General features: G+C 39.2%; 1 protein-coding gene across 6 annotated transcripts; it reads left to right on the forward strand.

The window, feature by feature from the left end:
- The first annotated feature begins 26,333 nt into the window (after positions 1 to 26,333).
- On the forward strand, positions 26,334 to 150,106 carry GPBP1 (GC-rich promoter binding protein 1). 6 transcript variants are annotated; one of them, XM_023545468.2, is made up of 14 exons: positions 26,442 to 26,710; positions 27,157 to 27,480; positions 27,939 to 28,892; positions 88,091 to 88,210; positions 109,451 to 109,574; positions 109,708 to 109,931; positions 114,148 to 114,214; positions 115,202 to 115,261; positions 130,145 to 130,329; positions 130,882 to 131,022; positions 133,367 to 133,534; positions 134,016 to 134,203; positions 144,059 to 144,161; positions 149,151 to 150,106. In XM_023545468.2, the coding sequence occupies exons 4-14, from the start codon at positions 88,148 to 88,150 to the stop codon at positions 149,307 to 149,309; spliced, it is 1,482 nt and encodes a 493-aa protein (XP_023401236.1). In that variant the 5' UTR covers positions 26,442 to 26,710; positions 27,157 to 27,480; positions 27,939 to 28,892; positions 88,091 to 88,147; the 3' UTR covers positions 149,310 to 150,106. The 6 variants fall into 6 exon arrangements, with proteins under 6 accessions (XP_023401237.1, XP_023401236.1, XP_023401238.1 ...); XM_023545469.2 differs by lacking the exons at positions 26,442 to 26,710; positions 27,157 to 27,480 and adding an exon at positions 26,334 to 26,420; XM_023545470.2 differs by lacking the exon at positions 27,157 to 27,480 and having other exon boundaries at positions 27,939 to 28,906.
- The last annotated feature ends 138,252 nt before the right edge of the window (positions 150,107 to 288,358 follow it).

Genomic DNA, 288,358 nt, shown 5'->3' on the forward strand with positions numbered 1-288,358 from the left:
ATGAGGTTGCTATGAGTTAGAACCGACTCCATGACACCAAACAACAACAATGTACAATGGAATGTTGCTTAGCCAGCAGGAGAAATGAAGTCTTGAGACATTCTACAACGTGGACTGAGCTTAAAGACACTATGCTGAGTGAAGTAAGTAGTTCCTGAGGTTTTAAAAGCTTGCAAGGAGCCATCTAAGGTACAAAATTGGTCTCTATTTGCCTGGAGCAACAGAGGAAGAAGGAGAGTCAGGAATAGGAGGAAATGGAATGTGTGACTAATTAATGCCTCATGAAAATTACCTCCTTTGTGATGAAACCAGAAGAACTGGATGGCGCCTGGCTACCGTTACTGAACATTTTGATCAAAGATTCTGTAGATGACTTCTGATCAAAAGGGGAGAAATGCAGAACAGAATTTGAAATTCTTATGGACACCAGACTTTCTGGAGCCATGGAGACTGGATGAAGCCCTGAAACTATTGCCCTGAGATAATCTGTAAACTTTAAACCAAAAATATCCCCTGAGGTCTTCTTAAAACCAAACAACAGTTAACTAGTAAAGAATGTTTCCCTTGAGCATTGTGCTCTTTTAGAAGCTGTCTATATGGGATCACATTGGCAACAGCAACTCAAAAGATTAGATGGGAACCGTAGGGGACAGTGAGCTTATATTAATTGGGAAGGAACAATTCAGAAAAGGAGGGTGAGAACAGTTGCACAACTGGAAGAATGTAGTCAATTTCACTGAATTGTACCTGCAGAAACTGTTGAATTGCTGTGTATATTCTCAACAACAAAATAAGTAAATTTAATAAAAAAGATTTGTGCATTTTACTAGATATAAATTATATCTCAATTTAAAGCAGAAAAAAAGAAAAGGAGATTAGAAAATCAAACAGTGAGAGGGCTAAAAAAGAGAGCTGCCAGTTAAGGGATGCCTAACTTAGAATACCCCATCCCTATCCAAGTACCTGTACAAATCCACCCATCTGTCATTTTGCCATTCTGTGGTGATTTGGGTGTTGCAATTATGCTAGAAGTTACCCCACTAGTGTTCCAAATACCAGCTGGGTCATTCGTGTTGGATAGCTGGGTCATTCATGTTGGACTCAGAGAAGCCTCCAGACTAAGATAAAACCAAAAAACCAAACCCATTGCCACTGAGTCAATTCCGACTTATAGCAACCCTATAGGACAGAGTAGAACTGCCCCATAGAGTTCCCAAGGAGTGCCTGGTGAATTCGAATGGCCTACCTTTTTGTTAGCAGCCATAGCGCTTAACCACTACACCACCAGGGTTTCCAAACTAAGATAGGCCAGGAAGAAAGGTCTGGTAATCTACTTCTGAAAATTTGCCATTGAAAACCCTATGGATGATGACAGAATATTGTCTGATACAGTGCTGGAAGATGAGCCTCCTAGGTTGGAAGCCACAGATAGTGGCTGCAAGGAAGGACTGTGGTATTTCAAACACCGATATTTCAAACACCAGTATTTCAAATATCAGCAGTATCACTCATGGTAGATAGGTTTCAGTGGACCCTCCAGATAAGGCAGGCTAGCAAAAAGGCCTGTCAACTGACTTCTGAAAATCAGCCAGTGAAAACCCTATGGATCACAATAGAACATTGTCCTATATAAACCAAAAAAACCAAACCTGTTGCTGTCAAGTCAATTTGACTCACAGTGACCCTATAAGGACAGAGTAAAACTGCCCCATAGAGTTTCCAAGGAGCACCTGGTAGATTCGAACTGCCAGCCTTTCAGTTAGCAGCTGTAGCACTGAATCACTATGCCACTAAGGTTTCCAACTTTTCCTATGCAGTGCTAGAAAATGAGCCCCCTGTGTTGGAAGGTACTGAAAATACACTTTAACTATGGACTCGAGCACAACAACTATTGTGAAGACGTGTGGGCTCTGGTAATGAGTGTTTTGTTTTGTTGTACGTGGGGTTGCCGTTGAGTCAAAGCCAACTTGACAGCAATAACAACAGCGATGATATCCAGTTAGAAATAAAATATGTTTTAAAAGTTTACTTCTAATTCTATATGAGGTCCCCATATATCACAGTAGTTTTCTAGGCTTTTCCTTTTGCTCAGGACCTGGTAAACATCCTGAGAGAACTGAATTTTGGCCTTGGAACTAGGGCTGTTCTCATAGGCATACAACCTGTGCAGCCTAACTTAATGGTTAAAATTGGAGCCATTATTCCCTGTCCTTGAGTATAAAGAATGTGACCGACCTGGAGCTGGAGTCACAAGGACACAACAACTGTGCCCTGAGGTAACAAAAGCAATAGCTAGGACAATCTTGGAAAACATCTTTTAGGAAACCTTTCACATAAACAAATACTTAGAGCACAAAAGACCCACATATTTTCCATTCTTATCTATTCTATTAGCATTTTGCAAATGGTGAGATTTGTTGGCCCACTGAAGATCCTCCTGACTGTCCTTACTAAAACTTGTACCAGTGATTATGAAGAAAGACAAGGCAAAATGAAGAATCACGGTGATTTAGCAGTTTTTAGCCAATCTGTGAAAAGGTGAAGCTTTTAATGATTTTACCCATTTGTGATGTCAATGTATACTGTTGATTCTGTAACATTCCTCAGACTCGGGCAGAGATAGCTCTGGCAGCATGCTTGTCTATTGCCCACTTTTGCCTCTTGGCATAGATGCTGAATAAAATCTTTCTTCTTGCTTTGCTATAACTTTGTGCTGATTTTACCCTAGGGCAAGTCACACAGAATCTTGTACACAGAAGGGCTTCATGCTTGGTTTAACGTTCTCCTGCCACGGTCTTAAAATTCTTAACCATTTTATCTTTGAACTTGTGTTTTATATGCAAAGTTCAGTGATACAACAAAGCGTGTGTGTGAGCAGAGATATGTGCAATATGTGTGTCCACAGCTCATTGTCACCACTTTTGCATATACCGTTTACAATGTCCACGAGCACAGAATTCAAATGGACTCAGGATGGGTTGGAGTTGTGTGAGACTCAAAGCAAATACAAAGTGTGTTAACGCTATGACTGAGTAGAGAAGGAGGTCATGACAGCCTCCCAGAGGCTGCACTTTCTGTTTGAACAAGAACTTAGCTCCAATACTTTAGAAATAGGTAATGGTGTTCTAAGCAACATGAACCACCGAGGAACCCTGTCATATCCTCCTGCACCCATGTTAATCTCCTCTACTAGCCAGGGAAAGTGGTAACTTAGAAAGCATGGGAGACATCGGGCAACTCAGAGCTCCTTTTCCTTTCAGGGCTTCCTGACTCATCAGAAAGCTGAAGGTATAGCCTGTTGGTAGAATGTGCGCTTGTGAAGAAGTGAAAAAAAACAGATGAGTCAATTTCGTACAGTGTTTCCACAGTTCTGATAAAAACAAAACTATTGGGCAAAGAACTAAGTTTGGCCTTTTGTCTCTGGTTTCTGATAATAACCTGAGCGATTAAGGTAACTTTTGTCTTTCTAAAACAGCCAGACCACACTTAAACATGTATAAATGAGCTGGGTGTGCAGCAACTCCTAGGCAGCAGGTCTCAGGAAAGGAGGAGACAGGATGAGACACCTGCTGCCTCACCTCTGAAACTTGATGCTTACCCATATAGCTTGCCACTTAGGCTTCAGAGTATAAACATGGCCAGCTGAGGGACCTCGTGGTCTCCTCAGCTATGGTGCTAGGTGAAGAATGCTTAGCATAAGCTTTCAGCTCACTTAATTAGGTCTACCTGGCCAGGGGGAGACTGGCAGAGAATAGCCTACCCCCATGCAAGTCCCTCATGCACAACACAAAGTGGGGTATGTGTGGAAGAGTCATCATCTCTGCTGGATAGCTTTTGAACGGCCGGGGTTGGGGGCAGGGACTGCTTACCATGGAATTTTTCTGGTTGTATGCTGCCTGCTTCTTTTTGTGACTACCCTGTGTTCAGGCTTTTATGGAATTGATGTGACATCCATGAAAAAAAAAAAAAAAAAACGACCATTGCTGTCAAGTCAATTCTAACTCATAGCAACCATCTAGGGCAGAGTAGAACTGCCTCACAGGGTTTCCAAGGAGTACCTGGTAGATTCAAGCTGCTGACCTTTTGGTTAGCAGCCATATCTCTTAACTACTACTCCACTAGGGTTTCTATGAAGGAACTGTTATTAACAACTGGTGCCCTTTTTCTAATGGCCTCTTGACTATCTAGAGATCAGGGACCACCTGTGAAGACCATGCAGTTTTGCCGAGTTGTCTGGCAATATGCTTGCAAGAGTTATAAAATATGAATTGTATAAATTTGGGGATTCCCCATATGACTTAAATGCACTTAAATTTGCATATAAAATTGACATTTCACAGCATATAATGAATGGTTATTATGGATTGAATTGTGTCCCCTCAAAAAAGTGTGTTGGAATCCTAACACCTCTACCTATGGATGTAATCCTGTTTAGAAACAGGATTTTCTTTGTTAAATTAATGAGGCAATATTCATGTAGGGTGTGTCCTAAAGCCAATCACTTCTGAGTGACAAAAAAAAGCTCTAAGGAGCCGCTGGTGGGTTCAAATTTCCAGTCTTTCGGTTAGCAGCCCAGTTCTTAACAACTGCACAACCAGGGCTCTGATATTTAAACTAGGGAGTCAAAAATGTTCCAAAGATGAGAGAACTTCCAGAGATTCTTTTACCCCAAGGTATGGGTGTTGCCATGGAGACAGGGGTCAGAACACTGTTTATACAATCACAATTTACCCTAAAAACAGAGCTTTTAGTCTTATCTTGGAGTTTCCATTTCTTGAAACTGACTGCATAGAGATAAGTCTTCAAAGAGCCTAATGCCTAAGGCAAATTGGTCTTTACTAAGCCACCTACTAGGCTGTTGTTTGACTTAAAGGTGACTTTAGGAGTTTTCTCAGGGTTCAAGATTCAAAAGATCTCAGGGTAATGGCCTGAGCGGGACACCCCAACTCCAAACCAAAACCAAAAACCAAACCTTCAACTTCCAGTTGATTTTGACTTATAGCAACCCTATAGAGCAGAGTAGAACTGCCTCATCTTGCCTGGTATATTCAAACTGCCGACCTTTAGGTTAGCAGCCCTAGCATGTGACGACTACACCACCAGGGTTTCCAAAGAGCTCCTGGGACCCCAGAAATCCGGATTCCAGGAGAATTACAGCTGTTCCTCAGTTATAAAAGAGAATGGATTAGACTCAAAGGAACCCATACATGGGGGAAAACAGATGACATGTGAGAATCATCAAGGAACCCAGACTACTGATTTGGAAGGAATTGACATGACCCCGATTTGGACTGTTAACCTCCAGAGCTGTGAGAAAATAAATGTCTGTTCTTTAAAGCCACCGACTTGTGGTATTTCTGTTACAACAGTACTAAGTAGCTAACATAAGTTTCAGAGGTTTACTATTCTAACTAGCCAAACCATTCACTTCATAAAATATCCACTCTTATAAAACAGTTTTAATTCTCCTTTGGTGGCTGAAGACGATTTAAAACTACATCTCTTCATCCAATTTATAAGTAATAAAGTTGTTTCTCTCTATAGGAATTTTTGCTAGTTTATTCATCTCCTCTGACCCAAGTGGACTTCTTGAGCGATTAAAATTATACTCCTATTTCTTTTCAGATGGAAGCAATGGCATGGTGGTTTCACTGGGAGGAAGGGGGTCACAAATCATGGTTTAGCCACCAAGCCTGCTGACAGGGGTACAGACCTAAAAGGGCGCCACAATCTAGTGATGGACACATCACACACGTAGCAGAGGTGACTGGACACCACACTCTGAAGCAAGAAAACCGCAAATGCAGCCAACTACCTCAGGCCCTACCCCCAGTTCTTATCCAACCCCTCAGCTCAGGTACTGCCAGCCAATCAGCAACACTGTCCTAATATAGTTTTTTTTTTTTTTTTGTCCTAAAATGAATGATACACCATTTTTCCTCTCCCAAACCTCATCCCCAGAAACCAGACTGGGAGCTGGATTGGGTTCCCTGCTTGGCAGTAAAAACTTCATTCACCTTGCATCTTTTGTCTCTGTTAGTTTTGCCCTTAACAGAGTGCAAGGATGCGTGGAAAGTTCTTGTTGTTACTCTTACTTCTTTAGTAAGCGGAAGACACAAAGAAATGGAAGGATTACATAACTTTTAATTATCACAGTGAGGTAGAAACTGAGTTTTTCAGCTGTGTGAAGGATTGGGTAGGAGGATTGAAGCAAGCACTAAGGGCTGAAAATCAGTGCTAAGGGAAATGGGAGAAGCCAACCCAAGGAAAGCCCCTAGATTCATGAGAACTGAAATTGGAGGCTATAAATTTGTAATAGGGCCAATCACCATGGTTCTGGGATTTTGTACAGGAGAGTCCCCAAGTTTAGACGGATAACCCTCTGAGAACAAAATTACCATGAAAAGACCTATGAATGGTTGAGAATAGTCATTTATAACAACGTGCACTTGAGTGATTAGGGAGCTTTATGGCATCCAAAAATCAGTCGAGATTTGGCTGCTTTAGATAATCAAATCTAGGGATTTCTTCAATTCATTAATACTTCTAAAACAAAAACGCAGAAAGAAGTTCCCTCCAGGCCAGGAATTCCCCTGAAGTACCACAAGGTAGGAGGGAGGAAGGGGTAGGCAGTAACTGAGAAGGCCTGAAGGAAAAGCGAATAGGTGAGGCTCCACAGACAGCCCAGTGCAGCAACACTGCCATGTGGGATTGTCCCCTAAGGGTGATCTGGGAATTTGTGACCTTTTTGATTGTTACACAATTATGGCATTTAGTGAAAGTAGATTTAATGAACTTAACTTATTTAGGAGTCCCTGTGTGGATTAAATGGTTAAGAACTCTGCTGTTAACTGAAAGGTTGGAGGTTCAAGTCCATCCAGAGGCACCTTAGAAGAAAGGCCCGGTGATCTACTTCTGAAAAATCAGCCATGTAAACCCTCTGGAGCACCGTTCTATCTGACACACATGAGGTTGCCATGAGTCAGAATCAACTCAATGTAACTGGTTTGGTTTTTGTTTTGTTTTAACTTCGTTTAATATATAACCATTACATATTTCTTAGCATTAAACACAGTATTATTTTTAACACCATCAACAGATGAATGAATAAACAAAATGTGGTACATACCATCAATGAAATATTATTCAGCCGTGAAAAGATATGAAGTCCTGAAATATGCTAAAATATGGATGACTCTTGGACATTATGTTGAAGGAAATAAGTCGGTTACAAAAGGGTAAATATTATATGATCCCAACTACATGAAATAGGGAAATATAGAGGTGGTACAATGGCTAAGAGATCGGCTGCTGAGCAAAAGTTCTGTAGTTCTAGTCCAACAGCAGCTCCTTGGAAACTCTATGGGGAAGTTCTACTCTGTCCTATAGGGTCACTACGAGTTGAAATTGACTTGACAGCAACGGATTTTGGTTTATAGAGACCACAGCTTACTAGTGATCACCAGGGGTGGGAGAAAGGGGGGAAGGGAGAGTCTTTGTTTAGGGGTGTTAAAAATAATCAAAACTCAGCAAGATTTGGTTTATTTTGGGCAGTTCATTTTGATTTATTTTGGGCAGTTATTCTATCTATATGCATATAGAAAGACCATTTTGATTCCAGAAAAAGCAAATTACTTCAAGAAGCCAAGTACAATGAGGTTTATAAAGAGAAGAGAAGGGAGAAGAATAGAAGGTTGATCATTGGCTAATCTTAACATGATTGGTCACAAGATGGTCTCTGGCCCTCCACCCAGCCATGTCTTTTGAAATCTCAAATTTAGTAAGCCTGGCTTCTGACAGAAAGAGAGTATTTGCAATTTTGGGTGAAAGAAAAACCTCTGGCAGGATTACTTTTGATCAGGAATTTCTTTACAGTGAATATTTGATTTCATGATTAAGAAAACCTAAATGTAAAAGCAAGATATCTGCTGTCAATCTCTTTTTGACGGTTGGCACTGAGTTTCTGTTAGGGCCCTGGGTGGCCCAAAGCGTTTGCACTTCACTATCAACGGAGAGGTTAGCACTTTGAACCCATAGTGGCACTTCGGAAGAAAGGCCTGGCAATCTTCTTCCATAAAGATTACAGCCAAGAAAGCCATATGGAGTTCAGTTTTACTCTGTAACACGCGGAGTAGCCATGAGTCAGAATTGACTTAGTGGCAATCGATTTTTTTTTATTTTAAAAACTGAGTCTCTGTTAATGGCACTGGAATAATTTCCAAACAGTGGTGATGGTTGTACATCATAATGAATGTAACCAATGTCACTGAACTGTACATGGAAAAAATGTTGAATTGGCAAATGTTTTGTTTTATATATTTTTAGCACAATAAAACAATATAAAGGGGGCATTAAAAAAAAAAAAGATTTTTTTTTTTTATGGGGTAGAGGAGTGTCAGAGTTGCAGAGTTGAGACCCACCAGCCTAAGTGTAAGAGCTTTTCAGTTTGGAATCAATAGACCCCTTTCAGAATATGATGAAAACCAGGATCTCACCCTTCCACTCATAAGAACAAACACTTTGTATAAGCACCCTGAGCTTTAGTAAATACAAGTGGGGTCACTTGTAGAAGGGTTTTTGGAAGATGAGACAACGGCTGAGAGTATGTGAACAGCTTAATAAGAAAGCTGGTAGGATACAAGCAGAAAGTGACTTTATTCCTTCCCAGCCTTGTGTGTTTAAACCCCCTCTCTGGAATGGTTCTTATCTGTCCCAAGACAAAATCTTGAGCATGTTCCATAGTATTTTCACTGTTGCTACCAGATAATAAAAAAATCCAGTCCTGTCCAATAATCTATATTGCAAGCTCTCATCCAATTCAAGCTCTTTTCCTCCCTCAAGTTCAAATCTGTTTCAGGTTTTAAGCCTTCCATGGCGGGAGGGAATGTGGACAGTTTCTTCCCTGTTTTCTACCCTCTCCACTCACTTTCAGGCTTGCATTTGGCTCCTCAAGTTTTGTTTTGTTTTGTTTTTAGGAGGGAGGCATGGGGGAGGAAACAGAGATAAGGGGCAGAAACACATTACACAGTTGTAATCTGGTATTGGTGCCTTCTGAATTGGACAGATTCCAAGTGCTGATTCTTTCCCATAGAGTGTTTTTCTAGATGCTTAGTTACCTTCTACTTAGAGAATTTCTTTCTAACTTTAAAACCTTTTTGTAAGCAATGCTTCCTCTAGCTGGTGATGAGCCATCCTCCCTTGGCCCCTGTTTTCCAGAAGTTTCCAGAGGCACACCTCTTTTCTAGTCACCACGCCTTTCCAGGTAGTCTTCTTTGGCCAAGTCAGCTGCTTTCACTGAGTCTACATCTGGCTTGTGGGTAACTCATGCGTGCTTTACCCCACCCAACTTCCAGTGCTGGCCATCCCCACCATAGTCCCCTTGCTTGTCAGAAAAGCAGGTCACCACGGCCTTGAGACTTTTAGGTCTGAATCAAGGATCCTGTAACCTCCAAGCTCCGGGGCAAATGTGAAGCCCTCTGTGTTATTCTCTTGAAGCCTTCTTAATTGGCTTGAAGTGTGTGTGCAGTGGAGAGAATATCACCCAACATTGATCATTTTTCTGGAGAAACCCTCACTATTGGCTTCCTTAGCCCTTCACCTCCCATCCCCTTCAGTGAATTATTCCCTAGGGGCTGGAGCTGAGCCAATGCTGGTACAGCCAGTTAGTTCAGGGTCAACCTCTTTGAAAACCCAGCAGATAGTCTAGCTTCTGCTATTTAGCACCTGTTGTTTCCAACTTGGAAACCCTGGCGGCTTAGTGGTTAAGAGCTCAGCTGCTAACCAAAATTCAGCGCTTCTTGGAAACCCTATGGGGTAGTTCTACTCCGTCCTATTGTGTCACTGTGAGTTGGAATCAACTTGACGGCAACGGGTTTGGTTTCCAACTTTTGGGGCCTCTGCTGAATCCAAGAAAAGCCACATCAGAGGTTTTTGAAATAAAGCTTTGGAGGAGGAGACTGCAAAATAAACACAAAAACAAAACACCAGCACTCTTTAGCATGCATATTATTTACAAAATGAATTTTCAAATTTGTCACGGAAACTCAAGGAAGAGAGAGTTTGACAATTTTCTAGGACATAATGGGTAGTCAAAGAGAAGAATTTTGCAGGTTTGGGTCATTAATGCAAATATCAACTCGTTTGCATCCACGGGCTGGTGGGCCCAAAATCATCAGATTACACCAGCGTTAGTTTAGTCAAGGCTGTCTTTAAGTGACACGAAATTCTTTAGTGTCACTTTCCTCCCATTCTCTGCCTTTTTCTTTCTTCCATAAAGACAGGCTTCTCTTATCCTTTTCAGATTTCAGTTCCACTGCCCTCATATTCCTAGTGAGGCTGCCGAAGAATTGAATGAAATGTTAGATAAGGGCTATCTTGGACAAATTTTGGCCTTTATAAATATAGGGAGTGTCATGTGTATCTTGCTCCCTGTTGCATTCTCAGATGACTATGTGTTTAATGAATGAATGACTATGCCCTTGGTGAGTAACTTTTCCTGCATGTAATTCGTAAGTAACTTTTCTGCATGCAAGTCGAAGCAAAGAACAACACAGAAAATCCTAAAGCAGGTTATTTTGCTGTTGTAGTTTTCTTCCTCTCTTATCATCCAATTTTATTTTCTCATTCCAATCCTTTCTCTCACTCTTTGATTTACCAACTTTTTCCCTCAAAGTGATTACCTTCCTTCACCCATTAATTTTACAATAGATTGGCACAATATGTTCTTCGCGGTAGAAAAGAATACTAACTGCAAGGTGACTTGCCCAGAGTCTTTCTCATATTCCCTTTTCAGTCAGTTGAAGCGAAAAGAATTGCTGCCCTGGATGATAGTGAAAACTGAGTAGGATAAATTGCTTCCTTTTCAATTTATTTTTCACAAAAGGGATCCTTCTTTAAAGGGAAAACATATTTATTGTTAGGTACCGTCCAGTGGATTACGACTCATAGCAAAGCTATGTACAACAGAACAAAACACTGCCTGTTCTATGCCATCCCCACAATCATTGCTGTGTTTTACTGAGCCCATTGTTACAGCCACTGTGTCAATCCATCTTGCCAAGGGTCTTCTTCTCTTTCACTGACCTTCTACTTTACCAAGCACGATATCCTTCTCCAGGGACTGGTCCGTCCTGATAACGTGTCCAAAGTAAGTGAGACCAAGTCTTACCATTCTCGCTTCTAAGGAGCATTCTGGCTGTACTTCTTCCAAGACAGATATGTTCATTCTTCTGGCAGTCCATGGTATATTCAATATTCTCCATCAACACCATAATTCAAAGGCATCAATTCTTCTTCGGTCTTTGTTATTCACTGCCCAGCTTTCACATGTATATGAGACAGTTGAAAATACCATAGCTTGTGTCAGGGGCAATTTATCTTCCAAAGTGACATCTTTGCTTTTGAACACTTTAGAGAGGCCTTTTGCAGCAGACTTGCCCAATGTAGTGTGTCATTTGATTTCTTGATTGCTGCTTTCATGGGCTTTAATTGTGGATCCAAGTAAAATGAAATCCTTGACAACTTTAATCTTTTCTCTGTTTATCATGATGTTGCTTACGGGTCCAGTTGTGAGGATTTTTGTTTTCTTTATGTTGAGTTGTAATCCATACTGAAGGCTGTAGTCTTTGATCTTTATCAGTAAGTCCTTCAAGTCCTCTTCACTTTCAGCTAGCAATGTTGTGTCATTTGCATAATGCAGGTTGTTAATGAATCTTCCTCTAATCCTGATGCTGCGTTCTTGTTCATATAGTCCAGCTTCTCAGATAATTTGCTCAGTGTACAGACTGAATAAGTATGAGGAAAGAATACAACCCCGATGCACACGTTTCCTGATTTTAAACCACACGGAATCTGATTGTTCTGTTTGAGTGACTGCATCTTAGTCTATGTACAGATTTCTCAAGAGCACAATTAAGTGTTCTGGAATTTCCATTCTTTGCAATATTATCCATAATTTGTTATGATCCATGCAGTCAAATGGCTTTGCATAGTCAATAGAATATAGGTTGTTATGGATTGAATTGCTTCCCCCAAAATGTGTGTCAACTTGGCTAGGCTATGATTCCCCGTATTGTGTGGTTGTCCTCCACTTTGTGATCTGATGTAATTATCGTATGTGTTGTAAATCCTAACTTCTATGATGTTAATGAGGCAGGATTAGAGGCAGTTATGTTAATGAAGCAGGACACAATCTACCTCCTGAAATGGTTGAATGTTGACCAAATCTTTTTGGTACAGTTGACTCTGTAATCCTTCCATCTTCTGTTGATGCTTTCTGCATCATTCAATATTTTGCTTGTAGAATCCTTCAAAATTGCAACTTGAGGCTTGAATTTTTTCTTCAGTTCTTTCAATTAGAGAAATGCCAAACTTGTTCTTTCCTTTTGTTTTTCTAATTCCAGGTCTTTGCACATTTCATTATAATACTTTACTTTGTCTTTTCAAGCCATCCTTTGAAATCTTCTGTTCAGCTCTTTTACTTCATGCTTTCTTCCATTAGCTTTAGCTGCTCTATTTTCAAGAACAAGTTCGAATCCTAGTTTAGTTATTCAGATTTATTTCATATTATTTGTCTGTTGAGGATACAGAAACGATTCAGACATAATTCTGTCTTGTGGTTTCTTACAGTGTTAGTGGGTGAAACTGACATGATGCCTGTTTTGTTCATTCCTGTACTCTTCAAGTGCCTAGAAGGCCACCTAGCAAAGAGTAGTCACTCAGTTGTTGAGTGAATAAATTTCAAGACTTTGTGGCAAGGGCTATGCTACAGGCATGCACAGGGTGCTATGAGGTGGCTTTCCAAAAAGAAGCCCTAAAAGCTGAATCCAGCAAGTTGAACAGGATTCCAGTTAGAAGCTGTTGCACAACCAGATGTGCAAAGATGAAAATAAGCTAGAGCAAGTTGATTCCCAACGATTAAAAGAGAAGTGACTGCCCCCACCCAGACTGCTGGAAACCAAGAGAGAAAGACTGAAGAGCAACACAGATACCACATCAAAAGGGCCTCTACACATTGCTAAGGAGATTGAATATTTATCCAGAAGGAGACTCTTTTAAGTAGGAGAGAAACTTGATTGGATTTATGCTTCAGGAAGAACCTTCCAGTGATACCCTGGAAAGAAATTAGGAAAATGAGACACCAGGAAGAGAAAGAAGCTAGAGCTTGTTGCAATAATCCAGGAGAAAGATGATGGTGGCTTGGACCACCCTGGCCACCTTTTGGCTTCTCCTGCACACCAAGATTCTCCCTAATGAAGGGTTATCACACAAGTTGTTTTGTACACCCGGAATACACTTGGTCTCCCCACTTTCTGCCTCCAACTTTAATAAGCATTCAACACTCAGCCTGAACATCACTTCTTTAAGAAGGATTCCCTGAGGCCCTAGTTTCTCTATACTCTCCAGTTTAGCATTTCTTATTGATTGAATTGTGTCTCCCAAAAATGTGTGTCAACTTCGCTAGGCCATGAATCCCAGTATTGTGCAATTGTCCACCATTTTGCCATCTGATAAAATTTTCCTATGTGTTGTAAATCCTACTTCTATGATGTTAAGAGGCAGAATTAGAGGCAATTATATTAACGAGGTGAGACTCAATCTGTAAATCAGCTTGTATCTTGAGTCAATCTCTTTTGAGATACAAAAGACAGAAGCCAGCAAAGAGACAGGGGGGCCTTGTTACCGCCAAGAAAGCAGAGCCGGGAGTGGAGCAATCCTTTGGATCTTGGGTCCCTGTGCTGAAACACTGTTAGACCACAGAAAGATTGATAACAAAGACCTTCCCCCAGAGCTGACAGAGAGAGAAAGTCTTCCCCTGGAGCTGGGCTGGCACCCTGAATTTGGACTTCCAGCCTCCTAAACTGTGAGAGAATAATTTTCTGTTTGTTAAAGCCATCCACTTGTGGTATTTCCACTCTAGCAGCATTAGATAACTAAGACAGTACCGATTATAGATTAAACAGTTATTGATATAGTTTATATCTGCCTCATCCGTTGTCCTACAGACTTCATGAGTAATTAAATAAGTGAATAAAGGAATGAGCAGGGAGGGATGGCAAGATATTAACAGATTCAAGGGTAGAATATAGAATCCAGAAAATGTTATGATTAAATGTTTGTGAAGGTAAGGCCAACAGAAAAGGCAATGATGACGCCTTGGTTTCTAATCTGGACATTTAGATGGATGCTAGTGGCTTTCCCTGAGTTAGGAAACAAAGACAGGGAAGCAAGTTAGGTGGAAGATGGAAATTATGAGTTCAGTTTGGGACACGTAGTGGTTATGAATCTCAGATCACGAACTCAGGTGGGCAAGAAAAAAAACTCAGTAAAGTTTCCACAACAAGCCCTATATTCCAGCATTAACTTAATCTCAGTCCATGTAGGGGTTTTTCCCCCTTTTCTAGGTTGTTATATAGTGCTAAGATATCCCACAAATGCAAGGTTTAAAGTCACCTATCCATGCTGGAATCTGCTGAGACTTCTTTATTCCAATGTGATGTTCAATTATCTGCCCACAAACGTTACACTGCTGAGTAGTCCCTTAGTCATGGCCCATGAAACTTAGATGCCAGAAAAAACAAAACAAAAAACACAATGGAAATGTTGGGGAGGAGAGGGGAGTAATGAGAGTTTGAGTCAAGAGAGAAGGAAAGAAAGAACAGAAGAAAGAAGAGTCACTACCAGTAATAGCATACATCATGGATGGTGATCAGAAAAGATAATAAACAGAGTAGGTAAGGTTTTAATCTTAAAGGGGTTTTTATGTTATTGTAAGTAGTTTTGATTTTTTTCCTTTATAAAGAAGGAGCCTTGGTTAATTTAAATGGAAAAATGACATGGTCAGATTTACAGTTAATAAAACAAATTCTGGACACAAATCAGAGGATGAATTGGATAGAGTTGAGCCTGAAATCTGGAAGATTGCCTGGAGTCTTGTCAGTGATTTTTTTTTTTTTCTTAACAATCTGTTACCAGAATAAGGTTCTTGCCTCTCACTGGTCAAGAATGAGCAGGTAAGGCACGTAGTTCTCCACACGAGCAAAGCTTTATTGAAGAGGTTTGCAAGCGGAGATGAGAAGGGCCTAGAGCTACGCTTACCTTCATCTCACTTACCCTCGTCTCACAAAACAAAAGACTGGCCTGAGTTTTTAAAAGTTCTTGGGCCGGAAAAGATTCATGTTTATTCATAGGCACAGGCAGGGATGTGTTAACTAAGGTGCGGGTGCAGCACCTTTCCAAGATGGCTCCTATCCTGGAGGCTTCTGGGGTTCACAACAGGACTTATTATGGGGTGTTGCACCTGTGCAGTCTCTCACTCCCTGGGTTCAACTACCTGTGCAGTCTCTCACTCCCTGGGTTCCATTCCCGGGCTGGGGCTGTAGCCCCTGACTTCCCCTGGTGGAAGGTCACACAGTGGTCACAGGGCCTGATTTTCTCCAGCTGCTTCTGAAAGGCAACTTGAAAGAAGTTTGCAGGCTATTTTCAGATACCCTGCCCCATTGTTCTGGGGAATGGCTTTGTTTCTGTGCCCTGGCCCATTTTTTGTTACTTTGTTTGCAGATTTGGGGGCCCTTCTGTTCCTTGTCTTACTAAGTCTCTAGGTTCCACACTCAACCCCCTATTACCTCCTTGACAGTATAGTCTATTTCTCTTTTACTTGCTTCTCCTCTAACCACACCAGTCCCTTCGCTATTCCTCAAACAGGCACCATCCGATCTCAGAGCCTTTGCTCCCTGTCTTATATCTAGTTCAATGGTCTCAACTGGGGCAATTCTGCCTGTGAGGAGGCATTTGGCTATCTATGGAGGCATTTCTAGTCGTTACAACTGGCGGATGCTGGTGAATAGAGGCCAGGAATGCTGCTAAATATTCTACTATGTTTAGCACAGCAAAGAATTATCCATCCTAAAGTGTCATAGTGCTGAGGTTGAGAAGGATAATAAAGTTGGGATTACTGTCTAAGAATTTTTTTATAATCTAAGCAATATACTCTTACCACCTTTTCAGGCCAGTGATTGGAGGTCTGCATTATTACTTGTAATGAAAAACCTACTGCTGTAGAGTTGATTCCTACTCATAGTGACCCTATAGGATAGTGTAGAACCTCCCCATAGGGTTTCCAAGGGGTGGTTGGTGAAACTGGTGGCACCCAATGCTTATCCACTGTGTAACCAGGGCACTACTACTTGTAATAGCTACATAGCATTCCATAGTACAGTTATGTCATGCATGGCTTATTTAAGCAATTGATACCATATCAATGTACATTTAGGTTGTTTTCAATTTCTTGCAATTAGAACTAGCACAGTGATGAGCATTCTTATACATAAATCTTCTACATAATTCCTTATTTTCTTGGGATATGTGCCTAGAAATAGAATTTTTGAGACAACGGGATTGAGAATTTTTAGGACCCTTTATATATATATTCACATTGTTCTCCAGAAAGGTTCTACCAATTTTCAGTACACTCTCCCTGTGTCTAAGAATGTCTCTGACACATTAAATATCTTTAAAAAAGAAAAAAAAAAAATTGATGATCAGAAAGTCTTGATAAAATGCAAAATTTTAAAGATCTAATTCTTAAAACATTGAATATTGTCAAAATAGATCCACTGTCTGACATAGATTTGATAAAAGCATAAAGCATGAGATACTTAGAAAGAGAAAACATCTATAATTCAATTGTTTTTGAGAAACACTCGGATAGTACTACCACCTAATTGTGCCACAGATAAATTAACGTATCAATTAAATCCCTATTTATTCAATGCTTTCTGTAATCACCTCTCCCTCTCCACGCATAACCTTGTATTTTTTTCCAACAAGGAGTCACTTGTGAGCAATAAATGTTCTTAGCTTTCCTTTGTTTCACCCCACGCTGCCATACTTTTAGACATTCCAAGTTTTATTTGCACATCTGTCTGAAAACTGACAGGCAAGAGTGCAGGAATTAAAGCTCAAACAGAACATTTTTGGTCCTTATCAACAATGTTGATTAAGAGCTTGGGAAAGGCGCTGAAAAATTGAAGTATTTAGACTACCTGCAGATTTCCCATACCTAGGAAACTGAGCAATGCTGATGAGCGTATGAACCAGTCTACTGGCTGTTAAGGACTGGTTCATACGCTCATCAGTATTGCTCAGTGTCGGTACTGAAGTCTTTGTCCTACTCTCCAAAGTTCACCTCACTGATAACTAAAGTTATTGATTATCTCGGTCAGAATTATGCTTTTCCACTCTTGGGGCTACTCTGCATCTGATTTGTGTGTTTTTCCCCTTGGGTTTTTTTTTTTTTTCCCTCTTTCTTTCTAGTTTTCTCTCTTTCTAAGGCACACAGACATTAAAGCAAAATTTTCTTTAGTTGTTTGACATCTCTATCATGATTACAACAAAAAGGAAATGTGCTTGTTAAATTATAGAAGTTTGATTAGAAGCAAAGAGGTGATTTCTGATAGAAGGGAATTAAATGAATATTTGAATGGATAACAGAGTAGTTTGAGGAATTACCATATTTGGAATCCCCAAAACTAGGAAGGGGCTTAGAATGAGGAGCTTTTTCAAAAATAAAAACGGGGGCGGGGGGGGGCAACCCACACAAACTACAGCCTCTTCTAGCCTGAAACCAGAAGAACTAGATAGTGCCTGGCTACTGCCGCTGATTGTGCTGACCAGGGACACAATAGAAAGTCCCAGTTAGGATGGGAAAAAAAAGTAGAAGAAAACTGAAATTCATAAAAAAGACCAGACTTACCGGACTGATAGAGACTAGAGGAACCTCTGAGGCTATCGCCCCAAGACACTCTTTTAACTTGGAACTGAAAGCACTCCCGGAGGCCACCTTTCAGCCAAATAATAGATTGGCCTATAACATAAACAATAGCACCTATGAGGAATGTGGTTCTTTAAACAATCAACTATACGAGACCAAATGGCCAACATTTACCCAAAAACAAAGAAGAGAAGGCAAGGAGGAGCAGGGAAACTGGATGGATAGAAACGGGGCAGGCAGGGTGGAAATCGTGAGGGTGCTGACACATTGCAGGGATTTTAACCAATTTCACAGAACAATTCATGTATGAATTGTTGAATGGAAACCTAATTTGGTATGTAAACCCTCACCTAAAACAATACTCAAAAAAAAAAAAAAAATGGGGGGACCATCCAGCATTTCTTCCCTTCTTCTTCTGATAATGGAATGCCTATTTCATGAGGGAACCTATTCTATGTAGTATGGATGGGACTGTACCCACTACCCCCCAGCCTCAGATGTGGACATGTTGGAATATTATCTCCATGGCCACAGTGTTGATTTGGGGGCACATGACTCAACTTAGACTGATCAGAACCTTCTCTGGGTCTTTTCGCAGATGCTATCAGGAAGGCTGTCTCTTTCCACTGGAGTTACTAAAACTGAAAGAGTGTAAATCTGGAATATTCAGTGTCCATCCTGCCTATCATGGAATTCTCAGAGACACGCATAATCAGAGCCCTACGACATCATTTTAGTCCTTGGATCTAGTACTTCCTGAAACAATGCCCATCTCTGGACTTCATAGTAATGCAAACAAATAAATTTCCTTTATTGTTTTACTGGAAACTCTGGTGGCGTAGTGGTTAAGTGCTACAGCTGCTAACCTAAAGGTTGGCAATTCGAATCCACCAGGCGCTCCTTGGAAACTCTATGGGACAGTTCTACTCCGTCCTATAGGGTCGCAATGAGTCGGAATTGACTCGACAGCAAGGGGCTTTTTTATTGTTTTACTAATTTACTAGGTTGGGTTTCTGCCATTTTCAGTTTAAAGAGTAACCATGAGCTCAGGGTCTTTATCCTATAAGGTGACTGATACTACAAAATGTTTTATTTTATCCATGATATCCAAAGTCAATTGTGGAAGATCTTCCGCTTCTGATAAAGGAACTGGGCATCTGTAACCACAAATGAGGTAAGTATAAAAATTATGGTGTTTCTCTCTCTTTTTTTGTGTCAACACCATGGCTAGCCCAAGACTCAAATTCACTTGCTCTATCTATAAATTACGCACTGGCCGCTAATGCCAAAGATTAAAATTTTTACCAACTTCTGCAGTCTGAAATTGATCAAGCATGCAATCAAAGTGCATTAATAATTACTGGTGATTGGAATGTGAAAGTTGGAAACAAAGAAGAAGAATCAGTAGTTGGAAAATATGGCCTTGGTGATAGAAATGACAACAGAGATCACATGATAGAATTTTGCAAGACCAGTGAGTTATTCATTGCAAATACTTTTTTTCAACAACTTAAAATAGCAGCTATCCATGTGGACCTCACTGGATGGAAAACACAGAAATCAAATTGACTACATCTGTGGAAAGAGACGATGGAGAAGCTCAATCTCATCAGTCAGAACAAGGCCCGGGGCCAACTGTGGACAGACCATCAATTGCTCATATGCAAGTTCAAGTTGAAGGTGAAGTAAACAAAAAACAAGTCCATGAGTGATCCCACAGAATGTGGAAATTATCGAACAACATCATTAATATCACACAGTGTGTGGATCATAACAAATTACGGGAATATGAACTCCAGAACACTTAATTGTGCTCATGAGGAACCTGTACATAGACCACGAGGCAGCCTCTCAAACAGAACAAAGGGATCCTTTGTAGTTTAAAATCAGGAAAGTTATGGGTCAGGGTTGTATCCTTTCATCATACTTATTCAATCTGTATACTGAGCAAATAATCCAAAAAGCTGGACTGTATGAAGAAGTAAGCAGCATCAGGATTGGAGGAAGATCCATTAACAACCTTCAATTTGCAGATGACACAGCCTTGCTTGCTGAAAGTGAAGGGGACTTGAAGCAATTATTGATGAAGATCAAAGATTACAGCCTTCAGTATGGATTGCATCTCAACATGAAGAAAACAAAAATCCTCACAGCAGAGCCAATAAGCAACATCATGATAAATGAAGGAAACATTGAAGTTGTCAAGAATTTTACTTGAAGCCACAATCAACGTCCGTAGAAGCAGCAGTCAAGAAATCAAATGACGTATTACATTGGACAAATCTGCTGCAAAAGACCTCTTTAAAGTGTTCAAAAGCAAAGATGTCACTTCGAGGACTAAGAAGTGCCTGACCTAAGGCATGGTGCTTTCAGTCGCCTCATATGCATGAGAAAACTGGACAATGAATAAGGAAGACTGAAGAAGAATTGACGCCTCTGAATTACGGTTGATGAAGAATATCGAATATACCATGGACTGCAAAACAAAGAACGAGTCTGTCTTAGAAGAGGTACAGCCAGAATGCTCCTTAGAAGTAAGGATAACAAGACTACGTCTCACATAATTTTGACACTTCGTTAGGAGGGATCAGTCCCTAGAGAAGGACGTCGTGCCTGGTAAAGTAGAGGGTCAATGAAAAGGAGGAAGCCCTCAATGAGATGGATTGACACAGTGGCTACAGCAATGGGCTTAAGCATGACAAGGATTGTGAGGATGGCTCAGGACTGGGCAGTGTTTCATTCTGTTGTACACAGGGTCGCTATGAGTTGGAACCCACTCAATGCTACCTAACAACAACCTAACAATGGCAAATGATCGTGAGGGTTGCCGCTCAATAGCGTTGAGGAGGTACCAGCTCAATGAAGTTTCTAAAGCACATGATGCATTTCCTTTCATAAAATGGGTAGTCAGTCAAAAGTGAAGGATGCTACTCAAAATTGGACTTGGGAGCCAACTAAAACAAAAAAACAAACCAATTGCTCTCTAGTAGGTTTCAATTCATGGCAGCCCCGTGTATGTCAGTGTAGGACTATGCTCCATAGGATTTTCAATGGTTGAGTTTTGGAATTGCCAGGCCTTTCTTTTGAGGTGCTTCTGAGTGTACTTTAACCTACAACTTTTAGGTAAGCAGCCAAGTGCTAACTGTGTGCATCATCCAAGGAACTTCTTGGGAACCTAAGAGGGTAAATACCAGGGGAATTCCACCACTTGCCTTTGCCTCTCCCATTTCTAAGTGATCATTCATTGGCCATACCTCATTCCTTTTACTCCAGATGCTAGTAAGGTAGAAAAAGAAAGTTGGGTCTGCAATGTATTTTGCTCAATAGTGAGAACTAATTCAAAGTACCCCCAAGCAGAGTTCCATATGTTTATTGTGCAGAGTCAGGAAGTACTAAAGTGGCCCCGCTCCGGTTTCTCCTTGTGTCTCCCTATCTTCAACAAAGTGCAGAAGGTAGGGGCAATTACACTTTCAGGGCTCTTTACATTCTTTTCCATTTCCAGAGATGATATAGTATATTATACTGAACATTTTGAAATAGACTATAAACCATTTAAAATGCTACAAAATATATTCTTCACCTTACAACAATTTGCATGTTTATAGTCCTGCTATAGGTTTAAAATCATACATGCTATATTAGAAGAGGCTCTGTTTTGGGAGTCACATACTAGTGAGGACACTCATAATTTTTTGCTGGTAATTTTCATCTTGCTAATGGTATTCTTCTATACTTCCTAGTGCATAGAGCACAGAGGTGGAAGTGCTAATTGGGGAAGCTGGGCCACCTGTAACTGAATTGAGGAGGGATATTTGTCAACCCACGTATCTATCTGGATTAAGAACCAAGTGGTTAATTCTACAGCAATTAGTGCTACATACAATTTTGTTAAGTGCCTTTGAGTAGGTTCTGACTAGTAGTGACCCTATGTACAACAGAACTAAACGCTGCCTGGTCCAGCATCATCCTCACAATCATTGCTATGTTTGACCCCATTGTTACAGCCACTGTGTCAATCCATCTCGTCAAGGGGCTTGCTCTTTTTCGCTGACCCTCTATCTTACCAAGCATGATGTCCTTCTCCAGGGACTGGTTCCTCCTGATAACACGTCCAAAGTAAACGAGATGAAGTCTCGCCATCCAATTTTAAAACTCATCAAAAGGGAGAAAATGCTTGGTAATTTTAAATCCATAATTATGGATTAAATTGACTACACACTGAATAAAATCAGGAACTTTATCTACTGCAAGGCAGGAAAAGTGGCACGAAAACAGTATCCATCTTTATTATGTTAAAATAAAGACATCATAAAGGTTAACATAAAATGTTTTAAATTAAGAAATAAGTTAATTCTTAAAAAGGGACACAGACAAAACACTGATGCTTATAATGATGTTTTAAATATGGGAAATCTTATATGAAATAAAAAATGAGTATAAATTTGTTACAATCAATGAATACTCACACATTATTATTAAAAAAAGGCCAAAGCTTATTCAGATTTCCCTAGATTTTACCTAATGTCCTTTTTCTGTTCTAGGATCCCATCCAGAGTATCATCTTACATTTGGTTGTCATGTCTCCTTACGCTCCTCCCAGCTATGACAGGTTCTCAGGCTTCCCTTGTTTTTGGAGACTTTGATAGTTTTGAAGAGTACTGGTCAAGCATTCTATTTATTTATTGAGGTTAAGATTCACATAGCATATAAGTCACCCTTTTAGCCATTTTACAGTTTACAATTCAGTGGCTTTTAGTACATTCACAATGTTGGTAGCGATGACTACTCATTCCAGAATATTTCCCTTGCCTCGAAGAAGAAATCCCACATCCATTAGCAATCACTCACCATTCCTCCAGATCCCTGATCACATCTGCTTTACGTCTCTGTGGATTTGCATACTCTGGATATTTCACAAAAATGGATAAAATATGCGGCCTTTTGTATTTGGCTTCTTTTGCTCAGCGTAATATTTTCAAGGTCCATCCATGTTGTAGTATCATTACTTCATTCAATTTTATTGCTGAATAAATTCTGTTCTATAAATATACCATATTGTGTTTATCCATTCATCAGTTGGGTTGTTTCCAGTTTTTAGGTATTATGAGTATGCTGCTGTGAACAGTAGTGTACACGCTTTTGTTAGAACTCGTTTTCAGCTCTCTGGGGTATATACCTAGGAGTGGAATTGCTGGATTATATGGTAGTTCCATGTTTAACTTTTTGAGGAACTGCCAAATTGTTTTCCACAGCAGCTGTGCCATTTTATATTCTCACCAGCAATGTACGAGGGCTCCAACTTCTCTACACTTGTATTTTTCAGTTTTTCAATGATTGTCATCCTAGTGCATGTGAAATGTTATCCCACTGATTTGTGTTTTCCTAATGACTAATGATGATAAGCATCTTGTCATGTGCTTATTAACTGTTCATAGATCTTCTTTGGAGAAATATCTATTCAAGCCCATTGCCCACATTTCTTATTTTGCTAAAATACAAATAACATAAGATTTACCATTTTAAAGTATACAATTTAGTGGTATTATGTACATTGATGATGTTGTGTGTGCATCAAACACAATTTAGTTCTAGAACTTTTTATCATCCCAAAAGGAAATCCCATGCCATTAAGCAATCATTTGCCACTTCTCCCTCCCCCAGCTGCTGGCAACCACTAATCTGCTTTCTGTCTTTATGGATTTGCCTGTTCTGGACATTTCAAACAAACGGAATCATACCATATGTGACCATTTGTGTCTTCTCCATTTTGGCAAAAAAGACCATTGGGATTTTGATAGGAATTACGTATAGCATTGCCATCTTAACAATATTAACTCTTCCAATCCATGAACATGGGATGACTTTCCATTTACTTAGGTTTTATTTAATTTCTTTCAGTAATGTTTTATAGTTTTCAGTGTTCAAGGCTTATACCTCTTTGGCTAAATTTATTTCCAAGAATTTTATTCTTTTTGATGCTATTGTAAATCGAATTGTTTTCTTAAATTTCCTGTTCAGATTGTTCATTGTTAGTGTATAGGTATACTACTCATTTTTGTATGGTGATCTTATATCCTGTAACTTTTATAAATTCATTCATTAGCTCTAATAGTTTTTTTATTTTTTGTGGATTCTTTAGGATTTTCTATACATAAGATCATCAGTGAATAAACAGTTTTACTTCTTTCTTTCCAAACTGATTATCTTTCATTTCTTTTTCTTGTCTAATTGTTCTGGCTAGAACTTCTAGTATGACATTTAATGAAAGTGGTGAAAGCAAGGATAGTCTTTTGCCAAATGAAAGTCATAAATTGTGTGCATGTGTGTGTGTATGGTGCATTCAAATCTATCAGTTTTTTTTTCCTTTGTTGTTTCTTGGTTTGGCATCAAGCTTAGAAACAGAACAAGTTCTCTCTGAATAAGTAAGTTACCTGTACTTCTACAGAATGGTCTTCCTTATATATTTTCCAGCTTTCACGCGCCTATAACGTATTGAAAATATCATGGCTTGGATCAGGTGAACCTTAGTCCTTAAGGTGACATCTTTGCTTTTCAACACTTTACAGAGGTTTTTTGCAGCAGATTTGCCCACTGCAATACCTCATGACCAAAGAATAGATGCCTTTGAATTATGGATACCATGGACACTAGGTGAATAAATCTGCCTTGGAAGAAGTGCAGCCAAAATGTTCCTTGGAAGCAAGGATGGTGAGACTGTCTCATTGACTTTGGGCATGTTATTAGGAGGGACCAGTCTCTGGAAGACATCGTGCTTGATAAAGTAGAGGGTCAATGAAAAAGAGAAAGATCCTTAATGGGATAGATTGACACAGTGGCTACAACGATGGGTTTAAACATAGCAAAGATTGTGAGGATGGCACCGGACCGTGCAGCATTTTGTTCTGTTGTACATAGGGTTGCTATGAGTCCGAACCAACTTGATGGCACCTAACCAAAAAAAAAAAAAAAAAATGAAGAAAACAACCCCGACCTCAGAAACTGATACAAGGATTATTGTGCCTGGCACTGGCAAGATATCTAAAGCAAAAAACAGAACAAAAAATTGTTGCCTTCCAGTACATTCCAACTCATAGCCACCCTACAGCACAGGGTAGAGTTGCCCCATGGGGTTCCCAAAGAGTGGCTGGTGGATTCAAACTGCTGACCTCTTAGCAGCTGAGCTCTTAACCACTGCACCACCAGGGCTCCTCCAGGGGTCCTCATCAAAAACCCCTTGCCGTCCAGTCGATTCCGACTCATAGCGACCCTATAGGACAGAATAGAACTGCCCCACAGAGTTTCCAAGGAGCCCCTGGTAGATTTGAACTGCTGACCTTTTGGTTAGCAGCTGTAGTGCTTAAACACTACACCACCAGGGTTTCCCCAGGGCTCCCTAAAAAAAAAAAAAAAAAAAAAAGCAAGCATTAATTCCTTTTCCTTTGCACTGAATGGAATATTGTTAATTGCCAAAAGTGTTCACCTCCCTGGTGAAGACTAAAATAAAAGGTTGGGAGGTGTAATTTTTGGTGAGTTTACATTCAAACACTATTTCAGGGAGGTTTTAGAAGCACTCCGTTAAACTACAAACCCCACAATGCATATAAAAGAACCATTAACTTTCTGTGTAGGAAATCTTTGTGGATTCGGAGTTGGCAAAGCGCCTAATTCTTTTTATCTGGATTTCCCCTGTTAACATACCCTACCCCCCACCTTTCCTCTAAGCACAAGTGGTTACTTCCTCTTGGAATGCTCTCTTCAAGATTTCAAAGTGAATCTTCCGTTATAAGGTATCATAATTAAAAAACAACTGCGAATACTATAAAATTCATTAAAAAAACCGTATGGGGCACGTGGGATTCTGAGACTTCTGTTGAAGTAATCCAACTACCGCAGACTAAGTGGAAAGAAAAATTATAAGTACCATGATTATATCTAGTAACCATTTTTACCCTTTCAAAATCTGAGATTAGTTCACAGCGAATCTCGTTTTATCCTCTCATATTTTTTATATATTATTTATATCCGACAGTCTCGTATCTGCATGCTTCAGGGCGCTCAATCTGTCGTGCACCAACACTGCCCACGCTCCGGCCAGACGACAGAGCAGGATTGTATACAGGCGAGCAAGGATCTCCGATTCCATCCCGGCCGGAGCGCGCTATCTGCAGAGTGGCGCGCGCCACCGCTCCTCCGAGGTTGGAGCCAGAGAACACGCTGCGGCGCGCGCCAGCCAAGCCCGCGCGGCCGCCTCCTGGCGCAGAGCTTCCTTCTCGCCCTACCGGCAGCCCCACATCCCACAGGCTCCGAAGCGGCCCCAGAAGGGGGAGAAGTGTGAGGAGGGGCTCCTCAGGGAGCGGCGGGGAATTCCCCCTTCCACCGAACGTTCCCGATTGTTCACCATCTTCACGTCAGCAGCAGGGGGTAATCCCCCGTCTCCAGCTGCTCTTGACGTCACCGTGCAGAGCCACCGCCCCCCGCGCGCCCCTGCCGCGGGGCCGCTTCGAAGCCCCGCCTCTAGACACAGCCACGCCCTCATCTGCTCCTATGCGCTCGACGTAGGGGGCGGAGCTTCTTTGACCCAGGCGTGAGCGGTTGCTTGGGCCAGAAGGTTCTCCTGTGGAGTCGCTCCTCTTGCTGCCCCGCCCAGTAGGTTCGTTCGCAACGCTCATTCCACACCCTTTCTCCCTCCTTCTGCTCCTCGCCCCGCCTTTCCCCCTTTTACTCTACTCCTCTGGTTCCTTCCCCGCCTCGCCACCTTCCACGATCTCGCGAGACTTGGCCCAGAACATTGCGGATCGGGTCGGCGCCATTTTGGGACTGAGACTGGTTGTGGGGGAGGGAAAAGCGGCAAAAGGGGATTATTCAAAGTACCGAAAACCTCCTCCCGGGATCGAGCGCAGCGGCACCCCCAGGCCAGGGGCACCTCTGATGGGGTAGAAGGTAACATCGTTCTCTGTGCTCCGCGCCAGAGTCGTGGGAGGCGGGGGGTGCCCGTGTCGGCGTTGGGGTTTGAGGAGTCGGGAGCGGCGTTGGCGGCGCGAGGTCTGAGGCTGCCCGTAGATCGGGGGGTGGGGGGAAGGGGTCGGGCAGCAAGGCGAGAGAAGGGAAGGAAGCGCTGGAAGGCCCCTCTTGGTATTGACTTGATTCCAGTAGGGCCGAGGTGCCCGGTTGTGGGGAAAGGTGGGTGGCTTAGTCCTGGTGGCTGAGGGGGGGTGTTGTTTGGCGGAGGCAGGGAATAGCTTTGACACCCCCTGTGCTCGGTCTTCCTTCCGCCGGCCTGTGGCACACGCCCGCCTCCTTTTTGCACCACTGCCCCTTTTGGAGTCGAGGCCGAGTTGTGGCCTTCGGCTGTTTCTTTAGCAGCGCGCCCTCTCTGCCTCTTCCAGGTCCCTGGCACTTGCGTGTACTCGGGCGGATGATACCTTGTTCATCTCAGTTCTGTGGAAAGAGAATCTGTCCCCCTTTTTTGGAATCACTCTTTCTGTGGTTTACAAGACGGGCTCGGAACCTTCCACCCCCTCAGTGTTGGGAGAAACCTGTTTTCTTAATTCAAGGAAATGAGAATCTACACGTTGATCCCACTGCTCCCCATGGAAGCGGGGAAGGCTCACCCTGTGGCGAATTTAAGAAACGTTCTTGCCCCACTTCTCATCCACCTTTCTACCCTCAGTGGGGAAAATATGCCTCTTTTGGATATTCTAATTTAGAGGGTCCGTCTTGCTTTCTATGTCTCCAGGTCTCTAAGCTACCTTTACTAATGCTTCGTGGCAGCACACCTGTTTGTCCGTTTTCCTTGGATAGGAAATAGAGAAGACTTTTTATAAGTTTGTGTGTCAATTTTATAGTTTTAATATTTACTCAAAAAGTATAAGAAAGCTAGCTTATATAACGTCCTCAGGTATTATATCCGCACCCTCTTCCCCAGTTCAAATCAGTACTTGTCCGTGTAACACCATCACCCACCTTTTCTCCTCTCTACTCTGAAGTCTTTTTCATTTAGTAGACTTTTACTGGATGTTTGCTTGGGCAAAGTCCTTTTCCAGGACCCCAGTAGAAATATACAGAAGCAAATTTTTCTCCAGAGATTGACTCATTAGGATAGGGATTGATTTTTAGCTCAAAATCAAAGCTCAGTGTGTAATTTTTTTTTTTTTAATAACTTTTGCAGGTGATTGAATTACTCCTATATGAAGATCATCTAGGTTTTGTGTAAAAGGCCTTGGATATTTGAAGTGGCCTTTTGGAATTACAATGGTTTTGGATATTTTTGCCACAGAAGTTTATTAAAATTGGGAAGAATCATCTCTGAAGTGAATTGATAACAGTGAACAATTCAAGCTACTTACAAAGAGACCAGGCATTTCTTCAGTATTTTGGTTCAAACGGATTATATAACTGGTTAAAGTATTTCAGCTGGTGGAATTATTTGTTTCTTACCCCTTCCCCCTGTTGGTGTTCTTCAGCCAAAACTGTAAGATATGTTTGATTTGTGTACTGAGTAGTTCCACAGTTTCAAATTACTCTTTAAATATTGCTGAAGTTTCGTGGTAGTTTATTTTTACCTTTATTAAAAGTTTTAGGAATTTTCGATCTCAGTCCTTTTCATATCACAATGGGACAGCTTCTCTAAATCAAGACATTGAAAGAATACAGAGTTTTTTTCCTTTTATCTTTTATTTACGTGAAAATTTAAGATGTTGCAGTTTTCCAGCAGCATAGTAGTATTGAGATAGCTGTGTGTCTCCCTGTATATGCTGATGTTTAGGAATGCTCTTCAGATGTGAAATTTTGTTTTTGCTTTTTGGCTCATAAATCGGATATTTCACGTGGAGTGGATAAGTACAACAGTGACAAGTACATGGAATAATAAAGAAGACAGGCCTCAGAAGACTTTATAATCTTAAATTCAAGAAACTTGGCTAATTCTAGAAATACCATATGAAAACTTTACAGAAGTATGGGTAGCTGACTTGAAGAAACTCTATGTCAAATAGTCATAGGTTAAGTATTTTCAAAGAACTTGGAAATTATTTCAGAGGATACAAAATAAAAAAACAAACTGGAAAACATAAAGATTACAGGGGAAAAACCAACACCTTCCTGTGCAGTCCTGTTGAAATTTGTAAGTACTATTTGGTGAGTGAATTAAATGTTTGTTTGTAAACTGTAATGAGAGTCATGTTTATCCTGTACTATTTTTTTTTTTTATTCTTGGAAGCCTTTCAGTTTCTTGCGGTAATATTGCTTGGCTTCTTTTTCCTGGACAGCCTGAAAACAACTGTTAATGACCATTATCTGAGTAAATTAAAATGCAGGTAAGAAAGATGCAGGAATATTTCAGATTCAGACAGTCCTAAGTTATAAATTTTTTGTGCCCTTAAAGGAAAACTGTATGATCAGAATGCACCACAGGGTTTATAGAGAAATAGATCGGTAGGAAGGTAGGAAAAAAATATTTCATGTGTTTTGAGTTTACATTTTCAATGTGAGGAATGATTGTAGTTTGGTGTTCCAGTTTACAGTTATGTAGTTGTTTAAAATACATTGTAGGTCTTAGTTTTTAATCTGATGTTTCATGAAGTAGCTTGTTTTAAGGTATAACCTTTCCTAACATTTTAATCCATTATAGAAATTAAGTTTTTGAAAGTTTGTTGAAGTGGTTTTGTATTTAAAATTGTTCCTTAAGATTTTAGTTCCAAAGAGAAACAAACAACAACAACAAAAATAATAAACATTACCAGGAGCAGAAACCGAGAAGAACTGAGCAAAGTGCATTAAGAACTTTTAAAATAACAAGAAAAGAATGACTATACTTCTTTTCCTCCAAGGAAGGTTATGCTGACTTATAAACAAAATAAAGCTTTTAAAAAAGTTGTAAATATCAATTGTTGTAATAGAAATCCTTTTGACAAACAAGAGACTTGTCTTTTAATGATACTTGTATTTTGCAGAATTAAATAGTGTTTTTAGCTAACATTAGTTATGACGTTTAGTTTTTCAGTGATTCAGGCGTTTAGTGTTTACTGTTTTTTAAAAAAATTCACTACAGTCTGTCTTTTAAGCAAATGAATATTAGTAAGGAGATTAACTAAAATTAATCTGAGTATTTTATTTAACTATTTGAGATAAAAGGAGGTGACTTTTGAATGCTTTAGCAAAGTTTTTAATAATTTGTCAGTTGCTCTCATTTCGAAACAACTTCTTTTGCTAAACTGCTGAATCCTGTTAACTCACTTAGAGCAAAAGAGGTAGTAGAGTCCAAAAGAATGTAGGTATTCATATATTCATGTATTGAATTTATTTTCTGAACTAAAATTGAGATTAGAGAGTTCAGTAATTATTTCTCATAATAGATTAGGTTGTATGTGTTTCTCTGTAAGAGTTGTGTGTAGTACTTCTAATGGAGTTTTCACCTGGATTTATATGAAAATGTGGCAAGAACGCCTTCTTCCCTTTACTTGGGAAGCCTATTTTATGCATTCCTCAATTAGTGGGTTCTCAAGTTCTTTGGTAATATGCACCTTAAATGTGATTAAGAAGTTGAACTGAAAATGAATGACCTTTATTCATAGAGAAGGACCACATTACATTTATCATTTGTGATTGTTTTCCTTTAAATTGCTTGATATCCCAAGCTGTAATGTCAGGATAAAGATTACTCCAGAGACAAAGGGTTTTAACAGTTAACTTTAATCCTTGAATAGTCTAACATTTGTGAACTTTGCTTAGTAATTGTTCAAGGATAGATTCACTTACTTGAATGTTTTGTTAAGTACTTCTAATTGATTTTTTGGAGATCGAAATATATAGTACCACTATTTAGTAATTGGAGCAATGGCCAAGCTGCTTTTCCCCACAGAAGTATCCGTTTTTCCTTCTTTCTACCTCCCCTCCTATTTTTTTTCCTTCTGCTTTTTGTCTCCTATGCCTAAACTACGTCTGCAAATAATAATGGCTAAAGTTTGTAGATGATGATTGTGTTACTTGTTTTGCTGTGTACTTTACATGGTATATCTTAATTCTTATAATAGTCCTACGAGGAAAGTTGTTATAGTTACAGTGGTAAAGATGAGAAATGTAAGATTTAGGGAGGTTGGACTTGGGAGAAAGTTACTTGGTTAGGATGCGATTGGAGGCTTGACCAAGTCTCCAGGCACGGACTCTAGAGCTCATACTCTTAACCACTAGGCCATACTTGGACTGCCTCCTTGTGGATTTTATTTCACCAAACTCATTATGTTTGAGCGGTATCCCTGGCATTTTTTTTTTCTTTCTGTATACTGCTTCTCTTCGGTTAACTTCGATTTCTAACTACTAAGGGAACTTGGAGCTAAGAGGAAACTACTGTTAGTTTTGTCATTTGTTAGTAGCTACTTGAATGCTAACATTTTAACTAAAAATTAAAGTGGTTTGGGATTATATTCGGATCTTATTCGTGCATAGCTTCTTTGAACAGGTATGGTGCTAAATGGATATTTTGTTTTTAGTTTTTCTAGTTTTCCAGCTGAGAATGCTGTATGGATTTTTTATGTGTAAAGTGGCTAACACTTCAAAATTTAGAAAGGGAGAAAAAGTTAGGAAAGAATAGTGAGGAGGATGAAGAAAAAAAATTGGGAGAGTTCTAGGACAAGGGAATATGGATAGGAACCTCTAGTCTGAAAGTAAAATAAGCAAGTGAAGATAGAGCCTAAACCCAGAACAGATTATATAATTGTCTTTGCCTCAACCAACTTCTGTTTCACTTTTGTTAAAAATGTTTAGTTGTCTAGATCCAAGTAAGGCAGTGATGCCGAAAAAGGGTAATGGCCGGGAGTTAGAAAGGAGACTTTTGGTTTAGAATATGGAACATATGGTAGAAAAGGGCCTTTTTTTTTTAACCTTGTATATTGACCTAACTTTTTTTGCCCTTAGTTTTCTTCACTAAACTGATTGAAATATTGTATACGAAGGCTTTGTTAATTGTGAAGTGTAATACAGAAAGTTTTATTCTTATCCTAATATTTTAAGATTCTGCTTAATGCATTTCATATGCCAGACTAATATTTTTCATATTCTGTCAAGCTCTTCCTTTGATCTCATTTCTGTTAATGGTTTAACCTGTATTCCATTCATGCTAACCTGAAATTGTGTCTTTGACATCTCCCTTACGTTTATGACGCATAACTTTGCCTCCCAACATCCAAATTCAGTAAGGCAATAACCTATTAACTCATCTCCTTGCCTACAGTCTCATTCTCTCCTCCCAGCGGTCGGTCCTGTAACCAGAAAACGCACTTAAAATATAGCCCTTGATTTTGTTAGTTTAGCAGCTCTTAGGATAGTGTATTTGGCATAATTGGGGCAGGGGACAGATTGGAAGGAGACATACTCCCTTCCCTATCCACCCCTCCAACATTTTAAAATGTTTTACATGACAGAAGTTATTAACATTAATTCTTTTTGGCTACATGGATGGGTGTGGGAGACAGTTGTTCATGTGAATTCTTTGAAATTGATAATTTTGTGGGCACTTATATATGTTTTTCTGGGGAGTTAGATCTATTACTTTCAGCAAGACACTCACTGGAAACAATATGTTAAGAATTACTGCTAAACCTTTGTGGTTGAGCCTCGTTTTTCAATTTTTCCTGCTTTCCTTTTTCCTTATCGTCATCTGCCAATCAGAATAGCTAAAGGCTTCTGCTCTATATCCCTACAAATAATTGCTAATTTTTGCATGTTCTTGTTCAAGATATCACTACAAATAATTGCTAATTTTTGCATGTTCTTGTTCAAGATATCCCACTCAGTTTCCTGTTCTTAAGTCCTCTTTTTGTCCATAGGTTGGTGCATTGCTTTTGATCTTTTATTTTCTGCCCTTTAATTCAGTTTTCAAATGAGGTTTTTTAAGACCACATTTAATTTTTTTCCATTGTTTTTTCTTTTTTTTTAAAAGCAAGAATTGAGTTTTTAAAACCTTAGTTGATGAGGTTATGTTTCCATTGATACTCAGAATTTGTAAATAACATTTTTAAAAATTCTTAAATGAAAAAGTTTTTAGGAATAGTTATCTTTAGTACACATGCATACTAGTAACAAAGTAAGTTAGCTTGTTTTAATTTTCATTGAGCAGAAATATACATTCTTTTAATTAATGAATTTATTTTTTTTTTAAACAACAAATACTTGTTATTTCTTACAGTTTCTGTGGGTCAGGAATTTGGGAACAGCTTAGCTGAGTGGAATGGAAACCCTGGTAGCGAAGTGGTTAAGTGCTACGGCTGCTAACCAAGAGGTCCACAGTTCAAATCTGCCAGGCGCCCCTTGGAAACTCTATGGGACAGTTCTACTCTGTCCTACAGGGTCGCTGTGAGTCGGAATCGACTTGACTGTAGTGGGTTTGGTTTTGGTTTTTGGTTTAGGTGAGTGGTTCTAGCTCTCTCAGGTCTTTCATAAAGTCTTAATCAAAATGTTGGTCAGGGCTGTAGTCATCTAAAGACTAGAGGATCTGTTTCAAAAATGGTACAGTCATGGGGCACACTGCTAGGATGGTGCGCTCATGATGCTGGCTGTTAGACTAGGGGACTCTATTCCTTACCATCTGGACCTCTCCACAGAGCTGCTTGAGTCCGTGGCATGGCAGCTGCATTCTTCCAGAGCAAGTGATCTGAGAGAGAGCAAGGTAGAGAGAAGCAGTGGTTTTAATGAACTAGCCTGAGAAGTCACTTCTGCCACATTCTGTTAGAAGCAAGTCACTAAGTCTAGCTTACAATCAAGGGGAAGGGAATTAGTTCCACCTTTTGTCAGATAGTTTGTAGACATATTTAAAACCACAGTAGTTGAAGTGATCCTTCACAATTAGTAATTGTCCCCACAATTAGCCAAATGCTTACCCCACAGATAACGAGGTTGGGTTCATATCATATGTAAGACGTTAGTTGCCACCGAGTCAATGCTCTAAACGTATATGGACTTAGGAAATTTAAACCTTTCCACCTTTCTAGCCACTTGAAGAGATGTGGAGGTAAGGTTTTTTTTTTTAAATTAACTTTTATTAAGCTTCAAGTAAACATTTACAAATCCAATCAGGCTGTCACATGTGGAGGTAAGGTTTTTTGTTTGTTTACTTTAGTCTCCCAATCAGTGTAATGAGTGAATTTTAACAACTAGTATTTATCCATGCTTAGCATGTGCCAGACAGTGTTCTAAGTCTTATTAAGTGTATTAACTTGTTAATCCTCATAGACATTGGGGAAAGGGCCTATTGTTAATCCTCATCAGATGAGAAAATGAAGGCGCAGAGATTTTAAGCAGTTTTCCAAGGTCACACAAGCCAGTAAGTGATATTTCTGAACCCATATCGTTTACTGTTACCCATTATGGTCCATAGTTAAACAGTTTTTAAGGTCATAATGTGAGAAAAGTAAAATAATACTGTTTGGGAAATTTGGAAGGTATTTTCTTCTTAGCTGTTTATATTTCTCTTTAAGTTTTATTTTTGTCAACGATAGAATGAATGACTTGATTATAATTAATCTTCGCGTGGTTTATCCTCATTCAGGAATGTTTTCCTCTTGGATCACTTTGAAACTAATATTTGTATAGTATTTTAGTTTACAGACTGCTTTTCCTAATTTCTAGGTGAAATAAGTGCTATTTCTGTTTATTGGTTTAAGAAACTGGCAAGAGCCAGAATTTGAACTGTTGATGTGTATTCTTCTGTTACAGGTAACTTCCTTAGCATTGTGTGTTGTGGCTCTTACTCTAGAGCAGTGCTGTTTAGTAGAACTTTCTGAAATAATGGAAATATCCCATGTCTGTGCTGTTCACCGGAAACCCTGGTGGCCTAGTGGCTAAGAGCTCAGCTGCTAACCAAAAGGTCAGCAGTTCGAGTTCACCGGGCGCTCCTTGGAAACCCTACGGGGCAGTTCTGCTCTGTCCTGTAGGGTCGCTCTGAGTCAGAATCAACTTGATGGCAACAGGTTTGGGTTTTTTTTTTTAATGCTGTTCAACAGGGTAGTCACAAGCGATATTCATTATTGAGCATTTGAAATATGGCTAGTGTGAGTAAGGCACTGAACTTTAAATTTTATTCGTTTAAAGTTAAATGGCAACATGTAGCCATATTGGATAGCAGCTCTAGAGGAGTAGTATGGAATGCAGTCAGATCCATGCAGTCAGGTTCATACACCTTTTATGCCAAGTACATTAAAAAATCCCCTTTAGTATTCTGAAATCAAATACCTTATGCACATAAGTCAACATAATGCATATGGATATCTAGTTGTCCGAGTACCATTTGTTAAAAGACATTGTTTGCTGTTGAATTCCTTGATACCTCTGTTGGAAATCAGTTGACTATATGTGTGTGCAGCTACACACACACACACACACACACGTACGTTCTTACGCCAGTTCCATGGAACACTAGTCCATGAATATAAATGATAACATTTGACTTGTTATTTTTGCTTTATTTTAAAATCTGATAGACCTCTTAATGTTTGCTAAAATCTTTTATAGGAAATTTGGTGTAAAAGGGGAAATTGTTTGGCACGTGCAAAAGGACCAATAATGCTAGAGCAATTCATGGAGCAACCTTGAATTGGTTTGAATGGCTTGAAGTGTTAGGTATTATCCAAATTATACTTACACACAGTTCTACCCTGCAATATGTCAGGTTGCTGTGACTTAGAATCTACAGTACGTTTTTGGTTTTTACCGCTAGACTTGTGCAAACCACCATCTTCTCATCTGAACTACTGCTAACTTTTTTCATGCCCCATTATTGTGCTCCAGTAGTTCATTATCCACAGAGCAGCCAGAGTGATCCTTTTAAAAATGGTAGATCATACCATTTTTCTGCTTAAAACCATCTAGTGGCCTCCCACTGAACTTAAAAATAACATATGCATTGTTTGCCCCCTTCCATTCTCTGCAGCCTTTTTTGCTGTCTTCTGGTCATTTTGCCTTTGGCCTTTCTCTTCCATAAGCACATCCAGGCATTTTCCTTCCTGTCTTAGGGCCTTTATGTTTGTTCTCTCTTTCTGGAATTTTGGAATACTCTTTTTCTGTTCTTTCCATGTTAACTCAATTTTAGCTCAAATGTTATCTTGTCTGAGAGAGACTTTTTCTAACCATTCTGTGCAAAGTGGGCCATCCCCTTCCTGTACCCTTTGATTTCTCTCATTACTCTGTTATCCTATTCATTTCATTCAAAACACAGTGCATAATTTTCTTGTTTACTCTTTTTTACCCCTCTTTATCATGAGGGCAAGGACCTTGTGTCATTTGTTTATTGTTGCATTCTCAGTGCAGTTAATTGCAGAGTAAAAGACTTATTATTAACATCTTAGATAATTTAGCTTTATCCCCTCCTCCCCCCATATCCACTTGTTATGTTTTATTATAGAGCTGCTTGAGGACTAGTTAAAATTTGTTACGGGATTATTCCTAGCTGAATCGATTTGTTAGATCATTTAGGAGGTGTTTTATCTGCCTACACTTAATTTTTGTTACACAAGCTTCTAGTCCCTTTGCCAGTTTCAAAACTAGCTTTGGATTTGCTGTTAGCTTTCTGAAGGGACTGCCTGATAAAGATGTCTTTGCTATGACCCTTGCCTTTAAAAATTTCACCCAATTTGAACTGTTGAGTCAGAGGGATGGAAACCTAGTTAAAATGTCCTCTCAGATTTAAAAACGTCTAAAACACTTTTATCTTCAGGTTTTGAGGAATTCATTGAAATATGTGGGTGAATAGAATTTTTAGGCTCCTATTTTCAGAAATTAAGAAGGACATTCATTATCAATTATGTGAACATTATATGAACTAGTGTCTTTGAGGAAGAAACATAATGGGAAAGTGATGCAGATTTATGCCCACAAAACTTTAATTATTTTTGGTTTTACAAAATTTTTCAGTGTACTGGTAATCTTGTTCTGGTGTTGTGTAAGAAGAGCTTGTTAACTGATCCCGTGCAGTGGGCTTACTTAGTGAAGCTCCAAAAGCTGCTGAACTTGAGACTGTAATAGTATCAGGCTTGAGTGATGAAATTGCTTCTGGAACACTAGGTCGAAAACTACTTGAAAAATGGATTCATCTGATAAATCGCATGTGTTAAAGACTTTTTATACAAGGTAGCTGCCCTTTAACTCAGCTGGTAGTTTCAGACTTTACACATGAATTACTCTTCTCTCTCCCACTAAAGGAAACCCTGGCGGCATAGCGGTTAAGTGGTACGGTTCCTAATCCAAAACGTTGGCAATTCGAATCCACCAGGTGCTCCTTGGAAACTCTGTGGGGCAGTTCTGCTCTGTCCTGTAGGGTCACTATGAGTCAGAATCAGGGCAACTCCACGACAACAGGGGTACTTCCACTAAAAATGAGGTCCTTTTACAGGGTTTGATGGTAAGATTGTATGTCAGCTTGGGTGGGTCATGACTTAGTGATTTGTGGTTATGTAATGATGTAATCATCCCCCATCTTGTGATCTGATGTGAGCAGCCAGTCATTTGAAAAGGGAGTTTCTTTGGGGGTGTGGCCTGTGTCAGTGGTGTCACTAGGGGATTGCAGGGGGTGCAGACTGTACTGGGTGATACCGTCAAAGGGGGTGATTGCTGAGTGCAAGCACTGAGTTAGCTCCTGGGCCACTATCTTAGAAGTGGTGCAAAGTTTTCAGATGGGCAAGGACTCGGACATCACCAAGAGGAGGGGAAGGTGGGGAGCAGGGAAGCCATGGAAGGAGTGCTGGGCACAAACTCAGAGAATGGCATACCAGGAGTCGTGGGGGCTTGGCCTGCTCCCCGGTCCCCCCCACCCCGTAGAGGGGGCAGGTGATGGGTTTCGTTTGCATGTGCTATAAGCACGCACTGCTGTTTTCATTGCTGGGGGAGTTGACACCTGAGTTATCGCATTGAGTGACACCAGGCCTTGTGACACCACTGGCTTGCATCCAGTGTATATGGACATTGTGGCAAAGCTCAATCCTCTGGATCCTGCATCTGTCTTGTTACCCTTTGACCTTTGGTTCTTGGGACGTGAGTCTGCTGCCTGACCTGCAGATTTTGGGATTCCACCTCCCGCGACCCCGTGAGCCGGCAGCCTTCCCCCTGACCTGCCGATTTTGGGTTTGTCAGCCTCTGCACTGGGCGAGTAAGGAGAAGCCCCCAGCTTAACACCTGACACAGGGATTTGGGACTTGCCAGCCTCCACAACTGCATGAGCCGTTTCCGTGAGATGAATCTCTATGATTATATATACACGCTTCACTGGTTTTGCTTCTTGAGAGACTCCAGCCTAAGATACAGGGACAGTGTGACACTGGTAGTCCTGTTAAATTAGGACGTTCCAAAAACTTAATTTGCTGGGAGACCAGTAGCCTGTTTATGAAAGGAGTTGACTCAGCCAGTGGAGGCCAGTTTGTGACCATCTGTCAACCATGGCAGTTCATACTATTCTCTTTTACTTGTCTATGAGATAGAGACCTATGTTTTATGCGGTTTGATAGAACTATGGCTCAGGACAATGCCTTTCAGGTAAGGTTAAAACTTAAACTCAAAACTTAGAAAATTACTTACATATCTCTTAGTAAGGCTAATGTTTTGTGTTAGGTAGGGTCACTACATAATGTATCCTTGGTTATTTAGAGCTTGTATATGTAGCCTTTTAAAAGTTTCAGCTACCACTTATGTGACTATGGGAACTTAACATGTGCTTTACATCTGTATAGAAACATGGTTTTCTGGTTTTAAACTAGAGATAATACAACCTCCTGGAAAGTATAATAAGGAGTAAATGAGTAAATGCTTGTAAAGCTCTTAGCAAATAGTAAATAAGGTTAGTTCATGTTTTTAGCTATAGTTATCTTCATAGCCATTTATGTTCTTAAGTTAAATTACTTGAATTTCCAAATCTTTCATATCAAAGATCCTGTGTCAGTCAGCACTCTTTCTGTACTGACCTTTTTATAGGGTTAGGTTCATTTTTTATATTTCATTTGTTGAAACCTGTTTGCTCCACTTGGGATGTTTGCTATTTAGTCTGTACTTTTTTTAGTTTGAGAAAAGATAGGTTAAGAGTGAGGATTTAGGAAATAGCGTAGTCCTGGAGTGGTGCGATAGGTTAATGTGCTCATCTGCAAACAGGTTGGAGGTTAGAGATTAGAGGTGCCTTGGAAGAAAGGCCTAGCAATCTGCTGAGGAAACCAGCCAGCTATGGAGTACAGATCTACTCTGACATCCATGGGGTTGCCATGAGTTGTAATTAACTTGACGGTAACTTTTTTTTTAAGTTTAGTCAGACTGAAGAGGTTTTTTTTTTTTTAATATTTTGAATACATGCATACAGTGTAAATTTTCTTTTTTTTAGAAAAAGATTACCCCATCATTCCTGTTTCCCAGTAATAGCTCCCATCTGAAGCAACCACTGTTAGTTTCTTATTTTTCCAGAGAAACCTTATGTGTGCCTGTTATTGTGTGCAGTTGAGTTGATTCCTACTCGTGGTGACTCTGTAAGAAAGAGTAGATCTGCTCTAGGCTGCAGTCTTTATGAGAGCAGATCATCACGTCTTTTCTCCCACGGAGCCACTTGTGAGTTCCAGCCACCAGTCTTTCCGTTAGCAGCTGAGTGCCCAATCATTGCACCACCAGGGCTCCTTTATGTATATGTAAGTGTGTGTATGTATTTTTTTCTTCTTTTTCATACAAGTAGTAGCATGATGTCCCCTCTGCTCTACAGCCTTTTTTCTTAAATATTTTGAAGATTATTCCATAGTAATACACATAAAGTGACTTCATTTTTTATATTGGCTGGATACTGTATATAGTCAAGCTCCTATAAATGCATGTTAGATTGTTTCTTGGTTTTATTTCCTATTATGAACTTTGCTAGTGAATGTCCTTGTAAACATGGGGTAAATTCTACAAGTGGAATTTCTGGGTATAATTTTGAATGATAAGTTCAATTGCACTCTGTAGAAGTACACCAGTACGCTTCCAGCACTAATAGGGTATCAGATTTTTTCTTTGGCATTTTGCCTTTTTGTTTTGAATGAGAACGAAAAATTTCCACGTATAGGATCTTTTTCTGTGAGCTATTTATATCCTTTCCCCATTTTTCTTTTGCTCTGTTGGAGCATTTTATGTATTAAGGAAGGTCAGCCCTTTATCTTATCTGTGCTATATGTGATGAGTATTTTTACCCTAGTTTGTTCTACCCTTTGACCTTGGTTATGGTGAGCTTTGTCATATAGAACAATTTTTGTTTTAATGCATATACTTGAATATATATACACATTTGTACTTAATGGGATGTATCATACTTAGAAAGACCTTCCCCTTTTGATAATCATAAAAATTTTCCCACTTATCTAGTTTGTTGCTTTTATTTTTCTCCTTTAAATCTGATCGATTTGATAATTATTTTGGGTAAATTTTGAAGTAGGAAAGTTGTCCCAACTTTTATTACATACTAAATTTCTGTATGTGTTCAGGCTTATGGACTTTTCTGTTCTCTATTTTTAAAAATAATTGTGTTTAAGGTGAAAGTTGACACAGCAAATTAGATTCTCATTTAACAGTTTCTACAAATTATTAAGTGATACTGATTACATTTGTCACAGTGTGTTATCATTTGTGTTCATTCCCTTCTGGTTTTACCATTTCCAATACTTTAGTTTCCCTGCCCCTTCCCTTCTCATCTTGCTTTAATTTTTGACCATTTGGTATCGTATAGATTGGACTTCCTATTCTCTTTCACTGATACTTCTTTACCCATGTTCTAATACTATGGTGCTTTAGTCACTATAGCTTTTAAAACTGAATCATAGAAAAGGGTGTTAAAAACCTTTATATCTGTAAATTAAGAAAATTGTATTCTTCATGTTTTATTTAATTTGCAATTCTGTAATTCAAGAAAGTTGATTTGCCTTTGACATACAAATTTCAAGCCCATTGTTTTGTTGTAAGTAGTGAGGAAGGTTATATTTGTAAAAATTATCCTGTGTAATAATACAGATGAAAAGACTGGAGCAAGATGTAACTTGTATTTGAAATTTATTAGGAACTAGTGGTGACACTTTGAACACAACTGTAAACCGGAAATTTTCTTATTTGTAAAAGGGGATTAAAATACTTTTTTTTGTTAGGAGGATTAATTGAGATGTGCAAAGTGTCAATATGGTCTCTGCATATAGGTGCTCAGTTAGGTATTCTGTGTTTTATATGTTTACTTTTATCAGTAAATTTCCTGTCTCTGTGTTTTTTGGTCTTCAAAGAATACATCAGGATTTCCACTCTTTACTAATAAGTGTACTAATGTGGAGTTTTAGCATTAAGTAAATTCTAGAGTACGTTTGATATCAAATTAATAAAATAATTTAGTTTGGTGGATTTCATATTTTGGTTGTTTGAGGATCAGCATTCCTATCAGTGCACTTTTGTTTTCTACCTGTAGTCACCACTCTTAGTGCTAGGAAGAATAAACTAATTCTCTCTCTCTGGAAGTACCACTATAAGTGTTCTTGTGGAGAATATTGTTTAAAGTGCCGATTTGGAGTAGATGGCTCCATAAATGTTTGCTGGTGAATTATGTTATTCAAAAAACAATTATATCGGAAATGTTTCTTTATGGGAAGTGAAATTGTATTAAATGAATAAGATGTCACATATATATTTATAAATCTTTTTATTGGTGACTTGGTGAAACTGGTTAAGATTTTTAAAAGGGGATAGTAACTTTTATCACCTTAAATTCTGAATACTTGTCATCTGAAGTAGAATTTAAATTCTAAACAAATCTTTATATTTTACCCAATACCCAGGCTCCATGTGGTTGAATCAATTCTTACTCATAGTGACCCTCTAGGTCAGAGTGGAACTGCCCCTTAGGGTTTCCAAGGAGCGGCTGGTGGATTGGAACTGCCAGACTTTTGGTTAGCAGCCGAATGCTTAACCACTGCGCCACCCTGTAGTAATGAATAAGTTCATACTGATACTTCCAATTCAAATTCAGGACTACAGCATTTTTGTTTAACTTCTCCCGTCTTATATTTTTATCTCTGTTATCTGGTGCCTAGAATTGTGCTTTTTTGTAGGACAGCTGTTTTTCTTTTATGGTAATTTGTATAGATTCTCTCTAGTTGCTTTTAATAAATTCTTTTTTTCTAAAAATTGTTTCCATGCTTTCAGGTTTATATAGAGTTAGCCAAAGTATTTATGAATTTTAAAATGCTTCTCCATTTCTAATTTTGTGTATTTGTGCTAGTGGTCTGTCTGTCCCCCCCCCCCCGCCCCCCCGGTGGAATAGGTTTGGGATTTATTTTAAGTTCTTCCGTTTTTCCAGCTTGTTAATATTTGCTTTTGCAAGTTTGTTGCTTTTAGCTTTTATTGTTTTTCTACCTTTTTGATTTAGGTATTCATTTAATTTAATTTTATTGACATATTTATTAAAACTATCATTTTCCCACTAATTATTTTAGCTGTATACTATAGATTCTGATTTGTCATGTTTTCGTTTGTTACATTTAAGAAATTCTGTAATTTTATTTTGTATTTTGTGTATACTTTTAATTGTGCTTTAAGTGAAAGTACAAATCAGGTCAGTCTCTCATACAAAAACTTACATAGACCTTGCTTTGTACTCCTATTTGCTCTCCCCCAGTGAGACAGCACACTCCTCCTCTCCACCAGCTCCTGTCCCCCTCTGCCTTCTCATCTCGCCTCCAGACTGGAGCTGCCCACATAGGCTCATATGACTACTGGAGCCAAGAAACTCGCTTCTCATCAGTATCATTTTCTGTCTTATAATCCACTCTAATCCCTGTCGGAAGAGTTGGCTTTAGGAATGGCTCCAGTCTTGGGCTAACAGAAAGTCTGGGGACCATGACTGCTGTGGTCCCCCAGTCTCATTCAGGCCATTAAGTCTGGTCTTTTTACAAGAATTTGAGGTCTGCATCCCAGTGTTCTCCTGCTCCATCAGGGTTCTCTGTTGTGTTCCCTGTCAGGGCAGTCCTGGGTTATAGCTGGGAACCATCTAGTACTTCTGGCCTCAGGCTGATGGAGTCTCTGGTTTATGTGGCCCTTTCTGTCTCTTGGGGTCATAATTACCTCGTGTCTTTGGTGTTCTTTAATCTCCTTTACTCCAGGTGGGTTGAGACCTATTGATGCATCTTAGAAGGTGACTTGCTAGTGTTCAAGACCCCAGATGCCACTCACCAAAGTGGGATTCAGAGTGTTTTCTTAATACATTTTGTTATGTCAGTTGACATAGATTTCCCCATAAACCATGGTCCCCAAACCCCCATCCCTTCTGCTCTGGCCTTTGAAGCACTCAGTTGTATTCAGGCAACTTCTTTGCTTTTGGTTTAGTTCAGTTGTGCTGACCAATCCTATGTTGTCTTTCCCTTCACCTAAAATAGTTCTTGTCTACTATCTAATTAGTGAATACCCCTCTCCCTCCCTCTCCACCCTCATAACCATCAAAGAATATTTTCTTCTATGTTTAAATTAGTTCTTGAGTTGGTCTCATACAATATTTGTCCTTTTGCTTCTGAGTAATTTCTCTCAGCATAATGCCTTCCAGAGTCCTCTAATGTTATGAAATGTTTCACAGATTCATTGTTCTTTGTTGTTGCATAGTATTCCTTTGTGTGAATATACCATAATTTATTTATGCATTCATCCATTGATGGGCATCTTAGTTGCATCCATTTGTTTGCTGTTTTAACAGTGCTGCAGTGAACATGGATGTGCATATATCTGTTCGTGTGAAGGCTTTTATTTAGGATATATTCCGAGAACTGAGATTGCTGGATTGTATGGTAGTTCTATTTCTAGATTTTTAAGGAAGCACCAAATTGATTTTCAAAGTGGCTGTACCATTTTACATTCCCATCAGCAGTGTATAAGTGTCCCAGTATCTGCACAACCATTCCAATATATATTATTTTGTATTTTTTGGATTAATGCCAGCCTTGTTGGCATGAGATGGTATCTCATTGTAATTTTGATTTGCATTTCTCTAATGGCTCAGTATCGAGACCATTTCCTCATGTCTGTTAGCTGCCTGAATATCTTCGTTGATAAAGTGTCTGTTCATATCTTTTGCCCATTTTTTAAATTGGGTTGTTTGTCTTTTTTGTTGTTGAGTTTTTACAGTATCGTGTATATTTTAGACACCAGAAGCTGATCGGAATTGTCGTAGCTAAAAATTTCTTCCTGTCTGTAGGTAATATTTTTACTCCTTTGGTGAAGTTTTTGGATGAGCATAAGTGTTTGATCTTTAGGAGCTTCCAGTTATCTAGTTTCTCTTCTGGTGTTTGTGCATTGTTAGTCATGTATTGCATTCTGTTTATGCCATGTATTAGCGCTCCCGGTGTTGTCCCTATTTTTTGTTCCATCATTCTTACCGTTTTAGATTTTATATTTAGGTCTTTGATCCATTTTGAATTAGTTTTTATGCATGGTGTGAGGTATGGGTCTTGTTTCATTGTTTTGCAGATGGATATCCAGTTATGCCAGCACCATTTGTTAAAGAGACTGTCTTTTCCCCATTTAACTGACTTTGGGCCCTTTTCAAATGATCAGCTGCTCATATGTGGATGCATTTATGTCTGGAGTCTCAATTCTGTTCCATTGGCCTATGTATCTGTTGTACCGGTACCAGGCTGTTTTGACTACTGTGGGAGTATAATAGGTTCTGAAGTCAGGTAGAGTGAGGGCTTCCACCTCGTTCTTCTTTTTCAGTAATACTTTACTTACCTGGGGCCTCTTTCCCTTCCATATGAAGTTGGTGATTTGTTTCTCCATGTCATCAAAAAGTGTCATTGAAACTTGGATCAGAATTGCATTGTATCTGTGGATCACTTTTGGTAGAAAAGACATTTTTACAATCTTAAGTCTTCCTATCCACCAGCAAGGTATGTTTTTCCACTTGTGTAGGTCTCTTTTGGTTTCTTGCAGTAGTGTCTTACAGTTTCCTTTGTATAGGTCTTCTATGTCTCTGGTAAGATTTGTTCCTAAGTATTTTATCTTCTTGGGGGCTGCTGTAAATGGTATTGATTTGGTGATTTCCTCCTCAATGTTCTTTTTGTTGGTGTAGAGGAATCCAACTGATTTTTGTGTGTTTATTTTGTATCCTGATACTCTGCTGAACTCTTCTATTAGTTTCAGTAGTTTTCTTTTGGATTCTTTAGGGTTTTCTGTGTATAAGATCATGTCCTCTGCAAACAGATACTTTTACTTCTCCCTTACCAATCTGGATGCCCTTTATTTCATTATCTAGCCTGATTGCTAGATTACCTAAGAGTGGTGATAAAGGGCATCCTTGCCTGGTTTTGATCTCAAGCGGAATGCTTTCACACTCTCTCTACTTAGGATGCTGTTGGCTTTGTATAAATGCCCTTTATTATGTTGAGGAATTTTCCTCCTATTCCTATTTTGCTGAGAATTTTTATCATGAATGGGTGTTGAATTTGTGTCTAATGCCTTTTCTGCATCAATTGGTAAGATTTCATATGGCTCTGGTCTTTTGTTTTATTTATATGATGGATTACATTAATTGTTTTTCTAATGTTGAACCATCCCTGCATATCTGGTATGAATCCCACTTGGTCATGGTGAATTATTTTTTTGGTATGTTGTTGAATTCTTACTGGCTAGAATTTTGTTCAGGATTTTTGCATCTAAGCTCATGAGGGATATAGGTCTGTAATTTTCTTTTTTTGTGGAGTCTTTACGTGGTTTTGGTATCAGGGATATGCTCGCTTCAAAGAATGAGTTTGGTAGTATTCCATCCTTTTTTGTGATCTGAAATACCTTTAGTAGTAATGGTGTTAACTCTTCTCTGAATGTTTGATGGAATTCTTCAGTGAAGCTGTCAGGGCCAGGGCTTTATTTTGTTGTTGTTGGGAGCTTTTTAATTACCTTTCCAATCTTTTCTTTTGTTATGAGTTTATTCCGTTGTTCTACTTCTGTTTGTGTTAGTTTAGGTATGTAGTGTGTTTGTGGAAATTCATCCATTTCTTCTAGGTTTTCAAATTTGTTACAGTTTTTCATAGTGATCTGATATGATTCTTTTAATTTCATTTGGGTCTGATGTGGTATCGCCTGTCTCATTTCTTATTTGGGTTATTTTCTTCTTCTCCGGTTTTTCTTTTGTCAGTTTGGCAAATGGTTTTTTGATTTTGTTAATTTTTTCAAAGAACCAGCTTTTGGTCTTTTTAACTCCTTTGGTTGTTTTTCTGTTCTCTGTTCCATTTAATTCTGCTCTAATTTTTATTATTTTCTTCTGGTGCCTGAGGGCTTCTTTTGTTGCTCTCTTTGTATTTGTTCAAGTTGTAGGGATAATTCTTTGATTTTGGCCATTTCTTCTTTTTGGATGCGTGCATTTATTGCTATAAGTTGACTGCCGAGCGCTGCTTTAGCTGTGTTGCAGAGGTTCTGATAAGCATTTTCATTCTTATTGAGTTCTATGAATTTCTTTATTCTGTTCTTAATTTCTTCTGTAACCCAGTAGTTTTTGAGCAAGTTGTTGTTCAGTTTCCAAGTATTTTATTTTTTTCCCTGCTTTTTCTGTTACCGATTTCTACTTCTATGGCTTTTTTGGTGAAAGAAGATGCTTTGTAATATTTCGATGTTTTGGATCCTCTTAAGGCTTCCTTTGTGACCTAATATGTGGTCTGTTCTAGAGAATATTGCATGTGCATTGGAAAGGAAAGTATACTTGCTTGCTGTTGGGTGCAGTGTTCTGTATATGTCTGTGAGGTCAAGTTGGTTCATTGTGGCATTTAGATCTTCTGTGTCTTTATTGAGCTTCTTTCTGGATGTCCTGTCCTTCACCAAAAATGGTGTGTTGAAGTCTGCTACTATTATTGTGGAGTTGTCTGTCTCGCTTTTCTGTCCTCTTAGAGTTAGTTTTATGTATCTTGAAGCCCTTTTGTTGGGTGTGTAAATATTTAATATGGTTATATCCTCCAGATATCTTCTCTCTTTAATCATTATATAATGTCCTTCCTTAACCTTTGTGGTGGGTTTTACTTTAAAGTCTGTTTTGTCAGAGATTAATAATCCCACTCCTGTTCTTTTTTTTAATTGCTGTTTGCTTGATACATGTTTTTTCCATCCTTTTAAGTTTTAGTTTGTGTTTTTAAGTCTAAGGTGTGTCTCTTGTAGGCAGCATATAGACGGATCAGGTTTTTTAATGCATCCTGCCACTCTGTCTCTTTATTGGTGCATTTAGTCCATTAATATTCAGAGTAATTATAGATAGGTATGAGTTTAGTGCTGTCATTCTGATGTCTTTTTTTGTGTGTTGTTGACAGTTTCTTTTTTCCACTTAGTTTTTTGTGCTGGGTAGTTTTTCTTTCTATATTGTCTTTTCCTCTTTTTCGTTGTTGTTGATTTTGTTTTTGCTGAGTCTGTATTTTTTTCTTGTATTTTATTTCGATAAGGAAGATTGTTGAGTCTCCTTTGTGGTTACCTTAATATTTACCCCATTTTTCTAAGTTTAAACCAAACTTTTATTTCTTTATGTCACCTTGACTTCCTTTCTGTATGAAAGACCTATGCCTACATTTTTTAGTCCCTCTTTATTGTTTTAATGTTGTCATCTTTTATATAATGAGCATTTTATTGATTTATTTTTGTGATTTCTCTGTGTGGGTTGATATCTGGTTGCTGTGTCCTGTGTTCTGGTCTTGGGTTCATATCTGATATTACTGGTTTTCTAACCAGAGAAGTCGCTTTAGTATTTCTTGTAGTTTTAGTTCAGTTTATGCAAATTCCCTAAACTTGTATTTATCTGGAAATGTCCTAATTTCGCCTTCAATTTTGAGAGAGAGTTTTGCTGGATATACGATTCTTGGTTGGCAGTTTTCTTTCTTCAGTGCTTTATATATGTCATCGCATTGCTTTCTTGCCTGCATGATTTCTGCTGAGTAGGCTGAGCTCGTTCTTATTTTCTCTCCTTCATAGGTGACTTTTCGTTTATGCCTAGCCGCTCTTAAAATTCTCTGTCTTTATCTGTGGTTTTGGCAAGTTTGATTATAATATGTCTTGGTGACTTTCTTTTGGGATCTATCTTATGTGGGGTCCGATGAGCATCTTGGATAGATATCTTCTCATCTTTCACAACATCAGGGAAGTTTTCTGCCAACAGGTTTTCAGCAGTTCTCTCTGTATATTCTTTTCTTAGTCATCTAGTGCTGCTGTAACAAATACCACAAGTGGATGGCTTTAACAAAGAGGAATTTATTTCTTCAAAGTAAAGTAGGTTAAAAGTCCAAATTTAGGGCGTCAGCTCCAGGGGAAGGCTTTCTGTCTCTGCTCGCCTTCTCATCAATCTTACCCTGCACTGGGAGCTTCTTTGCACAGGAACCCCGGGCCCAAAGGACGTGCTCTGCTCCTGGCACTACTTTCTTGGTGGTACAAGGTCCCCCGTCTCTCTGTTCCCTTCTTTTATATTTCAAGAGATTGCCGCAAGACAGAATTCAATATTGTAGATCGAGTCCTGCCTCACTAACACAACTGCCACCTATCCTCCCTTATTAACATCATACAGGCAGGGTTTACAACATATAGGAAAATCACACAATACCGAGAATCATGGCCCAGCCCAATTGATACATTTTTGGGGGGGACATAATTCAGTCCATGACAATTCTGTTTTCCCTTCCTGTCCGGGTACTCCAGTTATTCGTAGGTTACTTCTCTTGATGGAGTCCAACTTGATTCTTAGGGTTTCTTCATTTTTTAAAATTTTTCTATCTGATTTTTCTTCAGCTATATTGGTGCCAAGTGTTTATGTTCAGTCTCACTAATCCTGACCTCCATTTCCTCAGTTCTGCTCCTCTGACTTTCTATTGAGTTGTCTAATTCTGAAATCTTATTATTAATCTTCTGAATTTCTGATGGCTGTCTCCCTGTGGATTCTTGCAGCCTATTAAATTTTTTATTATGCTCTTGAATAACCTTCTTAATTTCCTCCACTGCTTGATGTGTGCTTTCCTTGACTTGTTCTGCATTTTACCTGATCTTAAGAGTTCTGTAAATTAATCTTTTTTATTCTGCCTCTCGTAATTCCAGGGCAACCTCTTCATCTGGAAGAATCCTTGAGTCTTTGTTTCGAGAGCTTGTTGAAACGATCATGGTCTGCTTCTTCATGTGATTTGATATTGAATGTTGTCTTTGAGCTATCTATGTTATTGGATTACTTTATTTTATGTTTGCTTACTGTATTCTAGCTTCTTGCTTTGTTTTGTTTTGATATGCTCCAATAGGTTGCTTGAGCAAGCTAGCTTGATAATTTTTTGCCTTTGAAGCTCTAACGTCCTGTCACCAGATGGCTAGAACTGTTATCAGGTATATGAGCCTAGGAGTCCGTTTACTTTTTTTGTATGGATTCAGCTGAGGTGTCCAGGTGGTCAGTCAGCAAGTATGTGATGCAGCTCTGTCCTACAGTATTACAGGAGCAGGGGTTATTGGTGTAGGCACAGGTATCTGGTTGCAGCAGGGAGTCATGCTCTGAGCAAGGCAGGGGGCCGACAACCATCCACTGAGTGTCTGTGAGGAAGGGTGGTTGGGTTCTGCAGCCAGACCATGGGCACCCAGTGCTTTTGGTTTTAAGGACTGAGAGGCACTACTTATCCTTTGACCCCATCCCAGGTGGCTAGGTGGTGTGAACGGAGCCACCAGTCCTCAGGCCCCTGACATAGGTGGGCGAGGACCTGTTTAATAGGCAGAGTGGTGTGACATGTCAAAAACTCGCCTCTTCACCGCACAGCTGAAACAGTTAATGTCAGTTTTCAGGCACATACACCATTGCAGTCTGCAAACAAGGGCCTCAGCTTTTGAAATGGGCCCACACTGGTCCATGCGGTGGTGAAAGGCATTCAAAGTTTATGGACTGTTTGTGCCTGGAGAGGAGCTGCTTCTGCCCTGGATTACTAGTTTAGAGGAATGGGCAGATTATCTTTTTCCCCAGTTGTTACATTAGTCCTTCTCCAAGGCCAGGAGAATGGCTTTAAGGCCAGGAGAATGGCTCAGCGTGTGCAGCAGGACCTGTCTCATGCCCAAGGAAATTTACTGCCACTGAGGCTGGCTTCAGGTGTGGGGGCGTGGTAAATTAGATGCAGGTACTTGGCTTTTGCCGAGAGCACTGTTCTCTGATTCTGGAGGCATGAGTAGACTATGCAGCTTGGTCCTTATTTCTACCCAAGGAACTCCGTCCTCAATACTGGCAGCCCGGCCTTGGTCGCGCCAGGGGATCGTGCCTGAGGGGCTCTAGTTCCGGCTGAGTCAGGCCCGACCTGGCAAGTCTTTGCCACTTCCTAACCTCCTCTGCCCTCCCCTACCGCTCAGTCCTGTTTCCTTACTTTGCCTTTGATGTTCACGGCTCCTAACTTGTTTCTTCGGGTCTTTGTTGTAAGAGGGATGACCCAAAGTGTCTTGACTACTCCGCCATCTTAGCCCTGCCTCTCGTAATATATTTTTAATTTACTGATGGGAGGGCCTTTTTGTTTCTTGATTTTATCACTCATTTTTAGTTTTATTGAATTATGGTCAAATGTGTATATTTCAAAATTTATTGGGGTGTTCTTTGTGGTCTAAGATATTCTCTACATTCAGGAGTTTAGTTCGATACATAAAATCTATGCACATGTAATTAAGTATGTGGTTTATGCTTTTTTATTCTTAGTAATTTTTTATCTACTAGATTTGCCTTGGATTGAGAGAGATTTCTTCAATGCTCCTATTAGTCTTTTCTATATTTTCTTGAATCACTTGTGTTTTCAGCTGTATGAAAGTTGTATCACTGTTACTGCATGCATAAACATTAGGAACTAATGAATTGTAAATTGTTCACTTCTTTTTTGAAGTTTGTGTTTATTTCCTTTAATGCCTTTTAGTTTGAATGCTACAGTGTCAGTTCACTCACTAATCTTTTTCTTCTGCATTGTGTAATCTGCAGTTGATCCTATCTGGTGTGTTGGGTACTGTTCACATGTGACAGAATAGAACTGCCCCATAGGGTTTTCTAGGTTGCGGTCTTTACAGAAGCAAATTGCCAGGTCTTTCTTCTATGGAGCAGCTGGGCAGGTTTGAACTGCCAACCTGTCAGCAGCTGAGTGCTTAATGACTGCACCAGCAAGCAGCATTTTTCATTTCAGATATTTTTTATTTCTAGAAGCTCTGTTTTGGGTCTTTTATATTTTCCATTTTTCTCCTTATGTCATGTTTTCTGTTACTTGAAAATGTGGAACATATTTTCAATAGCTGTTTTAATGTCTTTGCTTGCTAATTCCATTATTTCTGGATATTTTTCTGTAAGTTGATTTTTCTTCTTGTTAAGGGTTTTGGGACGCAGTTAAGTTGCTTGGAATCAGTAGAATTCTTTCCAAAAAAAGTTCTATTGGAGAATATAGTTACAAGTAAAAAATTAGATGTAGTGAAAATCCTGTTAAAATTGGATCGACGTACAGACTTTCGCTTTTGGTCATGACAGAATAACAGGGTACCAGATTTACCCTCGTACCTTAAATATCTAAAAAAAAAAAAAAAAAAAAGGATATGAAACAAAGGTTCTCAGACACTGGATGATAGAAGGAGGCGAACCCTCTGAATGCCCCCAGCTCGCTGCCTAAAGGGAATTTAATAGGCTACAGCACAGGGAATGTGAATCCATACGTACTCTGGTGGTCTTGCTAAAAATTGAGGACACAGATTAAAATTCGAGGCGGTCAGAACAGAATTTGTGGGACAAAATGCTAGAGAGGAAAAGTGTTTCACAGAGAGAATGAGAACTCAAAAGCATCCCCTCAAGTCTTTGGCTGGGGTCTGACCTGTACATGCTCATGTGGAATCTATGAGGCTAGGAATAGAACCACCAGCAACAAGTAGGCAAAAAAATTCCCAAGACTCATGTAGGGTCTGGAAAAGTTCATGTTTCTATCAGCCCTGTGTGGAAAGACCTCCTAATAGATGGAGTATAGGTAAAGTCTTTACAAGGATTTTTCCCTAAGTAGTGAGGCTAATTTTGCTCTAGACTACTATTCTGGATTTACCTTAACAGATTTTTTTTTTTTTTGCCAGTCTGGTAGGTGGGAAGTAGTTTAAGTGTTTTAATTTGTATTTTTCTTGTTATAAGTGTGACTGAGCATCTCATCTTTTTGTGTGTAAGAGTCATTTTGATTTCTTTTGTGAACTGTCCATGTTTTTCTGATTATAAAAATAAAACATTGGTTACTTACTGGGTCTTTTTTTTCCCCATCAGTTGTTAGGAACTGCCTGTCTCAGAATGTATTATCTGCCTCACGTTTGATTGCTACTTTCAGTGTAGCTTTTAAGATCCAAGTAGTTTTCCTCAGATCTTTGATGAGTTTGTGTTGCCTTATAGCATGAGATACTTAAGAACCTAGATGCAGTCTGACTTTTTTTCTTATTTGTAGGCATGTACTCTTTTCTCTTTCTAGAAGTGTGTTATTTCATTCATTTTGCTGGGTATCTCTTAAATTGTTTCCTTTGCATTCATGGTTTTTTATGGTTTCTTTTGTCTCTTTCCTTAAAATGTTTGATGATTATTAATTTATATTTAAGAATGAGACAATAAAAAACTGTTTGGAAGTTCTGGGTACATGTGCAGTCCTTATTGAATGGTGCTCTGGAGTCCGTTCTGACTCATTGTGACCCCATGTGACAGAGTAGAACTGCCCCACAGGGTTTTCTTGACTGAAATCTTTACAGAAGCAGATTGCCAGGCCATCCGGGTACCCACTGGGTGGATTCAAACTGCCAGCCTTTCAGTTAGCAGTTGAGCACTTAACTGTTTGCACCACCAGGGCTCCTTTATTGGAGGGTGGTTGTAGCTTTCTGATGCGAATTTTTAGCTACCATTGAGTCAGCCCCCTACCCATGGTGACCTCCATGTACAATGAATCGAAATGCTGCTGGGTCCTGCATCATTCCTGTGATCAGTTGCAGATTGTACTGTTTTGATCCACAGAGTTTTCATGAGCTAATTTTCAGAAGTAGGTTGTCAGGCCTTTTTTTCATAGTACATCATGGTATGGAAGCTTGTTGAAACCTGTTTAGCATCATAGCAACATGCAGGCCTCCACTGACAGTGGGTGGTGGCTGTACATGAGGTGCATTGGCCAGGAATTAAACCTGTATCTTCGCATGGAAGGCGAAGATCATACCACTGAACCACCACTGCTCCTCCCATTATGTTGTTGTTGTTGTGTGCCATATAGTAGATTACGATGCACAGGGACTCTGTAGGACAGAGTAGAACTGCCCTATAGGGTTTCCAAGGCTGTAATCTTTACATGCCGCATCTTTCTCCTGCGGAGCAGCTGGTGAGTTCGAACCGCTAACCTTCCAGTTAGCAACCTTTTGATTAACCACTGCACCACCAGGGGTCCTTCCATTATGTTGTACGACCCTGAAATACCAGATATCTTTGTGGTACTAGTGCCCATGTTAGGGCCTTGTTTACATTCTTCAGTGAATCTACCTTTTTAGGGAGGGAAGTGCAGAGTGGTTGCTAAATATGTTGTTTGTATGCATGTTCACGCTATTCTGCACCCAAGTTTTCCGTTACTTTGTTCCTCTTTTTAATCTTATGTAACATTCTGCTCCCCTTTACGTCTGACATACTTGCAGTTTCACAGTTCTAAATCATTTCAACTTTCTACAGGGTAAATCAGCTTCCTATTTGGCTCTGGTCCTCCGCATGTACTCTAGGTCTTGGCATGCTTCATCAGTTATTGTGTGTCCTTTTACTTTATTCCAGAAATTTCATAAGATGAGTCATGGCCCTGGTGGTGCAAGAGTTAAGTGCTTGGCTGCTAACCAAAAAACGTTGGTGGTTTTACCCCATCCAGCGGTTCTGTGGAAAAAGACCTGGTGATTTGCTCCTGTAAAGATTACAGCCTAGAAAACCCTATGGGACAGCTCTACTCTGACATAAGGGGTTCCTATGAGTCAAAAATCGGCTCAACAGCACCTAACAACAATCTCTTTTATTGTGAATAACACAGGATTTTACCCCCCCCCCCACCCCGCCGTGTCACACATTTGTATCACAGCCTGGATAACATGCATTGCACAGGGTGTATTTTAAGGATTCTGCTCTGTTCCTTGCTGTCTGGAGTCTAGGTGTTCACTATCTGTGGACATTATTCAAAAGGCGGTGGGAAACCATTGGTGGATTTTAACTGGGGAGTCTCTTCAGTTTGTGACACTGCTGACAGAGTAATTATTCTAAAATGATACTGAAGGCGGGTAGACCATATTGGAAGTTGTTGCACTAATCAGTGCAATATGTGAAATAACTATGGGATGGAGTGAAGTAGATTCATGATTGACAGGATGTGAGTTAGAGGAGATCATGATTGCTAGGTTTTGGACTTGGGCAGTTAGATGAATGAATAGTGGCGCCGTTTATTTAGCTATAAGGAACCCTGAAGGGGGGGTAATATTCCAGGTGGGAGGCGAGTAGCATTTGTGTTTAAATACGTTGAGTTGGAGGTTATTCTGGGACATCTAAGTAGAGATACCTGTTTGGCAGAGATCTGAACTAGGGATAGTAGTTTCTAGGTCTTTGGCATATATGTGGTAATTGAAGCTATAAGAGTAGATGAGCTTTCCGAGTATTTAAGTTGAAAGAAGGGGGGAAAAAAAAACAACTCTGGTGAACATTAGGGGATGTGCAGAAGAACCAGAGCCTGACAAGGAGACTGAGAAGGAAAAGCCAAAGAGATCCAAGGGAAATCAGTAATGTCATATGTACGCTAACCCTGGGAGGGAAAGTGGCCATAGGTGTCAAATACTGTTTAGTGCAGAGTTAGATGAAAATTTAAAAGTCTCAGATTTAGTTGTAGTAACAAAGTGAAACCTTACAGCACTCCATAGCAACTATTCCTTGCCAAGCTTTCATCTTTTTACTAAATCCAGATGGACACTGTGAGTTTTTATCTTACTCAGTCTTCTAAACAGTATTTGGTGTGTTTCTGCAGTTACAGAACACAAAATGTAATTAAGTGTTTTCCTCAGTTTTGAAAAGTTGTCAGCTGCTATCCATTTAAATATTGCCTCTGACTTACTGTCTCTGTTTCTTCTCCTTCTAGAATTATGATTAGTCATGTATTTGATCATCTCAGTCTTATTTTTCTCACTTTTAAGCTCTTTCCCACATTTTCCCATTTCTTTTTATCTCTGGACTGCTTTTGGATAATTTTTTTTGGATCTGTCTCCTATTTACAGATTCTCTGCTCAACCATATCTAATCTGCTGTTGAAGCTGAAATTTATTTCAGAAGTTCTGTTTGGTTCTTTTTTTTAGGTTTATCTTTTTCTTGACTCACGTTTTCAGGCTTTCTCTTTATTTCTTAACACGTTAAATATACTTGTTTGATACCCTATCTTATAATTTTACCATCTTAAAATATTTGTCAGCATTTAGTTTTTGAAGTTTCTCCTTGTGGTTTTTCATCTCACTCATGGTGCCTTGTTTCCTTTAATGTTATGAGGTGAGTGTTTTGTTTTGAATGGTGAGCTGTTCATAGTTTTTGGTTGTTGTCAGGTGCCCTCAAGTTGGTTCTGACTCATAGCAACCCTATGTACAGCAGAACAAAACACTGTCTGATCCTGCGCCATCCTCACAATTGTTGTGCTCGAGCCCATTGTTGCAGCCACTGTGTCAATCCATCTCATTGAAGGCCTTCTCTTTTTTGCTGACCCTCTGTTTTACCAAGCATTATGTCCTTCTTCAGGGACCGGTCCCTCCTGATAATATGTCCAAAGTATGGGAGATATAGTCTCGCCATCCTTGCTTCTGAGGAGCATTCTGGCTGTACTTCTTCCAGTACAGATTTGTTTGTTTTTCTGGCAGTCCATGGTGTGTTCAGTATTCTTTGCCAATATCATAATTCAAAGGTGTCAATTCTCCTTCAGTCTTCCTTATTCATTGTCCAGTGTTCATATGCATACGAGGCGATTGGAAACACCATGGCTTGGGTCAGGTGCATCTTGGTCTTCAGGGTGATATCTTTGCTTTTTAACACTTTGAAGAGGTTTTTTGGAGCAGATTTGCCCAATGCGGTGCTTCGTTTGATTTCTTCACTGCTGCTTCCATGGGTACTATGTGTCAATTTTTTGAGGCTCCATTGAGATTGAGTTCGTTCAGAGAGGATTTTTTTGCATTTAGGAGTACTGTTGATCCAAAAATACTGAAAAATTCCCTAGTGTGAATTTGGATGAAAAACTGTTTGAGGTCTGTTTATGGTTATGAACTCAAAAGGGAGGTTCCCTCTTGTTCCCCCTCCACCTCGAAGCATTGCTGAGAAAGCAGGTTTCCTTGTTGTCCCCTTACATGCAACAAAATTTTGCTCCCACCTTTTTTTTTTTGGAAACCCTGGTGGCGTAGTGGTTAAGAGCAACGGCTGTTGACCAGAAGGTCTGCAGTTTGAATCCACCAGGCACTCCTTGGAAACTCTCTGGGGGCAGTTCTCCTCTGTCCTGTAGGGTCACTATGAGTCAGAATTGACTCGACGTCAACAGGTTTTTTTTTTTTTTGGTTTTTACCCTGTTGTTTTGTCTCTTTGTTTCCCAGGTTTATGTGAGGATCTCCTGTTAGAATTTCCATCTTAGGTATGCCTTGGACTTCATCCCTGTCTTTGGTTCCCCTCTACTCCCATTTGGTCATGCAGTTAATGAAGCTTGCTTAGCAGATCCTTCAACAAAAATTGGCTTTGACTTCACTTTGTTTTTGGGCTTCGTATAGTCCTTACTTTCGTTCTGCTTAGCATGCTACTTAAAAAAGAATGCTTACATATATATATGCATAAGTACATGTATACACACATACACTTTTTAAAACTTTTTGCTCAACATTTTGTTTTAGTCAGGAGGGTCGTTTGGGTGTTGAATACACTATTCTGGCAGAATTGTAAATCAGGAGTAGAATCTGAGTTCCCAAACTTTGTTCCTGGTTTAAAAAGATTTTATGTGAACTTTTTATGTGTAAGGTAGACACACAAAAGTGCACAAATTCTAAATGTACAGCTTGATAAATACAACTGAACACACCGTGTAAAAACTGTCACTAGCATTCTGCAAGCTTCCCTTCTTGCATCCCGTTATAGTCACTTCTAGCTCTGAAATGTTCATCTTTAGCGTCTTGTTTTCTTTAGCTCCCTACATCCAATCTTCTGCCTCCCGCCCATCCAACCCTGTTGGTATTACCTAGGTTCCTTCTCTCTTTACTTCCATACATTAGTATTTTGAGTTCGGATTTCATATTCCAGTCACAAAATTCAGGGGGGAGCTCTTCTTTTAAATTGAAATTGAATTCTATGGAAAACTCATGAATAGCCTTTAAAAAAAAATTTAAATAGCATGAAACTTTTAAAAACTTCCACATGAATTGGTGGGAATGGAAACCATTGTTCTAAACCATTGTTCTAGATTGTAAAACGTTTTCCTCTCTAGTTGATCTAATGACTGCTCCTCCCTCCATTCATTTTACACATTTTTTTACGAGATTTATCTTTTGAAAGCGCATTTCCAGACATACAATTGTAACTTTAGAACTTCTAAATACTTCCCTTGCCTATTGAATTAAGTTCTGATTTCTCATAAATCTCTGTGTTGTTCAAGGCCCTCTAGGTACTGTACCCAAACTACTTTTTCTGTTGAATTTAGATGTGCCTGTAATGTAGTAAGTGATGTTTGGCTGACGTTTTTGTTACTGGCTTGGTAATGTTGAAAGAGTTTAGTGGCTACACCCCTTAATTCCAAATACATTCGTAACTACCGTTAGTACAGAATAGTTTAGTGCCACTTAGAAAGAAATTGTTCTAAGAGAGTTTTCTAGTATCCATTATTTTAATTGGTAACACAAAATGAGTGATTGTTTCAGGTTTTTTTTTTTAAAGTTTTGGAATTAATGTTACTGGCCGGGGGCGGGAGGGCAGGTAGGGAGAAACAGTGAAAAATTCCATTTCCTTTTTTGCATCAGTGCTTGAGAAGGTAACTTGTTTTCTGCTTAATTAAAACAAAATATAAAGCATTATAGTTTTGTGTATTGGGCTGAATAAGTTTGGAAATATTAAATAGCAAATAAAAGGGTCTCAAGTGTGGTACATTAGGAGCTCATTGCTGATAATTGATTCTAGTGTATAATAAGCCAGACCAGTTGCCATTGAGACGATTCTGACTCATGGCGACCCCATGTGTCAGTGTGGAACTGTGCTCTACAGGGTTTCCAATTGCTGATTTTTTAGAAGTAGATTGCCTGACCTGTCTTTCCAGGTGCCTTGGGGTAGATTTGGACTTCCAACTTTTCAATTAGCAGTCTAGTGTGTTAACTGTTTACTCCATCCAGGGATTTCTCAGTCTTTAATACCCTGGTTTTAAAAAATTAACATATGAAATAATTGACAGTAGTCTCCCAGATAGTTCTTTTCAGTCCTATCATAGCCACATAGAATTATATTAATTTTTGTACATGTTGATACTGTAGCTGAAGCAAGTCACCCCTGGAATTTTACATACTATAGCAGTGCTTTTTCGTAAGACTGGTTTAAAAAACCCACACTACACCTAGAAGCATAGTTGAGAAAGCAGCTCTTTCTGTAAGGTTATTTTACTTGACGGTAGTAAAATTTTTTTTTTATATATTAAAATATATGTGACTGTACAGGCATTCCTCGGAGATGATCACGGGTTCGGTCCTAGACCACTATATTAATGTGAATATCGTGATAAAGCTAGCCACATGAGGTTTTTGGTTTCCCAGAATATATATGTTTACACCGTGGTTTATTAAATGTGCAATACCATTATGTTTTTAAAAAAATAGTGTACTTAATTAAAAAAATCCTTTACTGCTAAAAAGTGCTAACCATCATCTGAGCCTTCATTGGTCATAATCTTTTTCCTGGTAGAAAGGTATTGCCTCTATATTGTTGGCTGCTGATTGATCAGGGTGCTAGATGCTGAAGGTTGGGGTGGCTGTGGCAATTTCTTTAAAATAGGACAACGATGAAGTTTGCGTCATCAATTGACTCTTCCTTTCCTGAGGGATTTCTCTATGGCATGAGATGCTGTTTGATAGCATTTTACCCATAGTAGAACTTCTTTCAAAATTGGGTTAATCCTCTCAAGCCCTGCTTTATCAGCCAAGTTTATATAATATTCTGAATCGTTTGTTATCATTTCAACAGTGTTTACAGCATCTTCACCAGTAGATTCCATCTCAAGAAACCTCTTTCTTAGCTCATCCATAAGAAGCAACTTCCTTATCCTTTGAAGTTTTATCATGAGATTACAGCAATTCAGCCACATCTTCAGGCTCCACTTCTAATTTTCTTGCACCCCATTTGCAGTTACTTCCCCCACTGAAGTCTTGAACCCTGCAAAGTCATCCATGAAGGTTGGAATCAGCTTCTTCCAAACTCCTGTTAATGTTGGTATTTTGACCTCCTCCCATGAGTCACAAATGTTCTTTTTTTTATAAATAATTTTTGTTGTGCTTTAAGTGAAAGTTTACAAATCAAGTCAGTTTCTCACACAAAAATTTATATACACCCTGGTACACACTTCCAGTTACTCTCCTCCTAATGAGACAGCCCGCCCTCTCCCTCCACTCTCTTTTAGTGTACAGCTTCTAACACCCTCTACCCTCTCATCTCCCCTCCAGGCAGGAGATGCCAACATAGTCTCGTGTCCACCTGATCCAAGAAGCTCACTCCTCACCAGCATCCCTCTCCAACGCATTGTCCAGTCCACTCCATCATGTCTGAAGAGTTGGCTTTGGGAATGGTTCCTGTCCTGGGGCAACAGAAGGTCTTGGGGCCATGACCACCGGGGTCCTTCTAGTCTCAGTCAGACCATTAAGTCTGGTCTTATTATGAGAATTTGGGGTCTGCATCCCACTGTTCTCCTGCTCCCTCAGGGGTTCTCTGTTGTGTTCCCTCTCCGGGCAGTCATCAGTTGTAGCTGGGCACCATCTAGTTCTCCTGGTCTCAGGATGATGTAGTCTCTGGTTCATGTGGCCCTTTCTGTCTCTTGGGCTTGTGATCGCCTTGTGTCCTTGGTGTTCTTCATTCTCCGTTGATCCAGGTGGGTTGAAAACAATTGATGCATCTTAGATGGCTGTTTGCTAGCATTTAAGACCCCAGATGCCACTCTTGAAAGTGGGGTGCAGAATGTTTCCTTAATAGATTTTATTATGCCAATTAACTTAGATGTCCCCTGAAACCATGATACCCAAACCCCTGCCCCTCCTACACTGGCCTTCAAAGCTTTCAGCTTATTCAGGAAACTTCTTTGCTTTTGGTTTAGTCCAGTTGTGTTGAACTCCCCTGTATTGAGTGTTGTTTTTCCCTTCACCTAAAGTAGTTCTCATCTACTACCTAATTAGTGAATACCCCTCTCCCAGCCTCCCTCCCTCCCCCCTCTCGTAACCACAAAAGAATGTTTTCTTCTCAGTTTAAACTATTTCTCAAGTTCTTATAATAGTGGTCTTATACAATATTTGTCCTTTTGCAACTGACTAATTTTACCCAGCATAATGTCTTCCAGGTTCCTCCATGTTATGAAGTGTTTCACAGATTTCTCACTGTTCTTTATCAATGCGTAGTGTTCCATTGTGTGAATATACCATAATTTATCCATTCATCTGTTGATGGGCACCTTATTTGCTTCCATCTTTTTGCTATTGTAAACAGTGCTGCCGTAAACATGGGTGTGCATATATCTGTTCGTGTAAAGGCTCTTATTTCTCTAGGATATATTCCGGGGTACATATATCTGTTCGTGTAAAGGCTCTTATTTCTCTAGGATATATTCCGGGGAGTGGGATTGGTGGATTGACAGATGTTCTTAATGATATCTAGAATGATGAATCCTTTCCAGAAGGTTTTCAGTTTACTTTGTCCAGATCCATCAGAGGAATCACTGTGGCAGCTATAGCCTTATGAAATGTATTTCTTAAATAATAAGACTTGAAAGTTGAAATCAATCATTGGTCTATGAGCTGCAGAATGGATGTTGTATTAGCAGGCATTAAAACAACATTAATCTTGTACATCTCCGTCAGAGGTTTTGGGTGACTAGGTGCCTTGTCAGTGAGCAGTAATACTTTGAAAGAATCTTTTTCTGAGCAATAAGTTTCAACAGTGGGCTTAAGACATTAGTAAACCATGTGTAAACAGATGTGCTGTCATCCAGGCTTTGTTGTTTCATTTATAGAGTACAGGCAGAGTAGATCTAGCATAATTTTAAGGGTCCTGGGATTTTCAGAATGGTAAATGAGTATTGGCTTCAACTTAAAGTCACCAGCTGCGTTACCCCATAACGAGAGTCAGCCTGTTCTTTCAAGCCAGGCATTGACTTCTCTCTAGCTGTGAAAGTCCCAGATGGCATCTTCTTCCGGTATAAGGCTGTTGGGTCTACGTTGAAAATCTGTTGTTTAGCGCGGCCACCTTCATCTATTATCTCGGATCTTCTGGATAATTACCTGCAGGTTCTATGTTAGCACTTGCTGCTTCACGTTGCACTTTCATGTTGTGGACATGGCTGCTTTTCCTTAAACTTCGTGAACCAGCCTCTGTAGCTTCAAATTTTTCTTCGGCAGCTTCCTCACCTCTCCCAGACTTCATAGAATTGGTTTTGGTTTAAGGGAATGTTGTGGCTGGTTTGATCTTCTATCCAGACCACTAAAACCTTCTTAGTATCAGCAATGAGGTTGTTTTGCTTTCTTATCATTCGAGTGTTCACTGGAGTAACACTTTTAATTTCCTTCAAGAACTTTTCATTTGCATTCACAGCTTGGCTAACTGCTTGGTGCAACAGGTCAACTTTTGGCCTATCTCAACCTTCAACATGTCTTTCTCACTAAACTTAATCATTTCTAGCTTGTGATTTAAAGTGAGATATGTGCTACTCTTCCTGTCACTTGAACACTTAGGGGCCATTGTAGGGTTAATTGGCCTAATTTCAATGTAGTCATGTCTCAGGGAATAGGGAGGCCCAAGAAGAGGGAGAGAGATGAGGGAATGGCCAGTTGGTGGAGCAGTCAAAATACACACAACATTTATTAAGTTTGTGGTCTTATATGGTACAGTTCATGGCACCTCAAAACAATTAGAATACTAACATGAAAGAACACTGATCACAGATCACCATAACAGATATAACAATAATAAAAGAGTTTGGAATATTGTGAGAATTATCAAAATGTGACACAGAGACATGAAGTGAGCACATACTGTTGGAAAAATGTGCCAGTAGACTTGCTCAACACAGGGTTGCAGCAGACCTTCAATTTGTATTAAAAAAACAAACAAACAAAAAAACTAATATTTGCAAAGTACAAAAAAGCAAAGTGTGATAAAATGAGGTATGCCTGTATTGTAATAAAATGCAGAAATTTCATAAATTTGTAAAATAAAGGACTTGGAAGACATTGTTTTAGTCACTTTCTGAGAAGGTTTGTGTGTGTATACCTGAACGTGTGCAGAAGAATAAGTGTGTTAACATTTAGTAATTTCTGTGGAAAAGTTTGAGACATACTGGTATTGGAAAAGCATAGATTTTGAGGCAGAAGGACCTGGGTTCATAATGTCCAGGCTCTGTCATCTACTAGCTGTTAGTAGTTTAGTGGTAAATTACTTTACCTCTTTTGGAATTCTCCCCCATTTTTGGAGAAAACATTTAAGTTGATCCTAACATATCTTTTTTTGTTTTTTTTTTTTAAATCCATACTCTCTTACTTCTTTGAAAACCTTGTAATGTTGCGACGTTTCATGTGGTAAGTCCTGCCAGATTGAAGATAGTTATTTGTTTAAACCTACAACTCATCTTGTAAAGATTTTACAATTATTTGTGAACTTAACCTTATTAACTTGTTAGCTCTTAGTGGCTGCAAGACATGCTTTTTGAGCCTTGCATCTTCATTGCATAGCACATTGTTTTGCTCCTGCTGGAAGATCCCATAGGCTGATACAAAAAATTTCAGAATGACTTAACCTGCTTTGGTTTTGTGAGGAAAGAGAAGCTCATAGTGTAGAAATTTGTTCACACTGTAGAGTAAGGCTTGTTTTTTGTAGTGGTGAATTTCAACTGAAAATTATACCACTTTACTGTAAGTTTTGAACCTCTTCAGTTGTATTTTGAGTACAGGCAATGTCCGGGTTGTGAACATCCTATTTACATACAACCTGTAGTTAATGAACCAAGCATCGAAAAGCATATTATATTAAAAGTTTCAGGTACTAGAATGGTTTGTAATAACAAAGGGACACTACTTTGCAACATATATCAAAACATTGTCATGATTATTACTGTATTGCTATGTTGAAGATGTTTTTGTGTATCTGAAGGTGGTTTTTTAAAATGTTTTTTATGAACAGAAAGATACAGTGTATGCTAAGACAAACAGTGGACTGACTGTAGGTATAACTATTCTGACAACATACAAATTCAATTTAGAGACAGATTTAGGAATGAAACTCATTCATAATCCAGGGACTGTCTGTTTTGTACTTTTAGTATGTCTCAAAACTTGAGAATTAAAAAGCATCCCGTTTCTGGGATGTTAATACTTTTCAAATAAAATTCTTTTTGGAGCGGTAAACATATGTCCATAACAATTCTCATATGTATAAGATTTCTCATAAAATTCCTGTTTTTATATATATATATATTTCCACATAGATTTAAAGTATAGAAAGATTCTTACAACCTAATGAAAGAGAAAAAGTGATGAGGATAGGGGTCTAACAAATTTCCATATAAAAAGGATGAACATTTTTATAAAGGGTGAAATTTTTTATAATGTACTTATACCCTAGTTTTTTCATGAAATTTATGAATGCTTTTTTAAAAATAATTTTTATTGTGCTTTAAGTGAAAGTTTACAAGTCAAGTCAGTCTCTTACACAAAAACGCATACACACCTTGCTACACACTCCCAATTACTTTTTAATGAGACAGCCTGCTCTCTCCCTCCACTCTCTTTTCGTGTCCTTTTCGCCAGTTCTAGCCCCCTCCACCCTCTCATCTCCCCTCCAGGCAGGAGATGCCAACATAGTCTCAAGATGCCACCTGATCCAAGAAGCTCACTCCTCACCAGCATCCCTCTCCAACCCATCGTCCAGTCCACTCCATGTCTGAAGAGTTGGCATCGGGAATGGTTCCTGTCCTGGGCCAACAGAAGGTCTTGAGGCCATGACCACTGGGGTCCTTCCAGTCTCGGTCAGACCATTAAGTCTGGTCTTATGAAAATCTGGGGTCTGCATCCCACTGTTCTCCTGCTCCCTCAGGGGTTCTCTGTTGTGTTCCCTCTCAGGACAGTCATCGGTTGTAGCCAGGCACCATCTAGTACTTCTGGTCTCAGGATGATGTAGTCTCTGGTTTATGTGGCCCTTTCTGTCTCCTGGGCTCATAATCACCTTGTGTCCTTCATTCTCCTTTGATCCAGGTGGGTTGAAACCAATTGATGCATCTTAGATGGCTGTTTGCTAGCGTTTAAGACCCCAGGCGCCGCTCTTCAAAGTGGGATGCAGAATGTTTTCTTAATAGATTTTATTATGCCAGTTGACTTAGATGTCGCCTGAAACCATGGTCCCCAGACCCCTGCCCCTGCTGTGCTGGCCTCTGAAGCATTCAGTTTATTCAGGAAACTGCTTTTGGTTTAGTCCAGTTGTGCTGACCTCCCCTATATTGTGTGCTGTCTTTCCCTTCACCTAAAGTAGTTCTCACCTACTACCTAATTAGTGGATACCCCTCTCCCAGCCTCCCTGCTTCCCCCCTCTCGTAACCACAAAAGAATGTTTTCTTATCAGTTTAAACTATTTCTCAAGTTCTTATAATAGTGGTCCTATACAATATTTGTCCTGTTGCAACTGACTAATTTCACTCAGCATAATGCTTTCCAGGTCCTTCCATGTTAGGAAATGTTTCACAGATTCCTCACTGTTCCTTATCAATGCGTAATATTCCATTGTGTGAATATACCATAATTTGTTTATCCATTCATCAGTTGATGGGCACCTTGGTTGCTTCCATGTTTTTGCTGTTGTAAACAGTGCTGCAGTAAACATGGGTGTACATATATTTGTTCGTATATTATTTCTCTGGGATATATTCCAAGGAGTGGGATCGCTGGATCGTATGGTAGTTCTATTTCTGACTTTTTAAGGAAGCGCCAAATCGATTTCCAAAGTGGTTGTACCATTTGACATTCCCACCAGCAGTGTAGAAGTGTTCCAGTCTCTCCACAGCCTCTCCAACATTTATTGTTTTGTGTTTTTTGTATTAATTCCAGCTTTGTTGGAGTGAGATGAAATCTCATTGTAGTTTTGATCAGCATTTCTCTAATGGCTAATGACTGTGAACATTTCCTCATATATCTGTTAGCTACCTGAATGTCTTCTTTAGTGAAGTGTCTATTCATATCTTTTGCCCATTTTTTAATTGGGTTATTTGTCTTTTTGCAGTATCATGTAGATTTTAGAGATTAGGCGCTGATCAGAAATGTCATAGCTAAAAACTTTTTCCCAGCCTGTAGGTAGTCTTTTTACTCTTTTGGTGAAGTCTTTGGATGAACATAAGTGTTTGATTTTTAGGAGCTTCCAGTTATCTAGTTTTTCTTCTACATTCTTTATAATGTTTTCTATACTGTTTATGCTATGTATTAGGGCTCCTAACATTGTCCAGTTTTTCTTCCATGATCTTTATCGTTTTAGATTTTATATTTAGGTCTTTGATCTATTTTGAATTAGTTTTTGTGCATGGCGTGAGGTATGGGTCTTGTTTCATTGCCAGCACCATTTGTTAAAAAGACTGCCTTTTCCCCATTTAATTGTTTTGAGGCCTTTGTCAAATATCAACTGTATGTGGATGGATTTATGTCTGGATTCTCAATTCTGTTCCATTGGTCCATGTATCTGTTGTTGTACCAGTACCAGGCAGTTTTGAGTACTGTGGCGGTATAATAGGTTCTAAAATCAGGTAAAGTAAGGCTTCCCACTTTGTTCTTCTTTTTCAGTAATGCCTTATTTATCCGGGGCCTCTTTCCCTTCCATATGAAATTGGAGATTTGTTTCTCCATCTCATTAAAGAATGTCCTTGGGATTTGGATCAGAAATGCATTGAATGTATAGATCGCTTTTGGTAGAATAGACATTTTTATAATGTTAAGTCTTCCTATCCATGAGCAAGGTATGTTCTTCCACTTATGTAAGTCTCCTTTGGTTTCTTGCAGAAGTGTACTGTAGTTTTCTTTATATAAGCCTTTTACATCTCTGGTAAGATTTATTCCTAAGAATTTTATCTTCTTGGGGGCTACTGTAAATGGTATTGACTTGGTGATTTCCTCTTGGATGTTCTTTTTGTTGGTGTAGAGGAATCCAACTGATTTTTGTATGTTTATCTTTGTATCCCGATACTCTGCTGAACTATTAGTTTCAGTAGTTTTCTGGAGGATTCCTTAGGGTTTTCTGTGTATAAGATCATGTTATCTGCAGATAGAGATACTTTTACTTCTTCCTTGCCGATCTGGATGCCCTTTATTTCTTTATCTAGCCTAATTGCTCTGGCTAGGACTTCCAGCACAATGTTGAATAAGAGTGGTGATAAAGGGCATCCTTGTCTGGTTCCCGATCTCAGTGGGAATGTTTTCAGGCTCTCTCCATTTAGGGTGATGTTGGCTGTTGGCTTTGTATAAATGCCCTTTATTATGTTGAGAAAGTTTCCTTCTATTCCTATTTTGATGAGAGTTTTTTATCATGAATGAGTGTTGAACTTTGGTCAGATGCCTTTTCTGCATCAATTGATAAAATCATGTGATTCTTGACTTTTGTTTTGTTTATGTGGTGGATTACATTAATTGTTTTTCTAATGTTGAACCATCCCTGCATATCTGGTATGAATTCCACTTGGTCATGGTGAATTATTTTTTTGATATGTTGTTGAATTCTATTGGCTAGGATTTTGTTGAGGATTTTTGCATCTACATTCATGAGGGATATAGGTCTATAATTTTCTTTTCTTGTGGTGTCTTTACCTGGTTTTGGTATCAGGGATATGGTGGCTTCATAGAATGAGTTTGGTAGTATTCCATTCTTTTCTATGCTCTGAAATACCTTTAGTAGTAGTGGTGTTAACCCTTCTCTGAATGTTTGGTAGAACTCTGCAGTGAAGCAGACTGGAACAGGGTTTTTTGGGGGGGGGGTGGTTTGATTACCTTTTCAATGTCTTCTTTTGTTATGGGTCTATTTAGTTGTTCTACCTCTGTTTGCATTAGTTTAGGCAGGTAGTGTGTTTCTAGGAATTCACCCATTTCTTCTAGGTTTTCAAATTTGAGTATAGTTTTTCATAGTAATCTGATATGATTCTTTTAATTTCATTTGGGTCTGTTGTAATATCACCCATCTCATTTCTTATTTGGGTTATTTGCTTCCTCTCCTGTTTTTCTTTTGTCAGTGTGGCCAGTGGTTTATCAATTTGGTTGTTTTTTTTAAAAAACCAGCTTTTGGTCTTGTTAATTCTTTCAGTTGTTTTTCTGTTTTCTATTTCATTTAGTTCAGCTCTAATTTTTATTATTTGTTTTCTTCTAGTGCTTGTGGGTTTCTTTTGTTGCTCTATTTGTTCAAGTTGTAGGGATAATTCTTTGATTTTGGCCCTTTCTTCTTGGATGTGTGCATTTATTGATATGAATTGGCCTCTGAGCCCCGCTTTTGCTGCGTCCCAAAGGTTCTGATAGGAAGTGTTTTCATCCTTACTGGATTCTCTGAATTTCTTTATTCCATTCTTAATGTCTTCTATAACCCAGTCTTTTTTGAGCAGGGTATTGTTCAGTTTCCAAGTGTTTGATTTCTTTTCCTGTTATTGATTTCCACTTTTTTGGCCTTACGGTCAGAGATGATGCTTTGTAATATTTCAGTGTTTTGATTCTGCTAATGCTTGCTTTATGACCTAATATGTGGTCTATTCTAGAGAAGGCTCCATGTGCACTAGAAGAGAAAGTATACTTGGCTGCTGTTGGGTGGAATATTCAGTATATATGTCTGTGAGGTCAATTTGGTTGATTGTGACATTTAGATCTTCAGTGTCTTTATTGAGCTTCTTTCTGGATGTCCTGTCCTTCACTGAAAGTGGTGTATTGTTGAAGTCTCCTACTGTTATTGTGGAGCTGTCTATCTCACTTTTCAATGCTGATAGATCTTGTTTTATGTATCTTGCAGCCCTGTAATTGGATGCATAAATACTTAATATGGTTATATCTTCTTGGTGCATCATCCCTTTAATCATTACATAGTGTCCTTCCTTATCCTTTCTGATGGATTTACCTTTAAAGTCTGTTTTTTAAGAAATTAATATTGCCACTCCTGCTCTTTTTTTGATTGTTGTTTGCTTGATATATTTTTTTCATCCTTTTGAGTTCTAGTTTGTGTCGCAAGTTCTGAGGTCTGTCTCTTTTACGCGGCATATAGATGGATTTTGTTTTTTGATCCATTCTGCCATTCTTTGTCTCTTTATTGGTGCATTTAGTCCATTTACATTCAGTGTAATTATGGATAGGTATGAATTTAGTGCTGTCATTTTGATGTCTTTTTTGGTGTGTTGTTGACAGTTTCTTTTTCCCACTTAATTTTATGTGCTGAGATTATGTATTGTCTTTTCATCATATTTGTTGTTGATTTTGTTTCTGCTGAGTTTGTATTTTTCACTTGTATTTTATTTTGATGAGAAGGATAGTTTGTCTCCTTTGTGGTTATCTTATCATTTTTCCCTAAATTTAAACCTAACTTTTATTTCTTTGTATTGCCGTATCTTCCTCTATATGGAAGGTGTATGATTACATTTCTTAGTCCCTGTTTATTATTCTAATATTGTCTTCTTCTATATAATAACATCGCTCTTACCCTGTTTTGAGCTTTTTTTTTTTTCCAGTGGTCTTTGTTTTTTCTTTTTTGATTTCCCTGTCTGGGTTGACTTCTGGTTGCTCTGCCCAGTGTTCTAGTCTTGGGTTGATACCTGGTATTATTGATTTTCTAACCAAAGAACTGCCTTTAGTATTTCTTGTAGTTTTGGTTTTGTTTTTACGAATTCCCTCAACTTGTGTTTATGTGGAAATGTCTGAATTTCACCTTCATATTTAAGAGTTTTGCTGGATATATGATTATTGGCAGGCAGTTTTTTTCCTTTAATTTTTTAAATATGTCATCCCATTGCCTTCTTGCCTTCATGGTTTCTGTCGAGTAGTCAGAGTTTATTATTGGCTCTCCTTTGTAGGTGACGTTTCGTTTGTCTCTCGCTGCTCTTATAATTCTCTCTTTATCTTTGGTATTGGCAAGTTTGATTATGATATGTCTTGGTGACTTTAAGATCTACCTTATGTGGAGTTCGATGAGCATCTTGGATAGATATCTTCTCATCTTTCACAATATCAGGGAGGTTTTTGCCAACAAATCTTCAACAATTCTCTATGCATTTTCTGTTATCCCTCCCTGTTCTGGTACGCCAATCACTTGTAGGTTATTTCTCTTGATAAGAGTCCCGCATGATTCTTAAGGTTTCTTCAGTTTTTAAAATTCTTTTGTCTGATTTTTTCCAAATATGTTAGTGCCAATTGATTTATCTTCGAGTTTGGAAATTCTAGCTTCTGCTTGCTCAATTCTGCTCCTCTGACTTTTATTGAGTTGTCTACTTCTGTAATTTTATTGTTAATCTTCTGAAATTTTATTGCTGCCTGCTATGGATTTTTCCAGCATATTAAACTTTTCATTATGTTCCTGAATAATGTTTCTAATTTCTTCAGTTGCTTTATCTGTGTTTTTCTTGGGCTGTTCTGTGTATTGTCTCATTTCCTTCCTGATGTCTTGAAAGGTTCTGTATATTAATGTTTTGTATTCTGCATCTGGTAATTCCAGGGATGCACTTTCATCTAGAAGTCCCTGGATTCTTTGTTTTGAGAGCCTGTGGAGGTGATCATGGCCTGTTTCTTTATGTGACTTGATATTGACTCTTGTCTCCGAGCCATCTATAATTTATTGTATTAGTTTATGTTTGCTTACCGTGTCATAGCTTCTTGCTTTGTTTTGTTTTGGTTTACCCCTATGGGTTGCTTAAGTGAGCTAGCTTGATTATTTTCACCTTTGCAGCTCTGAGGTCCTGTCACCAGATGGCTAGAGCTGTTATCAGGTATATCAGTCTAGGAGTCCATTCACTTTTCTTCTATGAATTCAGCTCGGGCTTCCAGGTAGGTGATCATCAAGTGTGTGGTACAGGCTCTGTCCTACAGTCTTAGAGGGGCAGGGGTGATTGGCATATATACCGGTATCTGGTTGTCGCAGGGGGTCATGCTCTGAAGGAGGCAGGGGGCTGAGAACCGACCTCCGAGTGTCTTCTGAGGAAAGCGCATCCCTGTTCACTAGAGCATGCAGGTGGGTGGGTTCTGCAGACGGACCATGGGCACCCAAAGTTTTTGGTTGTAAGAACTGGGAGGTACCAGTTATCTTTGGACCCCTTTTGTGGGCGGCTGGGTGACCTGAGTGGAGCTACCAGCCCTTAGGTCCCTGATGTGGGTAGGCGAGGACCTTGTTCAATAGGCAAAGCAATGTCAAACATCAAACAACCACCTCTTCACCACACAGCTGAAATGGTTGTAGTTTGCCAACAAGGGCCTGTTCTCCTAAAATAGGCCCACACAGGTCCGTGCAGAAGAGAAAGGTGGTCAAAGTCCACGGATGGCTTATGCCTGGACAGGACCTGCTTCTGTCCTCAACTCCCACGGTTCATGGAGCCAGCAAGTTATCTTTTCCCCCAAATGCAAATTTTTTCCTTCCCCAAGGCTGGGAAGATGGCTCTGGGTGCTCAACAGGGCCTATCTCAGGCCCAGGGATTCAGCTGCTGAAGCCGGCTTCTGGGTGGGGGGGTGCTTTAGAATATACGCAGGTATTTAGGTTTTGCCGAGAGCGCCATTCTCCTCAGGTTCCGGAGGTGTGAGTAGGCTGTGTGGCTGGCTGCTTCTCCCTAAGGAAACTGCGGCCAAACGCTAGTACCAGCCCGCTGCCGCCACTGCTCCAGGAGTGGTGCCTGAGGGCTCCCCGCCATTCAGGTCCAGTAAGTCTGCTTCTGAATGGTCTCTTTCTCCCCTTGCCCCTCAGTTCGTTTTCTAAGCTTGCGTTTGATGCTCAGGGCTCCCAGCTTGTCAGAAATATACTCATTTCACTTGTTTTTTGGGGTCTTTGTTGTAAAGAGGGCTCGCCGAAAGCATGTCTATTCTGCCATCTTGGCTCCTTCTTCAGGCCATTTATTTTTGTATAAAGTCTTTCAAGTTGAATTATTTTCGTGTTTGGGTTCAAGTTATGTATGTTTTGCTGGAATATTAAAGAAGTGACCTGTGTTTTGCTCGTTGGCATTCGTTCTGTCATATGGCACGTGATTTCAGTTTATTCCATTACTAATGATGCTCACTTCGATGTGTGAATTATGGTAGTGATTGCCAGGCTCTTTGACCTCAGATTTACAGTTAATGAGTATTTGGGGGAAGTACTTAGAAACTATGTAAATAGGATATTCCTCTTTGAATTTTTAAAAATATATTCATTTATTTGTATCTGTTTGGTTCATGTATTTCTGTTTTATTTAAGGGATTATAATACATTTAGTCCCTGGGTGGTGCAGATAGTAACAGACTCTCTTGCTAAATGAAAGGTGGGATGTTCGAGCCCCCTAAAGGCATGTTAGAAGAAAGGCCTGGCCGTGTACTTCTGAAAAATCAGCGATTGAAAACCCTATGGAGCACAGTTTGACTCTGACACACATGAGATCACTATGAGTCAGAATTGACTTAATAGCAACTAGTATAATCCATTACTCTCTTTATTGAGGTGAAATTATGTAACATAAATTTAACAATTATATTTTTTAAATTTAACCATTTTAACGTGTAAAAATTTAGTGGTTGTGATGTTTAAGTTTGTGTGACAACCTGACTGGGCTATGATTCTCAGAAGTTTGACTATTATGATGTACTCTGGCAGATATGATACAATGTAATTATCTCCGTGACAAGATCTGCTATAAGCAGCCATTCTGTGGAAAGGGAGTTCTGTTGGGCATGTGGCCTGCATACAATATATGTGGACTTTCTGGTAAAGCTTGTTGCCTTTTGCTTGGTCTGGATCCTGCAGCTGGCTCCTGTTCATCTGACCCCTGGTTCTTGGGATTTGAACTAGCAGCTTACCTGCCAATCTTAGGAATTGTCAGCCTCTGCAGCCTGTAAGCTGTTGGCCTGCTACCTGACCTGTGATCTTGGGCTCATCAACCCCTGCAGCTGAGTCAGTCAGGAGACGCCTCCAGCCTGACTCATGGTCTTGGGCCTTTCTAGCCTCTGCAACCATGTGAGCCATTTCCTTGACATAACCCCCCCCAACTGCCCCCCCCGCCCCGCTTCACTGATTTTGCTTCTGTAGAGAACTCAGCCTAAGACAGCGGTATTTAGTACATTTGTGATGTTGTTCAGCCACCACCTTTATCAAGTTCCAAAGCCTTTTCATTGCCGTAGAGGAAAACTACCCATTAAACAGTCATTCCACAGTCACTCTCCATTTTTTGGAAACACTGGCGGTATAGTGGTTAAGTGCTATGGCTGCTAACCAAAAGGTTGGCTGTTTGAATGCACCAGGTGCTTCTTGGAAACTCTGTGGGGCAGGGTCACTATGAGTTGGAATCATCTCAACACCAACGAGTTTGTTTTTTTTGGTTCTTCATTTTTTCTTCCTCTAAGCCCATGTTAACGACTAATCTGTTTTCTGTGAATTTACCTATTCTGGGTATTACATATAAATGGAGTCATAATATACATGACTTTATGTGCATGGCTTCTTTTACTTAGCCTGATGTTTTCAGGGTCTGTCTATGTTGTAGCATGTATCAGAACTCCATTCCTTTTTATGGCTGAATAATAGTCCATTGTATGTATATACCACATTTTGTTCATTCATTTGTTGAAGTACATTTGGATTGTTTCTGTCTGGTTGACTATTGTCAATAGTGTTCTCTATGAATATTCATATACAAGTTTTTGTTGAGTATCTGTTCTCATTTCTTTTGGGTATATATACCTACAAGTGGTATTGTTGGGTCACATAGGACTTAAATGTTTAACTTTTTGATAAATGCCAATGGGTGAGAGTTCTCATTTCTCCACATTTTTTATCTCAGTGTTTTGGACTTTGTTGAGAGTTGTTCTGTTAAGGGTTGGAATTTGTTGAGGGTTGCTCTGTGGTCTGTTCTGGAGAATATTCCATGTGCATTGGAAAAGAATGTGTACTTTGCAGCTGTCAGGTGGAGCGTTCTATCTGTGTCTATGAGGTCAGGTTGGCTGATTGTGCTCTTCAGCATCTTTGTTGAGCTTCTTTCTAGATGTTCTGTCCTTTACTGAGAGTGGTGTGTTGAAGTCCCCTACTATTATGGAACTGTCAGTTCCTCTTTTCAGTGCTGTCAGAGTGTGTTTTATGTGTTTTGGAGCCCTGTCATTGGGTATGTAGATGTTTATTATGGTTAAGTCTTCATGATGGATTGTCCCTTTAATCATTCTGTAGTGCCTTTCTTTGTCTTTTATGGTGGATTTTGTTTTAAAACCTGTTTTATCTGAGATTAGTATTGCCACTCCGGCTCTTTTTTGGTAGTTATTTGCTTGATGTATTTTTTTCCATCCTTTGATTTTTAATGAATTTACATCTTTGTTTCTCGTAGACAGCATATTGATGGGTACTGTTTTTTAATCCATTCTGTCACTGTGTGTCTTCATGGGTGCGTTTGGGCCGTTTACATTCAGTGTAATTATTGATAGGTGTGAATTTATTGCTGTCATTTTGTGGTGCTTTTTTTGTGCTAATGTTTTCTTTGTTCCTCTTATTCTCCTGTGCTGAGTTCCTTTTGTTTGTGGATTTCTTTTTCATTCATTTTTGTAGCTTTCGTTTTGAGACTTTTTTTTTCCCTTTATTTTGATGAGTATGTTTGTTAACTTTCTTTGTGGCTACCTTGAACTTTACCCATATCTTCCTAGGTTTGAACCAGTCTGTTATTACTTGGTGTCACCTTACCTTCCTCTCCATTAGAAAGCTCTTTACCTACACCGTTCATTCCTTCTTTTATCTGACGTTGTCATTTACAGATTAACCGCTCTGGTTCCTTGTTGCAATTGTTTTGGTTTTGGATAGTCCTTGAGAGTTCGTTTCCTATATTGGTGTCTAGCTGGTACAGTCTTGCGTACTAGAGTCAGGCTGTGGTCTGATGTTGTTTGTTCTCAGACTGAAGGATTCCCTTTAATGACTCTTGTAGGTTTGGTTTGGTTTTTACATATTCCCTTGATTTCTGTTTATCTGGAAATGTCCTAATTTCACTATCATATTTGAATGAAAGTTTTGCAGGATGTATTATTTGTGGTTGGCAGTTCTTTTCTGTCAAGGATTTATATATGTCATCCATTGCCTTCGTGCCTGCATGGTTTCTGCCAGATATTTGGAGCTTAGTCTTATTGTTTCTCCTCTGTATGTGACTTTTTGTTTTTCTCGAGCGGCTCTCAGGATTTTTTCTTTGTCTTTGGTTTTAGCGAGTGTGATTATGATATGCCTTGATGTTTTTCTTTTGGAGTCTCTGTCCCATATGGGGTTTGTTGAGCTTCTTGCATGGTCAGCTTTTCATCATTCATGACATTAAGGAAGTTTTCTGTCAGCAGTTCTTCAGTGATCCTCTCTGTATTTTCCATTTCCTCTCCCTGTTCTGGAAGTCCGATCACTTGTAAATTTTTGCTTTTGATTGTATTCCACATAATTCTCAGGATTTCCTCATTTTTCCTCGTTCTTTTTTCTAATTTTTTCCTCAGAGTTGTATCCAAGTTTTGTCTTCAGTTTCACTGATCCTGTCTTCCATAGTTTCAAACCTGCTCCTCAGCCCTTCTATGACACTGTCCATTTCTGAAATCTTGTTTATTGTTTGGATTTCTAGTTGTTGTTTTTGTATGATTTCTAGTCGTGAATTTATTTTGGCATTTCAATATTATTTTTCTGGATTTTTCCATTTTTTGGTCTGTATTTTCCATGATTTTGTCTATTTTTCCTCATTTTTGTTTGCTTTTTGCTTCAACTCTTGGATAGCTCTGAATATTAGAGATTTGAATTCCCTGTCAGATAGTTCTAGTGAGTTTTCTTCTACTGGAAAGTCATCTGGTGTTTTATTTTGGATGCCTACTGGAACCATCCTGTCCTGTTTTTTTATGTTTTGATGTTGTCTTCTGTCTTCGGGACATTCAGGAGTTGTTTTCTTCATTTCTTGATTGTAGATTTGTTTTGTCCTGGTCTTTTGTTTTATTTGGTTATGTCTCAGCAGGCAGGGTGGCATTCTTTGTTGTTTGCTTGTCTGTAGTCGTGATACTTTTCACCTCTTTGTCCAGTGGGTGGGCCTAGTCACTCAACTGTGGTGCAGCAGGGCAGGCCCAGCTAAAGTAGAGGGACTGGAATGGGTTGTGTGTGGCACGTACTAGGACCAACAAGGTGGGATAGGAATCAGTGCCAGGCAGGTTCTGGCAGGCTGTGCCTTTGCTGCTTGGAGGTGTGATGTTCAGGGCATGGTGTAGGTAGGCAGGATAGAGGGGGGAGGCTGTGATGTATGGAGCTAATATAGGTAGGGGAAAAGGGAGAGAGGAACAGGAACCCAAAACAATCAAACAAATGAAAAAAAAAAAAAAGGGAAAGAGTGCAACGGGAGCTTGCTGTTGGAGTGATGAGAAACCAAGAAATGAAGAAATGCAAAAATGAAAAAAAAAAAGGGGAAAAGAAAAAAATAACTAGGTAAAAAATTGGAAAAGAAAAAGGAGAAGAGCCTCCAAGGGTCCCACCAGTATGGCCTCAAAGGCCGGGGAAATGTCCCAGGCTGTGCAATATACCCTGGCTAGAGGGGGTATAGATGTCACATAGCATCAGGTATTCAGGAGACAGGAAAAGAAGGTAAGTATAGACAGATGAGAGCTGAGGAATAAAAAGACAGGAAGGGAAAAAGAGAAAAGGAAAAAAAAAGAAATGCCCCCAGGGATCCCACCTACGTGGTTGCCCAGATTTGCGGAGTGGTTCCTAAGCTGTGCAGGGTAGCCCAGCTAGAAGAGGTTCTCAATTGTGAAAAGAGAAGACAGACAGACAAAACAGAACAAAGCAAAACAAAACAAGAAAAAAAAAAAACCCAGGTATCCCACCAGTGTGGTGTTGTGGTTCCTCAGTCGAGCGAGGCTTCACAGCCTTTCAAGAAGAAGCAAAGATGGCACACGGAGGCAGGTGTTTGAGAGAAAGGAGGGGGAGGTTGTGTGAGGCACAGAAGAAACCAAAAGACAAAGAAGCAACACTAGCTCAGGGACCAGGACAGTGTGGGCGGGGCAAATCTAAGCAGCCCAGGGTGGAAGCAGTTGTCCCCTGGCCAAGAGACTGGCTGGTGGGAAGCAGAGGTGGCTGAAGGGGGAGGGGACAAAGGGTGGAGATTAGGAAAGCGTATATTGCTTGTTATTGGGTGCTCTGTCTTTTGCTGGGAACTTCGTGAAGCTGCTTTCCTGTACTCCCTGCCTGCTGATCTGCGATGTGTGTGGGGCAAATTCAAGCGGCACATGAGCTCCACTGCCTGGCCAGCCGAGCCACCTCAGACAGCCAGGAAGCTCAGGTAGAGCAATGGGGAGAGAATGGGGGGTGGGAAAGCGTGTATCACTGGCTAGTGGGTGTTCTGTCTCCTGCTGGGAGCTCCACGAATCTCTTTTTCCTGTGCTCCCTGTCAGCTCATCTCCGACAGGAGTCCAAGATGATGAATCCCTGCTGTGTTAGCTGGAAAGGAACTTCGTTTCTCGTCACTCTCTGTCCTGTCAGTTATTCCATTCGGTGTTTGGCTGAGTTCTTTATCTTTTCATTTGACACTTAGGGTTTCTGGAATGATGTTTGTCTCTGTTTTAGTTTTTTGGGTCCTTGCTGTGGAGGGACCATGTGGTGCTTCTGTCTATGGTGCCATGTTGGCCAGAGTCCCAATTGCTTTACATTTTTGCCAACATTTATTTTCCATTTTTTTTTGAGTATAGCCATCCTGGTGGGTGTGAAATGGTATGTCATTGTGATGTTTATTTGCATTTCCCAAATGACTAATGATGTTGAACATCTTCTCATGTGCTTGTTGGCCATTTACTTACCTTTGGAGAAATCTGTATTCAAGTCCTTTGCTGTTTTTTTTAAACCGAGTTGTGTGTTGAATTGTATATATTCTGGATACTAGTCTTTTATCAGAGATTTGATTTGCAAATATTTTCTTCCATTCTGTCTTTTCATTTTCTCGATAAAGTCTGTTGATAGAGGAAGTATTTTATTTTAATTTTGATGCAGTGCAATTTATCTCCTTTTTCTTCTGTTTCTCATGCTTTTGATGTCATATCTAAGAACCCATTCCAAATCCAAAGTCTTGAAGATTTACTCCTATGTTTTCTTCTAAGAATTTTATGTTTTTAGCTCTTATATTTAGGTCTTTGATCCGTTTTTATTTCCTTTTTTTTTTTTTTTTTTTGGAATAATGTGAAGTACAGGTCCAACTTTTTTCTTCTGTTGTGGATACCTAGTTGTCTCAGCACTATTTGTTGAAAAGACTATTCTTTCTCCCTTATATGATCTTGCACTCTTGTTGAAAATCAATTGTTTATGAAAGTTCTGTTCTATTGGTCAGGATGTCTGCCTTTATGCCAATACTACTGTTTTGATCACTGTAGCTTTGTATTAAGTTTTGAAATTGGGAAGCATGAATCCTCCTTTTCAATATTACTTTGGCTGTTTGGGGCCCCTTGCAATTTCATATGAATATGAGGGGTCAGCTTTTCCATTCCTGCAAAAAAAGGGTGATGGAATTGTAATAGGAAGTGTGTTGAATCTGTAGGTTGCTTAGGATAACATTGCCGTCTTAACAATATTAAGACTTTCAATCCATGAACCTGGGATGTCTTTCTGTTTATTTGAATTTTTAAATTTCAACATTGTTTTGTACTTTTCAGCATACAAGTCTCGCATCTACTTGATTAAATTTATTCCCAGGTATTTTATTCTTTTGGGTGTTAATTGTAAAAATAATTTCTTCATTTACTTTTTTCTCCTCAGACTGGATGATTTCAATTGGTCATTCTTCAAGTTTGCTGAGTCTTTTTTCTACCACTTCTCTGTTGAAACCCTCTGGTGAATTTTTCATTTCAGTCATTGTACTTTTCTACTCCAGAATTCATTTATTTTTATAATTTCTAGTTACTGATAGTCTCTATTTCTTGAGGCTTCATTTTTCTGCTTTCTTCTTGTTCTTAGTTCATAGTTTTGTTTACCTCTTTGAGCATATTTAAGGTTGTTTTCTGATAGCCCAGGGACAGTCTTTGCTTCCTCAGGGACAGTTTCTGTTTATTTCTTTTCCTCTGAATGGGCTATATGTTCTTGCTTTTTTACATGCTTTGTAGTTTTTTTTTTTGTTGAGAACTGGACATTTTAAATATTATAATGTCACAACTCTAGATATCAGATTCTTCCTCCGCAGAGTTTGCTTAGGTTGTAGTTGTTTATTTGCTTAGTGATTTTCTAAATTATGTTTATAATGTCTATTTGTTTTGTGTAGTCTCTGAAGTCTCTCTTCCTTAGTTGTGGTCAGCTAGTGTTTTGGCATAGATGTCCTTTAATGTTTGGAACCTTCCCCACCCCACCCACCCCCCCTGCAAAAAAAAAGAAAGAAGAATGAAAATGAAGAAACCCATAAGATATAAACTCTCCCAGTCTTTGCACTGTACCTCTGTGCTAGTGTACTTCTTCAGAGCTTAGCGAGGCCATTTACAGCTCTGCCTTGTCATCACCTCCTGCGTGTGCCTGGCCTAAAGTAGTAAAGTCTTAGGGTCTTTTCAGGTCTTTTCTGAACAAGAGTCCTGCCCTTGTCACGCATGTGGCTTTTCAGTTCAGCTGCTAACCATAATCTACCACCCGTTCCTTGGAAACCCTGTGGGGCAGTCATACTCTGTCCTCAACTCCATGGGTAGTAATTTCCCAAAGAAACTCTCTCCCAGCTTTTTATCCCAGGCTTTGGGCTTATCGTTTGTTTGCCTCAATTGTAAATGTATGCCCCAGGCTATAGGAGTTCAGTTGCCTTACAGTATTTTGGAGGAATGTACTGTTCAGCAGTTTTTTTTCCCTGAGTAAGTTCTCAGGCGAGCTTTTCAGGTACCTTTCATGCAAACCAGAAAACCAAACCTGTTGCCATTGAGTGGATTCTGACCCTGTAGGACAGGGTAAAACTGACCTATAGTGTTAGTTCCCAAGGAGCGCCTGGTGGATTCAACCTGCCAACCTTTTGGTAGCAACCGTAGCTCTTAACAACTATGCCACCAGGGTTTCTGACCTCTTATACAGGCAGGCAGTATTCTTTGAGACTAAGGTCTGATCTGCATTCTCTGGATGGAACCAGGGACCAGGGTCCGACACTGGGAAAGCGTGCTGTTCACAATGACCCTGTAGGACAGAATAGACCTGCCCCATAGAGTTTCCAAGGAGTGGCTCGTGGATTTGAACTACCCACCTTTAGATTAGTAGCCATAGCTCTTAACCACTCTGCCACTTATGTGGCAGCATCCCGTTATTTATTTTTCATGCTCACATTGTCCTTGGTTTGGTAAGTGAGAACCCATTGAAGCTGGCTTCTGTGTTTTTTTGATAAGTCCCCATTATTATTTGGATACTTTCTTGCTTTTTGCCACAAGATATTCCAGGCTTATCTTGTTTTAGCTCTGGAATCAGCTGTTTCTCCAAAAAGCCCTGGTTTATTCTGGTGGGAAATGGTTTCTTTAGAAGCTAAGACCTGGGTGCCAAGTGTCGCTCATTGTTATTGGGGTGTCACTGTTCTCAGGCCCTCCTCACAGTGCAGAACTGGGGAAAGTATGTATAAATACATACATATATATCATAAATATTCACCCGTGTGTGTGTGTGGAAACCCTGGTTGCACAGTGGTTATGTACTCAGGTGCTAACTGAAAGGCCAGTGGTTCAAAACCTCTAGCTGCTCTGCAGGAGGAAGATTTGGCAGTCTGCATCCATAAAGATTACAGCCTCAGAAACCCTGTGGGACAGTTCTACTCTGTTCTGTAGGGTTGGTGTGCATCAGAATTGACTTGATGGCAGTAGGCTTTATATATATGCACACACACATACATATGTATATACATATGGCCTATATTATAAATAATGTTAATATAATTAACATTAATGCATTGACATATGAACATGTGCTAATCATAATGACAGTACAGCACAGAGTTCATTCTAGTTTTCTGTCTTTTTGTTATTAGTAACAATCTTTTTTGACAGTATGAAACTTTGCTTTCATTATTTTAAATGTTTACTATTTATTCAATTCCCCTGTATTGTATAACCAATCTCTTATTGTTGTCACTGCCACTTGCCCCACATGAGCACCCCTTTTCTCTGCTTAGGCTCTGACTTCCCATTTCTACTGCCTCCCTCCTTTCACATGGATGCGTTTCTTTTTGGGCACAACACCCGATCCCTGGCTGTCCCTTTGTGTGGAAGCCTTCCTCACCCTGCTTGATCTCTGATATCCTACTCTGAACCTCCCGCCCCACCCCCCCCACAATGTATGGACATACTCTTGACCCTACCCTTGCTCTAACACCCATTTTGGGCCCCACGGCTCCTTTGCTGTGCCCCACATAATGACTATAAGTCTGAATTGGGAAGAGAAAGACCCAGTTCTTTAATAAATCCTATTACTGTGTTAGGAGCCCTCGTGGCACAGTGGTTAAGCGCTTGGCTGCTAACTGAAAGGAGGTTCGAACCAACTAGCTGCTCCACAGGAGAAAGATGTGGCAGTCTGCTTCCGTAAAGATTTATGGCCTTGGAAACCTTATGGGGCAGTTTTACTCTGTCCTACGGGGTTGCTATCAATTGGAATTGACTTGACGGCAGTGGTTTTGGTTTTTAGTATTAATATATTAAACTAGGCTTATATTAAATGGGATATTATTCCACAGCAGGAAACTTAAGAACAAATTTGAACAGCTGTTTTTTCTGTTTCTTTTCATTTTAATGAAGGAATGTTAGCTCTTTGACTAAAAGTTTGAAAAGCTTAACCTGATTTCAAGGGTTGTATATGGCACTGGGTTTTTTTGGGTATAGATAGATAGGAAACCCTGGTGGTGTAGCGGTTTAAGTGCTACGGCTGCTACCCAAGAGGTCAGCAGTTCGAATCCGCCAGGTGCTCCTTGGAAACTCTATGGCAGTTCTACTCTGTCCTGTAGGGTCGCTATGAGTCAGAATCGACTCGACGGCAGTGGGTTTGGTTTGGCTTTTTGGTATAGATAATCTGTCAGTAACGGGTATTTGTCTTCTTAAGACTTTGTTAACAGTTTTAGGCAAGGTAAGCAGTAGTTTCCCAATTTTAGAAGACAGTGAGAAATTTATATTAATTTGTCAAGGTTATCCAGCCTGGTCACTGAGCTAAGATTTAAACCAGGACTGTTGACTCTGAAACCTGCATTCTGCTTTAACTCTGTACTCTGCTCCTATAGTTACGATGCTTTAACTATTGGTTATTTTGGGTGTTTTTCAGCAGGCGTTGTGATTTTGAAAGCCTAGTTCTCTGAAATATAACCCATTGTAAAGATAATCAACTCGATGTTAAAACATTCTTATGAAATCATTTTCAGTAATTTTGTCTTTGAAAACATGGCACAAATTTGATGGGTTCAGAAATAAAGTATTGCAAGAAATAGGAAAAGTTGCATCTATTTCTGTACTTTTTGCTGAAGTGTATTACTTTTCACTTCTAGAATATTTCGGACTTGCTATTTTGAATCATTGATTTGTTTCTTAAAAGTCAGGCACGTATACTTAAAAACTCACGGAATTCAGATTAAGGTTTTTTTTCAGGACCTGTTTTCCCCGGGGAAATTTTTATTGTCAGTGGTTGAAACTTTAGGCATGGTTCCATGAACAAGTTGCAGATTTAGTGAGAGATGAGAAATTAAGGTTTTTATTCTGGCAGTACTTAAAAATCCTAACTCTTCGCACATGAGTCCTTCAGACTTTATAATGGAACCTGGTAGAAGAAGATACCTGTAAGTTGGAATTCTGGCCCCTGGTGTATTAATAGGACTGCTGTTTTTTTTTTTTTTTTTGTAGTGCTAGGCTCTTTCGTGCACTATTTGATATATGTGTAAGGTAAATATATATGTAGTTCTAGTTAGTGTATTTCTGTTGTTGCTGTTACACAGGGAAAGGAAGATGAGATGAATATCAAATGCCACAAAACAGTTAAAGTAAATCAAATAGGGTGGATTTTTTTAAACTTTAATTTGCCCATACACATTTGCTGTGTAAATGCCATTAATATTAACTATTATTACTTTTTATCTTTTTTCAGAACATGAGTTAACTTCAGCCATTAGATATTTATACTTTCTTCTTTTAAAATTAGAATTGAATCAAAATTTATGGACCCCACAGAAATGAATAGGTGATTTTAGTGGTTATCCTCCAAGTGATAACTTCTAGTAGGTAATTATATTCACCTATTATTTTGAATGAAATCCTTTTTAAAATAACTTTTAAAATTATTGGTTATTTAAGACTCTGGAGTTTCTTGTGAATTTTTATTTGGTATAAACTCTGAAAACACTTTTTCATTCCCATTGTATTATTGGGACTATAATTTTAAGAGTTTCCAACAAAAATTTGCTAGAGAAGTACAAATCACAAAGTACCATTTATTGTTTAGAGAGATAATGTAAAAATCCTTTATAAACTCTAAAACACTATTATTTTCATTTTTTTCCATAAGACTTTGAAATTAATTCAAGTTGGTAGTAGAATTACAGCTCAGAATGCCTGAATTTTTGTGATGTAGTTTATCTCGATTAGGTATACTCTTAAAAACAAAACTTGGATTTGTTTCATAAATAGAGTTTGTCTTAGTTTTTCAAATTGTATTTGATCCCTCCTCAATCCATATGAGCATGTAGCATTTAAACATTTTACTTCTACTTTGAGTTAACCAGTTGTCTTTATGCTATATGGTCACTCTTAACTGTTCTTTTAATAGACTAGCACAATTTGGGATATAATATCTGGCAAATCCTTTTCTTTTTTTAAAATTTATTTTAGAAAATTGATACAGCTTTTTAAAACTATGCTTTAGCATTTGCATTTCAAGAATTTTGAAATTATAAGATTAACAATAGTACTCTTCGTTTTGTAAAATTTAACTTAAAATTTTTGATTAAAGTATATTGAAATTTTACATACTTTAAATGCAGTTACATTTTATCTTTAATGCTTGTAAAAAATTCTTACTTTGTTATTGAGAATATACACAGCAAAACATACACCAGTCGAACAGCTTCTACATAACACAGTTCAGTGGTATTGGTTACAGTCTTCAAGTTGTGCAGTCATTCTCACCCTCATTTACTGAGTTGTTCCTCCCCCATTAACGTAATCACGGCTCCTTAAGCTCCCAGTATGATCTTTCAAGTTGCTTTTGTCAATTTGATAACCATATAGATAGAGCTTAAAATAGCACAGTGTTTAAGGCAGACATTTTTTACTAGTTAAGCTAAACTAATGTTTGGTTTTAAGAAGTCTTCAGGTAATATCTTTGGTTTAAGGTTTAAAGATTTTATCAGGGCAGTAATTTCAGCTGTTCATCCAGCCTCCATGGCTCCAGAGAACCTGGAGTCCATTAGATTTGAATTCTGTTCTGCATTTCCCCTCTTTTGATCAGAATTCTTCCATAGAATCTTTGAACAAATGTCCAGTAATGTGGTAGCCAGGCACCATCCAGTTTTTCTGGTGTCATGTCAAAGGAGGCAGTTAGCCATGCATTCCATATCTTCCTCCTGTTCTTGACTCTCCTCTTCCTTTGTTGCTGCAGGCTCATTTGATCACTTTTCTGTTTCACTTCGTGATCATTAAGCAATTGTGAATATAAAACCTTTGTTTATTAGTAAGCAAGATCTATCCTGAAGTACAGTACTGTCAGTGATAGGATAAGATCCATATGCCTACAAGGAAGACCAGTTAATATGACTGTTGTTCAAATTTACAGACTAACCACTAGGGCCAAAGATGAAGAAGTAGAAGATTTCTGTCAGCTGCTGCAGTCTCAAATTGATCGAACATGCAATCAAGATGCATTGATAATTACTGGCGATTGGAATGCAAAAGTTGGAAACAAAGAAGAAGGACCAGTAGTTGGAAAATATGGCCTTGGTGGTAGAAACAATGCCAGAGATCTAATGATAGAATTTTGCAAGACCGATCACTCCTTTATTGCAAATACCTTCTTTCACCAACATAAGCGGCAACTATACACATGGACCTCGCCAGATGGAACACACAGAAATCAAATTGACTACATCTGTGGAAAGAGACGATGGAAAAGCCCAATATCATCAGTCAGAACAAGGCCAGGGGCCGACTGTGGAACAGACCATCAATTGCTCATATGCAAGTTCAAGCTGAAACTGAAGAAAATCAGAGCAAGTCCATGAGAGCCAAAATATGACCTTGAGTATATCCCACCTGAATTTAGAGACCATCTGAAGAATAGATTTGATGCATTGAACACTAGTGACCAAAGACCAGACGAGTTGTGAAATGACATCAAGGACATCATCCATGAAGAAAGCAAGAGGTCATTGAAAAGACAGGAAAGAAAGAAAAGACCAAGGTGGATGTCAGAGGAGACTCTGAAACTTGCTGTTGAACGTCAAGCAGCTAAAGCAAAAGGAAGAATTAATGAAGTAAAAGAACGGAACAGATTTCAAAGGGCTTCTTGAGAAGACAAAGGAAAGTATTATAATGATGTGCAAAGCGCTGGAGATGGAAAACCAAAAGGGAAGAACACGCTTGGCATTTCTCAAGCTGAAAGAACTGAAGAAAAAATTCAAGCCTCGAGTTGCGGTAGTGAAGGATTCTATGGGGGAAAAGATTAAACGACGCAGGAAGCATCAAAAGATGGAAGGAGTACACAGAGTCATTATACCAAAAAGAATTAGTTGATGTTCAACCATTTCAAGAGGTGGCATAAGATCAGGAACCAGTGGTACTGAAGGAAGAAGTCCAAGCTGCTCCGAAGGCATTGGCGAAAAACAAGGCTCCAGGAATTGATGGAATATCAATTGAGATGTTTCAACAAACAGATGCAGTGCTGGAGGTGCTCACTCGTCTATGCCAAGAGGTACGGAAGACTGGAAGAGATCCATATTTATGCCTATTCCCAAGAAAGGTGATCCAACCGAATGTGGAAATTATAGAACAATATCATTAATATCATACGCAAGCAAAATTTTGCTGAAGATCATTCAAAAACGGCTGCAGCAGTATATCAACAGGGAACTGCCAGAAATTCAGGCTGGTTTCAGAAGAGGACGTGGAACCAGGGATATCATTGCTGATGTCAAATGGATCCTGGCTGAAAGCAGAAATACCAGAAGGATGTTTCCCTGTGTTTTGTTGACTATGCAAAGGCATTCCACTGTGTGGATCATAACAAACTATGTATAACATTGCGAAGAATGGGAATCCCAGAACAGTTAATTGTGCTCATGAGGAACCTTTACATAGATCAAGAGGCAGTTGTTTGTACAGAACAAGGGGATACTGCATGGTTTAAAATCAGGAAAGGTGTGCATCAGGGTTGTATTTTTTCACCATACCTATCCAATCTGTATGCTGAGCAAATAATCCGAGAAGCTGGACTATACAAAGAAGAACGGGGCATCAGGATTGAAGGAAGACTCATTAATAACCTGCGTTATGCAGATGACACAGCCTTGCTTACTGAAAGTGAAGAAGACTTGAAGCACTTACTAATGAAGATCAAAGACCACAGCCTTCACTATGGATTACACCTCAACATAAAACAAAAACCCTCAGAACTGGAGCAATGAGCAACATCATGATAAATGGAGAAAAGATTAAAGTTGTCAAGGATTTCATTTTATGTGGATCGACAATCAACAGCCATGGAAGCAGCAGTCAAGAAATCAAAAGACGCATTGCACTGGGCAAATCTGGTGCAAAGGACCAGTGTTGAAGAGCAAAGATGTCACCTTGAAGACTAAGGTACACCTGATCCAAGGCATGGTATTTTCAATCGCATGCTGTGCATGTGAAAGCTGGACAGTGAATAAGGAAGACCAAAGAAGAATTGACGCCTTTGTATTGTGGTGTTGGCAAAGAATATTGAATATACCACGGACTGCCCAAAGAATGAACAAATTTGCCTTGGGAGAAGTACAACCAGAATGCTCCTTAGAAGCAGGGATGGCGAGACTGCGTCTTACATACTTTGGACATGTTGTCAGGAGGGATCAGTGCATGGAGAAGGACGTCATGCTTGGCAGAGTACAGCGTCAGCGGAAAAGAGGAAGACTCTCAACGAAGGTGGATTGACACAGTGGCTGCAGCAATGAGCTCAAGCATAACAATAATTGCAAGGATGGCTCAGGACTGGGCAATGTTTCATTCTGTTGTGCGTAGGGTCGCTATGAGTCGGAACCGACTTGATGGCACCTAACAGCAACATTAGTAATCATAGCCATTTTGATGTTTAGCAAATTCGATTTAGAAAGATTGGCTAATAGTTGAAACACTGTACTGAAATGAGTGTACAGTTAGTTGCCCATTTGACTTCTGCCTTAGTTAAAAAAATTATGAATTTGCTACGTTAAGATTGGGCTGACAACCTGAATCTTACTGACGCTATTGAGACAAGCTCCTGAAAAATTAAATTTAGAACGCATATGAGCAATAGTTTCTAAAATATTTAAGATATCCATTGTGACGATTGTGATTAAAATAAGAAACCTTTTATTATTGAAATTTTCAGGCATCCATATAAGTAGAATAGTATTATAAAACTTCTTGTACCAACATGCAGCCTCGATGTTTATAAACATAGGAGCAAACTTGTTTAAATTACTACCCCTAGTCAGCACTGGCTGGTATTTTTAAAACAAATCCCAGATGTATTATTAATTCAGTTGTCAAGGCTTCAGTATATGTCTTTCTTTTAAAACATAACCATTGTACCATATGACATCTAAAATAATAATTCCTTAGTGTCATTATTGTAGCCCTGGTGGTGCACTGGTTAGGAGCTCAGCTGCTAACCAAAAGGTCGGCAGTTCGAATCCACCAGCCGCTCCCTGGAAATCCTGTGGGATGAGTTCTGCTCTGTTCTATAGGGATGCTATGAGTTAGAATCGATTTGACAGCAACAGTTTTCTTTTTTTTTTTAAGTGTCATTATCAGGGAACCCTGGTGGTGCAGTGATTAAGGGCTCCACTGCTAACCGAAGGTTAGCGGTTTGATCCCACCAGCCACTCCGAGGGAGAAAGATGTGGCAGTTGGTTTCCATAAATATTTACGGCCTTGGAAACCCTACGGGGCAGTTCTACTCTGTCGTACAGGGTCGCTATAGCTGAAATTGACTCGGTGGCAGTGGGTTTGGGTTTGGTTAATGTTATTATCTAGCTTGTGTTTAAATTTCCCTGATTGTTTCATAACTTTTTTTTTTTTAACACTTGGTTTTAGTAAGGATCCATACAAGATCCATACGTTGCATTTGATTAATCTATTAAGCCATTCATTTATTTGCTGAAGAAGCCAAATGATTTGATCCATAGAATATCTTGCGATTTGGACTTGGCAGATTACTTCTTGCAGCTGTCGTTTAACTTTCTTTCTATACATTGTATTTTCTGCAGATTGATAGATCAGATTTCAAATTTGATTTGAGATGCGGCAAGAATATATCATGGATGGTGCTGTGTACATTGGAATTCATCACATCAGGAGACACTTGATGTGTCCAGTTTTATCTTTGTGATAAGATCATTGTAATTTTTTAAAATAAACTTTATTGAAGTATAGTTTATTTACAATAAAATTTACCAGTTTTAAGTGTACAATTTGATGAGTTTTGATAATTGTGTACAATTGTTGTATAACCATCACTACAATTAAGATAATAGAACATTCCCATTACCTCGGAAGTTTCCTTCTTCCCCTTGCAGTCATTCCTCTTCCCTTGTCCCCCTAACCCCAACAACCACATGTCTACTTTCTATCACTATAGTTTTGCCTTTTTTAGAATTTAATTATAAGTAGGATCTTAATAGTAGTAGGATTATTGTATTTAAAAAAGGAACGTAACACAATTTTGGCTTGGAGCTACAGGTCTAATTTCCTTCCATTTTTATGTGACAGGGACTTGCCATGAGGTGTTGAAGCCTTGTTTCGCTGAGTCGGAGAGACTGGACCTAAATGGCGCAGCATGACTTTGCTCCAGCCTGGCTTAATTTTCCTACTCCACCATCATCAACAAAGGTACTCTTCATTGTGCAGTGCTCTTTCTTTTCGTCTTTCTTTCCGTCTCCCTCTGTTTCATTCATGTTTTACACAAATGTAATTAAAATGTTGACTTAATATTTTTGCAGAAAAGTGCTTTTTACAGTAACCATCCAAATTATCTCATGTAATTTATTGGTTTGTTTTTGTTAATCAAATGTCAGTTTTTAGCATTATCATCAACATATACTAAACTGTTTACTTCAGAACTGACTTTTGTTGTAACCAGAGTTCCACAAACTTTGAGCCAGTTAGATACGTTGAACATTTAGCATCTTATCCATACTATCCTGTTCTTCTGATCATTTGATTTCCTTTTTTCTATAATGTTTTTAAAAACTGGAGATTTTTAAAGCTTTCCATGTAAATGAAAGACTTTGTTTTTCACATAAGTGAGACTTTGAATGCCACGATACTAAGATTTTGGGAATGATGTGAACATATCAAGACTCATAAAAGAAATGCTCATTTTACTTAAAAACCAAAATAAAATATTGTGTAAAATATATTTACGGATATATAGACTGTTGTAAAACATTGAAATTGTCATCTACTTTCAAGATGTGCTGAAAGGGAAGTTCCCCAAGCAGAGTGCTCAGAATGGGGTTTTGAGCTTCATCTCTTTGCATTTTTTGTTAGAGCATAGGCTACCAGTGACCTCTTTAAACAAATAGTAGTGTGATTGTAAAGTGGGGAAATACTAGTATTATATTTCTTTTGCTAAAAGTCGTACTCTCACAATGTTCTTAGTTAATTTTGTTAATACCGGAAATTTTGATGGGCTTTTTTGCCATCGTTGTGTACTGTGTACCTGTATAAAATAATCACGGATGGATATAGATGTAATTGTCTAAATATTTACCTCTTAGTAATGAGAAAATTGGAGTAGAAGGAGGACATATATTTAAGAATTGAACTCTGTTCCAGAAAACATTAATTTTCAGTGATCTTTTTCATAAATAAAATTTACTTATCACTTTTGAGATTCTCAACAGTTTGTACCCTGGGTTCATTCAAGCTGTGTGTTCATTGTAGGTAGAAAGTAATTTTTGTAGGTGTTTCTTTTCTAGACTATTAGCCTTGTCAAAGCAGAGACCAATCCTAATAACTGTTTTGTTTTCTGTAATGCTTTGTTAGTAGGAAGTGCCCTATAGATGTTTGTTGAATAGAAAGGAACATATAAAGTTTTTTAGGATACCTCAATACTTAAAATTACTCTAAAGGTATCATATTTTATCTAATCTAAGAAGCATTTACAGTAACATACCCTCTTTTTTGTACCACTAAGAAAGAAAAACATTGCCAGTTAAATTAATGTGTATCAATTTTAAGAAGCAGGCCTGAATTTAGAGATGATAAAATGTCAAAAACTGTCTTAACAGTAGCTCGGGACCTTAAAAGTGGTTAGAATCAATCTTAACAGCCATCTTCCACTTTGTTTTCCCCACAGTGGTAAAGGAATCAAGAGCGGCTCTTGATCATCTGCTTGCAAGCTCTGTACCATGCTGAGGCATTCATTTAGGGCCTTTTGGAGTACAGACAGCTCTTAAAATGTAGCTTATTAAAAACAGCTCTTATGGGAACAGTCTTATGATTTGGAAATTTGTTCCCCAGTAAGGACTTGTCATATCTTAATAAATAAATTTGGCCCATAATATGTTGAAAAAGGTACTTCACTGTGACATTCCCCTAGACAACAGAATTTGAGAGTTTGTTGATGGATCTGACTTAACTGTTTACATATAGCTAATTAGTGTGAGCCAAGATTAGGACCCAGTGTCTTCCTATTCTCTGCGCTTTCCATAGGGCTCACTTTGGAATTCTGTAAAATATAAACATTTTATTTCATAGACTATAAGAAGGGATGCCAAGTTTTTAGGGAATGGAGACTTCTTCTGAGAGATCACTTACTAGTTACTGACTGTGCCTCTTCGCCTCATGTGTAAGTCTCGGATTTGCTCCTGTGTTTCTTTTCCAGCTGTTCTTATCTTTTTAGTGGGGTTTTTTTTTTTACCCCCCAGGCCTGTTTCAGAGCTGGATGTGTGTGGCTTTCTGCCTATCCCTATATTTTCCTTCTCTTTTTCATTCATAGTGTCTTTCATAAGTATAAGGTTGTTTTCATTTTTAAGGAGTTTCACTGCTAACTTAGATCAATAAAAATTACCAGCACCTGGAAAGGTAGTTACAAAACGTTAAAGAAGTTATATTTTCATTCAGATGTTAACCTGGGGATAAGATGGACAATTGCTGGTATATGTGGTGAAATCCTTACTGCTTTCTAGAATCTGACTCTTGCTGATCTCTATATAGGACTGATTGACGATGATGGTGTTGATGATTTTGATTCTGAGAGTTGAAATTGCCTAATCAGAGAGTATTCTAAGTTTTCTCCAGGAAATGTCACCAGTTTGGACTCTTAACTAGCAGTGTTTGAAACTATTTCCTCAAACCTTACACAACCTGGTTTTGACTTTCTCTCTCTCTCACACACACAATCTTTTAGTGATGCCTTCTTTTCTTATACTTCTGCCTTTGTTGTCCTTTTGTCTCTTGAAAGCATTATTCACAGATTCCCATTTGTAATTAACATCTTGTTCTCTGCCCCAGATTTTTGTTTGCCTTTATCATTTCTCCCCTCTTAATCTTGTCCTGATTGAATGGAACAGATATGAACTGCTATTTCAACTTAATGGAAATCTTTGAATTATTTGTTTGAAAGGATGATGTGGGGACTTAAGAATAAATGTTTTCAGAACTGCACTTTGGTAGTTTACTGGTATGAGTAGAATTTTAGCCCCATCATGTGGTGAAGTTTTAAACTGCATGTGGTTATTATATGTTTGTGGCTTAGGGCAATGGCTTTTGAACTGTTTTGATTGAGACCCAATCTAAGAAATAAATTTTATGTAATATTTTTGTACACAAATAGATATAACTAGAGCAAAAGTTTCACTTGTGGTGTACTAATATTCTCCTTCGTGGTTTTCTGTGTCTGTCTCCCCACCCCCCATGAAAAATACCGTTTGTGACCAATTGATTTTATGAGCCATTATTAGGCCCTGACCTGCAATTTGAAAAGTAACATTTTTATTATTGGAGGAATATTTAACTGAAATGACTGTAGATATGAAAAATTTAAATAACTAGAAAATCCCTGTTGATTTAGATGCTTCTCCTTCCCATCATCTTCCCCTAGGAATGAAAATAATCATGTCCAGGAATGGTCAGGGTAGAATCTGAATATTTTAAATAGGTCTATGTAATGTCATATAATTCTTCATGCCTTTTATCCTGGTCGTTACCCAGGTAGTGGACAAAAAGATATGATTCCTTTTTGGCTACACCATATTCCATTGACCAAACTGTCTTACTAAGGTGTGTGAACCAGTAGGAGTTGAGGAAGTAGAGTCATCAATTGTCTTGAGTTGAATTTTGAGAAAGCTGTTCCACTGCTTGACACTAACAGATGCCTGTGGATAGTAGGGAGCATGGAATGTCCATTGGGTACCTTGAATATTGGCCCATCATAGTGGAAACTGTTTGACAAATGGTGTATAACCATGGAGCTATAAATGGCCTGGAATGCCAGAAACATGACAGGAGTTAATTTCAAGGGCCAGAGTAAGTGTGACTAGGGTTAGCCAGTTGGACAGAAACAGCAAACCGTAACCTAAAAAAGTTTCAACAGTAGTGAGACACCATTGATACATAGCACCAAGAAGTGGTCAAAAGTTTGATGTAGTTGCCCCCCCCACCACCCCCCCATAGGGCCTCCTTCAGTAAGAGAACTGGGTTAACTTTTTTGTTTTGTTTTCTTTTTGTTGTACTTTAGATGAAGGTTTACAGAGCAAATTCATTTCTCAATAAATAGTACACATATTACCAACCCCACAATGTGTCAGCACTCTTGTCTTCTTGACTTGGGCTCCCCCTTTCCATTCATCCAGCTTTCCTGTCCCCTCCTACCCTCTCGTCCTTGCCCCTGAGCTGGTTGGTGTGCCCAGTCTCATATACATGATTGTGCTACATGTATTATTGTTCGTTTTCTGGGCCTGTCTAATCTTTGGCTGAAGGGTGAACCTCAGGCATGACTTCATTAGTGAGCTAAAAGGGTGTCTGGGGGCCATACTCTGGGAGTTTCTCCAGTCTCTGTCAGATCAGTAAGTCTGGGTTTTTTTTAATGAGTTAGTATTTTGTTTTGTATTTTTCTCCAGTTCTGTCTGGCACCTTGTATTGTGATGCCTGTCTGAGCAGTCAGTGGTGGTAGCCAGGCACCATCTAGTTGTGCTGAACTCCATCTGGTGGAGGCTCTGGTAGTTGTGGTCCATTAGCCCTTTGGACTAACCTCTCCTGTGTATCTCTGGTTTTCTTCCTTCTTCCTTGCTCCATACGAAACGGGACCAGTGGAGTATCTTAGATGGCCGCTCACAAGCTTTCAAGACCTTAGATGCTGCTCACCAAAGTAGAATGTAGAACATTTTCTTAATAAACTATGTTATGCCAGTTGAGCTAGATATTCCTCAGGACCATGGTCCCCAGCCCTGAGCACAGTAATTCCATCCCTTGGGAAGTTTGGATATGTTTGTGAACCTTCCCTGACAAACAGGTCAACTTTTGGCAGGAGTCAGCAGTTGTCATGCAGTGGTGGATTCTGCATCAGAAAGATAAAGTACTTTATTTTGTTCTCTGTCTGTGATAGTGGATGTGTTGCCGTATCTGGTGTGATAATGGATCTAGGTGGCAATCTGGTGCTGCAGGCTTGATCAGCATTCACTCTCATTTCAGTCGCTATTGATTCCAGTTATTCTCACCAGGCAACAGGCCCTTACTGTGGGCATCTACATGAGTGAATCCAGACTGTTTGATTAACAGCTGCAAATTTTCACAGTTTGCAAACCCAAAGAGATGTGTCTTTGATCTATTAGACTGTAGTTTTTTTTAAGTGGCAGATGAAATGACTAGGTCATTGGCAAAAACCCAAGAGTCAGTATAATTATAACATGTCTAGTTCTTAAGAGTGTTTAAGGCAAGGGTCACAGCTTTGTTTTGAGCCCGTTGTGCTGGCTGGCACTTATTGCCCCATTTAGTCTACCACAGTTGTTGGGGCTGGATGGCTGCTGCTGCCCGGTGGGCACAATCATCTTTTAACTTAATTGAACCATCAGTGAAACAGGCCTAGGCATGTGGGGGAACTTCTGTGATTTGAGGTTCTTATTAAGCCAGTGGCTTTGTTGCAGGTAGTAGGGAGGGAATCAGGTTTACCCCAAAGTGTAGTTGTTGCTACTTGATGCAGAACTGAGATGTCCCTAGGATCAGGCCAACTGTACCATCAAACACTGTTTTCATTTGACCAGTGAGTCCTGGTGGGCCCTTTTTTGGTTAGTTTTTAGTGTCAGCTATTACTCCAAAAAACAAAACAAAAAAACCCCACTGTCGTCGAGTCGATTCCGACTCACAGGAACCCAGTTGTTAGTTGCCGACAGGTTGACTCCTACTCATGGCAACCATCTCAAAATGCGAATGTCAGGCCAGAGAGTCACCAGGCTTCTATGGGTCAGGTGTTTAATTTCAACAACACAACAACTCAGCAGTAGTTTATGAACTGTCAAAACGAGAATATTTGATACCTATGTCAGGTAGATAGCACTGTATTGTGAGATAAGCTCTCATACTGTTTCTAGAGCCTTTGTGGCACAGTGGTTAAAAACTCGGCTACTAACCAAAAGGTCAGCAGTTTGAATCTACCACCTGCTCCTTGTAAACCCTATGGGGCAGTTCTACTCTGTCCTGTAGGGTCACCATGTGTTGGAATCAGTTCGACGGCAATGGGTTTGGTTTTTTCTTTTCTTCTTCTTTTTTTTTTTTTTTTTGTGGTTTACTGTTTCTGCTAGAGCACCTGGGAGGGGTTGGGGATTAACTCTTTACTTGTGGCCTTCCCTGAATGGGAGAATTTTGAGCATTTTCAGTACAAATATTTTTTTGTTTGTTTGTTTGGTTTTATGTATTATCAGTATCACCTGTAAGCCACAGTAACAGTACATTGATTTGGACTAAAGACCTTATTCAAAGGGTCGCTTTAATTTCTCTTTGTTACTCTTACCAGTTGATTTTGAGCACCTTTCCCTACTATAGAGGATCCCTGGTGGGATAGTGGTTAAAGTGCTTGACTGCCAGGCAGAAGAGTTGAACCTACCAGTCGCTCCACGGGAGAAAGAAGTGGCAGTCTGTTTCTGTAAAGATTTACAGCCTTGGAAATCCTGTGGGGGCAGTTCTACTCTGTCCTGTAGGGTCGCTATGAGTCAGAATCAACTTAATAGCAATGGGTTTGAGTTTGGTTTTGGTTTCCCCACCATAGGAACACAGACTAAGAAGTTTAACATACTCATACCAGGGGCTACAGTCAAAGCTTCCAGAAGATTACATTATTCCGTCTTCTGGAATAATAGGAAAGTATAGCCTTTTTTTTAGGGGACTGTAGGGGTGACTTATTAGGGGTGACTTGAAGAATTTTTGTTTCTCTTGTTGTTGCCTTCCCCCTTGTATACCTCTAAGCTCTAGCAAGCATTGAGACTCTGGCCTTTCCTGTCCCCAGGCACTATGCTTCTATGGCTTCACCTTGCATTCCTCAATAGTTTCAGCCACCCCTTTGCCTAGTGCCTTCTTCTCCCATGGGAGTGGGTGGCTTGGGTTACCTGCATCCAACAACAACAACAACAAAAACCAAACCCACTGCCGTAGAGTCAGTTCGGACTCATAGCGACCCTATAGGACAGAGTAGAACTGCCCCAGAGAGTTTCCAAGGCTTGAGTCTCTCTCCTTCCTTAAACATACTGGACTTCTTTGTTTAAAGCAGCTGAGGTCTGGTTAGAGGGGAAAAGAAGGGAACAGGGGCATAGGGAAAGAATGTTTCCACATCAGAAAGCAAGGCTCTACATGTACATTCTGCAGGCAACAACAGCTCAGGCTTAACAAATTGACCTCTGGTGTTTTCACCCTTTCCAAAACTATATCCTCATTGCTTATTTGATTTATTTCAGCTTTGGAGACTCCTTGACTCAGCAGCCAGAGCCATTTTGCCTTTCGTCTGGGATTCTATTGTCATGATAAAACATCTATTCCTCCCCCATGAGTATGAACAACAACTAAAGAATGATTTGGGTACCACTTTTCAATCCTACCTCTTGCCAGTTAGTCTTTAAATATTGCCAATTAGGCTCTAAATAGTGAAGGACTCTTATTTCCCATCCATCACTTAGATGAGAGCAGTTGCCACCAGATCCCAGAGAATCTTCTCATATGTCCTAATCTGGCCTATGGAGATCCGTTTCTTTCTTCTCCCAGAAAGCTGTATCTCAGTCAGCATCCCATTCTTATCACCAAAACTGTCAGGGTCTGTGAAGGGTTTGAGATTTTACCATACTTGCAAACTGACAAGCTAGCTTGTTGCTGTTCCATGGATGCCTGCAGAAACCATGAGACTTTGCTTTGCTTGGATAAGCATAGCTTGATCATAGTGGGTCAAATTGTTGTATCTGCTTTGCTAATTTTTAAAAGAATTGTTACAGCAGTATTTGTAAATGAGAATGCCCTGTACATTTTCTTCCTGGTACTGTCTTTATCTGGATTTGGTATCAAGGTTATAGTGACTTCATAGAATTATTTGGGAAATATCTTGCTCTTCTTATGTCCTGTATCTGATTGGGATTATCTTTTCTTTAAATGTTTGGTAAAATTCTGTAAAATAGTCTTGGACAGTTTAATTTACTTTGAAGAGGGTATAGATTTTCGCTGCCAGTGCAGTAGCCACTAGCCACATATACCTGTTGAAATTAAAACTGAAAATTCAATTCCTTTGTTGCTCTAGCCACATCTCAAGTGCTTAATAGCCACGTTTCCAATGCCTATGTTGGACAATACATAGTTTCATCATGGCAGACATTTCTGTTGGAAAGCCCTGATAACAGATTTTCTTAATTTATTAGATTCTCTATTTCTTGACTTGTTTTGATATGCATTTTTTTTCTTAAAAATTTGAATAGTTCTTCGCCAGTTTAAAAGTACACGCACACACACAATATTGTTTTCTTGATTAAAAAATGCCTCTGCTAGCTCTCTTATTTTTATTGTAGTAAAATATATGTTAAAAACACTTACCAATTCAACAGTTTTTCATTAATAATTTCCTGATATTGATTGCATTCATCATGTTGTGCAACCATTTCCACTGTCCTTTTTCCAGCTACTCCACACCATTTACAGAAATCCAGTGCCCCCTAAGCAATGACTCTCTCTTTCCCCTTGCCTTCTACTCCTGGTCTCTATACATTTGCCTATTTCATGTAAGTATCCTCTGCTATATCTTTAGTTATGTGTCCATATTTTCCTAATGTATGTTGTGACTGCTCTCATGATCTGGTTCAGCTTGCCAAGGTTTTGATTGTTTTTATTATGCTTTTCCTAGGACCAGCTTTTGTTTTTCTTGTTCCCCTCAGTTCTGTCTTGGGGTTTTTTTTTTTTTTTTCTTGATTTCTATTTTTATTCTTTTCTTCCTTTTGTTTTACTATTTTAATTTGGGTTTTTAAGCCTATTAATTTTTAGACTTTTGTGATATTAAAATTTCTGTTTATAACATCCAAGTTTAGATTTTTATGTAAACATCAGATATAGCATAGCTTTTTCTTAGTTGAATTTTGAGGTCTTAACTCATTTTAAGATTATATAAAGATAATTAAAAAACATATACTTTATTGTGTTTTTGGTTAAAGTTCACACAAAAATTCGTTTCCCATCTGACAATTTCTACACAGATTGTTTAATGACAGTTGTTGTATTTTTTACAATGCGTCAGCATTCTTTTTAATTGCGTTCTGTTTCCAGTGCTCTCGTTTTCCTGCCCCTTTATCTTCTCAGCTTTGCTTCAGAGTAATTGTTGACCTTTTGGTCTCATATAGATGGTTTTTAATAGACCAGCATCCTCATGGATAATATCTTTTATTTTGTGTGCCAGTCTGTTACGTCACTAAAAGGTGACCTCGGGATAGTTTTGGTTCAAGGTTTAGAGATACCCATTTCAGGTGATAGTCTCAGGGAGTCCTCTAGTCTTACCTGGTCCAGTAAGACTGGAGTTTTTAGGAATTTGAGTTCTGTTATGCTTTTTCTCCTGTTCTGTCAGGGTCCATCTATTGTGGCCCTGATGAGATTGGTCAGTAGTGGTAGCTCGGCACCATCTGGCTCTTCTGGTCTCAGGGTAGATGCGGCCGTGTCTTGTGTATGCTTTTAGCCCTGTAGACTGGTTTCTTCTCTGAGACTTTGGTTTTCTTCTTTCTCATTTGTTCCTAATAAGTAGAAACCAATAGTTGTATCTTAGATGGCTGCTTGCAAGTTTATAAGAACCCAGATGCTACTCATCTTGCTAGAATGTAGAGCATGAGTTTTATGATGCCAGTTGCCTGAGTTTTCCCATGAGACAAAGGTCCTGAGCTTTCACACCCTTGCTTATTAGCTCATGGTGATACCAGATTTTAAATCTAGGTAATCTGATTTCAGAGCTTTCTCCCTAAGCACACACTTTATAATCCCAACACTATTTAGTCATCAGCTTTTCCCCACCCTTATTTGCAGTTCTAAAATCTGGAAAATTCTGAAAAGGTGAAGCGTTTTCATGATTTGTTTTCCATTAAAACCTGACAAATAGGAGGCTGTGTAGTCTCTTTTTTAAATTCCACCTGATGTGAATATTCATGTTTCACTGTAAAAAGGTACTTGTTTGATTATGAAGCATTTCACCATATTACAACCAGTGGCCCTCAAATTGATTCCAATTTATGGCGACTCCATGTATTTCATAGTAGAACTGTGCTCCATAGGGTTTTCAGTGGCTGATTTTTCGGAATTGGATTGCCAAGCCTTTTTTCCAAGGCACCTCTGGGTGAACACAAGCCTCCAATGTTTTGGTTAGCCACCAAGCATGTTAACTGTTTGTACCACCTAGGGACTTCATTATATTACATTTCAAAAACCTATAAAATTCTGAAATTAAAGCTGTCCGGTCCCAAGGGCTTCAGGTGAGGAATTGTGGACCTATACTCAATTCCTAATTGTATTTGGATTTCTTTTTTGAACTCTTGTTCTTTATTGATTTGTCTGATTTTTGTCTGAACCAGACTTTTAATTATGGTATTTTTATGATTCATTTAATATTTAGAATGGCTTAAACCCTCTCATTATTCATATTTTTCATGGCTGTTACCATGTTTGTTTTTCTAGGTAAACTTCATTGCATCAGGTTTAGAGGATGGTAACTTACTGGTATTTTGATTAAGATCACATTGAATTTGCAGTTAAACTTGTGGCAGCAGTATTTTCAAGACTTGTCTTTTTCTAGTGCTGTGAATTTTTTTTTTTTTAAACCTTGGTTCTGCACATTTGTCGATACTTCTATCCTGCATACTTTATCTTTTTTATTGCCATTATGAAAGGTAGCCTATCTCCTATTATACTCTTGAACTGGTTATTTTGGTATATGAGAGAGGTTTTGAGGAAACCTTTAAAACTTTTTTTTTTTAAACAGCTATGAAGGTATAATTTACCTATTTTAAGTGTCGAGTTTGATTTTTAGTAAATTTGAACCATAATGCAGCTATTATTGTAATCCAATTTTGAAACACTTCCGTCCCTACAGAAAGTTCTTCATACCATTTGTATTCAATCCCTGTTCCTACAGCTCCGGTCACTATTCTGCTTTCTGTTCTTACTGATTTGTCTTTTCTAGAAATTTTATAGAAATGGAATTATGCAAAACATATTCTTTTGGGTCTGTCTTCTTTAACTTAATATAATGTTTTTTGAGGTTCATCTACACTGTAGCATGTTTCAGTACCTTTTTTTAATTATATGGGTATGCCTCATTTTCTTTACCCATTCACTAATTGGTAGACATTTAGATTGTTTGCAGTGTTTGCTGTTACAAATAATGCTACTAAGAACATATATATGAGTCTGTGTGGACATGTTTTCATTTCTCTTGGTTAGATAACTGGACGTGGAATGGCTGGTTTGTATGGTTTGTGTGTTTTAGAGAGACTGTCCAGAAACCCTGCAGAGTAGCCATGCCATTTTACATTCCTACTAGCAGTGTATAAGGGTTCCAGTTTCTCCACATCCTTGACAACAGTGGGTATTATTTTTTAAAGAAATTAAGAAGAGAAAAAATGTGTATGCACACGTACAATCTTTTATATTCACACAGCATACCATTTCTGGTGTGCTTCATTCCTTCCTGTGTATTTGAGTTGCTGTCTGGTGTCATTTCCTTTGTGCCTGAAGGGCTTTAGCATTTCTTGTAGGGCAGGTCTGTTGCTGCCAATTCTTTTGGTTTTTGTTCATTTGAGAAAGTTTTTGTTTTGCCTTTACTTTTGAGGAATTGTTTTTCTCGAGAAAGAATTCTTGATTAAAAAGCTTTTTCTTTCAGCATTTTGAATTTGTTTTTCTGTTGCCTTTTGGCTTATGTTGTTTCTGACGAGAAGCCAGCCTTTAGTGATGATGTTATTCTCCTATTCATAATGGGTCATTTTTCTCTTGCTTTCAGGATTTTTCTGTTTGTCTTTTAACAGTTTGACTATGATTTATCTCAATGTAATTCTCTTTTTGGGGTTCATTTAATTTATTACATCTGTAGATAAACATTTTTCATCAAATCTGGAAGGTTTTTGGCTGTTATTTCTTTGAAATTTTTTTTCCTTTCTACTTTTCCTCTTCTTTAAGTCCCATTATCTATACATCTGTACATCCCATTATCTATACATCATCCCACAGGTCTCTGAGGCTCTGTTCATTTTTCTTCAGTCTTTTTTTTGCTTTGTTCTTTGGATTGGATAATATATGTCAGACTGTCTTCAAGTTTACAGATTATTCCTTCTACCGTTAAAAGTATGTTGAGCCCTACTAGTAAATTTTTCTTTTTGGTTATATAACTTGTCAACTCTAGAATTTTTGTTTGGTCCTTTTATATAGTTTCTTTTTCTCTTTGAGATTTTCCTCTTTGTTGAATCATTGTCATATTTCTTTAATCCTTTGAACATAGTTTCATTTTTTTAAATATATTTAAAATGGATATTCTTTGAAGTATTTGCTAAATTTCACATTTGCAATCCCTGAGGATTCGTTTCTGTTGACCACTCCCCTGATAGAAGTCACACTTTGCTGTTTATTTGCATGTCTCGTGATATTTTTGTATGTCCAGTCTAAAATTGGCCATTTTAGATAATATGACTCTGGGTCCCATCCTTCTCTCTCTCTTTCCTTCCCATCTGCTCCTTTCCCTGTCTCCTTGGTGTCTTACATGTACTTATATTGCAGAATTTGTGTCTCACAATCACTGATATATCTCTCTTTACTTCCTAGAAGTTGCCTGCGCACCTGCATAGCCTTAATGGCCAGCCAGTCATTTGAACAATGAGGTTGCATTCAAACACCATAATACTTTAATCCTCTACCAGTAGATCTCATGTTTCCCCTGTGCATCCCTGTAATTTCCCAGTCATTCATGGATATGTAGGAGAACATACATAGTTCTTCAATGGATAAATTTCTGACTAGTATACTGCTCACCCCAACTGGGACATCAACCTCAGATGCAGGGACGAGGATTTTCCCCATTGATGTCCTACCGGGTTTGTCATTTTTAGCCCAGAAAAGGCCGTGTGTTTTTACCCAGCCCTAAACCCACTCTGCACCTTCTGTCGGCAAAGATGCTGATGTTCTGGCCAGCCTCATCTGGTTTAACTGCTGCCCTTTTGGCCGACCAAGCTTGGGGAGTAGTGGGTTGCCTAGGGGAACTGCATTAGTCAAGAAGGTTGCAAACTTTTGGTGTTTTTACCTGAAGCTTTAGCAATTTTAAAATAATAAACACTTCTCAATTTGCTTTTTGACTCTGGTGAATTTCCAGAGTCCTGAAATGATTGTTTTTTGACAGTTTCCTTCAGTTTTATACTTGCTTTATATGGAGCAGTTGTCTCTGGCCTCTTCTTGCTGGCCTAGCTGGAAGTTTTTCAAACATTGGATTTTCACGTTAGTTCTACCAGTAAATTGTATGACCTTGGTTAGGTGATTTTAACCCTCATGATTTATATATCTGTTATCTATTTATATATCTATTATCTATTCCTGTCCTGCATACCTCCCCCCCCTTTTTTTTTGGATAAACATTTTTGGAGTATCTCCTTTTGCTAGACTTTAGGCACTGGGGTTCCAAGTTGAAGTCATTCAGTTTAGTAAGAATGACAACCTAGAAACCCAATGCCGTCTAGTCGATTCTGACTCATAGCGACCCTATAGGATAGGGTAGAACTCTGCCCCATAGAATTTCCAGTGATGCCCATAACGAGTGTGAGATGCAGTGATAGTGCAGCAACATACAGTGCTATAAAAACACATAACAGGTCCCCTGACACATACTGGAAGAAAAGGGCAGTGTTAGGGAAATATTTTTAGATGGCATGGGGTATGTGTTGATTTTGAAGTATGAAAAGCTGTTAGCCATTCCAGAGTTGTGTGTGTGTGAGAGAGAGTGTGTGTGTGTGTGTGTGTGTGTTGAGAGGGGGCATTGAGTGAGTTACATAAGTAGATGAGGTTGGGCAAGTTCAGGTCATGCAATGGATTTATTCTAAAGGTAGTGAAGGAACCGTTGAACATTTTGAAACAAGTAACGTGTAGATGAATGTGTGTTTAGAAAACTCACTTTGGTAGCAATTTGAGAATAGCGGTGATTGGTGGGAGGACTATATGAATCAAGGAGACTGATTAAGATGTTCTTGAGAAATAATGGTCTTAACTAAGTGCAGAAGGAGAAGAGGACAGAATTGAGATGTTTGTGAGGTAGAATTGATTAGATTTATTGCAAATTTAATAAGGAGGCTTTGGAGAGTTGGGGTATCACTTTCAGGTTCAGGTGATGGTATTAGTTACTAGGATCTACAAACCCACAAAAGTGATGGAGGAGAGGATAAGTTTTCAACTTGTTTGAGTCTGAGATGCCCAGGAGACATCAGTTTGAAGTCAGTAGGCCACTTAACGCTCAGGGGAAAGATATGGGCTTGAGAGAGAACTGGAAGTGATCAGTATGTAATTAAACCTTGGGAATGTATGACTGCATACGGAGAGAGTACAGAATGAGAAGAATAGATTGAGGAGAGGTGCTTTCCACTCCTTTCTAGGTGTAGGGGAAAACCAGATGTCCAGAAATTTAAGGGAGGAGAGCATTTTAAGGAGGAAAGAACCTTGTCAATATATAATGTCACAGAAAAACCAAACAGGTTAAGAATTGAAAGAGGACCATTGGATTCCGCATAAAAGAGGCCAATTTGGCTTTGTCAAAAGCAGTATTAATGGATTGATTGTGGAGACAGGCATCAAATTGCAGTGCGCTGAAGAGAGTGAAGGAGAGATGGAGTAGACTGGAAATGTAATGAGAGAAATTAGGGTAATAGATGAATATAGTAGTGTCTTTCTACTCCTGGCCTCCCCTGAAGATAAGTTTCTTAAGAAATGCTAATGAGAAAGAAGTTGAAGACAAGTCAGAGGAGGTAATTAATGGAGTGAGATCTTTGAGGAGGTGAATGGGAATGAAATCTGGGGCACACTTGTAATCATTAACATTGGACCAGAAGGAAGAGACCTTTGCTTTTTTACCTGTAGACAGTACCATCAGGATAAAATGATCTTGTCCAAATTCACTATTCTGGGGAGTTACAACCTGGTGGTTTAAAATATGTCTTGTGTCAAAACAAGGTAAACTTTTCTCTAACTATAAACAGCCCATTGTCTTCAGCAATGATTTTTTTTTTAAATGTGTGTAGTTTTAGATTTATGTTCACTTTGAATATGAAGAACCTAAAACCATAAAACTTAAGAAGAATATGAGTAAAGTAGAATGTGAAAGCAGAAAAAGTGATGTCTTAAATTAGCAGAGGTGAATTCTTGGGCAGATTTCTTGGTGGATTGGTTGCAGGTTGGTAGGTAGGAATATTGTATATCATGTCATTAAAACATATTTGGTTTAAGTTTTCCCTTCTGTGTATAAGTGTTTGTTATTGGTACATTGTTTGTTATTGGTATTCCTTGGCTTCCTTACTATGTTCTTTAAAATACATTGCCCACAAAAGGAAAGTATCTTCTACGATAAAAAAATAATTTAAATAATTAATGAGGCCATAATTTGGATTGGGGAGAGAACACTGTGTGTATTCCTTTCTCCTTCAAATTTTTGCCTGAAAAGAGGGAACTGACAGGGAGATAAAATTTTGGAACAAATTTTAATCAGTTAATGGGTACTTAGGTATGTAGATTAGAGTCGGGATATGTGTGTGTGTGTGTGAAAGAGAGAGAGAGAGAGTGTTAATAAGCTATTGAGAGGTGATGTTAGGGCTTCATTTATTTAATCTCTAGTTTTTGGGTAGTGGGCCACAGCTTCAAGGGACATAGCTGTTGCAGTAAGATGGTTTGTTTAACAGACATTGAAGAGATGGTGTGTGGTAGTTACAGAGATTTGATTTGGAAAGAAAAAAGCCAGATCTACTAAACAAAAACCAAATGCCTGCATTCAAAGATATAAAAGTTAGTGGGGAAGTCAGAAAAGTAGGCTCATCCTTTTGTGTGTCTGTGTATGGGTGTGGGTGGGGTGAATAATTATGGGTTTTGAAACTTGACATCCAGTTTGGAAGTGTTTATGTTTCAGAAACTCTCATAAACTTGGTGGAGTATATATAGATTAAAAAAAAAAAAGAGGACAGTTGTTAGTGGCTATTAAAATTAACCTGTGGCCATCAAGTTGATAACCACTGCTAACCAAGAGGTTGGCAGTTCGAATTCACCAGGTGCTCCTTGGAAACTGTATGGGACAGTTAGTTCTACTGTGTCCTTTACGGTCGCTATGAGTCGGAATTGACTCTGTGGCAGTGGGTTTGGTTTTTTTTTCCCTCGGTTTTTGCATTGTGTCTCTTGTTCCTGTTTCATTGCCTGTGTACTAGGTGTTCAGTAACTGTTGAATGACTATATGGGTAATAAGTTTGTCATTTAAAATAATTTTAATAATTTTTCCTAAAATAACCTGGGAAAATTGTTGGCAGTCTGAAACTTCTGAAGGTTTCATATTTGAAATGAAAAAAATCATTTCAGTTTGATTTTTGGGTAGGTAATAAATCAAAGGACCTCCTTTAAGTTACTTGAGAGCATTTCTTTTGTTCCCAGGTATGAAGAATGAAGAATAGGAGAATGATGTTTCAAATAGCAAAATTTAAATAATCTCTATTATGGTCCCTTTGACAAAAATCACTGGGAATTTGAGCTGAGAAAGTCTTGTTTTTTGAGTATTGTTAATATTTTGTTTTCTTTGATTATAAAGCCTCTTGCCCCAACCTCCACAATTGTGTCAAAAATCTGTATTCAAAAAAATAAATAAATAAATTCTGTTGTATTTTTGGTGAAAATATACACAACAAAACAGGTTCCCATTCAACAATTTCTTTACATAATGTTCAGTGACAATGGTTACATTCTTCACATTGTGTCAACATTGTCATCATTTCTGTTCTAGTTGATCCATCCTCATTAACTTAGTCTCACTGCCCCCAACCTTTTCATCTATGCTTTAGAGTAAACTCTCGTCCATTCAGTTTCATGTAGATAATTGTTTCAGAACAGCACAGTACTCAAGGTGACACTGTTTACTTGTTTATTTAGTTGAGAATTTGCGCAGCAGAGCATATACCAGTTCAACAATTTCTACATGTACGGTTCAGTGACATTGATTACATTCTTTGAGTTGTGCAACCGTTCTCAGCCTCATTTTCCAGGTTGTTCCTCCTCTATTAACATGAACTCACTGTCCCCTAAGTTTCCTGTCTTTTGAGTTGCTCTTGTCAATTTGATCCCATATAGATAGATCTTGACAGTGCAGTGCTCAAGGCAGATAATCTTTTTTTTTTTCTGTTCAAACTTTTTTTAAAAAAATTATACTTTAGGTGCAAGTTTACAAATCAAGTCAGTCTGTCATACAAAAACATACATATACCTTGCTATGTACTGCTAGTTGCTCTTCCCCTAATGAGACAGCATACTCCTCCTCTTCACCCTGTATTCCTGTGTCCATTCAGCCAGCTCCTGTCCCCCTTTGCCTTCTGATCTCACTTTCAGATAGGAGCTGCCCACAAAGTCTCATGTGTCTACTTGAGCCAAGAAGCTCCTCACAAGTATCATTTTCTGTCTTACAGTCCAGTCTAATCCCTGTCTGAAGAGTTGGCTTTGGGAATGATTCCAGTCTCGGGCTAACAGAAGGTCCAGGGACCATGACCTTGGGGGTCCCTCCAGTCTCAGTCAGACCATTAAGTCTGGTCTTCCTATGAGAATTTGAGGTCTGCATCCCACTGTTCTGCTCCATTAGGGGTTCTCTGTTGTGTTCCCTGTCAGGGCAGCCATCAGTTGTAGTTGGGCACCATCTAGTTCTCCTGGTCTCAGGCTGATGTAGTCTCTGCTTTATGTGGCCCTTTCTGTCTCTCGGGCTCGTAATTACCTTTCAAGGCAGATATTCTTTAGTAGTTAAACTGTTGTTTGGTTTTAAGAAGACTTTTGGGGATATTTTTAGTTTAAGGTTTAAAGATTATCTCAGGGCAATAGTTTCAGGGGTCAGTCAATCTTTATGGGCTCCAGAAAGTCTGGATTTCATGAGAAGTTCTCTTCTACATTTCCCTCCTTTTGTTTAAGATTCTTCTATAGGATCTTTGATCAAAATGTTAGTAATCCTGACTGGCACAAAGGAGAATGAAGAAAACCAAAGACACAAAGGAAAGATCAGTCCAAAGGACTAATGGGCCACAACTACCACAGTTTCCACCAGTCTGAGCTCAGAAGAACTAGGTGGTGTCCGGTTACCACCACTGAGTGCTCTGACAGGAATCACAATAGAGAGTCCTGGACAGAGTGGGAGAAAAATGTAGAACAAAATTCAGATTCACACACACACAAAAAAAGACCAGACTTGCTGATGTGACAGAGACTGGGGAAACGCCAAGAGTATGGCCTCTGGACACTCTTTTAACTCGGTACCGATGTCACTCGCCAGGTCTGTAGGGTAAACAATAACATGTGAGGAATGTGCTTTGTAGTTCAGTCATGTATACGAGACTAAATGGGCCCACGAGCCCAAAAGCAAAGATGAAAAGGCAGGAAGAGACAGGAAAACTGGACAAACGGAAACTAGGATCCCAGGGTGGAGAAGGGGAGAGTGCTGACACACCGTGGGCTTGCCAACCAATGTAAGAAACAATTTGCGTATCGTTTAATGAGAAACTCATTTGCTCTGTAAATTCTCACCTAAAGCACAATTAAAAAAAAAAAAGTTCAGTAGTGGTAGCCGGGCAACATCCAGTTCTTCTGGTCTCGTGGCAAAGAGTGCAGTTGTTCATGGAGGCAGTTAGCCACACGTTCCATTTCCTTCTCCTATTCCTGACTCTCCTTCCAAGATTTCCAACTAGTTGGCCTGATTCAGTCATGGCCGAGGAAGCATCACCAGAACAGACCCCCATTTTAAAAATTTGGGTGGTTCACCACAGTACCCGGAATGGCAAAAATGACAGATTGAAGCCCAGTTAGAAACTTAATCTCTCTCTTAGAAAACAAGGGCAGCATACGTGTTACATTGCAACGAAATCTCTTGCCCTCAGATTTGGGAACAGTATTGCCCAGCTCAGAGATGGCATCACATTGCTCAAAGATGGTGCCCAACCATGCTGCTTTGAATGTGTGTTGCTCTCTATAGTCCAGTGATCCAGTCTCACATATCAGGCTCTGAAAGGACTTACTACACCACTTCCAATTCTCTCCTTCCAGGGCTTTGACCTGTAAATTTTCCTGCCCTGTGTACAGTGGCGAATCACCCAGATTGTAAAGCTTTTGCTCTGTTCCCGTTAAGCTTTCTTGGGCATGACTTGACTGAATCTGTTAGAACAGGTTCCAAGCCCTGCCTTCTTCCTCTGTTCCTCCAAGCGAATTGAGACGGTTTGTTGTACCTTGTGGCCTTTTGCAAGCTTGTAAGCCTTCAGGCACTATATAAGGAACTAGGAGGTGGAACTGGAAACACTGAACAAGTTATTAGGGCTGGAAACACTGAACAAGTTATTAGGGCAATTAGCCAGGATGTTCCATGAAACCAAGACCCTAAACCTCCAAACAGAGGAACCAAATCCCATGAGGTATGTGGTTGTACATTGCAGCCTTAACAGCTGTTCTCTTTTTTGTTTTGATTGTCATTGCTGTAAATATATCTATACCATTTACCAGTTCAGCTTTTTACAGGTATATAACTTACGGACAGCAATCACATGAATTGGATGTGCAACCCTATCCTATTCAATGTGATCTTTCTATCACTGTAAATCAAAAGTTGGTACTCTCCATGAACAGTAGCTCCCCCAGCCCCCACCCCTAATAAACTTTGGTCTCAAACCAAGAAAACTAATCCTGTGAGGTGGCTGGTTATATCTAATAAGTACCAGCACCTGTAACCCCTGTTTGCTTAACAGAATTTCTTGATTCTAGTTAAATATAAGCAGAACCAAATTTCAGGCATTGTTTTTAACAATTATCCTATTGTGACTTAAAACATGGGTACTTAACCCAAGTCTTTTAATAGAAGTTGTAATTCAGAAGTAGGTATACGATTGACATTCAGATAACTCATCAGTTCATGCAGTTAGCTCCTCTGGTCTCTGATGGGAACTTCAAAATTAGATTTATAGGTAGCCTGATGCCTGCCTGAGTGATTCGTCACAGCTTTACCAAAAGGCCTTACCCATTTGTTTATACCAGCAGTATACAAGTATGTCTCTTTTCTCAATCTTTAATATCATTAAATTTTATCTTTTTAATTTTTGCCTATCTGGTCAAGAAATACCAGCCTTGCTTTAATATGCATTTTCTAGATTACTCAAGAAAGTGGCTGTGTTTTATGATTTTTGGTTCTTTGTATTTCTTAGGATTGCCTTTTGGTATCTCTTGCTTGTTTTTTCTGTTTGGTCATCCTTTGTATTGATTATATTATAGAGCTCTTTCTGTATCTTTTGCTTCTTAATCCATTGAATTTTATGTGTTGAAAATATTTCCTCACAATCTGTTGTCTGTCTGCTTTATTTGTGTCTTGTAACAAAGTTTTTCAAGTCATATCTGTCATTTTTCACCATGTTTTCTGCATTTTAGGTCTTGAGACATTTCTCAAGAATTATAAATATATTCTCTTCTTGATAGTTTTGTGTCTGATGTTTAGTTCTTTACATAGGATTTATGTGAATGATATGAAAGAATTCTAACCTTATTTTTCTTCTTCCCAGTAGGTACTCTCGTTTTCTTTCCTATTCATTTGAAATGCCACCGTAAATCAAATTTCCATTTATATATCTGTACGAGTAGTGTGCTTTATTATCTGGCATGGCAAGTGTGCTCTCCCACTCTCACCAAAAATTTTTGGTAGTTTTCATACATTTTTTTCTTTCAGATGACCTTGAGTCCATTTGTCAAAATCAATTTTTTTAAATTGGGGTTTTACTAGATTAATGGATTATCCAAAAAAAAAAAAATCAAACCCATTGCTGTCAAGTCGATTCTAACTCATAGCAACCCCGTAAGGACAGGATAGAACTACCTCATAGGGTTTCCAAGACTGTGAATCTTTACAGAAGCAGATTGCCACATCTTTCTCCTGTGGAGTGGCTAAACCGCTTGGCCCTTCGGTTTGCATCTGAGCACTTAACCACTGTGCCACCAAGGATCCTTTTTCTGATGTAGAAAAAATCTTGAACCAGAGGGAAATGTTTAAGTAGTGTGTGATACAGAATTTTTTTTTTTTTTTTTTAAATAAGAGAAGCGTACGATATTTTGCCTTGCTTCTCTTACAATGGCATTTTACCTTTAAATAATTTGGATAAGTAGGTGTAGTTGTTGAACTGTTTCTGAAAAATACTCTTATTTCCATTAGAAGAAAATGAATCAAAAATGAAATCCATCTTGTGTATTTAAAGTTAACACTTACCAAACACTTTGGAAGTAAATACAGAATGTTCCTTTTAGCCACTGAAAATTTTTAGATATAAATTAAGATGGAATATTACTAGTTTTTAGTGTCAGAGTTAGGTTTTGTAAGTATATTTACCTCTATGCTTATAATTGTTTCAGTCGTCACTGAATTTTGAGAAGCATTCTGAAAACTTTTCATGGACAGAAAATCGTTATGATGTGAATCGTCGACGACACAACTCTTCAGATGGCTTTGATTCTGGTATTGGGCGTCCTAATGGAGGTAAAAATTTGCTAAAGATGGCTGGCATTTAAGGATCATTTTTTTCATGTTGTTTTAAGAATGTTTTGTTACTCAGTCTTCAAGCATAACTATCTTCTTTGAATTTATAACACTTTATTGTTATTGAATAAAGGTAATTTTGGAAGGAAAGAAAAAAATGGATGGCGTACACATGGAAGAAATGGTACTGAAAACATAAATCATCGAGGGGGATACCATGGTGGAAGTTCCCGTTCTCGTAGCAGTATTTTCCATTCTGGAAAAAGCCAAGGACTACATGAAAATAACATACCTGACAATGAAACTGGGAGGAAAGAAGACAAGAGAGAACGAAAACAATTTGAGGCTGAGGATTTTGTAAGTGTCTTATAATTTTAATACAGATAAGATTTTTGCAGGTGTCTTTTTAGCATCTAACTCTCTCCTGACATTTTATTAGTTCAGCTCATTTTCTACAGGGATAATACTTCCCACAGATAATTTGTCCAATTATTTTTAATTCTTAAATTTTCTGAGGGCTTTTTCACAATTCTTCCCCTTCCATTTTCTTTTCTTTTGCTCTTTTTTTTTTTTTAATTTAAAGCCTCGTGGGGCTCCTTATTTCTAAGGCCCATCGTATGACCTTTAAAAACTTTCGATGTGTTTATGTCAAGTTTTATTCCTTATAGAAATTTGAACAGCTTTACTTAGAGCTTAGTGGCTTATTTGCAAGTGCATCATAATATTATCTCTAAAAAAGCTATCAGGCTTTTGGAAGGAATATTTTACAGATACATTCTCTTTTAAATAATACTTGATTATTCACATATGATTCTTAGATTATTCCTAGGATAGCTGTCTTTGTCTTTTCGCTGTTATCTCTCCTCTTGGTTAGGGAAAGCAAACTAATTGTTAGCCTGGGGTCAGATGTAACTAGGAATGTTAACTCCACTACTAAAAATAAGTATAAGCTAATTAAAAACAGCTTTCTCAGTTTTTTCTATTCCTAAATCTTACCATGTGGTTTTCAGGTTACAGAAAAATAGACCTGGTATATAATCCTATTTATCTAGTTCTTCCTGTGGCTCATTCCTGGTAATTCAAAGCCTTATCTAAGGTAGATAGAAATAATTGGTCCTTTATAGTTTTCTTTTAAATGTATTCATTGTTCACTGTTCATTGAACATATCGTACTCATATACTGTAATACTCAGATTCTCTAGATACCCAGAATACATAGGTGAACAATATAGGCAAGGCCTTTACTCTCATCGAGTTTCAATTCTAGTGAAGGCAGTCGGAACACAGAAAGAAAAAGTAATATTTTGCAGAGAGTTTAGACAAGAAGTGACTGGGTGGCCATACTGTCAGGAAAAGCTTCTCTAAGAAAGTAGCATTTAACCTGAGACTTATTGACTGAGGGAATAGTGCTTTGTTAAGACTGAGAGGAAGAGCTAGTGCAAGATGCTGCAATAGGAGCAAGCTTGGTGTGTCTGAGGGGTAAAAGTTAGGCCAATATGGGTAAAGACCAGGTTAGAGAAGTAATAAAGTGTTTAAACTGTGTAGAAGTTTTGCAGGTCAAGGTAAAGAATTTTAGTTTATTTCCAAATGAAGTGAGACGCCTCACTGGAGAGGAATCATGTGATCTGATCTTAGTTTTTTAAAAAAGATACTCTAATTGTTGGGTCTTAAATGGATTATAAGGGAAAAGTGTCCACCTGATCCAAGAAGCTCACTTCTCACCAACATCCCTCTCCAACCCATTGTTCAGTCCAATCCATGTCTGTAGAGTTGGCTTTGAGAATGGTTCCTCTGTCCTGTTGACATCTCCTGCCTGGAGGGGAGATGAGAGGATAGAGGAGGTTAGAAGCTGGCGAAATGGACAGGAAAAGAGAAATGGACAGGAAAAGTGGTGGGAGAGAGCGGGCTGTCTCATTAGGGGGAGAGTAATTGGGAGTATGCAGCAAGGTGTATGTAAGTTTTTATGTGAGGCAGGGAAAACCCTAAGGAGCCCTGGTGCTGAAGTGGTTAAGTGCTCCGAAGCAGTCACAGCAGCTTAGAAGAATACGATGGCTTGAACTGAGTAGTTCTGGTAAATAAAGAGAAATGGTGTTTGGATATGATTTGGAATTAGTTTGAGAGTAGGGTGGGAGTGAGGGAAAGAGAATTTGATGGATTGGGTTCTAGGGTTGGGTGAGTGGTAAAGAAAAGAATAAAAGATTCTCTTAGGGAACTAAACCAAAAGCAAAGAAGTTTCCTGAATAAACTGAATGCTTCGAAGGCCAGTGCAGCAGGGGCAGGGGTTTGGGGACCATGATTTCAGGGGACATCTAAGTCAATTGGCATAATAAAATCTATTAAGAAAACATTCTGCATCCCACTTTGAAGAGTGGTGTCTGGGGCCTTAAACGCTAGCAAGCAACCATCTATCTAAGATGCATCAGTTGGTCTCAACCCACCTAGATCAAAGGAGAATGAAGAACACCAAGGACACAAGGTGATTACGAGCCCAAGAGACAGAAAGGGCCACATAAACCAGAGACTATATCATCCTGAGACCAGAAGAACTAGATGGTGCCCTGACAGGGAGCACAACAGAGAAACCGTGAGGGAGCAGGAGAGCAGTGGGATGCAGACCCCAAATTCTCATGAAAAGACCAGACTTAATGGTCTGACTGAGACTAGAAGGACCCCGGTGGCCATGGCCGCCAGACCTTCTGTTGGCCCAGAACAGAGGAACCATTCTCAAAGCCAACTCTACAGACATGGATTGGACTGAACAATGGGTTGGAGAGGGATGTTGGTGAGAAGTGAGCTTCTTGGATCAGGTGGACACTTGAGACTATGTTGGCATCTCCTGCCTGGAGGGGAGATGAGAGGATAGAGGAGGTTAGAAGCTGGCGAAATGGACAGGAAAAGAGAAATGGACAGGAAAAGTGGTGGGAGAGAGCGGGCTGTCTCATTAGGGGGAGAGTAATTGGGAGTATGCAGCAAGGTGTATGTAAGTTTTTATGTGAGAGACTGACTTGATTTGTAAACTTTCACTTGAAGCACAATAAAAACTATTAAAAAAAAAAAAAAAGACTTTTTTAGGTCCTATAATCAATAACCTTGGAATCTGTGTGCCTTCCCATTTCAGTGGTCCATTTATTTTTCATTTGCTAGTAACCATAAAATGAACTTTTAATAATAAAAAGAAACCTGTAATGATAATTGTACTCTCAAAATGTTGTGAGGGTTAAATGAGTAATAGAAGTAAATCACTTAAAATAGTGCTTGACACGCAGTAAGCACTCAATAAAAGCTAGCTGCTGCTATTGTTCTTATTAAACCCTTACCCCCACTGCCAAGATGGTGGACATAGCTATAACAATCCTAGACCTGAAGTATAGACCCGGGGTATAATTTCGAATAGTATGTTTTTTTTAATGAGTTTATAAACCCAAACCCATTACTGTTGAGTCACTTGTGACTCATGGTGACCCTATGTTTTACAGAGCAGAACTGCTCCACAGGATTTTCTTGGCTGTAATCTTTACGGAAGCAGATCATCAGGCTTTTTTTCTGAGGAGCCACTGGGTGGGTCTGAACTTCCAACCTTTAGGTTAGCAGCTGATTGCAAACTGCTCCCGCCATGAAAGCTTCTAAATGCTCTTTATAACTCCACGCAAAATCCTATTAACCCTATTTAATTTGCATCTATCAAGGGATCACCTGGTGTGCATGCACATTCTTTCACTGCTTTACAGTGATGTCAGTGCTGCATTAATTATTTATTTAGCAAGTACCTTTTATAAGTAAGGCAGGCTGTGTTGCTAGGTAATGTGAAAAATACCTGGTATAAAACTGGAAATTTAGGATTCTAGACAGAAAATGTATCTACTAAGATTAGCTTTATGTAATTTTTGTTAGGTGCCGTAGAGTTGGTTCCGACTCTTAGTGATCCTGTGTACAGTAGGACGAAACATTGCCTGGTCCCGCACCATTCTTAAAATCGTTGTTACGATGCTTGAGCCCATTGTTGCAGCCAGTATGTCAGTCTCTCTCGTTGAGCACCTTCTTTTTCACTCACCGTACCCATTTAATACTCAACTCAGTTTTACTTCTTTTTAGTATGCTGGGCATCATTTAAACTGAAATAAAACTTTGCACCTTCCTTTGAAAATAAGTGTGTCAACTAAAGCACCCAGTGATAAAAACCTAACAGAAGAGTTGAAGAACAGTTAGCCTTTTCCTCTTCACTGCTTTTGGTCTTTGGTCTTATGCTAAGGGGGGATTATTTCTCACATTTTGATGCTAAGACCACATTCACTTGAGCTTGCCTGTTTGTGAATAAACGTTTCTTCAGGTAGTTGGACATGAGGAGAATATTAAGACTCTCTTCCCATTTTTTTCCGGTGAGCAATGAGTATGGATACTAACCATTTTAATGGTTAGCAGAGTAAGCTGAAAGTAAGGTTTACGAGTCTTTAATTGTCAGGAGTGTCCTCAGTTACGGTTCGTATAATTTCAAGATTGCTTTTAAAACATTTAATTGAGAAATGTGAGCCATTTAAACATTTGTTTTATATATTTATTCAAACCTTTCTTCCAGCCATCTTTAAATCCTGAGTATGAGAGAGAACCGTATCAGAATAAATCATTAGCTGCAGGTGTATGGGGTAAGTAATTTCTGATCTATGTTTGAGGGATATAAAATGTTGTTTGCAGGTTTGACTTTTTGTGTGTTTTTTAAATAAACAGGCTAGATTAAAATTTTATCTTTTAAATATTTTTTTGATCTGCTAAGCTTCAAAACTGTTTATGTTTTAAACATTTGTCTTTTAAAAACAAGATATTTTGAAAATGATCAAGTTAATGTAATCAGTTGATGTCATTTTGTGAGCAGCCTGATAATCTAACAACAAAAAACTTAGTTTAAACTAATTTTTAGCTTTTCAGAGTTGAAAACTGATTAACTGAAAAATAAGTACTTCTGATCATAATGTAACATGGAATGAGTCTTTTAAGCTACGAAAATGGTTATACATACAGTTAAAGTAATTGTATAAATTTGCCTATGCAGATAGTCTATAATAGGTCATTTGCCTATTTGATTGTCAAAGCTTAATAGTTTTTCTGGTAGTAACTCTCTTTAAAACTGCTGAGTTGAATTCGATAGCATCTTACAGAAGAGTAAGCTGCACTCATGTAGTACAAATTAGACAGCTTTTTAAAGATTTAAGTGAAGTTTAAAATAATGGAAAAAATTTAAAATACCAAGATTTGACATTTGAAAAATAAAATTAATTATTTGATACCAAATTCAAAGGTGCCGTATCCACTTTGGAACTTGTACACACGTTCATTTGTATTTTCCTATTGAAAATCAACAACTGTTACCAAAACAAAAGGATTGTGGCTTATGACAGCATACTAGTCCTAACAATAAAGGCATTATTTTAAACTTTGCCACTTCCTGTGCTATTCTTTATTGTATTTATGGGGTGTTACTCTGGGGAGTTGTTCTGCTTTCTTTTGATCTCCCTCTTTATTTAAGGGCTTTTTGAGGGTGGGGGCAGGGGGGTAATCAGACACTTTTGTTAGAACCATGTGAATGGCATTGTTTTTTCTGTATTGCAAATTAGTATTTCTGCCACTCTCCCCAGGCCTACACGCCCAGACACACACATACCCAACCAAAAAAATCTCCCAAGCTCCTCTCTTAGGTATGTGTCCTTATTATTCAGTTTTTCTGGGAACAGCTGATTGCATAAGAATATAGAATCACCTGGAAGGTGTTAAATAGAACTCTTAAGAAATTAGGAATAATTTGAATCTGATTAGAATGGAAGTAAATAAAAAATCAAGAATGTCAGCGACAGTTTGTCGTATAAAATTACCTATAGATACTATTGATACTGGTCCTTGGTTGATTTAATAATCTTAGAAATGATTTAAAGGCAAAGACATCTTTGAAAATGATGAGACTAAAATGTATTAATATAAAGATTTTGGTTCTCCTGTTTCAGAGTTGGTCTAAGGATTTTGAGCACTAGTTGAAAAGATGTTTAAAAGGAAGATGCACTCTTTACTGTGTCTTAGGTAAACTAAAAAGTGTGTATGAGAGAAAGAAGATGGTTGTGGCTTGGTTAATTATCAAATTCCCAGTACTTTCCGTAGTAATACAATGAAATGTTCATTGTGTCACACTTCACTATTCCTCTCTCACTACTCCCTGGGTCCACAAATACTGTTTTACCTATTGCAACATTTAAAATAGTTAATGTTCCTGAAGAAGACATTGAGAAAATTTTAGGAAAGACTTCAGTAGAGCTTTCCTAGTGCTACTTCCTTCCAGGTAAGTCAAAGTTTAACAATGAAAATGTAATATGTATAAAAAGAGTAAAAAGTTGTCCCTGAAACTAAATTTTATAGATCAAAAATTGGAAGAGTCTAAACAATATTCCAATTAAAAAAGAAAAAACCTTGACAGGAAGTAAGCTGTTTAAGACTTAGATTTAATTCTAGTGAGAACTTAATTCTTAATTAGCTTTATTGGAAATTCCTTTGTACAATTTATATATGTGACATTTAGTGTTTTGATCTTTACCATGATATCTACTCTTTGGTACATAAAATTAATGTTTATTAGGTAATCCACCTTTTTTCATGTCCTTAGTAATTTAAAACAGGAATTCAAGGTACTTCAGTGTGCCTGTAAAAATTTTTAGATAATTTAGGTTTATGAATTGATTTATTGGGAGTCAGGGAAGAGAAAGGGAATGATGTTTGTTTTATGTATTTGTATGCAATTTGCGACCTAATTAGTGGCTATTGATTTTTATGTTTTTAAAAGTTTTACTAACTATTTTCCTGTTAATAATCCACCATGTCATCAACATATAGGCAGCACTTAACATTTAGTGCTTAAGATACTAAGTAATGAAATAATCGGTCACTAGTAATTGTTGACCTGAGTATAGGCTTGTTTCAGTTCAGCACATAATTTTGTTTATTCCTTGATAATTTGATGAACTTTCCTGATTTTTGCCCATATTTGATATACTACTTAGGAGCAACACGGTTCATTTTTAAGGTTTTTTTGTTCATTATTTAAGTGGTTTTTATTTGAAAAGTATACCTCTTTAAGCCTGTTCTTTACATGAGTATTAAAAGGAAAAATACCATTGCTTTACTACTGACATAAATTATAACAGTAAAACTCATTCTGCTTAAAATAAAAACCTATTACAAATTAAATAAAAACATTCGAAAACAATTCAAACAGCATCAGTCTATGTAGAAATTATCTTAAACAGATTGCTATTCTGAATCAAAATTAGTGATCACAATAGGAATTTATTTTAATTGCTGTGGTACAGATTCTTTGAGTTTGGTATGTATCTTATGTGACTTAAGTTTTCTCTTCAAATTACTAAGAAAACTTGGTTAGTTGAATAGTATTTACCCTTCATTTCTCTGTGTTTTTGTTTACACATTCAATTTGCCTCCTTTGTCATGATAATGAGGAAACAAAATTTGTAACAAGCATCAGTGTGATGGTAAAGGAAATTCGGGGAGACCCTGATGTCACTTAGTAGTGCACACTTAGAAGGCTCTTAACCTGAGCATTCAGTATAAGCTTATTATTAGTATTTTTAGTTAGGAATGGAAACCCTTTAGAAATTATATCTGGCACAACTGCTTTTATTTCCACTCTCTCCAGAAGGATGGTTTTTAGGAGCGTTGCCTTTGGAATCAGACACATCTGACTCCTAACATTAGATTTTCTTCTTAATTGGTTATTTAGACTTTGGGCAGATTACTTAATTTCTTAAGCTCTGTGGGTGAATTTCTTCCACTGTGAGACAGAGATGATGGAAAAAATCCTAAGAAACAGCATTCTTAAGACTTATTGTTTATTGTGTAAAATCCTTGAGCGTGTCACAGGTGTTTAAAAGACAGAAAAAGGGTTTTTAGGTAAAAGAATGAAGTAGTTTATGCAGTGATTGAATCAGAAATATATGTATGCAGATGGGGGCTATATGGAAAGAGTTGTGAAACACAAGAGGACAAGGAATTGAGATGTCAGCTCTGAATTATACGTGTGGCCGATTTTACTGTGTACTTTATGTGGAGGTGGTATTCTAAATCTGATCAATCTTCTGAAGTATTGGCCTAATTCCCCTCTTCCACTGACTTTGTATTTAAGGAATAAAAAATTCTTATAGGCATCGAAAGAACACATGCATTAAAGTCAATTGTTGTCAGGTTACAAGGTTACAGTTGTTTGTGTGGATTCTGATGTGAAAGAAATCCAAAACTCACATCAGCCTTCAGTTGTGTGTGTGGGTGTTTTTTTTATTGTGCTTTAAGTGAAAGTTTACATATCAAGTCAGTCTCTTACACAAAAATTTATACACACTTGGCTATATACTCCTAATTGGTCTCCCCCTAATGAGACAGCACACTCCTTCCCTCCACTCTTTCTTTTAGTATCCATTTGGCTTCTGTCCCCTCTACCCTCTCATCTCCCCTCCATACAGGAGATGCCAACATACTCTCATGTGTCTACTTGATCCAAAACGCTCAGTCTTCACCAATATCATTTTCTGTCCCATTGTCCAGTCCAATCCCTGTCTGAAGAGTTGGCTTTGGGAATGGTCCCTGTCTTGGGCTAACAGAAGGTCTGGGGATCATGACCACTGGGGTGCTTCTGTTCTTAGTCTCAGTCAGACCATTAAGTCTGGTCTTTTTTATGAGAATTTGGGGTCTGCATCTCACTGCTCACCTGCTCCCTCAGGGGTTCTCTGTTGTGTTCCCTGTCAGGGCAGTCATCCCTTGTAGCCAGGCATCATCTAGTTCTTCTGGTCTCAGGCTGATGTAGTCTCTGATTCATGTAGCCCCCTTCTGCCTCTTCGGCTGATAATTACGTTGTGCCCTTGGTGTTCATTCTCCTTTGATCCAGGTGGGTTGAGACCAATTGATGCATCTTAGATGGCTGCTTGATAGCATTTAAGACCCCAGATGCCACTCTACAAAGTGGGATGCAGAATGTTTTCTTAATTGGTTTATTATGCCAATTGACTTAGATGTCCCCTGGAAAGGATGGTCCCCAAACTCCTGCCCCTGCCATGCTGACCATCAAAGTGTTCAGTTTATTCAGGAAACCTCTTTGCTTTTGGTTTAGTCCAGTTGTGCTGACGTATCCTGTGTGTTGTCTTTCCCTTCACCTAAAATAGTTCTTATCTACATCTAATTAGTGAATACCCCTCTCCATTTCTCCCTTCCTCCTCTCCTCTCCTTCTCATCAAAGAATATATTCTTCTCAGTTTAAGCTGTTTCTCGAGGTCTTTATAATAGTGGTCTTATACGATATTTGTCCTTTTGCAGTTAAATAATTTCACTCAGCATAATGCCTTCCAGATTCCTCCATGTTATGAAATTTTTCACAGATTGGTCACTGTTCTTTATTGATGCATAGTATTCCACTGTGTGAATATACCATAATTTATTTATGGATTCATCCATTGATGGGCACCTTGGTTGCTTCCACCTTTTTGCTGTTACAAACAGTGCTGTAATGAATATGGGTATGCATGTGTCTGTTCGTGTAAAGGCTCTTATTTCTCTAGGGTATATTCCAAGGAGTTGGATTGCTGGATTGTATGGTAATTCTATTTCTAGCTTTTTCGGGAAGTGCCAAATGGATTTCCATAGCACTGGTACCATTTTACATTCCCACTAGCAGTGTATAAGTGTTCCATTCCCTCCACAACCTCTCCAGCGTTTATTCTTTTGTGTTTTTTGGATTAATGCCAGCCTTGTTGGAGTGAGATGGAATCTCATTGTAGTTTTGATTTGCATTTCTCTGATGGCTAATGATCCTGAGCATTTCCTCATGTATCTCTTCGCCATCTGAATGTCTTCTTTAGTGAAGTGCCTGTTCATATCCTTTGCCCATTTTTTAATTGAGTTATTTGTCTTTTTGTGGTTGAGTTTTTGCAGTAGCGTGTAGATTTTAGAGATCAGCTGCTGATCAGAAATGTCATAGCTAAAAGGTTTTCCCAATCTGTGGGTAATCTTTTTGCTCTTTTGGTGAAGTCTTTGGATGAGCATAGGTGTTTGATTTTTAGGAGCTCCCAGTTATCTGGTTTCTTTTCTGCATTGTTAGTAATGTTTTGTGTACTGTACTAGGGCTCCAAGCATTATGCCTGTTTTTTCTTCCATGATCTTTATCATTTTAGATTTTATATTAAATCTTTGATCCATTTTAAGTTAGTTTTTATGCATGGTGTGAGGTACGGGTCTTATTTCATTTTTTTGTAGATGAATATCCAGTTATGTCATCACCATTTGTTAAAAAGACTGTCTTTTCCCCATTTAACTGACTTTGGGCCTTTGTCAAATATAAACTGCTCCTATGTGGATGGATTTATGTCTGGATACTGAATTCTGTTCCATTGGTCTATGTATCTGTTGTTGTACCAGTACCAGGCTATTTTGACTACTGTGGTGGTATAAGAGGTTCTAAAATCAGGTAGAATGAGGCCTCCCACTTTGTTCTTCTTTTTCAGTAATACTTTGCTTATCTGGGGCCACTTTCACTTCCGTGTGAAGTTGGTGATTTGTTTCTCCAGCTCATTAAAAAATGCCATTGGAATTTGGATTGGAATTGCATTGTATCTATACATGCCTTTGGGTAGAATAGACATTTTTTCAGTGTTAAAGTGTTCCTGTCCATGAGCAAGGTATGTTTTTCTACTTATGTAGGTCTCTTTTGGTTTCTTGCAGTAGTGTCTTGTAGTTTTATTTGTATAGGTCTTTTACATCTCTGGTAAGATTTATTCCTAAGTATTTTATCTTCTTGGGGACTACTGTAAATGGTATTTGATTTGGTGATTTCCTTCTCGAAGTTCTTTTTGTTGGTGTAGAGGAATCCAACTGATTTTTGTGTGTTTATCTTGTATGCTGATACTCTGCTGAACTCTTCTATTAGTTTCAGTAGTTCTCTTGAGGATTCTTCAGGGTTTTCTGTGTAGAACATCATGTCATCTGCAATTAGAGATTCTTTTACTTCTTCCTTGCCAATCTGGATATCCTTTATTTCTTTATTTAGCCTCATTGCTCTGTCTAGGACCTCTAGCACAATGTTGAATAAGAGTGGTGATAAAGGGAATCCTTGTCTGGTTCTGATCTTAAGGGGAGTGCTTTCAGGCTCTCTCCATTTAGGATGATGTTGGCTATTGGCTTTGTATAAATGCACTTTTATTATGTTGAGAAATTTTCCTTCTATTCCTATTTTGCTGGGAGTTTTTGTGATTAATGGGTGTTGAACTTTGTGAAAGCCTTTTCTGCATCACTTGATAAAATCATGTGATTCTTATCTTTTGTTTATATGATGGATTACATTAATCTTTTTCGAATGTTGAACATCCCTGCATACCTGGAATGAATCCCAGTTGGTCATGGTGAATTATTTTTTTTGATATGTTTTTGAATTCTAGTGGCTAGAATTTTGTTGAGGATTTTTGCATCTAAGTTCATGAGGAATATAGATCTGTAATTTTCTTTTTTTGTGGTGTCTTTACCTGGTTTTGGTATCAGGGATATGCTGGCTTCATAGAATGAGTGTGGGAGTATTCCTTCCTTTTCTGTGCTCTGAAATACCTTTAGTAGTAGTGGTGTTAACTCTTCTCTGAAGGTTTGGTAGAATTCTGCAGTGAAGCCATCCAGGCCAGGGCTTTTTGGGGGGGGGGGGAGTTTTTTGATTACCTTTTTAACCTTTTCTTTTGTTCTGGGTCTATTTAGTTGTTCTACCTCTGTTTGTGTTAATTTAGGTAGGTACTGTGTTTCTAGGAATTCATCCATTTCTTCTAGGTTTTCAAATTTGTTAGAGTATAATTTTTCATAGTAATCTGATATGATTCTTTTAATTTCAGTTAGGTCTGTTGTAATATCACCCACCATCTCATTTCTTATTTGAGTTATTTGCTTCCCCTCCTGTTTTTCTTTTGTCAGTTTTGCCAGTGGTTTATCAATTTTGTTAATTTTTTCAAAGCTTTAGATCTTGTTAACTCTTTCAATTTTTTTTCTGTTTCATTTAATTCTGCCCTAATTTTTATTATTTGCTCTCTTCTGGTGCCTGAGGATTTCTTTTGTTACTCTCTTTCTGTTTGTTCAAGTTGTAGGGATAATTCTTTGATTTTAGCCCTTCTTTTTGTATGTATGCATTTATTGATATAAATTGACCTCTGAGCACTGCTTTCACTGTGTCCCAAAGATTCTGATAGGAAGTGTTTTCCTTGTCATTGGATTCTATGAATTTCTTTATTCCATCCTTAATGTCTTCTATAATCGTCTTTTTTGAGCAGGGTATTGTTCAGTTTCCAAGTGTTTGATTTCTTTTTCCTGCTTTTTCTGTTATCGATTTCTACTTTTATGGCCTTATGGTCAGAGAAGATGCTTTGTAGTGTTTCAATGTTTTGGATTCTGCCAAGGCTTTTATGACCTAATATGTGGTCTATTCTAGAGAATGTTCCATGTGCACTAGAAAAGAAAGTATACTTGACTGCTTTTGGGTGGAGTGTTCTGTATATGTCCATGAGGTCAAGTTGGTTGATTGTGGCATTTAGATGTTCCCTGTCTTTATCAAGCTTGTTTCTGGATGTCCTGTACTTCACCGAAAGTGGTGTGTTGAAGTCTATTCTTAATTGTGGAGCTGTCTATCTCACTTTTCAGTGGTGTTAAGAGTTTGTTTTATGTATCTTGCAACCCTGTCATTAGGTGCATAAGTATTTAATATGGTAATATCCTTCTGGGATATTGTCCCTTTAATCATTATATAGTGTCCTTCCATATCCTTTGTGGTGGATTTAACTTAAAAGTCTGTTGTGTCAGAAATTAATATTGCTACTCTTGCTCTTTTTTGATTGTTGTTTGCTAGATTTATTAATTTTTTCATCCTTTGAGTTTTAGTTTGTGTCTCTCAGGTGTGTCTCTTGTAGGCAGCATATAGATGGATCATGTTTTTTTTATCCGTACTGCCACTCTTTGTCTCTGTATTGATGCATTTAGTCCATTTACATTCAGCGTAATTATGGATAGGTATGAATTTAGTGCTATCATGATGATGATTTTTTTTTTGTATACTGTTGACAGGTTCTTTTTCCCACTTAATATTTCGTGCTGAGTAGTTTAACTTTATATATTGTCTTTTCCTCTTATTCGTTGTTGTTGATTTTATTTCTGCTGAGTCTCTTTTTTTTCTTGTATTTTATTTTGATGTGTAGGATAGTTAGTCTCCTTTGTGGTTACCTTAATATTTACCCCGATTTTTCTAAATTTAAACCTATGTTTTGTTTCTTTATATTGCCCTGTTTTCCTCTCCATATGAAAGATCTATGACTGCATTTCTTTAGTCCCTCTTTATTGTTTTAATGTTGTCTTCTTTTACATAATAACATCGCTGTTTCCCTGTTTTGAGCGTTTTTTTTAATCTTGAATTATTTTTATGATCCCCCTGTCTGGGTTGATACCTGATATTACTGATTTTCTAACCGAAGAACTCATTTTAGTATTTCTTTTAGTTTTATTTGATTTTTGCAAAATCCATAAACTTCTGTTTATATAGAAGTGTCCTCATTTCACCTTCATAGTTGAGAGACAGTTTTGCTGGATATGTGATTCTTGGCTGGCAATTTTTTTCCCATCAATTCTTTAATATAAGTCATCCCACTGCCTTCTTGGCCTGCATGGTTTCTGCCAAGTCATCCAAGCTTATTCTTACTGACTCTCCTTTATAGGTGACTTTTTCATTTATCCCTAGCTGCTCTTAAAAGTCTCTCGTTATCTTTGGTTTTGGCAAGTTTGATTATAACATGTCTTGGTGACTTTCCTTTAACATCTACCTTATGTGGAGTTCAATGAGCATCTTGGATAGATGTCTTCTCATCTTTTACAATATCAGGAAAGTTTTCTGCAAGGAAATCTTCAACAATTCTCTCTATTTTCTGTTATACCTCCCTATTCTGGTACTCTAATCACTCCACGTTATTTCTCTTGATAGATTCCTACACGATTCTTAAGGTTTCTTCATTTTGTAAAATTCTTTTATCTGATTTTTCTTCAAATATATTGCTGCCAAGTGCTTTACGTTCAAGTTCAGAAGTTCTTCCTTCTACTTGCTCAGTTCTGCTCCTCTGACTTTCTATTGAATTGTCTAATTCTGTGATTTTATTGTTGTGATATGAATTTGTGATTGCTGTCTTCCGATGGATTTTTCTAGCTTATTAAATTTTTCTTTACATTCCTGAATAACCTTTCTATTTTCTTCAGCTGCATTATCGGTGTGTCTTTGGCTTGTTCTGCGTATTGCCTGATTTCCTTCCTGATGTGTTGAAGGGTTTTGTATATTAATCTCTTGTATTCTGCATCCAGTAATTCCAGGAAGGCACTTTCATCTAGAAGATCCTTGATTCTGTGTTTTGAGAGCTCGTTGAAATGATCATGGTCTGTTTTCTTTTTGTGATTTGACATTGACTGTTGTCTCCAAGCCATCTATAAGTTATTGTATTAGTTTTTTTTGTTTGCTTACTATGTCGTAGCTTCTTGCCTTGTTTTGATGTACCCAAATGGGTTGCTTGAGTGAGCTAGCTTGATAATTTTCACCTTTGAAGTTCTGACATCCTGTCCCCAGATGGTTAGTGCTGTTACCAGGTATATCAGTCTAGGAGTCCATTCACTTTTCTTGTATAGATTCAGCTCAGGTGTCCAGCTAGCTGGTCATCAAGTGTGTGGTACAGGCTCTGTCCTACAGTCTTAGAGGGGCACAGGTGATTGGTGTAGGTATTGGTATCTTGTTGCAGCAGGGGGTAATGCTTTGAACAAGGCAGGGGTCTGAGAATCATCCCTCAGTTTTCTCTGAGGAAAGTGTGTCCCTCTTCCCTAGAGTGTACTGGTGGGTGGGTTCTGCAGAGAGACCACGGGCACCCAAAGTTTCTGGGTTTAAGGACTGGGAGATTCCAATTATCCTTGGACCCCTTTCACGGGTGCCTGGGTGACCTGAGTGGAGCCACCAGTCCTTAGGCCCCTGATGTGGGTAGGTGAGGACCCTGTTTAATAGGCGAAACAGTGTCAAACATCAAACACCCACCTCTCCACCACACAGCTTAAACTGTTGTTGTCTGCCAATAAGGGCCTATTCTCCTGAAATAGGCCCGCACAGGTCCATGCAGGGGGGAAAGGTACTCAAAGTCCACAGACTGTTTATGCCTGGACAGGAGTCGCTTCTGTCCTGAGCTCCCCAGGCTAGTAGAGCTGGCAAATTATCTTTTCCCCCAACTACGAATGTATTCCTTCTCCAAGGTTGGAAGAATGGCTCAAGGCACTCAGCAGGGCCTATCTCAGGCCCAGAGAAATCAACAGCCGAAGCCAGCTTGGGGGCGGATGCAGGGTAAAATATACGCAAGCGCTTAGTTTTTGCCGAGAGCACCTTTTGTGGAGAGCACCGATCTTCTCTGGTTCCGGAGGTGTGAGTAGGCTATGTGGCTGGCTGCTTCTCTCTCAGGAAACTGCAGCCGGTCCTGGGATTGGTGCCTGAGGGTTCCCCACGATTCAGGTCCAGTAGCTCCTCTCCGCTTCTGAACCGTGTCTTCCTCTCCCTGCCCCTTAGTTTGTTTTCTAAGCTTGCCTTTGATTTTTAGGGCTCCTAGTTTGTCGGCAGTGGGTAGTGTGTCATAAATATAGTTGTTTCACTTTTTTTTTTCCCAGGTCTTTGTTGTAAAGAGGGCTCGCCGGAAGCGCCTGCCTATTCCGCCATCTCGGCTCCTCATTGTAGTTTTGATTTGTATTTCTCTAAAGGCTATTGATCGTGAGCATTTTCTTATGTATCTGTCATCGGTCTGAATGTCTTTGGTGAAGTGCTTATTCATATCTTTTGTCCATTTTTAATCAGGTTGTCTTTTTGTTGTTGAGGTTTTGCAGTATCTTGTAAATTTTAGAGATTGGACCCCGATCAGATTTGTTGTAGCCAAAATTTTTTTCCCAGTCTGTAGGTTGCCTTTTTACTCTTGTGGTGAAGTTTCTGAACAAACATAGGTGTTCCATTTTTAGGAGCTCCCAGTTATCTTGTTTTTCTTTTGGTGTTTGTGCATTGTTAGTAATGTTTTATATACTGTTTATGCCATGTATTTTGGCTCCTAGCATTATCCCTATTTTTCTTTCCATGATCTTTATTGTTTTAGATTTTATATTTAGATCTTTAATCCATTTTGAGTTCATTTTTATGCATGGTGTAAGGTGTGGGTCTTGTTTCATTTTTTTGCAGATAGATATCCAGTTATGCCAGCACCATTTGTTAAAGAGACTCTTTTCCCCATTTAGCAGACTTTGGGCCTTTGTCCAAAATCAGGTGTTCATAGGTGGATGGATTTATGTCTAGATTCTCGGTTGTGTTCTGTTGGTCTACGTATCTGTTGTTACAGAGGCATCCAGCTGCTTTTTGTATGTTTATCTTGTATCTTGCTATTTTGCTGAAATCTTCTATTAGTTCCAGTAGTTTTCTTGTGGATTCTTTGGGGTTTTCTGCATATAAGATCATATCACCTACAAATAGGGATACTTTTACTTCTTCCTTACCAGTTTGGGTGCCCTTTATTTCTTTTTCCAGCCTAATTGCTGTGGCTAGGACAGCCAGCACAATGTTGGATAAAAGTGGTGATAACCTTGTTTGATTCCCATTCTCCAGGGAAATGCCCTTAGACTCTCACCATTTAGTATGATGGCTGTTGCCTTTGTATAAATGCCTTTTATTATGTTGAGGAATTTCCCTTGTATTCGTATTTTGCTGAGAGTTTTTATCATGAATTGGGTTTTGGACTTTGTCGAATTCCCTTTCTGCATCGATTGATAATGCAGTTCCTGTCTTTTGTTTTATTTATGTGATGCATTACATTGGTTGGTTTTCTAATGTTGAACCATCCCTGCATACCTGGTATGAATCCCATTTGGTTATGGTGAATTATTTTTTTGATATATTGTTGAATTCTGTTGGCTAAATTTCGTTGAGGATTTTTATATCTCTGTTCCTGAGGGATTATAGGTCTGTAATTTTCTTTTTTCTGTCTCTAACTGGTTTTGGTATCAGGATTATGCTGGCTTCATAGAATGATTTCAGGAGTATTCTGTCCTTTTCTATGCTCTGGAATACCTTTAGTAGTAGTGATGTTAACACTTCTCTGAAGGTTTGGTAGAATTCTGCAGTGAAACCATCAGGGCCAGGGCATTTTGTTGTTGTTGGGAGTTTTTAAATTACGTTTTTAACCTCTTCTTTTGTTACAGGTTCATTTAGTTGTCCTGCCTCTGTTAGTGTTAGTTTAGGTAGGTAGTGTGTTTCTAGAAGTTTGTCTATTTCACCTAGGCTTTCAAATTTGTGGGAGTACAGTTTTTCATAGTATTCTGTTACGATTCTTTTAATTTCAGTTGGGTGTTGTGATAGTGCCCATCTCATTTCTTATTTGGTTAGTAGCCGTAGCTCTTAACCACTGTGCCACCAGGGTTTACAGTGGGCGAGAAGTTCTTCCCAAAGGAGGTGTTTTTTGATCTGTGCATTAGGTTAGATACATGTACTTACCTTTGGTGATTGAGCGCCGCTTTTCACAGTTTCTGGAGGATTGAGCAGACTTTCCACCGCTCGGTCTCTCCCGATGTGGAAAACAGGTCCTGGATGCCCCTGCTTGCCTCACCCTTCAAGCTAGTTGATCCAGCCTGCAGGGTGCTGTTCCTGCCAGGTGAAGTCTGGCAACTCCTCACTGCTTCTGAACTGTCTCTTTCTACCCCGGCTGCTCAGTTTGATTCCTCAACCTTTCTCTTAATGTTCAGGCCTCCTAGATTGTCATGTATAAGCGATTCACTTGTTTCACTTGTTTTTTTCCGGTCTTTGTTGTAGGAGGGACCACAGGAAGCCTGTGACTACTGCATTCTTGGTTCTGCCCTCCCTTATTTTCTTTTATAGTTTTTCTCATCTTCTTTATCTTTGGGGGTGAACCTAAAATTTTTGAAAAAGACACCTTTGAGTTGTATTCGAAAGCCTATTTTAGGAGAGATAGTATATGACCGTTCTGTATTTTTTTTCTTAGTAATTAAACACTTTACAGTACCTGAGATGGAAGATAACTGTTTTTTGTAACGTGAACAAGATTAAACAATAAGCAAGGTTGGAGCTATATTCAAGTTCTGAGAAATTTGGTACTAAAGCACACATTCTTTTGTGCTGTATTTGAATATGAATGCTTAGTAAGTACCTACGTGATACTGTCTGTATCTCTTACCTCCCAGTCCCCATTTACTTCCTTCACTTTATCACTTTTTAATTTTCTGTGCTATCTATTCTTCTCTTAATGATTTCTAAGACTTCACCTTTCTTCTTTATAAAGCATTCTGTCATTCTTTGCATTTGAAGTCCTCATGGAGGAAACAGCCAGAATATTTTTCTTCTTGATAGCCTAGGAATCCAATTTTAGAAAAGGTGAACCTTGTAGTCAGGAACTATATAGAAGCTTAAAGATAATATGGCTTATTGCTTATCTCTTTTTTCTGTCTTGTGCCTTGTAGCTTTGATCAGAGATTGAACATGTACAAAAAATTTTCTTTCTCGCCATCTTGTACTCCAGCCTTCCATGTGGTATCATTTGCCCTCTGCCTGAAGTATGTTCTCTAGAACATCAAGAATTTGATTTTCCTTCTCAGAAAAAGTTTTATTTCTACCCTCTGTGATATCTGGCATTTTCAAGTCCCAATCTCAAAGATTTATGGGGCAGTTTTTCTCCCTTCTAAACCGTTAGGTCCCTTTGTGCACACTCTGGATTGAAGCTTTTTCCTTTATTTCCCTTTCTAGAAATGCATGTTGAGATCACTCTTACTGATGGCCGTTCTTCTCTTCTTTACTGTTGTATTTGTTTTCCTCTTCTAAGGGTCTAAAAGAGAAGGATTAATTTGTGTGATTAGTCAGCTGTATTGAACTGGAAGTCTTTATCAGTTGTATTTTGACTTCACTAATTGTGGTGTCCTGATACAACTTTTCCCTGCTCAGTTGTATTTTGACTTCACTAATTGTGGTGTCCTGATACAACTTTTCCCTGCTCCAAAACATTTGTCATTTCCCAGCATCATTCATTCCTCAAGATTCCTGGGTTTTGTTTAGTTTGGATGTTAAGATCCAGGCTATTAAGATTTTCTCTTAAATTTTATTATTAATTTCAAGAATCGTCCTTAGTGTTTTATTCATGTTGTCATCTGTGTTTCAAAAGTAATTGCAAAATTTGTTCTGTACCGTTTCTAGTGTTCTTCACTGACCTCTGTTGGAGATCTTTATTCTTCCTATTTTTTTTACATGTAATTTCCTCAGAAAAGGTATACATTGTATATTTTCTGAGTCATTGTATGCCTGAAGATGGTTTCTTAGCCTTTTTAGGCACCAAAAAATTGGAATGTTTTCCCTAGTAGATCAACACATGTGTTTAATTTTTGGAAAGATGAACTTTTTCAGTTTGCTCTAGGTCCTTGTTCTTTTATCCTTCAGCATTGCAATAATGAAGCACGATACCAGCCATATCTTCTGGAGAGTTTGTAACCTTATATGAACCTGAGAGTCTCTTCAGGTTCCCTTAGGTGTCCCTGTTTAGTTGTAATTTTTGAAATGGTCCAGAAGGAAGTTTGGTTTAGTTTGTTTGGGGCAGGGTATTACCACCATATCCATTTAATACATGGACGTAATTCTGGATTTTCTGAGATTTCTCTTTGAGTTAATTCTTTTATTCTGAACTCTCCATCTATGAAAAAACATATGCTTTCTGAATTTTTCTCAGGGAAGGAAGACATACTTCACAGCAATAATAGTTATGTGTAGCACCTGTTTACACATATACATTGATTAAATTCTAGTAGTGGTTTTCATGATTTTAGCAACTGCTGTAGAGAAATGCTTGCAGTTAGCAGCTATTACCCCTACTGTGACCTTCGGAAGCAAAGATCAGACTAATAGGCCTGCATCTCGCACAGTGTCCTCAGTCTTGTTAGATGGTCAGTAAATATTTGAGTGAATTGGTAGTATGAAAATAAAATTCTCTTTTTCATAACAGATACTGTAGTCCTTGCTTGTTGATAACTTTACAAGTGGGGTAAAATGAATGAAAATGAATTAGGAAAATTGAATTATCTTTTCAGAATGTAGAAGAGCGAAATATAAATCTATTTTATATTCTCAGTGTTAAGAGCCATTAGGGTAGATTTGGAATTTTTTTACATTAATGAAAAATATGTTAGAATTTAATCTTAGTCTTGTCATAGGTAACATTCCAAGCCTCTCTGTCTAGCAGAGCTCATTTGTATTGCTTGATATTGCTCAATTCTGTTGAATTATGATTTTGCTTTATTTTTTTAAGCAGAAATGCAGTTAGTACTTAATTAGCTTAATTATCTTACGCAGGAGGCAAATGCCTTTTTTTTTTTTTTTTTAAATATACTCGAGTTGGAATATACTATTTTTTTAGTAGGTTTTTAATGCTAATTTGAAATGGTATATAACTCTTGCCTGTGCTTTATTTATGCAGAATATCCTCCGAATCCTAAATCTAGAGCTCCAAGAATGCTGGTCATTAAGAAAGGTAATACAAAAGACTTACAGCTGTCTGGATTCCCAGTAGCAGGAAATCTTCAGTCACAGCCAGTTAAGAACGGGACTGGTCCAAGTGTTTATAAAGGTTTAGTCCCCAAACCTGCTGCTCCACCTACAAAAGTAAGTTCTAAATTATTAAAAATACAAGTTTTGAGTTAGTACCAATTTATTTACTTTGTGAAAAGAAAGTTAAAAATTTTACACCAAAGTGTGAGGATACTGGTGGGATACTGACCGCCAAGTGAAAGGAATTGGCCCATTGTGTGTCATTAATTTTAATAATCTTTAAAGTGGCATATGTGTGTGTTTTCTCGTTTTAGTGGTAGTAGATGAACTTTGTAAAATTTTTGTTTTACTAGTTATATTTTCTTAACGATCTGTAATACTGTTTCCTTGCTGTTCAACTTTGTTTTTGAAACTCTCATTTGTGATTTCTTAACATCAGGTGAACAAAATCTAACTAGGTTTCTGAAGCTTAAAAATAAATAGCAATTTAGTCAGATGTCTTTATCTGAATATCAAACCTTGATATTCAGATAAAGGAAGGATTAAAAGAAGTATTACAAAAGTAATTGTTTTTAAGAGCTAAATGGTATCACCTTTTCTGATCACCTTTTTTTCCTCCTATAATCTCTTTTTGATAGCTGTTAATGTTTGTGTATTTTTCTTTAGCCTACACAGTGGAAAAGTCAAACTAAAGAAAATAAAGTTGGGACTTCTTTCTCTCATGAGTCTACATATGGTGTTGGCAACTTCAATACTTTCAAATCAACTGCCAAGAATTTTAGCCCATCAACAAATTCAGTGAAAGAGGTAGGTCATTAACAGTTATTCCTGAGGAATGTAACATTTTAATTATGGTAATTTAATTAACAGTGAACAAAGGCATACATTGATTAAATAAATACATTAAAATGAGATATTTTAGTTTCTTCAGAAAACTTAGGAGCCCTGGTGGCACAGTAGATAAAGTACTCAGCTGCAAACCAAAGGGTCAGCAGTTCCAACCCAGTGGTCGCTCCATGGGAGAAAGATGTGGCAGTCTGCTTCTGTAAAGATTTACAGCCTTGGAAACCCTATGGGGCAGTTCTACTCTGTCCCATAGGGTCCCTTTCAGTTTGGAATTGACTTGATAGCAAGGGGATTTTTGGTCAGAAAACTTAACTCATGTATTTCCCTCTGTTTGCTGATCATTTTTAGACTTTGAGAAAGCAGGAATAGCTTTACAATTTTAATGAAAATTTCCAGACATCCTAAAGAGCAGAGAAAATAATACAGGTGAACGTCCATATACTCACTAACCAGAGAGAATAATTGTTAAGAAAATAATTGCTATGAAAATCGCATTATTTTACATTTGTGAAAGGGTTATTGCTTGATTAATAATGAGGATTTGTATTACATGTTCCTCCTCTTTTGAAGGTGATGGACATTAGTGTTAACACTGAGAGGGAAGAGAGGAAAAAGGAGAGAGAAAGGTGCATGTTGTTATTGTATTGATTGTGAAAATGTGGTAGCTCACGTATTTTTTTTCTCATTTGACCAAGTTCTTAAAACTCCCTGACGAGAGATTTCCTTGACCAGTCCAGGGTCAGAAACTCTTGTGACCGTATTGTTACGTCTGAAATCGCTTTGAATACCGTATTGAAACTTCATAACCCCTGATATACTAATTTTTTTTTTAAATAATATTTTGTCTTTTCAGTAGAGGCTTACACAGCAATTTAGGTTTCCATTTCACAATTACTACACAGATTGTTCAGTGACACTGATTACATTTTTCAGAGTATCAGCATTCTTATTAATTCCATTCTGGGTGTCTTGTTTCTAGTAATCTGGTTTCCCTGTCTCTGTACCATTTATCTTTGCTTTAGAGTAATTGTTGACAATTTGGTCTCATGTAGATGATTTTTAAAGGTGCATAGTACTAACAGGTATTCTTTATGAGTTCGTCTGTTACTCATCTAGAAGGTGACCTTGGAGGTGGGTAGTTTCGGTTCAAGGTTTATGGAGTACCTTAGGGCAGTAGTCTTGGGCATCATCTAGCCTCATCCAGTCCAGTATGTCTGGACTTTTTAAGAATTTGAGTTCTGTTCCAGATTTTTCTGCTCTTCTGTCAGCATCCGTCTGTTGTGACCCTGATCAGAAGGGTAGTTAGTGGTAGCTGGGCACTATCTGGAAACCCTGGTGGCATAGTGGTTAAGAGCTACGACTGCTAACCAAAAGGTCGGCAGTTCAGATCTACTAGGTGCTCCTTGGAAACTCTGGGGCAGTTCTAATCTGTCCTCTAGGGTTGCTACGAGTTGAAATCGACTTGATGGCAGTGGGTTTGGTTTGGTTTGGTTTTTGGGCACCGTTTAGCTCTTCTGGTTTAGGGTAGATGAGGCTGTGTTCATGTGGACTATTTCTTATTTATAGTCTCAACCATAGAATTTTAGAATTGTGAGGCAAGGACCTGAGGAAGCCAAGTATTCTGAACTGATTTATTGTAGCTTAGATTAATTACAGTATAAAGACATTAATGCCAACAGTTAGGCGTTTAGGCCTATTTTCCTGCCTAAAAAACCTGTGAAAAAGAGTTCTAACATTTTTTTTCTGTTGTATTCCACTCTCAAACAAAATAAAACAGTAAAGAATCAAAAACAAAAGGACTTCAGTAAGTCGTCTTCTTTCCCTTCCCTTCCTCCTTCCACAGAAATTCCCCCTGGTAAAATCCAACCCTGTAAACCCTATGTGTGTGTGTGTGTGTGTGTATAGATAATAAATTAAATTATATTGAGCTGTGTCCCCAGAACTCTGAGACACAGTTTGAAAACTCTTCTGTGTATTATAGTATACAGAAATATTTAAACAATTCCAGGATCAATTTTATAAAATAGTATTCAGATGCCTGATTTGGAATCATAGTATCATCCCACCTTCATTGCTTCTGGACTGTTGCTATGAAGGGTGAAAATAAAGTGTAAAAGAAAATCCTTTAGTTTACCAGTCATACAGTGGGAAGAAAAAAACATTAGGGATAGAGAGAAAGAGATTTTGAAATAGACCTTAAAATCAGTTTTGTGTACAAATAAAGGTAAAATAGGGTGTCGTGGTTGTGAAGTTGGCATTTGTTCCCTGGCTGCGTATTTATCAGCATTTCTGAATTTTCTCTTAGTGTAATCGTTCAAATTCGTCTTCACCTGTTGACAAACTTAATCAGCAGCCTCGTCTAACCAAACTGACACGAATGCGTACTGATAAGAAGAGTGAATTTTTGAAAGCATTGAAAAGGGACAGAGTAGAAGAGGAACATGAAGATGAAAGCCATGCTGGCTCAGAGAAGGTGATTGAAATCATAGTATCTCTTGGTTTGACATTAACGTCATTGAAATATGTGGTCAGATATCATTTAGGCCCTTTAAATAAATCAATCAAAAATTTATTTCCCTAAAGCTAATTATTTGTCTAACTAAATAGTGACTTCTTTCCTAAAGTAGACTTTTTTCTTTCTGTAGTTCCTATGCAAAATAAATTTTGAAGTCTTTTTCATGTTGTTTTCTTCGTTTTGCTTGCCTTCATCCTTTTGCTTTTGCTTTTGTTCTGTAGATGTGAGTAGATAATGTTTAAAAAACGGAAGCATAGGGTCAGGAAGCTGTGGCTATCCTTGCCAGCTTAGTTTTACGTTGTTATGAGAATCTTCCCTAAATTTAATGATTGTGTTAAACACTTATGTATTATTAATAGGAATTTAGATAGAATCTGTTAAAGTTCTCAATAGCTAAATTATCTAGAACTCATTTTTTTTTTACCTCCCTAAAATTCAGGATGACGACTCATTTAATTTGCATAACAGCAATAGTACTCACCAAGAGAGGGATATAAACCGAAACTTTGATGAAAGTGAAGTTCCACAAGAGAATGGCAATGCCTCGGTGATTTCCCAGCAGGTTATTCGTTCTTCGACCTTTCCACAAACTGATGTTCTTTCAAGTTCACTTGAGGCAGAACACAGGTTAGTGATTATTTTTACTCTCTTGTCTGCCATTTTCTCTTTTCAGGATTTTGATATTTTTATATATATGTTGTGTGATTTATTCGGCACATTGAGATATAATTTATATATCATAGATTTCACCCATGTTAAGCGTACACTTCAGTGTTTTTTTTAATATATTCACAGACTTGTGCAACCACACCACAATCTTAATTTTAGAACATTTCCATCACCCAAAAAGAAGTCCCATGCCTATTTACAGCCACTCCTCATTTCTACTGTCTATTGTAGAACTCACTGCCATAGGGTCAGCTCTGAATCTGTGACACTATAGGACAGAGTAGAGCTGCCCCATAGGGTTCCCAAGGCTGTAAATCTTTATGGAAGCAGACTGCCTCATCTTCCTCTTAGACTGTGGCTGGTGGGTTCAAACCACCGACCTTTTGGTTAGCAGTGGAGTGCCCTAACCACTGCGCCGGCGGGGCTTTTTGCATAGACAACCATCAGTCTGCTTTCTGTCTCTAGATTTGCCTTTTCTGGACAGTTGATAAATTGAAGCATATACTATGTTGTTTTTTGTGTCTGGCTTCTTCAACTTAGCATAATGTTTTTGAGATTCATCCCTGTTGTAGTATGTATCAGTGCTTTTTATTTCCAAGTGGTATTCCACTGTACGGCTAAGCTAAATCACATTTTGTTCATTAACTTATGGATATGGGATTGCTTCTGCTCTTTGACTATTATGGATAATGCTGATACAAACATTTGTGTACAAGTTTTTGTATGGACTTTTTTTTTCTCTTGGGTAGATACATAGGATTGGAATTGCTGAGACATATGGTAACTGTGCTTTAACATTTTGAGAAACTGTCAAACTGTTTTCCAAGGTGACTGGATCCTCGTCAGCAATGTATGAAGGGTCCAATTTCTCTGTATCCTCACCAGCACTTCTTAATATGTTGTTGTTGTTATAGCTATTCTAGTGAATATGAAGTGGTAACTCATTATGGTTTTTTATTACGTATTTCTCAAGTGACTTAACAGTGTTGAGATCTGCTGCTAACCTAAAGGCTGGCAGTTCGAACCCACCCAGCAGCTCCATGGAAGAAAGACCTGGTGAACTGCTTCCGTAAAGATTGCATGTGGCCAAGAAAACCATGGTGCAGTTCTGTTTTGAAACCCGTGGGGTCACCATGAGTTGGAATTGACTTGATGGCAATAATTTTTTTTTCCTACTGACCATTCATATACCTTCTTTGGAGAAATACCTGTTTAAGCCTTTTGCCCATTTTTAAATTGAGTTTTATCTTTTATTATTGAGCTGTAAGAGTTCTTTATGTATTCTGGGTACAAACCCTTGTCATACATATGATACACAGGTATTTTCTCTCATTTTGTGGATTGTCTTTTCACTTTCTTAATGCCTTTTGAAGTGCAAAATGTTGATCAAGTCCAATTTATCAGTTTTCTTCTTTTATTGCTTATGCTTTTGGTGTCGTGTCTAAGAAATTCTGCCTAACCCAGGGTCACAAAGATTTACTTCTATTTTCTTCTGATTGTTTTATAGTTTGACTCTTCTTCATTTAAGTCTGTGAGCCATTTTAAGTTAAGTTTTTTTGTATGACGTGTGAGAGTGGTCCAAATTTGTCCTTTTCCAAGTGGTTTCCAATATATGATTTAATCGTAAACTCTCAAGAGCACTACCTATTGCTGTCATTGTAGTCTTAAATATTTTTTAAAGTAGTAAACTTTTAAATGATTTAGTCCCAGAATTAAAGAGCATTTAAACTTGAAGTGGACTTTCATTTTCTTTTTTTCTATGATTTTATATAGTTAAGAGTAGGCATTAACAGAAATGACTTACTGTAGTCTTGAAACCACATGACTTCATCATCAATACCTAAAGGATTAATGGAACTCTTTTCAGTTCATTTTCAGTAACTAAAGGGTTAGAACTACTAAGGCATGCACTTAAGTTATGTTTTATTCTATAATTGCTTTTTGTACACTGAGTTGTTTGTCCAGCTAAAAAGTCTTACCATCCCCTGGGAACAGGCTCAGTGCTGAGTGATGCTTGTTAACAGCCCAGTTGATTGATTTGGCTTTTTGCTGGGTTTAAGGTCAATTCTCTTAGCTAGAACCTCAACCAGATTCTAGGACAGTGGGGAACTGGGTTACTTTGTAAAATTTATTTATAGTTTCAACTTTTATGTTCACTTGGACTCAAAGCTCCATAAGGACAGAAATTTTTTCCATTTTGTCCATTACTGTATCTTTAGCACCTAGAATGGTGCCTGGAACATTACTATGTGCTTAATTTGTTGAATGAATGAGTGAAAATAACAGTTTCTGTATTTTTCTTATTGTTGTTTTGGGGGGCATTTTATTGTGTTTTAGATGAAACTTTATAGAGCAAATTGGGTGCCGTTCGATAATTTATACACAGATTGTTTCATGATACTGATTGCAATTCTCGCATTATGTCAGTACCCCTTCTTTTTCCACCCCAGGCTCTGCATTTCCATTTGTCCGATTTTCCTGCTTTCTCTTCTTTTGAACAGGTGTTGCCCATTTGGTCTCATGTATATTTGATTGTTCTAAGGAGCATATTCCTCATGGGTGTTGTTCGTTGTTTTATAGGCAATATTTGGCTGAAAGGTGAACTTCGGCAGTGGCTTCAGTTCCAGGAAGGTCTAGGGGCCATAGTCTCAGGGTTCCTCCAATCTCTGTCAGGCCAGTAAGTCTGGTCTTTTCATGAATTTCAGTTTTATTCTACATTTTTCTCTCTCTCTGTCCAGGACCCTCTATTGTGATCCTGGTCAGAGCAGTTGGTGGTGGTAGCTGGGCGCCATCTAGTTCTTGTGGTCTCAGGCTAGTGGAGGCTATGGTTCATGTGGTCCATTAGTCCTTTGGACTAACTGCATCCTTGTATCTTTGATTTTCTTCATTCTGCTTTGCTCTGGACGAGAGGAGACTGATAGTTATATGTTAGATGGCTTCTTGAAAGCTTTTAAGACTCCCAGTAAACAAACACGAAACCCAAACCAGTTGCCATCAAGTCGATTCCGACTATAGTGACCCCGTAAGACAGAGTAGAACTGCCGCATAGGGTTTCCAAGGAGTGCCTGGTGGATTCGAACTGCCAACCTTTTTGGTTAGTAGCCGTAGCTCTTAACCACTATGCCACTAAGATCCTAGATGCTACTCACCAAAGTAGGATGTTGAACATTTTTCTTGGAACTGTTATGCCAGTTGACCTAGATGTCCCTCGAGACCATGGTTCCTAGCCCTCAGCCCAAGCAACTTGGTCCCGTAAGGTGTTTGGTTGTGTCTAGAAAGCTATGACCATGCCCTGTGTATGAATATACAAGTTGCACATATGAATATGTATGTAAAAATATATGTAGCCAAACCTGTATATGTATGTGGGTGCACTCCTATACTCCCTCCTACTCATATTCAGTGTACGTATCTACCTATGTATCTGATTATAAACTTACTTTTTGTTTTTACTGTTGTTGTAGGTAGGGTTGTATACATTATATTATTTACTGTGGTTGCCTCTTTTTTGGCATTCCTGTCAGTGTCTTTCTTTGCCTTGGTCATGCTGTGCTGAGTTCTATATTGTGTATTGCCTTTCCCTTCACCAAAGTTAACACGTCTGCTATCTAGTTACTGATTTTCCCTCAACCCTTCTCAAAACCATCAAAGATTGTTTCTTGCTGTGTGTAAACCTTTTCTTGACTTTTTTATAATAGTTGGTCTCATCAGTATTTGTGATTGACTTATTTCACTTAGCATAACGTCCTCCAGATTCATCCATGTTGCGAGATGTTTCATGGATTTATCATTATTCTTTATCGTTGCATAGTATTCTATTGTGTGTATGTACCATAGTTTATCTGTTCATCTGTTGATGGGCACTTTGTTTACATCTTTTTGCTATTGTGAATCATGCTGCAGTGGACGTGGGCATGCTATTTGTGTGACAGCTCTTATTTCTCTGTTTCTTCCTACTTCATAAAACTACTTATTTGGGGGAAATATTTCTATTTTACCTCAACTTTCTAATATTCCAGTCTACATTTCTTCAAGTCGTGAGACCTTACAACCTTTCTTAAAGACCCCTTTAAGTCTTTGTTGTTCTGCTCTGATTTGTACATTATTCTTTATCTGTATGATTCTTTTTTTCTTCTCCAAACCATGTTCCCTTGTGCTGTTTAAATGTTGCTGTAATTGTCGTATGTGAGAGTATAGGCATTTGTTTTAGTTTTGTAGTCTTTCCATTCTAATGTGGACTTAACTTTTGCCTAAAATAACTTTTTAGGCTGATGATAAATGTGAATGTTCATTTGATGAAAGTTAATTTAACTACATATATTTAGAACTGATTTAACTAGATAATATCTTAAATCGTTTGGGCAAACATAAACTACATTTTATCACTACACATGTAATGCAAATGGATGAGTAAATAACCACACCATTGCATCCCAAGTTGTGGAACTACCTTCCGCCTCATAATACAGTTAATGATTTATGACTCTGATTTATAGACTGAGTAGTGACTGCTATGTCAAAACATATGGAACTTTAACTATTGTAAAAATTAAATCCTTTTTAAAAGATAAATAGAAATTTCTAGTATTTTCTTCCATCGTTCTAGTGAGTTATTTTGTACTACACCTTGAAACCACTATTCTGCAGTATGGATGTAATTTATGAAACCATTTCCCTATTGATGAAGATTTAGGCTCTCTTTCTCTTTGCTATTTCAAATGATACTGATGCGAACATCCTTATATTCATATCCTTGAACATTTGTACAAGTATATATATTATGGAAGTAGAGTTACTTGGTCAAATGGCATACATATTTAAAACCATTAAGTACTGCTGCATTGTTAACCCAAAAATGTTCTTCTAATTTGTACTCTCACCAACAGTGGTTTAAATATTTCTCGACAGACAATTGATAGGAAGGAAGAGGCCCTATATACAGAAAAGTATATAAACAAACTGGGTGTTCTAATGATAGTAAAAGATGAGTTGTCTTTAATGGAGATTAAAAAAATAAAACATACCCGTCGAGTCAATTCTGATTCATAGCGACACTATAGGACAGAGTAGAACTGGCCCATAGAGTTTCCAAGGAGTGCCTTGTGGATTCAAACTCCTGACCTTTTGGTTAGCAGACGTAGCTCTTAGCCACTGCGCCACCAGGGCTCCAGTAGCATAGGCAATACAGTAATAAAGGTAATAAATTCTTTATCTATGGAATCTCTTCGTTATGATTATATTAAGGAAGTTGACACTTTAAATAAGTAACTTTTTGTTGTTTGCCTGATTCCCTTCAGCACTTCATAGCAACTAGAGAAAGCTGAGCTATGCCAGTTAGAAAATATTTTTATAATTCTTCATACTGATACTAAATGTTTTAACTTTTATTTTAATCTGTAGAGCAGATATTTAATGTAAGGAGCAGTTTGGTTGTTTCATTGATGAAGACGAGAGTGAAGACAAAGGGAGGAGAAACTTTATTTCTGTACTTTGACAGAATTTGGTCCTTTGGAAAAAGGAGAGAATGCGATTTGAGACTAAGCCAAATAGCAAGGTGAAAAAACGCAGTTGGAGTAAAATCTAGAGGGAAAAACCATGCTGCATAAAGAAATGGTACTAATTGTAACTACCCGAATGAGTATTTTGCTTTATACCCACCCATCTTTATTGTTTTCTTTTTTAAAGACTTCATAGGTTATTTTGTCTATTTAAAACAGTAAAACGGTAAATTTTGTTTTTTGTAATTAGGTCTACTTTAAGAGTTTTAACAACCAAGTTTTTTTTTTCCTAGATTATCCCTCTTTTGTCATAAAATTAGGTCTGTTGAATTAATTGTACATAAGAATGCCATTACATAGTGTGGACATGCAAGTGAAGGAGAAGAGACTATTTGCTTACTAGCCAAAAATGAAATAAAATATGGGTTCAGGATTTTAGATTTGATGTTGTTAGCTGCTGTTGAGTTTGCTCCCAACTCGTGGTGACCCACCCCATGCACAACAGAATGAAACGATAATGGGTTCTGTGCCATCCTCAGTCTCTTGCAGATTGAACCATCATAAGCTGTAGGGTTTTCATTGGCTGATTTTCACACGTAGATGGCCAGGCCTTTCTTCCTATCCCATCTTAGTCTGGAAGCTCCAGTGAAACATGTTGAGCATCAAAGCAGCACACCAGCCTCCACTGACAGATAAAACCAAAAAAACCACACCTGTAGCCATCAAGTTGATTCTGACCCCTGCTGACCCTATAGGATAGAACTGCCCCATAGAGTTTCCAAGGACCACCTGGTGGATTTGAACTGCTGACCTCTTGGTTAGCAGCTGTAGCACATAACCACTATACCACCAGGGTTTCCACTCCACTGACAGATAGGCGATGGCTTTTAGAAAAGTGTTTAATTATTGGAAAGTGAATGTGGAGTAAAGGGGATAGTTTTATGCGTATGTTGTAAATGCTAAAACGATCCCAGAGGAATTGAGGGAGAGAGTAAAGGTGTTACCGATACGGAACCATTTTAATTTAAATTTCTTAGCTTGAGTTCTCTTGACTGTTTAAGTAGAATATATGTAAGTGTTTTAAAACCACTAATACGTTTCTTTCTAAGCTAACAAAGTAACAGTTTCTTACAGATTTTAGGTTTATTTGTCTGTGAAAACGGAGTGATATTTCTTTTACATGTTTTCATTATTTCTGTAAATTTAATTGTGATTCTCAAGTTATAAATACTCACTGGTTGAATTTAACAATCAGGTCAGTGATACAGTTCTTAAGGGTGATAATTCTTTTGTTTAAATATGTATCAAAAAACAAACCTGTTGCCATTGAGCCGATTTTGACTCAGTGTGACCTTACAGGACAGAGCAGAACTGCCCCATAGCATTTCCAAGGCTATAATCTTTACGGAAGCAGACTACCACATCTTTTGCCACAGCGTGGCTGGTGGGTTCAAACCACCAACCTTTCAGTTAGCAGCTGAGCGCATAACCACTGCGCCACCAGGGGTCATTTATAATGCATACAACATATAAAATATTAAATAAGCATATAATCACTCCTAATTTTATTGTCAAATTTCAACAACTTTATCCAGTAGCAGGGTATTGAGGATAACCTCGGTATCAAAGGGATAGTTATCTTGTTTAAGCAGCAAATAAATTAGTAGAAGTGAGTGCCAGAGAAATTTGAGGGGTGGTGTGGGTAGTAGGGGAGATCATTCGGACCTAAATTAAACCTTAAAGGATGAGACGTAAGGGCAAGGGTACTGGGTTCTCATTTTTGAAAAAGAAAGGAGTATGCTAGGATACTTAGAGTTGAATATATACTAATTTGTTCTAGGGGCACTGGGTGGAATATCTTGACAGAAGTGGAGACTTAATTTAATAGAGTGTAAGATACAATATTGAAAAGTTAGGACCTTAGAGAACTAAGCCCTTCATTGAAAGAGCCCTGTGGCTTCTTCAGTAATGTGGATGAAGAGACAGTGAAGTGAAGGAATTGGACTGTGTCTTATAGGTGGTGTGTGATAGAATAGGAACTGTGACCTGTTAGAAGTCTTCTAATCTTAATGCTTTTTTTACTCTAAGGAATTTCAACTGGACATGGTATAAACAAAGTTAAGGAATTTGTTTTTTAGGAAGTGGGAAATCATTGAAAATATTTAGCAGAGGGAGATAATTATGCGAGTGGTGTCAGGATGATTTGGTGTAATAATTCTAAAGAGAATGACGAGAAATACTTGGAAGCGCAGTACAGATTGGTGATACAAGATATTTCTATATGTGGGGGGAAAGGGAAACGTAACTGTTGCCTCTTTCTGGAACAGCATTTAAAACAAACAATTACAGCCTTTGGAGGGAGTAGAGGATAAGGGATGGAGAGTTAGAAATACTTGCCTTATGACCTTTCATAACATTTGCACTTTTTAAAATTGAGAATTGGTTTTTAAAACTGACATGAATAAATGTAGGAGGTGCTTGTAAGAGCAGATTGTTTTACTACTCTGGATCTGTAGATTCTGGGTGAAGTGACATTGGAAATGGTAAAAGTGAATTGAAATGCCCTTCCAACAGTAGGCCCTCTAGATTAAAGGGGGGCATAAGACATTGTATTGGGAAAAGAAAAGTGACTAAAAGGGATGAGGAAATTAGTAATGCTGGCTGTGACATTTTAATGCAGAGGTAGCAGGTTTTGGTGTAATATATACTAACTTGGGAGACAAGAAACTAGAGTTCTGTTCTTTCTTTGCCATCAAGTAGGCAAGTTATTTCACCTTTTTTTTTTTTTTTTAACAGAAGGTATTGCTTTATTTAAACAAAACAAACCCAAACATAACAAATAAATTGATACGGCAAAAGAAATTTACATTTTTGAAGTTCTGGGAATTGTTGCTGTTTTCTGGAGTTATTTGACAAAATTTCAAGCCATCTTGTCTGTTTTGATTGCTTGTCAGTTTTCTCTTTGGAAAATCACATTAAGGGTATGAGGACAGCAAATGTGGAAGAATATGAAATTGAGAAGGATAGGCAAAGCGATCAATTCATTACATTCATACTGTCAAAACAAAAGTCTTCATATGTCTTGTGCAAAGCAATGGCACAGTAGAATAATTTTCTGTCCCAACATTCCCACCTAAATATGCACTTCTGCTGCTTCCATGTTTTGTGGAGTTCTGTAAGAGCAGAATGAACCCTTCACCCTCATGATCCTGACTGAGATTTCATATAGCAAGTTATTTTACTTTTGTGATCTTGATTCTTCATCTGTAAATGGGAAATCCGTGATACATGTTACTCAGGGTCTGGTATTCTGTGAGTCTGAAAAAGGTATAAAGGTTAAAAGTAGTTAATGTGTGGCAGGCCTGAGTTGAAAGATAAGTAGCTGTAAATAGAAGGAGTACCAGAAGTACTTAAGGGATACAGTTACACACACACACACACACACACACACACACACTCACACACACTCACACACACTCCAGTCAGTTAATATGACAGAAGTGTGGGTTTAATGGGTTGCTTTGGAAGAATCAGCCGAGTGAGATCCAGTACAAAATATGTGGCCATTTAAGAAGTAGAAACTTCGAAGTCATTGAGTCAAATAGATGTGGGCTACACTGTTCTTGTTTGCCAACCAGAAAAAAATGATTGGTTCTCAATTCATCTCTTTTAGCTGTATTTGCAGAAGATGGAAGTAATGTTATTATAAATTGGTCGGGGAAAATACTGTAACCATATTTGTTATTTTACATATTTATACCCTGGTTGAGAGCTTTTTAAAAAGTTATCTTTTTAAAAGTTACTGTGGAATATAATGCCTCTTTTTCAAGTTGTGTTATGTGTTGAGCTTATAGTTGGGATGTGCGTAAGAAGTGATTTTAAATAGGGTGTTACAAAATATAAGATAGGGTAAGATATTCCAGCTTTTTCAGAGTAGAAAGCCTGATGGGTTGCCAAGAATATGGTAGATTGTGGTGATATTGAAGAAAAGGTGAGGGAGGGAGCATTGCCATTTAGTACAAGACTTTAGCAAATTTTCTTGGAGTGTTTCCTACTGCAAGTTTCTAACCTAGAGTCTTCAGCACCAAAGATAAAGCAATCAAGTAGTTCATTCTTATTATCAGAGACAGCTTATTGGGCTTATCTATTATTCACTCCAAGAAAAATATTCAAACCATGTGTTCAGAAATTCTTTTTTATATATCTTGGACACTTTGTATAATAGATCATGTTTTCTTGTACATAATATAAATGCAATCGTCCTACTCAGATGAAGCTCTAAATTAAACTTACTAATTTCCTCCCTTCTTTTTAGGTTGTTAAAGGAGATGGGCTGGCAGGAGGATAGTGAAAATGATGAAACATGTGCTCCCTTAACTGAGGATGAAATGAGAGAATTCCAAGTTATTAGTGAACAGGTAAGAAAACTGGAATCAGGTAACTTTGCTTTTAAATTACCTTTCCTTAATCAGAACAACATAATCATAAGTTCTTTTTTTTTTATTAGGAACTTATTAGACATCATAGTGTAGGTCAGAATTGTCTTTGTTTTAAACAGTCTGCAGTGATGACTTCTTTAAACCTGTTATGTGCAGTCGTTAGTCATTTAATATGACTTATGATTTGTCATTCTCCAAAAAAGGCTTTTGTGTTTTGTTTTGGTTTTGCATAGGGATAAGAAGTAAGAGAGAATCCGTAGCTTCCCAGATAACTGTAACCTTTGATTTTTTTCTTGATGCAAGAATATTTTACATTCTAAAATGTTATATTTTATGTCCCCATAGTTTCCTTTTTGAAAGAGTGTTAGCAAACGTTTGCTAGAGTGCCAGGAAGATTAGATACTATCCCAAAATGCATTACATGTCTTTTATACGTCTGGTCATGTAGAACTAATTTTTTACAGTTCTGGTCATATAGAATTTTTATATGTAGATATGTATATGATTCATATTATGATCTTCAAAACACTTTCTAAGTGTTTCAGATGGAGTCTGAGGAAATTAGTTATACTAACTTCATAATATGGATTTGGTCATCCTAGTTTTAATTTTTTATTCAGAAATTCTTAGTGAACTGTGTTATTTTTTACAGTACAGTTGTGAATCTGACAGTGGATTATAGTTCTGAAGGATGGTGTTTTTTGGTCATGTTTATTGTATTATATAATTTATATAATAAAATCCACCTTTTAAAAGTGTTCAGTGAGTTTTGATAAATGTATATGGTTGGGTAACCACAATAATAACCAAGATACAGAACATTTCCACCATCTCACAGAGTTCCTTCATGACCCTTTACATTCAATCCTTTAATTCCCAGTGCCACCACCTGGCAACGATTGATCTGTTTTCTGTCCCTATAGTTTTCCCTTTCTAAAATGTTTCATAAATGGAGCCATACAGTGTATAATTGTTTGGATCTGGATTCTTTCATGCTTTTGAGACTCATCTATTTTGCTGAGCAGTCCTGTTGTATGGATTTACTGGTTTGTGTATTTGTTTGAAGGATTTGTTTTGAACCTAAAGGAAGGCATCAAGAAAAATTTACAGAGGGAACACACAGAGAACCCCTGAGGCAGCAGGAGAGCAGGGGGTTGCAGACCCCAAATTATCGTAAAAAGACTAGACCTAATAGTCTGACTGAGACTAGAAGGACCCCAGGGGTCATGGTCCCCAGACCTTCTATTGGCCCAAGACAGGAACCATTCCCAAAGCCAACTCTTCAGACATGGTTTGGACTGGACAGTGGGTTGGAGAGGGATGCTGGTGAGGAGTGACCTTCTTGATCAGGTAGACACATGAGACTATAGGGGCAGCTCCAGTCTGGAGGGGAGATGAGAGGACAGAGGGGGTCAGAAGCTGGCTGAATAGACACGAAAAGAGAGAGTGGAGGGAAGGAATGTCTATCTCATTAGGGGAGAGCAATTAGGAGTAGTATATACCAAGGTGTATATAAATTTTTGTATGAGAGACTGACTTATAAACTTTCACTTAAAGCACAATAAAAAAAAAAGAGAAATTCAGAGTACCATAGGGTAAGTAAGTAGTTCCATGGAAAGCAAGATATTGCCTAATGAAAATAATTGACTGTACAATCTTATGATGAATGAGACAGGTAAAAAAAAAAAACAAAACACAACCCTACCAATCATAAAATAATTAGCTGATGTAAAGGCCATTTTGCACATACTGTGAGAAGGAGATAAATGGTATATAAGCATAATGTCCACATTTTCTGAACTCTAATGATAATGACGTTATATTAGTGATGGCAGATTATTTGACATTTAGATCCTTGAAAAATTATTAGGGGCTGATGCTGTTTATAAAAGAATTTATATCGCGACTGGTAACAGAGCAGAAATAGACGGTTCTGAGTGTAAACTCCGTTTCTTCAGTTTGACAAACATTTATTGAGCATTCATTGTGCTCAGGATGCTGTGGGATTTACATAGATGAGCCCCTTCAAATGGTTAGCAGTTTAATGAGGGGAGATAGATTCCATTGCAAAGCATTGTAGTAACAGTTCTGAAAATGTTTAAGGTGAGAAGAGGAGAGAGAGAGAATTATGAAAATCCAGCAAATGTTTCTTGAGTGCCTAAATCCCAGGAACTGTTCTAGAGTGCTGGGGGGAAAAAAAAACAACAAAAACTTATGCTCATAGAACTTCAGTTGTAGTGATTAATCTAGAGATTAATTCCAGTTGGCAATCACCTGGTGAAGCATTACTGAGGAGCTGAATTTGAACTGGCCTTTGACAGGTAAGATGAGGGGGTGACATTCCTGGTGCAAGGAGTGAACAGAAAGTATAAGTTATGCCGGGAGCTCATGGTAGCTGGAGCATAGGAGGGAAGGTTTTTAGTGAAAGGGCAAGATAACGCTAATAGGGTGGTTCTGTGTCTCCATTTGCCCAGGGGAGTCCTAGTTTGTGCATGTTATAGTGGTATAGTTATTTATAACAATTACTTACATTCATTCGCAAAAGTGTCCTAGTTTAATGATAAATTCTGTGACCTCTCTAATAGTAACATTGTTTGAGCTCTGAATGCCTCTAGGAATTGTGTTAAGTACATTTTTGTAGCCCTCATGTGAAGTAGGTACATCAAAACCTGTGAGAGCCAGAACTTGGTGGGACTGCCTGTTTTTCTGCGTCTCACAAATTTCCCGTCTTTGACAGGGTACAGTCTTAGGACTTTTCTGTTGCTCTCTATTAGTGGAAAATATTTGTGTTTTCCTTCTCTGACAGGTTTCTGCCGTACACAGGTTCTGGCTTTCACAGGTTTTACTATACTATTATTAATCTCTGCTCTATAGATGAGGACACTGAGGCTCATGGAGGTTGAGTAATAAGTAGTGGAGCTGGAATTTGAACCCAAGTCTGGCTAACCTCAGAACCTGTGCCCTTAGCCATAATACATGTAAAGGGGTTCGATAATGAAGTATTTTGATTACCATGTCAGACGTGTGTTCTGTAATAGGAAACATTTGGAGGTTTTTTTTGGAATATGAAATGATTGTATTTGTACATGAGGAAGTAAAGATACCGTGTAAAGTATACATTGGAAGGGCAGTTCAGACCACTAGACTCAGGTCGATCAGTTGAGAATTGATTAAAATAATTGAGGGATAAATGCAGGCTTGAAACTTAGGGAAGGGACAGTAAAAGATGGTCTGAAATAGAATCAGCAGAATTTTGAATTGTCAGAATTGATGTTATTATATATGAACTGGAATTGATCTCACATATAAAAATTTTTTTTTTTTTTTTTTAATGACAGGAAACTACAGAGGGAGAGCTGGTTTTAGGAGCCCTTTTTTAAAAAAAACGTGTTAAATATTCTTGGGTAGTCCAGGCATTTAGATATGTAAATTTGATACTTGAAAGAAATCAAGGCATGAGAATAAGATTTGGTTTTATTGAAATTCTCCACAGCTGATTTCAGGGTGTGGAATGCTTCAGTGGGATTTGCTGATAAATCATATGAGGCAAGGGCAGAGCTTGAGGAGTGGAAACGGTATACCTTTAAAAGAGGGAGTCAGTGGCTGAGAACATCTGAGGTGGATGCATGGCTTTCGTTTTTCTCAGTAAAGATGGTGGGGTCATTTGCTCAAAATGAAGTAGCATGATGAGTTTTGGAATTTTAGCAAGGTAGAAAAGAAAACCTGTTACAGAAAATAGGGAATTGAATAAGGAGAAGAAAGGGAGCAATTGAGAGCTAGGACCCTAGACTTGTATCAAGGTATGTTTAACAGTCAACATCAGCCATAATGGAAGTGGCTCCTCAGGTTTGGACTTTATCCAAGTTATTTGTAGTCTTCATTGAAGGAACTTTTTAAAATATGAAACCTTAGTTCCAAGCACTGCTTTGGATTTGGTCGTAAGAGTGCATTTAGAGATTTTGATGGAAATTACCAGAGCCTCACTTTTTTATGAAACCTAAAAGTCCATAGTTATTTTAAATATCACTTTATTTTGTGTCTTTAAATTGTTTACCATTTGGGCCAATTATCCTGTTGCCTTTTTTTCCCCCTGATATATTATCTTTTGACTCAAGTTTATTACCATGTTGTTTTTGTTGTGTGCTGTTGAGTCAATTCCAACTCAGCAACCCTGTATGATATAGTAAAACTGCCCCATGGGGTTTCCTAGGCTGAAATCTTTATAGGAGTGGATTGCCAGGACTTTTCTTCCACGGAGCCACTGGTGTGTTCAAACCACTGACCTTTTGGTTAGCAGCCGAGTGCTTAACCATTGCACTACCAGAGCTCCTTATTATTACCACACTAACCCTTTTTTTTTTTGACTCCTTATTTTCGGAAATAGAAGGCTTTAGTTTTTCCAATGTCTTAATCAAAGGCCTCTGTTTGCTTTTGTTAATTTGTATTCCTCATTCTACTTACTTTACAGAGTATGAGTAAAGCAGATTGTGGGGTATGTTGGTTTGTTAGGTCAGAATAATAAAATTACAGCCGTAGCTTATTAGTTGCTGACTGTATGCTTCTCAGCACCTTGAAGGTATTTATTCCAGTTTTCACCATAAGGAAATGAAATTTTAGGAAGATTTAGTACCTTAGTATATGACAGAATTATGATTCACACCTAGGCCTGTTTGGATCCAAAATCTCCTTCCATTCTAATACAAGTCATTAATTTTGGTAAATGGTAAATGCTGTTCTTCAAAATAAATAATTTATTCTTAGGGATTATTTATCAGCTCAGTTGGATCAGTTACCTCTACCTATCTGGTTTATTTTTCACAAATGGTATCATTACTTGTGAAATTTTAGGAGTAGGATACAGCTTTATTAATTTTTACTCATGGTTACATTTAATTATTATAGTATTCTTAATTTGTAGGTTACTCTTGAGAGAATAGTTTACCTATTTGTTTATTTTTGACATTTCAGTTACAGAAGAATGGTCTGAGAAAAAATGGTATTTTGAAAAATGGCCTGATCTGTGACTTCAAGTTTGGACCCTGGAAAAACAGCACTTTCAAACCCACTATTGAGAATGATGATACAGAGACAAGTAGCAGTGACACATCAGATGACGATGACGTGTGAAGGATTTCCTAACAGCTTTAGAAATTTTAGTGTGGTACATCTCTCATACAGTTTGGGGTGAATTGTAAAAATGAAGAACTATAATTTATGTAGTAAAATACCCCATTAGAAGATGATTTTTTTGGGGGACTTCAATATGAAGAAAACCAAGAATGTTGTGTTGGGCTGTGTTGAACATTATTTCTTTGTAAATGAATGTTGTAGAAATGAGGACTTTGGTTGATCCAGCATTGACTTTTCTTCATCACTGCAGCATTTCTCTGACTAGCAATGTGACGATGTAACAAATGAGATTTTCTCATTTAATAATAAAAAATTGTGTAATGTTTTGCAAAGCTTCTGTCTTAAAATGTCCAGGTCTTAAGAAAAAAGGCAGCTTACACTGTTTTGCTTGCAGAGTCATACCTTTTTCGTACAATGGAAATTCTCAAGTTGACTTTGTGCGCCCAAAAACAAGGACAATGTAGCATGTTGGCTAAAACTGGAGCAAAGTGCACTAAAACATTAATTTCCTGAACTCAACTGTTGTACTAGTCACCTTTTAAAACATAAATTGCTCTTTAGCCATTCGTAGTACAGTAAATGTTACAGAAAAGACTTGCCACACTTCCTTCCAAATTTAAGGGGTGATTTTCAAGAGCTTTATTTGGGTATGTTGTCAGACCAAGATTTTCAGAGTTGATGGAAAAGAGTCTTGTGGAAAAACTTATTTTGATAAATTATTACACATGCAGAAAAACTGATCACATTGACTGGCTCTGTCCACAACATGGAAAATAAACTGGATTTTCAGAAAATTGTCTTTCTTTGTAGTGTTCAAGGCATTGGTCTCCAAATAGAACACGCTTTACTCATTTAAAGTATACTTTATTAAAGATGGCAGTTACTTTCAGAGTTTAGAAAAAGAATGCATGGAAAACTTTTTCCTTATCAACTGCTTTAATAAGCTTATTGAATGAATGTTCACTTTATTTTGATTTGCACATTAATTTTAAAATCATTTCTGTTGTACTGCTGGCTGGAAGAGTCTTTGACTCTGCATATTTGTATTTTTATTTTTCTAGTTTCTCCTTATTCTAGGTGTTATGTCAGATTGTTCTAATCCTAAAGAGTTTATTTTTTCAATTGTGTTTCACAGAAGGCTGCAGAGTTTTTGCTGTTTCCCACCTCAACACCCTGCCCAACTCTCTAGCTTTCACCAGGAACCAGATTTTTTTTCATCCTACTGAGGCTGTTGATGATGGAGAAATTAAAACAAAAACAACACACTTTTCACCCCCGACAAAACTTTGAGGATGAGATAGTGGTAACACTTAAGTATTAAATGTATCTTGTTAGATTGTCTTTTTAAATAGGCTTTTATTATACACCATAATTCAGTTTAATCATCTAAAGTTAAATATAGCAATAGCCACAAGACAATGTTAAGCATGCTTTGACAAAGTTCTGTAAGTATCACGTATGTGAATGTTTTAGGGACTCTTCTTACAGACTGTGCTAGTTGATTAATAGGTTAATGAAATCTATCACATGCAAACTGTACTTGCTGAAACAAACTAAAAGGGACCTGAGAAATATGGTTACTTACTACAAGTTTACATTTAAAATCTTAACCTTATTTTTTCTAAATAACTTCCATAAAAGATTCTGTAATTTTTATTATCAGACATCTTCATCCTTATTTTTCAGGTAATTCTGCCTTCTGTTCATTCACTAGCAGTTAACTAATGTTTATTGTTCTTTCACACATTGTGATGTGGAACATGTTCGTAGTTTACTTTTTATAAATTTGGTTACAGTACAGTTGTATGGTCAGCCTATGTAGTAAGAGATAGCAGTAAATTAAGTTACTGAGGGGTGGAGCCATACATACACATGTAACTTAAGAGAACTGTTCAAGCTTATTAAGCATAATTTTAGCTTGCTATCTAAATAATGGGCAGCCGGTAAAGAATTTTGACCTTATTGTTTGAAAGGGAGTCCTTAAGTACAGGAACTAGTTAAATTGTAAATCTAGTGTGGAATTGCTGGAGTCAGAACTGACCATGGAGGTTTGGGGAAAAAATGTAATTTTGGCTGCTTCAAACGCAGTTTTTCTGCAGCAAGTTTTTTTTAAACCACCTTACATTGAGGTATAAATTAACATGCAGTACACATATTTAAAGTATATAATTTGGTAAGTTTTGACTTAACGTATACACCTGTGAAACCATTGCCACAATCAAGGTAATTAACATATATGTCATCCCCCAAGGTTCCCTGGTACTGCTTTGTAATTCCTTCAGTTATTTTTTTTATAAAGTGTAATTAATGAGCAAAATTCTCATTATAGATTTAAAATAGCATTTCAAAAATTGTATTATATTTGATTTTAAAAAAGTATGACAATTTTCCGTAAGTAGTATTTCTATGAAAGTTGAGATAAATACAGAAGTGTTAATAATCAGGTTTATATTAAAGTTCAGTATATTGAAGGACCTGGTATCTACACAAGTATTTTTAGTCCTTTTATGCTGGTATTGTTTTTATGTACTGCATTAAGAGTTATAATATGGTTATATAAACATTTTAAATTTATTTAGGCATGTGTCATAAATTGGTTGTTTTTGAACAAAAAAATTATCCATTTTCCCTAACTCAGCAGCAGATTCTACTTGACTGCTCCATAATCTACTCAACAAATTTTAAAGAAGTTGTTTTATTAGGATGGGTTTTTATTAGAAATAGTGTGTCCTGGCAGATAATTTAATAGGTAATTCTAGATTAGAAAAGGCACGTAACGTGAAAGTTTTCAATGAAGTCAAATTTTTATTTAGGCATACACATTAAAATTAGCGGTGTATTGCTAGGGCTTTTAATTATTAGAATATCATTGAAAACGGACTTTTTCTTCCAGACCATTGCACGTTCTTTATGTGCCCTGAGATAACTGTCGGGGGGAGGGGAGTGCATGTCAAGCAATAGCAGAATCCCTGAAAGCCTCCAGTGCTGCAGAGATGCTTCAGTTATTCAGCTGCTCAGTATTACTGGCCTTGCCTTAGAGAGGGGGCTGAGTACTAGGGTTTATAAAAACGGAGGGGCGCCATTGCTCCAAAAAGAGCTGTGATTTTTAAAATACATATAATTAAGGGCACCCTGGAATTCTACTCTGCACACGAGAGTTCGCCATTAGTTTGAATTAACAGCAGCTAATGACAACATGGGACACGTGGACCTGGAAAGTTTGTAGTTCAGATTTTGGGAATGTGTGATTCAGTAACCGCCTGCTATAAAGGTTTTGTAATTGTGCATTTTTCTTGTTTGTTTTGAGAGCCACCTGCCATTTAATTTATCCTGTAAATTCACCTACCCTTATGTAGCATTTGTTTTGTAGAAACCCAGTCTGGCACCACGTTGAAAGTGTAGAATGTGTGAAATTCTTAGGTCTGTTATAGAAGGACACTGCTGTGGTGTGTTCAGTGCAGCTGTATTCTGACTCTTGCTGTGCATGACAGCACACGGGGTAGTGGTTCCCAAACTTACCTGCACAGAAGAATCATTGAGGAGCTTCAAAAAATACTGATGCCCCCCGCCCCAGAGACTGTGATTTAGTTAGACAGGGACATGGCCTGAACTTTAAAATATTTAAAAATCCCAGGTGATTCTAGTGTAGTGACAGTGCTATAGTGGATATAGTCACACTTGGGTTTGAAATCTGGCTCTGCACCTTATTAACTGTGGCCTTCACCAGATCTTCAGATATTATTATCTACTCCATGGAACTATTGAGGATGAAAAGAACCATGAAAAGCACCTGGTGTAAATCCTGGGCACATGGTGAGTTCCCGAATTTTGGCTGTTACTTCACTACGGTAAACACCATCAACACCAACCAGTAGCTCCTAGTGCACACTTTTTAAACTGCATGTTAGCGTGTGAAGCGTACGTTCTCAGTGAACTAAAACTGCTTCACTTAGTGTTATGTTCAGATACGAGCTAAGCTGCTTGATAATCTGATTTTGACTAACCTTTAAGGTTTACCGGTTAAATTTTAATCACTGGACTTTAGTGATAAATCATACTCTTGTGGGCTTTAGTGCTTTCAAATCTTTAAAAATAGAATTGCCTCCAGTAGTCACATTTGATGTTACTTGTGAAAATAAGGTAAGCACTAGAGTTGTAAGCTGGGATTTGATTTGCTGTCTCTGCTCCATTTTTCTCATGGTTTTAAGAGTGAGGTAATTCTCTTTGGTCTTCAGCTACTTTTCCTTTCTGAATGGACACACTACATCATTGAACAAGCTCATTAGATCTAGGTAACACTGATGACATGAGAAAATTAGATTGTAGGTGCCAGCTTTTGGGTAAGGGGTTTATGATCTTGTAATGGCATTTTTACTTAAATGGTGAAGTGTGCCTTTTCTCCATAGGGAGTATACTTCTGTCACTATAGCCTTAATGTTGTTTAGCATGTGCGTTTAAATGGCTGGAGGAAAGGAAAAGCAGCTATTGATAAAAACCAAGTAAATTCATTTACCCTCAGTCTGAATAAAGTAGGTGCAGTTGCTTTCTAAGAAGTTGACTTGGTGAAGTGAAGAAGTATTAATATTATTTGGAGTAATATTTACCCCCTGAAATCTGGACTTACTGTCCTGACACTTTTTAACTTTTTTGTTACCTTGGTGAATTGAATACTAGAGCAAGCCATTTGGCCTAATAGATAAAATCCGAGTACCAAGTAAGGCGTATAGGAAGGTCTCTGCCCAAGTAGGTCTCATACCACTTAAGATGTCTGCAGTTTCCCTTTTGAAGATTTTCTAAATCAGGGGTTGGCAAACTCTGTGAAAGGCCGGATAGTAAATGTTTCAGGCCACATAGTCTCTGTCGCGTATGTTCAACTCTGCCATTCTAGCACGTAAGCAGCCACAGACAATGTGCGTGGCAATAAAACCAGGTGACTGGGGGTTGTAGTTTGCTGATTTTTGTTCTAAATCTTCAGGCTTTTGGAAACGTGAAAGTTGTGCTGTGATACTTGATTTTTACAGTCACCTGGGTGAGGAGTTCTGCAAAGTCCTTTTAAGAAACACCCCCATCTGCCTATGTAAAACATGATTGTAATATTGTATCCACACTAGGATAAAATAGATTGCATTCTAAATCACAGTGAAAAATGCAAAATTGTCAGTGCAATACAAATAGACTTTTACTGAGAAAAAGGGGAAGGCTTCCCTCCAAAAGAAGTTACTTCTTTCTTGACTTACGTTACTTGGCCAGCATTTTACCTTCAGTGTTTATAAAAGATAAATTTGTCTTTTTCATTCTCAATTGTACCTCATTAATATGGACCATTTATTTTAAAGAGGCTTTGCCTTTGGTAGAATTTTTAGCTTTTTTTTCTCCAGAGTAATGGAGAAGTTCTTGGCTAAGCGTATGTTACCATCCTTGTTCTGAACATGAATTGAGAAGCAGAAGCATCTGTTTACCAGCAACAAAAAATAATCAGATCCTACAAAGCTTTAAAACAAGAAGCGAGTGTCCAAAGTTTGCTATTGGAAGTAGCTATCACAAAGCATCAGGTTTCTGGATTTTTGCTGCCTGCATTAGAAGTCAGGTGGCTGCTAGTAGTGATGTTGTTCGGTACCATCAAGTTGGTTCCAACTCGTAACGACCTTATGCACAAAAGAACGAAATGCTGCCCGATCCTGCGCCATCCTTAAAATCGTTGTTATGCTTGAGCTCGTTGCAGCCACTGTGTCAGTCCACCTCATTGAGGGTCTTCCCCTTTTCCGTTGACCCTGTACTGTGCCAAGCATGATGTCCTTCTCCAGGGACTGATCCCTCCTGACGACATGTCCAAAGTATGTAAGACGCAGTCTCGCTATCCTTGCCTCTAAGGAGCGTTCTGGCCGCACTTCTTCCAAGACAGATTTCTTTGTTCTTTTGGCAGTCCGTGGTATATTCAATATTCTTCGCCAACACCACAATTCAAAGGCATCAACTCTTCTTCGGTCTTCCTTATTCATTGTCCAGGTTTCACATGCCTAGGATGAGAATGAAAATACCATGCCTTGGGTCAGGCGCACCTTAGTCTTCAGGGTGACATCTTCGCTGTTCGATACTTTGAAGAGGTCCTTTGCAGCAGATTTGCCCAATGCAGTGCATCTTTTGATTTCTTGACTGCTGCTTCCATGGCTGTTGATTGTGGACAAGTAAAATGAAACTCTTGACAACTTCAATCTTTTCTCCATTTATCATGATGTTGCTCATTGGTCCAGTTGTGAGGATTTTTGTTTTCTTTATGTTGAGGTGCAATCCATACTGAAGGCTGTGGTCTTTGATCTTCATTAGTAAGTGCTTCAAGTCCTCTTCACCTTCAGCAAGCAAGGTTGTGTCATCTCCATAACACAGGTTGTTAATGAGTCTTCCTCCAATTCTGATGCCCCATTCTTCTTCATATAGTCCCGCTTCTCAGATTATTTGTTCAGCATACAGATGAAATAGGTATGGTGAAAGAATACAACCCTGATGCACACCTTTCCCGACTTTAAACTAATCAGTATCCCCTTGTTTGTCCGAACAACTGCCTCTTGGTCTATGTAAAGGTTCCTCATGAGCACAATTAAGTGTTCTGGAATTCCCATTCTTCACAGTGTTATCCATAGTTTGTTATGATCCACACAGTCAAATGCCTTTGCATAATCAATAAAACACAGGTAAACATCCTTCTGGTATTCTCTGTTTTCAGCCAGGATCCATCTGACATCAGCAATGATATCCCTGGTTCCACGTCCTCTTCTGAAACCGGCCTGAATTTCTGGCAGTTCCCTGTTGATATACTGCTGCAGCCATTTTTGAATGATCTTCAGCAAAATTTGCTTGCGTATGGTATTAATGATATTGTTCTACAATTTCCACATTCGGTTGGATCACCTTTCTTGGGAATAGGCATAAATATGGATCTCTTCCAGTCAGTTGGCTAGGAAGCTGTCTTCAATATTTCTTGGCGTAGACAAGTGAGCACCTCCAGCGCTGCATCTGTTTGTTGAAACATCTCAATTGATAATTCCATCAATTCCTGGAGCCTTGTTTTTCACAAATGCCTTCAGAGCAGCTTGGACTTCTTCCTTCAGTACCATCGGTTCCTGATCATATGCCACCTCTTGAAATGGTTTAATATCGACTAGTTCTTTTTGGTATAATGACTGTGTGTATTCCTTCCATCTTCTTTTGATGCTAACTGCGTCGTTCAGTATTTTCCCCATGGAATTCTTCACTATTGCAGCTCGAGGCTTGATTTTTTTCTTCAATTCTTTCAGCTTGAGAAACACCGAGCATGTTCTTCCCTTTTGGTTTTCCATCTCCAGATCTTTGCATGTCGTCATAATATTTTACTTTGTCTTTTCAAGAGGCCCTTTGAAATCTTCAGTTCTTTTTCTTCATCAGTTCTTACTTTTGCTTTAGCCACTCGACGCTCGAGAGCAAGCTTCAGAGTCTCCTCTGACATCCATCTTGGTCTTCTCTTTCTTTCCTGTCTTTTCAATGACCTCTTGCTTTCTTCATGGATGAAGTCCTTGATGTCATTCCACAACTCATCTGATCTTTGGTCACTAGTGTTCAATGCATCAAATCTATTCTTGAGATGGTCTCTAAATTCAGGTGGGATACAGTCATGGTCATATTTTGGCTCTCATGGACTTGCTCTGATTTTATTCTGTTTCAGTTTGAACTTGCATATGAACAATTGATGGTCTGTTCCAAAGTTGGTCCCCGGCCTTGTTCTGACTGATGATATTGAGCTTTTCCATCGTCTCTTTCCACAGATATAGTCAGTTTGATTTCTGTGTGTTCCATCTGGCAAGGTCCATGTGTATAGTTGCCGTTTATGTTGGTGAAAGAAGGTATTTGCAGTGAAGAAGTCATTGGTCTTGGAAAATTCTATCATTCGATCTCCGGCATTGTTTCTGTCACCAAGGCCATATTTTCCAACTACTGATCCTTCTTTGTTTCCAACTTTCACATTCCAATTGACAGTTATTATCAATGCATCTTGATTGCATGTTGGATCAATTTCAGAGTGCAGCAGCTGATAAAAATCTTCTATTCATCTTTGGCCCTAGTGGTTGGTGCGTAAATTTCAATAATAGTCATATTAACTGGTCTTCCTTGTAGCCATATGGATATTATCCTATTACTGACAGTGCTGTACTTCAGGATAGATCTTGAAACATTCTTTTCGACGATGAATGCAACACAATTCCTCTTCAAGCTGTCATTCCCAGCATAGTAGACTATATGATTGTCTGATTCAAAATGGCCAGTACTAGCCCATTTCAGCTCACTAATGCCTAGGATATCGATGTTTATGTGTTCCATTTCATTTTTGACTATTTCCAATTTTCCTGGGTTCATACTTCATAATCCCATGTTTTGATTATTAATGGATGTTTGCAGCTGTTTCTTCTCATTTTGAGTCGTGCCACATCACCAAATGAAGGTCCCGAAAGCTTTACTCCATCCACGTCATTAAGGTCGACTCCACTTTGAGGAGGCAGCTCTTCCCCAGTCATCTTTTGAGTGCCTTCCAACCTGGGGACCTCATCATCCAGCACTATATCAGACAATGTTCTGCTGCTATTCATAAGGTTTTCACTGGCTAATGCTTTTGACAAGTAGCCTGCCAGGTCCTTCTTCCTAGTCTGCCTTAGTCTGGAAGCTCAGCTGAAACCTGTCCTCCATGGTTGACCCTGCTGGTATCTGAATACCAGTGGCATAGCTTCCAGCATCACAGCAACACACAAGCCCCCACAGTATGACAAACTGACAGACACATGGGGGAGTAGTGATACAAGGCCCAAATAATAGCTCAGCAGAACAGAGTAGGGGACGAAGGGTAGAGTTAACCATATTTTGATGCACATAATGCAAACTTTCTATGCCTTCTCCCTCCTCCTTATTGTAAGTGCTGCTATGTCACTTAGGATAATACCTCGCAGGGGAGGTGGTGGTGGTAGTTGGCAAACAAATGTAGAAGGTACGTATTATTTGTGTAAAATATGGGTGATTTTTATCAATTGCGCATGCTTCAGGCTAACAGAACTAGGCACAGAGAAGATGGCAGCACTGTAATTCTTCCTGGGGTAGCAGGGGGGAATGGTCTTCATGACGGGAAAGAAGTGAAATCAGTGTAGCTAGACCCGGAACCCAGAAATTAGAGATAGGAAACAACATCCACAGCCAGGGAGGTCACTCCAGAGAGACCATATGGGATCTAAATCCATAGAAAAGTAGGAACAAGTTGCTGCAGCAAAGACTGAGAAACCTATCAGACCTAGGCAGAGACCAGGCTAAGTCTAACTGGCTCCAGAGTTAAGTAGCCTGCTCTAGCATTCAACCTAGTCAAGAATGAGCTATTTCCAATAAGTGTGGACAGGGAAAACTTGCACTTGTTTACATTTAAGTATGATCAGTTATTTCTTCAGTCGTAAACATTTCTTACAACTGCAGCTTCTGAAATTCACAGAAATAACCAAAGGCACCAAAATGAGAGCTTACCGAGAAACCGTGCTGAGGTTATAAAGAATAAAGATAACCCTGTGTCGAAACTGATCACGCCCTTGCAGATAGACTGAGGTTTCAAACATGTTCCCTGTACAGGGTTAGATCAAGGCAGAGTAAGAGGTAAGAGGGCTCAGGAAGGCTTTCCAGAAGATGTCATAGCTACAGACTTTTTAACTTTACATTGTGGTAAAATGTTTATAACTTTTTTTTTTTTGCCATTTTAACCATTTATATGTATACAGTTGAGTGACATTAATTACATTCATCATGTTGTACGCTCATAGCTATTTCCAAAAGTTTTTCGTCACCCTAAACAAACTCAGTATTCCTTAAGCAGTGACTCCCCCACTCCTCTTCCCCCAGTCCCTGGTAACCATTAATAAACTTTTGTCTAAGCTTTTTTTTCTTTTTTATTTTTTTTTTTGCATATTCTGCATATTTCACTTAAGTGGGGTCATACAATATTTGTCCTTTTGTGTCTGACTGACTTCACTTTGCTTAGTGTTTTCAAGGGTCACTCATGTTGTGGCATGTATAAAAACTTCATTTCTCTTTATGGCTGAATATTATGATGCATATTCACTTTGTTTATCCATCTGTTGAACATGGGTTGCACCTTTTGTGCACTGTGAATATTGCTGCAATGTACATTGATGTGTAAGTATCTGAGTCTGCTTTCAGATCTCTTGGGTATATACTTAAGAGTGCAATTAATGGGATGTATGGTAATTCTATGTTAAACTTTCTGAAGAATTCTCACACTTTTCCACAGCAACTGCACCATTTCACATTCCCATCAGAAATACACAAGGGTTCCCATTTTTCCGTATCCTCACCAATACTTGTTATTTTCTGTTTTTCTTATATATATATATATATATACACATATACTCGACCCAGTGCCGTCAATTCCGATTCATATATATATACACACATATATATATACACATATATATATATACTTGTGCTTTAAGTGAAAGTTTACAAATCAAGTCAGACCTTGCTGTGTTCTCCTAGCTGCTTTCCCCATAATAAGACAGCACACTCCTCCTCTCCACTCCATATTCCCCGTGTCCGTTCAGCCAGCTCCTGTCCCCCCTGCCTTATCATCTCACTTCCAGACAGGAGCTGCCCACAGTCTCGTGTCTACTTGAGCCAAGAAGCTCACCCCTCACCAGTATCATTTTCTATCTTTTAGTCCAGTCCAATACCCGTCTGAAGAACTGGCTTTGGGAATGGTTTCAGTCTTGGGCTAACAGAGGGTCCAGGGGACTAGGATCTCTGGGGACCCTCCAGTCTCATTCAGACCATTAAGTCTGGTCTTTTTATGAGAACTTGAGATCTGCATCCCACTGTTCTGCTCCATCAGGGATTCACTGTTGGGTTCCCTTTCAGGGCAGTCATCGTGTGGTAGCGGGGCACCATCTAGTTCTTGCTGGTGTCAGTCTGATGTAGTCGATGGTATATGTGGCCCTTTCTGTTTCTTGGGGTCATCTTTACCTTACGTCTTTGGTATTCTTCATTCTCCTTTGCTCCAGATGAGTTGAGACAAACTGATGCATCTTAGATGGCCACTTGCTAGTGTTGAAGATCCCAGATGCCACTCACCAAAGATTTTATTATACCATTGACTTAGATGTCCCCTGAGACCATGGTCCCCAGACCCCTGTCCCTGCTACTCTGGCCTTCAAAGCATTTAGTCGTATTCAGGCAACTTCTTTGCTTTTGGTTTAGTACAGTTGTTCCTGTGTTGTGTGTGGTCTTTCCCATCACCTAAAATCGTTCTTGTCTACTATCTAATTAGTGAACACTCTCTTTTTCCTCCCTCCCCACCCTCATAACTGTCAATGAATATTTTCTTCTGTGTTTAAACTATTCCTTGAGTTCTTTTAATAGTGATCCCATACAATATTTGTCCTTTTGCAACTGACTAATTTCACTCAGCATAGTGCTTTCTAGATTCCTCCATGTTATGGAATGTTTCACAGATTCATTGTTGTTCTTTATCAATACATAGTATTCCACTGTGTGAATGTACTGTAATTTATCCATCTCTTGATGGACACCTTGATTGCTTTCATCTTTTTGCTATTGTTAACAGTGCTGCAATGAACATGGGTGTGCATATATCCATTTATGTGAAGGCTCTTATTTCTCTAAGATATATTCCAAGGAGTGGGATTGCTGGATCATATGGTAGTTCTAGTTTTTTAAGGAAGCTCCAAATTGATCTCCAAGGTGGTTGTACCATTTCACATTCCCACCAGCAGTGTATAAGTTTCTCCACAACCTCTCCAACATTTATTCTTTTGTGTTTTTTGGATTAATGCCAGCCTTGTTGGAGTGAGATGGTATCTCATTGTAGTTTTGATTTGCATTTCTCTAATGGCTAATGATCATGAGCATTTCCTCATGTGTCTGTTAACTGCCTGAATGACTTCTTTGGTAAAGTGCCTGTTCATGTCCCTTGCCCATTTTTTAATTGGGTTATTTGTCCTTTTGTAGTTGAGTTTTTGCAGTATCATGGACTCGACGGCACTGGGGTGCTTTTTTTGGGTCCTTTTGTAGTTGAGTTTTGGCAGTATCATGTAGATTTTAGGTGTGAGGTATGGGTCTTGTTTCATTTTTTTGCAGATGGATATTCAGTTATGCCAGCACCATTTGTTAAAGAGACTGTCTTTTCCACACAGACTTCAGGCCTTTGTCAAATATCAGCTGCCCATATGTGGATGGATTTGTGTCTGGTTTCTCAATTCTGTTCAATTGGTCTGTGTATCTTTTGTTGTACCAGTACGAGGCTATTTTGTCTACTGCGGTGGTATAATAGGTTCTAAAATCAGGTAGTATGAGGCCTCCCACTTTGTCGTTCTTTTTCGGTAATACTTTACTTATCCAGGGCCTTTGTTCCCTCCATATGAAGTTAGTGATTTGTTTCTCCATTTCATTAAAAAATGTCATTGGAATTTGGATTGGGATTGCATTGTATCTATAGAATCCTTTGGGTAGAATAGACATTTTTACAATGTTGAGTCTTCCTATCTATGAGCAAGGTATGTTCCACTTATGTAGATCTCTTTTGGTTTCTTGCAGTAGTCTTGTAGTTTTCTTTGTATAGATCTTTTATGCCTCTGCTTAGATTTATTCCTAAGTATTTTATCTTCTTGGGGGCTATTGTGAATGGTATTGATTTGGTGATTTCCTCTTCAATGTTCTTTTTGTTGGTGTAGAGGAATTCAACTAATTTTTGTATGTTTATCTTATATCCTGATACTCTGCTGAACTCTTTTATTAGTTTCAGTAGTTTTCTTGAAGATTCTTTAGGGTTTTTTGTGTGTAAGATTGTCATCTACAAATAGAGATACTTTTACTTCTTCTTTGCCAATTTGGATGCCCTTTGTTTCCTTATCTAGCCTAATTGCTCTTATTTTCTGTTTTTCTGATAGTAGCCATCTTACTGTGAGTGAAGTGCTGTCTCACTGTGGTTTTGATTTGCATTTTTCTCATTAATGACAGTGAGCGTCTTCTCTTGTGCTTATTGGAGATTTGCATATGTTCTTTGGAAAAATGCATATTGAAGTTATTTATCCATTTTTAAAATGGGGTTATTTGTCTTTTAGTTGTTGAGATGTAGAAGTGCTTTATATATTCTAGATACTAAGCCCTTGTCAGATATATGGTTATCAAGTATTTTCTCCTGTTCTGTAGGTTGTCTATTCACTTTTGGTAAAGTCCTTTGATGCAAAACGTTTTAAATATTGATGAAGTCCTGTTTATCTATTTTGTCTTTTGTTGCTCATGCTTTTGATCTCATATCTAAGAATCCACTGCCAAAAAATGTCCCCTATGTTTTCTTCAAAGACTCATGATTTTAGTTCTTATATTTAGGTCATCGATCCATTTTGAGTTAATTTTTATATATAGTGTGAGGTATGGGCCCAACTATATTCTTTTGCAGTGGAGATCCAGTTGTCCCAGTATCAATTGTTGAAGAGACTGTTGAATGATCTTGGCACCTTTGTTGTAAATCAATTTCTCATAAATGTGTGGATTTATTTCTGAGCTCTCAGTTCTATTCCATTGGTCTATATGTCTATCCTTATACAAGTACCACACTGTTTTGATTATTGTAAGTTTATAGTACAATTTGAAACTGGGAAGTGTGAGTCCTTCTACTTTGTTTTTCTTTGTCAAGATTGTTTTGGTTATTTGGGGCCCCTTGCAATTCCAAATGAATTTGAGGATCATTATCTCCCTTTCAGAAAAAAAGGCTGTTGGAATTTTGATAGGGATTGCATTGAATGTGTAAGATCATTTTGAGTAAGGTGGTATTGGCATCTAAAAAATATTAAGTCCTCAAATCCATGAACATGGGATGTCTTTTCATTTATTTAGGTTTTTAATTTCTTTCAGCAATGTTTTGTAGTTTTCAGTATACAATTCTTTTACCTCCCTGGTTAAATTTATTGCTAGGTATTTTATTCTTTTAGTTGCTATTATGAATGGAATTGTTTTCATAATTTCCTTTTCAGATTGTTCATTGCCGGTGTATAGAAACACAATTACTTTTTGCATGTTGATTTTGTATCTTGTCACTTCACTGAATTCATTTATTAGCTCTAGTAGGTTTCTTGTGGATTCTTTGGAGATATATATAAAACCAAACCTGTTGTTGTCAAGTCCGACTCAAAGCGAACCCATAGGTCAGAGTAGAACTGCCCCATCTGGTTTCCAAAGAGTGGCTGGTATATTTGAACTGCTGACTTTTTGGTTAGCAGCCAAGCTCTATAGGATCATGGCATTTGTGAATGCAAGCTTTACTTTCTTCCAGTCCAATTTGGATGTCTTATTTGTTTTTCTTACCTAATTGCTGTGGCTAGAACTTCTAGTACAATGTTGAATAGCAGTGGTGAAATGTCGGTCCTTGCCTTGTTCCTGATCTTGGGTGAAAAACTTTCAGTTTTCATCATTGAGTATGATAGCTGTGAAATTTTCATAAGTGTCTTTTATCATGTTGAGGAATTTCCCTTCTATTCTTAGTCTGTTGTGTGTTTTTATCATGCAACAATGTTGGATTTTGTCAGATGCCTTTAGTTTGCCAGATAGCTGTCTCCTAAATTCTTGACATAGACGAATAAGTGCTTTCAGCATTGCATCTGTTTGTTGAAACATCTTAATTGGTATTCCATCAATTCCTGGAGACTTGTTTTTTTTCCAGTGCCTTCAGTGTAGCCTGAGCTTCCTTTAGCACCATTGGTTCTTAATCATATGTTACCTCTTGAAATGGTTGAACATCAACCAATTCTGTCTTTCTATGTATTCAAGATATTGGCTCACATGATTGGTGAGGGGGCAGTGCTGACAAGTCCAAAATCCATAGGTTAGGTGAGGAGAAGAGTGAAGAGTGAGTGTTCTGGCAAGATGTCTATAGTTTGTAGGCAGAACATGTCCTAGGGAAATTCCTGTTTCTTAAGGCCTTCAATTGATCAGTTGAAGCCCACCCACATTACGGAAGGTAGTCTGTTTTACTTGAGGCCAATTGATTTAATCACATGAAACTACAACAGCGACTGGACTAGTGTTTCCTACCACCCATCCGTCAGTTTGTCATACTGTGGTGGCTTGCATGTTGCTGTGATGCTGGAAGCTTTGCCCCTGGTATCTCAAATACCAGTAGGGTCACCGTGGTGGAGAGGTTTCCGCAGAGCTTCTAGACTAAGACAGACTAGGAAAAAGGCCTGGCAATTTTCTCACAAAAATTAGCCAGTGAAAACCTTATGGATAACAACAGGGCATTGCCCAGTATAGTGCTGGAAGAGGAGTGCCTCAGGTTGGAAGGCACTCAAAATATGCCTAAGCAAGAGCTGCTTCCTCAGAGTAGAATTGACCTTAATTATGCAGATGGAGTAAAGCCTTCTGGACCTTCATTTGCATGACTCAAAATAAGAAACAACAGCTGTGAACATTGATTAATAATCAGAATGTGGAATGTACAAAGTGTGAATTAAGGAAATTTGGAAATGGTCAAAAATAAAATGGAATGAAACAACTGGGCATCATAGCCTAGCCAAGTTGACACATAAAATTAACCACCTCAAGAAGGATTGGTGCTAATTCTTTAAAGGTATGGTGGAATTCACTAGTTAAGATATCTGGTCCTGGACTTTTCTTTGTTAGGAGATTTTTGATTACTGATACAATTTATTCACTCGTTAAAGGTCTGTTGAGATTTTTTATTTCTTGAGTCAATTTAGGTAATTTGTACATTTCTAGGAATTTGTCCATTTCATCTAGGTTACCTAATTTGTTGGGGTCCGTGGTATTCTCTTATAATGCTATTTAAAAAAAAAATTTGGTAATAGTATCCCCACTTTTCTTTTTGATGTTAGTTATTTGTATCTTCTCTTTCTTTTTTTCTAATCAGTCTAGATAAAGTTTTCTCAATTTTATTGATCTTTTCAAAGAAGCAACTTTTGGTTTTGTTGATTCTATTTTTTTTCCCTCAATTTCATTTATCTCTGCTCTAATGCTTATTATTTCCTTTCTAGTGGTGGCATTGGCCTACATTTGCTCTTTTTTAACTCCCCCCCCCCACCCAGTTCCTCAAGGTATAAAGTTATGTTCAATTGGAGAGCTTTTTTAATGTAGGCATTTGTAGTTCCCTTTGATCACTGCCTTCACTGTATCTTATAAGTTTCGATATGTTGTGCTTTCATTTTCATTCATCTGTGATTATTTTCTAATTTCCATGTGGTTTCTTCTTTTACCTATGGTTGTTTAATAGTGAGTTTAATTTCCAGATACTTGTGAAATATTCAGTTTTCCTCTTGTTTTTGATTTCTGGTTTATTCCATTGTGGTTGGAGAAGATATTTTGTATGATTTTAATATTTTAAACTTTGTTTTGTGACGTAACATTTGGTCTATCCTGGAGAATAATCCATGTGCACTGCAGAGAATGTGTATTGTGGTGTTGTTGGGTGTTCTATGTATGTCTGTTACATCTAGTTGGTTTATAGCATTGTTGAAGCCCCTCTTTTTCTTTATTAATCTTCTTTCTAAGTATTCTACCCATTATTGGAAATGATGTATTGAAGTCTCCAATTGTTATTGTAGAGATTTTTAAAAAAAATTTTATCGTGCTTTAGGTGAAAATTTAAAGCGCAAAGTAGTTTCTCATTCAAAAATATATACACAAATTGTTTCTTGACGTTGGTTGCAATCCCTGCAATGTGTCAGCACTCTCCCCCTTTCCCTTTACACCTCGAGTTCCCTGTGTCCATTTTTCCTGTCCCTTTCTACCTTCTCGTCTTTGCTTTTGGGCAGGTGTTGTCCATTTGGTCTCGCTAAGAAGCACATTCCTCACGTGTGTTATTGTTTGTTTTATAGGCCTGTCTAATCTTTGGTTGAAAGGTGGGCTTTGGGAGTGGCTTCAGTTCTGAATTAGCAGAGTGTCTGGGGGCCAGAGTCTTGGGGGTTCCTCCAGTCTCTGTCAGATCAGTAAGTCAGAACTTTTTTTTGTGTATTCAAATTTTGTTCTACATTTTCTCTCACTCTGTGTGCGACCCTCTATTGTGATCCCTCTCAGAGTGGTCAGTGGTGGTAGCTGGGCACCATGTAGTCCTGGGCTCAGGCTCGTGGAGGCTGTGTTTCATGTGGTCCATTAGTCCTTTGGACTAATATTTTCCTTGTGTCTTTGGTTTTCTTTATTCTCGTTTGCTCCAGACAGGATGTATCTTAGATGGCCACTTGTAAGCTTTTAAGACTGCAGACACTATTCACCAAAGTAGGATGCAGAACATTTTTTTATGAACTGTGTTATACCAATTGATCCAGGTGTCCCCTAAGACTATGGTCCCCAGCCCTCATTTAGTAACTTGGCCCCTTAAGATGTTTGAATGTGTCTAGGAAGCTTCTGTGTATTGCCTTGGTCAAGTTGTGCTGACTTCCCCTATATTGTGTGTAGTCTTTCCCTTTACCAAAGTTAAACACTTGTCTACTCTGTAGTCAGTGATTTCCCCTCCGCATCCCAGAATTTTCTAATTCTTCCTTCAATTTTGTCAACCTTTGCTTCATATACTTTGGGGCTTGTTAATGGATTGAATTGTGTTCCCCAAAAATGTGAATCAACTTGGCTAGTCCATGATTCCCAGTATTGTGTAATTGTACACCATTTTGTCATCTGATGTGATTTTCCTATGTGTTGTAAATCCTACCTTTGTGACATTAACGAGGTGGGATTGGCAGCAGTTTTGTTAATGAGGCAGGACTCAATCTACAAGATGAGGTTGTGTTTTAAGTCAATGTCTTTTGAGATACAAAAGACAGAAGTGAACAGAGAGACATGGGGACCTCATACCACCAAGAAATAAGAGCCAGGAGTCCTTTGGACTCAGGGTCCCTGCACTGAGAATCTCCTCTACTGGGGAAGATTGATGACAAGGACCTTCCCCCAGAGCTAACAAAGAGAGAAAGTCTTCCCCTGGAGCTGGCACCCTGAATTCAGACTTCTAGCCTCCCGTAGACTGTGAGAGAATAAATTTCTCTTTGTTAAAGCCATCCATTTCTGGTGTTTCTGTTATAGCAGCACTAGATAACTAAAGCAGGGCTCTGTTGTTAGGTGCATATATATTTATACTTGTTATAATCTTTTGATGGTTTGACCATTCTATCGTTATATAATGTCCTTCTTTGTCTTTTGTAAGAATTTTGATTTCAAGTTTATTTTGTCTGTTATTGATATAGCCACCCCAACTCTCTTTTCGTTACTGTTTGCATGGAGTATTTTTTCACTTTTGACCTATTTTTGTCTTTGGATATAAAGTAGGTCTTTTGCAGAAAGCTTATAGTTGGATCATGTTTTCTTATCAATTTTTTCAATCTCTGCCTTTGGTTGGGAAGTTTAATCCATTTACATTAAAATAACTACTGAAAAGGAAGGACCTCAGCAATTTTGTTGTTTTCTGTGTGTCTTATACCTTTTTTGTCCTTCATTTTTTTCATATTGCCTTATTGTGTGTAACTGTGTTTTTTTTTTTTTTTTTTGTAGCAAACTATTTTGATTCCTTTGTTGTTTCTTTTTGTGTATATATTTTAAAGATATTTTCTTTGTGGTTACCATGGGGATTACATTCAACATCCCCAAAATGTAATAACCTAGTTTAAATTGATACCAATTTAACTTCAATAATACACCAATTTTTTTGTTTCTATAACTCTCTTCCTGTATGTTGCTGTTGTAATAAATTACATCTTTATACATTAGGTGCCCAGTAACAAATTTATAGTAGTTTTTTATGCATTTGTCTTTTAAACCATGTACGGTATAGCAAGTAGAGTTAGAAACCAAAAATACAAAAAAAAAAAAAGGCCTTTATGTTTGCCCATGAAATTACCTTTACTGTAGTTTTTTTTTTTTTTTTTTCGATATGGCTTTAAGTTACTCTCTAGTTGTCTTTCATTTCAACCTGAAGGACTTCCTTTAGCATTTCTCGTAGGGCAAGTCTAGTAGCAATGAACTCCCTCAGCTTTTGTTTATCTAGGAATGTCTTAAAATTTCATCCTCATATTTGAAGAACAGTTTTGCCAGATATAGGATTCTTGGTTGACAGTTTTTTCTTTCAGCATTTTGAATATGTCATTCCACCGCCTTCTGTCTGCCAAGGTTTCTGAGGAGAAGCTGACACTTAATCTTATTGAGGATCACTTGTATGTGATGATTTGCTTCTCTTTTGCTGTGTTCAAAATTTTGTCATTGTCTTCGGTTTTTGAGAGTTTGAATATAATGTGTTTTAGTATGGCTGTCTGGGTTTATCCTACTTGGAATTTATAAAGCTTTTTGGATGTGTAGATTTGGGTCTCTATCAAGAAAGAGGTGACATCTAAACAGTAGAAACACTTTGAGTTTCTATCCACCTGGGCACTCCCCCCTCCCTGACTCAGCATGGCCTTCTTAAAGTGGTGGAAGCCTGCTCACCCAGAAACAGAGCAGAGCAGACTTTATGTGCAAAGTGTCATGTGTGTCTGTTCTAACCTATTTCTATTGGAGGCTACCTGAAGGACTAAAGCAGGGCACTCATACGGGGCTGAAGGGCAGCAGGCAGTGCCAGAGGGCTAACTGCCTGTAGCCTCCTGAGGTTAAAAGATGTAAGTCATAGAATAAAGTGTAAGGACTAGAACGAGAAGCTAGAGAGAGAGTTTCTTTCAGAAATTAGGGCTTTCAAAAGCACCATATATACAGGGGGATTGAGAAAGCTACATGCATGTCCAGTGCAAGATGCCTGCTCAGAAAAATACCTGGGGAGATTCTACACATATCTACACACACAAAAGCTTTACAAATTCCAAGTTGCCGTAAGCCTTTGATGGGTTTATAACATTCTGACAATGTTGGTTCTGTCAATTTCTACTTGTTTTTTCAGTGTTTTTGTTGGGGAGTCGGTGCAAGGAGCTGCTCACACTACCAGCTTTTTGGGTGTGGGAAGAGGAGTCCTATACCTGGGTTTTAATGAATTAATAACAGTTTACTAAGGTGTACAAGGGAGCAGAAAGGAACTTTAGACAAAGGAATTAGCTTGTGTAAAGGAATGCTGCAACCTCCTGGCTTCAGGGAAACTGATGGAGTTGAGTATAGGGATAAGAGGAGGAGGAGTGGGAGATGAGCTGGCAAGGCAGTAGGGGCCAGATCACGAAAGGACCTTTTTGTCATATTGACTGAACTTTGATTTTAACGTGCAAGCAGTAGAGAGCCATCGAAGATGTTCAAACTGGAGTGTCAAAATCAATTTCTTTCCATTTAGCTTTTTTTTTTTTCTATCTTGAAAGGCCCTTTATTTATTTTTTCATTTTTATTGTGCTTTAAGTGAAAGTTTACAAATCAGGTCAGTCTCTGATAACAAAAATTTATATACGCCTTGCTATATACTCCTAGTTGCTCTCCCCCTAATGAGACAGCACGCTCCACTCTATTTTCGTGTCCATTCGGCCAGCTTCTGACCACCTCTGCCCTCTCATCTCCCCTCCAGACAGGAGATGCCAACATAGTCTCATGTGTCTACTTGATCCAAGAAGCTCACTCCTCACCACTATCATTTTCTATACCATAGTCCACTCCAATCCCCACCTGAAGAGTTGGCTTTGGGAATGGTTCCTGTCTTGAGCTAACAGAAGGTCTGGGGACCATGACCTCTTTGGTCCTTCTAGTCTCAGTCAGACCATTAAGTCTGGTTTTTTTATGAGAATTTGAGGTCTGCATTCCACTGCTCTCCTGCTCCCTCAGGGGTTCTCTGTTATGTTCCCTGTCAGGACAGTCATCAGTTGTAGCTAGGCACCATCTAATTCTTCTGGTCTCAGGCTGTTGTAGTCTCTGTTTCTGTGGTCTTTTCTGTCTCTTGGGCTCATAATTACCTTGTGTCTTTGGTGTTCTTCATTCTCCTTTGCTCCAGGTGGGTTGATACCCATTGATGCATCTTAGATGGCTACTTGCTAGCATTTAAGACCTCAGACACCACTCTCCAAAGTGGGATGCAGAATGTTTTGTTAATAGATTTTATTATGCCAATTGACTTAGATGTCCTCTGAAACTATGGTCCCCAAATCCCCACCCCTGCTACGCTGGCCTTCGAAGCATTCAGTTTATTCAGGAAACTTCTTTGATTTTAGTTTAGTCCAGCTGTGCTGACCTCTCCTGTAGTGTGTTGTCTTTCCCTTCACCTAAAATAATTCTTATCTACTATCTAATTGTGGCATAGTGGCTAAGTGCTATGGCTGCTAACCAAGAGATTGGAAGTTCGAATCCGACAGGCACTCCTTGGAAATTCTATGGTGCAGTTCTACTCTGTCTTATAGGGTTGCTATGAGTTGGAATCAACATGATGGCAGTGGGTTTGGTTTGGTTTATCTAATTAGTGAAAACCCCTCTTCCTCCCTCCCTCCCTCCTCATAACCATCAAATAATATTTTCTTTCCTTTAAACTATTTCTCCAGTTATTATAATAGTGGCCTTATACAATATTTGTCCTTTTGCAACTAATTTCACTCAGCATAATGCCTTCCAGATTCCTCCATGTTGTGGAATGTTTTGCAGATTCATCGTTGTTCTTTATCGATGTGTAGTAGTCCATTGTGTGACTATACCATAATTTATCTATTCTTCCATTGATGGGCACCTTGGTTGCTTCCATCTTTTTGCTCTTGTAAACAGTGCTGCAGTGAACATGGGTGTGCATATACTGTTTGTGTAAAGGCTCCTAATTCTCTAGGATATATTCCAAGGAGTGGGATTGCTGGATCATATGGTAACTCTATTTCTAGTTTTTTAAGGAAGCACCGAATTGATTTCCAAAGTGGTTGTACCAGTTTACATTCCCACCAGCAGTGTATAAGTGCTCCAGTCTCTCCACAGCCTCTCCAACATTTATTATTTTGTGTTTTTTGGATTAATGCCAGCCTTGTTGGAGTGAGATGGAATCTCATTGTAGTTTAGATTTGCATTTCTCTAATGGCTAATGATTGTTAGCATTTCTTCATGTATGTGTTAGCTACCTGAATGTCTTCTTTAGTGAAGTGTCTGTTCATATCCTTTGCCTATTTTTTAATTGGGTTATTTTAATTAGGTTATTTGTTATTTATTTTTGCAGTGTCATGTAGATTTTAGAGATCAGACACTGATCGGAAATGTCATAGCTAAAAACTTTTTCCCAGTCTGTGGGTAATCTTTTTACTCTTTTGGTGAAGTCTTTGGATGAGCACAGGTGTTTGATTTTTAGGAGCTCCCAGTCATCTAGTTTCTCTTCTGCATTGTTAGTAATATTTTATATATTGTTTATGCCATGTATTAGGGCTCCTAGCATTGTCCCTATTTTTTCTTCCATGATATTTAATGTTTTAGATTTTATATTTAGGTCTTTGATCCATTTTGAGTTAGTTTTTGTGCATGGTGCGAGGTATGGGCCTGGTTTCATTTTTTATAGATGGATGTCCAGTTTTGCCAACACTGTTTGTTAAACAGACTATCTTTTCCCCATTGAACTGACTTTGGGCCTTTGTCAAATATCAGCTGCTTATATGTGCATGGATTTATGTCTGGATTCTCAATTCTGTTCCACTGGTCTATGTATGTGTTGTTGTACCAGTACCAGGTTGTTTTGACTACTGTGGTGACATAATAGGTTCTAAAATCAGGTAGAGTGAGGCCTCCCACTTTGTTCTTCTTTTTCAGTAACGCTTTACATATCTGGGGCCTCTTTCACTTATGTGTGAAGTTGGTGATTTGTTTCTCCATCTCATTAAAAAATGTTGAGATTTGAATTGAAATTGCATTGTATCTATAGATCATTTTTGGTGGAATAGACATTTTTATAATGTTAAGCCTTCCTATCCATGAGCAAGGTATGTTTTTCCACTTATGTAGGTCTCTTTTGGTTTCTTGCAGTAGTATCTTGTAGTTTTCTTTGTATAGGTCTTTTACATCTCTGGTAAGATTTATTCCTAAGTATTTTATCTTCTTGGGGTCTACTGTAAATGGTATTGATTTGGTGACTTCCTTCTTGATGTTCTTGTTGTTGGTGTACAGGAATCCAACGGATTTTTGTATGTTTACCTTGTATCCTGATACTCTGCTGAACTCTTCCATTAGTTTCAGTAGTTTTCTTGAGGATTCCATAGGGTTTTCTGTGTATAAGATCATGTCATCTGCAAATAGAGATACTATTACTTCTTCCTTACCAATCTGGATGCCCTTTACTTCTTTATCTAGCTTAATTGCTCTCTCTAGGACCTCCAGCACAATGTTGAATAAGAGTGTTGATAAAGGGCATCCTTGTCTGGCTTCCGATCTCAAGGGGAATTCTTTCAGACTCTCTCCATTTAGGATGCTTTCGGCTGTTGGCTTTGTATAAATGCCCTTTATTATGTTGAGGAATTTTCCTTCTATGCCTATTTTGCTGAGAGTTTTTATCATGAATGGGTGTTGAACTTTGTCAAATGCCTTTTCTGCATCAATTAATAAAATCACATGATTCTTGTCTTTTGTTTTATTTATGTGGTGGATTACATTAATTGTTTTTCTAATGTTGAACCATCCCTGCATACCTGGTATGAATCCCACTTGGTCATGGTGAATTATTTTTTTGGTATGTTGTTGAATTCTATTGGCTAGAATTTTGTTGAGGATTTTTGCATCTAAGTTCATGAGGGATAGCACCCAAAGCCCAGTGCCGTTGAGTCAATCCTGACTCATAGCGACCCTATAGGACAGAGCAGAACTGCCCTATAGAGTTGCCAAGAAGCGCCTGGTGGATTTGAACTGCCGACCCCTTGGTTCGCAGCTGTAGCACTTAACCAGTACGCCACCAGGGTTTCCTCACGAGGGATATAGGACTGTAATTTTCTTTTTTTGTGGTGTCTCTCGCTAGTTTTGGTATCAGGGATATGCTGGCTTCATAGAATGAGTTTGGTAGTATTCTGTCCTTTTCTATGCTCTGAAGTATCTTTAGTAGTAGTGGTATTAACTCTTCTCTGAAAGTTTGGTAGAACTCTGCAGTGAAGCCGTCTGGGCCAGGGCTTTTTTTTGTTGGAAGTTTTTGGATTACCTTTTCCCTCTCTTCTTTTGTTATGGGTCTATTTAGTTGTTCTACCTCTGTTTGTGTTAGTTCAGGTAGGTAGTGTGTTTCTAGGAATTCCTCCATTTCTTCTAGGTTTTCAAATTTGTTAGAGTACAGTATTTCATAGTAATCTGATATATTCTTTTAATTTCAGTTGGGTCTGTTGTAATATCACCCATCTCATTTCTTATTTGGGTCATTTGCTTCCTCACGTGTTTTTCTTTTGTCAGATGGGACAATGATTTATCAATTTTGTTAATCTTTTCAAAGAACCAGCTTTTGGTCCTGTTGACGCAATTGTTTTTCTGTTTTCTATTTCGTTTAATTCTGCTCTAATTTTGATTATTTGCTTTATTCTGGTGCCTGAGGGTTTCTTTTGTTGCTCTCTTTCTATTTGTTCAAGTTGTAGGGATAATTCTTTTATTTTGGGACTCTCTTCCTTTTGTATGTGTGCGTTTATTGATATAAATTGACCTCTGAGCATAGTTTTCACTGTGTCTCAAAGGTTCTGATAGGAAATGATTTCATTCTCATTGGATTCTATGTATTTCTTTATTCCATCCTTCATGTCTTCTATGACCCAGTCTTTTTTGAGCAGGGTATTGTTCAGTTTCCAAGTGTTTGATTTCTTTTCCCTGCTTTTTCTGTTACTGATTTCTACTTTTGTGGCCTTATGATCAGAGAAGGTGCTTTGTAATATTTCGATGTTTTGGATTCTGCTAAGGCTTGCTTTATGACCTAGTGTGTGGTCATTCTAGAGAATGTTCCATGTGCACTAGAAAAGAAAGTATACTTGGCTGCTGTTGGGTGGAATGTTCTGTATATATCCATGAGGTCAAGTTGGTTGACTGTGGCATTTAGATCTTCTGTGTCTTTATTGAGCTTGTTTCTGGATGTCCTGTCCTTCACCGAAAGTGGTGTGTTGAAGTTTCCTACTATAGTTGTGGAGCTGTCTATCTCACTTTTCAGTGCTGTTAGAGCTCGTTTTATGTACCTTGCAGCTCTGTCATTGGGTGCATAGTATTTAATATGGTAGTATCCTCCTGGGATATTGTCCCTTTTATCATTATATAGTGTCCCTCCATATCCTTTGTGGTGGATTTAACTTTAAAGTCTATTTTTTCAGAAATTAATATTGCCACTCCTGCTCTTTTTTCTTTGTTGTTTGCTTGATGTATTTTTTTCTGTCCTTTGAGTTTTAGTTTGTGTCTTTAAGTCTAAGGTGTGTTTCTTGTAGGCAGCATATAGATGGATCGTGTTTTTTTTATCTATTCTGCCACTTTCTGTCTCTTTATTGGTGCATTTAGTCCACTTACATTCAGCGCAATTATGGTTAGGTATGAATTTAGTGCTATCATTTTGATGTCTTTTTTTGTGTGTTGTTGACAGTTTCTTTTTCCCACTTAATTTTTTGTGCTGAGTAGTTTATCTTTATGCATCGTCTTTTCCTCTTATTCGTTGTTGTTGATTTCATTTCTGCTGAGTCTCTATTTTTTCTTATATATTATTTTGATGAGCAGGATAGTTAGTCTCCTTTGTGGTTACCTTAGTATTTACCCCTATTTTTCTAAGTTGAAACCTAACTTTTATTTCTTTATATTGCCTTATCTTCCTCTCCATATGAAAGATCTATGACTACATTTCTTAGCCCCTGTTTATTGTTTTAATGTTGTCTTCTTTTATATAATAACATTGCTGTGTCCCTGGTTTGAGTATTTTTTTTATCTTGACTTGTTTTTGTGATTTCCCTGTCTGGGTTGACATCTGATTGCTCTGTCCAGTGTTCTAGTCTTGGACTGATACCTGATATTATTGTTCTTCTATCCAAAGAACTCCCTTTAGTATTTCTTGTAGTTTTGGTTTGGTTTAGGGAAACTTCTGTTTATCTGGAAATGTCCTAATTTCACCTTCATATTTGAGAGACAGTTTTGCTGGATATATGGTTCTTGGCTGGCAATTTTTTTTCTTCAATTCTTTATATAAGTCATCCCATTGCCTTCTTGCCTGCATGGTTTCTGCTGAGTCTTCCGAGTTTATTCTTATTGACTCCCTTCTTTAGGTGACTTTTCATTTATCCCTAACTGCTCTTAAAATTCTCTCTTTACCTTTGGTTTTGGCAAGTTTGGATATAATGTGTCTTGGTGACTTTCTGTTGGAATCTACCTTATGTGGATTTCAATGAGCATCTTGGATAGATATCTTCTCATCTTTTGCAATATCGGGGAAGTTTTCTGCCAACAAATCTTCAACAATTCTCTGTATTTTCTGTTGTCCCACTCTGTTCTGGCACTCCAATCACTCATAGGTTATTTTTCTTGATAGAGTCCCACATGAGTCTTAAGGTTTCTTCATTTTTAAAAAATTCTTTTATCTGATTTTTCTGCAAATATATTGGTGCCAAGTGCTTTATCTTCAAGCTCACCATTTCTGCCTTCCACTTGCTCAATTCTACTTTTCTAACTATCGAGTTTTCTAATTCTATAATTTTATTGTTAATCTTCTGAATTTCTGATTGCTGTCTGTCTATGGATTTTTCCAGCTTATTAAATTCTTCATTATGTTGTTGAATAACCTTTTTAATTTCTTCAACTACTTTAACTGTGTGTTCCTTGGCTTGTTCTGTGTATTGCCTGATCTCCTTCCTAATTTTGTTCATGATGTCTTGATGAGTTTTGTATATTAATCTTTTGAATTCTGTATCTGGTAATTCCAGGAAGGCACTTTCATCCAGAAGATCCATTGATTGTTTTGAGAGCTTGTTGAGGCAATCATGGTCTTTTTTTTTATGTGACTTGATATTGACTGTTGTTTCTGAGCCATCTGTTAGTTATCGTATTTGTTTATTTTATGTTTGCTTACCGTATCCTAGCTTCTTGCTTTGTTTTGTTTTGATATGCCCAAATGGGTTGCTTCAGTGAGCTAGTTTGATTTTTTTTTTTTTTTTGCCTTTGAAGCTCTGACATCCTGTCACCAGATGGCTAGAGCTGTTATCAGGTATATCATTCTAGGAGTCCATTCACTTTTCTTGTATGAATTCAGCTCGGGTGTCCAGGTAGCTGTTCATCAAGTGGTATGGGCTCTGTCCTACAGTCTTAGAGGGGCAGGGATGATTGGTGTAGGTACCAGTATCTGGTTGCAGCCATGTGTCACACTTTGAACAAGGCAGAGAGCTGAGAACCATCCCCCTAATGTCTGTGATGAAAGCATGTCCCTGTTCTCTAGAGTGTACAGGTGGGCGGGTTCTGCAGATGGACCATGGGCACCTAATGCTTTTATTTGTAAGGACTGGGAGGTATCAGTTATCCTTGGGCACCTTTTGGGTGGCTGTGTGACCTGAATGGAGCCACCAGTCCTTATGCCCCCGATGTGGGTAGGTGAGGATCGTATTTAATAGGCAAAGTGGTGTGAAATATCAAACACCCACCTCTTTACCACACAGCTGAAATGGCTGCAGTCTGCCAACAAAGGTGTATTCTCCTGAAATAGGCCCACACATGTCCACGCAGGGGGAAAGGTATTCAAAGTCCATGGACTGTTTATGCCTAGACAGGAGCTGCTTCTGTCCTGAGCTCCCTTGGTTAGTGGAGCTGTCAAATTATCTCTTCCCCCAGTTGTGAATTTATTCCTACTCCAAGGCTGGGAGGATGGCTCCGGGTGCTCAACACAGCCTATCTGAGGCCCTGGGAAATCAATAGCCACCAAAGCTGGTTTGGGGGCTAGGGCCACAGTAAAATATATGCGGGTACTTAGCTTTTGCCAAGAGCGTTGTTCTTCTTTCATTTCAGAGGTACGAGTAGGCTGTGTGGATGGCTGCTTCTCCCTGAGGAAACTGCAAATGAATGCTACCACCAGCCCACTGCAGTCATTCCCAGGAATGGTGTATGAAGGATCCTGGTGATTCAGGTCCCGTAACTTGTCTCCATTTCTGAACCATCTCTCCCTCACCCTGCTGCTCAGTCCATTTTCTAACTTTGCCTTTGATGTTCAGGGCTCTTAGCCTGTCATAAATATAATTGTTTCACTTGTTTTTTGGGGTCTTTGTTGTTAAGAGGAATTGCAGGAAGTGTCTGGCTGTTCCACCATCTTGGCCCCACCTCCTTGGGTTTAGCTTTAAATTCCCTTAAATCACATAATGGTCCATTCATCTGATTGCTTAAAACTGCAAGGAAAGATGGGGGAAAAATATGAGTGCCTCATTCAGGTGTGACTGTAGTGAGGAGACATCTAGGTGGAGTGTATGTTAGCAGTGAAAGAGGCAAACTTTTTTCTGGTATTTTGCATGGGAAAAGACTGAACAAGAATCTGACTTGGGCTAAAGAAATTGTCCAAGGCAGTTCATCAGTAACACCCTATCACATTAATTACAAGTAAGAAGTTCTACTAAGTAATCTTTTTCTCTTTCAGTAGGTAAGCCTTTTCTGTCTTCCCTGTTTCCAAAGTAACTCATACTAAAAATCAAATAATTGAGTAATGATTAAGCAATACTATAGGCTAGGTGTGGTGCTAGTGAATAAGGAGACCTAAAGATACAGAAACGTAGCTGTGCCTTAAGAAACATCATCTCTGTCCATATAGCTCTACCTGCATCTAAGCCCTGGGAAGACAAGCCTTGGATTCTTTGTGTAGCCAGGTATATTCTAGTACCTGAAAATTTGTTTGCTTCCAAAACCTTTGAAAAGGTGCATTTGACATTCCTAAAAATGAATTTATATGTAGAACATGCCTGTACTCTACAGATGTTTTATGCACCTTTCTATGGTTTCACAATGACAGGAAGAATTTTACAAATTGCTAAGCAGTGCCCTCTAAGGCCAGGAAGTGCTACTATCAAAGACATTTAAAATATATACAGCTTGGCTTTGGAGAACATATCCAAAGTAATGATTCCAAAAATGTTCTAAGCAAGGGAAGCATCACAGAAATCATTCTGACATTGACTGAGCACTTATGTGCCTAGTTTTATGCTGAACCTTGCAATAAACACATGGCCTACCAATGTGAATACTCTGAAGAGAGTTATTTGGATGGCCCAGTTCCAGTGTGTCTGTTAAGAAAACAAAATTCACAATTCATTGTTTTTTTACAAGATGTGATGTTAGAGAAAAAGTTTTAAAGTAATACTGGTTGTTTGCCTTGGGTTTTCACTACTGAATTGGTGTACAGGTGTTCTGCTGAAATTCCAGTTAGTAACTTTGACCATTTTCAAGCTGTTTTTATTGACTTGGAGATAATTAAGGAGAGCTCAGATTTGCCTAGCATATTTCTTACTGCAGGCTGGGCTGTTCTTACTTCGTGGATGTCTGTCTTCCTGAACCTGATTAACATAGACATCCTTTAGGCCTCAGAAGGTCCAGTGATCAATTGCTTCTAGGATTCTGGGCTGTCTTTCCAGCCAGGCTATCTGAGCAGAAGAAAGATATGTATACAGGGTCCCCAAAAGATAAGGCAAGTAGAGAGCAGGTAGGAAAGTTGTCCTCAAGTAATTGAAGGGCCATTAGGAAAATAAGGATTAGTTAAGTAGTTTTGTGTGAGTTTGTGAAAGCTACCTGACTTGTGTGTGCTTCAATTTCCTTATGTGTAAAATGGGATACTATTTAGAGCTATCTCATAAAATTGTTGAGAAGACTAAATAAATTAATATGTGTAAAGCCCTTATGAGAGCCTGGCACATAACAGTATTTAGCAATATTTGCCTTCGTTGCTTTTTATTCGGTGTAGCTCCATGGGAAGAAATATAGCAAGGAGTCTTTCTAAATAAATGTCAGTTTCATGAATGAACATTATTTTTACATTTAGCAAAAACTTTCAAACACATTCCCCACTGATCCTTACATGAGTTGCTGGGGTGTGGTTGAAAAGATAATAACTCTTTCCATTTTTACACACTGAAGCTGAAGGGGGTTAATAATTTGCCCAAAGTCACCCTGTTAGTATGTGGTGCACTGAATTGTGGATGATGTCTAACTTTCTTTCCACTATATCAGGCTACCTTAAATGAAGGAACTAGGGCCAATCTGAGGATGTTGGAAAGATGCAGATTTCAGCTCTGTGATATGATTGGTTACATTTGTGTGGCCTTTCTAGTCATGGTCTTGTAACTCCCATCCAGGTGATTGGACAATAGGATAATCGTGGCCCACCAAAGGGATTGATCAGCTTTGCCTTAAAAGAGAGCCAATTCCAGAGCAGAGAGGAGTATCCTACCACCATCAAGGAAGAACAGTCAGGAGTGGAGAGGGTGTCATTTGGACCCGGGATTCCCACACTCAGAAGCTCCTAGAAGCAGGAGACTGAGAGAGTGAGCTGTAACTCTGAAGACAGTGAGAAGTGGTGGCAGGAGAGACCCAGCAGCAAAAGGCCACGCAATGGGCTTCCCTGCCCACGGAGAGAGAAAGCTGAGTGCGTTTGGGCAGAGGCCTAGGGCTGGGGAGAGGCAAGTCTATGAGCATGGCTGGGAAGAAGCTGTCCTGATGAATCCTGAGTCTTCCTGAGCCTGAATTGTAACTGTTACTTCCCTAATAAACCCCATAATTGTGAGTGTGGTCTGTGAGTTCTGTGTGGCCATTGAATGAATTATTGAACCCAGCAGAGACATAGAGTGCTGTGCGAGGGACAGTTGGTGTCAGAATTATTAAAGATGACTGAGAGAGGAGGCGTGTCTCACCTCCACCTCATGGGAGTCAGCCTTGCACTGTTGATCTTGATTTTCCTTTTCCCTTGTGAAGTTAGAGGATGTCAGACAACGCCTCCCCCGAGCTGTTTTTTGCAAGCTCACTGAATAAAAAATCTCCTTACCAGTGTTCTTATCAAATGGTTGGCCTTGAGAGGGAATGAGCAATGGTGGCATATAAGCAGGACTGGGTGACCAACTTTCATGGATATCATGAAGGATTTCATATGTTTGGAAAAACCTTGACCTAGATGAATCTAAGGGCCCTTTTATCTTAGAGGTAATCTATGAGCTTGTACTTTAAAAATCGCCATGTTTTTCATTGTGTCTCATCAAAAGTCACATGTAACTTAAGTTTCTTTTCCTATAGATGGTCTGGTGTAGTTTATTTGCTTCATGCTTCCTGAATAGCAAAACATGAGTGATGTGACCTTGAATATTAAGCCTGATGGGTAAGTCCTGTTGTATTGCACAGAATTTTAGAGAAACATGCTTTTGAGGGTTGACATTTTAATATTATTAATAGTTTTTTACTGTGTTATACAGGTCATTCTTTTTTTGGTTTTAGAGGGATTTTCATTTTATTTGTTGTACATTATGAATGTTCTATTTGGAGTACATATATATAAAAAAGTTTTTTTTTTTGCATCCATTAAAATCTATATTTGTATTAAGTAAGTGATATATTCTACTAAAAATAGACCCAAAAGTACCTGCAATGCAGATCTTATTGTTTATAGATTCATATTTAAGCGATTTAGGTATACAGGCCATTCTTAAGTGGAACTGGCATTTTTTTTCTCTTTACTACAAGTACCTGAGGACAAGGAACACAATGATTACTGATACCGCTTGGAGCCACTCCCTGGATTCATGCTAAGGCATCAGCAGGTCTACTCACCATTTCTTTGGCATCATCAGTGCAGCACAATTGTTCCAGTATCAACCTTGTGATTAAAAAAAAATGATTCAACATTTTGACTATTTCAGCACTGCTTGTATTTGTTTTTTTTTTTGTGTTTGTTGGCAAGCATTCACCTAAACGATGTTATTCAGTAATTAATTGGTGCTGATACCAGATGAATACAAGCTAAACAAGTCCAGCAACATCTGTAGATTCGTCCATTTGTACAATTATGCAGATGAACTATTAATTCAGTCTTCATGTTTGCAATTACATTTTCAATTCAGTGAATTACTGTATTGCTGGGAAGTGGCCCTCCTGTGATTTCTCTGCTGAATTTTCAGGCATTAAAGTGCCAGTGGTATAAGGGCTTATTAGCCTCTTAGTTAATGTGTGGGTTTCTCCAGTTAATGCAGTCGGTAACTTAGACCCTGTGAGACATGTCAGTAACTTCCTCACTTCTGGTTTAGGAAAGCTGAAACAAACAGTTCAGTTTTTAGCTTTTAAAGAGCTCATCATATCTGTTTTTAAAATATTCAGTTCTTTTTCTTTGAACTCTTTTTAAAAAACTCTGGTCTCAAAATAATGCTGCAACTTAACTAGCACTATAAAACTATTTGAAAATATTCTACTGAATAAAACACAATAATGTAGGTTATTAAGATGTATAAAGCCAAGGGAAAGATACCTTTTATCATAATGTTATTTACCCTTCTGCCCAGTTCCTTTAGAATAGATTCTTCCCTTCCAGTTGGAAAACAAGCTGGCATCCGTTTCATCTTTTTCAACATCTTTAGATGTAGGTGGTGCAGCTGTGGATTGGAGAAAACTAGTCTTCTAATCTCCCTATTTTAACCCAAGTATCTAGTCTTAAATATAAGGAAAATACCTTATGAATATGTTTTCTTTAATTTTAGTATAAAACATTATAAAATAATGCTTTAGATAAAAATTTAGAAGAGTTTTCAAGAATTTAAAAATATTGCAAAGCAAGACATCAAAATATACTTAGTAGTATGGTTTCCACAGAGGTGCAAGGAGAATTTCTGAGCCTCAGAATTATAATTTAGAAGTTGCAGAGATCATAGCAGGTGTAACTGAAGATAGTGAGTGGGAGCCCAGGAGACATATGGAGAACAAACTGAGTTAATCCCTAAAAATGCACATATTTATACCCTAAATCTCCTATCTTAAAAATTTCTAAAAAAACCCCACAATATACAAACACATTCCATTAATCAGCAAAACAAAGACATTGTCACAGGTCATATCCACAGTTCATATAACCCCTAGAAAACTCCACTGTACCTGTGTCATGGCTTGAATTATGTCCCCCCCAAAATATGTGTATCAATTTGGCTGGGCCATGATACCGAGTACTGTGTGGTTGTCCTCCATTCTGTGATTATAATTTTATGTTAAAGAGGATTAGGGTGAGATTGTAACACCCTTACTAAGGTCATGTTCCTGATCCAATGTAAAAGGAGTTTCCCCGGGGTGTGGCCTGCACCACCTTTTATCTCTCAAGAGATAAAGGGAAAGGGAAGCAAGAGTTGGGGACCTCATACCACCAAGAAAGCAGCACCAGGAGCAGAGCTCATCCTTTGGACCTGGGGTCCCTAAGCAGAGAAGCTCCTTGACCAGGGGAAGATTGAGGACAAGGACCTTTCTCCAGAGCCGACAGAGAGAGAGAGAGTTGTCCCCTGGAGCTGACACCCTGAATTTGAATTTGTAACCTACTAGACTGAGAGAATAAATTTCACTCTGTTAAAGCCATCCACTTGTGGTATCTCTGTTATAGCAGCACTAGATGACTAAGACAACACGCATCAGAGACCAAAAATGAAAAAAGCAAATAAAACATTTGTACTATAATGAAAACAATTTTGAACTCAACCAATCCTGAAAGGGCCACAGAGACTCCCAGGAGTCCCTTGACCCTACTTGGAGAACCACTGTCAAGAATGGATTTTATGTGCTCAAACCTAAGGCTAGTAATCAATTCAAAATCTGACATTCTTCTCTGCAGTGGTAAGGCTGCCCCTACAGGGCGGTGAGCTCACTCACCAAGGCCAAGGATCATGTTTTGCTCATCTTTATACCTTTATTACAGCTCCTTGTCTGTAAAATATAAAAACAAAACAAAACCCCAAACTCATTGTTGTCATAGCGACCCTATAGGACAGAGAACTGCCCCACAGGGTTTTCAAGGAGAACCTGGTGGATTGAACTGCTGACCTTTTAGTTAGCAGCCAAACTCTTAACCACTACACCACCGGGGTATCCAAAACATGTAATAAAAAACCAAACCCAGTGCCATCGAGTCGATTCTGACTCATAGCGACCCTAGAGGACAGAGTAGAGCTGCCTCATAGAGTTTCCAAGGAGCGCCTGGTGGATTCGAACTGCCGACCCTTTGGTTAGCAGTTGTAGCACTTAACCGCTAGGACACCAGGGTTTTAGTGCCGCATAAATGTTCATGGCAAGAATAGGAAGAATTTTTTTCAGACGCAAAAGTGGTGAAAAGATTTTTTTAAAGCTTTGGTGCCCTCAAGTGGCATAATATTGCCAAGCAACTTAAACATACTGCCTTTTTTTGTTTTTTTTTTTTTAATTTTTATTAGAACTTAAATTCAGTTCAGGTTTAGGTCGCCACTTACATGCATCATCAGTAAGGGTTTTCCTCCACTTCAAATTACCTTGCACATTTCAAGCAACTTGTATGGATAAATTCCATTCCCACTTTCCATTTCATGTTGATATGGGTGGCTGTTGTAGTTTTTAGGTGCCGTTGAGTCAGTTCCGATTCATAGCAACCCCATGCACAGCAGAATGCAACACTGCCGGGTCCTGTGCCATTCTCACAATCATTGGTAAGTTCAAGCCCATTGTTGCAGCCACTGTGTCAATCCATCTCGTCAAGAGTGGTCCTCATTTTTCACTGCTCCTCTACCTTACCAAGCATGATGTCCTTCTCCAGGGACTGGTCCCTCCTGATAACATGTCCAAAGTATGTGAGACAAAGTCTTGGAATTCTTGCTTCCAAGGAGCACTTTGTTGTACTTCTTCTGAGACAGACTTGTTCATTCTTCTGGCAGTCCCTGGTATATTCAATATTTTTTGCCAACACCATAATTCAAAGGCATCAATTCTTTGATCTTCTTACTCATTGTCCATATGAGGCAGTTGAAAATATGTCTTGGGTTAGGTGTACATGAGTCCTCAAAGTGACATCTTTGCATTTCAACACTGTAAACAGGTCTTTTGCAGCAGATTTGCCCAATGCGATATGATACAGGTTGAAATGACCTTAATTCATTACCACATAGTTTCTCAGTAGATCTGCTGAGCTGCCACCCTACCATATTTCATCATTTTTTACTCTCCTATTGCCAAGAAAAGTTGAGTGCTTCTCATTGGTGCAGATAGTTTACTGTCAATAAGGCGAAGCTGTATACTTGGTGGGGCTCTTAAGCTACCTCCAGCCTTCAGCTCAAATCCACTCTACTTCACTTCTTTATGGATCTGCATTTCTTTTGAGAGCAGACATTTGTTTCATTTTGGGAATGTCCAGAGATTTTTGTATTTTCCTCTATTCAACATTTTTTCTTACTATTTCTCTTCCAAAATGGATGAGTCTTTTACTTTGTGGGTTTATAGGCTCATATGCTTCTAACCATAAGAGTGATGTTGACCACATTCACAGGGACTCTTAGATATATGGGAATGTGGGTGCTCTTCCCAGCTATTGTCAAGGAATTTACCAAATCTGATGGCCTGTCTTAGATGTATTGAGTTCATTTTTCTCCCCAAATTGTTAGACTTTTAAGTCACTCAGTCACTCTGATGTCTAGTATGGTGGAAAGGACCAGAAGTGAGAGACTTGCTTTAGAATGTCCAATTCCGGTTCAGTGCAGTATAAAGAACCTGGAGAGATTTCTTTTTTTTTTTTTTGGTGGCAATTTACTAAAGTGATTAAATGGGAAGTTTGAAAGAACTGGAATTCTGTAACTAGGAAAAAGTCTAGGGATGAGGCTTCCACATGGCACATTTACAATATGGCTGCTCCTCCATTATCTAAACATTTTGTTTTGCTCAGTTGTTCAACAACTGTTTATGCCGACTCTGAATCGTATCAGCAGTTGTGTCAGGCTCTGGGAACACAGGTTGAAAAGTGAGCTGCAGCCTTCATGAAGTTAGTGAGGAGACAGCAGAGTTGACAAAAACAAGACAGCATGGTGAGTGCTATGATAGAGTGGGACGGGAGCATAAAGACATGCTAGAAAATGCTCTGAAAAGAGGTAAAATCTGATCCTTGTTTTGAGGACTAGTTAGGTGTTAGCTGGATGGTGGAGGAAAGGGTGTTTCAACATCCCGGTGGGTGTGAATGGGGAATGGAGGAGCTTGGGTGGGGGAATAGTTAAAGGTTAGAGTGGCAGGCAGTTCCTGGGTGGTGCAAATGGTTAAGTGCTCAGCTACTAACCAAAAGGGCGATGGTCTGAATCCACCCAGAGATGCCATGGAAGAAAGGTCTGGCTATCTACTTCTGAAAGATCACAGCCATTGAAATTCCAATGCATAAAGCACAATCCTACTCTGAAACACATAGGGTCACCATGAGTTGGAATCAACACGACAACAACTGTTTTTTTTTTTTTTTTTTAGAGTGTCAGGCAGGAGCCTTGGCAGTCAAACTAAAGATCTGAGGTGTTTCCCTGGAGGCAGTAAGGAACTATGGAAGAATTTTAAGCAGGGGAGTGATGTGAGCAGATATATATATTTAGAAAGTATAAAGAAAAGAGTGGGGCTAGACTGAGAAACAGGGAGATAGTTTAAGAATGTTGCGGTAATAACGGCTAGCGATGAAAAAAAGGCTGAACTAACGCAGCAATGGGTTTTTACGGGAACGCAAAATTAAATTGGATAATATTATATATTAATGGAAACCCTGGTGGTGTAGTGATTAAATGCTACAGTTGCTAACCAAAAGGTTGGCAGCTCGAATCCACCAGGTGCTCCTTGGAAACTCTATGGGGCAGTTCTACCCTGTCCTAAAGGGTTGTTATGAGTTGGAATCGACTCGATGGCAACAGGTTTGGTTTTTTTGGGGGGGCGGTAAGGCAATTGCAGTGGCAATGAAATTGAGATGGATAGGATTTGATTGGTAAAGGAGTAAAGAGATCATGGATACCTACCCTGTACTTGGCTTATGGTTGTGCCATAATTAAGAAAAGAAATTCAGAAGAAGGTGTATTTTGGGAAAAAAAGAATTGAGCTTTGGATGCTGAGTTTAAGACATTCAGATGGCAATGTCTAGAAGGCAGTTAGTCACACAGATTTGGAGGTCAGAGAGGGTCACTGGAGAGACAGCAGCCAGCAACTTCTGGAGGGGGTGACACCAGCAGAAATAAACAGCATTGGTTGACTTTCTTGCTTTCATGGCTTCTAGACTGTCAGGCCCAAGTCAGGAAGAGCTAAAACTCCAACAGAAAACCTGGCTTGATGAAGCACAGGGCAGAACTTGAGCAACCACAGCTGGTGGGAAATTGGGATTCCTGAAGGAGGAAAACCACAGAAGGAGAGCTTCAAATTCTGCCTAAGCCTCTGAATGACGAGCTCTTGTCACTGGATACACTTAGATTTGAGCTTTAGCTCTGCATTTATTAGGAGGTGACCTGGGGCAAGGTAGTTTACTCACAGAACCTCTGCTTCTTCATTTTTAAAATGCAAAAAATAATATTTTGCAGGATGGTTGTGGGGATTAAACAAACAACAGCAAAAAATGCACGTAAATCGCTTTGCGCAATATTTGCCATATAGCCTCTCAATAAGTGGCTGCTGAATTAAATCAGGACTCCTGTAGTGGCAAGTGACAGGAACCCAACTTGAATTTGCTCAAGTGGAAAAGGAACATGATCGATTAACAGCCAGGAAGAACAGGGGGCGGAACCAGGGGCTCGTGAGGTCTTGCTCCTTCATCCATACACACCTTGCCCCATCTCCTGAGCTCTCCGCTTATTCCCCCCTTTTGTTGATGGCCTCCTCCTTTGGGTGGGGTGGGAGTCGGGGTGTGGTGAAGCCTGTTGTAGATGGCCCAGGTTCACACCCTCTGTGGTAGGAAGAAGAATGGCCCCATAGATGTCCACGTCCTAATTCCAGAACCTGTGAATATGTTACTTTACTTGGCAAAGGGAATTAAGACTGCAGATGGAATTAAGGCATTAATCCACAAACTTTAAAATAGGAAGACTAATTATTCTGGATTGCTCAGGTGGGCCCAATGTAATCACAACTGTCCTTAGAAGTGGTGGCAGAAGAGTCAGAGAGAGAGCCATTATGGAAGAATGTCAGAGTGGTGTGATGAAAAACCTGTTGTTGCTGGCTTTAAAGATGCAAGAAGGGGCCACAAGTCAAGGAATGGGGGTGGCATCTACAAGCCAAAACAGACAAGCAAACAGAACCTCCTCTAAAGCCTGCAGAAGGGAACACAGACAGCCCTCCTAGTAATTTTAGCCCAGACAGACTGGTGTTGGACTCCTATCCTGCACAACTGTAAGATAATAAATTTGTGTTGTTTAAGCCACTAAGACTGTGATAATTTGTTAAACCAAGGAGCGTCTGGTGGATTTAAACTGCTGACCTTTTGGTTAGCAGCTGTAGCACTTCACCGCTATGCTACCAGTGTTTCCGCAAAGCCATGGTAGAAAACAAATACACCATCCCAGCTTAGTCGGGGTAGTTTCATGGAGCTTAAAATGTATGCACGTTGGGGGGGCTATCTTTAAGTAATTTTTTTTTGTAATTTAAAATTACTGCAGAAAGAGAATACTTATTTAGAATGAGAAAAATCACAAGTTGCAAAATTTTAAAAAGATGGCAAATGCAAAAAACTCACAAAATCCTGAAAATAATATTTTTTTATATTCATTAACAAAATTGTTAACTGATTGACACACCCCTGTATTTCTTTGACTACGTTTTCTCTGATGTCTTTTTCATGTGACAGCATTTTAAAAATAATTTTTCGGTAGGGGGAATAGAAAGATAATGCACTCTTCCCTCTGATGTCATTAAAAAAACCAAACCAAACCCACTGCTGTAGAGACTCTATACAACAGAGCAGAGCTGCCCCATAGGGTTTCCAAGGCTGTAATCTTTACGGAAACAGGCCGCCACATCTTTCTCCTGTGGAGTGGCTGTTGGGTTCAAACTGCTGACTTTTTGGTTAGCAGCCAAGCACTTTAACCACTGTGCCGCTAGGGCTCCTTCTAATGTCATTAATTGGCATTTATCTTTTGTCATTGATAGTTTAGAAGATTTTCAATTTCACAACGTATATGTTTTTAAAACCAAAAAACCCAAACCCATTGCTGTCAAGTCAATTCTGAGTCATAGTGACCTTCTAGGATAGAGAAGAACTGCCCCGTAGAGTTTCCAAGGAGTGCCTGGTGGATTTGAACTGCCGACCTTTTGGTTAGCAGCCACAGCACTTAACCACTATGCCACCAGGGTTTTCTATACGTTTTTAAAATTGTTAAATTTGAGCAAACCTCTTACCAAGTTTTTTTTTTTTTTCTCACATATAAGTTGTTAGGTTTTAGGAATTTCCAGTTTTCTTGCTCAGTGGCTCATCTTAAATGATCTTCAAAATGTTGATACTCATTGACCAGCTTGTTGTCACTGTTCTTGTTGTGATGGTGTATTATGAATTATACACTTTCTTTGTTTGAATCAACGCTTCACTGAAAATCAGCAGGAAGTGAACAGGAACCTGTATAGTTTTGATTGGGTCCACGGAGGGGCATGGGAGAGGTGCAGTCTCCAAAGGCAAGGAGTGCGAGGTGCAGGAAGGGGAGTGAACAGCCAGGGCAGCAGGGGGCGACACACCTAGAAAAGTGTTTTGGAGCCAGGTAGGGAGGTGGAAAATGGTGTGAAATGCTGGCAAGGATAGAAGATCACGGTTTAAGTTCAAATATCAAAGGCCTGATGATGGATCACTACCCAAGGAGGAGCATTATGGGAAATGTTAATGCGAGTTGGAAAAACTTAGGTTTGAACCCTAACTCTGCCACTTTCTAACCTGTGGTAGCCATAGTAAGCTGCTAGCAGTAACTTAATTATGCACAAAACTGCCAGTGAATAACATAAATATAACCTAAGTATGTTCCACTGACCCCAAACTAACATAAATATGTCCTACTAAACCCAAACCTACTAAACTCATAATGAAAAAGAAAGCCAGAAGACGAATTGATACATTTAATCTGTGATGTTTGTGAAGCTTACGGACTATGCCATGTATTGCCAGAAAAATGAAACAATCAGTCTTAGAAGAATGCTCCTGAGAAGGGAGAATGCTGAGACTTCAACTTGCTTACTTTGGGCACTTCATCAGGAAACACCAATAGCTAGAAAAGAACACTATGTTTGGAAAAGTAGAGGCCCAGTGAAAATGAAGGAAACACTCCATGAGATGGATTGACAAAATAGCCCCAATAACAGACTCATGGATTGACAAAATAGCCCCAATAACAGACTCAAACATAGCAATGATCATGACGATGGTGTAGGATGGGGCAACATTTCCCTGCTATACTTAATGTCCCCACAAGTCGGTAAACAACAACAAAACCCCAAAAAAAAAAAAAGCAAAAACACTACTGTTGAGTCGATTCCGACTCATAGTGACCCTACAGGACAGAGTAGAATTGCCCCATAGAGTTTCCAAGGAGCGCCTGGTGGACTTGAACTGCCAAAGTTTTGGTAGGCAGCCGTAGCACTTAACCATTACACCACCAGGGTTTCCAAACTAAATATTTTCCAAAGCCAAACTAAATATATCTCTTATTCAATTTCCCCTTAACAAGTTCTCAGAAATGCCTGTGACCCTTCCATTGCCTCCCCAATGGGAAGGAAAGAGGGACACAAAGGATATTTCTAAGGTTGTTCCCATAGGTTTGGAAGCGACCTGTGCAAGACAGGGTTTTGAAGCTTGAGGTTCATTAGCCTTTTTTAAGTCCATCTCTAATGCATTGGTAGTTAGCAACTCTAAGGATTTCTTTCTCTGCCTCTGTGCGACCAGGGTTGGGTCACACGCCCACTTTCCTTGTGCCGAACACAGTGGCCACAGAGATAGGGCTTTATGATTGGCCAGACTTGGGTCATGTGCTATTTGTAGTGGGAGGGTAGTACATGGGTTGTGTAGGGGTGAAGGACAGTTTTCTGAAGGAAGCTGGGAGGACCCCGGAACCAGAAGAAGCTATTATAGGGTGCCAAGAAGACAAAAGTAAGTGGAGCCTTCTAGAATAGCTGCTATCATATCTTTACCCAAGTTCCCGTCTTTTTTGCTGTCTCTGAGGAAGAAAACTCCTTTTCAAGGCTTGGACTTCTGGTCTTATTTTCTTCTTCTCCTTTTCCCCCTCCCTACAAGCCTGTTTAATGCGCCTTCATACTAAAAGAAATGAACTCTTTTTTAGAACCTGTCTTTCCTTTTTCCTTTAGCTACCAGCTCTTTGTATGTTACCATCATGAGGGATCCTTCACTAATAGACCTTAGACCTTTACAAGATTCTTCCCTCCTGTGGTTGCTAAGCCTAAATCTCCCAAATTACTCACTGCTTTTTTCTTTTTCTGACAAAGTATGTTTGTTTCCACATCTGCGCTCCAACCCGCTAGACCTGGAGCTACGCTGTTTCTTCTTGTTCAGACAGTTGGTTAGGCTATTTTAACTCTGTGAAAAGCCTCTGATTCCTCCAGCTAGGGCTAGGTGGCTTTTGAGGGATTTTGGGAATTATAATAGAAATAGTTAAAATTTAAGAGCTGCCATTTAGGAATCGCTTAATGTGTATTAGGCATCATACCAAACCAAAACCAAACCCAGTGCCGTCGAGTCGATTCCGACTCATAGCGACCCTATAGGACAGAGCAGAACTGCCCCATAGAGTTTACAAGGAGCGCCTGGTGGATTCAAACTGCCAACCCCTTGGTTAGCAGCCGTAGCACTTAACCACTACGCCACCAGGGTTTCCATTAGGCATCATATGTATCATATATTGTTTCATTTAAATGTGTAACTCTTGGATTCCTTATTGTTGTTATTAAATGTCATCCATTTGATTTCGATTCAAAGGAATCCCATGTAATGGAGTAGAACTGCCCCATAGAGTTTTCCTAACTGTAATCTTTACAGGAGCTGATGGCCAGATCTTTTTCCTGCAGATTTCTGGGTGGGTTTGGACTGCCAATCTTTCGGTTAGCAGCTGAGTGCTTAACCTCTGTGCCACCAGAGTTCCTTCAGATTCCTTGTAGTGCTGTGCAATGTTTGTTTACGTATCTGTCTTTCCCAGTGGTTGGCTTGCAGAGGGCAGGACTGGGTGTCTTCGTCATTATCCTCCCAACAGCTGGCCCAAGCAGCTCACCATGATGCTGCAAGCATGGAGTGTTTGACCCTCAAAACTGATCTAACCATGCTTCTGATGGCAACCTTTCTGCAGTCTTCTCCACTGGAACCGATATTCCCTGTCCTGACCCAGAACAAGGCAACTTTGATCAAGGGTCAATAGACCTTTCCTGTAAAGGGCAAGATAGTAAATGTTTTTGGCTTTCCAAGCTATCTGATCTCTGTTGCAGCTACTCAACTCTACCTTTGTAGTGGAAAAGCAGCCACAGACAATAGGTAAATAAATGGGTGTGGTTGTGTTCCAATAAAACTTTATTTGCAAATACAAGTGACCCCGTCCTATTTGGCCCTGGCCACCCCTGCTGTCTATTACCAGGCTCATATCTGCAACCAATGGGCTGATTTAGATCTTGAACTTCCTTTCCAGGGATCAGAGCAAAGTACCAGAAGCACTATCCATCCTGGTATGGCTTGTATATTCTTAAAGATTTCTGGAGAATATTGTATTTTTAGAATATATTTACTTTTTACAGCCTAAAAAGTTCTTTTTTGTTGTTGAACTTAAACTTATTCTACTTTTAGCAGAAACATGATTCTTATTGTTTTTAAGGAAAGGAGCTCACTGGCCTAGGAGCTCAGGCCCTGTTTTACCACTTGTCTTGTACTTTTAGGTAATCCTATGGTTTTGTACAGTTTTCTAGTTTATCACTTGTCTTCAAAAATATCTTTAAAAATTTTTTTTTATTGTGCTTTAAGTGGAAGTTTACAAATCAAGTCAGTCTCTCATACAAAAATTTATATACAGCTTGCTATACACTCCTAGTTGCTTTCTCCTAATGAGACAGCACGCTCCTTCTCCCCACCCTGTGTTTCCGTGTCCATTCAGCTAGCTTCTGTCCCTGCTTGGCCTTCACATCTCCTCTCCAGGCAGGAGCTGCCCACATAGTCTCATGTGTCTACTTGATCCAAGAGGCTCATTCCTCACCAGTATCATTTTCTATCTTATAGTCCAGTCCAATTCCTGTCTCAAGAGTTGGCTTTGGGAATGGTTCCTGTCTTGGGCCAACAGAAGGTCTGGGGACCATGACCTTTGGGGCCCTTCTAGTCTCAGTCAGATCATTAAGTCTGGTCTTTTTATGAGAATTTGAGGTCTGCATCCCACTGTTCTCCTACTCCTTCATTGATTCTCTGTTGTGTTCCCTGTCATGGCAGTCATCGGTTGTAGCTGGGCACCATCTAGTTCTTCTGGTCTCAGGCTGATGTAGTCTCTGATTTATGTGGCCCTTTCTGTCTCTGGGGCTCATAATTACCTTGTGCCATTGGTGTTCTTCATTCTCCTTTGCTCCAGGTGGGTTGAGACCAATTGATGCATCTTAGATGGCCGCTTGCTAGTGTTTAAGACCCCAGACGCCACTCTCCAAAGTGCAATGCTGAATGTCTTCTTAATAGATTTTATTATGCCAATTGACCTAGATGTCCCCTGAAAACATGGTCCCCAAACCCCCACCTCTGTGATGCTGGCCTTTGAAGTGTTCGATTTATTCAGGAAACTTCTTTGCTTTTAGTTTAGTCCAGTTGTGCTGACCTTTCCTATATTGTGTGTTATCTTTCCCTTCACCTAAATTAGTTCTTCTCTACTATCAAATTAGTGAATCCCCCTCTCCCTCCCTCCCTCCCTGCTCTCATAACCATTAAAGAATATTTTCTTCTCTGTTTAAACTATTTCTTGAGTTCTTTTAATAGTGATCTCATACAATATTTGTCCTTTTGCAACTGACTAATTTCACTCAGCATAATGCCTTCTAGATTCCTCGATGTTATGAAATGTTTCACAGATTCATCATTGTTCTTTATCAATGCATAGTATTCCATTGTGTGAATATACCGTAATTTATTTTTCCATTCATCCATTGATGGGCACCTTGGTTGTTTCCATCTTTTTGCTGCTGTAAATAGTGCTGCAGTGAACATGGACGTGCATATACCTGTTCGTGTAAAGGCTCTTATTTCTCTAGGATATATTTTAAGGAGTAGAATTGCTGGATAATATGGTAGTTCTATTTCTAGTTTTTTAAGGAAGCACCAAATGGATTTCCAAAGTGGTTGTACCATTTTACATCCCCACCAGCAGTGTGTAAGTGTTCCAGTCTCTCCACAGCCTCTTCAACATTTATTATTTTGTGTTTTTTGGATTAATGCCAGCCTTGTTGGAGTGAGATGGAATCTCATTGTAGTTTTGATTTTCATTTCTCTAATGGCTGATGATCATGAGCATTTCCTCATGTATCCATCTGTTAGCTACCTGAATGTTTTCTTTAGTGAAGTGCCTGTTCATATCCTTTGCTCATGTTTTAATTGGGTTATTTGTCTTTTGTTGAGTTTTTGCAGTAACATGTAGATTTTAGAGATTAGCCACTGATTGGAAATGTCACAGCTAAAAACTTCTTCCCAATCTGTAGGTAATCTTTTCACTATTTTGGCGAAGTCTTTGGATGAGCATAGGTGTTTGATTTTTAGGAGCTCCCAGTTATCTGATTTCTTTTCTGGTGTTTATACATTTCTAGTAATGTTTTGTATACTGTTGATGCCATGTATTAGGGCTCCCAGTGTTGTCCCTGTTTTTTCTTCTATGATCTTTATCGTTTTAGATTTTATATTTAGGTCTTTGATCCATTTTGAGTTAGTTTTTGTGCACAGTGTGAGGTATGGGTCTTGTTTCATTTTTTTGCAGATGGATGTCCAGTTAGGTGAGCACCATTTGTTAAAGAGGCTGTCTTTTCCGCATTTAACAGACTTCAGGCCTTTGTCAAATATCAGCTGCTCATATGTGGATGGATTTATGTCTGGATTCTCAATTCTGTTCCGTTGGTCTATGTATCTGTTGTTGAACCAGTACCAGGCTGTTTTGACTACTGTGGCGGTATAATAGGTTCTAAAATCAGGTAACGTGAGGCCTCCCACTTTGTTCTTCTTTTGCAGTAATGCTTTGCTTATCTGGGACCTCTTTCCCTTCCATATGAAGTTGGTGATTTGTTTCTCCATCTGATTAAAAAATGTTACTAGTATTTGGATGGGGATTGCATTGTATCTATAGATTGCTTTGGGCAAAATAGACATTTTTACAATGTTGAATCTTCCTATTCACGAGCAAGGTATGTTTTTCCACATATGTAGGCCTCTTGGTTTCTTGCAGTACTGTCTTACAGTTTTCTTTGTATAGGTCTTTTACTTCTCTGGTTAGATTTATTTCTAAGTGTTTTATCTTCTTACGGCCTATTGTAAATGGTATTGATTTGGTGATTTCCTCTTCGATGCTCTCTTTGTTGGTGTAGAGGAATCCAACTGATTTATGTATGTTTATCATGTATCCTGATACTCTGCTGAACTCTTCTATTAGTTTCAGCAGTTTTCTTGAGGATTCGTTAGGTAGGTTTTTCTGTGTATAAGATCATGTCATCTGCAAACAGAGATACTTTTACTTCTTCTTTGCTAATGTGGATGCCCTTTATTTCTTTATCTAGCCTAATACCTCTGTCTAGGACCTCCAGCACACTGTTGAATAAGAGTGGTGATAAAGGGCATCCTTGTCTGGTTCCTGTTCTCAAGGGGAATGTTTGCAGTCTCTCTGTGTTTAGAATGTTGCTGGCTGTTGGCTGTTGGCTTTGTATAAATGTCCTTTATAATGTTTAGGAATTTTCCTTCTATTCTCGTTTTGCTGAGACTTTTTTTTTTTTTATCATGAATGGGTGTTGGACTTTGTCAAATGCCTTTTCTGTATCACTTGATGAGATCATGTGGTTCTTGTCTTTTGCTTTATTTATGTGATGGATTTCATTGATTGTTTTTCCAATTTTGAACCAACCCTGCATACCTGCTATGAATCCCAATTGGTTGTAGTGAATTATTTTTTTTGATATGTTGTTGAATTCTATTGGCTATAATTTTGTTTAGGATTTGTGCATCTAAGTTCATGAGGGATATCAGTCTGTAATTTTCTTTTTTTTCTGGAGTCTACCTGGTTTTGGTATCAGGGTTATGGTGGCTTCATAGAATGAGTTTGGGAGTATTCCATCTTTTTCAATGCTCTGAAATACCTTTAGTAGTAGTGGTGTTAACTCTTCTCTGAAAATTTGTTGGTATTCTCCAGTGAAGTTGTCAGGACGACGGCTTTTCTTTGTTGGGAGTTTTTAAATTACTTTTTCAACCGCTTATTTTGTTACAGGTTTATTTAGTTGTTCTGCCTCTGTTAGTGTTAGTTTAGGTAGGTAGTATGTTTCTAGAAATTTGTCCATTTCCTCTAGGTTTTCAGATTTGTTTGAGTACAGCTTTTCATAGTATTCTGTTATGATTCTTTTAATTTCAGTTGGGTCTGTCATAATATTCCTCATCGCATTTCTTATTCAGTTTAATTGCCTCCTCTCCAGTTTTTCTTTTGTCAGTTTGGCCAATGGTTTATCGATTTAGTTAATCTTTTCAAAGAACTAGCTTTTGGTCTTGTTAACTCTTTCAATTGTTTTTCTGTTTTCTATTTCATTTAATTCTGCTCTGATTTTTATTATTTACTTTCTTCTGGGGCCTGAAGTTTTGTTTTGTTACTCTCTATTTGTTCAAATTGTAGGGATAATTCTTTGATTTTGGCCCTTTCTTTTTGTATGTGTGTATTTATTGATAGAAATTCACCTCTGGGCACTGCTTTCGCTGTGTTCCCAAAGGTTCTGATAGGAAGTGTTTTCATTCTCATTGGATTCTATGAATTTCTTTATTCCGTCCTTAATTTGCTCTATAATCCAGTCATTTTTGAGTGAAGTGTTGTTCAGTTTCCATGTGTTTGATTTCTTTTCCCTGATTTTTCTTGTTATTGACTTCTAGCTTTATGGCGTTATGGTCAGAGAAGATGGTTTGTAATATTTTGATGTTTTGGATTCTGTGAAGGCTTGCTTTATGGCATAATATGTGGCCTATTCTAGAGAATGTTCCATGTGTGTTGGAAAAGAAAGTATACTTGCATGCTGTTGGGTGGAGTGTTCTGTATATGTCTATGAGGTCAAGTTCGTTAATTGTGGCACTTAGCTCTTCCATGTCTTTATTGTGCTTCTTTCTGGATGTTCTGTCCTTCACTGAAAGTGGTGTGTTGAAGTCTCCTACTATTATTGTGGAGCTATCTATCTCACTTTTCAATGCTGTTAGTTTTTTTTTTTTTTTTTTAAGTTCGTTTTATATACCTCGAAGCCCTGTTTTTGGGTGCATAAATATTTAATATGGTAATATCCTCCTCGTATATTGTCTCTTTAACTTTATATAGTGTTCTTCCTTACTCTTTTGTGGTAGATTTAAGTTTGAAGTCTGTTTTGTCAAAAATTAGTATAGCCACTCCTGCTCTTTTTGATTGTTGTTTGCTTGATGTATTTTTTTCCATCCTTTGAGTTTTTGTTTGTGTCTTTAAGTCAAAGGTGTGTCTCTTATAGGCAGCATATAGATGGATCATGTCTTTTTATCCATTCTGCAACTCTCTGTCTTCTTACTGGTGCACTTAGTCCATTTATAATCAGCATGATTATAGATAGGTATGAGTTTAGTGCTGTCATTTTGATGTCTTTTTTTGTGTGTGTCAACAGTTTCATTTTTCCACTTATTTTTTTGTGCTGAGAAGTTTTTCTTTGCAAATTGTGTTCCTCTTTTTCATTGTAGTTGATTTTCTTTTTGCTAAGTCCTTTTTTTTTTTTTTTTTTTTGATGTGTAGGATTGTTAGTCTTCTTTGTGGTTACCTTAATATTTACCTCTATTTTCCTAAGTTTAAACCTAACTTGTATTCCCCTATATCACCTTGGTTTCCTCTCCATATGGAAGATCTATGCCTCCTTTATTTAGCCCCTCTTTATTGATTTGATGTTGTTATCTTTTACATAATAACATCACTGATTCCCAGTTTTGAGCGTTTTTTATTTTAATCTTGATTTAGTTTTATGATTTCCCTATCTGGGTTGATATCTGGTTGCTCTGTCCTGTGTTCTAGTGTTGGCTTGATAGGTGATATTACCGATTTTCTAAGCAGAGAATTCCCTTTAGTATTTTTTGTAGTTTTGGTTTGGTTTTTGCAAATTCCCTCAGCTTCTGTTTATCTGTAAATGTCTTAATTTTGCCTTCATATTTGAGAGACAGTTTTGCTGGATATATGATTCTTGGCTGGCAAATTTTCTGCTTCAATGCTTTATATATGTCATCCCATTGTCTCTTGCCTGCATGATTTCTACTGAGTAGTCTGACTTTATTCTTATTGATTCTCCTTTGTAGGTGACTTTTTGCTTATCCCTGGCTGCTCTTAAAATTTTCTCTTTATCTTTGATTTTGGCAAATTCAATTATAATATGTCTTGGTGACTTTCTTTTGCAATCTACCTTGTATGGGGTTCAATGAGCGTCTTAGACAGATATCTTTCCATCTTTCACAATGTCAGGGAGGTTTTCTGCCAAAAAATCTTCAACAATTCTCTCTGTATTTTCTATTATCCCTCCCTGTTCTGGTATTCCAACACTCACAAGTTATTCTTCTTGATAGAGTCCCACGGGATTTTTAGGGTTTCTTCATTTTTTAAAATTCTTTTATCTGATTTTTGTTCGAATATATTGTTGCCAAGTTTTTTATCTTCAGTCTCACTAATTCTGCCTTCCACTTCCTCAGTTCTGCTCCTCTGACTTTCTATTGAGTTGTCTAATTCTGTAATTTTATTGTTAATCTTCTGAATTTCTGATTGCCATCACTCTATGAATAGTTGCAGTTTATTAAGTTTTTAATTATGTTCTTGAATAATCTTTTTAATTTCTTCAACTGCTTTATCTGTGTGTTCCTTGACTTGTTCTGTGTTTTGCCTGGTCTCGTTCCTGATGTCTTGAAGAGTTCTGTGTATTAATCCTTTGTATTCTACATCTGGTAATTCCAGGAATACATCTTCATCCAGGAGAGTCCTTGATTATTTGTTTTGGGAGTTTGTTGAAGCAATCATGGTCTGCCTCATTATATGATTTGATATCTACTCTTCTCTCTGAGCCACCTATAAGTTATTGTATTAATTTTTTTATGTTTGCTCACTGTGTCCTAGTTTCTTGCTTTGTTTTGTTTTGATATACCCAAAGAGGCTACTAGAGTGAGCTAACTTGTTTACAGGAGCCTTTGAAGCACTAATGTCCTGTTATCAGCTGCCTAGAGCTCTTACCAGGTATATGAGCCTAGGAGTTCATTCACTATTCTTGTATAGCTTTGGCTCAGGTGTCCTGATAGTCGGTCACCTAGTGTGTGGTGTAGGCTCTCACCCACTATCTTAGAGGAGCAGTGGTCATTGGTGTATGCACAGGTTTCTGGTAGCAGCAGGGGGTCACACTCTGAGGAAGGGAGGGGGCTGAAAACCCTCCCCTCAGTGTCTGTGAGGAAGGGACATCCCTGTTCTCTAAAGTGCTCTGATGGGTGGGCCGTGCAGCCGTACCATAGGCACCCAGTGCTTTTACCTGTAAAGATGGTAGGCAGCACTTATCCTAGGATCCCTTTTGTGGGTGGCTAGGTTTTTTTTTTTTTTAATTATAGGTGGTGTGGTTGGAGCCTCCAGTCCTCAGGCCCCTGCTGTGGGTAGGTGAATGCCTTGTTTAATAGGCAGAGTGGTATCAAATGTCCCAAACCTGCCTCTCCACCACACAGCTGAAACCGTTACAGTCAGGCCTCAAACAGATTTGCCCTTGCAATATAATAGCCAGATCCTATCTGGTGTAGTGGAGCCACCTGGATCCATGCAGGGGTGAAAGACAAAGTCTGTGGATTGCTTGTGCCTGAACTGGGGCTGCTTCTGCACTGAGTTTCCAGATTAGGGGAGTTGGCAGAGTATTTTTCCCCTGTTTGTTAATTTGTTCCTTCTTCAAGGCCAGGAGAATGGCTCAGGAGGCACAGCAGAACCTATCGCAAGCCCAGGGAAATCAACTGTTAATGAAGCTGGCTAGGGAAGAGGGAGGAGGGATCAGATAGATAGGAGAGAGTTTTTTCAAAAGGAGGAGCTATTAGATCCGCTTGGTAAATTAGACAAAATCACTTATCTTGTGCCGAGAATGCTGTTTTATCTCAGATTCCAGAGGTGTCTGTAACCTGTGTGTGCTGGCTGGGTCCCTGCCAAGATCGCTGCAGGGGGTCAGGGCTGTGTCCCCTCTTCTTTCACTGAAGCTGCTGTGTCCTAAATGCCATGGCCCATCCTGCTGCAGACATGCCAGAGGGTCAGGGGTGTGCCACTTTGCTTGCCTTCTCTCACTGAAGTGGCTGTGTCCCTGAAAACTACCAACAGCCCTGCCACAGTCATGCCAAGAAATCGGGACTGAGATACTGCCACAGGCTCAGCAACTCCTCGCTGCTTCTGCACCATTTCTTCCTCCCTTTTCACTCAGTCTAATTTCTTAACTTTGCCTTTGATGCTCAGGGTTCCTAGCTTGTCATATATATAATCGATTCACTTGTTTTTTCATGTCTTTGTTGTAAGAGGGATTGTCAGAAGCATCTGACTACTCTGCCATCTTGGCCCCACCTCCTCCAAAAATACCTTAAAGAAGCTCTTCAAAAAAACCAAAATGAAAATAGAAATTCTGTCTTCCAAACATTTTCAATATTAGTTTTATGTCTGACTTTCATAGCCAGAATTGGTGACCTGCCTATGCATGAACTATCACCTGGCGGATGGCATGTGCTGGTTAGCTTAAGCCTGATCATATGCCCTTGGTGGAGTTTGTGATCGTCCCCATCTAAACAACATAGATGTGAGCAGGAAGCAGGTGCTTCCATATTACACCTACTCCTCACTTGTCAACTATCCTGTTATTCAACATTTCAGATTTAGAACAATAGTAAAAAATCTACTATCTGACTATTTTGCACATTAATGACAAATGGCACATTAATGACTTGGCAGTAACAAATGCCAAGTTATGAGGCAAGAGCACCGCAGGCTGTGATGGTTAAGGTTATTATATGTCAACTTGGCTGGGCCATGATTCTCAGTGATTTGGCAATTTTGTAATGATGTAACTTGGAATTTATGTAATGATGTAATTTGGCAGTTATGTAATGATGTAGTCATCTTCCATGTTGTGATCTGATGTGATCATCCTTCTTTTTGGCATAATGCTGATTTTTGCATGATGGCCTGGACTTTGGAGCCTAACCATGTTGATAAGTGAGGAGCGGGTGTAGTTTCTTATGGCAAATCATGACAAACTTAGTGACTTAACACAGCACAGTACTTAGGTCAGAAGTCTGAAGTAGGTTTTGCTGGGGTAAAATCAGGGTGTTGGCACAGCTGTGTTCCTTTTGGAGGCCCTAGTGGAGAACCCATTTCCTTGCATTTTCCCACTAATAGAGGCTGCCTGCATTCCTTGGCTCATGGCCCTTTTCCCTGTCCAAAGCCAGAAATCTCATTACTCCAATTTTTGCTTCTGTAGCTGCATCTCCTTCGGTAGCCTTCCTGCCTCCCTCTTTTTAGGACCTTCGTGATTACACTGAACTCATCTGGATAATCCAAGATAATATCTACATTTCAAGGTCCTTAACTTAATCACATCTGGAAAGTCCCTTTGTTATGTAAAGTAACATATTCATGGGTTCCGGGGAATAGTATGTGGACATCTTTGGGGGGCATTGTTTTGCCTAACACCCCCCAAAATTAGGGAGCTGTTACTAGGTGAAGGAGGAATAGATGCTAGGCAGGTGAACTTGGGTTCTAGTTTCCAGTTCATTTATTTAGGTAGCTGTATGATTTTGATAAATAACTTAATCTCTAGGTCTTAGCTTCACCACCTATAAGACAATGAGGTTGTAGGAGGGTGAATTTGCTTAGATCTTCTTTCAAATCATGTATTAGTTAATAGACTGATAGCATCCAGAATGTTGAATATGTGGAGAAATTAGGACCCTTATGCACTGCTGGTGGGAGTGAATCTTGTGGGAAAATATCCTTTATTATTTATTAAAATTATAAATTTCATGCCCTTTAATCCAGCACTTACAGGAAAAACCTGCTAAGATGTAAAAATAAGTATTTCCAGTTTTTCTTTTTGCTATTATATGTAAGTGTATATTTCTATATTTACATCTGTATTTTTTGCCACTATACTATGTTGTTATTGTTATTAGTTGTCATTAAGTCGATTCTGACTCATGGTGACCCTGTGTATGCAGAATAGAACCACTCCATAGGGTTTTCTTGGCTGTGGCCTTTTGGAAGCTGATCCCCCAGGTTTATCTTTTGAGGTGACTCTAGGTGGGTTTGAACCATCAACCTTCTGGTTAGTAGTCGAATGCTTAACTGTTTCCACCACCCAGGGGCTCCCACTATGCTATACTATATGTAAGTAATAAATGTATATATATAATATACATGTATGATATGGTAGCAAAAACGTTCTAGAAAGAACTGAAATGTTCATACATAAGGGAATTTAGAATAATTTATGATACATCTGTGCTATGGATCATTGTGAAACTATTAAAAAGAATGAAATATATCTATATATTACATGAAGAGCTATCTTTGAAATATTATTACCTGAAAAAAGGAAATTGCAGAATGTTATGTACAGTATAATCCTGTTGTTGTTGCTAGGTGTTGTCAAGTCAGTTTTGACTTACGGTGACCCTATGTATAATGGAACAAAATACTGCCCCATCCTTCGCCATCCTCACAATCATTACTATGTTCGAGCCCATTGTTGCAGCCACTGTATCAGTCCATCTCGTTGAAGGTCTTCCTCTTTTTTGCTGTCCCTGTATCTTACCAAGCATGATGTCCTTCCCCAGGGACTAGTCCCTCCTGATAACATGTTTACAGTACATGAGATAAAGTCTCACCGTCCTTGCTTCTAAGGAGTATTCTGGCTGTCCTCCTTCTAAGACAGATTCGTTTGTTCTTCTGGCAGACCATGATATATTCAATATTCTTCACCAACACCATAATTCAAAGGCATCACTTCTTCTTTGGTCTTTCTTATTCATTGTCCAATTTTTAGGTATTACCAGCAGTGCTGGGATGGCCACCCTTACACAAGTCTCCTAATACACATGTGTTCCCCTTTCTCCAAGAGTGACCAAGTAGTAAAGTTCTGGGTCACAGGGTAAGAAATTTAAAAAAGTTTAAAAATAGATTATGTGGCTATGCCTCTAAAAGAGCCTGTGCTAATTTATCTTCCTTAATATGAAGAGAATGTTATACACTTCTATAACTTTGGACATGTTATCAGGAGGGACTAGTTCCTGAAGAAAGACATCATGCTTGGTAAAGTAGAGGGTCAGTGAAAAAGTGGAAAACCCTCAATGAGATGTATTGACACAGTGGCTGCAACAATGGGCTTGAGCATAACAAAGATTGTGAGGGTGGTGCGGACCTGGGCAGTGTTTAGTTCCGTTGTCCATGGGGTCACTGTGAGTCAGAACTGGCTTGACGGCACCTGGCAACAACACAACGTACTGCTTTTAAAGCAAGCATGTATTACTTATGTAATCAAAAACAAAAGAAATCTGTAAAAAAAATCCTTTAACCCTATGTCCTCCAGAAATGTGGAAGAAGCCAGGTGGATTTTCACCTGTCTGGGCCCTCCCCAGTGAGCCTGCCCGTCTAAGGCAAGAGGTGGAGAAGGTAGCCTCTTCTGATAGAAGTTAACGGGCCTTTAAAGAGCTGGTTTTTGATTCATGCTGCACCTGGAATGCTCCTGAGAAGGAAGAAAGATTCACACATTCACTAGTTGGTGTTCTAGCCACAGTTTTACCCTGAAAGAAAAACACTTCTGAGCACTGGAAACAAGATTTTATTTCTAAGTGTGTGAAAATACTGGCTGAGGAAAAAAGACATTTGGAATTGAGAGAAATGTGTGAAATGGGAAATCTTCCCTCGAAACGAATAAAAATAGAACATACTCAGAGAGGTTCATGTGATATTTGGTAGAGAGGGAAACTACTTAGCTAATGAACTTGTCAGTTTAAGTGAGGCTCTTTAGCCAAGACATCAGCGTACTTTAATACGCTTTTACAAATCTACCAGTTACCAGCAGAGGGCGCCAAAGAGCTTCTATAACTTGGAAACTCCCTGGCTATGGAGAGAGAACATCACTATTACCTTTACCTTACTAGAGGTGCCAGTGCCGTGGAGTCGATTCTGACTCATAGCGACCCTATAGGACAGAGTAGAACTGCCCATAGAGCTTCCAAGGAGCACCTGGTGGATTTGAACTGCTGAAACTTTTGGAAACCCTGGTGGCGTAGTGGTTAAGTGCTATGGATGCTCACCAATGGGCCTGCAGTTTCAATCCGCCAGGCGCTCTTTGGAAACTCTATGGGGCAGTTCTACTTTGTCCTACGGGGTCGCTATGAGTTGGAATTGACTCGAGGGCGCTGGGCTTGTTTTTTTTTTGGCTTTACTAGAGGTGCAGTATATATTAATACTTAAGCGTGGCGTCCAAGTTTTAAATAAAAATAAAATTTATTTATATCTAGAATAGCATATTCTCCTTGTTAAAAATAAAATAAAAAATATGGTATGGAAAAGCTTTTTGTATATAATAATACAAACAACGTTTGGAAGCGCTACCCTCTCCACCCTGTCATCCACTCCAGTCCTACTCCCTAGAGGCAACCATTTCCAATTCTTGATTCTCTTTGTTTTGAAAAAAAAAATTAAGTATTTTTGAAGTAGTACACAAACAAAGCACAGATTTTAAAAGCACAGAACGGTGCTTAGTGTAAAATACTTTCCTTTCCCTTCTGGCTCCCCAGCCTCCCGCTTCCCTTCACAGTGGCAACCACTGTAAGCAGTTTCTTGAATATCCTGCCAGAGACATTCTGTGGGACTCACCTTTTAACAAATACAATAGCTCTAAAAGAGCAATACATTCACATGGTTCAAAATTCAAAACCTTCCAACAGGAATTCAGAGAAAAGGCTGTCTCCCACTTCTGCCCTTCAGTGGCAACATATGATAGGTGTATTCCTCGATTTACCAACCTGAGACATTAGCTACTGTTATTAGCTAACGGCAGGTGAATATTTGACTCTTACTCCCCATTTCTACTCTTTTCTCCAACCTCCAGCTGGAATTCAACATTTATGGTTAATTTACTAGTCAAGCATTACATTATTTTGGTAGATAATATTCTTCACTGCTAAGTGCTGGAGTAATTTTTCTTTTTTGGAATGTAGTATGGGGTTTTCCTGGAGTTAATTGCCTCAGCTTAGCTTTTTTATGCACTTGTCGTAGATTTTCCACACACATCCTCAGGTCTGTCGAATGCCTGTTATAGTTTCCAAATGACCAGATGTAGCACGTGTTGTTCTGTCTTCTGTCCTCTTGCTTCAGGCAGAGCTGGTTGTGTTCTAAGCTAGGGCAGTGCTCCCACCCTCCAACTTCCCGTTGCCTCTTTACCCTGTTGGGGCTTTTCTTATCTGGGTTCCATGTTTTCTTCTCTTGGTTTATTCCATTTGCTGGAGCACATCTTCCAGGAGCTTCCAAGAGAGGGTGCTTACTTAGTATTTTGAGTTCCTTGCAAGTCGGAACAAGTCTTAATTCTTGGCATATACTTTGGCTGAATATATAGTTCCAAGTTGATAATCTTTTTTCTGAGGAATTTCTCCAGTACCTTTTGGCCTCTAATGTTGCAACTGAGAAGTGCAATGACATTCTGACTCTGGATCCTTCGTATGTGTCCTGCTATTTTTTTTCCAGACACTTGGTTTATCCCTAAAACCAAAACAAAACCCTCTGCGGTTGAGTCAATTCCAACTTATAGTGACCCTATAAGACAGAGTAGAACTGCCCTACACGGTTTCCAAGGCTATAAATCATTACAGAAGCAGACTGCCACATCTTTCCCCTGAGTAGTGGCTGGCGGGTTTGAACTGCTGACTTTTTGGTTTAACAACTCAGTGCTTTAACTGCTGAGTTGAGGAATTTTGTGATGCTATTGCTTGGTGTGGGTCTCCTTTCATTCATTGTCTAGGAATTGATGAGATCCTTTAAGTTCTTGAAAATTTTCTTGTATTTCTTTCCTCTAGAAGGACACCTATTGTGCCCTCCCCTGCAACTTTGACCTTGTGGGTTTATACCACTGTATTCATATTCCTTTACTGTTATTTAAGTGAGGTTTCAAAAGGAGAGGAGATAAACATGGCACTCAGTTGGCCATGTTGAACCAGGTGTCCTGGTCCCATCATTTTTCAAAGGTTTACTGAGAGAGGATCCTAATGTGAATCTTTGGAAAGTATCCTTCAAAACACCAAAAACAACCAGCAGAATATCTTTAAGTCAATGATCTTATAAGGGGAACGTTTTAGAAAAGATCTTCTCCTTTTGACCTTGCTCCTGCCTTGATTCCAGAATTAAAGTGGGGACTGAGGATACCAGAAAAAGGTCAAGTTCAACAGAGAGTGACTAGGTAAAACTAACAGGATTTGGTGACAGCCTGGCTATGAAAGGGAAGAAGATGAGAGAGTTGAACGAGACTGATGTGAAGGGCACAGGCTCTGGGGCCAGACTGGCTGAGGGTAGACCAGTGGCACAAGCCACCTTTCTTCAGTGCCTTCTACCCCTCCATAATGGCGTTCCTCTTCTAGGGTTGCATCTTCCAAAGCCAAACTAATGCTGGCGCCTTCCTTTCCTCAGACCAATTCTCAAACTCAAGCAGGCTTCGATGCCCTTCTGTGCCATCAAACTTGACTCTTTTTTTTTTGTAACTTTCCCTTGCTCGTAACATGAAGTTTTTTTTTTTTTTTTTAAACAATTTGTTGTGCTTTAGGTGAAAGTTTACAGCACAAATTAGTTTCTCATTCAAAAACTTACACACAAATTGTTTTGTGGGATTGGTTGCAATCCCCGCAATGTACCAGCACTCTCCCCCTTTCCCTTTACACCCGGGTTTCCCCTTGTCCATTCATCTAGTTTTCCTGTCCCTTCCTGCCTTCTCATCTTTGCTTTTGGGCAGGTGTTGCCCATTTGGTCTTGTATACTTGCTTGAACTAAGAATCACATTCCTTAAGCATTGTTTGTTTTATAGGCCTGTCTAATTTTTGGCTGAAAGGTGGACTTCGGGAGAGGCATTGGTTCTGAGTCAGCAGGGTGTCTGGGGGCCATAGTCTCAGGGGTCCCTCCAGTCTCTGTTAGACCAGTAATTCTGGTCTTTTTTTGTGAATTTGAATTTTGTTCTACATTTTTCTCCCACTCTGTCTGGGACCCTCTATTGTGATTCCTGTCAGAGCACCGTCTAGTTCTTCTAGGCTTGGGCTGTTGGAGGCTGTGGTTCATGTAGTCCTTTAGTCCTTTGGAGTAATATTTTCCTGTGTCTTTGGTTTTCTTCATTCTCCTTTACTCTGTACGGGAATGGACCAATAGATGTATCTTAGATGGACACTCTCAAGCTTTTAAGACCCCAGGCCCTATTCGCCAAAGACTTTTTTCTGCTTCTGGCTCCTGTCTCTAGGCTTGTTCTATACCAATCAGTCCTTGTTTATGTAGCAGTTCAATAGTTCCCAAATCTGAAAGTGTAGTGTAATTACCTGGGAGTTTGGAAAAATACAGCCGCCACAACCCTACTTATTCAGAATCTCTGTGGCTAAAACCCAGGTGTCTCTGGGAGGCACAGATAGTTAGTGTGCTCACCCTCTAACTGCAAGGTTGGAGGTTTGAGTCCATCCAGAGGAACTTTGGAATAAAGGCCTGGTGATATACTTCTGAAAAATCAGACACTGGGAACCTAATCGAGACAATTTTACTCTGACACAGATGGGGTCACCATGAGTTGGGATTGACTCAAATGGCAACTGGTGGTAATGGGCTAAGGCCCAGGAATCTGATGTATTTGGAATTTTGACACTGCTCCCAGATGCTTAGCTTGGTTTGGGAACCACTGAAGTAGCTAATGGCTCTCTCAGGTAGAAAATTACCCTCTCTTTGAAGAGACCTTGCAGGAGTGGCACAGATGGCGACTCTCGTAGTTCTGGTTTTGCCAGGTGGTCCTTCAGAATCCTTCCCACATTATCGATGACAGCAAAGTTTAGTGAGTGATGAGTGAAGGAGAAGCAGAGAGCATGTTTCAATTCTAACAATTGTCACGTATATCTTAAATGTTTTTAAGAAGACTCTTTAATGTAACATAACCTGCTAGTTTGTAATGACAGTCAAGGGGTGATTTTTTTTTTCCGGAGAGACTGAGAGGGAAAGGAAAGGGACTTCAAATAGGATTTGTTAAACTTTTTGTAAATAAAAGAAAATGAACACGAGGGGGCAGCAAACCACAGTTTAAAGGACGATCGTCACACGGCAAAGAGATTGTTTTTCTGAAAACGTGATGTGTTTGTTAAATTTCCTTTACAAAAGCTGGCCCTGATTTCCGAACCGCTTTTACCTGAATGATAGTCTCAATCATTTGTGCTTCCTTTATTTTTTAACGTTTTTGTCTGCATCATCTCAGTATCTCCACACCTTCTCTTGAAGCTTGCTATACTCATAGTGTTTGCTCACACTGGATCCCATACAGGATACCCTCCTAGTTCCTCTCAAAGACTCCTAGGATTGATCATCAAAGGACAAACGACCTCTTTTGGGAAGAAGCAGCCTGAGCGTTTATTTCCTCATCTTGAGTCATTTGGAGCTGGAGGTCTCCATCCACTGGGTTGTCTCTGTCAATAAAGATTTGACAAAGACCCCCACGTAAGTGGTGGTAGGAATCTAAAGGTCCACTTCAGGCATTTGTGTTCACAAGATGACCTTGAATGCCTGTATGGTCTGAGGATGTCTGTAGTTTTTTATAGATATAGGTATTTTCAACATAGATATTTTATTCTAAATTACCTTGAGTCTGTTCCCTCTTCTAACTTTGGGAATTATTACCCAGGATATCTTCTGAACCAGAACTTGCCATAACCATCCACGCTGAGGGGAATAAAAAGAGAATGTGCTGCATTTTGATTGCATAAAGTGGCCCGATATGGCTGTTCTTGGCAAGAGAATGGAGCATTTCAGCGAGGACTCACCAGGGCCTTGGTTCCACGCCGTGTTTTCCGGTAAGGGCTTCTAGCGGAGGTGCTGCTGGAACATGGAGTGCTGGGTTATGGTGCTACCCCCCATGAGCATGTGACCTCGAACAGGTTATGTAACCTTTATTTCCTCATTTGTAAAATGAAGGACTTGCCCTACACGCGGTGCTTAATACAAGTGCATGCCTGAATCTGATGTGAAGCTTTAGAGTATGTAGATCCCAGGCCCATTCTTCTCTTACAGAATCATAATCTTCGAGGGGGTCCTGGTATGTGTATTTGGGTGGGTGGGTTGATGGGGGGAAACTCAACACCCTAGGCGATTCTGTTTAGCTCACCAGGAGAAGAACATCCAGATCATTGCTAACATTCCTTCCAATTCTGATATTCATTCACTCACCAAAAATAAAAATATACAGATGCAGAAGTTCCTATAAGTCCATACTGAATTCTGATCTAGCTAAAAATTGTCAAGATGCTGTGGACTATGCCGAACACACACACACACGTGCACACACACGCACACACACACACACATTTTTAGTATGTTCCAGTTAGCATAATGATAAGCACTTCCTTAGGTAACATTGGCACAGTGGTTGAGAGCTATGGCTGCTAACCAAAGGGTCGGCAGTTTGAATTCACCAGCCACTTCTTGGAAATCCTATGGGGCAGTTCTACTCTGTCCTCTAGGGTCGCTATGAGTCTGAATCGACTTGATGGCAACAAGTTTGATTTTTTTTTTTTTTGTAGGTAACTATAATGCCATTATTTATTTGTTTTCTCAGTCTAAGTGACCAGAGAGTAGCTGGCAAAATGAAACCCCAGGACATGTGCACCAAGAGATGAATGATACTGAATAAAGTAGCTGACAAATCAGAACTCTGGAAAGAGAATCTGAAGTCCCAGCACCAGCCCCAGCTCTGCCTGCAACTACTCCATAGGGTTTTCTTGACTGTAATATTTATGGAAGCAGATTGCCAGGCCTTTCTTCCCCAGTGCCACCGAGTGGTTTTGAACGGCCACCCTTTGGGTTAGTAGTTCAGCATAAACTGTGCCACCCAGCCACCTTTGGTAAAGGCAGGATTGGTAAGAAGTCTTTAAGTTTCCTCATCTTTACTAATTGTTACCTTTAAAAGGGGATTATAATAAACTCCACTGCTTCGTTCCCGGGATGAACAGTAGGATTAAATGCAATAGTGTGAGCAAAATTTTATCACTGTCTTCACTGCTACCACTCGGATGTCGCACAGAAGCTGTGGGGGGCTTTTCCTCTCAGGCCACAACTCTTAGCGTTAGCTAGATTGGTTTTTCATTTGTACATGGTGGGTGATCTCCCTGGGTTTTCTCTTTTTCACGTTCCATGAACCATAACAACCCACGTCTTCATATTCTTGGCCTCAGCCAACCTCTCTCCAACGCTCTCTTCATATAATATCCATCTCATCCACTGAAATATGTACCCTGTGGTCTAAATTACCTCAGCCGAAGCCTTCCCCATTGCAGTTATTTACTTTCTCTGTAAATGTTAGGTTTTGTGGTGAACTGTGGCTTCGGAGATATAAAAGCTCCATCTCGGTTTACTTGGGGTAGGCTGTCCATGAAAACAAAGCAGAGTGAGCCTGAGAAATGCTGACTGAAGCCATCCTTGCGTGGTGTCCTCAGCTCTGCCCTGAGGGACAGGGCACTTTCACATGCCCATTTGGTGCCTCAGGTTAAGCATTTCCTTCTTTAGGTATTGAAGGCACTTTTCCATGCTCCTTTCTTCCTTTCAATGGTGAGAAGGTGGTTGGTGCAGTTGTATCCTATTTCTAAGCGGGATGGAGCACAAACACCACATTTATTGAGAGTGGCCTTTTGGGACCAGACAGACCAGTGAAATGGGTCTGGAACTATACACACTGACTGCTATTGTTTCTGGGGAACACGGTGCTCTGTTCCTCATATTTCTCTTCCCCAAGGGAAAGGAGAAGCATAATTACATGGACTTATTCAGGGTCACTTTTTTTTTTTTTTGAATTGTGCTTTAAGTGAAAGTTTACAGATCAAGTCAGTCTCTCATACAAAAATTTATATACACCTTGCTAAATACTCCTAGTTGCTCTTGCCATAATGAGACAGCACACTTCTTCTCTCCACCTAGTATTCCCCATGTCCATTCAGCCAGCTCCTGTCCCCCTCTGCCTTCTCATCTTTCCTCCAGACTGGAGCTGCCCATATAGTCTCATGTGTCTACTTGATCCAGGAAGCTCACCCCTCACCAGTATCATTTTCGATCTTATAGTCTAGTCCAATCCCTGTCTGAAGAGTTTGCTTTGGGAGTGGTTCCTGTCCTGGGCTAACAGAAGGTCTGGGTCCTTTTAGTCTCAGTCAGACCATTAAGTCTGGTCTTTTTATGAGAATTTGAGGTCTGTCAGGGCCACTTTTAGTGCTAACATTCTAATGAAGGCTCTGAAAGAAACTGAAGTATGATTTGTTCCTAATTTTACATCCCCACTATTTTACAGGAGAAAATTTCTGGGATCATGCAAAGCAAACTTAGATGGTCAACTCTATAGTCCCATGCCACTGATTCCCATGGCCCCAGGTCTCAGTGGTCATTCTCAGTGCACAGGGGGCTCCCTTACTCTCCCTCTAAGAGTGCTTCTCTACCGAAGATGGATGGGGGCCAGGGTCCTGCCTGTCAGTGCTGAACTTGGGTGGTCTCTGAGCTTCAAAAGCGGTGCTCCTCACATGTTCTGTGGTGGAGGACCAGCTTTTTAAAAATTTCCAATCCATCGCAGACTGATACTTGCGTAAAAATAAATTTGTACGTTTGTAAAAAGTGAAATAAAACCAATACAAGCCCCATTTAAGACTGTTCAATTTTATCAGCTATCATATTACCCTATCTAATTGCTATAAAAATTTCTAAACGTTTACTTTTAATGACCATACAAAAATGGTCCAGTAACAAGCAGTTCTCAGACTGGAATAGGTGTGTGGATCGCACTTTGAGAAGCACTGTTCCAGGGACTTAGCCAGCTGCAACTCCCAGTCTGGGCCCACCACTGTTTCTCTGTGCCTCAGTTTCCTTACCTGTAGAATGAGGTTAATAACAGTGTCTACCTCGTAGAGTTGTTGTGAAGGTTAAATGGGTTAATACATGTAAACCTCTCAGAATAGAAGGTCACTATTTTTTTTTTATTATTATTAAAGGAGTCCCCGGGTTGCAGACGGTTAACACACTTGGCTGCTAACTGAAAGGTTGGAAGTTCAAGTTCACCCAGAAGCTCCTCAGAAGAAAGGCGTATCTATCCATTTTTTGAAATATCAGCCACTGAAAACCCTGTGGCGCTCAGTACTACTGACACTCATGGGGCTGCCATGGGTTAGAATGGACTCAACAACTGATAGTAGTAGCAGTATTAATGTGTGACCGAAGTGTGATTAGTTCAAATTCACAACCAGCTCCCGAATGGTAGGCAGTTTGTGTGACTGGGACAGTGGCTGAGCCAGGACTTCAAGTAACCTGCCTCCTGCTCTTCTCATTAGATAGCAAGACTTTCCTTTCCTTACAAATATGCATTTAGGTGAAACTGTTGGAATGGCAAATATTTCAGGCCTTCTGCTTTTTCACTTTTTACTATTTGCCTATAATTTTGCTTGGAAAATAAGAATCTATTGAGCCAATCTGCTTACTTTCTTTATTTCTGGTTTGTTTCTCTTTCTTGTTGAAATATACAGAAATTTTTAGGCTCATACTACAGCGGGGGAGTGTTTAGATCTAAAATAAACTGTTTTATCAAAACTTTTGAGTTGTTTTTGAACAATGAAAACTCAATCTATGCTCCTTGCCCTTTAGAAATCCCAGCTTTTTTTTTTTTTTTATATAGCCTTTTTCTTTTTAGTTAGTTTACGACTTTTTATTTCTGGTGATATTTCAGGCTTGGATGTGTTCTAACGCTTGATCACCTTAGTGAGGTGTTTTAAACAAGTGAGCCGTTCTTATCAAGCCACCAACTTAAGGCTGAAATGCGTCTAACAGGCACACTCTGAAAAATGGCCATTTTACTGTGCTTCACCAGAACTTAGCCTCATGTTTGTTTTGGATTTTCCCTAAAATACAACAAAAAACCGGGTGAGAAATTTCTACTTGTATCGTGAATCCTGTTTCTCCACTGGCTTCTGTTGCAGTTTGGGAGTTACATTTTCACCGGAAGTGTTTTGACTTCAGCACAAAATAAAGCCTGTGCACAGTACTTCTGTGTTTAAATTTTCCATTTTCAGTCCTTGCGGGAAACGTTGGTCAGATGAACCATCTATCTTTGGCTCCCTATACGGCCACAGAGTCAATAAACCACAGTAAATAAAAAAATTTACCTTTTTTTTTTTTTTAATAAACTGTACAAAATACCTCACGGGGAGCTCGTATTTTTTGTGGTCGTTCCTACGTTTCTCACCCGCGTGTTGCTTGCTTGGCCTCACCTGCCCACGAGTTATAGAGGTGTCAAATGAGTGATGATAATTCACCATTCACTGGGTTGGGTGCCCACTGCAAATGCAGGAGTTCGGCCCCCTGCTTCACAACTGCCCCTGGCCCTGCCCCCTCAGGCTTCTGCCCTAGAAGGAGCTTCTGTGGCCAGGACTCTTTCTTGGCTGTTCCTGAGTTGCCAACCAACTGCTCCATTCTAGCAGTCCTGGTGGAGCCAATGCCTAGCTGATTCTTTATGAGCTGGGGGACTGCCCACCTCCAACTCTGAGCTGTCTGCGGTGCCATGTATATGTGTCATGTGTGAAGCAACCTGCTGTGCCCTTCTTGAAAGCAGTTCCTTCAGCTTCTGCCTAAAGGCCCCCATCCCCCCTCCATGGGGCTCATTTCTGAATCCGGGGTGTCTGGGGGCCAGTGGATGGTCTTTGCGCTCCTGGCCCCTCCTCTGTCTTTCGTCTCAGGCACAGCTACCTTAAATGCCTTAAATGTACTCTTTGGGCTAATAACCCCCCTTCAAATCAACTCCTGGAGTACCTGCCCCCCAGTTTTCCAGTTTTGCTCAGACGCGCTGTATTAATGTGTATGAGCTTAATTAATTGCAGAGTGTTTATTTTTGGATAATGTAGTAAGTAACCACTGGTGTTGAATTTGTTATTTGAGGTAAGCATGCGGGCATGATTTAAGTATTTGAAGAATTTGAATTGCATTGATTGAACAAGTGCTCATTTGAAATGGTTAAATGTAATTGATTCCCTTTATAATCCCCCTGGGCACAGTGTCCGTCACTAAGTGGTAAGGTGTCGGATCACTTCCAAGAGCCCCCATGGGAGTGATCATTATGGGAGTCACCTGGAGCATTCTCTCACCTCTTCTCTGGGTCTCCAATTAAACATATGCTCAATCATCTCACTATATCTTATATGTCTCTTACCTGTCCCTTTGAATATTCCATTCTTTTTTCTCTCTGTGTTTCACTGTTTCTTCTGACATACCTTCCAGCTTACTAATTCTTTATTCAACTATCTCTAATCTGCTAGTAAACCAGTACATTGTCTTTCATTTTGGTTTTTGTTATGGATTGAATTGTGTCCCCCAAAAATATGTGTCAACTTGGCTAGGCTATGGTTGCCAGCATTGCATGGTTGTCTGCTATTTTGTAATCTGATGTGATTATACTAGGTGTTATAAATCTTAACCTAAGATGTTAATGAGGCAGGATTAGAGGCAGTTATGTTAATGAGGCAGGACTCAATCTACAGGATTAGGTTATATCTTAAGTCAATCTCTTTTGAGTTATAAAAGAAAGAATCGAGTAGAGAGGAGAGGGACCTCATACCACCAAGAAAGAAAAACCAGAGGAATGCATACATTGGACCCAGGGTTGCTGAGCTGAGAAGCTCCCAGACCCAGGGAAGGTTGATGACAAGGACCTTCTCTCAGACTGACAGAGAGAGAAAGCCTTCCCCGGGAGCTGGCTCCCTGAATTTGGACTTCTAGCCTCCTAAACTGTGAGAGAATAAACTTCTGTTTGTTAAAGCCATCCACTTCTAGTATTTGTTATAACAGCACTAAATAAGTAAGATAATTATTATATTTTTCAGTTCCAAAATTTCAACTTTTTTTGTCAAATCTGCAATGTCAGTTTCTATAGTTTCTAATTTCTTAGTGATCTCGTTTAGTTTCATTTTTATCTCTTTGAACATAGCCTTCTTAGTAGCTTTATAGTCTGTGCCTGGTAATTACATTATTTGGACTGCCGGTGGGTTCGTTTTTGTTGTTGTTTGTGCTAGTAGTTTATGTTGTATTGGTTATCTTTGATTGTTGGATATTTTATTTGAAAAAATTACTTGTAGAAATAATTTGGGGCCTAGAGCAATATCTTCTTCCAGAGAGAATTTTCTTTTGCTTCTGCTAAGTGCCTAGGGGCACCTGGAGGCGCAATCCAGGTTTGTGTTAATCTAACTGTGGGGCTTGAAGCTTTGTGGACCCACATGGCTTGCAGTCAGGCTGCAGGCAAGAGCAGTAAGAGTAGTTTTAATTGCAGTTTGCATTCATTTTTAGGGTCCAGCCCTTAGGATAACAACCCTCAACACTGAGTGGCTCACTGGAGCCACACTCTTAGCAGGTCTAGGCTCTACCTTTTGACCTTCTAGTCTCATGAACTGTCAGAAGTATTGCTCTGCCTTTTGTCTGTCTCTTCATGGCAAAGGCAGCCCCAGATGTAGGGCCCACCTCTCTGCATTTTCATTTTTTACTAGACCATGGAAATTCCTCACTCTCTTGTTAGATATCTGATCCTTTTAGGAAAATATGTTTGCTTTACCCAGCTTTTCTTTAAGGTATCTTCAGCAGAAGGGTTGTTTTGAGAATTGCCTTGTCTGCCATTAATGACTCTGGGAGCAGATCTGTAAGGGTTGGTTAGTGCCTGCCTCCAAAGAGAAAAGTGCCCTGCTGCTTGCTGTCTGCTCCTAAACAGGACAGAAATCAGCTCTGAGCCCACTGGAATCCTCCAACTGCTCAGACCCTCAGTGCAACAAAGAGAGCAATGACCCAAGGCTTTGTGGCCTTACTGTCCTGCATTACATACCCAGGGCTGGCTTGGAAATCTAGGATGTGGCAAAAAAAGAATTTGCATGAGTACAGTACACTATTTACTACAGATCACTCTCATACCAAAATTCTGAGCCTGTGAAAGGTGAGAAAGAACATGGAGGCTAAGAGAAGGCATCAAAACCTGCCTCCACAGACCTGAGCTGAAGTTCAAGCAAAGCAAAAGCAAGAACTTAACTTTTCCACTGCCGTGAGACAGGGATTGCCCATTGTACCGATTGCCTTGAAACTTCTTGCCTTGAAACATTGGCATTCCAACTTGAGCGTGCCAGCGTGTAGGAGAGCTTGTTCCAATGCAGATGGCAGACCCCACTCCCAGCATTTCTGATTCAGTAGGCTGGGATGGAGCCTGACAATGTGCATTTCTCAACAGTTTCCATGTGCCGCTGCTGGTTTGGAGACCAAGCTTTAAGAATTCCTAGTCTATTCTACTCTTTAGCTGGATTTTAAGCCTCTCGAAGGTGGGGACTGTAACACATCCTCCTCTGCCTCTCTCACCACCTAGCTCAGTGCTACGACCCATGTAGAACCTACTTTGTAATACTCATTGAGTAAATTTTTTGATATGTTGGAATTTCTTAAAGTGTATTAAGGGTTTCATGATGAGCTTTGCTGTTGAAGGTGAGAAGCACCAGGTCACTTGATCTGTAAATCTGCCCTACTCCAATTGTGGAGAGAAAGTGCTCAGGACCAATAACTGATGTTGAAGTCCTTTTGTCTTCATGAGAAATGAGCATGCCCTGATTGATGAGCAAATGCTGGGGTGGCGGACTGTAACTGCTCTAAGTCAGGGGTGCTTAAGGGCTTTTGTTTTGTGTGTGCACGCAACCATTACCACTATTTGTTTCCATTTTCATCCACCCCCAAAAGAACCTCAGTACCCATTAAGCAATAACTCCCCATTCCTCCTTTCCCCAGTCCCTGCCATGAATCTATTTTGTGTCTCTATGGGTTTACCTGCTCTAGATAGTTCATGTAAGTGGAATCGTATAAAGGAGACCCAGTGGTGCAGTGGTTAAGTGCTTGGCTGTTAACTGAAAGGTTGGAGGTTTGAACCAGGGCCCGATTAAGGCATGTGAGGGTCCTAAACACTGATAATCTGTGGTGCTCCCTCCACTGCTTACTCATGCGTTCGAGTGGGATATGTGAGTTATATATATACATATATGTATGTGTATGTAACTTCTTTTTATAGGCAATTCGTAGCTTCTTTTTAAATGTGGCTGTAACGTTAGTGGGAGCCCTGGTGGCACAGTGGTTAAGAGCTCAGGCTGCTAACCAAAAGGTCAACAGTTTGAATCTACCAGCTGCTCCTTGGAAACCCTATAGGGCAGTTCTACTCTGTCCTGTAGGGTTACTATGAGTCAGAATCAACTTGACAACAGGTTTGGTTCTTTTTTTGTTTGCTTATAATAACAATTGAACATAAAAATGGCATATACCATTTTAGCGGAATGAGATGAACTTGATTATAAACTTTTTAGTGGATGCAGGGTACTAAGATTTTTACTATAGACCACATTTTCTACAAAAAGAGTATTTCATATATTGTACAACAAAGAAAATGAATCAGTGAACTTAGCTGTTTCGACAGTCAATGTAAAACCCTGTTGATCTCCCACAACAAAAAATTGCCTTTCACCAATTTTGCTTAAAATGGGACATACTCCAATTTTGATGCTTGTTTTGTAATAAATGCTGTAATTATATATGAAAAGATGTCATAAAAGAAAATTTTGGGATCAGAAAAGAAATATTACAACAAATTACTATATTTTATTTTAGATCTTTCATCTCTAACATGTTATAATTAAAAACATTTCCTTCTATTCTTTGCTTTTATAAATTCTTCTTCTATAAATTATGATTTCATCACAGTTAAGCTGCTGAACAATATCCACTTCCAAACATAATAAAGATAATGCAATGAGTCTTTCTTGAATCATTGTTGTATGCTGAGGGTTTTTGAATCTCTTTAGGGATGAAAATTAGTGTTCTCTTGTGCAGTTTGTGATCATTAAAGTTAGGAATATGCATAAAGCAGTTTCAACATTGGGAAATATGCATTGTATTTTATCTTCTATTATGAAATCATACATATCTTCATGAGTAAAATTTGTCTTTCCTGAATCTGTAAACTTAGTTCTCACGTAAGAGTGAAACTGTCACACTTCTCCGTAAAGGTTTGCATTTAAGTCATCTGGATAAGCCTGCACAAATTCTGGGATGCTTTCATACTTTCTTCATCAGGTATTTCCACATTGTTTAAGAAGGAAAATCTATTTGAAAGAACTTCATACACTTCCACCCTTCTTTTTATGCAAGATTCAAGGGTGTCAATGATGGCGTAGTATGTGGTTATGCCAAATTGATCTCCTGGAGCACTTCCATCATTTACTTGTTTCTTTCTAATGCTTCTGTGATGGTGCCCTGCCTGATAATCAGTATTTGTTTTGTTGTGTTTTCAAAATCGTCTCTCAGTTTATGTAAATACCCTGTTAATGACTGGTAGAGATCTGTGCATGCCTTTAAATTTACTTCTGAGTCTTGGAGAACTTGACTTGTCTGATGAAACTGCTGCAATATATTATTCCACATAGCCAACATAAATACATACTCTAGTGTTTGCATTTTGTTGGTAATATGTTGAGCTTCTCTTTTGGTATCTTCTTTTTGTGTCTGGTCTTCAGCAATATTTTCTAAGGGATCTAGAATCTGAGTGTATGATTCCAGGGTTGCACTCATTACTATAGCATACTCTTTCCGATGTATATTAGAAAGACATTTTAATACTTGATCATTGCCTAGATGTGTTTTAAGGACTGCCCATCAGTGAACAGAGGTGACAAAAAATGTGTAGAGTAACTGAACAGTAGAAAAAATCCAGCTGCTTCTGGACAACAACCTACTGTGTTATGTCCTACGAGATAAGTGAATGCACAGCACATGGTATGAAAATGGCATACTCATTACGTTATGAAGTTTTCTGTTGCATGCCTTTATAATGCCCTGACACACTGGCAGCATCATCATGGGACTGGCCTCTGTGCTTAGAAAAACAAATTTTGAAAACTTCACATAAATAGTGAAGTACCTGATGTGCAATTTCTTTACCGGTTTGACTTTTTAAGGTAGTAAATATGATAAATCGCTTGACAGGTTTTCCATCTGTTGGATATGTTGTTGTTAGGTGCCATTGAGTTGGTTCCGACTCATAGCAACCCTGTGTACAACAGAATGAAACCCTGCCTGGTCCTGTGCCATTTTAAACTTGAGTGTTCAATGGAAGAGTCTCCTCTGATTCATTACATTTTAAAAAGGAAGTTAATTTTGAAATTGTCTTTGGGGATTCACAGATCCTTTTCTTTTTATTTTCTACGAGCTTTCATTGCAGCTGTTGCTGTTTCATTTTACCTGTATATAAAATTATGTCACTTTTATTTTTTTAAAATTGTGATTTAGGTGAAAGTTTACATAGCAAATTAGTTTCTCATTAAACAGTTAATGCACAAATTGTTTTGTGACCTTGATTGCCAACCCTGCAATGTGCCAATGCTCTTTCCTTACCCACCCCACCTTCCCTGTTTCCATTTGTCCAGTTCTCCTGTCCCTTCCTGCCTTCTTGTCTTTGCTTTTGGGCTGGTGTGCCCTTTGGTCTTGTATACATGGTTGAACTATGAAGCATGTCCCTTGTGTGTTACTCTTAGCCCTATAGACCTGTTTGATATTTGGCTGAAGAATGAACCTCAGGAGTGATTTCAGTACTGAGTTAAAAGGGTATCCAGGGGCCATACTCTTGGGGTTTCTCCTTCTCTGTCAGACCAGCAAGCCTGGTTTTTTTTTTTTGGTGAATTAGCAGTCAGTGGTGGTAACTGGGCACCATCTACTTGTTTTGGGATCAGTCTGGTAGAGATTGTGGTAGTTTTGGTCCGTTAGTCCTTTGAACTAATCTTTCCTTTATGTATTTGGTCTTGTTCATTCTCCTTTGCTCCAGTTGGGATGGGACCAGTAGATGTATCTTAGATGGCTGCTTGTAGGCTTTTAAGACCCCAGTCACTACTCACCAAAGTAGAATGTAGAACATTTTCTTTATAGACTACGTTATGTCAAATGAGCTAGATGTCCCCTGAGAACTTTTTAAATTTTGTTCTACTGTAGAAAATACAGATACCCTGGTGCTGTAGTGGTTAAGTGCTACAGCTGCTAACTAAAAGGTCAGCAATTTGAATCCACCAGGCACTCCTTGGAAACTGTATGGGGCAGTTCTGCTTTGTTATATAGGGTCTGTATGAGTCAGAATCAACTCAATGTCCATGGTTTTTTGTTTTTTTTGGTAGCAAATACATTTGGATAGTTGAAAATAAAAGTTATAAAACAAGTAAAATTTATAAAATAAAATGTACAATCAAATTTGGACGTTAACACAAAAATTTACATTTGAAAATTGTCATTGTTAGGGGCCGTCAAGTTGGTTCCGACTTGTCGTGACCCTATGTACAACAGAATGAAACACTGCCCTGTCCTGTGCCATCCTCGCAATTGTTGCCATGCTTGAGCCAACTGTTGCAGACACTGTGTCAGTCCATCTTGTTGACGGTCTTCCTCTTTTTCGCTGACCCTCTATTTTACCAAGCATGATGTTCTTCTTCAGGGACTGATCCCTCCTGATAACATGTCCAAAATATGTGAGACATAGTCTTGCCATCGTTGCTTCTAAGGAGCATTCTGGCCACATTTCTTCCAAGACAGATTTGTTCATTCTTTTGGCAGTCCATGGTATATTCAATATTCTTCTCTAACCCCACAATTCAAAGGTGTCAATTCTTCTTTGGTCTTTCTCATTCATTGTCCAGCTTTCACATGCACATGAGGTGATTGAAAACACCATGGTTTGGGTCAGGTGCACCTTAGTCCTCAAGGTGGCATCTTTGCTTTTTAACACCTTAAAGAGGTCTTTTGCAGATGATTTGCACAGTGCAGTGCATCTTTTGATTTCTTGACTGGTGCTTCCATGGGTGTTGATTGTGGATCCAAGAAAAATGAAATCCTTGACAACCTCAATCTTTTCTCCGTTTATCATGATGTTGCTTATTGGTCCAGTTGTGAGGATTTTTGTTTTCCTATGTTGAGGTGTAATCCATACCGAACGCCGTGGTCTTTGATCTTCATCAGTAAGTGCTTCAAGTCCTCTTCACTTTCAGCAAGCAAGGTTGTGTCATCTGCATAATGCAGGTTGTTAATGAGTCTTTTGCTAATCCTGGTACCCTGTTCTTCTTCATACAGTCCAGCTTCTCAAATTATTTGCTCAGCATACAGATTGAATAAATATGGTGAAAGGATACAGCCCTGATACACACTTTCCTGACTTTAAAACATACAGTATCCCCTTGTTCTGTTCGAATGACTGCCTCTTGATCTGTGTAAAGATTCCTCATGAGCACAATTAAGTGTTCCGGAATTCACATTTTCTCCAATCTTATCCATAATTTGTTATGATCCATACAGTCGAATGCCTTTGCGTAGTCAATAAAACACAGATAAACATCCTTCTGGTATTTTCTGCTTTCAGCCAGGATCCATCTGACATCAGCAATGACATCCCTGGTTCCATGTCCTCTTCCAAATCCAGCTTGAATTTTTGGGAGTTCTCTGTCGATATACTGCTGCAGACACTTTTGAATGATGAGAAAAATTTTGCTTGCTTGTGCTATTAATGATACTGTTTGATAATTTTCACATTCGCTTGGATCAACTTTCTTGGGAATAGGCATAAATATGGATCTCTTCCAGTCAGTTGGCCAGGTAGCTGTCTTCCAAATTTCTTGGCGTAGACGAGTAAGCACTTCCAGCACTGCATCCATTTGTTGAAACATCTCAATTGGTATTTCGTCAATTCCTGAAGCCTTGTTTTTCACCAGTGCCTTCAGTGTAGCTGAGCATGTTCTTCCTTTTTGGTTTTTTATCTGCAGGTCTTTGCACATGTCGTCATATACTTTACTTTGTCTTCTCAAGCTGCCATTTGAAATCTTCCATTCAGCTCTTCTACTTCATCATTTTTTTGTTTTGTTTTAGCTACTCGATATTCAAAAGTAAGTTTCAGAGTTTCTTCTGACATCCATTTAGGTATTTTCTTTCTCTCCTGTCTTTTTAATGACCTCTTGCTTTCTTCATGTGTGATACCTTGATGTCATTCCACTACTCATCTGGTCTTCCATCATTAGTGCTCAATGTGTCAAATCTATTCTTGAGATGGTCTCTAAATTAAGGTGGGATATACTCAAGGTTGTACTTTGGCTCTTGTGGACTTGTTCTAATTTTCTTCAGTTTCAACTTGAACTTGCATGTGAGCAATTGATGGTTTGATCTGCAGTTGGCCCCTGGCCTTGTTCCGATTGATGATATTGAGCTTTTCCATCGTCTCTTTCCACAGATGTAGTCAGTTTGATTCCTGCATATTCCATCTGGTAAGGTTCACGTGTATAGTTGGCATTTATGTTAGTGAAAAAAGCTATTTGCAACAAAGAAGTCATTGGTCTTGCAAAATTCAAACACGTGCTCTCTGGCATCATTTCTATCACCAAGGCCATATTTTCCAACTACCAGTCCTTTTTCTTTGTTTTTAACTTTCACATTCCAAACACCACTAATTATCAGTGCATCCTGATTGCATGTTCAATACATTTCTGATTGTAGAAGTTGGTAAAAATCTTCAATTTCTTCATCTTTAGCCTTCGTGGTTGAATTAGAGTTGTATTAACTGGTGTTCCTTGTAAGTGTATGGATATTATGCTATCACTGACAGCATTGTACTTCAGGATAGATCTTGAAATGTTCTTTTTGACGATGAATGCAATGTCATTCCTCTTCACGTTGTCGTTTCCAGCAACTTGAAAATTAGCAAGTAAAAATATTGATTTGGAATATGTAATGTTGCTCTTCAGGTCTGAGGTAGTCAAAAGAAATAGTATTTACAAGTCAGCCAGAAAAAATTTTATTTTTTCATCGTAGGATGTTTGCTGATGGGTTCTTTGCAGGTTCCATGAATGTTTTTCATTTTTAAATAATACTTAAAAACTTGCACCTCACTTTCTGTCCTTTGATGCTGTGTCTTCAGAGTTCATTGGACTAATGCTGCTACCCGATGGGGGAGAAAGTGATTGCAAAGAGCATGACACAAATATAAGGGTATGCTCAATCTGAAAATGTGTTTTGATTCGCTTTGTGCAGGACCAGATATGTCACAAGTAACATGATTTTAGTGGCACTGGCATGTTCCTATATGGTCAGGAGAGAACTAAATATGAGATTATACCCTACAGGTCCAAAATGAAAAGGAAAATATAATTGTTATCATATACAAAATTTATAAAATGGTATCAGTTTCATTTAGTGCCCTGCCAATTCCCTTCCACTGTGGCACACTCACTTTTCTTTGTGTCCTGTCCACTTGGCATCCATGCGTCTTTGCTTTGGATAACTGGTGCCCCAGGTTTGTTGATGCCCTAAAGACATGCTTGCCTTGCTTATTAGGTAATCTGTCCCTGGTTGGAACCTACCAACCTCTCCACAGGAGAAAGATGTGGCAGTCTGCTTTCATAAAGATTACAGCCTTGGAAACCTTATGGGACAGTTCTACTTTGTCCTATGTGGTCGCTATGAGTCAGAATTGACTCAGCAGCAATGGTTCGGGATTATGCAATATTCGTCCTTTTGTGCCTGGCTTATTTCATTTAGCATAATGTTTTCAAGGTTCATCTATGTCATAGCATGTATCAGAACTTCATTTTTCTTTATGGCTGAGTAATATTCCATTGTATATATGCACCCATTCATCTATTGAAGGACACTTGGGTTGTTTCCACCTTTTGGCTGTTGCTTCAATGAACATTGGACACTGATATACATGCATCTGTTTGAGTTCTTGCTTTCAAATCTGTTGGGTAGTACCTAGGAGAAGGGTGGTTAAACTTAATGAAATCACGAAGACAAAGGAGAGTGAAGCCAGGAAGAAAAGCAAATAAATGGTAAGATAAGAGAGAAAAAACAAAAAGCAGAGAACACCTTCAGAGCCTGAAGCAGGTGGTGCACATATGAGTGTGTTGAGATAATGCCCCTGGAAGCAGACCTGGATGTTTGCTGGTTCCTAGCTGGTGGGAGGGGAGGACTGCCTCATAGTGTTGTTGTCATGTGCCATTGAATTGATTCCCACTCATAGCAACCCTATAGGATGGAGTAGAACTGCTCCATAGGGTTTTCTAGGCTGTAATCTTTATGGGAGCAGATCACCACGTCTTTGCTCAAATGGAGCTGCTGGTGGGTTTAAACTACTGACCCTTCAGTTGGCAACTGAGAACTACTTGCCCAGTAGGGTAGGGTGATGAAATAGGCAAAGCCTTTCTTTGGCACTTGCTGGTCTTCCTTGTGGGCTCAGTTCCCCTCCGTGGCTTAGTGTTTTCTTCAAGTTAGAGCCTCTCCTGTTTGATGAGCTGTTAGGGATTGGACATTGAAATGTTAATGACTGAAGGGCATTTCAATTTAATTTAGTTAATTCAGCACATTATTGATTATCTACCATCTGCCAGGTGTCTCTAGCCACTGGAAATAAAGAAATGCACAGCCTCTGTCCTTTCGTTCCAATGGGAGATGCAATGCTCTGTGGCATGGCAGGCAGAAGCAAGAATGAAGAAGGCAGTGGGCCACACACTTTTTCATCAAAATTGGGACATTGTACAAAGTGAAAGAGGACACTAAACAGTTATACTGGAATAGTGCAGAGGAGGACGTAGGGTCACCTGGTCTATATCAACCTATGAGAGTGAGGAGAAGTGGCTTTAGCCCAAACTAGTTAATAAGTCAGTCCATCTCGTTGGATTGACACAGTGATTGCAACGATGGGTTCGAGCATGGCAACAATCGTGAGGATGGTCCAGGACCGGGTAGTGTGTCATTCTGTTGTGGGTAGGATTGCTATGAGTTGGAACTGACTTGATGGCACCTAACAACAACAGTTGGTAGATTGTAGGGTGGGGGGTGGAGCAGGATTCTGAAGGTGCTTGAGTTGAGTCTTTTTTTTAAATGATATTTTATTGTGTTTTCAGTGAAGGTTTACACAGCAGTTTAGATTTCCATTCAACAATTTCTACACAAGTTTTTCAGTGACATTGGTACATCCTTCACCATGTGTGAACATTCATGCTATTTCCTTTGTGGTTGTTCTGTTTTCATTAAACTACTTACCCTGTCTTTTTACATTCTTGTCTTTGTTTTAAAGTAATTGTTGACTGTTTGGTCTCATACAGGTGATTTTTTTTTGAAGGAGCACAGTATTTATGGGTGATATTCATTATTTTTTGAGCCAATTTGTTATTTAGCAACAAGGTGATTTCAGGGGTTAGTTTCAGTTCAAGGTTTGTAGAGTACCTCAGGGCAATAGTCTCGGAGAGTCCTCTAGTATCAACCAGTCCAGTAGGTCTGGCTTTTTTTTTTTTTTAAGGAATTTGAGGTTTTTTACACATTTTTCTCCCATTCTATCAGGGTCCATCTATTGTAGTGGTAACCAGGCACCATCTAATTCTTCTGCTCTCAGGATAGATGAGGCTGTGGTTCGTGTAGACTATTTGTCCTGTAGAGTAGTTTCTTTTGAGCTGAGTCTTAAAACCTGAACTTTTGCATTTTCAAGCAGGACCCTGGGAAAGGAGCAGAGCTCCCCAGTGATTCTGTTGGTGGAATTTCAGGTGCTCTGACCTGGGAGTGCACAAGGAGGAACCTTCCAAATCATGCTACTTTGGGTGACCACCTATAGATCTCCTTTGCTTAATAAGCATTTATCATTTGTTGTTGTTGCTGTTGAGTCAATCCCAACTCATGGTGACCCCATGTGTGCAGGGTGGAACTGTGTTTCTTAGGATTTCAAGGCTGTGACCTTTCAGAAACCGTTTGCTAGGCCTTTCTTTCCAGAAGCCTTTGTGTGGGTTCAAACCACTAATCTTTCAGCTAGCAGTTGGGTGAGTAACCATTTGTGCAACTCAGGGACTACTTTATCATTTGTAGGGGAACCAAAGTCATTAGGTAGTTTACTATTCCTTATTTTAGAAAAATAGAAGGTCAATTAATTCACTCAGAGCACTTAAAAAGAAAAAAAAAAAGAAAGAAACAGCTGCTTTTCTCTCTCTCCCTTTTTAGTAAAAACTAAGCAAAGCTGATCTTTGAGTCTGAGCTGTAACCAAGCTTAGATACAGTCTTGGAGATGACTAACTTCACTGTATAGTTCTCAATATTTTGGCAAAGCTAAATTCTTCGCACTAGAAGTACATGGTGTCTACTAAGGGCAGATGGCCCAGTAAGCAAGTTAAGCATGGGCTTACTTGTGCTTACTTTCTAATCTGTAGTGACCAGTTACACAGGGTGAAATGTGTAGTTACCGGTTTCACATCAGTGGTGAAACCCATGTGAAATTGGTCCCTACAGATTAGTAAGCAAGCACAAGAAAGCCTGTGCTTACCTTGCTCACTGGGTCGTTCATCCTCTGTCAGGGATTGTAAATTGAAAAAGGGGCTTTGATTCTATAGGAAGGTGGGGAGAGACCGTTGCCAGCCGTACCTAGAAGCAGAATCTTTTTTTTTTTTTTAGAAGCAGAATCTTTGATGTGGTGAAAAAATGTGAAATTGTTCACCACAGATGATCTGGTAAGCAAGGCAAGCACTGTGTTTACCTCACCTATTGGATAATCCGCTCCTGGTGTCTACTTGGAGTTCACATTCCCTCCCCTAGTCTCTGCCCGAGGTCTTCCCTTCACTGCTAGGTTTCTTTCCTAATGGCTTTGCCTGGGTTTGCTTTCTCACCTGCTGAGAGCACATTCTCACAGTAGCGTAATTGCATAGCTGTGGCTTATATTGTGCTACTACCTTGCTGCAAATAAAAAAAAAAAAAAAATGACATTTACAATCCCTGGGAGATGTTGAAGCAGTCCCAAAATAGCAGACATGCAAATGCTTTGCCTGATTAGCTGCTGCTTATTAAAACATACGGTTTAAGGACTGACTTGCCGGTTTAATGTTGCTATAAAGTGCTGCATGGCCTTGTATAATGAGGAAAATTGCAGCATACTGCTGTTTATGGAAGAGTCAAACCTGTGGATTTTGGAGGCACAGACAGTGAATTCTAACTTGGAGGTTCATGTTAATATAAGCTTTTTGCATTACGTTATGTATTTTCAATATCCTTTACCCTCGGAAGGATTGAGCTCTATTTCTTTCCCTTGTTGGGTCCTGCTTCAGTCTGCTGTCTTTGACCTTGTAGCAAGGGATGCTTCTGGGGCCACCCAAGGCGGGAAAGGCTTAAGGTTTTTCCTTCAGAGATTTTGCTTTAAAAGCCCAGAGTTTGGCTAGTAAGATAGCTAATGATGTAGGCTTGTGATTCCCTCCTCTGGACTCTTTATTCATGGAAATGGCTAGAGGGAAGTTGGAGGGTGTAATAATGGTGTATTCATTTCCTGTGGCTGCCATAACAAAGTACCACAAACTGAGGCCTAAAACAAAAGAAATTTATTGTCTCACAGTTCTGGAGGCTGGAAGTCCAAAATCTGTGAGTCCGCAGTGCCATGCTCTCTCTGAAGGCTCTAGAGAAAGATCCTTTCTTGTTTCTTCCTAGCTTCTGGTGGTTCCTAGCAATCCTTGGTGATCCTTGACTTGTAGCTGCATCACTCCATTATCTGTCCCTGTCTTCACATGGCCGTCTTCCCTCTGTCTGTCTCTCTGTGTTAAGGACACCAGTCATATAAGATTAGGGCCCACCCTATTCCAGCATGACCTCATATTAACTGATATATCCTCAAAGACCCTGTTTCCAAACAAGATTGCATTCACAGATACTGGGGTTTGAGACTTGAACATATCTTTTTGGGTGACACAATTCAACACATAACATATTGTTAGGTGCTGTCAAGTTGGTTCCGACTCACAGCGACACCATGTACCACAGAAGTAAACACTGCCCAGTCCTGCGCCATCCTTAAAATCATTGTTATGCATGAGCCCATTGTTGCAGCCACTGTGTCAGTCCATCTCGTTGAGGGTCTTCCTCTTTTCCGCTGACCTTGTGCTTTACCAAGCATGATGTCCTTCTCCAGGGACTGATCCCTCCTGACAACATGTCCAAAGTATGTAAGACACAGTCTCGCCATCTTTGCTTCTAAGGAGCATTCTGGTTGTACTTCCTCCAAGACAGGTTTGTAACATATGGTGTGATGGAAAGAGGGATGCCCATCTTTTACACACACAGATTCCTCTGCTTGGAGTGTTTTTAAGCCCCCTTGTGCTGGTGATGGTTCTGCTCAGTGGTTTTCTTATCCCCCCCTTCTTGGTTTCAGATCACATCCCTTTGACCATTGGTAGGGGGATGAGTAGGGCGCCAACATGGCCAATCATGCTGTATCCTCCTGGCATCCTGGCTCATAACTCAAACCTAGCCAAAAAAGGTTCATTCTCAGTAGTTGATATAGGGGCACTGGGAGAAAAAGCTTTCTCCCCACTGGTATTGCTAATCTGGTTGTTATGGGTTGAATTGTGTCCCCTCAAAAATACATGTTCAAGTCTTAACTTCTGTAAATGTAAATGTGGCCTTATTTGGAAATAGGGTCATTGCTGACGTAATTAGTCCCTGGGTGGTGCAAAAGTTTCACATTTTCAGCTGCTAATGAAAGGTTGGAGGTGCAGATCCACCCAGAAGTACCTTGGAAGAAAGGCCTGGTGATCTACTTCTGAAAAATCAGCCATTGAAATCCCATGGAGCACATTTCTACTCTGACACACCAAGGGATCACCATGAGTTGGGCAACTGGTTTGGTTCTTTTTGGTTTTAAGATGAGGTCATTAGGGTGGGGCCCTAATCTCTTCACGACTGCTATCCTCATATGAAGAGGAGAAGAGACACACAGAGATAGATGCGGAGGGAAGACAGCCATATGAAGGCAGAGGCAAAGACTGGAGTTATGCTGCCACAAACCGGGGGACACCTGGGACTACCAGAAGCTAGAAAAGGCAAGGAAGGATATTGCTCTAGAGTTTTCAGAGAGAGCATGGCTCAGCCAACATTCTGAATTTGGACTTCTAGCCTCCAGAACTATGAGATGATAAATTTTTGTTGTTTTAAGTCACCCACTTTGTAGTACTTTGTTATGGCAGCCCTTGGAAACTAATTCACTGGGACTGCAGGCAGCCACAGACACTTTTTCTGAAGTGGAGAGGGCCTGCCTGCAGTGAGCAAGCCCATGAAATCTTGTGTCACTGAGACTGGGTATCATCCCCAGGCCCTGATTCCTGCAGTTCTGCCCTCCATTTTGCGAGCAACTCCAGAATCCTTCCCAGCTAAAAACCATAGAAAACAAAACCAAACAAACCAAACAAACCAAACAACAACAACAAAAACCCATTGCCATCAAGTCGATTCCAACTCATACCAACCTGATAGGACAGAGTAGAACTGCCCTGTAGGGTTTCCAAGGAGTGGCTAGTGGATTAAAAATGCCAACCTTTTGGTTAGCAGTTGAATGCTTAACCACTGCGCCACCAGCTATAAGATTCCCTGCATTTCCATTGCTGCTGAAGTTATTTAGAATTCCTTTTGGTAGTTTGTACTAATCCAGCCCCACCTGCAAATTATTCCTGCATCTTCCTTCTCTCCCTCTTCCTTTTCACAGTCTTCCTTTCTTTATGCTTCTATCTCACCTTGTAAGTCCTTCTAAATGAGTATTGGGTAGTAATTTATTTGCCTATTGTTGGATCCAATTAGAACATGGGTTTCTTGAGAATAAGGGCCATTGTTTTCTTCATTTTTTTATTTTTTAGCACTGTGCTTGGATTATACTTGGGACCTCCATTTTTGGGGGGTAGAATTGACCGACTAAATGATCAAATGAATAATGAATCATCTGATTGGATCACAGAATGCTTAAGCTGTAAGAGGACCAAGACATTGCTTTCTCCAAGTGAAATTTCTGTAGAAGCCAATATGTAAAGCATGTGGAAATGAAGGTGCTGTAATTGAAATGGAGATGGGTGGCCCAAGACGCTGCCCCTTCATATCCCACTCCCCAATGTCCTGGTTGGCCTCTCTGGAACTTCTAGGACTTAGTGGACTACAGTTTGGTAACTGCTGTCCTCATTTAGTCTTATTGAGCTTCAGCTTCCTCGTTTGCCTTCGCTTTCTTATAAAGGAGTTGTGAGAAATGATAAGTTGATCCTACTGTACTGCAACTCCTTTTCTGACATGCATGTATGTGCACATACACACCTCTCTGGGCTCTGATAAAAATACTGAAAAAGATGGTTTCTAAGGTTAAAAATCTTACAGGGTGATCGGTGGATTTCATAATACCTACTAGTTTTCTCAGCATGGGACAAGCTCAAAAGATTCAATTTTGGTCAAGATTTATATGGGAAAATCTCCTTCCCAACAACAACAAAAAAAAACAAGAATAAAAAACCTAGTTGCCATAGAGCCAATTTGGACTCATGGCGACCGCATGTGTGTCAGAGTAGAACTGTGCTCCATACGGTTTTCAGTGGCTGGTATGGGTCGCTATGAGTCGGAATCGACTGGACAGCACTGGGTTTTTTGTGGGTATTTCAAAAGTAGATAGCCAGGACTTCCTTCTGAGGTGACTCTGGGTAGACTCAAACCTCCAACGTTTCATTTAGCAGCCAAGCATGTTAACTGTTTGTACCACCAGGGACTCCTTTCTAAACACTTCCCAATTTATTTCCAACCTACCACCCACCATCATCAGAATGTTCAACTCCTGTTGGAAACCATTGCCCTTGCCATGAGAGATTGAGGAGCAACCTGCTAATATGATCTTCATCCTCCTTTTAAAATGTTTTTCTTGGTAGGTTCTTAACTTCCGTTTTTAGGATTCTTGGTATCTGGTGTCAAATAGCTCCTATTTGCTAGCACTAGATACGTTCTCATGTAGACATGGGTACTCCTAACACCTTGAGACTAAAATGACCCCTTACTATTCTCAATGTCAGCAAACAACTGTAAATCCTGAGGCTGCCTGTTCTATCAACAGGAGGCTGTGAAGTACACTAAGGCAGGGCTTCCCAAACTCACTTGACCAAAGGGTCAAATTAGTGTGGGTTGAAAAAACTAGTTGGCATCAAGTCGATTCCGACTCATAGTGACCCTATATGACAGAGTAGAACTGCCCCATATGGATTCCAAGTAGTGCCTGGTGGATTTGAACTGTGGACCTTTTGATTAGTAGATGTAGCTCTTAACTACTTTGCCACCAGGGTTTCGAAGGTGTGGGTTGAAAAAGCATTGAAAAAAACTTATGAAATAAAGATGCCTGTGAATTATGTTGTTGTTGTTGTTTATTGTTAGGTGCCATCCAGTTGGTTCTGACTCAGAACGACCCTGTGGACAACAGAATGAAATTCTTCCCAGTTCTGCACTATCCTCACAATCTTTTTTATGTTTGAGCCCATTGCTGCAACCACTGTGTCAATCCACATCACTGAAGGTCTTCCTTTTTTTCTCTGACCCTTTACCTTACCAAGCGTGATGTCCTTCTCCAGGGACTGGTCCCTTCGGATAACATGTCCAAAGTATGTGAGACAAAGTCTAGCCGTCCTTGCTTCTAAGGAGCATTCTGGCTGTACATCTTCCAAGACAGATTTGTTCCTTCTTTTGGCAGTAGACAGCAAATACAGAATCAAATATAAATTCAATGCTAATTATTAAAAGAAATAATCACATTTTATTGAATTTTAAAATTATATAATGGGAGAAAATCAGATAAATGATAACTTTGTTAAGAATAAAAATTACAGTATGTAAAGATAAAACAAAAACTTATTTTCATTCTTTGCCAAGAGCCGTGTTTTTGAGCAGTTTTTCCATGTCTGCCTCAATTTTGTAATGATACTGCTGGGTCAGATTTTGATATCAAAAGCAGTATGTTCTTATATATGTTTGAATTACAGACTAACTTGAAAATTCCATTTTGCATTTGGCATATTGTAATAAGAGGAAAATGAGTATAAGGTATACATTTTATAATATCCAGGCCAGGATGAATTAGACTGCTTCCAAATTCATGAACTTTTTGTCTTGGGCAGTTTACTTTCTGACTTCTTAGAAACCCAAAATGGCAAGTTTTCATTTTTACTTTGGAGATTCTGAGTTGTTGCACGTTTGATTTAGACAGTTTGAGAGCCACAAGTTTGTACTTTTTATGCAAAATATTTTTCCTTCAGAAATAGCACCATGGGGAATGAGTATGTTAGGTAGTATGTAACATGCCTGACCCTGCGATATTCCAGTAAGCTGGTATGGGGATGAATTTGATTTCAAAATATCAGCAGATATTTCTTATTTTATGTTAGGTGTATGTGGTTAGGTATATATGGTTAGTATTCAATAAAATAAGAAATATCTGCTGATATTTTGAAATCAAATTCATACCCCATACCAGCTTATTGGAATATCGCAGGGTCAGGCATGTTACATACGACCATCTTTTCTCCATTTGAGACATCAGCAATTGTTCCACTGATTTAATAATAGCTTTTGAGGAGAAAAAATGGCATGTATCAATTGCTAAGATCATTTTGTTTGCAGAAATATTAAAAAGTTAAAAAAGTTGTTTATCTTAGAACAAAGGAAGTAAGGTATAACTATACGAATGTGTGGTGCAATGGTTAAAGTGCTTGGCCGCTAACTGAAAGGTTGGTGATTCGAAACTACCCGGTGGCTTCATGGGACAAAGGCCTAGTGATCTGCTTATGTAAATATTACAGCCTAGAAAACCCTATGGGGCAGTTCTGCTCTGTCACATGGGGCTGCTGTGAGTCAGAATCGACTCAGTGGCACTCAACAACAACATCATCATCATCGACAACAATGTACAAATATGTTTAGCATTTTTCTTATACTTTAAAAATATTGCCTATACACACATACGTATACGTACACCCAAATACTTACACACACACATTTATTTATTTATATGGAATACAGTTTAGGAAATGTTGTAAGTTAAAAGGGAATACAGAATGTCGTTGAACAGCAAAATAACCCTCATAAAAGTGGTACTAGCCAAAGGAAAACCAAATTGGTGAGGAAGGCGGGCCCAGGCAGATCTGGGTCCCTTAAGAAGAATACAAACACAGCTCACTTCACTCTCATCCTGTATCCCCAAAAAGGGAAAATGAGTTTAAAATGTGGGCAATTGTTCTCAAAACCATGAAAAAGCATCTAAATATGTTATTTTCCAGGTTTTTTCCTGCTTAGCTGAGAACAGAAAGCTGCAGATGACCAGGAGTCACATGGACTTAGAAGTTCAGGAGCCCTTTCTTGGCCATTAGGAAACCTTTTGGGAGGCACCAGACTAAGGGGCTGAAATTTGAACAGTCTCCTGTCTCCTTCTAGTCCTTGCCCCATCCGACCCAACCCAACCCAACCCAGAATGACCCTGCTGCTCTGTTACTTTGTGGGAATATGCTTCAGGTGGGAATTTCTCAATGTGTCACTATACTTATTCAACCTTAGATTCTTTGGAGTCTGGTTAGCAATTTGGAAAAGTATTGATTCCCACTCTCTCAACACCGTCTTACAAATTTCCCTAGAACCTCTTATAGAAGTTGGGCCAAACTAGGGACAGGAGATAGTTTTAAATGTACATAGTTTAAAGTATCCTAAAAAGATTTGGATGGGCTGAATTGTACATGTAAAAAAACGTTGAAATGACAAATGTTTTGATATACATGCGTATATATATCACACACACACAAAAAAAACAGTCTGATGTTTGTTGTTGTTTTTAGGTGCCACTGAGTCAGTTCAGACTCATGGCGACCCCAAGTGTAACAGAACAAAATGTTGCTCAGTCCTGTGCCACTGTCACAATAGCCTGTTATCACTGAGTTGATTCTGAATCATATTGACTCATAGCTACCCTATAGGACAGAGTAGAACTGCCCCATACGATTTCTAAGGAGCAGCTAGTGGATTTGAACTGCTGACCTTCTGGTTAGCTGCCTGAGCTCTAAACTACTGTGCCACCAGGGCTCCATCATCACAATAGTAGGTATGTTTGAGCCCATTCTTGGAGCCACTATGCCAATCTATCTCATCGAAGATTTAACTGGCCCTCTTTTTTTTTTTCTACTTTACCAAGCATGATGTTCTTCTCCAGGGACTATCCTTCCTGATAACATGTCCAATGTACGTGAGACAAAGTCTCGCCATCCTTGGTTCTAAGGAGCATTCTGGCTGTACTTCTTCCAAGACAGATTTGTTTATTCTTCTGGCAGTCCATGGTATATTCAATATCCTTTGCCAACATGTTAAAATGGTTACGAATAAATTACCTATGGAGGAAAAAAATATTCGGTTGGAGAAGAAAGTTAAAGTTGACGAAGAGAAGTTTTGGGATCATACACGAGGATGTTGGCTGAATTCAGGCAATTACCAGGATTCAGACTGAGGGCTGCGGTGTGTGAAGGAAGCCATGCCGGTGTGTCTGTATAGTTCTAGTGCATCTGTTCTGACCCATTAGAAGACAAGGACAGCTAGGCACAGAAATTTTAAAGTATGCTGGAGAGTGGGCTACATTGGCTGGACACATAGAGGGTACTTCATGAATACTCCTTAGGAGACTTTTATTTTCTTGGTAATGCTTATTAAAGTCTTAAAGTATTTGGTTTTCAAGTATTAAAAATCAGGAGAAGTCAGAACCCCTGTGGACATTGATGGAGGCGATCAGTCTGAAGAGAGAGCTCTGAGATTCCTGAATGTTCTATAAATGGCCCCTTCTCTTAGTGGAACTGTCTAGGAAGAACTTTCTTTTTAGCTTTGAGCCGTGATTCTCAGCTGGGGGAGAGTGAGATGTTTGGCAATGCCCAGAGACTTTTTTGATCCTTATGCCTGGGGAGGTGGTGCTCCTGGTATCTTGTGGGGAGAGGCCAGGGACACTGCTAAACATTCTACAATGCATAGGACACCCCCCAACAACAAAGAATTATATGGTCCAAAATGTCAACAGTGCGGAGGTTGAGAAACCCTGACACAGGGGCAGAAACTCAGAAGGTCACAGTGTGTAGGTTTAACCAATAGAGGACTTCCAATCATTACACACGCTGATGAGTCTTCTCTTTGAGAAAGCTGACATATACTGAAATAGAACAACGTCTATCTACGTCAAACGCTCCAAGTAGATACAAAAGATCACATCAACAGTGGCTTTCTTACCTAAACAGCATTTGTCTAAACACAGAGCCCTTCAAACAGCTGACATTCGGGGAGCAAAGCCGCTGCCCTGCTCTGTGAGCTCCGACCCGAACATTTCACACTAACATAAACAGGATAAGCCTTTTCAGCTGCAGTGCTGTTTACCAGGAACCTGTGAGAGTAAACTAGGTCTTTAAGTTTAATTTAGCAAGCGTCAGTAACCACTGTGGCCCTCTCATTTGTTGAGAAGCAGCTAATGTGTGGGACACATCTGACAGATGCTATAACCTGGATTTGCCAAATGCTGAAGAGGACATTTGGATGCTTGCCGAATGAACAATGAATTTAATGATGACAAACTCTCTCCCTGAGAGGGAAGAGCCAACTACTCAAAGTGCAAGAAGCAAGTCTAATCACTCTTCCTGCTCTGAGGTGGGCGTGGAGGCGACCCCTAGAGGCCTCTGTTAGAGCTGTGAATCAGCAAGTCAGTGGTGTTGAGGAGAAAATGAAACAATACCCTTTAATAAATATCGTATAAGCCTTTTTCATGTTTGCAAAATTAAAGCTCCCATCCAGAGAAGAGCAAAGAGAGAGTAAAAGCTCTTACCCAGCATCCCTCAGGGGTTGAGAACCAAACCAAACCAAACCAAACCAAACCAAACCAAACCAAACCAAACCAAACCAAACCCAAACCAAACCCAAACCAAACCAAACCAAACCAAACCAAACCAAACCAAACCAAACCAAACCAAACCAAAAACCAAAACACATTTGCCATTGAGTTGATTTGACTTGTTGTGACCCAATGTGTATTAGAGAATAACTGGGCTCCATAATAGCTTCAATGGCTGATTTTTAAGAAGTAGATCACCAGGCTTTTCTTTCAAGGTACCTCTTGGTAGACTTGAAGCTCCAACCTTTGGGTTAGCACCTGAGTGTGCTAACCATTTGCACTGCTCGGGAACAATTAAGAGTAAAGGAACCCTTTTTTTTTTCTTTTTATTGTACTTTAGATGAAGGTTTACAGAACACACTAGTTTCTCATTAAACAGTTAGTGTATATACTGTTTTATGACATTGGTTAACAACCCCACCACATGTAAACACTCTCCCCTCTCTACCTTGGGTTCCCTATTACCAGCTTTCCTGTTCCCTCCTGTCTCCTAGTCCTTGTCCCTGGGCTGTTGTGCCCCTTTAGTCTTTTTTTGCTTTATGGACCTGTCTAATCTTTGACTGAAGGGTCAACCTCGGGAGAGACTTCATTACCGAGCTAAAAGGGTAGGGTGTCTTGGGGGCCATACTCTCAGGGTTTCTTCAGCCTCTGTCAGACCAGCAAGTCTGGTCTTTTTTTGTGAGTTCAAATTTTGTTCTATACCTTTCTGCAACTCTGTCCAGGTCACTCTATTGTGATCCCTGTCAGAGCAGTCAGTGGTGGTAGCCAGGCACCACCTAGTTGTGGTGGACTCAGTCTGGTGGAGGCCATGGTAGATGTGGTCCATTAGTCCTTTGGACTTATCTTTCCCTTCTATCTTTAGTTTTCTTCATTCTCCCTTGATCCCCAAGGGTGGGTGGAGGGGCGAGACCAGTGGAGAATCTTAGATGGCTGCTCACAAGCTTTTAAGACCCCAGATGCTACTCACCATGGTAGAATGTAGAACATTTTCTTTATAAACTATCTTATGCCAGTGGAGCTGGGTATTCCCCGAGACCATGGTCCCCACAGCCCTCAGCTCAGCAATTTGGCCCTTCAGGGAGTTTGGATGTATCTATGGAGCTTCCATGACCTTGCCTTGTACAAGGTGGCACCCTTTTTTTTTTTTTTTGATAGTTGTAACTATACTGCAAGGAGCCCTGGTGGCACAATGGTTAAGCACTTGACCGCTAACCCAAAGATTGGGGGTTCAAACCCACTAGCAGCTCCACGGGAGAAGAGACCTGGTGATTTGCTCCTATAAAGATCATAGCCTAGGAAACCATATGGGGCAGTTCTACTCTGTCATATAGGATTGCTGTAGTCAGAATTGCCACAATGGCACACAACCACAACAGCTGTGCTGCTGAGCCAAAATTAGTTGCATTTTGTCTAATCTCTGGTTAGTTTTGTTCTGTTGTACATAGGGTCACTATGAGTCGAAACCGACTTGCTGGCACCTAACAGCAACACAAACAACTGGTCGGTTTCCTTGAACTAGAGAAAGGGTTCACTGAAGTGGGGTGAATACCACAGAGAGAAACACAAGTGAGTTTAGGCCCAGGGGTCCCATTTCAGCTTCAACTTTCCTAATTTCTCTACCTTTTACTCTACTAAATATATTGAAGTCATAGTTGGTTCTCAATGTTGTTGTTCAGAGTTCACACTCTAGATCCGACTGTGTGTGTGTGGGTTTGAATCCTGGCTATGCCGCTTACTAGTTGAATGACTTCCGGCAAGTTACTGTACCTTCTGTGTGTCAGAGTCCTCATCTGTAAAATAGGATGAAAATACTTGTACCACAGGTTTATGTGATTTAAATGAGTCAATAATTTGTAAAGCATGCAGGACAGTTCCAAGCAAACAGTGAATACTGTATTTGCTAAATAAATAAAATGACATCTTATACTGGAAGCTCCAAATTCACAGGTTAGATTGTAACTTAACAGATTTTAGATCAGGAATGAAATCATGGCAGAAAGTAGGTATCCTCAAAATTAACATGCATTTACCAAATTGCCCCCAGCTTTCCTAGGGCTGATATTAACTTTGATTGCAAAGGATTCTACAAAAGTGTTAGGTGGTTTTCATTAGGTCTAATTGTCTGCTTTTCCGTCTATTGAATGAATGGGTAAGATTTTGTACTAATTGCAAACTGGGTGAAATAGAAGTTTTGCTGGAGCAGGGAAAAACACTGTAATACCTCTCAGGTGGAGTTTGTATATATATCCGCAGCCGTGACAACCCTATGGAGCAGTTCTACTCTGAAACACATAGGGTGGCCATGAGTCAGAATCGACTCAACAGCAACTGGCTTTGGCTTTCTTCCTTACAGAGAACTTTTTGGAGATTAACTCTTCCCTGGAGGTTTCTGTGGCTCAGAAATCTGCCCTGCTGGCCAAAGTTATTTTAGAAAGGCTAACACATACTCATTGTGCTGGTTGCTCCCCTGGCAGTATTATGGCTTTGCTGTTAGGAGGCTTTCTATTGAGTACCAACTTGAAGGGATAGGCTTCCTGGAAAAAGAGAAAGAACCCATCACTGCAGGGTTAATCTGCTCCACATTGCCAGTAAGGTTTTGTGCAGTGACCCTCGGTCTCTTTCTGGCTCCGGATCCCCCTATATCTCTCTGGTGGAAACTTTCCTCAGTGCTCCAGGGTGTGTGGGGAGACCGAGAATGGAGCTCCTTGTTTAGACTTTGCGTGGTATACATAAATAACGAGCATATGGGTAATTTTCAAGCCAGAGGCATTTTAGAATTAGGCAAGGGAAGAGAGACTTCATTTGTTAAAAACATTTCCTGTTCAAATTCATCAAGAGCTTCCCTCCACCCTCCCTTCCCGATGTCCTGCTCCCCCCACCCCCTCGAAAACCCCAAATATGTAAGAGGCTTTCTTTGCAGCGTAGGCCCAACAGGATGTTGAGAGAAACGGATAAGAAAAAATAGTATGTCAAGCCAGATGAGTAAAAAAAGCCCTATTTTTTGGATGCATAGAACTCCAGAATTGTAACAAAGAAATTGATAAAGAATTTCTTGTAAGTGAACACGCCATTAAGTGTGTCTAAATTGTTTATACAACTGCTGGCCCTTAGAAAAAAATGGCATTGTTTCCATTTAGATACAGGGACAGGCACTGAAATTCCACCTTAAGGCTTTTGATGAAGCCTTGTAGTTCTACCTGCTTAAGAACCCATCTGCCCCAGTCTGTACAGTCAAGTTGAAGGTGCAAAAGTTGGTCTATTCCAACCCAGCCCACTCCAAAAAGAGGAGGTAGGGGTAGGCTTTGGCCCTGGGGGTTGGTTTTGGGCCTTTCCCCAAGTGCCCTAAATGCAGGGTACCCCACTTAGTTAATGCTGTTTCCTATGGTCTTGTTTTAAAGCAACCTCATGTATTGGCTCTGGAAAACCTGTTTAAATTCAAATATTTCATTAGCTGCCAGGGAACTGGGGAGGCAAGCTGTGAAAAAGACAGCTCCATTTGCCTGTGTCTGGGAGGAGGTTGACTCCTGGTTAGCACACGCATCCCAGTTTCACACCCCATTAACACGGTGTTGAGCTGATTTCTCCCTTTCAACCCAAATCACAGGCCTGGGGAAGCTGGCCAGCCTTCCAGTTACTTCTGGTGCAGAGATCTTCATGGCTTCATGGTCTGACTTAGCTGCAATGATTTCTTGCAACAGTTTCAGAATGGACACTTCCATGATCAAATATAACCACAGAACTCCATTCCAATGATAAATAAATATTATGTAAGGACTGCCTCATGGTTTGAATTATGGTGCCTTCTCTTGGACAAGCCTCCCAAAGACTGGTGTGCATAACTGGTAACTTGTAGTAATATTAGGAATACAAAAGTAACAAGATAGTCTTGGTTTCTGGAAACCCTGGTGGCATAGTGGTTAAGTGCTACAGCTGCTAACCAAAGGGTCGGCAGTTCGAATCCGCCAGGTGCTCCTTGGAAACTCTGTGGGGCAGTTCTACTCTGTCCTATAGAGTCGCTACGAGTCGGAATCGACTTGATGGCACTAGGGAGTCAGGGTTTCTACTGAAGCAAATATTTATTAAATGGTATGGTATGAAAGAGAATACAGGACAGACAGCATAAATGCACTAGGTTCTTTTTCATGTATCCTTACTTATCTGGAGAAAGAGAGAAAGAGAGTCAGAGAGAGAGATAGAGGGAGGGGGAGAGAGAGGGAGACAGAGTAAGAATACCCACTGGGTGAACGTATCATGGATCATTGAAGAAGGATAACTTATATGAGTGTCATGAAAAGTTATATGAGTTTGAGCGGAAGCAGAAGGAAGGTAATTATATATTAAAAAAAAAAAATCATTTGTCTTATTTCAGAAGAGCCTAATCCCTGAATAATGTTTTCAAGGTCAAGGCCCAAGCCTTGACTTTGAAATAATTGGCCTGTTGCCTGGAGTCAGGGGTTTGGCTTTTAGAGACAAATACTTACACTAATCAAAAACAGCTTTCAGGAGGATTTTACTCCATCTCAAGCACACTACAATGACTTGCACATAGTATGCCCTCAAATAAGCGTTTGTCTAAAGGATGAATAGAGAATTTCATATTGAAATGCTGTTTGTAACAGGCGGTACCTATGCTTATTTTTCCACTGAAGAAGAAGAAGAACTTGTCTGAATTGCAGCAACAGAAATACAGGTTAGAATTCCTAGCTGCAAGCAGAAAGAAATGTTGGTGAAAGCTTCAAGAGGGTTCGTGATGTTCTTTCTGGGGATACCTACAGCAGCAGAAAACTTCAGCATAGACGGTGTAGAAGAAAGTGGCAGGACTTTTACGCTCTGCTCCTTACCACCCCTCCCTTTCCCTGTCCCTGTGTCCTGTAATTTACTACCCGCAGGGAGATACAGCCACATCCAGAATGGTACTAAACCTTCCTGAATGATGAGACTTTTTCTTATAGTCAAGACACAGCCTTTTTGAGAACACAGAGGGCACTCAGCTCATGTTGCCTGAACCATGTAAAGGGGTATGTATCAGTTAGGAATTGGTTCAGCCGAGTGAAAGAAAGCCTCCAAAACAATGGAATAAACAAAACAGAAGTTTAAGAAGTCCAGAGGTATGAATCCAGCTTGTGACATTGTCAGGAACCACCATTCTCAGCATGTGGCTTCTACCTCATGTTGTAATATGGCTGCTTGAGTTCCAGCCATCATGTCTACAATCTAGGAAAGGAAAAGATGAAGAAGAATGTCCCATTCTTGTCAATATGCTTCCCAAAGTTGCAGAAAACACTTTTGCTTACATCACATTGGCCAGAATTCATATGCTGTAGCTGTGGGGGGTGGGAAGGTAGGGGGTAGGGGGTAGGGAGGTGGAAGGAGTGAGGGAGGGTTGGGTAACATGGTCTGTATTTTGGCAGTAAACCAGCTAAACACCAAGGGTTCTATTGCCAAGAAAGCAGAGGAGAATGGTTAGTGGAGGACAATTTGGAATCCCTGACATAGGGTTAAAATGGGCAACTGGGATGTTTAATGGCAAGGTTTGTCCCCCAAGCCATGAAAACTTTCTAACTACGCACAGTTAGATTCCTGTTCTACGTTGGCTCGAATGGGAATCATTCTCCACTCTTCTTGGTTCTTTTCTGGGTTTTTCTGAGTAGCTTCATTTGATTTTGTAATCCTGGCAGTAGGAACACCTAGGCAGACCCTGAAGGTATTCACTAGATTTTTGGGAACAACATTTCTAACAAGCTCCCAGGTGATGTGATGCTGCTGGTTAACAGAGTATGTTCAAAGTACAGCGATTTAGAGAAGGTTCTCTATGGCCTTCTGAGTCCCAATTTTCAGGAGAGAATTCAGGAAGACATGGGGTGGAGGTGGTCAGAGTGTATCCCTCAGTAGTTCTCATATACTTTATAAGAATGGCCTGGGGAGCTTGTTAAATATAGGCTTCCAGGATCCTAAGGGTAGATTTTGACTTAATAGGTCTGCAATGGCAGACATCTGATTCCTGCCTCCCCCACTCCCTGCAGTGGGCACTCTGGGTGAATCCTGATGAAGGTGGTTCAAGGACCATGGTTTGAGAAATATTGGCACCAGGTGCCTAGGTAGTCTGTGTGGCTGAGGGTCTTTGATCTCTTGGATCATAAGTCTACAGAGATCCTGGTGTTCTAGGGGTTTGGGGATCTTTGTGGCACAGAAGAATTTCACCAAAATGCACACTTCCCCACTTTTTGGATCCAAGGGTTTTGTTCTTCAAGGAGATCAGAGGAGGATTGTGGATCAAGGAGAATGGTGTTGGCAGATTAACTAGAGGTTTGGTGAGGACAGAGACAGGTATAAGGGCAGGGGCGAGAGAGAACTAGGGAAGGGAGGAAGGAGAAGGAAGAAGACGTTGACGTTTCTTGAGCATCTTCTATATGCAGGTACTGTGCTAGCCATAAGAAGCCCTGGTGGTGCATTGGTTAAGCACTTAGCTACTAATCTTAAAGGTTGGAGGTTTGAACTCACCAGCCAGTCCATGGGAGAAAGATGTGGCAGTTAGCTTCTGTAAAGATTTACAGCCTTGGAAATCCTATGAGGCAGCTCTACTCTGTCATATCAGACATAGGGTCACTATGAATCGGAGTCGACTGGACAGCAGTGGGTTTGTGCTGTTGTAAAGGGGCTATTTTATGTAATCTTCATTAGCACCCTATGATGGCTATTCCGATTTTATATCAGACATATGTCTTAATATTCTTTTGCACAACTTTACTAAACATTTAATTTAAAGAAGAGTCAGAGCAAAGCTATGGCTTTTGGGCCAACAGGGTTCTGGGATCTTCTTTCCTTCTTCAGTTTCATAACATTTCTACTGCCCGGAAGGTCGTCTTCCCTCCCTGTATCGCCTCCTTCCCATCCTCAGCTCCTCTTTACCACTCTGTCTTCCAATCCTCTCGACTTAAAAGGGTCAAGTTTAAATGCTAGGTAGGCTTCTCCGTCATCCTTTCTGGGACTCCTAATCATGGCCCACTCCTATGGATTCAGTCCTCCATCCACACAGAATAGATTCTCCAGGTTTCTGCAGCCAGCCTGGGGACTCTTGCTATACCTCATCCCAAATCGTTCAGCCACCGAGCCCTCCTGGGCTTGAAGAGCTGATAAATGAAGTGACCCTCATTTGGTTGCTTCTCCAGTGGACCCAATAGCTCTAGGCTCTGTTTACTGGAAGATGAACCCATTCAGCCTCTGAGGAGAGGAAAGTACAGGTGGCCCTTGAGGCTCATTTCTTTTCATCTTTCAGTAGCTTAGCAGAGAGCTGGCCCAGCAGGTCTGAGTTAGTTCAATTAAAGAAAAAGGCTGATTCTAATTGGGCTCTAGCGGCTTTCTAATAAGAACACTTCCTTGACAAGGGAGCATCCAGTGTTACAATTGTAGAGATATTTCTTGCCTTCTGTCACTTTAAATGTTTGGAGCTTGGTGGTAGTGGACTCTGCTCAGCCGAGACTGGAATGTTGGCTGTGGGGCTTGGGGTTCACATATGCCTGGCCTAAGTCCACCTTTCTTGGGATAATAGGGCTCAGGGGATTGTGTGCCTCTGATAGTAATCCCCTACTCCCAATACACCCTATTTTCTATCTGTATTATGTGGTACTAGTGAAGTATGTCCATGTCCTCTTTGTAAAACAGTTTCTAAATTTTGGTCATTAACCACTCCAGTGCTTGAGGATAAAATGGCTTCTGTGGTGACAGGAAGTTAATTTACTTCTTTGATAGATTGTGGACTAATAACAAATGGTGGAACCATTGCTTTCTTCCCACCTAATAAATATTCCGGGAATAATTGAAGTTTATTGAATTAGTTGGGCCACAAAGGCTTCTTCCTCCTTTCCTGGGAACACAGCCAAAGTTTTACTTCAAAAGACACGTGCACATGTGCTCATGCTGAAAAATTCTTTGGCAGAAAGAAAGTGGTGGAGGAGTTAGAAAGGCAGAGAAAGCAGAAAGCAGTGCCAGAGGAAGGAAATACAGCAAAGCTTCAGTAGATTACAGAAAAGGAGTGGTGCTAAATTCCCCAGGAGAAGGAGACAATGCTGTTTGTGGCTTTGTACATCCTGTTTCTTTTTGTGATTCAAGTGAAAGAAATGAATAATGTGGAGAGGGAGGGAAGGCTGTTTGATTTCAGACCAGAGACTGATACTTTGGTGTAATGATGCTGCCTTTGTCCCTGTCTTCCAAATGCCAACAGGACCTGCTTCTCTTGCCAGTGGAGAAACAGAGCTGGTTTCCATGCAAACTTTAACAACTGGGGCTGGGTTTATGATGCAGAGTTTTTCTCCCTGTCTCTTTTTTTGTCTCAGTGGCTTGTGTCTCTTCAGTTTACCCAGCCAACTTGGGTTGGGGCACGCAGGAAGTAAAGTATAAATATCTGCTCTGTCTCCCACCCAGGGGCAGGCCTCATGGGCAGACTACATGAGGTCTGTCTTCTACTTCCTTACAGAGAGAGAAAGGCCATTTTGGAAGCAGTCCTGTGGGATGGAGAAGAGGGAGGCTCTGGAGGAAGATTGCCTGGGTATAAATCCTGGCCGTTCGGTGGCCCCAAGGCCTTGGGCAAATTCTACCATTCCTTCTAAGAACCTACTCTTGCTTAGCTTATTTCAGGTGCTGAAGATAAAGTGGCAAACAAAGGAACTTAGATTCTAGCGGGAAGACAATCTAAGAACAGGTAAAGAGAAAACAAAAGAAGAGGAAATTATAAGATGACAAAGAAAATATAGGGGCTGAGAGAATGATGGGGAGATGGGGAGAGGGGAGGGAGAGGCAGGGAAAAGGACCAAGTCTGACGTATTTCTACAGCCATGGACTGATATCCTAGTGGGAGACAGCCCCCTCCCCACCCTGCAGTTGTGAAAAGCTACAAAGAAAATAAAGAAGGGCCTGAGAAAGGAAAAAAGGAGGAGGTGGGAGATGCAGATGGATGAACCTAAATGAGGTGGGTTGGTCAGAAGAGGCCTCTGAGGTGGTGACAACTGAGTTGATAAAGAAGAGAAGGAGCTTGGTCTGCCACAGTGGGAGAAGAGCATTCTGGGTCATAAGAACCACTTATGCAAAGGCATCGAGGATGGAAAGAGCTTGGGGTGTTAGAGGAAGGAAGAAAAGCCCAGTGCAGTTGAAGTGTAGCTCAACATTCAAGCAGAAGATGAAGCTGGGGGTCTGGGTATGGGTCTGATCACACCTGGCTTTGTAGACTGTAATGGGGATTTTGAATTGTTTTCTAAGAAGTGCAGAAGAAGCCATTTTAGTCAGGAAAGTGATATAATTCAGTTTATTATTTTTTTTAAAAGAAGGTCATATTTGATGTTATTTTGTAACCTTTGTAAAAGAGGAATACTAATAGCGCTGACTTGGGTGAGGATTAAATGAGATCTGAATATAAAGTACTTAGCCCAGGGTCTAGTGCACAGCAAGTTCCAGGCATATTATCTATTACCGTTTTAATCTAAATGCAAAGCTGACTTTTTAAGCCGCCTGGCCCCATGCGTTTATTAAATCCATCTCATTCTAACCTTATCTGTTTTCACCTGAGCCCCCTTGGGAGTTGCCTTTTGTAGACAAGGCAAGGTTAGACTATGTCTGTCTGTCTACCTACCCACTTGTATTTCACTCATTTTTACACGTACATAGGGTACTCAGAGATAAGGTCAAGTTCTTTTCAGAACACAAATTTGAGCCTGGTCTAATATCCAGACAAGTGGACAAGCAAGTTCTAAATTCCCAGGTCATTCCTGGTTGTAACCATGTTTATCTAAGAGCAATGGAATGTCTACCTTGGTCAAACCACAGAATACCCCACTTTAAGCGAAAACTTTTTGTCTCTCTGCTGAACTCTCAATGCTGGATGTTTTCTTTCATCTCTCTTCCATTCTCTACCCTGCTGTCTGCCCTGAGAGCCTGACCTGTGTGGACCACATCCCTTTGACTTCTGGATGGTGTGGCCTAAGGCAAGAGGTTGGAAGGCAGATGGAAAGAGAGGTCAGGATGTTTGCTCCTCTTGCCTCCCTCCATGCCTGGCTGCTTAGAAGCATCTGCAGTCAAAGGCCACCACTCCTTTTGGGGTGACACTCTTCTACACTGTAGTTTCTCTGGGCTCAGGTGACCTTTCTTTCCTCTTACATCTTCAGGCCTAGGGTTCTAGCAGTTTCCTGCTATTGCTGGCCCAGAGATGCTTGCGGGTTTTCTCAACCCTGGCCATATATTTATACATAATCTCTTCATAAATTCTCTTTAATTGACCCTTTTTACATGTGCTATCTTTTTCCTGCTGGGACCCTACCCATATACCCTAAGTTAAAATGTTTCCAAAACGTACTCTTGCTATAGAATGTTGTTAGATACTGGCAAGTTAAACATAAGTATATGAGGGCAGTGGTAGCTTAGTGGTAGAATTCTTGCCTTCCATGCAGGAAACCCAGGTTGGATTCCCAGCCAATGAACCTTATACATAGCCACCGCCTGTCTGTCAATAGAGACATGTGTGTTTCTATGATGTTGAACAGCTTTCATTGGAGCTTCCAGACTAAGACTAGGAAGAAAGGCCTGGTGATTTACTTCCAAAAATCAGCCATTGAAAATCCTATTTATCACAATGGTCCCATCTGGTAATGGTGCAGGACCAGGCATCATTTTGTTCAGTTGTGCATGGGGTCACCATGAGTTGGGTGGGGACTGATTCAATGGCAACTAACAACAACAACAATATGTTTAATTATATATCATATTTCAATGATTCTAAGATGTACCTTCCTCACCCACATTTTAGCAGTTCTGAAATCAGGACGAAACTTATAATTGGTGATGTTTTACTCTTGCTACCTACAAGGCACTTACTAGTGTTTTTTGTGCATGTGTGAACTTGGTCATGGCTGGTCATAGAGTCCTTATTTTGAGTTATGTTCATTGTTGCAACTCACTGTTGTTCAAAATGTTTTCAGAAAATGTGCATTATGATTCAGCTCTGGAATGAAGTAATTGTGCACACAGAGGCCTGGAATAGATCAGTGAGGCACCATTTTGATGTTGGTGAAGCAAGCATTCATCTTGGTAGAATGGCCAGAGTTCTATATTTTCAAAAGGTTTTTTTGCACTCAAAAAAGGAAAATGCTCACAATAGATGGAGCTGTGTTACCTGTGTTACTGAGATGTGTACAAAAAGATTCCCTACAATAAGGCAAGCAATGCGACCAAAGGCTATAGGAATTTCCAAAGCCTTTGGCATAAATCAAAGACATTTCAAAGGAATGAGATGTGGTTGTCACTGGTTGGCAGTGTTTTTTCTTTCCTGGTGGTACATAAAATAATGGTGTGTCTTACACGGTGTTGACATCTTACATTCAATAAAATGTGGTATTTCCTGGAATGCTTTCTCCTGATCTCTAGTCTGTTTATTGACTCCAATCCTATCTCTCTGGCAAATTTACAGAGGACAAATAAAGGCATAGCATTGATCTCCAGGCCAGTAGAGGGTGTGTTTCTCAACGTCCCCCCCTCCCAACTCCACTACTGTGAAGGTTTTGATCCTGAGGCCCAATGAGTTACTGAACCTCTAAAGAGGTCTTGAGGTTCCCAGAGGCCACAGGTGCCCTGAGTGGCCTGGAGTAGGATGGACAGGAGACTGCTGCCTGGGGGACAGTTCTCCTTAAAAAAATCCTTAGCTGGGGTAATTGATCATTCTTATCTCCAAGTCTTGATGGGAAGACTGAGCCTAGGCCTTAAAATATAATTACTAAAAGAAATCAGGGCTCCATTAAAGATAAATTCAATGAAGTGGGAACACGTGACTCATGGCACTGCCAGTGTTTCCTGTCAAGCCCGCAGCGGCTGAAATAACCAACGCTACAACAAATCTGCTCCACAGACGCTGGCTACAGAGTCAGAGCACTTTCGTTTAAGAAGAGTTGGAAGTGTCTAAACACACGTATTCCCCCAGATAAAAATAAAGTCTTTTTTTTGTGTGTATTTAAAAGGTAATACCTTTTTTAAAAAAATGATCCTTCTAGGAGCCATGCAGAGATGGACAAATGGCTTAAGTGGGGACTACATTTGTGAAAATGGCTCTAGCACTCTAGCCTCAAAATCGAAACAAACAAAAAGACGGAATAAATGTAAGTACAATCCAGAGATCTGTTAATAAGCCGTGTGCATAAAGGTGGGACTCAGAACCAGGGGTGCGTGGAGCAACTCTTGAGGCGCAGATTTTATTCTGAAGGTTGTCTAGGTGCTGTGCCAGATGCCTTCTTTTTGCTATCTGGTCCCCTCCGCCCACTCCATTCGCTTCCCCCCTCCACCCCTACCGCATCATGGCTCTTTGCCCTGAGAAGCTGACTTGTATTGGAGGCCTGGTGGCACAGTGGTTAAGAACTCAGCTCCTATGAGTTGCTGTGAGTCAGAACCACTGGACAGCACCGAACAACAACAACAACATGGACCACACAGACGGCTTCCATGTCTTCTGACTTCCTGTTGGGAATAGCTTTAGCTATTTGAGGTGTCTTGCCCTTTCGTATAAATTTGAGGATTGCCTTTCTATTTCTGTAAAGAAAGCTGTTAGAATTTTTATGGGAATTGGATTGAATTTATAGATTGCTTTGAGTAGTATTGACATCTTAACTATTTTAAGCCTTCCAATGCATGAACATGAAATGTCCTTCCATTTATTTAGACCTTTAATTTCTTTTAGAAATGTTTTATAGTTTTCTGTGTACTTTCATCTTCCTGGTTAAATTTATTCCTAGGTACATTATTCTTTTAGATACTATTGCTATTGTGGTTTTGCTTGCATTTCCCTAATGACTTATGACATTGAGCATCTTTTCATGTGTTTATTGGTCATTTGTATCTTTTCTTTGGAGAAATGCCTATTCAAGTCCTTTGCCCATTTTTAAATTGGGTGGTTTGTCTTCTTGCTGTTCAGTTGTAGGAATTCTTTATATATTCTGGATATTAAACCAGATACATGATTTCCAAATATTATGTATCAGATATATATAATCAGATATATGATTTCCAAATATTTCCTCCCATTCTGTGGGTTGTCTTTTCACTTTCTTGGTAATGTCCTTTGATGTACAAAAGTTTTTAATTTTGATGAAGTCCAATTTATCTTTTTTTTCTGCTTGTGCTTTTGGTATAATATCTAAGAATCCATTGTCAAATATAAGGTCATGAAGATTTACTCCTATGTTTTCTTCTAAAAATGTTATTTATGGCTTTAGCTCTTCCATTTAGGTCCTTGATCCATTTTGAGTTAATTTTTGTATATAATTTTGTATTTGGAAGAGGTGTGAGGTATGGGTCCAGCTTAATTCTTGTGCATATGGAAATCCAGTTGTCCCAGCATCACCTGTTGAAGAGACTCTTCTTTCCCCATTGACTGTACTCGGCACCCTTGCCAAAAATCAATTGGCCATACATGTATGCATTTATTTCTAGACTCTCAATTTTATAGGAATGTGTAGGAACATAACTGATTTTTGTGTATTAATATTGTACCTTGCAAATTTGCTGAATTTCTTATTAGCTTTCTTATGGAATCTTTGAGATTTTCTACATATAGAATCGTGTCATCTGTGAATAGGGATAGCTTTACTTCTTTTCTGATTTGGATTCCTTTATTTCTTTTTCTTACCTGATTACTCTGGCTAAAACTTTCAGTACAGTGTTGAAAAGAAGTGAAAATGGGCATCATTATCTTGTTCCTGATCTTAGAGGGGAAGATTTCAGTCTTTCGCAATTAAGTATGATGCTAACTATGAGTTTTCCTCTGCACTTTAATCTTATGCCTTAATTCCAAATATCTGAGATGCAGTCTGGATTTTTCTTTTATATTTAGCTTTTTATATTGTTGTTGTTGCTGTTAGGTGCCGTCGGGTCAATTCCGACTCATAGCAACCCTGTACAACAGAACGAAACACTACCTGGACCTGCTCCATCCTCATAATCATTGCCATGTTTGAGCCAATTGTTGTAGCCACTATGTCAAACCATCTTGTTAAGGGTCTTCCTCTTTTTTGCTGACCCTCCACTTTACCAAGGATGATGTCTTTCTCCAGGGGATTGGTCCCTTCTGATAACACATCCAAAGTACATGAGGTGGGGTCTCTCCATCCTTGCTTCTAAGGAGCATTCTGGCTGTACTTCTCCCAAGACAGATTTGTTCGTTCTTCTGGCAGTCCATGGTATATTCAGTATTTTTTGCCAACAGTATAATTCAAAGACATCAACTCTTCATTGGGCTTCCTTATTCATTGTCCAGCTTTTGCATGCATATGAGGTGATTAAAAATGCATGGCTTGGGTCAGGTACACCTTAGTCCTCAAAGTGATATCTTTGCTTTCGAACACTTCAAAGGAGTCTTTTGCAGCACGTTTGCCAAATGCAATACACCATTTGATTTCTTGATTGCTGCTTCCATGGACATTGATTGTGGATCTGAGTAAAATGAAATCCTTGAAAACCTCAATCTTTTCTCCATTTATCATGATGTTGCTTATTGGTCCATTCGTGAGGGCTTTTGCTTTCTTTATGTTGAGGTGTAATCCATACCGAAGCCTGTAGTCTTTGATCTTCACCAGTAAGTGCTTCAAGGTCTTCATCAGTAAGTGCTTTCAGCAAGCAAGGTTGTGTCATCTGTATATGACAGGCTGTTAATGAATCTTCCTCCAATCCTGATTTCCTATTCTTCATGTAATCCAGCTCCTAGGATTATTTGCTCAGAATACATATTGAATAAGATTGGTGAAAGGATACAATCCTGATACACACCTTTTCTTATTTTAAACCACACAGTATCCCATTGTTCCATCAGAACGACTGCTTCTTGGTCTATGTACAGGTTCCTCATAAGCACAATTAAGTGTTCCGAAATTCCCATTCTCTGCAAAGTTATCCATAATTTGTTATGATCCACACAGTCAAATGCCTTCGCATAGTCAATAAACATATTTCTGATATTCTCTGCTTTCAGCCAAGATCTATCTATCAGCAATGCTATCTCTTGTTCCACGTCCTTTGCTTAATCCAGCTTGAATTTCTGGCAGTTCCTGTCGAGGTACTGCTGCAGCCGCTGTTGCATGATCTTCAGCAAAATTTTACTTGAGTGTGATATTGTTCTATAATTTCCACATTCTGTTGGATTACCTTTCTTTGGAGTGGGCATAAATATGGATCTCTTCCTGGTAGCTGGCCAGGTAGCTGTCCTCCTAATTTCTTGACATAGATGAGTAAGCACCTCCAGCACTGCATCCATTTGTTGAAACATCTTAATTGGTATTCTGTCAATTCCTGGAGCCTTGTTTTTTGCCAATGCTGTCAGTGAAGCTTGGACTTCATCCTTCAGTTTCATTGGTTCTTGATCATATGCTACCTCTTGAAATGGTTGAATGCTGACCAATTCCTTTTGGTGCAGTGACTGTGTATTCCTTCCATCTTCTTTTGATGCTTCCTGCATTGTTCAGTATTTTCTCTGTAGAATCCTTCGATATTGCAACTCAAGGCTTAAATTTTTCTTCAGTTCTTTCAGCTTTTGTTTTTTAACTCCAGGTCTTTGCACACTTCATTATAATACTTTACTTTGTCTTCTTGAGCTGCCCCTTGAAATATTCTGTTCAGCTCTTTTGCTTCACCATTTCTTCCATTCATTTTAGCTACTCTATGTTTAAGATCAAGTTTCAGAGTCTCTTCTGACATCCATTTTGGTCTTTTCTGTCTTTTTAATGACTTCCTGCTTTCTCCATGTACAATTTCTTTGATACCATCCCACAACTCTTCTGGCCTTTGGTCGTTAGTGTTTAATGTGTCAAATCTGTTCTTGAGATGGTCTCTAAGTTCAGGTGGGGTATAGTCAAGGTTGTACTTTGGTTCTTATGGACTCGTTTTAATTTTCTTCAACTTGAATTTGCTAATTAAGTATTGCAGCTAATGTTTCCCTTACAATAATTCAATTCTTGAGAGTACTATATGGTAAATTTAATTTTGGGAGCACTGGGATGAAGAGAAGGAGCACTGGATCTAGTGTCTGGGGACTTGGACTCAAATCTTCACTGACCAATAATGAACATGACTCTCAGAACCTCAGGTTTCTTAACTGTAAAACGGGCTTGATAGAGGCTTTTTCATAGGTTTGTTTTGATGAAGAAACAAAATTATGCATTTGAAAAAGCCTGGAACACAATAAATACTTAGCACATGTTGGCTTACTCTTACACAGTGAAGCCCATAAAAATGATACAGCTTCTTATATATGCTAGTACAAATGAGTGGGTACTTCCAGCATTGCATCTGTTTGTTGAAACATCTATATGGTATTCTGTTAATTCCTGGAGCCTTGTTTTTCACCAATGCATTCAGTGCAGCTTAGACTTCTTCCTTCAGTACCATCAGTTCTTGATCATATGCTACCTCCTGAAATGGCTGAACGTTGACCAGTTCTTTTTGGTACAATAACTCTGTCAGGGAACTGGGAGAAATTCAAGCTGGATTCAGAAAAGGATGTGGAACAAGGGATATCATTGCTGATGTCAGATGGATCTTGGCTGAAAGCAGAGAATATTGGAAAGATGTTTACTTGTGTTTTATTGACTATTCCAAGGCATTTGACTGCGTGGATCATAATAAATTATGGATAACGTTGCAAAGAATGGGGATTGCAGAACACTTAATTGTGCTCACGTGGAACCTGTGTGTTGAATGGGGCAAATGTGCTGCAAAACACCTCTTTAAAGTGTTCAAAAGCAAAGAGTCACTTTGAGGACTAAGGTGCACCTGACCCAACCCATGGTATTTTTTTTTTTTTTATTGTACTTTAGATGAAGGTTTTTAGAACAAATTAGAATTTCATTAAACAGTACACATATTTTATGACATTGGTTAACAACCCCATGACACATCAACACTCTCCCTTCTCAACCTTGGGTTCCATATTACCAGCTTTCCTGTCCACTCCTGCCTTCTAGTCCTTGCCCCTGGGCTGGTTCGCCCCTTTAGCCTCATTTTGTTTTATGACCCTGTCCAGTCTTTGGCTAAAGTGTGAACTTCAGTAGTGAGTACATTACTGAGCTGAAAGGATATCCAGGGGCCATGCTCTCAGTGTTTCTCCAGTCTCTGTCAGGCCAGTAAGTCTGGTCTTTCTTTTTGAGTTAGAATTTTGTTCTACATCTTTCTCTAGCTCTGTCTGGGACTCTCTATTGTAATCCCTGTCAGAGCAGTCAGTGGTGGTAGCCGGGCACCATCTAGTTGCGTTGGACTCAGTCTGGTGGAGGCTGTGGTAGATGTGGTCCATTAGTCCCTTGGACTAATCTTTCCCTTGTATCTTTAGTTGTCTTCATTCTTCCTTGCTTCTGAAGGGGTGAGACCAGTGGAGCATCCTAGATGGCCACTCACAGGCTTTTAAGACCTCAGATTCTACTCACTAAAGTAGAATGTAGAATATTTTATTTATAAACTATGTTATGCCAATTGAGCTATATTCAAGCCATGGTATTTTCAACTGCCTCGTATGCATGTGAAAGCTGGACAGTGAGTAAGGAGGAGGGAAGAAAAATTGGTACTTTTGAATTATGGTGTTGGTGAAAAATCGTGAATATGCCATGGATTGCTAGAAGAATGAACAAATCAGTCCTTGAAGAAGTATAGCCAGACTGATCCTTAGAAGGGAGGATGGAGAGTCTTCATCTTACATACTTTGGACATGGTATCAGGAGGGACCAGTCTCTGAAGGATATCATGGTAATCTTGAGGGTCAGCGAAAAGGAGAAAGACTCTCAATGAGATGGGCTGACACACTGGCTACGACAATGGGCTCACTCATAGCAACATTTGTGAGGATGGTATAGGACTGGGTAGTGTTTCATTCTGTTGTACATGGGGTTGCTATGAGTCGGACCTCACACTCGATGGCACCTAATAGCAACAAGAACATATGCTGATATGTGTGAATTTTTTAGACGGTATTAACAGGTGAGTCACTTAGGCACCAGTTTACAAGAAAATGAAAACTGTTGGGGGGTATTTAAACAGGGCTGTTTAGTTGGAACTGATGCTAGCTGCATATGACATTCAGTTCCAGAGGCAGAGGTCTGAAGTTACTGGAGAGTTCAAGCCTGTTCCTGGCTTGTGTTTTTCTCTTGAATTTTTCTATCTATTGGCAGGGCCCTCTGGTGAAAGCCTGCATTCCTGTTTGCTTTCAAATGTTTGCACAGCCTCTTTTGTGATTAGAGGAGTCAGATAATTAGAGCTGGTATCTTTTACCCTTATCCTGATTGCTACATAGCACTTGTCGATATTTGGACTTTATCTCATCTATTGATGCTGGATATTGAGGAGGTGACATTTAGATCAAAGTTTTGTCCTTGACGCCAAGATATTGTGGAATCCCCTGTGCTAATGGGTAGGTGCTTTTAAACACAAGAGATATGAGTTCCAGAAAAATAAGACAAAATGGTTGGCCGAGATCCTATGGGCAGTCACCTCCACAATTTACTTTCATTTGCAGGCCTGCTGCTCTCAGCTCTTCTGGTCATGTTGCTTTCTAGGGCAATGGGATCAAGGAGTGGGAAGTGAAGGATGTTATAAAATAGAGAAAGGCTTAATTTGAGAAAGGATATCATTTCCTCTTCTAATGGGTTATTCTTGATTCTTGAAGCCAGGATTTTCTTTCTTCTTCTTTGGTTCCAGAGCCAAAACAACCAAAGAGGACCTGGTTCCAGTAATAGTATTGACAGCATATACTTTTAAGCTTCTAAGATTAAAGTTGTCAAGGATTTCATTTTAATTGGATCCACAGTCAACACCCATGGAAACAGCTGTCAAGAAATCAAGAGATGCATTGCATTGGACAAATCTGCTGCAAAACACCTCTTTAAAGTGTTAAAAAGCAAAGATATCACCTTGAAGAGTAAGGTGTGGCTGACCCAAGCTACGGTGTTTTCAATTGGCTCAAATGCATGCAAAAGTTGCACGATGAATAAGGAAGACCGAAGAAGAATTGATGCCTTTGAATTATGGTGTTGGAGAAGGATATTGAATATACCATGGACTGCCGAAAGAATGAACAAATCTTTCTTGGAAGAGGTACAGCCAGAATGCTCCTCAGAAGCAAGGATGCCGAGACTTCGTCTCATATACTTTGGACGTGTTATCAGAGGGATCAGTCTCTGGAGAAGGACATCATGCTTGGTAAAGTAGAGGGTCAGAGAACAAGAGGAAGACCCTCAATGAGATGAATTGACATGGTGGTTGCAACAATGGGCTCAAGAACAACAAGGGTTGTGAGGATGGCACAGGACTGGGCAGTGTTTCATTCTGTCGTACACAGGGTTGCTATTAATTGGAACTGACTCAACAGCACCTGACAGGGATGACAATGACATATTTTTATGGTGCTTTCTACAGTTAAAACTACGAAAGCTGGAACCTGTGTAAGGTGGAAACCTGCCAGAGAAGGAAAGTGCAAATATTTTTCACTAAAGTGAGCAATAGAAAAGTGGTAAAAATGCATTCTGTCAAAGGCAGAAAACTTGTGAGACCTGGGAAAAAAAGGCAGTCCCATTGAGTGTCAGCTCTCACAGGTTTCACTGTACTTTGGAAAGCAGTTTCAACTCTATAATTTCATTTGAACCTTATGTAAACCCAATGAGGTGATTTGGGAGGCTTTTTTTTTTTTTAAATTTTTATTTTATGGCTGTGAAGTCTAAGATGTTAAGTGTCTTGCTCATGATCTCATAGCATGTAAATGATTGAGTCCTGGTCTCCTAGTTCCTAGTTGAGTATTTTTTACGTTACCGTGCACCATCTTGGGCATCATATTTTTTGAAAAAATTGGTAATTTTTTATGAAAATGTGTCCAAGTTTTAAAATTCAAGAAGATACTGAAGGATATACAGTGAAAAACAAGTCTTTCTCCCTCTTTTCCTCTCTCAGAATCTATTGATCTTTTTTTAATGGAACCATTGTTCCCTGTTCCTCTGCTGGTGACGTGCTATGCTTAATAAGCATATATCTTACCCCTCTCTGATGGACTCAGATAAAGGCAGCAAGAAACGCTCTGGAGAACTGGGCTTGGAGAAAATGGTAAATTATTTCTCTTGGGGTTTTATGAGAAATACATTCTTTATAGCTTAGGTTTTGGGAGTCTAAACAGCACATATTATCTTTTTATGTATAAAAGACAATCCTTTGGTGCTTTAGATCTTGAAAATAGTTGAAACAGGTGTTTTAAAGAAGTTCATATTATGGAACATTTTTCTCAAAATGGTGGTTCTAATAATAATGATAGATAGTAGTTGTTAAGAAATTTACTAAATGCCAGTTACTGTCGTGAGTGCCTTTTGTGTATTGTTTTCTCTAATCCTCACAATAATACTATGATAAAGATATTATTATCATGAATTTCCACAGCTGAGAAACTCAGTCTCAGAAGGCTTAAGCTGTCCAAGGGAGCACGTATAGTAAGTGTTGGAGCTGAGATTCAAAGCAAGGCAGCCTGACCCCAAGCCCCACATTCTTAACCCCTACATCAATGTGAAGAAGACGATTCATTAGGATAACTAGCCCCGGGGAATGATTCTATCAAGGAAGCAGGAATATTTGGACAACTTGCCCTTTTCACCTCTGACTTATTTCTGGCATTAAAGTTGTCATCTTGGTCTACTTTTGCTTTCTAGCTAGAGCCTTTCCCTTCTGTCTAAGATTATGCTTGGGGATCAGTAGCTTGCTTTCTGGTTCATAAGGTCATTTCCCATCTTCTTTCATAATCCCTAAACTGGGGCTATAAGAGCTTTCTCTTGTGTAAATATTTGACCTTGTTTTCTAGAACATGAAATCATCAGGTGGAACTTGAGAAATGGCAGTTGGAGAGAACCACCTAATATGACAGAAATTTGGGCTCTTAAGTTCCTGTGTCTTAAGGACTATAGTCTCACAAAAGCTCAATGTATCTACTTTTCCTGTATAAGTAGTAAACTGTTTATAGCTGTGCCTGTCATACCTTCTGGGGCAAAGGACTAGGTTGATTTTTCCCCATCCATTGCAGACCAGCGAATGCCACTTTACATGAAACTCACCATATGAGTTCAATACCTGAAGGGGTTCACACCTTGTTCAATGAGGTGAGCCTACTGATCACACCCTTGAATGTCGTGTCATTGTCAGATTGTTACAGAAGTTTCTAAGCACTTACTCTCATTTTCTGTATTTATCTCTTTGCAAATCAATAGTTTGGGAACCAGTAATGATGGAAGGGACTGGGCAGTGTTTCGTTCTGTTGTACACAGGGTCACTATGAGTTGAAACCAACTCAATGGCACCTAACAACATTGATGGGAAGATCACACTGTGTATAGGATGCTGTGAACAAATAGTGCTTTAATTTTATTTTACACAGTTCTCGATAAGAAGATGCTCTCATACATGTCCCTCTTCTTTTTTTTTTTTGTTAAAAAATAAACTTTGATTAAGTATAATGTACATACAGGAAAGTGCGCAAATTATAAAAGTACAATCTGATGAATGTCCAGGTGTTTCTTGAACACCGTTTTTCTGTGTATGCTAAAACAAGGGCATTTATGTCAAAATAACGCTAGCAGCAATGAAAAAGCCTAATCTTCCCAAACATCCCAAAAGTTTCTCCTGAGGTTGTCAGTGTTGCTAGTGGCTCCCCCACAGTTGCACTTCCTGTCCCCGTCTGCTCCTCACTCACCCAGCGCTGCTTCTCCTGTGCTGGGCAGTGCTTTGTCTCTTGCCCAGGCTATCAGCACTTTCCTGTGTGTTTATCTTCAAGTAGGTAAGTTTATCTTTGCCAATAGAGGGCACTGAGGGGACATTGTAGGAGGAAAGGGGCTTCCCTTGCTGTTTCCAGCATGCTGGGTTCATCAGGCTTCCGTTCTGACACTGGATTAGAAATATTAACATTGTGTGCCTGAAATGGCATTTTGCCAAGTTTATGACATAGAGTTATTCAAACCAAAACCAAATCTGTCACTCTCAAGTCCATTCTGACTCATAGTGACCCTATAGGACAGAGTAGAACTATCCCATAGGGTATCCAAGGCTGTAACCTTTATGGAAGCAGACTGCCACATCTTTCTCCCTTGGAACAACTGGTGGGTTTGAACTGCCAACCTTTCAGTTAGTAGCCAAGCTCTTAACCACTGCACCACCAGGGTTCCCTCATGGGGAGCATAGTGAGTGATAAATCAATATCCATTCCACCTCCAATGGCCAGAATATGCCACACATCAACCCTATGGTCACCTCATTTGGCTCAGTCATGAAGATGGTGCACTTACCTACATCAGATGGTCTTTACCCCAGTTTTAGCCTTTTCTTTGTTGTTTAGGATTAGCACCAGCTACATTCAGTCCACCCTTTTCTCAGAACCAACAGAGGGCAAATGAACAGGCTTAGAATAGCTGTGATTGCCCCGTACTTGAGGGTGAAAGGGCCAGGCTCTGGACAACTTCCCCTGGATACAAGTAGCTACTTGCATCAGGTAGCTGATCCACCTGGCCCTCTTTTACCTAGGTCTCTTGATTTTTTGTTTTAAATAATTAAAAAAAAACCAACTTTGCTTTAAGTGAAAGTTTACAGATCAAGTCAGTCTCTCATACAAAAACTTATATACTCCTTTCTATGTACTCCTAGCTGTTCTCCCCCTAATGAGACAGCACACTTCTCCTCTCCACTCTGTATTCCCTGTATCCATTCAGCCAGCTTCTGTCCCCCTCATTTTGCCTCCAGACAGGAGCTGCCCACATAGTCTTGTGTCTACTTCAGCCAAGAAGCTCACTCCTCACCAGTATCATTTTCTGTCTTATAGTCCAGTCCAATCCCTGTCTGAAGAGTTGGCTTTGGGAATGGTTCCAGTCTTGGGCTAACAGAAGGTCTGGGAACCATGACCTCTGGGGTTCCTCTAGTCTCAGTCAGACCATTAAGTCTGGTCTTTTTACAAGAATTTGAGGTCTGCATCCCACTGTTCTCCTGCTCCATCAGGGATTCTCTGTTGTGTTCCCTGTGAGGGCAGTCATTGGTTGTAGCCAGGCACCATTAAGTCTCTTGATTTTAAGAGTTTCTCTGAGCTACTCTTAGGGCACCCAGTTTTTGATCATGCTGGGCAGGCCCCCTGCTTAGTGCCTTAGCAGGATGACAAGAGTCTATTTCATTCCTTGGTCTTACCATGTACCAGGGCTGGATTCCATTCCACGTCCATTTCCGCTGATCAGGTGGAATTCCTGAAATGATCTGTTTCTATCTGATACTGCCACCATGTCTGTACCATATTTCCAGAGCCGTACTGCTGTCCTATCTGGATCAGGTGTCCCTGGTTCTCTGCATACAAATGAGACTGACCCTGTCCCTTTTGAGTCTAATCTCTTATAATTGACCCTCTTCTAGAATTCAGCACCTTTACCCTCTTTTCTCCTATTAGCTCCCTGTTAACTCTCTGCCCCCAATTTAATTCCTCCTTTGCTCCCATTCATTGGGTGCCCAATGCTACTGCCTGGAAGCAGAAAGCTAACCTTGACTCAGTGTAATTACATCAGTTGTTAATATGTAGCCTAATAGGAAAAAAAAAAAAAAAAATATATATATATATATATATATATATAGCCTAATAAAAAACCATCTGGGGATCATACACAAAGAGATTAATAGTAGTTACCTACGAATGGTGGGGTTATGGGTGTTTTAAATTCTCTTTTTTTCTTTGTGAAATTTTCTACAATCATTGTATGTTACTCTTATAAGATAAAAAAGTTATTTTGAATTTAAAAATATATAGAAACACGTCTTCAACCGTTGAAAACAAGGGCATGCATTCCTGGTTCTTGATATTAAAATTTCTATAACATGGAAATAATTAGGAGATAATGCCACTTAGCTGTAATTAGGAGAGGGAAAACTTTTCAGGCTCTCTGAATGAGATGAATCTTTTTACCATTTGCCTGTTTTATTTTCATTGCCATATGCACAGCTCCAGGAAAAAGTTACCTTTTTTGGATGTTTGAACTTCCTGCACACAACTTAGTTAGAATAAATAGGTTTAGTTTTTGGAAGAACCTTAGGGACTCAGTGTTACAGAGAATTTGAATTTGACCTCCATTTTGGAAGACAGGCCTATAATAAGGACATGCCTACTGTTGTCTTGGGACCTCATTTGCAAGACTTTGCCAGCATGCCTGTAGTTTGGACAGGGTTCATGTGCCGAGGTGTAGGATGAAAGATAACCAGACCCAAAATAAACCAGACAGTAGGACAAGTTTTGAATTTATTGCATATTTTAAAATGTTGCTTCTTCCTGAGGCTGCACTTTAAAGGGAAGTAGAAAGATAAAGGTAGGTATTTAAAGGCCTGTTTTACTAGGAGACTTTGTTATGGTGTAATAAATGTTGACAACAGCTGTGCTCGGTGGTAGCTACTTAGGGACTCACGATTAGTTTATTTCTGAGCAAGTAAAGTATAGGGGTTACAAGCCTAGACTCTAAGCCAAACTGCCTGCATTTAACTCTGTCACTGAACAGCTGAGTGACTTTGAGCAATCTACTTAAGCTATTTGTGCCTCAGTTTCTTCATCTATAAAATAGCGATAATAGTAAAATTCATCTTGTAGGGTCGTTGTGAGGATTAAATAAATAGGTGAAAAGCTCGGCCCATGGTAAACACTTGCCATGGATTGAATTGTGTCCCTCCCAAAATATGTGTCAGCTTGTTTAGGCCATGATTCCCAGTATTTTGTTGTTGTCCTCCATTTTGTGATTGTGATTTTAGGTTGAGAGGATTAGGGTGGGATTATAACGCAGCCCTTACTCAGTCACCTCCCTGATCTACTGTAAATGGAGTTTCCCTGGGGTGTGGCCTGCACCACATTTTATCTCTCAAGAGATAAAAGGAAAGGGAAGCAAGCAGAGAGTTGGGGACCACCAAGGAAGCAGCACCAGGAGCAGAATGAGTCCTTTGGACATGGGGTTCCTGCACCTGAGAAGCTCCTTAACGGGGGAAGATTGAGGATAAGGACTTTCCTCCAGAGCTGACAGAGAGAGAAAGCCTTCCCCTGGAGCTGACACTAGACTGTGAGAGAATAAATTTCTCTTTGTTAAAACCATCCACTTATGGTATTTCTGTTAGAGCAGCACTATATGACTAAGACAATACTATGTGAGTGAGCTGCTGTCATCAATGTTGTTCTTTGGGAAAACTGGATAGATGAGGAATTCCTGGGGACTACAATATGGCAGACATTGTTGCAGAACCAATCCCTTTGCTCTCACACTTTTCACCACAGAGCCAGGAAAAGCTAATCTTTGCTCTCCCTGCTACCCTTGCCATTTACACTGTTCTAGCCAATGAGACATAAGAGAAAGTCCATGAGAGGATTTCCTGTAATATTTTTGCTGTCCATGATCATTGGTATGGGATGGAGCAGACTGTGTAATGCTTTGTTGTTTTACATATAGGGCCACCATGAGTTGGAGCTGACTTGACGGCAGCTAACAACACAATAAGAGGAACAGTTGAAAGTGGCATTGCTCATCCCTTTTCTTGCCTTGAATGTGGATGTGATGTCTGTAGCAGACATTTATTAACCGATAGGTGACAAACAAGAAGGAAGCCAACAGAATTTCAGAGACACCAGCCCTAGTATCCCCGTTATTTGAGTCAAAATCAACTTGACTGTAATGGGTTTGGTTTTTTTGGGAAATGCACCAGTGCCAGCACCGACACACCACCAAACTTCTTGCTTGTAAGCCTTGGTAATTAAGTCAAGCTTTGTGTTACTTACAGCCCAAATCATTTGTTATTGATACATATGGTAGCTGCGCCAGATTTGCTATAATTTCTGTCTTGGTGCTGTGTTTCCCACAACGTGGTCTTAGAATACCAGCATTACAATCACCTTGGGCTCTGGTTAGTTATTCAAACAACTCTTGGAGTATGGTCCTTGAATCTACCTGTGAAACAAGTTCCCTAGGTGATTCTAATGCAAATTAAATTAGAGAACTCTGGTCTCAGGTGTTGACGTACGGAGTTCAGTTTCATTGGGAGATCATGGAATATTTACTAAGTGCTGTAACAACAACAACAACAACAGCAACAGGCACTGCATTAGGCAAGGTAGCTGTAAAGATGGATAAAACAACAACAACCGTAACTGTGAGAGGCTGACGTTTTGGCAGAAATTTCAGCACAAGGTGGCAATTGCTAAAAAAAATGTTAGCAAAACAGTAGGTGAGTCTAAGAGATCGAATACTCTACTCGGAGGGTGAGGGTTTTCAACCCTGCCATTTTAAACAAGTGGATTTCAATCAGTGTTTTTACTCTGTTAATTTAATTCTGTGGATATTCATCTCTGTATTTGTGAATGTAACTTTTTAAATCACATTATTGTGACTTTGGAGCCCTGATGGCACAGGAATTAAGAGCTCAGCTGCAAATCAAAAGATCAACAGTCTGAATTCACCAGCCACTCCTCGGAAACCCTGTGAGGCTGTTCTGCTCTGTTCTATGTGGTAACTATAAGTCAGAATCAATTCGATGGCATCAGGTTTGGTTTTTATCCCAACTTTGGTAAAATTTCATATTAGCATATTTTATGGAGCTGATTTCATAAAGACAATTCACTACTTTAATCAAATTTATCTTTGGGACAGTTATTTGTTTTTTCCATTTTCATTGTTGTTTCACTGAAATTCTTTTCCTTGGGAGTGATTCTTTTACATGGAAATTTCACAACAACAATTTACCAATTTATAGTTGTTGTTTTATCTTATGTTCATTACGTCAACCCAACCCAGTATGCCCAATTAAAATGTTACGGATCCAAATTTAGTCAAGAAGGTTTAATTACATTGTCAAATTTTAGTCTAGAAATTTTTACCATGTGAAATTTCAGTTGCGGATAGTTTCATATGCTTTTGATTAGTACTTTTCCCAGGTCAATTTTTAGTTTTCAACTAAATACAAAATATTATTCTTCAATCAAGTTTTAAAAAAGCTGTTAATGATTTTCTACGTACGTTTTTAGCTTACCAGTTATTTTAAGTTGATTATTTCTACTTATAATAAGTATTATAAGTTGAATAAAAATTAATTGAAAAAATTAAATATATATTTATATTTACACATACATACTGTTGTTAAGTGCTGTCGAGTTGGTTCCAACTCATATAACAGAATGAAATTTTGCTGGGTCCTGTGTCATCTTCACAAGAGTAGGTATGTTTCAGCCCATTGTTGGAGACACTGTGTCAGTCCCTCTCACTGAGGGTCTTCCTCTTTTTTGCTGACCCTCTATTAAGTATGATGTGCTTTTCCAGGGATTGGTCCCTGCTGATGTTGTTGTTAGGTGCTATCAGGTTGGTTCCGACTCATAGTGACCCCATGTACAACAGAATGAAACACTGCCTGGTCCTGCACAATCCTCACAATTCTTGCTATGTTTGAGCCCATTGTTGTAGCTACCATGTTGATCCATCTTGTTGAGGGTCTTCTTTTTTTCTCGATGACCAAGCATGATGTCCTTCTCCAGGGACCTATTCCTCCTGAAAACATGTTCAAAGTATGTGAAAAGTAGTCTTGCAATCCTTACTTCTAAGGAACATTCTGGCTGTACTTCTTCCAAGACAGATTTGTTCATTTCTTTTGGCAGTCCATGGTGTATTCAATATTCTTTGCTAACTCCATAATTCAAAGGCATCAATTCTTCTTCAGTCTTCCTTATTCATCGTCCAGCTTTTGCATGTGTATGAGGCAATTGAAAATACAATGGCTTGGGTCAGGTGCACCTTAGTCCTCAAGGTGGCATCTTTACTTTTGAACATTTAACGAGGTCTTTGCCGCAGATTTACCCAATACAATATGTTGTTTGATTTCTTGACTGCTGCTTCCATGGGTGTTGATTGTGGATCCAAGTAAAATGAAATCCTTGACAACTTCAGTACTTTCTCTGTTTATCATGATGTTGCTTATTGATCCAGTTGTGAGGATTTTTGTTTTCTTTATGTTGAGGTGTAATCCATACTGAAGGCTGTGGTCTTTGATCTTCATCAGTAAGTGCTTCCAGTCCTCTTTACTTTCAGCAACCAAGGTTGTGTCATCTGCATAACATAGGTTGCTAATGAGCCTTCCTCCAATCTTGGTGCTGTGTTCTTCTCCCTATAGTCCAGCTTCTCAGGTTATTTGCTCAGCATACAGATTGAACAGGTATGGTGAAAGGATACAACCCTGACCCACACCTTTCCTGATTTTAAACCATGCAGCATCTCCTTATTCTGTTCGAACGACTACCTCTTGGTCTATGTACAGGACCCTTATCAGCACAATTAAGTGTTCTGGAATTCCCATTTTTTTTGCAATGTTATCCATAATTTGTTATGATTCACACAGTCGAATGCCTTTGCATAGTCAATGAAACACAGGTAAACATGTTTCTGGTATTCTTTGCTTTCAGTCAAAATCCATCCAACATCAGCACTATATCCCTTGTTCCATGTCTTCTCCTGAATCCAGCTTGAAATTCTGTCAGTGTACTGCTGCAGCTGTTTTTGAGTTCTCTTCAGAAAAATTTTACTTGTGTGTGATATTAATGATACTGTTTGATAATTTCTCCGTTCTTGCATATGAGTAATTGATACTCTGTTCTGCTGTTGGCCCCTGGCCTTTTTCTGACTGATGATACTGAGTTTCTCCATCATCTCGTTCCACAGATCTACATCTATGATTCAACTCAATTCCTGTATATTTCATCTGGCAAAGTCCATGTTTATAATTGCCATTCCTGTTGTTGAAGAAAGGTATTTCCAATCTTTATTTTTCATCATCCAGCTTTTGCATGCATAAGAGGTGACTGAAAAGATGTGGCTTGGGTTCGGTGTACCTTAGACATCAAAGTAACATCTTTGTTTTTTTTTTTTAAAGATTTTAAAGAGATCTTTTGCAGAAGATTTGGCTAATGCAATACATTGTATGATTTTTTGACTGCTGTTTCCATGGGTTTGATTGTGGATCCAAGTAAAATGAAATCCTTTACAACTTCAATTTTTTTCCCATTTATCATAAACATACAACTCTGCTGCACTCCCTTTTCTATTTTAAATCATGCAGTATCTCCTTGTTCTGTTGAAACGACTGCCTCTTGGTCCATGAACATGTTCTGCATGAGCACAGTTAAGTGATTTATATATAAAACATATATATTGAAATGGGGGAAGCCTGAAACAAGAGCAAGTAAATGGAATCAGAAAGTCAGTTTGGGTCATATTAAATTTGAGATATATATGCCTGGTTTATGCCTGTTGTATCCTTTCACCATGCTTATTCAATCTGTATAGTGAGCAAATATTCTGAGAAGGTGAACTTTATGAAGAAGAATGGGGTATCAGGATAGGAGGAAGACTCATTAACAACCTGCGTTACGCAGATGACACAACTTTGCCTGCTGAAAGTGAAGAGGACTTGAAGCACTTATTGATGAAGATCAAAGACCACAGCCTTCAGTATCAGTTACAGGTCAACATAAAGAAAACAAAAATCCTCACAACTGGACCAATAAGCAACATCATGATAAACGGAGAAAAGATTGAAGTTGTCAGGGATTTCATTTTACTTGAATCCACAATCAACAGCCATGGAAGCAGCAGTCAAGAAATCAAACGATGTATTGCATTGTGTTAATCTGCTGTAAAAGATGTATTTAAAGTGTTAAAAAGCGAAGATGTATGTCACTTCGAAGACTAAAGTGCACCTGACCCAAGCCATGGTGTTTTCAACCGCTTCATATGTGTGTGAAAGCTGGACAATGAATGAGGAAGACTGAAGAAGGATTGGGCATTTGAATTATGATGTTGGCAAAGAATATTGAATATTGACTGCCAGAAGAATAAACAAACCTGTCTAGGAAGAAGTACATCCAGAATTCTCGTTAGAAGGAAGGATTGCAAGACTACATCTCACATACTTTGGACGTGTTATCAGGAAGGCTCAGTCCCTAGAGAAGGATATCGTGCTTGGTAAATTAGAGGGTCACTGAAAAAGTAGAAGACCATCAAAGAGATAGATTGACACAGTGGCTGCAACAGTGGGCTCATGCATAACAATTATTGTGAGGATAGCACAGGACTGGGCAATGTTTTGTTGTACATAGGGTTGATATGAGCTGGCATATATCTGCTGGAGCCCTGGTGGCACAGTGGTTAATCATTTGGATGCTAACCAAAAGGTCAGCAGTTTGAATTCACCTTGGAAACCCTATGGGGCAGTTCTAGTCTCTCCTATAGGGTTGCTAAGAGTTGGCTTTGATTGGTCGGCAACGAGTTTGGTTTGATTATATGTCTATTACACATCCAAAAGAAGTTGGTTATATAAGTAGACAGTTGAATATGCAAGTTGAGAGTTAAGTGGAGAGGCTAAAAGTCATGAGAGTAAATTGCCTGTAAAGATCTGGATGTGATCACCGAGAGAGTGAGTTCTCCATTAGCTGGAAAGAGGGCCAAGCATGGAGTTTTGGGGCATCACCTAGCAGTTAAAGTTGAGGGAGAGGAGCAAAAGGTTCTGAGCCAGAAATCTGGGGAATATAATTTTATGCAAGACATGTGAGGAACGTAAGAAAGGAGGGAGGGATCAGCTTTGCAAATGATGTTGGAGGTCAGGAAAATAGAGGACTGCACTGGCGTGTGGATTTGGGAAGGTGTAGGTTATCTGCTTTGACAAGAGTCATTTTAGTGGAGAGTTGGGATTTAAAAGCCTCATTGGAGTGGGTTGAAGAAGAAAAGACAAGCACAATTAAATCTTTTGAGGAATTTTCCTCCAGGGGAGCAGAGAAATGAAGTAGCAGTTGGAAGAGGGGTGTGGGGTTAAGGGACGGATTTTTGTTTGCTTAGCTTTTTTCTTTTTCATTGTCATCTGGAAATTTTATTTTATTTTTATTGTGCTTTAGGTGAAAGTTTACAACTTGAGTTAATTTCTTATACAAAATTTATACACATATTGATATGTGACCCTAGTTGCAATCCCTATAATGTGACAGAACACTCCGTCTTTCCACCCCAGGTTTCCCATGTCCATTCACCCAGCTCCTGGCCCTTTCTGCCTTCTCATCCCGCCTCTGGACAGGAGCTGCCCATTTAGTCTCGTGTATCTACTTGAACTAAGAAACACATTCTTCATGAGTATTATTTTATGTTTTATAGTCCAGTCTAATCTTCATCTGGACAGTTGGTTTAAGGAATAGTTTTAGTTCTGGGTTACCAAAGAGTTCAGGGTCCATGTCTTCTGGGGCTCCTGTAGTCTCAGACCGGTAAGTCCAGTCTTTTTACATGAATTTGAATTCTGTACCACACTTTTCTCCTGCTCCATCAGGGACTCTCTGTTGTCTTCCCTGTCAGGGCAGTCACGGGTGGTAGCTGGGCACCATCTAGTTCTTCTGGTCTCAGGCTGATGTAGTCTCTGATTTATGTGGCTCTTTGTCTCTTGGGTTAACATTTTCCTTGTGTCTTTGGTGTTTTTCCTTCTCCTTTGATCCAGGTGGGTTGAGATAAATTGACGCATCTTAGATGGCTGCTTGTAAGCTTTTAAGACCCCAGATGCCAATCACCAAAGTGGGATGCAGAACATTTTCGTAATAAACTTGTTATGCCAATTGACCTAGATGTCCCTGAAACCATGGTCCCCAGACCCCTGCCTCTGCTACTCTGTCCCTTGAAATGTTTTGTTGTGTTCAGGAAACAGCTTTTCGTTTAGTCCAGTTGCATTGTGTGTTGTCCTTCCCTTCACCTAAGATAATTCTTGTCTAATGTCTAGTTAGTGAATTCCCCTCTTCTTCCCTCCCTATTTAGCTTTTCAAGAAGAAAATATTGCAGTATGCATATACGCTGGTGGGAATGATCCTTTAGAAAGTGGAAAATTGCAGATGTAGGACAGAAAGGGAATAACTGTAGCAAAGACCTTGAGAAAGTAAGAGGGGATGATCAATGCCAAGTGAAGGGTTTAGACTTAGGTACAATTAGGGACAGTTTACTTTTGTCATTGAGGTAAGACATAGTCTATGGTACAAGTGAAGCTGGATCGGTAAAGTTGCTGGTCGGAAAATGAAGCATTTTTCTATTTATTGCTTTTTAGTTTCTTAGTGAAATAAGAAGCAAGTTCATTAGATTTGGGATTAGTCTTGGTGATTTACACAGGTAAGGTGAACAGCCAGTTTTGGTAATGTGAAGAGTGTGAATTGACTACTGGATTTTAAAAAGTAGAAGTCATTGATGACCTTGACCAGAGCCTTCTCTAAAGCAGTTTGTTGGGGTAATGTTAATGGTATTGAGGCTGGAGAAGGAATAATCTTACCAGGAGCTGGAGCTTCTGGAGGACAGGGTTAAGGAGGAGACAGTGGCAGCAGCAAAAGTGGTAGTTGAGGGTTGTGATGGTTAAAATGATGTGTCAACTTGGCTGGGCCATGACTCTCAGTGTTTTGGCAGTTGTATAACGTTGTGATCACTTCCCTGTTGAGATCTGATACGTGATCACTCTCATGATGGGATCTGGTGTGAGTAGCCAATCAGTTGAAGTGGAGTTTCCTTGGGCTTGTGGCTTGCATCAAGTGTGGGTGGAAATTCAGGCAGGACACAGGGGGCTTTTGCTTGTTCTAGATTCTGCAGCTGGCTCCTCCTTGTCTGATCTCCAGTTATTGGGACTTGAGCTAGCAGCTTACCTGTGGTCTTGCTTGCCGAACTTGGGATTTGTCAATCTACATAGCCTGTGAGCAACAGCTCTGCTCTCTGGCCTGCCAATCTTGGGTTCACCAGCCCCTGTGGCTGTGTAAATCCAGAGAAACCTCTTCTCTGACCCACAGACTTGTGATGTTACAACCTCTACAACTGCCTGAGCCATTTCTTTGATATAAATCTCTCTCTCTCTCTCTCTATTTATATGCTTTACTGGTTTTGCTTCTCTAGAGAAACCAGCCTAAAACAAAGGTATTACCAATGAGAGAATCTGGAAGAGAAAAGTACTTTTTCTGCTGTAGTCCCTAAATGGTACCATGTAAACGTGGTACCTTGCCTACTTGCGTGGAAGAAGCCTGACTTTGGAAGGGAAGACTGGCACTGACCCCAGAGGAACGCTAAGGCAAGCAATGGAGAGAGAAGGAGTTATGGAGACATCACTTAAACTACTGGATCCAGCCGTGCCATCCATTCATCCTCCCATGGTCTTCAAGCCTCATATCTCCTTTTTGCTTAAGCTAGTTTGTGTTAGGTACCTGTTACTTATGATTGAAAGAGTTCTGAGTTTTAAGGATGGGGGCTTGGAAGGATTTGAAAATGAACTTGTAGGTTGGACGGTTGGGTAGGTTAGCAAAATAGACCACAATGATGATAACCACCGCTTTTGAACATTTACCTTCTGCCATTGTTGCATCTATTGCAATGTTGGAAGTACTCAGTCGCAGATGTCAAGAAGTTTGGAAGATAGCTACATGGCCAACTGGAAGAGATCCATATGTGTGCCCATTCCAAAGAAAGATGATCCAATGAAATGCAGAAATTATCAAATTATTATTAATATCACACACAAGTAAATTTTTGCTAGAGGTAATTGAAAAACAGTTGCAGCGGTACATTGACAGGGAACTGCCAGAAACTCAAGCTGCATTCAGAAGAGGATGTAGAATATAGGATATCATTGCTGATGTTGGATGGATTTTGACTGAAAGCAGGGAATACCAGAAACATGTTTACCTGTGCTTTATTGACTACGCAAAGGCATTCGACTGTATGGATCATAACAAATTATGGATAACATTGCAAAAAATGGGAATTCCAGAACACTTAATTGTGCTGATAAGGATCCTGTACATAGACCAAGAGGCAGTCGTTCAAACAGAACTAGGGGATACAGTGTGGTTTAAAATCAGGAAAGGTATGGGTCAGGGTTATATCCCTTCACTATAATTACTCAATCTGTATGTTGAGCAAATAATCTGAGAAGCTGGACTATATGAAGAAGAACACAGCATAAGGACTGGAAGAAGATTCATTAACAACCTGAAATATGCACATGACACAAACTTGCTTGCTGACAGTGAAGAAGACTTGAAGCACTTACTGATGAAGATCAAAGATTACAGTGTGGATTATACTTCAACATAAAGAAAACAAAAATCCTCACAACTGGACCAATAAGCAACATCATGGTAAACGAAGAAATGATTGAAGTTGTCAAGGATTTCATTTTATGTGGATCCACAATCAATGCCCATGGAAGCAGCAGTCAAGAAATCAAAAGATGCATTGCACTAGGCAAATCTGCCACAAAAGACCACTTCAAAGTGTTCAAAAGTAAAGATGTCATTTTGACCCAAGCCATGGTATTTTCAATCACCTCATACGCATGTGAAAGCTGAACAATGAATAAGTAAGACTGAAGGAGAAGAGATGCCTTTGAATTATGGTGTTGGCAAAGAATACTGAATATACCTGGACTGCGAGAAGAATGAACAAATCTGTCTTGGAAGAAGTACAGCTAGAATACTCCTTAGAAGCAAGGCTGGCGAGACTGTGCCTCACATATTTTGGACATGTTATCAGGAGGAATCAGTCCCTAGAGAAGGATATCATGCTTCTTAAAATAGAGGGCCAGTGAAAGAGAGGAAGACCCTCAACGAGATGGATAGATGCAGTGGCAAAGGCTCAAATATAGCAAAGGTTGTGAGGATGGCACAGGACCTGGCAGTGTTTTGTTCTCTTGTACATAGGGTCACTATGAGTCAGAAGTGACTCAGCGGCACCTAACAACAATAACCTTCTGCCAGGACCCTGCATATACTATATCATTTAATTCTCACAACTACCCTATAAGATAGGGTGGAGAAATGAACTCACAGTTGTTGAATAAATGGCTTCAGGTTACACCGTGACAGAGCCAAGAATTCATACTCAAGTCCTCTGTCCTGAAGTCCAAAGTATTTGCTCTCAGATTCTGCTACTTTGGACCCAACAAAAAGTGGATTTTCCCCCTTCTAGGTCACCGTACAATGATACTTAGAAATCTACAGATTGCTTGCATGTTTACTGCATCATATTACAGTGTTCCTATGAACATGTGTTAACACATCCCCTGAGGCTGATTCATTGAGTTGATGCCTACTTTGTGACCATACATTGCATAGACCAGTCATGATATGCAAGAAGGCTTAATATTCAATGATTGAACACAGTTTTTATTTTTACCCCTATCATATCATTTAGAAACATACAGTGTTTAAAAATGAGTTATTGATGTTAACAATGATCCTGACGGATAATTCTACCATGCAAGTTGATCCATAAACCTCACGTCTTACAGTCCAAAAGACATTGTCTCTTAAGGTTAGTAGGTATGCGTTAAAATACGTGAATAAACAATAAGAAAATACATCATCTCTGTGTTATTTGAGGGAGAATTCGGTGTGAAATGCAAAGCTTTTTCCAAACATGAAGAAGATTTTCTACCCTTTGAGAGGACTGTGGGGCCTGGAGAGAAAACAGTCTTTGCGACAATAGGGGAGCCCTGGTGGTGCAGTGGTTCATATAATGGGTGAGTTCATTAGAACAAATTAGAAATAAATAGGCTTGCTTTAGGGCTTTTTCCTCCACTAGGACCAGATTGGATTGATTTAACTGAAAAAGAATCTTACTGTTGCTCCATGAATGATTAGGGAAATGCACTGCTTTCTGGATCTGGTATGTTGTTGTTACGTGCCGTGAAGTCGGTTCTGACATAGCGACCCTGTGTATAACAGAACAAAACACTGCCCGGTCCTGTGCCATCCTTAACATTTTGTTATCCTTGAGTGCATGGGATAATGAAAATAAACCCATCATTCTCCTTAAGTAAGATGCTTGTTCAGAACTCGATTTTTACTTATTCCCCCTTTTCTCTTTCTCCTTTAAATTTGTGGTAACACTGCCATGTTTATTATGTGCAGGTGCTTAAATTACTGATGTTCCCAAGGAGGTGTTCTCAGTCTCCAAGACATAGAGAATGTTTCTTTTAACTTTGTGTGTGTGACAAACTTTAGACCCAAATATGCAGTTTGGGACATCAGATCATTCTAGAGGGGAGAGGAAAGGCACCTGGGGAGGTTATAATGATTGGTAGGGCTGGTCCATATTATCACAATATAAACCTTGTGAATTCATCATGGCCTATCATGTGTGAGAAACCCGGTGGCATAGTGGTTAAGAGCTAGGCTAACCGAAAGATTGGCAGTTCAGATCTATTAGCCACTCCTTGGAAACCCTATGAGGCAGTTCTACTGTGTCCTATAGAGTCAGTATAAGTCAGAATCAACTCGACGGCAATGGTTTATCATGTGTGAATTTGGTTAACACCTTATTAATTTATGACTAGCTAGAGGACAAAAAACGGAATAAAATAATGGTGGTGTTCCCGGAACAATTTCCCACAGATGGCTAAGTGAGTCTAGTAAATAAGAAAAAACAAAACAAAAACTAAGGGTATCATTTAGCCCATCTGTTGATAGTAGCCTCTAAAATGTCATATTCATTTTGAATGCATTGGAGATGGGGTGAATAACCAGCCAGCCTTCCTGGAGTGATTAAAGTTGGCTTTCAGCAGTTGTCAGAGTAGCCATTTTGTGATAATGGATAACCATGGTGACATGTAATCTTTGGTGTAAAGGGAGGATACTGATATTTTTTGTGAGGGGGGCAGCTTATTGACTTGCTTTAAAAATTATGAAAATTTTCATACATATAAGCTAATAATAAAAAGAATATAAAATAATACCCGTGGACCCATTATTCAGTTTAACAACTATAATATTACCAGTAATTACTAACCCTCTCCCATGTGACTCTCTCCCCAATCTCATTTCCTTTCCACCCCAAAACACTCCTTCCCCAGGAAGTCACTATCTAGAATTGTATGTTCATTAATCCATTGATTTTTAAGAATATTTTCTCCACATATATGTATGATCTATAAGTAATATATTGTTTAGTTTTGTATCAAACATTTACATAACAATATCTGTTCCTCTATAACCTGTCTTCCTACTCTTCAATATAATGTGTGGCAAGTGGTTTTTGTTTGTTTGTTAATAATTCTGGGATGCACTTGTCAAGGGCTATGAATTCAATGGAGGGGCCAGAATTGAACACACAAATTGATTAAAATCATGAGAAATAGAACTTGTGAGAAAAGAATAAAGGTGTTGGGCTAATTTACATGTAAACTAGAAAGCAGCCAGAAAGTTATAAAAACAGTGATTTTATGATGGATTATTATAAAAGTTTTAGAATTCAAACAGACCTGAGTTTAAATTCTGTTCTCACCACTATAAACAGATTCCTAAAAAATATTGTTACTATTTTTTTGCCTTTGGAAAAAGTAGGCTAAGAGTCATTCTGAAAAAGTTTAGGTTAAAATATTGAATGTGTTTTGAATTTGAATACTTTGTTTTGAATAAATAAAACATAATCTACCTCTCAGATATCTCTTCCTGGGATGAATACCTAGACTGTGAAAATATTCTGACCTGTAGTCCTAGCTGGCTTTGGGGGTGAGGTGAAGTGGAAAGGGGTGCTGGTGATGAGGCATTTAATAACAGTTACTTTCCTTTTTCCACTTTTCTTTTTAAAAGTGTCAAGTAACAAGAGTTCAATTCAATTGGGCTTGGAAGATGAGCTAGGGAAAATATGACTGGGGAAGATCTGTCTCCTCAAAGTAGAGTCTACCTTTATGACATGGATGGAGCAAGCTTCGGGGAACTTTTGCTTAAGTGACAGGACTGAAAATGAGAAGAAACAGCTGCAAACACCCATTAGTAATCAGAATGTGGAATGTACTGAGTACAAATCAAGGAAAATTGGAAGTTGTCAAAAATGAAATGGAATGCTTGAAGACTGATATTCTAGCTATTAGTGAGCTGAAATGGAGTGGTATTGGCCATTTTGAATTGGACAATCATGTGGTCTACTATGCTGGGAATGACAAATTGAAGAGGAATGGCATCACATTCATCGACAAAAACAACATATCAATATCTGTCCTGAAGTACACTACTGTCAGTGATAGGATAATATCCGTACACCTACAAGGAAGGCCAGTTAATACAACTATTTTTCAAACTTATGCACTGACCACTAATACCAAAGATAAAGAAATTGAAGATTTTTATCAACTGCTGTAGTTGAAATTGATCAAACATACAATAAGATGCATTGATAATTACTGGTGATTGGTATGCAAAATTTGGAAACAAAGAAGGATTAGTAGTTGGAAAATATGGCCTTGGTGATAGAAATTACACTGGAGATCGAGTGATAGAATTTTGCAAGATCGACAATCTATTCATCGGAAATACTTTTCTTCAAAAACATAAGCTGTGACTATACAAGTGGACCTCACTGGGTGGAATACATAGGAATCAAATGAACTGTATCTGTGGAACAAGATGTTAGAGAAGCTCAACATCCTCAGTCAGAACAAGGCCAGTGCTGACTGTGGAATAAACTGTCAATTGCTCAGATGCAAGTTCAAGTTGAAGCTGAAGAAAATTAAAACAGGTCTACGAGAGCAAAGTACAACCTTGAGTAAATCCCATTCAAGTTTAGAAACCATCTCAAGAATGGATTTGATGCATAGAACTCTAATTACCCAAGACCAGATCAGTCGTGCAATGACATCAAGGACATGAAGAAAGCAAGAGGCCATTAAAAAAGAAAGAAAAGACCAAAACGGATGTCAGGAGAAACTTTGAAAGTTGCTATTGAACATAGAGTAGCTAAAGCGAAAGGAAGAAATGATGAACTGAAAGAGCTGAACAGAAGATTTCAAAGGGCAGCTGAGAAGACAAACTAAAGTATTACAATGAAATGTGCAAAGATTTGGAGTTAGAAGACCAAAAGGGAAGAATGCACTTGGCATTTTTCCAGCTGAAAGAACTGAAGAAAAAACTTAAGCCTCAAGTTGCAATATTGAAGAATTCTATGGGCAAAAAATTGAATGATGCAGGGAGCGTTAAAAGAAGATGGAAGGAATATACAGAGTCACTTTACCAAAAAGAATTGGTCAATGTTCAACCATTTCAGGAGGTAGCATATGATCAAGAACGAGTGATCCTAAAGGAAGAGGTCCAAGCTACTCTGAAGGCATTGGTGAAAAACAGGAATTGACAGAATGCCAATTGAGATGTTTCAACAAACAGACACAACTCTGAAAGTGCTCACTCATCTATGCCCAGAAATTTGGAAGACAGCCATGTGGCCAACTGACTGGAAGAGATCCATATTTGTGCCCATTTCAAAGAAAGGTGATCCAACGGAATGTAGAAATTATTGGACAATATCTCGTGCAAGTAAAATTTTGCTGAAGAGAATTAAAAAATGATTGCAGCTGTACATCAACAGGGAGCTGCCAGAATTTCAAGCTGGATTTAGAAGAGGACATGGAACAAGGGATATCATTGCTGATGTCAGATGGAGCTTGGCTGACAGCAGAGAATACGGTAAGATGTTTACCTGTGTTTAACTGACTATGCAAAGGCATTTGACTGTGTGGATCATACAAATTATGGAGAGCATTTCAAAGAATGGGAATTCCAGAACACTTAATGTTACTGATGCGGAACCTGTACACACACCATGAGGCAGTCATTCCAATAGAACGATGGGATACTTTGTGGTTTAAAATCAGAAAAGGTGTGTGTCAGGGTTGTGTAATTTCACCATGCTACTTCAATCTGTATGCTGAGAAAATTATCCAAAGAACTGGACTATATAAAGAAGAACACAGCACCAAGATTGGAGGAAGACTCATTAACACCCTGCGATATGTAGATGACACAATCTTGCTTGCTGAAAGTGAAGAAGACTTGAAGCACTTACTGATGAAAATCAAAGATCACAACCTTCAGTATGGATTACACCTGAATACAAAGAAAACAGAAACCCTCACAACTGAACCAAAAAGCAATATCATGGTAAATGGAGAAAAAATGGAAGTTGTCAAGAATTTCATTTTACTTGGTTCCACAATCAACAGCCATGGAAGCAGGAGGCAAGAAATCAAATGACACGTTGCTTTGAGCAAATCTGCCATGAAAAACCTCTTTACAGTGTTAAAAATCAAAGATGGTACTTTGAAGACTAAGGTGTGCAAGATCCAAGCCATAGTATTTTAATTGTCTCATATGCATGTGAAAGCTGAACAATGAACATGAAAGACTAAAGAATTGATGCCTTTGAAGTATGGTGTTGGCATAGAATATTGAATGGGTTGCCAGAAGAACAAAGAAATACGTCTTAAAACGAGTATTGCCAGAATGCTCCTTAGAAGGGAGAATGGCGAGACTTGGTTTTATGTATTTTGGACATGCTATCAAATTTTTTTTTTTTTTTTATCAGAAGGGACCAGTCCCTGGAGAGCATCTCACTGGGTAAAGTAGAGGGTCATTGAAGAAGAAGAAGACCCTCAACTAGATGAATTGACACAATGGCTGCAGAAATGGCCTCAAACATAGCAATGACTGTGAGGATGGTGCAGGACCAGACACCGTTTCGTTCTGTTGTACATAGATAGGGTCACTCTGAGTTGGAACCAATTCTATGGCACCTAACAACAATAGCAGTAACAAGAATTCAATTGACCTTGGTGTATGAATTAGGAAAAATTTGCATCTGCTCCCAATTTTTGTTTTCTCTGGCAAGTTCACGGAAATCATTTGGAACAACCACACACTAGCCGAGTGATCCTTGCCAAGTTTCTTGCCCGTTCTAAGCCTCAGTTACCTCATCTGTAACATAGACATCCTGTCTGTATTATGACAGAAATAAATGAGTCAGACAAACATAAAATGCTGGAGTCTCTGGATTGTGCAAACGCTTGGCTGCTAACTAAAAAGTTGGAGGTTCGAGTCCATTCAGAGATGCCTCACAAGAAAGGCCTCGTGATCTACTTAAAAAAAAAAAAAAATCAGCCATTGAAAATCCTGTGGAACACAGTTCTGCTCCAATGCACATGAGATCGCCATGTGTTGGATTTGACCTGACAGCAACTGGATTTATGTAAAATGCTAGGTACAATGCCTTGTCCATAGTTAGTGCTAGTGTTACCATTGTTGTTGTTGTGTGCTGTGAAGTCGATTTGGATTCATAGTGACACTATGTGACATTGTAGAACTTACCCATAGGGTTTCCAAGGCTGTAAATATTTACAGGAGCAGATCGCCAGGTCTTTCTCCTGCAGAGCCTCTGGTGTGTTTGAAACACTAACCTTTTGGTTAGCATCCAAGCACTTAACCATTGTGCCACCAGGGCTCTCTATCTTGTTTTTATTACCATTAATTATATATAATGGCTCAAATCAGGAGTCACTGAACTATAGAAATCTTCCCTGACCTTTCTCAGTTCTCAATTCTTCTTCCTGAATCTCTTAACGTGTGTTTTTTTTTAGGCACTTCCTTTTTTTTAGCACTTACTACGTATGTCCATTATAGCTTTTATCCCTGTAGTACAGAGGTTGCTTACTTATATGTCTTTCTCACTAGTTGTGATTTTCTTAAGGAACCCTGATTCAGGATATATTCACTACATTTTGCTGCATGATTGAATGAAGATTAATATCCTTTAAGATAATGAATATTATCTTTCACTAATACGAATCTGGAAACCCTGGTGGTGTAGTGGTTAAGTGCTACAGCTGCTCACCCAAGGGTGGGCAGTTCATATCCGCCAGGCGCTCCTTGGAAACTCTATGGGGCAATTCCACTCTGTCCTGTACGGTCACTATGAGTCAGAATCAACTCGACGGCACTGGGTAATATGAATTTAGTCAGATACTCCCTTTTGCAAGTAATTTATAAGTGACAGTTACATGGTGCAAATGGATAAGCAACCTACTACTAGCTGAAAGGTTGGTGGCTTAAACTCACTCAAAGGTGTCTCAAAAGACAGATCTGGAGACCTGCTTGCAAAAGGTCGAAGCCTTGAAGACCCTATGGAACAGTTCTACTTTGCACACCTGGGGTTGCCATGAGTTGGAATTGGCTCAATGGCAACTAACAACAAAAACAACAACATTAACATTTATTTAGTGTCTGTGGTCTGTTAGGAAACCCTGGTGGTGTAGTGGTTAAGAGTTATGGCTGTTAACCAAAAGGCTGGCAGTTCGAATCCACCAGGTGCTCCTTGGAAACTCTATGGGGCAGTTCTTCTCCATTCTATCGGGTCTCTATGAGTTGGAATTGACTCAACGGCAACAGGTTATGGCCTGTTAACTCTCCTAAACACTTGTGCCACAGTGCACCATGGGAAACAGTGGCCTTGTGTCACCATAAGAGAAAGCCAAAAATACAACGTGAGACAGAATACTTGGAAAATATATTTTGCTCTCGAGGTGTGACTAAAACAGAACAATGAAGACAAATTAGAGTTCAAAACCTACCCCTCAAAGAGAAAACATATGTCTGAATTTCTAAAAATTCTGAAAGTTTAAAAACTTAAATTATTAGTTTCAGAACTTGTTAAATAAGTCTGGGGAAAGTCATTCCCCTCTCTGAGGAACTTCTTTTATTATCACGCTCATCAATCCAATAGTTATATTATAGCTGTGGGTGGGAGAAAAATGCTTAACAAGAGAAGGCATTCTCAAACCATTTTTAGCTGCTACTTTTACGAGAGGTTAGAATCTCTGTTTTTTAAAGAACGAAGAAGTGACACTCAGAGTGGTTAACAAATTTACCTAAGAAAATTTTGAAAGGGGCAAATGGCAGTTTCAAATTTTGCATTACCTTTTCATTTGGTTAAACCATTCCAGTCTGTTCTAATGTATACCAGTTCTCAGATACAACAGCGCTCAGAGTGTCTTGGAGGGCTTAATTTCATCTGGTGACATTATCAGGGATAAGATGCTCTATGCCGTGAATTAAAGTTAAATGTTCTTAAAATTAGCATCTACCTTTATATGAATTTTTTAACGGTAACCCTTCCTATTGGGATAGTTCTCTCTGCTCATTCTGAGAACAGTTTCTAGCAGGAAGAGGAGGAGTTAAATAAGACTCATCTGAGATTGACTTTAGTTGGTGAAGGGCATGGAGTCCAAGGTGAACTCCAGAAAGATCAGTGAGGAATGCATAGAGTCAAGGCAGTCTCTTTGTTTTCCCACCAGACGTGCCAAAAGTGAGACAACATTCGCTGAAGAATAACATTAATAAGTGGCATCTTTCATCCAAGGAGCTCAAAACATTCTATGAACATTCTTTCACTGAGTTGTGAGCCACACCTATGTTGTATCTAAGACTCTTCTAAAGATTAAGAACCCCAATTTTTGCAGATTTGACCCTGTAGCTCAACGAGAAGCTGAGGAGTAGACAAGAGCAGATCCTAGGTTCCAAGTCTTCTCACTCAAAATAATCACGGTGGAGAATGGGGTATCAAGAAGAGTGACAGTAAGCTGACCATTGTTGTCTTTATGGCATTGGTTAACTAGGGGGGTATAGAGGTTGAAAAGGCGGAATTTCTCTCCTCAAAGAGCTTCTGATTTAGTTTGGGAGCTTTGCCTCATGTACAAAAACAAGAAGCACATGAGATTAGCACATGCTAAGTGCGAAATACAGAATCTAGAGAGGTAGTTCAGAGGAGGGAGCCTTCCATCACACAGGCCGAGGCAGTTAGAAAACTTTATGGTGAAGAAACTCAAGTTGAGCTTTGAAGAAATATACTGTTAGGGCATGGAGAGGTGTTGGAAGGTGCTTTCTAGGTTGAAAAATATGAAGGAAGTTGGGAGGGTGCATGGAGTGGTTGGGGAGTACTGGTAAACCTGATGCTCAGGAATAGAAGGCTTGTGTAGGGATCCATGGGGTGTAAGGGAGAGGCATCACCTTAAGTGAATTTTCTTAATCCCTTTAGAGTCTCTGACAAGGGAACAGCTAACCTTTCAAAATGTGAATTTCTTCAAAATGTGATTTCCTTCTGGCTGAGGTAAATGTCTGACCCTGCTTGGCAGTCCTTTCTTTGATTGTTGTAATGACTTGCCCGAGGTTCTACTTTACCCCCCAAGTCTTCTTACGGGTCAGAATTCTGATTAGAGAAGCAGTTCTTTTGCTGCTCTTTCCTTCTGAGAGGTAATATTGTCCATTTTGACCATTGGTGGCCTGAAGTAAACTAGGACATGAAAGTTTTGTGGAAACCCCTCCAAAAAGAAATTTTAAAAAAAGAAGAATTTTAAGGAGAGAACTGACAACAGGTTTGACAGATGCTGTTAGAAGTCTAGGAGAATGAGGTTTGATGAGCCTGATTTTCTATAGTTGATAAATTAGAACTAACTACGTATTAGTTTCTTCCTGGATTAAGAGGAAGCAAAAATGTGCGTCAGCCTTTCCCAGCTTTCCTGCCCAAGCTTGAATAAACTTCTCTGATTCCTATGTATGTCAATTAAAAAAAAAAAATCCACTATCAGACACATGTTAAACATTACAAACTGCTTTAATTTACCTTCCCTCAAGATGCATATATCTGGTGGATATGTTCTGTAGAGTTCTATCACATTAAAGAATAACTACCTCCTGGTATTGAAATTAGCGAGCTTATTTCCATATTAGGCAGAGGACTTTAAAAAAAATTTTTTTATTGTGCTTTAGGTGCAAGTTAATTTCTCATACAAAAATTTATACACGTATTTTTATGTGACCCTAGTTGTGATCCTTATAATGTGACAGCACACACCCCTTTCCACCTCAGTTTCACGTGTCATTCATCCAGATCCTATGCCTTTCTGCATTCTCATCCTGCCTCTGAACAGGAGCTGTCCATTTAGTCTTGGGTATCTACTTGAACTAAGAAGCACACTCTTCACGAGTATTATTTTATGTTTTATAGTCCAGTCTAATCTTGACTGAAGAGTTGGCTTCGGGAATGGTTTTAGTTTTGGGTCAACAGAGTTTGGGGTCTGTCTTCTGGGTTTCCTCTAGTCTCAGTCAGGCCATCAAGTCTGGTCTTTTTATGTGAATTTGAGTTCTGTACCATACTTTTCCCCTGCTCTGTCAGGGACTCCCTGTTGTGTTCCCTGTCACAGTGCTCATTGGTTATAGCCAGGCACCATCTAGTTTTTCTGCTCTCAGGCTGATGGAGTCTCTGGTTTATTTGGCCCTTTCTCTCTCTTCGGCTAATATTTTCCTTGTGTCTTTGGTGTTCTTCATTCTCCTTTGCTCCAGGTGGGTTGGGACCAATTGATGCATCTTAGATGGCCACTTTTGAGCTTTTAAGACCCCAGATACCACTCACCAAAATGGAATGCAGAATATTTTCTTAATAAACTTTGTTATGCCAACTGACCTAGATGTCCCCCGAAATCATGGTCCCCAGACCCCAGCCCTTGCTACTCTGTCCATTGAAGTGTTTGGTTTTGTTCAGGAAACTTCTTAGCTTTTGGTTTAGTCCAGTTGTGCTGACTTCCCCTGTATTGTGTATTGTCCTTTCCTTCACCTAAACCATCTAGTTAGTGAATTCCCCTCTCTCGTAACCATCAAGGAATATTTTCTTCTGTGTTTAAACCTTTTCTCAAGTTCCTATAATAGTGCTCTCATACAATATTTGTCCTTTTCCGACTAATTTCACTCATCAAAATGCTTTCCAGATTCATGCATGTTATGAGATATTGCGTGGATTCATCATTGTTCTTTATCTTTGCATAGTATTCCATTGTGTGAATATACCATAATTTGTTTATTCATCTGTTGATGGGTGCCTAGGTTGTGTCCATCTTTTTGCCATTGTGAACAGTGTTGCAATGAACATGCGTATACAAATGTCTATTCATGTGATGGCTCTTATTTCTTTAGGATATATTGCAAGGAGTGGGTGTGCTGGATTGCATGGTACTTCTATTTCTAGCTTTTTAAGGAAGTGCCAAATCGATTTCCAAAGTGGTTGTACCATTTTACATTCCCTGCAGCAGTGTATAAGTGTTCTAGTCTCTCTACAACCTCTCCAACATTTATTATTTCATGTTTTTTAGGTTAATGCTAGCCTTATTGGGGTGAGATGGTATCTCATTGTAGTTTTGATTTGCGTTTCTCTAATGGCTAATGATCATAAGCATTTCTAAGGGAGAGGGGTTTGAGAGATGTTAGTATTCTGAGAAAAATTTTAGAAAACAATTTTTAAATTGAAACATTGATGTAACTGATACTAACTCGTTCCTAACATCCCAACAAAGCTTTTCAAAAAATTTTGGAGGAAAGTTTTAGAAGGACCATCAAGTGGAAGAAAAGACTGATTTGGTTTGGCAGCTTAGAAAGGTTCAGTAATAATTCAGTGAAGGGCAGGGATGATTTGGGGAGTGAGGTAAAGAGTGAAATGAACAGATTTTTTCTGGAAATAATTAATTGTAACAGGAAACTATTAAAAAACTGAAAAAATAAATCCCACTACATTATCACAGTAATTATTTTTGCTTTTTGAAAATATCCTGTCATGGCCTGACCAAGTTTCTGTCTGTAAGCATGCATTTTAAAGTATTTTTGCAATATAAGGTACTTAAAGTGAAGTACTCTGTCTTTCTAACTTAATATGTACCTTATATATGTCAGTATTCCTACTTAGTCATCACCATTAACCTTTTTTTTGCCAAAATATATAAAACACATTTGCTTATTCAACTTTTTCATATGTAGCATTTAGTGATATCCATTACATTAAGCACGCTGTGCAATGTCCTTGCCAAATTTTCCATCACTCTACACTCACTGCTTCTCACACAATGACTCCCTCTTCCCCTCCTGCCCACCTCTGGTAACCACGAGTAAACTTTGGTCTCTGTACATTTGCCTATTCTAGATATTTCCTGTAAGTGAGATGGAACAATATTTGTCCTTCCGTGACTGATGTTACAATGTGGATGAAACTTGAAAACATCAATCTGTGTGAAGTTCATCATTAATTTAAAAAATTGCTGTATAATATTTCAGTAGGGGTTTTCTCCCAGTGCCTGCAGCTGAATCACTGACTTCCATTTCTCTCCCTGGATAACCGTTATCTCACAGTCCGGGGGCAGAGGCATTGGGAAGTTCTTGAAAATAATTGCTTGTAGTTGTTCGTGTTCAGGGTATGCTGTCACTAGGCATCTCATGCCACCCTCAGGCTGGGTCCATAGGGTCGCTATGAGTCGGAATCAACTCAATGGCAACAGGTTTTTTAATGTCCCCTTTATTATTTTGAAATGAAATTCTTAGGTAATATAAGTTCAACATACATAATTTTATTTTTATTTTTTTACTCTTTTTTATTGCTTTAAAAATATATGTAACACAACATTTGGCAGTTCAACATTTCTCAGGTATACAACTTAGAGATATCAATTAAATTAATCATGTGCAACCATTATCCTTCATGATGTCAGATTTCCCATCTCAACATACATAATTTAAAAAATCAATATAATGCTCTAACTGTAACATAGGGAAGAAATAAAAGGAAATTAGTTTAAAATAAAATTATGAACACATTCAGATACTAAGGAACAGCTATACTAGAAGTTTTACTGAAGTAGATAGATGCTTACCCCTTACTGGTAATGAATATGTTTAGTTTTAAGAGAAGTAGACAACATTCAACTAGATATTGTTGACAGTTAAAAAAAAAAAGTTTGTGAAATAAGGGCAAGAGAAGTACCACATCTTCCTATCAAGGTGGCTGTGTGTGGGTAAGCAGTCTGCACACTGCACAAGGGACTCAGCTGAAGGCTCAGTGGTGGGATCAGCTGTTGCTTTCTCTCCCAGATGTTGACCCATGGACGCATACCTATTTGGAGATGGAGGCCTTTCTAAATGTTCACAAAGGATCTGTGTGTAGTTGGCAAGCCTGGTATACGCGCATGCGTGTGCTTGCGTGCACGCACACACACTCTCTGAAGTGAGACCTGCAAATGCAGAGGAATACAGATGTGCTCTGCTGTATTGGTGACTCCAGTACTACCATGAAAGGTGTTGCTATTGGTGACATGATTTTCTGAAATGGTGAGTAACTCTTGTTATAGTTGAGAACAAAGGTAAATGTAATCTCCCTGTAATTTATTTGGTAGTTGCATTCCTGGAAAATTCAATGTGTATAAAAATAGTACAAAATCATTTACATGTAAAACAGAGTTATATTCTAGGCTCAGACAAGTAGAAGCAGATTTTTTTAACCTTCATCCAAAGGTCATGATGACTCAGGAAAATTTTTAGTTTTCAGAACCAAAAACATTGAAGGATGCCTAACATCGGGAACCTCTGCCTACTAAATGCCAATAAACCAAACCAAACCAGTTACCATCAAGTTAACTCCAACTTATACTGTGCAGAGTACAGTGTAGAGTTTTCAAGGCTGTGAACTTTCAGAAGCAGAGTACCAGGCCTTTCTTCTTAGGCACCTCTGGGTGGGTTCAAACCACGAACCTTTTGCCTAGTAGTCAAGTGCTTAACTATTTATGCCACCCAGTGCCAATAAGCACCCCTAATTATTGTGACCATCAAAAATGCCCCAATAAAGTTTAAGATACTCTTTAGGGTGTGATATTACTTCCACTGAACATTATCAGTGTGTCGAAAGGAAGGCTGAATTCTGAGTTTGGAAACCTGGACCCAAGTCCCATCTGCCTCCAGGTATGTCTGAGTGAACTAGACCGGTAGGGTTTTGTAGCTGCTAGCACTTCCTGGTTGGTCTCTGGGAAGGGCTGTCAAAATGAAAGTCAGTCCTGTACGGAAGGCCTCCTTCCTGATTTGCATGGAACTGTGGCACAATGACATCTGTGTGCTCTTGGTGTGGTATGCATCTCCCTTTTCTTGGAAACTGAGCCTTCTCTCCCCACCAGCCATGAGGCTCTAGTGGGGACTCTCGAGCAAAGCATAATATGGGATTCCAAACATGGTTTCTTGCTGTGGATACTCTACTACAGTCTGGGCCAATCAGAATGCTTCCCTGTGATTTCTCACCTTGAAACTGATATAGAAGAGCCCTCTCTGCTCTTGTGGTGATGCTGGATGATACGAGTCTAGAAGGTCTGGCATAGTTCTAGCTTGTGGAGAAAGGTGGGATAAGGGACCAAAGCTGGCATGCAGGAAAAACGGGAAACATTGATTTCTATCTTTTTGCTGTTGTGAACGGTGCTGCAGTGAACATGGGTGTGCATATATCTGTTCATGTAAAGACTCCTATTTCTCTAGGATATATTCCAAGGAGTGGGATTACTGGAACGTATGATAGTTCTATTTCTAGCTTTTTAAGGAAGCATCAAATTGATTTCCAAAGTGGTTGTACCATTTTACATTTCCACCAGCAGTGTGTGAAGTGTTCCAGCCTCTCCACAACCTCGCCAACATTTATTATTTTGTGTTTTTTGAATTAATGCTAGCCTTGTTGGGGTGAGAAGAAAGATTTTGCTAAAGAATTATAGTGCGATGAAAAGAAAATGAAATACTGAGTTACAAGACCAGATTTTGAGTCCTAGAAACCATCATTAGCTGTTGTAGCTTCGGGGAAGTTGAGTAGCATAGTTTCCAAACCTGTAAAATAATAATGATGTTAATAACAAAAATAGTAATGCCTAACTATAGAGTTGTTTTGAGGATTTGAGATGACATATCTATCTCATTGTTGTTTTGATTTGCATTCAAGAGAGAGATTGATTTCTGACAGTGATTTTTGAGGCTGAGAAATCTCCCTGCTTAGCCCTTCCTTGGACCCCTGGTGACACAGTGATTAAAAGCTGGGCTGCTAATCAAAAGGCTGGTAGTTCAAATCCACTAGCTGCTCCTTGGAAACTCTATGGGGCAGTTCTACTCTGTCCTATACGGTCACCATGAGCCTTCCCTGCCCTAGCTAGTTTGAATTTTATTTCTGAGATGGACAACCCAAAGAATCCTGGCTAACACAATTTCATTTCCATGCAATCCTTACCTTATCCAGGGATAAGGTGTGACTCTGTTTCTTCCAGAACTGTACTTTCCCATGTCAAAAAATAATTAAACAGAAAGTAATTAAAGCATATGAGGTTTATTAAGTTAATCTGTATGCATAGAGGGAGACCTTCCTGTTGAGGAAAAAAAACAAAAACAAAAACAAAAACAAAAAAACCAAAAGGGCTCATTTTAGAAAACTAATCATTGGCTAATCTTAATGTGATTGATAGAATCATGCCCCCCTTTCTAAAATCAGCTGACATCAGACTACTAGTTGGTCCCTGTAGCCTGGCCAATGCCTATTCATTTGGGTAATAAAAGTATCTCAATTACTCAAGAAACTCCAAAAGTTTAGAGTTAATCTCAGGAATCATGGACAAAGACTAATGTAGTTTTTGGTGAAGTTAAATTCTTTGCACAAGATAAATGTTAAACTAGTTTGTGGCTAATATACAGGGCCCTGATGGTACAGTGTTTAAGCACTTGGCTTAAACCGAACCCATCAGCCTCTCCAGAAGAGAAAAGACTTGGCCATCTGCTTCCATAAAGATTGCAGCCTTGGAGACCCTGTGGAGCAATTCTACTCTGTCATATGGGGTTGCTGTGAGTAGGAATCAACTCAAAGACACACAACAACAAGGTTAAAGTATGTCACAAAGAGGGGTTTGCAAAGACTTGATAGAATCAGGGCCTCAGTTTCCTTATTATGAACACCCATATGGTAGCCACTGATTTAGTCACATGTAACTTTTGAGCATTTGAAATGTGTCTAGTCCAAATTGAGATGCAATGGAAGTATTGATTTAGGAAATAACATTGGAGTCATTATTTCCTGTCCTTAAGCATGGAGAATGTGACCCAGCTGGAGCTGGACTCACAAGAACGCAACAACTGGGCCCAGAGATATAAAGACAATAGCTAGGATAAGCCTGGAAAATATCTTTTAGGGAACCTTTCACATAAACCAGTCAAACAGAACACAAAAGGCTTTCCACCTTATCTTTTTCTATTAGCATTTAGTGAATAGAAAATTTATTGGACCAATGAAGACCCTCCTGACTGTCATTACTGAAACCTGTACCAATGACTGTAAAGAAAGACAATTCAAAATGTAGCATCACAGTTTCTAGCCAACCCACGAAAAGGTGAAACTTTCGATGGTTTTGCTGATTCTGTAATGTATTGGTATTGATCGTTCTGTAATGTTTCTAGGACTTGGGCAGACATGGCTCTAGCAGCATGCTTGTCCGTCTTCCCATTCTGTAATATTTCCTTGGACTCGGGCAGACATGGCTGTGGCAACATGCTTGTCCGTTTTCCTGTTCTTGCCTATTCTGTAATATTCCTTGGGCTTGGACGGACATGGCTCTAGCAGCAAGCTTGTCTGTTTTCCTACTTTTGCCTTTTTGAATATATGCTGAATAAAACTTCCTTTTTGCTTTACTAAACTTTGTGATTTTTTAATCCTACAATAGTATAAAATATACATCTGATTTGAAATACTTAGTAATAAAAATATAAAATGTTGCATTAATAATTTTGCATTGTTTACATGTCGAAATAATATTCTTTTTGGACATACTGGGTTAAATATGTTTATATATGCTAAAATTAATTTCACTTATTTCATTTTGCCCATTTGAATGTAGCTAACAGAAAATTAAAGCTTACATACATGGCTTGCCTCTGTGGCTTGCGTATATTTCTTTTGGATTGCTTTGTTCTAGAATATCTACCACCAATCTTTACTGCCTCCCCTCAACTTTCCTAGTAATTGATTGACAGGTTGATTTCATAGACTCATATACCAGAATGGTTCCTATATGCAGATCCCAATTTATTAGCTTAGTTCTACTGTTTATGAGTGAACTTTGTGGCCATGAGACTGAGTGAAATTCAAAGAAGACTCCAAGGCTCGGTTTCCAGTCACTCACAAACACCTCTGCTTGGAGTGATGAACAGTGCCTTAGTTTAGCAATTCCAGCTAATGACATGCTGCTGGTTTCCCTCCAGTTGATAGTGGTATTTTTCTATGAAAAGAAAGAAGCCTGTAATCGTTGCCCTTCACTTCACTGGCATTTATTAATGCTTTTCAGAAAGGCAGCGACACAGATTAAGGAATTCAAGATGCAGGTGCGGTTTCCACCATGTTTTAGAGAGATTTACAAGAGATTTTATGTGGCTGTCAGCATCTCCAGAGTAGTCATTGAAAGTAATTGTGGGGTTTATGAACATCTGAGATCCTTAAATTATGGTTTGACACCGCACACAGATTAGGTCCTGATGAGCCCCTGGAGGTGTTCGGTGGTGGTTGATTGAGAGAAGTGAACTGGTGCATGTGTGCACACACATAGAGGCCTGTGTGTGTGTGTGTGTGTGTGTGTGTGTGTGTATTCTAAAATGCCCCTTGTGTCCTGGAAGATGAGTGAGGCCCTATGAGGGGGTATGTGCGGTCTATATTCCGATGAATTCATTTGTTAAGAGAACACTTACTGGCATTTTAAGCATTTATTGAGGGCTTTAAAAAACCAGTTGCCATCGAGTTGACTCGAAACTCACGACGACCCCGGGTGTTTCAGAACAGAACTGTGCTTCATAGGGCTTTCAGTGACTGATTTTCTGGAAGTAGATCGCCCAGCTTTTCTTCCGAGATGCCTCTGGGCAGACTTGGATCTCTGACCTTTTGGTTAGCAGTCACGCGTGGTATCCATTTGCGCTAACTGGGGACTCCATAGAGGACCTTGGAGCTAGGCAAAATACACTGATAAGAGTATTCTTGGCGGCTTAGGGACTGCGAGGGTAGCCATCACTACCAGAGGATGTATCTGCAGGGGTCCACAGGACCACCAACCTATTAGAAGATAGGAAAACACCGAAAGATTTTGCTAAAGAATTCTAGTATAATGAAAAGAATATGAAATATTGAGTTACAAGACCGGAATTTGAGTCCTAGAAACGATCATTTATA

This window comes from Loxodonta africana, chromosome 2 (assembly GCF_030014295.1).
Source record: "Loxodonta africana isolate mLoxAfr1 chromosome 2, mLoxAfr1.hap2, whole genome shotgun sequence".
NCBI lineage: Eukaryota > Metazoa > Chordata > Mammalia > Proboscidea > Elephantidae > Loxodonta > Loxodonta africana.

Excerpts from the sequence above, each read along its gene's own strand:
- GPBP1 (XM_023545469.2), top strand. The coding sequence starts at position 88,148 with ATGGCGCAGCATGACTTTGCTCCAGCCTGGCTTAATTTTCCTACTCCA. Across the intron at positions 88,211-109,450 it reads CTCCACCATCATCAACAAAG|TCGTCACTGAATTTTGAGAA; the intron begins GTACTCTTCATT and ends TAATTGTTTCAG. Across the intron at positions 109,932-114,147 it reads AATTTGAGGCTGAGGATTTT|CCATCTTTAAATCCTGAGTA; the intron begins GTAAGTGTCTTA and ends CCTTTCTTCCAG.